The 288,358-nt window shown below is 43.5% G+C and overlaps 3 protein-coding genes across 8 annotated transcripts; 1 reads left to right on the top strand and 2 right to left on the bottom strand.

Moving 5' to 3' along the window:
- Nucleotides 1-7,682: 7,682 nt before the first annotated feature.
- Nucleotides 7,683-18,643, bottom strand: OTUD1 (OTU deubiquitinase 1). 4 transcript variants are annotated; one of them, XR_007154184.1, is made up of 4 exons: nucleotides 16,956-18,643; nucleotides 11,171-11,445; nucleotides 10,586-10,713; nucleotides 7,683-9,297 (listed from the first exon to the last, which is right to left on the bottom strand). XR_007154184.1 is itself a non-coding variant. In XM_047868209.1 (1 exon), the coding sequence occupies exon 1, from the start codon at nucleotides 18,494-18,496 to the stop codon at nucleotides 17,030-17,032; it is 1,467 nt and encodes a 488-aa protein (XP_047724165.1). In that variant the 5' UTR covers nucleotides 18,497-18,643; the 3' UTR covers nucleotides 15,796-17,029. The 4 variants fall into 4 exon arrangements, 1 of the variants encoding a protein (XP_047724165.1); XR_007154183.1 differs by having other exon boundaries at nucleotides 9,621-11,445; XR_007154182.1 differs by having other exon boundaries at nucleotides 10,586-11,445.
- Nucleotides 18,644-91,065: 72,422 nt separating this feature from the next.
- CB4H10orf67 (chromosome B4 C10orf67 homolog) lies at nucleotides 91,066-260,535 on the top strand. 3 transcript variants are annotated; one of them, XR_007154236.1, is made up of 18 exons: nucleotides 91,066-91,272; nucleotides 107,556-107,676; nucleotides 115,462-115,605; nucleotides 117,284-117,358; nucleotides 151,715-151,867; nucleotides 158,476-158,608; nucleotides 159,654-159,712; nucleotides 168,163-168,228; nucleotides 187,531-187,590; nucleotides 188,561-188,737; nucleotides 203,406-203,468; nucleotides 204,431-204,510; nucleotides 204,595-204,660; nucleotides 217,140-217,227; nucleotides 235,175-235,255; nucleotides 235,342-235,402; nucleotides 254,000-254,312; nucleotides 260,446-260,502. XR_007154236.1 is itself a non-coding variant. In XM_047868559.1 (17 exons), the coding sequence occupies exons 1-17, from the start codon at nucleotides 91,094-91,096 to the stop codon at nucleotides 260,504-260,506; spliced, it is 1,671 nt and encodes a 556-aa protein (XP_047724515.1). In that variant the 5' UTR covers nucleotides 91,066-91,093; the 3' UTR covers nucleotides 260,507-260,535. The 3 variants fall into 3 exon arrangements, 2 of the variants coding, with proteins under 2 accessions (XP_047724515.1, XP_047724514.1); XM_047868559.1 differs by lacking the exon at nucleotides 254,000-254,312 and having other exon boundaries at nucleotides 260,442-260,535; XM_047868558.1 differs by lacking the exon at nucleotides 260,446-260,502 and having other exon boundaries at nucleotides 254,000-254,463.
- Nucleotides 260,536-264,427: 3,892 nt separating this feature from the next.
- PTF1A (pancreas associated transcription factor 1a) lies at nucleotides 264,428-265,820 on the bottom strand. The gene is made up of 2 exons (XM_047864905.1): nucleotides 265,025-265,820; nucleotides 264,428-264,630 (listed from the first exon to the last, which is right to left on the bottom strand). Exons 1-2 carry the CDS (start codon nucleotides 265,818-265,820, stop codon nucleotides 264,428-264,430), a joined length of 999 nt encoding a protein of 332 aa, XP_047720861.1.
- Between the last annotated feature and the right edge of the window lie 22,538 nt (nucleotides 265,821-288,358).

Here is a 288,358-nt window from a genome sequence, read left to right as displayed (position 1 = left end):
TATTATAGACCAAATGCTACTTAGGAACATTTGTGGGTTTTGTTGTTGTTGTTGTTGTTGTTGTTGTTGTTGTTGTTGTTTTATCCATCAGGTTACATATGTTTTCTTCAAACTTATTAATTCTGGTTTTACTGCAGGGTGACTTGAGAATGTGGCCAATATCATTTCTAAGGCATACTCTAGACACGCTGCGGTTTCCAGGCCACTGCAATAAAGCGAATATCACAACAAAGTCAGTCAAATGAATTTTTTTGCTTTCCCAGCGCAGATAAAAGTATGTTTACATTATACTGCAGCCTATTATGTATACAATAGCATTGTGTCTAAGAAAACAATGTGCATACCTTAATTTAAAAATATTGTTGTTTGGGGCGCCTGGGTGGCGCAGTCGGTTAAGCGTCCGACTTCAGCCAGGTCACGATCTCGCGGTCCGTGAGTTCGAGCCCCACGTCAGGCTCTGGGCTGATGGCTCGGAGCCTGGAGCCTGTTTCCGATTCTGTGTCTCCCTCTCTCTCTGCCCCTCCGCCGTTCATGCTCTGTCTCTCTCTGTCCCAAAAATAAACATTGAAAAAAAAATTTAAAAAAAAATATTGTTGGGACATCTGTGTGGCTCAGTCGGTTAAGTGTCCAACTCCTGGTTTTGGCTCAGGTCATGATCTCACGTTTCTTGAGCTCAGGCCCCACATCAGGCTCTGCACTGGTGGTGCAGAGCCTGCTTGAGATTCTCGCTCTCTCCCCATCTCCGCCCCTACTCTGCTGGTGCTGTCTCTGTCTCTCTCGAAAACTATTGTTAAAAAATGTTGACCATCATCTGAGCTTTAAGAGTCATAATCTTTTTGCTGGCGGCTGCTGACCGATCAGGGTGGCGGTCGCCGAAGGCTGGGGTGGCTGTGGTGATTTCTTAAAAGCAGACAACGATGAGGTTTGCCACGTCAATAGACTCTTCCTTTCACAAGCGACTTCTCCGTAGCATGCGGTGCTGTTTGATAACATTTGAACCACAGTAGAGAACTTCTTTCAAAATTGGACTCAGTCCTCTCAAACACTGTCCCTGCTTTATTAACTAAGTTTATGTGATATTCTAAATCTTTTGTTATCGCTTCGACAACCTTCACAGCATCCTCACCGGGGTTAGATCCCATCTCAGGAGATCGCTTTCTTGGCTCATCCATAAGAAGCAGCTACTCATCCGTTAAAGTTTCGTCATGAGATTGCAGCAATTCAGTCCCATCTTCAGGCTCCGCTTCTAATTCTAGCTGTCCTGCTGTTTCTGCCCCATCTGCCGTCACTTCCTCCACTCTAGTCTTGAGCCCCTCAACATCATCCCTGGGGGTTAGGACCAACTTCTTCCGAAGTCCTGTTTACCTCGATATTTTGACCTCTTCTCCTGAATCACGAACGTTCCTAATGGCATCCAGCATGCTCGGTCCTTTCTGGAAGGCTTTCAATTGATTTTGCCCAGATCTATCAGAGGAATCATTATGTATGGCAGGTAGGGATTTATGAAGTGTATTTCTTAAATAATAAGCCTTGAAAGTTGAAATGACTACCTGATCCACAGGCTGTGGAATAGATGTTGTGTCAGCAGGCATGAAAACAACACTCATCTCATTGTACGTGTCCATCAGAGCCCTGGGATGACCGGGGGCATTGTCACGGAGCAGCCATATTTTGAAAGGAATCTTTATTTTCCGAGCAGTAGATTCAAAAGTTGGCTTAAAAATATTCAGGAAACCATGTCATAAATAGATGTACAATCATCCAGGCTTTGTAGTTCCACTTATAGGGCACAGGCAGAGTAGATTTAGCATAGCTTTTAAGGACCCTAGGATTTTCAGAATGGTAAGTGAGCATCGGCTTCGGCATGAAGTCACCAGCTGCCTTAGCCCCTGACTAGAGAGTCAGCCTGTCCTTTGAAGCTTTGAAGTCAGGCTTTGACTTCTCCTCTCTAGCTATGAAAGTCCTGGATGGCATCTTCTCCCAGGCTAAGGCTATATTTTCTATATTGGAAATCTGTTATGGAGCGTAGCCACCTTCATTAATGATCTGTCTTTGCTACGTCTTCTGGATAATTCGCTGCAGCTTCCACATCAGCACTTGCCGCTTCACCTTGCACTTTTGTGTTACGGACACGGCCTCTTTCCTTACACCTCGGGAACCAACCGCTGCCAGCCTCTGATTTTTCTCCTGCAGCTTCCTCACCTCTCTCAGCCTTCGTAGAATGGAAGAGAGTCAGGGCCTCGCTCTGGATGAGGCTTTGGCTTCAGGGAATGTCGTGGCTGGTTTGATCTTCTCTCCAGACCACTCCGACTTTCTCCGCATCAGCAATAAAGCTGCTTCGCTTTCTTATCATTCCTGTGTTCATGGGAAGCACGTTTAATTTCCTTCAAGAACTTCTCTTCTGCGTGCACAACTTGGTTAACTGTTTGGCTCAAGAGGCTTAGCCTTTGGCCTACTTCAGCTTTTGACATGCCCTCCCCTACGCTTAATCATTTCTAGCTTTTGATCTAAAGTGAGACCCGTGCAACTCTTCCTTTTCACTTGAACACCTAGAGGCTATTGTAGGGTTATTAACTGGCCTAATTTCAATATTTTTGCATCTCGGGGAATGGGGAGGTCCAAGCCGAGGGAGAGAGACAGGGCCTGGCTCGTTGGTAGAACAGTTAGAACACACACAGCATTTATCCGTTAACTTTTCGGTCTTATACGGGAGTGGTTTATGGCACCCCAAAACAATTTCAATGGTAACGTCAAAGATCACCGATCACAGATCATCATGACAAATACAATAATAATGAAAAATTTGGAAATAGTGCAAGACTTACCAAAACGTGACACGCAGACATGAAATGAGCAAATGCTGTCAGAAAAATGGCCCCATTAGACTTGCTCGATGCAGAATTGCCACGGCCTTCAATTTATAAAAAAAAACACAGAAACTGCAAGGCACAAGAAAGGAAGTGCGGTAGACCGAGGTATGCCTGTACTGTTGAAGTGCGTTCAGATTTTATTATTATGAAACGCTTCTGTTAGTGACACTGCCAAAAGTTACAGCTTATGGAGTGTAATCCAGAGACATTATATCCTCTTTAAATCTTCTCGAGAATCTGATATAATAGTGTCTTAGCTCAAATACCTATGAAATAAACTGGAGGCAAAAGACTGTATGCAACGCTGCCCAGACTCCCAGGACACCTCCAGTGAGAGTGCGTGGAACCAGTGAGCCTCAGAATAGTCCAGCGGGGAGACAGAAGACAAAGCGATTGTGGATCTTTCTGTTCTGTCTTCCAATCATCAAAGTTCACCCCACTAGACATCAAAATTCTGTGGGAGAATTTGCAAAAATGGCCACAATAATTCCTACCGTTCCTGGATACATCCCGGTACGTTTCCCTCTGCCATGTGACTTTGCAGCAACTCCTATCACGAGGACGGGTCTATTTCCACCCCCTGAATCTAGTTTTGGTCGTCTAACTTTCTTTGGCCGAGGGGACGTTAGCAAACAAATAGGATGCTGAGCAGAGACTTGGAAACTGCAGGTGGCTCTAGGGATCTCTGTGAAGCAAGGACCAAAGTCAGAATTTGGAGGGAAGGCCAAGCGATACGGGGAGGTGCTTAAGGCGCTCAGAGAGCTATTTGTATCTAGCGTGCGTTAAGACTCTTAATTTTAAGGAAATGAAAACGAACTTGAATTAGCTTAAGGGGAAAAAAGGTTAATTCATTGCAAGGATGCAGGAAGGCAGCAAAGCCTTAGAAAGGGGTCAATGCCGGAAATGATAATCTGGGAATTCTCTCTTCCTCTAGTACCCAGATCTCTTAGCACATTTACATCATTCTTTCCTCTTTCTTTTTTTAAACTTTATTTATTTGTTTTGAGATAGAGAGGATGCGAGCAGGGAAGGGGCAGAGAAGGGGAGAGGCAGAACCCCAAGCAGGCTCCATGCTGTCAGCGCAGAATCCAAAGTGGGGCTCGAACTCACAAACTGTGAGATCATGACCTGAGCTGAGGTCAACAGTCCGATGCTCAACCGGCCGAGCCACCCAGGCGCCCCTATTCTTTTCTCTTTCTGCAATCCAGCTAGCTACCTCTTCTGCTTCCCCGGAACTCTATGGAAGAAATCCCACACACAGCCTTAAATTCAAATATTACCATCCCAGGCCCACAAATGTGTCCAATTTCCAGAAGAAAGAACCTGATTAGTGTAGCTTCAGTCAGATGTGTATCCCAGAGTGGTGGGGGTGTAAGGCTTCCCAAGGATTGATCCCTGCAAATGGGGGCAGAGGGAAATTTCCAGAGAAAAGGGTAAGAACTGAGAAAATTGCATTTTACAACATTTGCCCCACTTAAAAGATGAAGAAACCAACCAAACTTCAGGGAGAATAAGGAACTCTCCCTAAGGTCACAGAGTACCAGGGGGCAAGGAAAAGATCTTAACCCAGATGTAATCTCAAATCTCAACCATTTCCACTTCTAACAGAAGTGGAAAAATATCTAAGATGCATGTATTTTCTATAATTAGCATGCTTAATTCTATAAGAAAAAGTTGAAATTACATTTTAAGCCCAAGATACATCAAAGAAAAATACTCCCTTGTTTTACAGTTGACCATCTTTCATCAAATTTAACTTCTTCCTCCTGCCTTCCAATATCTTCTATAATGTAGCCCCACAACACCCAGCCTGGTTTCCACACTGCTCCACAGGAACTCTTCGTGGTGACGTAGGACTGTTTTTCTACTGATCTGAATGCACCTCAGTCACTGTCACATCGGTGCGTTCAAGGGGATGGTCCCAGAGTGGCCGTCCCCCTCCCCCTTACCATTCCGATCCTTTCTCCCTTCGGAGTTTCCTGTGAATCCAGCCTCTTCTGTGAACCTCTTTGGACAACTCAAATCTCGCTGAATTTCCGCTTTTCTGAACCCCCAAGAGTCAACTCATTCAACAGCAAAAAAATGTAATACGTTTGTATTCTTAAAACTTCTTTTCTTATCCGCCCCCCACTAGGCTATTAATTTCTTAAGAGGGGGGATGACACCTTGGTTTGATTCTCCAGGGGGTCACTGAAACCTTCTGGTCATCTGAGTACAAAATGTGTGTGAGGGGGTATGAGTTTTCCAACCCCCATCAGATGCCTCAATGATTAACCAGTGACTACCATCGTGGGAGCTTAATCATTCCAGGGTGGAGCTTAATCATTCCAGGGTGGAGTCAACAGCCTGCTTGACCAACGGATTCTTTTCTCTGCCATTTCTCCTAGAAATTGCAGTTACTCTTATGCCCTGAGCATGTGTTTTGATCTGTGTAGATGAGAACTGAATCTAGCTTCATTTAAATATAGACTGAACATAAATGTATTCATTGCTTTCCGGCCCGTTACACAGAGGTCTCTCATGTACGTCAGTTTCAGAATTATACACTCGTACAAGAACTCAGGTCTACATCATATCTATATCACACCATAGTATTAAGAACAGTGCTGCACGGGGGCACCTGGGTGGGTCAGTCAGTTAAGCATCCGACTTCAGCTCAGGTCACCATGTCCCGGTCGGTGGGCTCGAGCCCCGCGTCGGGCTCTGTGCTGACAGCTTGGAGCCTGGATCCTGCTTCGGATTCTGTGTCTCCCTCTCTCTCTGCCCCTCCCCTGCTCACGCTCTGTTTTTCTCTCTCTCAAAAGTAAGTTAAAAAAAATTTTTTTTTTAATTTTAAAAAGAACAGAGCTGCACAACTAAAACCTGGAACGCAGAGCTTGCGAGAATCTGTAATATATTGAATTTTCTCCGTCATCATTATTTTTATTAAGTTCTATATATTCTTACTTTTGAAAGTCAAATGGTTCAACACAGCTTAAAATGAAAAACAGGGGGTGCCTGTCTGGCTCTGTGAGTACAGCGTGTGACTCTTCATCTCAGGGTCATGAGTTCAAGCCCCGCGTTGGGTGTGGAGCCTACTTAAAATTTTTAAAAATTTAACAAAATTTAAATGAAAAACAATAGTCTCCTGCCACAACCTTCCCACCCCCCAGAGGCAGCTGGTTCCACTCCTTTAATCTTTATTCTGGCATATGCCTCCATAATTAAAAATAATGTGTTGACATTGTAATATGAATTACTAATACAAATGTAATTTACGCTCATATAAATATATAATATAGTTATATTTACTAAAAATATTTTTAAACTTCTTGGTTTTTACTTTTAAGATAGTATATATTTTCTATTATGGAAGATAAGATTTTAACTCTGCGACATTATATATATATATATGTGTGTGTGTGTGTGTGTATGTGTGTGTGTCTGTATATATACATATGTGTGTGTGTGTGTGTATATATATATATATATACGTGCATCTATATACATATATATATATATATATATAGGCACTTCCCCTCCCTTATCTTTTCAGTTATTTACTTCATTTTTTGCGAACCCGACATCCAAGCTGTACATTTTATGTTATGCAGTGATCTTTCATAACTGAGTACAAACATTTGGTCTTTTGGTTAGATTTCCTTTTCGTATACAACTTTTTTGTTCTCCCTAAAAGTAACCATTGTCGGGGCGCCTGGGTGGCGCAGTCGGTTAAGCGTCCGACTTCAGCCACGTCACGATCTCGCGGTCCGTGAGTTTGAGCCCCGCGTCGGGCTCTGGGCTGATGGCTCAGAGCCTGGAGCCTGTTTCCGATTCTGTGTCTCCCTCTCTCTCTGCCCCTCCCCCCGTTCATGCTCTGTCTCTCTCTGTCCCAAAAATAAATAAACGTTGAAAAAAAAAAAAGTAAAAAAAAAAAAAAGTAACCATTGTCCCTTTTTCTTCTATTTGCTTGGTTTTCTCTGTTTTTGCCACTGATCTGTCCGCAAACCGTTGTCAGCTCCCCTGACAACACTCATCCAGCCCTCAGTGGCCAGAAGCCCCGAGCTGTCCTGTGCCAGCCTCTCTGTAGACCCGCAGCCCAGATGCCAACTTGGACATTCCTTCCACCACCAACCAGTATGTGGCTTCCCTTTATTTCAGGTGAGATGGAGACCTGTTTCCTAGATCCTGTGTCTTAATTTCCCTTGGTTGGCACCCTCGTGTAGGCAGGACTCTTGCCAGTAGACTTCTGAGAAAGGCTAAGGTGGTGGTACCTTTTTTGAGTCTTCAGTGTCTGAAAATATGTTTATGCCACTCTCATTCTTAATAGTTTGGCTGGTCTAGTAAATACTGTTTCGTTTCCGCGCTACCCGAGATCTCTTGGTCACCTTTCCCTCGGTAAATCTCCCACGTCTCGGGTCTCACTTTTCCAAGATAACATCTAGAATGTGCCCTTTGGCTGCTGGGGTTGGCGAGGGAAATATGTAGCCTAAATTCTTCCAATGACACGTACATGGGTAAGACTTCAGTTCCGAAGTCAGCAGTGTGAGAGGCGCCTGGGTGGCTCGGCAGTTACTCAGTCGACCTCTGAGTTACTCAGTCGACCTCTGAGTTACTCAGTCGACCTCTGAGGTCGGCTCGGTTCATGAACTCATGGTTCATGAGATTGAGCCCAGCGTAGGGCTCTGCACTGACAGCCCGGGGCCTGCTTGGGATTCTCTCTCTGCCCTTCCCCACACACTCTCTGTCTCAAAATAAATCAATAAACTTAAAAAAAAAGTAAGCAACATGAGAAAGTGGCTGTTTCCTTTTTTATTTTTTATTTTGTGGTAGATTATGGAGACGGCGATCTACTCTGTGGGGGAGGGATGGCTCGATACAGAGCTGACTCATCATTGCTGCAAGCTGTGGTATCCGGAGAAGTGTGGTAGTGTGGATGTTTTCTCAGGTACAGTCCCCACGATGGTCTTTGGGTGTGGGTCCTGGCAACATGGTGTGCAAGCCTGCATTCTCTTACCAGAAAAGCCCATAAACAACCCAAACAATGTAACGTCAATAAACTTCTTATCTGCTTACATCAACCGTATAGATTCTGCTGTTTACAATTAAGAATGCTGATTTGGCTGGGTATAGAATTGTAGCTTCGAAATCATTTTCCTTCTGAATTTGCAAAGCATCGTTCGATGGTCTCCTGGTTATGTTTCTGTTGAGAAGTCTTAGTTGAGAATCTGTTGAGTTCTTCTGTTGAGAAATGACTTCGTTTTCTCCTCGAAAGCAATGAGGCTATTTTTTTAATACCAAATACTTTGAAATAGCTATTCAAAATAACATGGCATGGGTTGCATTCATTGGGCTGCCACACACAGTTGTACATGTTGTGCACTGCACCACTCTGGGGAATACTATTCCCATAACATTCACAGACACAACCTATATGGCCGTCCGTGATGACACTGTGGACATCCTGTGGGACCTTACAACCTAGAGGTTGCTATCCTTGAGCTCTGGGAAATCATTAGTATAACCTTTCTTTCTCACCCATTGTCTTCGTTCTATCTCTGGAATACCTATTAGTCAAATGTTGGGCTTCATAGATTAGTTTCCTCATTTTCTTATCGGGTCTCTATTTTTCATTCCATGTCTCCTTGTACCACTTTCTGAGAGATTTCCTCCACTTTATCTTCCAAACTTCTACTGAATATTTAACATCAGCTATGCTATTTTTAATTTACAAGACTTCTTTTTAAAAATAGCAGCACTCTGTTCTCCAGGATCCAAGATCTTATTTCTCGGAAGAGATCAATTAGAGATTCACTCACTTTTTTTTCTCCTCTTCGATTTTCTTCTGTTCACTGCATCCTTTCCTTTCTCTTTCCTTCTCATCCGCTGTTCCTCCGTCAATTATTGGGGTCTCGCGTTCATGTTAGAGACGATATTAAATGCCCGGCGAGCGATGGCATTGGTATTTCTGAGACGGAAGCTGTTTGGTATATGTGTACAGTGTGGCTTCCCTCTGCGTGCCTGCTTTCCTGAGGATCCCAACTGAGAGTCCCGGAGGCCTTTTCTCCTGATCTGGTCTATTTTCCCCCGAAAGAAATCCGCCTCGGGTCGGGTGTGGCAGGCAGGGAGAGGCGAAGCCTGAGCAGCCAGTATTCTCAGATCGGAGTGCAGGCAGTGGCTCCACACTACTGCGTGCGATTATCCCGAGGGGTCCATGAGGAAAGCAGGTAAAGCACCGAATTTAACTTACGATTGTGAAATCAATGGGACCAAACGCTCCAAGAAGTGTTTTCCTTTATTTCTCTCATCTAGTCAGCATATTACTGTGGCTTGCCCAGGACACCTTCTCGCCTAGATGGACAGAGACACATTGACCAATATTCTTCCTTGGTTCTTTGTTCTCTAGACATCACACAGAGCACTATCCTTCTCTTGGGACAATACGTTCCTGCAGGCAAGATAGACAGGCAGCTAGATAATTTGGACACAGATACTTGCATCAGTTATGGCTTTCTTTACATCAGTTACTTATTTATTTATTTATTTATTTATCTATTTAATTATTTTGGACAGAGAGAGCGCATGCACAAGTACGAAGCAGAGGAGGGGCAGAGAGAGACACACAGAACGTGACGCAGTCTCCAGGTTCCGAGCTGTCGGCATAGCTAGCGCCTCGTGCGGGGCCTGAACCCACGAACTGGGAGATCGTGACCGGAGCCAAAGTCAGACTCTTAACCAGCGGAGCCACCCAGGCGCCCACACGTCAATTACTTTTGATGAACCCCTCACAAGGCTTTGCTTATAGTACAGCTCTCCTGACTCAGCCGGACGACCGCCCATCTCAACAAGAACGTTCGTGATCATCTCTTGGGATGGGTTATGCTTCCTGCTGGCGGCTCTGACCCATTTATGATGATTCTTATTAACCTTAAGAAAGTGATTAAGAATTACAAGAGGGTAAGCCTCATCCTTACATTTTAAATATGACACTTATATGGAGCCTCTAGTCCACTAAGTACCCACTAATGGTGTGAGTTCTTCCCCCTTCTTTAGGTGTGGTTTAGACGTTTTCTTTTAAAGACTGAGCAAATTAGTAAAACTAGTAAATTAGTAAAAATGAGTAAAGATCACCTTATTTTAAGCACAGAAAACTTTCTAAAGGACAACCAGGCAGGAATTATAAATAAAAAAGAACTAGAAAGTAGAGAAAGGGAGAGAAGTAAAACCAGCAATATCCCAGAGAAGCAAGATCTATGAAAACATAAGAGGGAAAAGTTTTATATATTGTTCTCTCTGAAGAGACCCAGGACGTGTGTTGAAGGCCAGATTTTCAAGATATTTCCGACATCCTACAAAACAATTAAGAATGGAAGGGAAATAGAAAAATAGCAGCCTTCTTAAAACAAGGAAGGCTTTGCACACGTATATATTTAACCGGTGGCAAACACATTGTGGGAGAGCTGATAAGGAGCCCTCCGTGGCAGCCACTATTAATTCAGTGAAGCAAGTTCATGCATATTTTATTCCCAGACACTGCCTTATTATAATTTTCTTCCTAAAGATATTGTAACCCTAAACCATTCCTGTCAAAAAAAGATTTGGAAAAGATTGCTATTTTTCTGCCAAAACCCATTTACCCTTCCTCTTGGGAACAGTCTGGATGGTATTTGCCAGTTAGATAAGGCCATATGATGAAATTCGGGCCAACAGACAAGAGCAGAAGCGAAGGGTGCTACCTCAGGGTGTGTGCTGTTTCTCTGAGCTACGATCCAGACACCGTGGTGGCCCAGCTTGGATCTTGCACATCGTGACCGTGTCCTGGGGAATGTGTCCTCTGCGGAGCACAGCCGGCCTGGACTGCTCCCTTTGGAACAGTTAAGCGAAAGAGAAGTTTCTCTCTGTTACAGGCTTCGCTTAACTATCTTAACTATTAAAATCACACTGTCTATTTCTGTAGGTTCCTGTCGCTTTCTAAACTAGTCTAGCCATCTCTCTGCAAATTGCCTCAATTCTGAGCAGTACTGACTTCTGCCAACAGCCACCATCAACAATATGGGAAGGTAATGAAAAATCTGTCCGAGAAAACTACTTTATATTGAAAAGTGTTGGGGCGCCTGGGTGGCTCAGTCAGTTAAGGGTCTGACTCTTGACTTCCGCTCGGGTGGTGGTGGTCTCGTGGTTCCTGAGTTCGAGCCCTAGGCTGACAGCGCAGAGCCTGCTCGGGATTCCCTCTCTTTCTCCCCCTCTCTCCTCCTCCCCTGCTCATGCTCTCTCTCTCAAAATAAATAAATAAACTTAAAAAAAAAAAAAGTGTAACATACGTCTTAAATCGCTCTTCTAATTCCGTCCTAAAGCCCTGTAGGATTAAGTCGTGTTTGAGGTTTCTGTTTCAGACATCTACTGTTTATTGAGATAGGAGTATTGTTTAGAGTTAAAGTTAAAAAAAAAAAATGTAATTGTTAACGCCCCTCCCCACCCCCAGGTCTGGCACTTTCCGGCAGGATGACCAAGGCGGTGAAGCGACGGCTGAGAATTTCCTCACGGTGTTCTTCTGCTTCTTCAGTCCTATTCTATCATCAGTAGGGTTCAAATTTCACTGTAAGAGACAAAAGGTGTGAATGTTTCCTGTTTGTCATTAGAACCGAAAGCTTTATTTGAGTTTATTTTACAAATTGGCTGCACGGGTTTTACATGACCCATTGGTTTAAATCTCCTTCACAATTACCTACTTTGCACACCGCCCTTTTGCACTTTGATAGGCTACGAAATACAACCACACAGTCCGCGGTTAAAATTATTGAGAGAACTTCTCATCTAAGTGGAACATTTGTTCTCAATCATCACTTCGAGCGTACGTCACTGAGGCTACCTCTCTACATACTCTCAATCTACTTGACGTCGATATTTGCTAAAAATTCCAGTTCGAGATATAAAATTCTAGGGATGGGGGGAGGTTTTCTCTAACTGCTGTCGAATATAAAATGCACAAATCCCATCGGGAGTTTTTCCAATTGTCGTTGCCTGAGTTCTATTCAGGTTAATTGCAGAGTGCCTGTGCAACCATTCTAATCAATATAAGGGGAAAATCCTTTAAAGAAAAGGGAAGGCCAGGATGAGGAAGACTCACTTATTTATCCAGTGTAGACATAATGCACGCTCGTTAAAGGAGTGTTAGGGAGAGGCCGTTCGAAAGACAATAGTCATATTTGTACTAGACCTATCTATGTGTACTGTACTTTGGAGTCTTCAATACAGAACTGAAATTTGAATTACTTCATAATCAGCACATCGTGGTGAACCGGAACACTAAATACAAAAAGCAAAAGGAAGATGATGACAGGTACACAAAAAGGATTACATGTGGCACAGAGGAAGCAAAGTATCAACCAGGCAATGACAAATCAATTGCAGCTTTGAGGACTAAGATAGCCTCAAGTTGTCTTGTTTTGTTTTGTTTGAATATGGCACTACATACATTCCGGGGTCCCTTAATCAGAAAATTCAGCATTTCCAGGATACTACCCACACCGTGCACAAAGGAAGACGGGCGTGCCTGGGTGGCTCAGTCTGTTGAACATCCGACTCTTGATTTTGGCTCAGGTCATGATCCCAGGGTTGTGAGATCGAGCCCCGCATTGGGCTCCACGTTAAACATGGAGCCTGCTTAAGATTCTCTCTCCCTCAGGGCGCCTGGGTAGCTCAGTAGATTAAGCGTCCAACTCTTGGTTTCAGCTCAGGTCATGATCTCACGGTTCACGGGCTCAAGCCCCGCATTGGACTCTGCACGGACAGTGCAGAGCCCACTTAGGATTCTTTCTCTCCCTTTCTCTCTCTGCCCCTCCCCTCTCTCTGTCTCTAAGATTCCCTCTCCCCCTCCCCCCACTCTCTCTCTCTCTCTCTCTAAAAAAAACAAATAAAAAGAAGACAAAAATATAAGCAAAAAAACCTCTCTCGCTGCCCCAAAACTAAAGCTGAGCACATTACTCATAACAGAACATCCTATTCTCAGATTAGAAACCCATTTCCTATTATCCTAGAGTCAATTCTGATAAGCCTGCTTATTGGTGTCTTTAATTCAACATAGGAAATCAGGATGGGGAACCGGGTTTGAGGGAGGAGACAGGAAAGTATAAACCATGAAGACAAAAGCGCGAGCACTCTGAGATCCTTTAAAGTACAAAGGGACTTGTCCGACCAACAGCAGCCTACCGTGGCTTCACGTCCACATACCCATGCCACCATGAAAGCACTCAGCCATTCATGGAAGATCAAACTACGTTATTATTTCACAAAGGCAAATTAGTGCACCACAGATCGCTTCTTAAAAGAATTTTATCGAAAGCAGTTTTGTTTTAAATTCTAGACCTTAATAGACCGCTCCATTAGAAAATTCACTTGTGAAAACCAGGCTAGATAGGATTTTACTACTAGTAATCTGATGACAGTGAACTCTCTCTCTCTGACCTCTACTCATAGAATAGTCACTGACCTAATTTACAGTGGGAGGAAATACACCGATTCTTTTCCCCGAATAGATCTGCTTGCCCAGGCCCCGGTGACCAATGGTGTAAGGCTGAGGCCGGTGCTATTGAACACAACAATCCTAAAACATGCCTGAAATCTGTCCAACGCTTCCTTCCGAACCAGGCTATAGAAAGAAAACAGAACAGAACGAGGAAATGGCGGAGACTGGACTCGAGATGTGTGCAACCCCGAAAGCAAGTCAGAGCAAGGCCCCTGGGCTGAGGCAACACTTTCAGAATCACTTCAGATGAATGGAAGTTCTATTTTTAAATAATCTTCCTTAGTTTAGCTCTCAAGATGTTTGCAAGATGACACAGAGATCACATCAAATTCTGATCTTTGGGTTTCAAAATCTACTTTTTCCATTAGAGAATTAAAGACTTCACTGCCTTTTTGTAAGTGACAAGCTCAGAATTACTCTTTCAGTGGTAATGCCCCGTAATTGTAGAATCCAATCATTTTTACTTAATTTCCCATCCACCAAATATTGTCCCAAGCTCACGCTTTCCTTCAATCCACTCTTTCAGCAAATACTTACTGAGCATTTACTCTGCTAGTTACTAGGTTTGAGCGCAGAGACTCAACAGGGAACATAATATACAGTCCGTGCCTAGTGCACTTAGTACATTTAGGGAATGAAATGGAATTCAATGCCATCTAGTTTCTTGGTGACTCTTTGAGATGGTTATAGACACTCCAAAGAGTAATAAGGCCTGGGCTTGTGATTTCATGTAACAATCGTTGAGCGTGACCATGACAGATCTGATACAGACACTTGAATGTCTCCGGTTATGGTTACCTGCATGTTAAATTATCAGAGGTCCAAAGGTTTAAAACCTATTTTTACTCGCTAATACTTTTCCGCCATATTCAGCCATAGCTGAATACCAGGCTAACTTTTAGAGTTCAACTTTCTCACCTTTTAGGGAAGGAGGGAAAACACATAAAATAAATTTTAAAAAGTAGTGAGATTAGCTCAAGATCCTCTTCTTTAATACAAAAATTACGGAGAAAACATGGCAACATAAAGACTGTTTACCCAAGCTGAGGCTAACCAACTTTGATGTTCAAGGAACCCTAAGGCATTTCCTTTTCTTAGAGAATATCTGAAGGAATATGAACCAATCTGGCTGCTGAGAGTAAGTAAATTACATTCACCACATTTCCACCGCTTCAACTGCTCGACCCAGCACCGCTACTAAATATATAAACCTGGGATGACAGCAGAGAATAAATACTGAGTGTAAGGGAGTTACAACACGACACTTCTTCAAAAAAACAAAAACAAAAACAAAAACAAACCCGAGCCAAAGAAAGACAATGGGAAAGACACAGATCTTTTAGGCGAGACCGCTAAAAAAACGTGTTGCCGTGCAATACAATCTTAGGATTCGTTAACTTTTTTTTTTTAAACACACACCTTTGAGAATCTCGGTCGAGGAGTCGGGACTCTAATTCAAAAATGAAACCGAACCCAGAAGAAATCGGTTTCTTCCGAACAGTCATGGGCTTCTAGAATGCTTTTTAGGAAATTATACCTAATTAGCCTATTCGTATGTGTAAGTTTTAAGCATATCCAAATTTTATACATGTCTACATAAAGGGGAGAAGAGGAAAGAGCCCTATTTAGCTAGGTAATTCAAATAATTTTTTTCCCCAAGTTAATCAGCGACGCCATGAGGCAAACCTTATCTTGCCTGAAAAAGCAAGAGATGCGTGATTAGTTAACATTTAAAAGAGTTCATTAGTTAACATTTAAAGGAAATTGTCCTGCTAACCCATGGCATTCTTCCAAAAATGTGGTTAAGCAATGAACGCAAGCTCAAATGTGCCTAGACACGTGACACATAAACAGATGCCATTATCAACTGTAAAGTAAAACATCCAAAGCAGCTGTTTTTATTCTACGATAAACAATATACCCCGATTATATATACACACAGGTGTGCTTGTAAACTAAATCCGATTAACATGTGTTAAACTTAATAGATTCCCGTGGTCTCCAGATGCCAGACTGGATAAAAATTAGGGCACTGCTTTGGTTACTCTTTGAAACATTTGAATCTGTGCTGAGAATAAGTGAAACGCAAAACCCTGATACTCAAGACACTGTGCTGGCTGACACAATACCTGCACTTCCCTGTTTGGTAGCCATCCTCTATGGTTCGACAGGAATTATAATTAGAAATAATGAGAGCAATGTCCTCAGTTACTCCACCTTTAAATTATATTTCTCAAAGACTTATCCTGTGAAATGACTAATGATTATCCTACCCTGTTCACGTGAGAACTTAAGAAACCTCCCTCAGAATTCTGTGACAGCTTTACCTACGGAAAAGAGCCATATACGTTTAAGAAAAGCTCCCACGAGTGTCACTTTTGAAATTCAAAAACGGCCTTAGCCAAAAAGACATTGCAAAAGTAAAATTACACATTTTATTCATTCATTCCATCAGCTGAGAATCGCTCTATTGTACAAATACAGCATTGTACAAAAAAATCACAAAATGTTACAAAATAAAAAAGTACAAACTGCAGTACTTAATAAATAGGACTGAAAGTAGTTAAAGTGGAAATAAGATAGATTTCAGGTTGGGAACATTGTTTGACCCAGCAAACCATACAAGATCTGTTTACAGACATTTTTATTTGTACATAATACAGGGCAATCCTATTTTGCCTTTTGAGAGAATTTAAAAGGAATAAAATATTAAGACGGTATTCTCCTGCTCTGAAACAACCGCCACGGTTGATTCAAGGCATTTATGCTGTTAGTTTTTCAAATCTCTTAGTTGAATCCGAGAAGCTCTACAAAGCAGGAGGCTTATCTTGTCACAAAGTTAAAATGCTTCTATAACAAAACGACAAATATAAATAAAAACGGTTCAGAGCACCAATCTACTCTAAATGCCAACCAAAGTACAAGAAGAGTTGTCACTGTACCATCAGCAAACATCAGACTTTCATTCAAGTAAGCTGGTACTATCCCTTAAAGAAAACTCCCACAACCTTCCCTTAAGTGTTTCTCTTTAAAAGGTTTACCATTTCTAGAAAAATAATGATTTCCAAAACAACAAATGTGGTTTTCATCAAAATGGAATGGGCCAATCAGTCTGGTAACACGAATGCATCGATATCCACTCGAAATAATTATCTAAGAATCGTAAAATTCAAAGTGAACAACATAAAATCACTACTAAATCACAAAACTCTGTTCAAAGTAAGAAACTTCATGTAAAGCGCTTCTCCGGATTTATGCTGGAAAGCTGTCAAAATGGAACACACGTCATAGGTGAAGGTACACCAATTTTTAAAAATGTTGTGCAAAAATACATTTGTGTAGAAAACAGATGACCAGGAATGAACAAACTTACACGTGAGAAACTAGCTTGCAAATTAAGTAGTGCCAACTTTATACAGCAAATTATAAATAGCAGTAGGACAGTAGGATCACGGAAAGCCATCATGAAACATCATTTAGGTGCCCAGCAACCTTCAGCTCTGAGGAGGAAACATTCAAAAAAAATGATTAAGGCATTACACCTACAGTAAATCTACTAGGAAGTTTAAAAGTGCTATTACCCTGATTAGAGTTCATAATTCTCCCGACACAAATCACGTATGCAATTCTCCCAGGGTGTGGGTTTTCAGCCACTTCAAGAGCATGCATTTTGTTCAATATACATTTTGGACAGGGATATGGCCATGGATTTGGCAAGTTCCTCATCGCGTTTTCTCTGCACTTGAGTCTGTTTGCACCAACTGTCATACTCTGGGTTAGGATAGGAGTGATCGAACACCGCATCATAATGTCCATTACTGAGCCAACTGAGCCAAATACTAGGCCTTAGGGAATCCTCTGGGCCCAAATAGTGAATCATGGTAGACACCGTGGGGCTCTCCAACCTCCCTCCAGTAGTTAAATGTATATTCACATTCAGCATCTGCCCCATGGCCAGCAGCTCCGGGTACCCGGCCCACGCCCCGTCTTGAGCAGCAGCGATGATGAACTCCCCCACGTCGCCCTCAATCAGGGGGCTAAAGTGGTCAAGGTGATCGGCGATGTAATGCACCGTCTGTTCCCTCAGCTCTCGGTGCAGGCTCTGGTCCCCGTACACCGTCTTGCTGACCGCCCGGTAGAGGCAGTTGCCGTCGGGAATGATGTGAAAACGGTACTTATTCCTCTGTCGCAGGTACTTGTCCTGCCTCTCCACCTCCGCCAGGTACAGGGCCAGTTTCTCGTCTCTGGGATCCGACCTGGAGACGATCACCGCCTCGGCCCCGCCGCTCTGGGCGGCCTCGCCGCCCCGCGCCGGGGGCGCCTCGGCCTCCGGGTCGGGCCGCCGTGCCTCGTCCGCGGCGGGAGGGTCGCTGCGGTCGCCCGCCCTCTCCCAGCCCCGGAGGCTCCTGTCCGCCGGGTGCTCCTCGCCCCACGGGCCGGGGCTGGGCTCCGGGCTCCCCGGGGGCGGCGCGGGGCCTCGGTGCTTGGCGGCGGCCAGGGCCTGGCGGTGCTCGCTCAGTCGGAAGTTTCTGTCGGGGCCCTCGCGGGCCGCGTCCAGGCCCGCAGGCTCGGGGCAGTCGGGCCTCAGCAGCTCCTCCAGCAGCCAGGCCGAGGAGCCCCGGCGCGGCGGGACCGGGGCGGCGGGCGCCGGGGCCAGCAGGAGGCAGCGGCCGCGCTGGGCGGCGGGCGCCGCGGCGCCGGGCTCGGGCCCGTGCAGCAGGAGCCGGTCGGCGCCCAGGGCCCGCACCGTGATCTGCGCCGTGGACGTGTAGTGCGGCGGCAGCGGCGGCTTGCAGGACCCGCCGGGCGGGCCGGCGGCGGCCGCGGCGGGGGCGGCGGCCCCGGACACCATCTCGAAGCAGGAGGAGAAGGCGGGCATCTTGGCGGCGGGGGCGGCGGCGGCGGCGGCGGCTTCTCGGGGCTCGGCGGCCGCGGCAGGCTGGCACTCACCGGTCTCGGGCTCTGGCTCGCCGCTGGCGGGGCCCGGGGGCTGCAGCGAGACCTTGAAGGGGGCGGCGGCGGCGGCGGCGGCGGCGGCGGCGGCGGGAGGAGCGGGCGCTGCGGCCGTGGGACCCGGTCCCCCGGCTGGGTAGTGGGTGCAGACGCTGCTGTAGAGCTGCATGTCCCTGCCCGCCGCTCGGGCCCCTTATAGGCGCGGCGAGCCCCTGTGAGGGGGACACACCCTCCGGGCCCGGGGGAGGGGGCCGGCCCGGCGCGATGACCCAGTGCCCCTAGAATAGAAATGACCGAAGGGCCACCGGCCGCCGGCGCGTCAAGAGCCGCAAATAGCGCCCGGGTCCCCGCCAAATTCCTGCTGCGCCACAACGCGCGGTGGGGGCGGGGAGGGGACGCGCGCTCGACCCCGGCCGGCGCGCTCGGCCCGCAGACCCGGGGCGCCGCGCCCGCCTGCCGCTGCTCCGGCCCGCGGCGGCCGCTGGGGACTGTCGGAGGAAGCCGCCCGCCCCGCTGGAGCGCGTCCCGACAGCGAGGAGCAGTGCAGGGCCCGCGGAGGGGCCGGGAGGCGGGGCCGCGGTTGTTTACCTCAGGCCGCGCGGCCGCGTCACGTGGGCCCGTTGGAATGCGCGGCTCGTCGCGGCGCCCCATTCAACAGCGCGGGCTCGCCCCGCCCCCCGGCCCGCGCCCCGCCCCGTTCGGCGGACGCCATGGGCGTGGCCGCGGCGCTGGTTGGGGCGGGGGACGGGGGCGGGCGCGCGCGCGCGCGGGCGCGGGCGCGGGCGCGCGGGCAGGGTGCGGGCTGGAGAGCGCTGAGCCGGGGTGGCCTGCGCGGGCTAGGCGTTCCTGGCCGCGGCGGGCGAGGAGGCGGTGACAGCTCTCGCCTGCTCTGCCACAGGTTTCGGTGCTGCGCCGTCCTGCACTGCGGCTGCGGATTGTGGCGGGATGGGCGCCGCTCAGGGAAGCTATGATGCTTTCACAGCGTGCGTTTCGGAGGAAGTTTCAGGCTCGGAATGGAGGACGGAGCGCCTCCTTAAAACCTGCGTGGCCTCTGCAGGGCCCTGGCACCACTGCCGTCGTTTTGACTCAGTTCTTTGGATTAAAATGTTATCGTAGCGTGACGCCTCGCGTCCTCCCCAGGACCTTGCTGCCCTGCTTAACCGAAAGCAACTTTTCTGCACCCCCTACCCCCTGTCGACTGGCAAATACATGCATAACTTGGGCGAAAGGAAGCCCTTCAAACAGCCTTTCCAAATACCAAATGCCTAACTACCTCGGGCCCTTGGCAAATAGAGGCGGCTACTAACCGTGGGTCAGAGTCGTGATGCATACCGGGGTCGTGTAGAATAGTGAAGACTTATGCTCAACTGTTAGTTGTACCCTCTCTGTAAAACAGAGCTAGAATACTCCTGTGATCAACCGCGGACTGACTTTACAGGAGCGGCAGCTTTTGCTGCATGCTGAGCTTTGATCACGTGCAAGTAACAGGCCCTAAACGTTCAAATTGAACCTGGAAGCTCTTCCGTAGTTTTAAGAAAGGGGGAAGTAGGGGCGCCTGGGTGGGCTCAGTTGGTTAAGCATCCAACTCCTCGTTTGGGCTCAGGTCGTGATCTCATGGTTCATGGGTTCAAGCCCCACATGGGGCTCTGTGCTGAAGTCTGGAAGCCTGCTTGGAATTCTGTCTCCCTCTCTCTCTCTGCCCCTCCCCTGCTCGCTCGCTCTCTCTCAAAAATAAATAAACTTTAAAAAAGGTTTTTTAAAAAAGAAATGGGGAAATAGCCGTGGGCTACGGTGTACGCGTCCGCCCTCCCTCAACCTTCCGTTGAAATGTAAATTCCATGAATGAAAATACTTTGTCGCGTTCGCTGTTACGGTGACCTAGCAATGTACCTGGCACACAGTTGGGGCTAATATTTACAGAATGAATTAATTAACGGAGAATGTGGGTCCCCAAGGTTTTAAAGTTTGGAGGAACCAGAACTGGGTTCCCGGTCTCCTGGCACTGGCCAGGGCTTTTAATTGCCACTGTAGGCGGGGCCGGCCGAGGTGCGGCTTTGGGGACCATCGGGATCCCAGCAGTTGGCCCTTTGCTTGCGTCATGCCAACCGGTTAGGTAAATCCAGGCAGAAGGAAATAAAAACTGCTGGAACTGCTGGTGGGCTAGTTTGAAAGCTTGTAGCCCCCATGGCTAACTAGAAAAGGGAGAGGTTACTTAGATTTCATCACTGCTTTTGTGGGCGTGTCCGTGGCTCTGTGTATTAAGCACTTACACTGAACTCTACCTTTAGCCCGAGTAGTTGGTGTTCTGAAACAGGAGACAAGACAGTTAAAAAAAAAAAAAAAATCCCTCAACATTTACTAAGTACCCTTTATGTGCCTAGCAGAGCTAAGCATAGCAGGAGCCTGGAGGGAGATAAGGAAACTTCCATTTAAATCCTAAAGCAAGAATGTGTTTTAACAGGTTTGGGGGCAACACAGGAACAATGTACCAAATTAGGAACAGACAGGTAAAAACAAAGATGTGAAAATACAAAATTTTTAACATACGTGAAGGCTTTTTTTTTTTCCTTTTTATCTTGTGGGATTGGTGGGAGGATGTGGTGGGCTATGCCAGACCGCGTATTCACTATGGAATCAGTGTCCACTCTGTATCTCAATCTGGGAAGTCTTCCTGAAGGAAATGACACTTCAGGAAACTCAAAGCAGAAATGATTGCCAGGCTTGGGAATGGGAATTTTCCGCCTTAGGGAGGCTACTCCTTGTAAGTGATAGCAAAGCAATTAGGGTAGGAAATAGAGGGGCAAACCCAATTCCTGGATACTCCATCGGAAAAGAATTCCTAATATTTCCATCCTGGAAACTCATCCGTCTAGCGTATTTTGGTGCTATGAAGAACATTGGCAGGAGTTGAGGAAAATAGGGTTCTAAACTAAAATTACCATTTTTGAAAGGGCTGGAAAAACAGGACATTTTACCAACTATCAACCAACGGGTAGCGACAAGACAAGCAATAGGTTAAAACAAAACAAAACAAAACAAAACAAAAAGGACAAGGCATTTAATCAATAAATATTTATCGAGTACCAGCTATGCCCTCAGCATGCTGCCAATTACAGAAAATTGAGAAACAGATCCTGTCGAGCAGCCCAGGTAGCAGAAACCTAGCTATCAAAGGCATCTTTATAAAATAGGGCCAATCCTGGCATGTTTTCGGAAAGTATGTATATCTAAATATCACTATCTCTTAGCTACGGTTCCTTTAAAGATAATAAAACCTCCTCACCCTCAAGATAAAACTTTTAAAAATGCAAACATTCATCCATTTACTCATTCACTAAATAATCATTTTTGTAGACACCTAATATAAAAAACAATCTTGAAAAAGAACAAAGTTGGAGCACTCATGCTTCCCTATTTCAAAACTTACTGCCAAGCTGTCAAGACCGTGTGGTGCTGTCATAAAGATAAACATAGAAATCAGTGGAACAGAATAGAGTCCAGAAACAAATCCACGTTTTTGGTCAATTGACTTTGCCAGGGTGCCAAGACAATCCAGTGGGAGAAAGAATAGTCTTTTCAACAAACGGTTCCGGGACAACTGGATATCTGCAATACAAAACAATAAAGTTGAACCCTTACCTCACAACATATACAAAAGTTAATTCAAAATGGTTGAAATACAAGAGGTAAAACTATTAACTCCTTAAATGAAATTAGGAAATCTCAGCCCCATGGATCAGGCAATGATTTGTTAGATGTGATTCCAAAAGCACAAATGACAAAAGAAAAAATAGGCAAATTGGACCTCATTAGAACTAAAACTTTGTGCTTCAGACGACACCCCCGAGAAAGTGGAAATAGAAACTGAAGAATGAGAGACTATTTACGGTTCATGTATCTGATGAGACTTTAAAATATATAAAGAGTATATGAAGACGTCTTAGCATTCAATGATGAAAGACAACCCAGTTCTTTAAATAGCCAAGTAATTTGAATAGATATTTCTCCAAAGATATTCAAACAGCAAATAAGCACATAAAAAGAAAAAAATCATTAGCCATCAGGGAAATGCAAATCCAAACCCACAGTGAGATCTACTTCTCACCCATTAGGGTAACTATACCAAAAAAATCAGACAATGGCAAGTGTTGGAGAAAAGGTGAAGAAAACAGAGCCCTTGTACATTGCTTATGGGATTTTGAAATGGTGCAGACACTTTGTAAAACAATCTGGCAGCTCCTTCAAAAGGTGACACCTAGACCCCTAAGTACAGAACCAAGAAACGAAAGTCCAAAACTTGTAAAGTACAAGTACAAAAACTTGTAAATCAGCTTTGTCATAGCAGCATTATTCGTAATACCCAACAAGTGCAAAGGACCCAGTATCCATCAACTGATGAATAGATAAACAAAATGTGGTATATCCACAATGAAATATTATTTAGCCATAAGAAGAATGATACATGCTACAACCTGAAAACATTCTAAGTGAAAGAAACCGGAGGTAAAAGGTCACATGTGTCACATAATTCCATTTATATGACATATCCAGAATAAGCAACCCCCTAAAGATAGAAGATAGATTCATTGTTGCCAAGGACTAGGGAGGGACTACCAATGGGAATGGATTTCTTCTTGGAATGTTAGAAACACTTCAAATTAGATTATGGTGATGGCTGCACAACTCTGGGGATATACTAAAAAAACACTGAATTGAGGGGCACCTGGGTGGCTAAGGCGGTTGAGAGTCTGACTTCTGCTCAGATCATGATCTCACAGCTCGTGTGTTCAAGCCCCACATTGGGCTCTGTGCTGATAGCTCGGAGACTGGAGCCTGCTTCAGATTCTATGTTTCCCTCTCTCTGCCCCTCCCCTCCTGGTGCCCTGTCTCACTCTCTCCTTCAAAAATAAATAAACATTAAAAAACAAAGAAACACTGAATTGAGCATTTTAAAAGGGTGAATTTTATGGCATGTGAATTACTTCTAAATAAAGCTGTTTTTAAAAAGCCTACTATGAGTCACACATTCTATATATCTTAATGACTTTTCTGGCAAATTAATTGCAATTGTCAGCAGCTTTAGTGTAATTGTTAAAATGATATAAAAGAGTTGAAACTTCCTGATATCAAATTGTTTAGGGCCAGGTAAAAGGATATTTGAAAAGCTGAGCCATTTGAATTCATAATTCATAAGTTTACACAAGCTTTTTGTGTAATCATCATGTTACAAAAAATAATTGTCCATTCTGTTCCAACAGTTACTGAGAACTACTATGCGTAAAGCATATGGGAATATGTCTCAACTTAACCATGTACAGAACCAACCAAACTTAAAATATATAGTGTATTGTGGGAAAAGATTCTGAAAAGTGCCTGAGACTTAGTGGGCTCTCAATAAATATTTTCTAAATATTGTCAAGTAAAAAATGGAACCTAAGCAGTAAAGGCAAGCATCTTGGGAAGTATTGTGTGGGTTGATATATATTCGTTCTATTATATGGACAATTTAAAGTGAACAAATAAATAAATAACACCATAGCATGCAAACACCTCAGTGTTCTCTCTGCAGCACATTTACCACTGCTGACATGCCATGGGCTAGAAGTGAAATTTCCAGACAGAAACGAAAGCTCCTTTTAATTATTTAAACCTTATAAGCTCTTCTGAAATTGTATTTATTAATATCATTGAAAATCCCATTGTCTAAAGATCTCATAACGCCAGGAAATCTAAATTAATTTAGGATAACTGGATCAAGTAATCAGTAGATTTTTGCCTTTTATAGGAAAAAAAAATAGGACAAGGAGCGGAGAAAAGACTGGGAAGTATGTGTAATCACTTCCTAAGTTTAGGCTTGGAAAATGTGCAGACCCTTTTGATAAATAGTCCAACAGTTCCCCCAGTGACTAGCAATACGGCTCAAGTCCTTACTCATGCAGTGGCAATGGCATTTTTTTGTGTGGATTCAATGGACTATTGAGAGAATAGAAGCAAAGCCAGGGCTGGTATTCACAGGGAGGTTCAGATGACACAATCTGAACAGAATAATCAGTTCCCACACAGCTTTGAGTCATTCCAGCACGAAGGGGAGGAGCCCAAACACCTCAGGTGTTCCCTGAATTCTGTTCATCAGATCTGGTATTAGCAAAGGAGTGGTTAGACCAGAAACACTTTGTTCTGTGCCCTGTTACCTGCTTCCGACTGCCTTAACCAATATGATGATCAGGTCTACTGATAATAACTAGGCCTGCTAGTTGGAGAGGAAGAAGTGGAAATATAAGATATGGCTCCTAATATGATTTGGATTTTATGTCCCCTCCCCCCAATTCCTCTGTTGAAATCCTAAAATCCTAACTTGCAAAGATGATGGTATTAGGAGGTGGGGGCTTGGGGAAGAGTTCAAGTCACAAGAGTGGAGCCCTCAGGAATGGGATTAGTGCCTTAGAAAAGAGGGTCCAGAGGTCCCCAGCCCCTCCCACCGTGTGAGGACACAATGAGATGTCTGTGACCTGGAAGGGGGCTCTCACCAAATCCGACCGAGCTGGCACCCTGATCTCAGACGTCTAGCCTCCAGAGCTGTGCGAAATAAATTTCTTTTTTTTTTTGTTTACCCATCCTCCTTTTTAACTCTTCCCCCGCTTTTTTTTAATACCTCACCCATGAGCAATAAATTTCTGTTGTTTACAAGTTACCCCAGTCTCTGGTATGTTGTTATCAAAGCCTGGATGGATTAAGACAGCCCCTGTATACAAAGGGCTTAACATAAAGTAGCAAAAACAAGACATTACACACACACGCACACGCACACACACACACACACACACACACACACACACTAACAATGCAGTAAGTGCTGTAATGTGTTGCCAGTGGTGGTTCTAACATTACTGAGCCATCTGGTTGTACGCCAACATGTTAAATATCCGCAATCGTGAATGTTCACACAGTTAAATATCTGTAAACAGGAGAACATGATAGTAATACAGCTCACCCCTCCCAGAGACCAATGGGGAGCACGAAGCCACCTTCACACCCCTCCCCCCCCCATACAGGTGGAAGGCCAGGTTGGGAGACACGCCCTTAAAGGCTAAGAGGTCGACTGTGAACATGCCCCGCCCTTACAGAACTATTTTGCCAAGATTAAAAAAAGGAGAAGATGGAGGGGGGAAAAAGTGTGTTATAAAAGATTAAAGTGATGCAAACATATAAAATTAAAAGTGCCATTTCCTTCCATCCCATGTCCCCTACCTCACGCTGCAGAGGTGAGCACTGTCAACATTTTGTTACATATATTTCTAGAATGTTTATAAGCATGTAGGTTGTATATTTCACATACCTATGTGCCTGCAGTAGGATTATACTGTGTGTGTTTCTTTGCGATATGCTTCTGGCCTTCACTGCTACATACTGAACATTTTTCATGTCCTGTATATAGATCTACCTTGTTCTTTTAATGTCTAGCAAAATTTTCCAAAGTATGGATGTGGGGTAATCTATTTTTAATGACATATCAATTGTTCTAATTTTGTCACTAGTCAATGTCATGGAGAGCATCTTTGTACATATATTTGCGCCTTTAAATGCGGGTTCTTAGGACAATTTCTTCCAAACATTTTAGAAGGTAGTCCATGAGAAAGTTTACCGACCCCGGGAGGTTTTGAATGCCAGTGAATCTGATTTGTTTTGCAAACTGTTGCATTTATGAAACATATTTAATGACATTTAATTCTCCCCCATAACTCCAATTTTCCGTTGAGACACAGGGAAAATAGCACTTAATGATTATATTTCTATTTTTTTTTTATGTTTGTTTATTTTTGTGTGAGCAGGAGAAGGGCAGAGAGAGAGGGAGACAGAATCCGAAGCTGACTCCAGGCTCTGAGCTGTCAGCACAGAGCCCGACACAGGGCTCGAACTCACAAGCCATGAGATCATGACCTGAGCTGAAGTTCGACACTTAACCGACTGAGCCACCCAGGCACCCCAATGATTATATTTCTAAAGGCTCTCTCTTTATCATATGTAAACTTACACAGTGCTAATAAGGAGACATTTTTAAATGAATGAATGGAAACAAAATAAAAGAAATCGTAGTCTCTTGGCTTCTGCAGCTTTATAACTGAGACTTCTCAATTTTCTGGAAACATCTTCCAGCTTAAGAATCTCAATCATCAAAATTATAAAAACTGCTGTGAAGCCAATGCTTTTTTTTTTCAATGTAAAAACAGTTTTATGGGGTTTCTTATTATGAAAATACAAAAGACAGAAATGTTTTCCTAAAAAGTCCATCCACTGAAAAGACAATTCCTGGGTCAATTGTATCTATGTCAGTGGTTCTCAGCCCAGGTGATCTGGCAATGTCTGGAGGCGTTTTTGGTTGTCACAATCGGATGGATGGAGGCAGCTACCGCCATCAGAGGTCAAGGATCCTGCTAAATATCCTATGGTGTATAGGACAGCCCCTTGTAGCAAATAATTATCTGGTCCCATATGTCAATAGTACCAAGGTTGGCAAAACCTGAAACACATTACACGTGGGTACAGACGCAATGTTTTACAAAATGAGATCATATGCAGATACTGTGTTGTCACCTCTTTTTCTTACTTGATATGTCAAAATCTCTTCCATACTAAAAATACACTTCTCCGGACTTTTTCTCCGACAGCATTTTAATGAATCGGTTATCCTTAAGTCTCTTAGAAACCTTGTAACATCCTTACACAAGGGGTGTGTAAGTGTCAAGTGTGCGTTGTGCGATCTGCTTCATAATAATACCTGGAAATATGAAGACAACTAAAAAATATACCCTTTAGGGGCGCCTGGGTGGCTCAGTCGGTTAAGCGTCCGACTTCAGCTCAGGTCACGATCTCGCGGTCCGTGAGTTCGAGCCCCGTGTCGGGCTCTTTGCTGACAGCTCAGAGCCTGGAGCCTGCTTCCCATTCTGTGTGTGTCTCTCTCTCTGCCCCTCCCCCGTTCATGCTCTGTCTCTCTCTGTCTCAAAAATAAACGTTAAAAAAATATATATATACCCTTTAAAGTGATTATTGCTTCCCCTGACTCTATCACTGTAGTGAGAGCTTTAATATTTATTCCTTACCGTGTCTCAAAGACTGTGAATTTTAGCTACCTTATCGAGACAGCCAATTCATCTAGCAGCTTCCTGCAAAGTGGTATAAACGGTCATGGCTTTGCATCTTCTTTTTTAGAGTTGTTAAAGCTCTGGATTTCTTTATGCCACGGCCTTCCCACCCTTTTTTTGTTTTTGTTTTTTGTTTTTGTTTTTCACTGCAGCCTACAACAAGAAGTAGGTGTTATATTGAGACCAAGTGCACTGCTGTGTATATATGTATGTATGCATGACGGAAACAAGTTTCTTAAAATAATGCTTACTTTTACTATATACATGCATTCTAATTTAATTTTTCTTTGATTTCCTCTTTTAAATTTTCATTAGAACTCCGGGGCACCTGGGTTAAGCATCTGACTTCAGCTCAGGTCATGATCTAGCAGTTTGTGGGTTTGAGCCCCACACCGGGCTCTGTGCTGACAGCTCAGAGCCTGGAGCTGCTTTGGAGTCTGTGTCTCCCTCTCCCTCTCTACCCCTCCCTCACTCTCTCTTGCTCCCTCTCAAAAAAAAAAAAAAATTAAAAAAAAATTTTTTAAATAAATAAATGTTGACTATAACCCCAAATTCATTTCATGGCCCACCAATGGTTGTGACTTGGAATTTGAAAACCGTTATGGCCTTGGTTTTACTCTGATTAATCATTGTATTTATAGCATAGGCTGACCCTTTTACTCCAATACATTTGCTGAGAAGATGGAATCATTGAAGAACAATGTAATTTTTCATTAAGTGAGCTAACCTGCAATTTATGTTCCCGCACACTTTTGAGGGTGAAAGGGGTTCCTCTTAATAATTATTCCAGTCATCAAGGATAAACCCAAAGTGTCCCAGACAAAATAGCAGGTGTGGTCACTCCATCAATAACTGACAGAAGAGAAAAGTTATTTTCGTATTTTTCCCTATTTTCTCCTACAACACATTCCTCTGTCATGTCCATGAAAATCTAGGATCTCTGATATTTGGTGCATGAGTCTTATAGTTTGGTAGAATATGCTAGAATCAGGAGCTGTGGATTCTCCTCTCAACTTCAAAACCAAATGATCGGCTTTGAACAAATCTTTACATCTCCCCGGCCTTAATTATTTCATATATAAAATAAGAGTTTAACGATCTGTACGATTCCTTTCAACTCTAAAATTAAATGACTTTGGGGCACCTAGCTGGCTCAGTCAGAAGAGCATGTGAGTCTTGATCTCAAGGTCATGAGTTCAAGCCCCATGTTGATGAAGAGGTTACTAGAAAATAAATAAATAAACTTTAAAATAAAAAACTAAAAAAAATTTAAGTGACTTTATACCATAGGAAACGATACGAAAAAAGCTTGCAATATACATGAGGTAACTAAGTCACATAATATCCCGGCTTTCCCCCAAAACATTATCTCTTAGAACATTTGAACACAAGAACATTTCAATACAAGTACGTTTCAATACAATACACTTGTATTGAATAAGAATAAGAATATACTTGGTGCTGGGCTCAAAGAATTAACAGCCAAATATGTAAGCGGATTGGAAGCCGAAAGTGTCCCCTTCTTTTGTCCACCCAGGCACGATCCCCCTGAAAAAGACAAGATGATTAGGTTAGAGTAAGTTTCTCAGATGAAACCGAAAAACAGGTAAGAAGAAAGAGTCTGGGGTTGAAGAAAACTATGACAAGAGGCTAAACGAGAGGCTGACAATGTTGACATCACAATTTTGTTAAGAGTAGATCCTATTTTTCTTAACTTTATTTATTTTTAAGAGAGAGAGAGAGAGAGTACAAGTGGGGAAGGGGCAGAGAGGGAGACACAGAATCCGAAGCAGGCTCCAGGCTCTGAGCCATCAGCACAGAGCCCGACGCGGGGCTCGAACTCACGAACCATGAGATCATGGCCTGAGCCAAAGTCGGACGCTTAACTGACTGAGCCACCCAGGCGCCCCAGAGTAGACCCTATTTAAATTCATGGTTGCAACCCTGTGTGTCGACTATAATTTCAAAAATAAATTAAAAAAAAAATACACAGTAAAATAAAATCATGGTTGCTGAGTCAGTTAATCCTCATCGTTTAATTCAAATTGAATGAAACACAGCACATATGGTTTTAAGAGGTGCTGACCACAGAGGGCGTTTGTCAAGTTCGTCACTGCCCAGCATCTCTTGAAACATCCTTTTCGTACGGGAAGAGCCCTACCTCCCCAGCAGGAAGACCGGATTCATTCTCCCAGCGCCCAGAAAATGAGGTCCAGGATTTGACCGCGACTCCGGCCATCTGACACACCGCAGTCCTGGCACTTCAGCTCGGAAGGGAGTGACAGGCACAAGAAGGTGTTCAGGGGACGCGTCCCCTCTCGGGGTTGCCAGCATCATCTCTGCCCGTGTGGCACCCATGTGAGCACCAGCAAGGTGATGGAGGCCTCCCCCTGGAGCAGGCCCTGTTAAAATGTGGGCTTGTGGGGTGCCTGGGTGGTTAAGCCTGGGACTCCTGACTTTGGCTCAGGTCATGATCTCGCAGTTTCGTGAGGTTGAGCCCCACGGCCGGCTCCATGCTGACCCTGTGGAGCCTGCTTGGGATTCTCTCCCTCCCTCTCTCTCTCTCTCTCTCTCTCTCTGCCCCACCCCTGCTTGCTCTGTATCTCTCTGTCTCAAAATAAATTAAAAAATAACAAACTTTAAAAAAAATGTGGGCTTGTCCAGCCCCCCTCTGACTCTCCTGGGGAAGTTGCTGAACATCGTGAGGTTACGCAATGCATTCAAAGCTATTTTGAGGAAACACTGTTTACTAAGGACACTGAAAGATACCATAGCTCTGTTTCATCTAGCAAAGTTTGACTAACGGGCGAAGAGGTTAGTTTTGTCCCAAAGGGCGGAAGTCTGTGATGGGACAGCAAAGACTCTGGACAAGGAAGATGGCTGAGGCGGGAGAGTTTAAGGCTGTCTGTGGAGCAGTAGACACAGAGCAGTGGTCCGTGGAGAGCGGATAGGCGACTCTGACACCTGAGCCTGCATTTATGTGTTCATGATTTGGGCGGCACAGGGTAGTCATCATAGAGGTTTCCTTCCGTGCGAAGTGATTAGAACTGATTTTAGCAGCAAAGACATGCACGTTTTCACAAGTAAGTTTAAACACTTAACTTCAGGGGCACCTGGCTGGCTCAGCCGGTTGAGTGTCCGACCTCAGCTCAGGTCATGGTCTCTCAGCTCGCGGGTTCGAGCCCCTCGTCGGGCTCTGGGCTGACAAACAGCTCAGAGCCTGGAGACTGCTTCGGATTCTGTGTCTCCCTCTCTCTCTGCCCCTCCCCTGCTCATGCTCTGCGTTCCTCTGTCTCTCAAAAATAAATACATGTTAAAAAAAAATTAAACCCTTAACATCAGTGGTCTCAATATTACCATTCCGTGAGAAGTCCAGAAAGGTGCATCTAGAAGAAAACTCAAAAGAAGGAATAACAATCTCCTGGGAAAAATGAGAAAGTTGGGAGGAAAAGGGATGGGGGAGGAAAAGGATTTTTATTTTTATTTTTAAATATAATTTATTGTCAAATCAGCTAGCATACAGCGTGTAAAGTGTGCTTTGGGTTTTTGGTGTAGACTCCCGTGGTTCATTGTTTCCATACAACACCCGCTGCTCATCCCAACAAGTGCCCTCCTCAATGCCCATCACCCATTTTCCCCTCTCCCCCCCCCCCATCCACCCTCAGTTTGTTCTCTATATTTAAGGGTCTCTTATGGTTTGCCTCCCTCCCTCTCTATTTGTAACTATTTTTCCCCCTTCCTTCCCCCATGGTCTTCTGTTAAGTTTCCCAAGATCCACATATGAGTGAAAACATATGGCATCTATCTTTCTTTGACTGACTTTATGTCACTCAGCATAATATGAAAAAGGATTCTTAGATCTTAGAGACAGGCAACTGTGATGTAGAATCAGAATCTGTGCATGAAACTGTCATAACCAAGCTGATTACTTGGCTTCATTGGTGATTGATATGTAACATCACGTGATTGTTTCAACTATATAACTGATGCTTGTAACATTGCCGCGATGTCTGGGTTAGGCATACCACGGTCTGTTTAGTGATCTTATATATACACTGTCCATGCTGATGACTGTCACTGTGGATGGGAAAGATGAAGGGGATACAGGAGAAAGTATATTTTGTGTGTGAGATTGAAGCCATTTGCTCTGAGCATGGATTCTCAATCTTTCACTCCCTATCTACCATTTATCTACCTGTCTATCTATCACGGTATATGAAACTTTCAGAAGTGTTATGCTCCCATGTATATACTGAGATTTTGCAAAGGGAACATGAGGAAGTAAAATATGGAAGTAAACTTTTCATTCCTACAGCTATTTTATTTTTCAAGTAATTTCTACACCCAACATGGGGCTCGAACTCACAACCCTGAGATCAAAGGCTGTATGCTCTACCAACTGAGTCAGCCAGGGGATAACTTTGAATGCACTCCAATTTCTATTTTAAAAAGAAATAATTGGGGCGCCTGGGTGGCTCAGTCAGTTAAGCGTCCGACTTCAACTCAGGTCACGATCTCCTCCATGAGTTCAAGCCCCGCATCGGGCTCTGGGCTGACGGCTCAGAGCCTGGAGCCTGCTTCCGATTCTGTGTCTCCCTCTCTCTCTGCCCCTCCCCCGTTCATGCTCTGTCTCTCTCCGTCTCAAAAATAAATAAACGTTAAAAAAAATTTCTGGGGTGCCTGCGTGACTCAGTCGGTTGAGCGACCGACTTCGGCTCAGGTCATGATCTCACAGTTTGTGAGTTCAAGCCCCGTATCGGGCTCTGTGCTGACAGCTCGGAGCCTGGAGCCTGCTTGTGATTCTGTGTCTCCCTCTCTCTCTGCCCCTCCCCCACTCATGCTCTGTCTCTCTCTGTCTCAGAAATAAATAAACATTAAAAATTTTTTAAAAAAGGAAGAATTCCTAAAGAAATTGAATATTATTAACAGCTGATTGCAATTGCATCAGTATCGTGAGAACTGCTTTGCGCTCTACACACCCTGACTAAAGAATCATGATGATTTACCCTGGAAAATGCACAAGTACAGTGGAAGGATTTGAGAAACGAAGTGCGTGACTATCCCCCAAAAATATAGAGTACAGATTAGTAGTATATTAGTTTTCTATTTCTGTGTAATAAATGACCCCAAAGCATAATAGTTTAAAACATCCATGCACATTTAGTATCGCGTACAGTATAGACATATCATAAATCCAATAATAGCTTGGCTTAGTAGCTCATAGAGTCAGAGTCAAATCGTGGTGGAGGCAAGTTCAGGAAGACTCGCCTGGGGCCGGAGGACCTCTTTGCAAGCTGGCTCGCTCACATGCGTGGCAGACAGCTGGCTGTTGGCACATGGGTGCTGCCCAAAGGCACTTCCGTGTCTTTATGGCACGGTGGTTCACGCCCCCCCCAGGGCAAGGAATCAAAAAAAGGAGCAGAGCAAGAGCTTCCGTGGCCTTTATGACCTAGCCGTGATGTCACGCACCATTATCTCCATTGGAGTCTGTGAATCACATGCGTCAGCCCTGACTCAGTGTGAAGATAGACGATGTAAGAAAGTGACTACCATGAGGATTATTGGGGGCCATCTTGGAGAGGACATATTATAGAAATAAGGGAAATACGACTGGGAAAGGAGCATTCCTTCCCCTTTAGGTAATAAGAGATGAAAGCTATCTTAAGACTGGCACATTGAGGGGGGTCTGGGTGATTCAGTCGGTTAAGCGTTAGACTTCCGCTCAGGTCATGATCTCACAGTGCATGAATTTGAGCCCCCGCATCTGGCTCTGTCATCAGCGCAGAACCCGCTTCAGATCCTCTGTCCTCCCCCTCTTTCTGCCTCTCTCTCTCTCTCTCAAAAATAAACATTAAGAAAAAAAAAAAAGACTGGCATATTGAAACTGTTGGGCGAGTAGAGAAAGAACTGTAAAGAAAGGGTCTCAGGAACCTAGGACCTAGATAGAAGAGAAAGGATAATGGCTCTCTGTGGATCCTAGCTCCTTAGGAAATATTTAGCAAGGTAGAATGGGCGGGAGAAAGAGCTGAATGCCTGGCAGTAGGATTTGTACCAGATTCTTCCTCAGAGCTTAGATCCCAAAGGGCTCCTTCTCATTTCCTCGAGATGCTTCCTTTAGGTCACTACACTCATTTCACCAGAATACAGAGGGATCCTGGGGCTCAAGGAAGAAACTATTTCATAGTAAAACTTGTGAACTAATGGGGAGCCTGGGGGCCTCCGTCAATTAGGCATCCAACTCTTGATCTCAGCTCAGCTCACGATGTCACGGTTCGTGAGTTCGAGCCCCGCATCGGGATTGGGATTCTGTCTCTCCCTCTGCCTGCTTCCTTCTCTCCAAATAAATAAATAAGCTTAAAAAAAAAAAGCTTGTGAGCCAAAATAAAAGGCATAAACCAGTAAACCTCATGCCGGTAAAGCTCCTGAACCCATCTTCACGGATGTGGCAGAGAATGAAGAATGACAGGGCTGGCACCATCTGACTGCTCTGATACAGGGTCTGTGCTGTTACCTAGCTGGGCTGTCTGTAAGCACGAATCCCACCCACACCACCAGGGCTACCAATGCATGAAGCGAGGCAGGGGAGAAACTAATTACTGTTGAATATTTGACATGTGCTGGGCACCAGGCTAGGTGTTTTCTACACAGTGTTTAATATAATTCTCCGCATTTCACAAAGGTGAAACTGAGGCTCAGAGTAGTCAAAGGGGTCAGGGTCTGCTAATTGTTTCCCCAAGGACCAGTTTTTATCCTTCCTTTTCATACTAGAACCTTCGTGGTTTCAGCTAGGCACATAGCTGGCCAGCTAGAGACTATGATTCTCGACCTCTCCTCCACCCTGGTAATAGCCAAGTCAGTCAATAATAGTCCATGGAAAGTGATTAGAATAGAAGTATGTAACTTACAGGTCAGGCCTTTTTAAGGAGTGCCTTCCGCTGACATATTTCCCCTATTCCCAACAGGCAGGAACATAGATGTAGTGATGGGGCACCCAGGTGGCTCATTCGGTTAAGCGGCCAATTGGGGCTCAGGTCATGATCTCACTGTTCATGAGTTCAAGCCCCGCGTCGGGCTCTGTGCTGACAGCTCAGAGCCTGGAGCCTGCTTCAGATTCTGTGTCTCCCCTTGTCTCTGCTCCTTCCTCACTCATGCTCTGTCTCTGTCTCTCTCTCAACAATAAACATTAAAAAAATTAAAAAAAAAACATAGATGTAGTGCTGAGTCAACTTCCACACTGCAGATAAGACCACAACCTCATGGCATTGCAAACCCCAAGTTCTCAGATGGCCACATGAAGCTATTAGCTTGGACTGCCAGCCATCTTGAAGTTTTAAGTGAGAAAGAACTAAAGTAATATATTTTATTTACGCCACCGTTCTCTTGATCTCTATTAAAGCAATTAAACCAGTATTCTAACCAACACGTGAACATGTCGGAGATCAACCAGCAGTAAGTGGGAGATCAGAGACATTTCCGCTTTCAAACTTCTACTCCATCACTTGCCATGCACTTTCACAGGGAAGATGTCCTTGTTAAGGAGAATGTTACTTTTTTTCGTAAGTAATCTCCACGCCCACCATGGGGCTTGAACTCATGACCCTGCGATCAAGAGTCCCAGGCTTTACTGACTGAACCAGCCGGGCACCCCAGAAGAGAATGTCACTTTTTCTCTCAACGCTCTTGTGTATTCTAAGAGCTCAATACAAATTTGAAAATGAGTGAGTCCATTCGGACAACTTTATGCCCTTATTTAGTGAAGAACCAAAATTATGTCTCCTTCAATGTTGAGCACAATCTACCTCCATTATGATGAATGTTACACTTTTTAGAATTTGGGCTCTGTTTATGTTCTGTTTTGGGGTTCTGACTCATTTTTCTTTGGAACAGAAGTCTATTTGAAGGATGTTAAATTTACTGATTGTTTTTTCAAGTGCAGTGTTCTCTGGGCACATTTTTCCTGTAGCTTATACAGATGCCTACCATCCTGCCATTTTTATATAGCTCTTCCTATTCGTACTAAAAATAAGAACATGTACAGCTAGTATTAAGCCAATACCTACTGGTGTGGTCATACCTGTTGGTAATAAAATATTGAAATAGTTCCATATTCCTTGGTGAACAGCCAACACCCTATGACCTCTGAGGTTTCCCAGCTGCTCTCACATCTATGCTCCCTCTTGCAGCGTCTCCCTGGTGGTCCCAGCACTCAGAAAGCAATAGGCAGCCTCCAGCTCTGTGATGAGTCCTTCTGGATTAATTGCTGCCTATATCCTAAGGTCATTAAGTATTTTTAACGTCACTTCCGGACACATGTCCAGTCTATGGCTTGCAAAGTAACTTTTTAATTTTTTTAATGCTTATTATTTTTGACAGAGAGAGAGAGAGAGAGTGAGAGACAGAGGGCCAGTGGGGGAGGGGCAGAGAGAGAGGGAGACACAGAATCTGAAGCAGGCTCCAGGCTCTGGGCTGTCAGCACAGTCCCCAAAGTGAGGCGCAAACTCACGGAACATGAGATCATGACCTGAGCCAATGTCAGATGCTTAACCAACTGAGCCACGCAGGCACCCCGACAAAGTAATTTTATGATAGTTTCTAAAGCTCTTCATTTCAACAATGCCTTTGAGAAACCAACAGCATGAAGATACTATTCTGCTGATAGTTTTATGTCTTCTCAAAGACTTTATGTATATTTCCATAATTCAAAGCATACATTTGCAACATTCTTCCAAGGCCTTCCCCCCAAATCCCCACTTACCCTACTATACACACACACACACACACACACACACACACAATCATTAAGCTAACACAAAACGGCACTATAGGGAAATAAATTAAACATAATTCAATTTTATTCAAAACTACTCTGTACTTTGACCAATTTTCCCAAGTAATTCTATGTTCCCAAAATGAAAAGTATCCTGTTCGCTTACACTGTCAACTTACGTCCTCTAAAGCTGGGGTCCACACATCACATAACGCCTCACTTGTGCTGGTAATCATGGAACAAAGCCCCATTTAAGTAAAATAAAATGAATCTCCTTTCCATTTTCTGACAATCACAGCATAATGTATATAGCTTTTATTGTAAGCTACAGTAATGGCACTTGAAAAATATATTAGGGAGTGTTTGATATAAGACATTTAGTATCGTGTCTGATATGTTATCAACACAATGAATATTAGCAATGCTTATTCTTGTTATTTATTATGATTATTATTATTATATATCTCAACTGCAAATCTTATCCTATTATCCTCCCTTGCTTAAGAACCTGTGTGACTTGGCACAAAAACAGACACACAGACCAATGGAATAGAATAGAAACCCCAGAACTAGACCCACAAACGTATGGCCAACTCATCTTTGACAAAGCAGGAAAGAACATCCAATGGAAAAAAGACAGTCTCTTTAACAAATGGTGCTGGGAGAACTGGACAGCAACATGCAGAAGGTTGAAACTAGACCACTTTCTCACACCATTCACAAAAATAAACTCAAAATGGATAAAGCACCTAAATGTGAGACAGGAAACCATCAAAACCTTAGAGGAGAAAGCAGGAAAAGACCTCTCTGACCTCAGCCGTAGCAATCTCTTACTCGACACATCCCCAAAGGCAAGGGAATTAAAAGCAAAAGTGAATTACTGGGACCTTATGAAGATAAAAAGCTTCTGCACAGCCAAGGAAACAACCAACAAAACTAAAAGGCAACCAACGGAATGGGAAAAGATATTTGCAAATGACATATCGGACAAAGGGCTAGTATCCAAAATCTATAAAGAGCTCACCAAACTCCACACCCGAAAAACAAATAACCCAGTGAAGAAATGGGCAGAAAACATGAATAGACACCTCGCTAAAGAAGACATCCAGATGGCCAACAGGCACATGAAAAGATGTTCAGTGTCGCTCCTTATCAGGGAAATACAAATCAAAACCACACTCAGGTATCACCTCACGCCAGTCAGAGTGGCCAAAATGAACAAATCAGGAGACTATAGATGCTGGCGAGGATGTGGAGAAACGGGAACCCTCTTGCACTGTTGGTGGGAATGCAAACTGGTGCAGCCGCTCTGGAAAGCAGTGTGGAGGTTCCTCAGAAAATTAAAAATAGACCTACCCTATGACCCAGCAATAGCACTGCTAGGAATTTATCCAAGGGATACAGGAGTACTGATGCATAGGGGCACTTGTACCCCAATGTTCATAGCAGCACTCTCAACAATAGCCAAATTATGGAAAGAGCCTAAATGTTCATCAACTAATGAATGGATAAAGAAATTGTGGTTTATATACACAATGGAGTACTACATGGCAATGAGAAAAAATGAAATATGGCCTTTTGTAGCAACGTGGATGGAACTGGAGAGTGTGATGCTAAGTGAAATAAGCCATACAGAGAAAGACAGATACCATATGGTTTCACTCTTATGTGGATCCTGAGAAACTTAACAGGAACCCATGGGGGAGGGGAAGGAAAAAAAAAAAAAGAGGTTAGAGTGGGAGACAGCCAAAGCATAAGAGACTGTTAAAAACTGAGAACAAACTGAGGGTTGATGGGGGGTGGGAGGGAGGAGAGGGTGGGTGATGAGTAATGAGGAGGGCACCTTTTGGGATGAGCACTGGGTGTTGTATGGAAACCAATTTGACAATAAATTTCATATAAAAAAAAAAAAGAACCTGTGTGACTGACTCCCCATTGCTTTTCTTTTCTTTTTTGTTTAAGTTTATTTATTTATTTCAAGAGAGAGAGAAGGTGGGGGGAGGAGCCGAGAGAGAGAGACAGAGAGAGAGAGAGAGAGAGAACCACGAGAGAGAGAACCCGATATGGGGCCTGATCCCACAAACGGTGAGATCATGACCTGAGCTGAAATCAAGAGTCGATGCTTAAACTGACTGAGCCACCCAGGCGCCCCTCCCCATTGCTTTTCTTAACACAGTGTAGTAGGTTTAGTGGTCAGGCTTTCGGCTTCTTTTTCAGCCCTCGTCTCTCAAAACTCATACTCTGTCTCCCTTTTACCTTCAAATCGTAGAAAACTTCATTAAGTCCCCTAACCGGACCCTGTCTCTCTGATCACTGGGCTTTTGCACATACTGCTCCCCTTGCCTGAACACTTTACCTGGGTAATTCTTGTCCATTCATAAGGTCTCAGTGTAGATGATGCTTCTTCCTTGCAGGTCTGGGTTAGATGCCTCATGTCTACACTTTCACAGCAGCCTGGGCCTCATGACACTGCTTTGCCATGTGGTGATTTGCCCATCTCCCAGATCACAAGCTTTGTGAACATGAGGAAATGATCAGTCCCTTCTCCCTCCTGTATCCCCATAGACTGCGTTAATACAGCAATTGCTGAATAAATCAATGTTTGAAGAGGAATGCGGGCTTCTCTCATAATAAGAATAAACCCTTTCACTCTGAGGCAATTCATCACGTATATCTAAAGAGACTGAAAACAAAACAGAAATCTATATTTATATTTAATTACCATGTGTAAATAAGTTAATACGCCTCTTACATTTTAGATGGCAGCTTATGTTTTTATTTCATAGCCAATAAAATGGGGTAAGAATATTTACTCAATTTTTTTTTTTTGAGAGAGAGGGTGCAAGTGAGCGAGGGGCAGAGAGAGAGAGAGAGAGAGAGAGAGAGAGAGGGAGAGAAGCAGGGCTCACCCAGTGCAGGACTCACACTCATGAACCATGAGATCATGACCTGAGTCAAAGTCAGATGCTTAACTGAGCGACTGAGCCAAGTAGGCACCCAATATTTACTCAGTTGTATTGAACTTGAAGGAGCAAGGGAGATTAAAAGTATTTTTAATTATCAACAATTAATTTTTAGTAGTAGGCTAATAGGCATTTTGTTATATAAATCTTATGTCCTTTCTCCATTAAACATCTTCAGTAAATGTTTTTGAGACTAAAAAGTACCCAGAGTATGACTGAATTATATTTTTAAAAAATATAATCTGTATTTAATTTGCTTCTTTCCTAGATCTCATGATTATAATGTCCTTAATTAATTTTGCTGTATGGTATTTTTTTTTAATCCAAGGAACATATAATCAAATCTATCTTGTCATAGGTTACAGGCAAATATTCATATGTACTTTTAGAAGTAATAGGGACAGATGAATGTTAAAACTTAAAGTAAATACAAATAACTAGTAAAATTATATCATACTTAATTAGGAATTAAATGCGATTAAGAATCTTTTTTGAATTAGCTTATATAGGCCATACATATGTAGTCATATTTCTACTCTTTTTTTTTAAATTTTTTAAGTTTATTTGTTTATTTTGAGAGAGAAAGAGTGACAGCAAGCAGGGAGGGACAGAGAGAGAAGGAGAGAGAGAGGAAATGGATCCCAAGCAGGCTCCACACTGTCAGCACAGAGCCAGATATGGGGCTTGAACCCACGAACTGTGAGATCATGACCTGAACCGAAATCAAGAGTCAGATGTTTAACTGACTGAGCCACCCAGGCGCCCCTGTATTTCTACTTTTGAGTGGTAAACATCATTCTGTATTCTTGATGAAAACAATGTTATAAGCACTCAAATAATGACTTACTTCAAAATTAAAGCTGAAAGGGAGAGCAGGACCTCAGCCTTCTGGAACAAAATTAGACCCAAATGTCTAGAACCCTTTTCCAGGCAGAAAACTAAATACATTCCTTGTTACAAATAAAAGAGTGTTGTTGCCTTTAGACGACTGGCTTTCACGCTGCAATCTGAGATCACATATTTTGATGGAAGCCAGAGCTTTAGGACAGGCAAATTTACCAGAATGACTTGTTTTTAGGGAAAAAGAGACATAGAGAAGTGGAAATGGATTTTTAGACTGTCTGCATGAAAAAAAAAAAAATGGGAAAAGATTTCCAGTAAAGTTGCTCAAGTTGGAGGAAGGAGGGAAGAGTCAGATCTGTAGATGCAGTCGCAAACTGGATCGAAGATGTGGAGTTTCCAGGAATAAGGAGCGACCTAAAGAAGTAAATTACTAATGGGGCACCTGGGTGGCTCAGTCGGTTAAGCGTCCAACTTCATCTCGTCATGATCTCAGGGTCCATGAGTTGGAGCCCTGCGTCAGGTTCTGTGCTGACAGCTCAGAGCCTGGAGCTTGCTTCTAATTCTGTGTCTCCCTCTCTCTCTCTGCCCCTCCCTTGCTCGTGCTCTGTCTCTCTCTATCTCAAAAATAAACATTGAAAAAAAATTTTTTTAATAAAAATAAAAAATAAACATTTCTCCAAAAGAAATACAGCAGGGGTCAATAGGCACATGAAAAGATTTTCAATACCATTAGTCTATACAGAACGGTAAATCAAAAGCCACAATTAGATAAAACTTCTTACTGGATTTTTTTTTTAAGTTTATTTACTTATTTTGAGAGAGAGAACATGAGCAGAGGAGAGGCAGAGAGGAACAGAGAGAATCCTACGCCGGCACCCCACCATCAGCACAGAGCCCAATGCAGGGCTCACACTCACAGACCGTGAGACGGTGACCTGAGCGGAAGCCAGGAGTCAGTCACTCAACCGACTGAGCCTCCCGAGTGCCGCTTTACTGGACTACCTTTGAAGAAAATGAACACAAATCTATAGAGACAGGAAGTAGATGAAAGACTGCAGGGGTGAGGAGTGGGGCCATTGGAGAGTCACAGGTACTGGGTGAGGGTTTCTTTGGGGGTGATAAAATGTTCTAAAATTGGTTGTGCTTACCGTTGACAGCTGTGAATAGGCTAAAAACTATTGAATTGTACACTTTAAAAAGGTGAATGTTACTGTAATGTGAATTACCCCTCAATAAAACAGGAAAAAAAAAACCCCACAATAACAAGCATTAGCCAGTATGGGGAGAAATTCAAACCCTCAGACATTGTAGGTGAGACTATATAGTGGTGAAGCCACTTTGGAAAAGAATTTGGCCGTCCCTCAAAAGGTTAAATATAGTTACCATACGACCCAGCAATTCCATCGTCGGAATCTGTGCAAGAGAATTGGAAGTATATGTCCACACAGAAAGTTGGAGATGAATGCTCATCGTAGTGTTAGTCACAATAGCCTGAAAGTGGCAACGAACGGAATCAATGGATGAATGGATAAATAAAACACCGTATAGCAGCACAACAGAATATCAGCAATATACAAGAATTATGTACGGATACACGTTACAACATGGATGGACTTCGAAAGCACTAAGCTAACGGCAAGACATCAGTCATCACAGATGACCACAACTGTAGATTCCCATTTGTACAAAATGTTCAGCGTAGGCAAATCTATAGAGACAGAAAGTCGATCAGTGGTCATCTAGGCCTGGGAGGTGGGGGAAGGAATAATAAGGAAAGGGGGCAGGGACCAGTAACGGGTACAAGATATCTTTGGAGGAAGGTGAAAATGTTCTAAAATTAGTGCATGGTAATGATTGCCCATCCCTGTAAACATATTTAAAAACATGGAACAGATGCTTTAAAACCCGTGTATTTCATGATATGTGAATTATACCTCAATGAAGCTGCTAAAAAAGAGTTGATTGTGGGGCGCCTGGGTGGCTCAGCTGGTTAAGCGTCTGACTCGGGCTGGGGTCACATTCTCGAGGTTCCTGAGTTCAAGCCCCACATCTGGCTCTATGCTGATAGTGTGGAGCCTACTTGGGATTCTCTCTCCCTCTCTCTCTGCCCCTGTCCTGCTCTCTCTCTCTCTCTCTCTCTTTCTCAAAATAAACAAACTAAAAAAAAGAAAAAAAGAAGAGAGTGCTAGGCATATTATCAATACTGAGTTTTCAGCCTCTCACCTACTTCCTTTTACCTACCTCCAACTGTGGCTTATTCCTTCCATGGACTACCTTTCTTGAATAGAATGTGTGTCCCTTGTACCTGGGGAAGAAAGACGAACATTTTCTATTTTTCTCATAAAAACCAAAAAACCCAGTTAGCATGTTGCTTCTTCCTCTTTCGGGTGTCAGAGATTACCATTCTGAAATTTAGAACTCTAGGGGCACCTGGGTGGCTCAGTGGGTTAAGCGTCTAACCGCAGCTCAGGTTATGGTCTCAGAGTCCGTGAGTTCGAGCCCTGTGTCACGCTCTGTGCTGACAGCTCAGAGCCTTCAGCCTGCTTCTGATTCTGTCTCCCTCTCTCTCTGCCCCTCCCCCCCTAATAAATAAATATTAAAAAAAATTAAATTCAGAGTCTAAAGGAAGCAATCTCTAGAGAGATGGTTGAATGATCCTGCAAGAATAGTCCAGTCACTCTTACTTTTCTGTGAGACTTTCTGACCTACATGGAGCTGAATTTGCTTGCCCTGCAAAACTTCTGCTGTCAGTGTATAAATCTCCCTAATGTAAGGATTTTTCATTCATTAAAATGGCTTCCGGTTAAACATTTTGGAATTGCTAAAAAAAAAATTTTTTTTTTTTTTTAAATCTGAATGGATCTCTCCTTTCCATTTCAGGACCTCACACTCCTCCAGAGCTAAGCATAGCAAACAAAAGAACAATCTCAAAATGATTAGTGGAAAAGAGTAAGCTTTCTTTTTCCAAAGGGCTTGTTTTTTTGACTGTGCTTTTTCTTTCCTTCTTCTTCTTTTTTTTTTTTTTTTTTTTTTTTTTAAGAGGGAAATTTCCTCTCTCTGGCTCTTCAAGTGAGGTCAGAGCTTCAAAAATACCATACTGTATCATTTACTTGGACATTTTCTTAGAACAGGATTAACTTTGGGAAAGAGTTTAGGTGGTTACAAATGACTCAGAATGATAAAAGATGAGTCAGGGAGCATTGCTAAAACTGTAGCCCCTTCACTACAACCTTAGGAAGATTGGATTTTTTTCTGCAACTTGGCAACCGTAAGCGTATATTGATTAGCTTAATGGATTCCTTCTGCGTATGGTAATGAAAACACAGGCAGAATGTTCTTAGCACACCAATAAATTCTACCAGTCATTTTTTGATACTTGGAAAAATTACTAGGCTCAGGAAGCAAAGTTCAACCACATAGCAATCTTTGCATTATTGGAAAACGCTCTAAGAAGAAAGGCACTCTCAGCTGGATCTCTGTTTACTCAATAATATACAGAGACCAAGTGATCTTTAGTAAAAAGCAATTTTTTTTTTTTTTTAATTTAGGACGTAGCTTATTTCCTCTGAAACTTGAGAAATTATCTGATCATCTTCACTCCGGGAAATATCTCAAAAAAAAATTTTTTTAATGTTTATTTTTGACAGAGCATGAGTGGGGGTGGGGGGAGCAGAGAGAGAGGGAGACACAGAATCTGAAATAGGCTCCAGGCTCTGAGCCATCAGGACAGAGCCTGACGCAGGGCTCGAGCTCACAGACAGTGAGATTATGACCTGAGCCGAAGTCGGACGCTCAACCGACTGAGCCACCCAGGCGCCCTGGAAATATCTTTTTAACAGGTTACTTTTGGATAAAACCACATAATAATGACCAAAGTCCTTAGTGTGTTCTGGGCACTGTCTAAAACTTTTACCTGTATTAGCTCAGTTCAACCTCACAGTCCCTGTACAAGATAGTCACCATTATTATCACCAGTTTATAGATAATAAAATTAAGGTACAGCATATTCAGTAAGTGGCAGAGCAGGGAGTTGAATTGAAGGCAGTCCCATTCCAGTGCAAACACTATTTCTGTGCCATATTGCTTTTTCAGGTTATGGTCTTTCATTGGAAGAAAGGGAATCCTATTTTATTTTTATTTTTTATTTTTTTTTAATTTTTTTTTCAACGTTTATTTATTTTTGGGACAGAGAGAGACAGAGCATCAACGGGGGAGGAGCAGAGAGAGAGGGAGACACAGAATCGGAAAGAGGCTCCCGGCTCTGAGCCATCAGCCCAGAGCCTGACGCGGGGCTCCAACTCAGGGACCGCGAGATCGTGACCTGGCTGAAGTCGGACGCTTAACCGACTGCGCCACCCAGGCGCCCCCTTTTTTTTTTTTAAGTTTATTTACTTATTTATTTTGAGAGAAAAAGAGCTAGTGAGAGAGAGAGCATGTGCACGTGGAGGAGGGGAAGAGAGAGAGGGAGAGAGAGACAAAATCGTAAGCAGGTCAGCATAGAAACTAATGTGGGGCTTGAACCCACGAATCACGAGTTCATGACCTGAGCCGAAGTCGGAAGTTTAACGAACTGAGCCACCCAGGTGCCCAGAAATTCCATTTTGGTCTCACGAATGGATCCTTGTGATGAAGTTGAGTCTAGTTAGTGTTCATTCTGAAGATCTTTTGGGGCCCCCTTTTTATTTATTTTTTTTTTTTGAGTGAAATTTCTAGGATCCATCTGAGGTCTTGTGCATCTGAAAAGAGAATGTGTTGCTTCATAAATGCAATGTTTATCCAGTTGAGTTGGAGCGACCGTTCATTGCTTGGATACCCAAGTAGATGGAATAATGACATCTGTCAGGAATAGAGAATAGCCTCTTAATCCGTAGTTCTTAGATAGTATCTTCATTTAAAGGGTGGCTTTAAGTTAATTCCAGTGATGACTGGAGTTTCGCATCCAAGACCATCCTAAAAGAAACTGAAAGAGCTTCAACATCTGGAGCTCAAGTCTGATACTTAGAGGGGACTGCCTCACTGATATGTTTCCCAACGTCAAACTAGTTTGTTATGTTTCTCATTTTGTAACTGATTACTAAAAGTTTTACATGTTTAAGACATTTTAAAAACCACAAGCAAGTCATAATAAAACTGAGAATGGAGATTCTGATCTCTTGAGGTATTGGTGATAGTTGCTGAAGTTTGTGATGTAAACAGTGCTTCCCACCAGATGTTCAAGAATATAATAATGAGGATTTGGAACTACTTTTAGTATTCTTTTTTTTTAATATTTTATATATATATATATATATTTTTTTTTTTTTTGAGAGGGAGAGAGACAGAGAGAGAGAGAGAGACATCAGGGAAGGGGCAGAGAGAGAGAAGGAGACACAGAATCCGAGGCAGGCTCCAGGCTCTGAGCTGTCAACACAGAGCCTGCCGCGGGGCTTGAACTCGCGAACTGCGAGATCATGACCTGAGCCGAAGTCAGACACTTAACTGACTGAGCCACCCAGGCGCCTCTAGAACTACTTTTAGTATTCTTAAAAGATGAGTAAAAGCATAATTCCGTAAAGTTATGTAAGCTAGTTAAATGTCAATTTCTCTATTTTTTTATTGGAATATATCAACAGTAATTAACTATGAGCTCTCCAGGAAGAGCCTATTTCATTCATCGTTCTGGGAGCAGTGCTCAGAACATGCCTGGCATGTGGCAGGAAGTAAACAGTTATCTAGAGAAGTGACCACATGCCCACAGAAGCTGTGATTGGCTGCTGATGACATCATAGAGATTCCTGGGATTTATTAAATGGAGCAGATGGTTACCAGAGTGTTTCAACATGCTAGAGTTTTTTTTAACAACCCAAATTTTATCAATCTAACACATAGTTAATGTCATGCATAAATACAGAGTGACTGCTGCTAAATTTTAGTGACCAATAATAGCCACAAAGAGCACTGAAGTGTCTGTATGTTACTTACATAATTGCTTGGGGGTTTTTTGTTTATTTAGTTTTTTTGTTTATTAGTATCAGAACATTTTTGTTTATTAGTATCAGAACCACAGCAGTGATCCGTGCAATCTTCCCATTTTGTCAATTTCAGATGATTTTTATCTGATAAATATATGGCTCGGTTTTGCAAGAGAAAAAAGGAGATAAGCTGCTGCAACCAATGCTCCCCCGATATATGCATATGGCCAGATGAACGCATTCAAAGGATTGCAGTCTACTGGAGAAGATAATGAAAGTAATAGCCAAGGGTAGAAAAGGTGTCTTTGGTGGTGATGGTAAACCTTCTGGGGTAGAACTATGTATATATTTGTGAACGTGCGGATCCCGGGTATGAGGTCCTAACCCATAAAGCCACCCACAAATTAAAAGCTCAAGACTTGGCCTGGAGTCACAGAGATAGAAAGCACCCTCCGCTTCCCCTCCACCCCTCCACCTCCATTCCTGTCCCCTCCAGCCCTCCACCCTTCTTTGTCCCACTGCTCTATCCTTAATAGCAAACTCAAACCCCCCCTTCACCCAGGCAAAAAAGGTGATTGGCTCATTGGCAGAGGGATTCTGGCATTCCTGAGTCCTCAGACTGAATACTTTCAAAGTCCCTTTCTTAACCACTTAGTACAACATAATTTTCATTGCCCTTTCAATCTCTGAATATTTTGGGGCACCTGGCTGGCTCAGTGGGTTGAGCGTCTAGCTTCAGCTCGGGTCATGACCTCACAGTTCATAAGTTCGAGCCCCGCATCGGGCTCTGTGCCAACAGCTCACAGCCTGGAGCCTGCTTCAGATTCTGTGTCTCCCTCTCTCTCTGCCCTTCCCCCACTCATTCTTTTTCTCCCTCTCTCTCTCTTTCTCAAAAATAAATGAACATTAAAATTTTTTTTAAATATCTAAACACTGAGTCTTATTAATCTGCAAGCCATGAGGTCACATAAACTTGAATTTGGGGGAAGATGCCTGCTTTATGAACAGGACATGGGGGGTGCCTGGGTGGCTCAGTCGGTTAAGCGTCCGACTTCGGCTCATGTCATGATCTCTTGGTCCGTGGGTCCGAGCCCCACATTGGGCTCTGTGCTGATGGCTCAGAACCTAGAGCCTGCTTCAGATTCTGTCTCCCTATCTCTCTGCTCCTCCCTTGCTCACTCTGTCTCTCTCAAAAATTAATGAAAATTTTTAAAAAATTTAAAAAAAACAGGACGTGAGTTTATTTTCTTCTCTACATTTGTCTATAGTTTTCAATGTTCCCAAATACCAAAATAAACCACTGCTTTTGTAATCAGAGAGAAAACCAGTAAACCATCAGAAAGAAATAGACTGAGGAAGGAGGAATAAGCAAACAACTTCACAGCAGTTGTTGGGAAGAGTTGAAATTCACACTCTACAGGAAGATTTGTATTACCTCTAAGGCTTACGTTACGATAAGAGTGAGAACAGTTTACAGAGTGATTTTATGTACCTTTTCCAGTGTATGTTGGTAGTTCTTAGCCACAGGCTGATTACTACCTAAGTGCTAGCTTCCTTAATGCACAGGAGACATGTGAACGAGTCAAGGAATATGAAGCTAGGCCCAATTTCCCCCATGTTTATCCATTCATTCAGGAGGTATTGAACTATATTCCAAATCAAAAAGCAGGTATTTTGAGTATAATAGGAGACAGGATAGACACGGTCTCTGCCTTCTGGAAATCTCACGTCTAGTTGAGGAGATAGGAGAAAAAGTAAACATAAAACAATGGAAAACATTTAGTCCGTGCTATGGGAGTCAATTCCATCCCGCCGAAGGCCATTAAGAACACACTTAGAGTTGAACAAGTTGGCGTCTGACTCATTACAGTGAGGGGAACATACCATGTGGAACCACGGGCTGTCTCAGTGACACGGTGTTGTTAGAACTGAGTTTGAAGAACCTGGTTGGGTGATTTGTGATATGCCCCACAACGGATGCTGTCAGAAAGTGGGGGGGCGATTCTATGATTGGATACAGAAGCATCAGACACTCATTTAGTAAGAGAGGGGAAAGTTTGGGATCTGTGGGTTTTACGTACAGTGGCCTGGTTTTGTCCGTGCTTTGCCCAAGTGACGAAGTGGCCTCGCTTTGTCTCATTTTATCCTGGTCTCTCGGAGGAAGCGTGTCTGAACTCGATAGTCCGTGAGATTGTTTACATCTGAGAGCACCATGGCATGGCCTAGCTGTGAATGCCAAGACACCTTCTGAATGTCAGCTGCTCCTCTTTTCTCCCCACAGTAAATGAATGAAGGACTGCAACCCCAAACAGCAGGGGAGAAATCTGTGTTCACCGGGGAGTGATCAGGGATTGCTATTATCTTCCCCAGAATGGTACCATGAGGAATCCTCAGAAGGGCTTCTCAAAAGGCACATTGGTTGGTGGTATAATACAGTATCTCTATCTCACTAGAAAGAGGTGGTGTGGTTGTGTGTGTGTGTGTGTGTGTGTGTGTGTGTGAAAAAGAGACAGAAGCAGATCAGGAGAGAGAATGTGTTTGCATTGAAGGTTCTGGGCTAGGTGACTTTAAAGTCCCTATAGCGCAGGGGCCTCTGGGTGGCTCAGTCTGACTTTGGCCCAGCTCCGTGAGTTGGAGCCTCGCTCAAGGTCAGGCTCTGGCTGACGGCTCAGAGCCCGGAGCCTGCTTCGGATTCTGAGTTTCCCTCTCTCTCTCTCTCTCTCTGCCCCTCCCCCGCTTGTGCCCTGTCTGTCTCTTTCTCTCAAAGATAAATAAAACATTAAAAAAAGATTTTTTTTTTAGGTCCTTGTAGCTCAGCCAGTCTGTCGGTGCCCCTGACGAGACGACTCACGCACGCGTGGTGATCGAGTAGTTGCCCTAACGGATCAGCAAGGAGTCTTGAAGATCATCTGTCTGTGGCTAACAGAAACACAGGCCTACACGACAGAAGCAAATACCTATGCAATGACTACACATGACGACAGCTCTCCTGTTGACCGCAGTTAAAATAACGGGATGGAAAACAGTAAGAAACGCAACACAGTACATTTTATTTTTCCAATCCCCACACCCTACTTCAAGTCCCTGCTCTCTCAGCTTTCTATTTTTATTAGAAAAACTATACCAGGAATATGTTGGTGCACCATGAATTCTGTCTTGAGTACCATGGCAACTGCTTGCTCTTTGCCGAGCATTTTATGTCCAGATTATACATTTAGACAATTTTTAAAGGATGCTTAACATGATGGGTGCATCTCAGTAACAACTTCACAGGTAGAGTTCTTGCGCAGAGCCCCACAGCGGGTCACCACGAAGTGACAGCAGGGTGGGAGATAAGGAATTGATTATGCTTACGCAAAGAAGCTTAGCGTCTTTCACCAACGTCGGAAGGGCTACGCGCATGCTCCAAGTGACAGATACCCTTCCCCCCGTCACCACACACACGTCTGCAAGTGTGCAGACGAATGGTCAATGGCTGGCCTTGAGTCTGGAAACCCAGGTTCCACCCTCTGGCTCTGCTCCTGAGCGTGTAACCAAGAGTTGTGTGACCACCTGCCCTATCTGGACGGTGAAGAGATTGGTCTAGAGGCCTCTACGGCCCATCAGCTTTATGCTTCTGTGATTGGGGTTTTCCTTCTTGAGGACATTCTCTCAAGACCTTTCCCCCCTATTTCTTTATAGATAATGCAACATGGTTAAGAGTTTAAGTTTGGAATGTAAACAAACCCAGCTTAACGGCTGGCTCAGTCCCCCTGGATGCGTCCTTGAGAAGTTCTTTTATTTGTGAAATGGATCTTATAATAGTAACCACCTCATAGGGGTGTTGAGAAGATTGACATGAGTTTAATATTAGCATCTAGCTCATATGTTGTGCAGATTGTCTGAGATAATACGCATAAATCATACTTAGTCCTGTGTTTGACCCATCAAAAGCAAACAACAAATACTAGCAAATGTCAATAACAATCCTAAAAGGCGTCTTTCCCTTTGGGGTGCCCTGAATGGCACAGGCAGCCAGCCATAAACCTTTTCAGATAAAGTAAGAAAATCTTGAGATACAAAGTATTTGCAAAACATTTACATTTCTTGAACTATCTTGACGCAATTTAACAGCCGTTGCCTAAATTCACTGTTCTTGTCAATAAACCTCACCCTCGGGATTATTCAGGCCGAGGTTCCAGGTAAAAATCACTCTCTGCAGAGCCAGCTAAACAAATCGCTCTGTGTGATTGTGTCCAAAGTCAAGGCCTTGTCAAGCTAATTTGCCTCTGGTCAGTGAAGTTTTACCTGCCAAGCGCTCCGGCTTTTACTTTAATCTCTTAATCTGAATGTTTAGTTTCTCTAAAAGCAGCCTGGTATCTTTACATCATTTATCTCTTCCATATCATTTATCTCTTTTTCCTGCACCGTGACCTGCACACATAGGCAGAGTCGTATCTGCATGGTTTAACCTCACGTGTATACTGCCTGTCAAGCAGGTGCAAACGGCCAGTCAGTTGTAGTAATACATGATAGCACTATATTTAAAACTCATATGGGGAGCCTAGGTGGCTCAATCAGTTAAGTGTCCGACTCTTGCTTTTGACTCAGATCTTGATCTCAGGGTCGTGGGATCGAGCCCCACATCAAGCTCTGCACTGGGCATGGAATCTGCTTAAGATTCTGTCTCTCTCTCTCTCTCTCTCAAATAAAAAAAAATAATACAAAGCTTCATATTAATATTGTGATTCCTGGGGCACCTGGGTGGCTCGGTCCATTAAGCATCCAACTTCGGCTCAGTTTATGATCTCACAGTTTGTGAGTTTGAGCCCTGCGTCGAGCTCTGTGCTGACAGCTGGGAGCCTGGAGCCTGCTTCGGATTCTGTGTCTCCCTCTCTCTCTGCCCCTCCCCCACCTCTCTCTCTCTCAAAAATAAGCCTAGTATGTACATATATATTGTGATTCCTTTCAATCCCTCTGAATTTAGTTTAAGAAGACCATTTAAAAACCTGCCTATGTATATATTACTTATTCAATCACAAAATTACAGGTAATCATAAAAGATCCAAACATTGTAGTGTTAAAGAAAAAATGATTTGTGACGCTTGTTGAAGATGGTAAGGCACTTTTTGCAAGGGGGGAACTGCTCCAGGGGAGCTTTGTAGTAGGGGCGCCTCTACTCCAACCAGGATAGTCGGGGGTTCATACGCAAGGAGCAGGCTGGAGGTCAGTGGATGGAAAAGAGGGACTCTCAGAGGTAAGGGGGCTTCTTACCAGACCCAACAGAATTTCTGCTGAAGGCAAGCCAGAAGGAGGAGGTGGGGGAGGGGAGGATGAGGCATTTGATCAGGTACCGAGGGTGAAGGCTTTTCTTTAAACTGGGTTAGCGGGATTCTTGCTGAAACCGGATCTTGCAAAGGGCAGACCCAGAAGCTCAAGATCAGGCTGAGGCAGGTGGAGGGTTTAGAGGCACCAGGTCAGGGTTAGGTCAAGGAGAGAATCTTCGTCGTAGAAATAATATCCTGCAATGCTAGTCTCCCATAACCCCACCCAGGGACAAAGTCTCTATCAGGGTTTTACACAGTCCTCTGAGCGTGCTCTGTGCCTGTACTAACTTAATTAGGCTAAAGAGCAAGCTGCTATAATTACAAGGGGACTAAGTGACTTTAAAAGCCCCGAGCTTTGTTTTTCTTTCACCTAAAAATGCCAGCCTGAGAAAAAGCTATAAACTGCACGATTCCAAATATATGACATTTTGGAAAAGGCAAAACTAGGGAGACAGGAAAAGATCGGGGGGGGGGGGGCTGCCAGCAGTTGGGGCGGGGGGCAGGGAGAGGGATGAGTAGGAGGATCCCGGGTCATTTTTAGGAAAACGAAACTATTGCACAGGATACCGTGGTGGGAGATACAGGTCATTATATCTATGAGTCAAAACTCATAGAATCTACAATGTCAAGAGCAAACCCTAATGTATCCTATGGACCTCAGTTAATAATAATCATCCACTGTCACTAATGCACCACACTAATGCACGATGTTAATAATAGAGGAGGGGCGCCTGGGGGCTCAGTCGGTGGAGCATCCGACTCCTGGTTTCAGCTCAGGTCATGATCTCATGGTTCATGAGATCGAGCCCCGCATCAGGCTCTGCACTGACAGTAGGGAGCCTGCTTGGGATTCTCTCTCCCTCCTTCTCTCTCTCTGCTCCTCTCCTACTCTCTCCCTCTCTCAAAATAAATGCGTAAAACTTAAAAATAAATTAGAAAATAATAAAGGAAACTGAGAGGGGCAGTGGAAGGCTTATAGGAAATCTCTGTAATTTCTGTTCAAATTTTCTGTAAACTTAAAACTGCTGAAGAAAATATTCTTTTTAAAAATTTTTTTAAATTTATTTTTGAAGGAGAGAGAGAGAGAGAGAGAGAGAGAGAGAGACAGAGCATGAGTGGGGGAGGAGCAGAGAGAGAGGGAGACACAGAATTCGAAGCAGGCTCCAGGCTCTGAGCTGTCAGCACAGAGCCCGACGCGGGGCTCGAACTCACGGACCGTGAGATCATGACCTGAGCCAAAGTCGGATGCTCCACTGACTGAGCCACCCAGGTGCCCCATCTTTTTCTTTTTTTTTTTTTTATGTTAAAGTAAGAATTCCAGGCTGTTAGGGAAATTCTGCTCCTCGTGGTCATTCAAGGACCCAGGTTCCTTGCCACCCCCATGACCTGTCATTGTCTGAATAGTGAGAAACAGATGGGTCCCCAAGACACTGTCATTGTCTGAATAGTGAAAGACAGATAGGTCCCTCCAGGGTCCAGGTTCCAGTTGGTGGGAAAGACGAAGAGAAAGTGGAGGATGTATGCCCACTCTCCAAGAACGTAGACCTGCACACGACCCTAAGCCATCTTCCATTTTGAGAATTTAGTCACTTGCCCACACCTACACACAAGGAGAGCTGGGAGATGTCTACACCAACGCCCAGGAAGACGGTAAGAAGAGATCATGGTGCACAGGCATCCCTAGCCACACACACGCACACATATTCATATTTCACATTTTATTATGTATTTTATATATATACGACAGGAAATTATAATTATTGTCATTTTAAAACTAGGATAATACCACAGCACATACTACGGTCCAACTGTTTTCAAATTTATAATTTATCTTGGACATAAGCACATGTTTTTCAGCTGCCTAATTCTTTTTTTATTAAGAAAAAAAAATTTTTTTTAATGTCTGTTTCTTTTTGAAAGAGAGAGAGAGAGACAGGGCATGCGCGAGGGAGGGGCCGAGAGAGAGGGAGACACAGAATCCGAAGCAGGCTCCAGGCTCTGAGTTGTCAGCACAGAGCCCCACGCGGGGCTCAAAACCACAAACCACAAGATCATGACCTGAGCCGAAGTCAACCACTTAACCAACTGAGCCGCCCAGGCGCCCCTCAGCTGCCTAATTCTTAATGACAGTTATGTGTGATTCTATTTATAGATTTGCTGTAATGTGTTAACCTATCCCTGAACTTTTTACCTATTGTGCACTTTGTGCTGTGCCCTATTTTTTTCTATTTCACTTCTCCGGTCTGGTCCACGTCCTTTAATTACATGTGCTCAGAGTGGCGCATACTTCTTTTTTGTTTGGCCTTAAATAATATTTATTTAAGTAATTTCAATAATTTATCATCGTGTCTTGTCTTGTCTTTTCTTTTACTGTTCTTTTCTTTCCTTTCCTTTCCTCTTTTCTTTTCTTTAATTAAATGTGTAACCAGGGGCGCCTGGGTGGCGCAGTCGGTTAAGCGTCCGACTTCAGCCAGGTCACGATCTCGCGGCCCGTGAGTTCGAGCCCCGCGTCGGGCTCTGGGCTGACGGCTCGGAGCCTGGAGCCTGTTTCCGATTCTGTGTCTCCCTCTCTCTCTGCCCCTCTCCCATTCATGCTCTGTCTCTCTCTGTCCCAAAAATAAATAAACGTTGAAAAAAATAAAAAAAAGTAAAAAATAAATTAAAATAAATAAATAAATAAATAAATGTGTAACCAAATCGTGAATTGGGTGACTCCTATCTGTGCTCTCTTCTGGTACAGAAACTTTGTAAGAGTCCCCCATTAAAGCTGTACTACAGCCGTCTTATTCAGTAACATATCCCCAGACCCCGCCCTACACCTACCACAGAGTAGATACTCAATAAATACATGTCAGTTGAAAGTTGAGTGTATGAATGACTACCAAAAATGTCTCGGATTTTTTGATCCAAACATCATGAACCTTTTGTATTTTTATAGATATTGCCAAATAGCCCCCCGGAAAGTTGTATACCAATTTACATTTTAAGATTTTCACAACAAAAATACATAAGATCAAAGAGAGGAGCATTTTAAAATTCAATTTATGGGGCACCTGGGTGGCTCAGTCGGTTGAGCGTCCGACTTCAGCTCAGGTCACGATCTCACGGTCCGTGAGTTCGAGCCCCGCGTCGGGCTCTGGGCTGATGGCCTCCTTCCGATCGGGCCTCCTTCCGATTCTGTGTCTCCCTCTCTCTCTGCTCCTCCTCCGTTCATGCTCTGTCTCTCTCTGTCTCAAAAATAAATAAACGTTAAAATTCAATTTATTATACCTCTATCATTGTGAGATGAGAAATGTTATTTTTGGTTTGGGGGAGAAATTTTATTTTATTTTATTTTATTTTATTTTATTTTATTTTAATTATTTTGAGAGCTATAGAGAGAGCAAACAAGGGAAGGGCAGGGAGAGGGGGAGACAAAATCCCAAGCAGGTTCCACGCTGTTAGTGCAGAGCCCGATTCGGGGCTCTAATCCACAAACCCTGAGATCATGACCTGAGCCAAAGTCAAGAGTCTGACACTTAACTGACTGAGCCACCCAGGCGGCCCCTGGGGAAGCAATTTTAAAAAGATAAAATAGAGCCCTACTTAAATATGACAGATTTAGGTCTATCAAACTTTGTAAAATTTTCGAACATTATCTTCAAAATATCTCAAATATGTATTGTCATGTGTATACGGTTCGTTACTGTAACTGCTCAATTTTTCCTCGAAAAACTGAGATTAAACAGCAAAGGTTTAATGTTCTGAAGGCGTCTGGGTGGCTCAGTGGGTTGATTTCAGCTGAGGTCATGATCTCATGGTTCTTGAGATCCAGCCCTACATTAGGCTCTGTTTTGACGGTATGGAGCCAGCTTGGGATTCTCTCTCTCTCTCTCTCTCTCTCTCAAAAATAAATAAACATTAAAAAAATAAACAGTGTATGTTTCAAACTGTTTATTGAAATATAATACAGGAAAATGCACATAAGTGTTGGGTTTCCTGGATTTTCACAAACTGAATCCTCTCTGTAAGCAGCTCCCAGATCAAGAAACTGAACACTGTCAGGACCCCTGCAGCCCATCAAATAACTATTAATCGATACATGTATTTGTCTCAATTATATCAGCAAATCGATCACACGTGTAGTAATAATAATAAGATGCATTTATATTACTATATTTAAAATACATTCGTGGGGTGCCTGAGTGGCTCAGTGGGTTAAGCATGTGCCTCTTGGTTTCAGCTCAGGTCATGATCTCACAGTTTGTGGGTTCAAGCCCAGAGTCAAGCTCCATCCTGACAGCATGGGGCCTGTTTGGTTTTGTCAATCTCTCTCTCTCTCTCTCTCCCTCTTTCTGCCCCTCCCCTGCTCACTCTCTCTTTTCTCAAAATAAATAAACTTAAAAAATAAAATAAACATAAAATAAAATAATAGAATAAGATAGAATACATTTGTAAATACATTTCCATATATTATTGCACAGGGGTTCACACCAAAGTTTTCTCCTGACTTCCCTTCATCGTTACACTATGTATTTTAAAGACAGGTCAATGGAGACACATAGAAGGTGCCTCACGTCATGCATGGTTAAAATTGAAATCACCGATTACCCTGCACATTCTTAGCGGTTTCCAGAGAGTGTTGAAAGCCAACCACACAAGTCGTGGAAACAGCTGAGGACTCCGGATGACACCTCAGTGACGCAGGATGATTCAGGCCCATGGGCTATTATTAGAGTAAGCAAGTGCTGCATGTGTACACAGGCTATTAAATAATCCCCTTGGAAGAGGAAGGAGAAAAGGGAAAGTGAGTCCCTGGCTCTTTGTCCCTCCAAACTGTACTAGTCACAATCCAAATGTCCTCTTAGCCAGTGTCCGAAGAGCTCAGATTCTTGGCCTCTGAGCGTCTGCTGCAGGACTCCCATGGGCACAGCCAGCCCCCGTGTGTCTGTCCCTCCGCAAGAACTCAGGGTCACTGTTATTCATTCCAGACACTTCAGGAAGCACATACATTTCTTTTTCTCAGACCTTCTGTCACAGTTTATTTTGACTTCCAGTATGCTTGCTATTTTCTTAGGCTTTTTTTAATGTTTATTTATTTTTTCCCCTGGGGGGGGGGGGGGAGGCGTAGAGCGTGAGTGGGGGAGGGGCAGAGAGGGAGACACAATCCGAGCAGGCTCCAGGCTCTGAGCTCTCAGCGCTGAGCCTGATGCCAGGTTCCAATTCACGAGTTGTGAGATCATGACCTGAGCTGAAGTCGGTCGCCCAACCAACTGAGCCACCCAGGCGCCCCTTTCTTAGGCTTTTAAAAAGAGCTTTTAAATGGCATGGTCTTTTATGATTTTGTTTGGGTGATAATTATCTTACATTCGAAGGCCCAAGTAAGAAAGAAAAGCATCTGTCAGCAGGATAAATGGAATCAAAGCAGAAGCTCATATGACTCTCCAATAAAAAAACAAAATCAATCACGCAACAACAATAAAAAAATTTTTTTTAGAAAAAGTAACTGTCCCGGAGGTACCAAATAGTTACACACATATTTGATTTTCATTCAGCAGACCCTGTGGATGTTCAAAATAACCCAGAAAATTAGAAAAATTATCTATTGGGGAGGGGAAGGGGGGAAAAAAAAGAGGTTGGAGTGGGAGAGAGCCCACGCATAAGAGACTCTTAAAAACTGAGAACAAAGTGAGGGTTGATGGGGGGTGGGAGGGAGGGGAGGGTGGGTGATGGGTATTGATGAGGGCACCTTTTGGGATGAGCACTGGGTGTTGTATGGAAACCAATTTGACAATAAATTTCATATATTGAAAAATAAATAAATAAATAAATAAATAAAATTAAAAAGAACAAGAAAAAAAGAAAAATTATCTATTGAATGAAATTCAATAGAATAATATTACACTAAATAAAATTCAGCAGAAGTTTGAAATACGACAGATAATCCACTTCCTGTATGGCAAACATTTTTGCATATTTTTTTTGTTCACTTAATCCTTCTAATGGTGGAATGAATTAGTTACTATTATTATTGCTGTCTTATAACAGGGGACACTGAGTGTCAGTGAGGTTCCGCCATGCACACTCATTTACGTAAAAAAAAAAAGACACCAGAACTCAGGACTGTTTTGATTTGGAATGAAACCTTTGGAAGGTTCTTCTAAACGTTATGCTCTACAAAAACGACTGCCTATTCTTTCAGCTCAGGTTTACCTAAAGTCTTGGCCCAAAATGTGAATGGTAATGTGAAAATAGGTCAAAGACAAAAGTTGTTGACTTACAAGCCACGTGTCCGCAACACTGTCTTTGAGTACCTGTAATTTACCAGATACGACGGCAAATGTTCACCCATCAGTTTCCAGAGGGGGCTCAGAGATGTGTCAGAGTCTTGCCCAAAGTCAAGCAGGTAAAGGGTCCGGTGGTGGGGTCTACGTGCATCACTATCAGTCTGATTCCAGATTTTCCTGCGGATGAAGCACATTAGAAATGTAGCGCTTTAACTTTTGTGCCTTTGTTCTAAGGTGTATTCCTGACGGGCCTGGGAGAGGCGTGGCTCCCTGCGGTCAAGCTTGAGGCTGCCCCTGTTACTTGTGCACCCGGGCCAGGAGTACAAATGGAGGCTCACATACCGTGTGACTAAACATGTACGAATGAACCAAGATAACATTTGTTAAATACATTATGTTCCATCTTTCTACCTACGGGTATATACCTGTATGACGATCTGGGAGGCCAGATTGCAATTGCGGATTCTGACTCCCTGGAGTTACAAGCCGGGCTGACTGCACAGGGCGTAAGCTTGCCCTCCTCTTCCGTTGCAGTGAAAGGTCCTGTGCTGGGCCCCTAGTCCTTGGCCCTTCTATGCCCTGCATCACCTGCCTGGCCGTGGGTGCACACTTAGCTGCACAGTCTGCTCTTGGGACCCCCAAACAAGACCGGAACAAGCCCTGTAAATCAACCTGAGGCCATCTGGACAAGAAATTCTGGGGTCCTGGGTCCTTTGGGGCACCTTTGTGGGTGTTGGGTGGGCATATCTCTCTGGCCCCATATCTTCACCACAGGCTACAGCTGCAGATCAGAGCAACCCCCCCCCCCCCCCCCGGCCTCCTTATGGGCAGAAAGTACTCCTTGTGGTCCCCAGAGACTTGGAAAAAAAGCATCCTTCAAACAGCCAACATTACAACTACTTTTTAAAATGAATTCTAGCCTTTTAACCGCGCCTAAGTTTTAAAACCTTAAAAGCTATCCACTGCACAAATCCCAGCAATAATTCTTTAAACCTCTCTTCTCAGGGGCATCCGGGTGGGCTGAGTCAGGTTTCGGCTCAGGTCGCGATCTCGCAGTTCGTGGGTTCGAGACCCACGTGGGGGCTCTGTGTTGACAGCTCAGAGCCTGGAGCCTGCTTCGGATTCTGTGTCTCCCTCTTTCTCTGCTCCTCCCCCGCTCGCACACACTCTCTGTCTCTCTCTCTCAAGTAAATAAACATTTAAAAAAAACTAAACCTCTTTTCTCATGTATACAATTTTGTACCACCCCCTAAGGCTCCCATCCCCCACCAACTACAAATCCACCCAGGAAAGAAAGGAAGACAAACGCTCGCTCTCCCTGCACGCAACTGTTTAGAACTTGGCCTCCACCCTTTTATCAGTGGGAAAACACTTGTTCCCTGCTCCCATCTGGCTAACCGCCTACTCTAACAATATATTTTGCCCTTTCTTTTGGGGGAAAACCCCTCACATGTACACTGAAAATCTGACTCACAGCATTAAACTTCAGGAAAATCATTAAATATGTATGATGACATTCCAGTAATGTTATTTTTTTACTGACTAATTTGATTTCTTGCCTACTGTGGGTTTTTGTATCTTTGTTTTCTTTTTTTAAATAACAATAGAAAAATCGTTTTTAGACGTCGGAGGTAACGTTAATTCTTCTGAATGCACGGCTTGGGCAACCCAATATATGTATTGTTAGCTATATGACCCTGGGGAGGAAGTGTTCACAGAACTTCATTTTGTTAAGTTCAAAGGAGTTATCAATGGTGGTTTTCCTTTCAAGTCTTGAATATTTTTCTACATGTAAAAATAACTATGAGACTATTTGCATTGGTACTTTGCTTAAACGAATGTGAATATTTTAACTAACAACTATCCTTTTCCTTAAAGCATATGCTTTCAAAAGTTGGTGCCTTTATAGGTGAGCCTGCTTTCTTCCTGAGATGTGTTTCTTCCTGGCAAACATCTCTTGAATTTTATTTTGAAGGACATTAAGAAAACAAGGGTTGATAAGTAGGGGTATGTTTTATAGATAATGCTTTTAAGAATATATTAATTGTATACAATAAGGTAGACCTGTCTTCCTTTAAAGGTTTCATCTGTACTCTGAGGAGAAATTTATGTTCCTATTGTACGATTTGTATAAAGCATTGCTGGGGTGCCTGGGTGGTTCAGTAGGTTAAGCGTCCGACTTCAGCTCAGGTCATGATCTCACAGCTTGTGAGTTCAAGCCCTGCATTGGGTTCTGTGCTGACAGCTCAGAGCCTGGAGCCTGCTTCAGATTCTGTGTCTCCCTCTCTTTCTGCCCCTTTCTTGCTCACCCTCTGTCTGTCTCTGTCTCTGTCAAGAACAAATAAACATTAAAAAAAATTTTTTTTTAATAAATAAAGCATTGCCTTAAAAAGGGACATCTGGGGGCACCTGGGTGGCTCAGTGGGTTTAGCATTTGACACTTGACTTTGACTCAGGTCATGATCTCACACTTTGTGAGTTCCAGCCCTGCATGGGGCTCCATGAGGAGCCTGCTTGGGATTCCCCCTCTCCCTCTCTCTCTCTGCCCCTCCCCCACTCTCTTGCTCTCTCTCAAAATAACCAAACTTTGAAAAAATAAAAAATAAGGGGCGCCTGGATGGCTCAATCTCTCTCTCTCTCTTTCAAAAATAAATAAACATTAAAAAATATATAAAATAGAGGCTCCTGCCTGGCTCAGTTGGTTAAGCGTCTGACTTTGGCTCAGGTCATGATCTCACGGTTCGTGGGTTCGAGCCCCACATCGGGCTCTGTGCTGCTGGCTTGGAGCCTGGAGCCTGCTTTGGATTCTGTCTTCCTCTTTCTGCTCTTCTCCCACTCACACTCTCTCTCTCTATCTCAAAAATTAATAAACGTTAAAAATTAAAAAATATATACGTAATAAAATAAAAAGGGGACATCTGGCTCCTGTAAAGTGAAGCTGAAGGCAACATTTTTTAACACGACTCTTTCTTTTTACAAATGAAACACACTTATTTTTTTTTTTTTACTTTTTAGAATTAAACATTATACACTTACACTCTGTAGAAACTAAAAACCCTTCCGTAGTTCCTCAGAGAGCCAGTCACTGTGAATATTTGGGTGCCGACTCCTCCAGACTGATTACTCTGACAGACCCAATCGGATCCTATTCAAACACTGTTTTACAACTTACCGTATTCATGTCAGATGGGTACTGACATCTTACCATGCATATATGCATATGAGTTGGGGTGTGCGAAATCGCCTCACAAGATAGAACCCAAATACAGAGGCTTAAAGAATTTATTTTATTCTTGCTCACTTAAGAGTTCCAGTTTTCAGGGAAGGAAAGGCAGGACATGGCTTCAGTCTTCATGAAGTCATTTGAAAACTCAGGCTGATGGCAGTTCCAGCAATTGAAGTCCAAGGTCACTCTGTGTGTGGTCCCAGTCAGCCAAGAGAAGAGCTCAGAGGTCTGCACAAGGGCAGTTGCGGGACAAATATCACTTCAGCCCCCAGGCCACCAGAAAGAACTTCCTCATACGGCCAGAGTTAACTATGGGAAAGACGGCCAAACGCAAGCCTAGAAAAAAGGGGAGGAAGCCTGTGGTCAGTTTGTGTCTCTACTGTGCCATGTTGTTACAGAGCATTCTATATCATTCTAACTGCTGTGGGGCAGTGGTTTCTAAAAGACTCTTCTGGGGCCAGGAACTCATCTAAAAATGCTGGCCCTTTCTTCTGAATTTACACATGAATGTTGTACATCTTCAGGGAATTTCATTTTAAAAGAAGAATCGGGGGGGGGGGGGCGCCTGGGTGACTCAGTTGGTTAAGCGAACGACCTCTGACTTCGACTCTGGTCGCAATCTCATGGTTTGTGTGTTCGGGCCCCATCTCAGGCTCTGTGCTGACAGCATGGAGCCTGCTTGGGATTCTCTGTCTCCCTCTCTCTCTGCACCCACCACCCCTCCCCCCAGCTTCTCTCTCTCTCTCTGTCTCTCAAAAATAAAGAAACATTAAAAAGATAAAAGAAGAATGAGTTCTACCCTTTATTTTTTTATGAGTGTAAACTATCAGACTGCTGATATTTAAAATTCACAAGGCATTATAACATAGTAGTTCTACTGGGTCAGAAATACTTGGACAGGAATCCCTACTATGACATTTACTAAAACCATCTGCCTTTGGGCTTGAATGGAGTCATCTATACATAGGCTATAATAATAATATGCCCCTCACAAAGTTGTTATGATTCAAAGGAGAAAATGTGTACAGAGGGCTCAATACTGCCTGGCACATAGTAAGCACTCAATAAACGGTAACTTGGCTAACATTGCTAGAAAGAACAATTCACATATCGTTGGACTTTACCAAGGAAAGGCATCGGTTGTCCACCAGGAATGTTGCCTAACATCAAGTGTGTGAGGCAATGATGCAAAAGGTCCCACTGCCAACATACAGATGCTTGGGATTTCCACAAGTTTCCAGGAAATTACTTTTGTGTCAGGCCGCCATCAGCCGACTTTTGACGTCATTCCGATTTCTAATTTCTGACCATCTTCCTCTTGCGTATGACTTCAGTGTGGCTTCTTCAGAATGAGCGCTATGCTGCTGGGGTCGTTTGGTTAACTCTAGACTGAGCTGTAATGTGAACTGGCATCAGCTTTTTCGGCTTGTCGTTTTATAATAACCAGACTTTGTGACATAAATGCATTATGATTTCAATATGAGTTATCCCGGGTGCCTGGGTGGCTCACTTATTAAGCATTTGACTTCGGCTCAGGTCATGATCTGACAGTTCACGAGTTCGAGTCCCACATTGGGTGCGCACGAGCCCTGCTTCAGGTAAACACGAGCTCCACTTCCGGTGAACCCCACTTCTCTCTCTCTCTCCCTCTCTCTCTCTCTTTGCCTCTCGCTCACTTGCACCCTCTCTCTCTCTCAAAAAAAAAAAAATATATATATATATGAGTTATCCTTAAGCTGCTTTCTAAGATCTGTTTCTGCACATTCATTTTAATTTTTAAATTTATTTTTATGTTTTGAGAGAGAGAGCACACAAGTGAGGGAGGGGGAGACAGAGGGAGAGAGAGAATCCCAAGCAGGCTCCACTCTGTCAGTGCAGAGCCTGATGCAGGGCTCGATCCCAAGAACCATGAGATCATCACCTGAGTCAAAATCAAGAGTTGGGCGCTTAACCAACTGAGCTGCTGAGGCACCCCTGTTTCTGCAGTTTTGAGGGGCTCTTCCCAGTAAGACTGGGCAGGCTTTGAGGCCTTTTGTCCCTTTAACTAAAGTGGACCATGGTACAAACGAGTTCTAAAACATCACAACATAATATTCAAGACGACTTCTTGGAATCTTTGCTGCTGTTGGTGGAAAGTCTAATCATTTTTGAAAACGACTCACAAATCTTCAAGTGCAGGATGTAAGGACCAGATAGTGATTACCCTCTAAATTTGGTACTAATCATATCCTTTCAAATACTATATTTAATTCTAGGCGTTGCATCTAAAAGGAGACAGAAAATTTGGAGAGAGTTTAAAAGGAAGCCATAAAAATGATTAAAGGTTTGGGAAACAAGACCCATGAGGAAAAGCTACAGATGATACCTCTTCTGCCTACGGCACAGAGCAGGAGCCCAAACCTAAGAAAAGCTTTCGAGGGGAGGACAGCGATCGTGTCCTAGCTACCACATAGAAAACAATTTACATTACATGTAAGATATTTTGACACTGGGGAGTGCGTTGCATAAAAGGCCTATTAAATAAGTCCTGTGCAAAGGATTACTACAAATAGGGTAGGTTTTCAGCTGCCAGGAAGGAGATTTGGGGACTACCCGATGGAAAGAAATATACACAATGTCCTTTTGAAATTTCTTCTCAATCTCATGATCCTAAGATTCTTTCTGCTTCTGTAAGTGAAAGGCTAATGTTAAGTTACAAATGGTGTGGGGCGCCTGGGTGGCTCAGTCGGTTGAGCGACCGACTTTGGCTCAGGTCATGATCTCATGGTCCATGAGTTCGAGCCCCGTGTTGGGCTCTGTGCTGGCAACTCAGAGCCTGGAGCCTGCTTCGGATTCTGTGTCTCCCTCTGTCTCTGCCCCTCCCCTGCTCACACTCTCTCTCTGTCTCAGAAATACATAAACATTAAAAAAAAAAAAAAAAAAAAGTAAAAAAATAAAACTCCTTTAAGTTACAAATGGTGAGACCCCACCCTCAGTTTTGTTTAGGATCCCAATCTGATCCTGAGGATCCAGATGAAGAATCAACTTTGTGGTAAGGCAGTCAATGTGATTCCAAAATGATGATGATGCTAATGAAGGTCAGAATCCAGTTCTATTGATATTTAGACTAATTCATTCATTACTGGAAGGCTTAAGCTCCCCAGCTGCAACCCTGCTCCACTGATCACTCTAGAAAATTCCGGGGAGATCATAGGGAATTGTGGTCATTCTATCGCTTTGTTGGCAAAGACCAATAACTCAAATACATGTCCATGGCCATTTTAATAATCAAGAAAAAATGCTGTGTGTTCAGAATGTCAGAGCTAACCTGGACCTTTATCTATAGTTCTTTACTTGATATATATTTGACCATGTCCCTCTCAACAACTTTGTAGATTCACCGGGGTACAGAGAAGCTGTAAAAACGTGGCCAGAAGGGATCACTGTATGAGCAAGAGGGGGACACTAGGTATAGTGAGCATTTGCTTGGTATTAAGAAGGTTTAAAATAAAAGTCTGAAAGGCACATGCTCTGTCCTCCCCAAAACAAACACACTAAAGAAGCATGTGATGTTTGCTAATAGGACCAAGCTATGTATTATATAAGATAATTTTTTAGAACCAAACTGGCTTAAAGTCTTGGCACACCAGAGTTTGGGACAAGCCATGACATCAGGCAAAGAAAATTCAAACTTTCACTTTAAATATCGCTTTGACTGCAACATAAGCATAATCGCCAAACTTGATTCGCACAAATCTAATAACGAAGAAACAAGTAGAGTAATCCAGAATGTGGGACGTTGTTCTTCAAGACTCTTGGGGAAAAAAATCATTAGTGTTGAATATTTTTTTTAAGGCAGGGAAATTGTCCTGCAGTAAGAACTGAAGAATCACCGAATGGGAGGGACAAACCTGGGTTAGAACCCAGAGTAGGAAAACCATCATCAACAGCAAAATCCAGCTTTAAGACCTTTTTTGGAAGAGCAGAGGAAATTCAAATATAGACTGTATATTAAATGGTATTATACGATCATTGTTAATGTCTTTTTTTAATGTTTATTTTATTTTTGACAGAGAGAGACAGAGCATGAGTGGGGGAGGGGCAGAGAGAGAGGGAGACACAGAATCTGAAGCAGGCTCCAGGCTCTGAGCCATCAGCACAGAGCCCCATGCAGGGCTCAAACTCACGGACCTCAAGATCATGACCTGAGCCAAAGTCAGACGCTCAACTGACTGAGCCACCCAGGCACTTCCAGAGCATCCCAAAATAAAAATGTGGAGGGTGTGTAAATGTTTCAAAACGGTGCAGTTACAAGCCCCACTATACAATTAAGAACCCATATAGGGCACCTGGGTGGCTCAATCAGTTAAGCATCTGACTTTGGCTCAGGTCACGATCTCATGATTTGTGAGCTCGAGCCCCGCTTCGGGTAAACATGAACCCCCGGTGAGCCCTGCTTCTCTCCCTCTCTCTTTGCCCCTCCCTTACTTGCACCCTCCCTCTCTCTCTCTCTTTCTCCCAAAAAAAAAAAAAAGAAAGAAAGAAAGAAAAGAAAAAAAAGAAAGAAAGTAAACCCATATAGTGTTAGAAGTAACAAAAGAAGTGAAATTCTTTTTGTGGTCATTGTTTTCTTATAGCCTCTCTTACTCTCAAATTTATACTTGCCGTTCAAAAAATATTTGCTTTAAGTACAAAAACTTCCAAAGCTAAGAAACTAAGTGCTATAGAAATTCAAAATAAACGAACAAAACCTAAGTCATTCTCAATGTACATATGTCAAGTCATGTGGTATGCCTTAAACTTATACAGAGCTGAATGCCAGTAAAACTGGGGGGAAATAAGTCCTATCAAAATTAAAATCTATACGGGGCGCCTGGGTGGCGTAGTCGGTTAAGCGTCCGACTTCAGCCAGGTCACGATCTCGCGGTCCGTGAGTTCGAGCCCCGCGTCGGGCTCTGGGCTGGTGGCTCAGAGCCTGGAGCCTGTTTCCGATTCTGTGTCTCCCTCTCTCTCTGCCCCTCCCCCGTTCATGCTCTGTCTCTCTCTGTCCCAAAAATAAATAAACGTTGAAAAAAAAAATTTTTTTTTAAAAATTAAAATCTATAGACATTGTCTCGTGATTTACAACCCTCTTTCTCCCTGAGTTCTCAGAAACCCCATCTGTGTTTGTCTGTGTGATCATATCGAATAGTGGAAAAGTGAATAAAAGTTAGGGGCATAATTATAAAAATGCTTTGAGTTCCTATTCTTTAATATGTCAGAATATAGCCCCTAGGCTGTAATTTTCTTAATAACCTTAATAGTGCATAAAGTTTACATAAACGGATTATCCATTGAGCTGATCCCATTAATCCAAACTCACAATTTTAACATGTTTGTAGGTCCTGATGTCATCAAGTGTAAATAATTGATGAAACTGTAACGAATCCAATTCAATTTGCCAGCGTGAGGCTTTTCGTTGCCTTGGTCTATCGCAATCCTCCCTGTGTTCCTGTGCGATCTGCCAGATGAGTTGCAACTTGCATATTTTATATTTAGATTAGGGAATCCTTCTGGAATGCTACGGACTTGTTTTGCTTTGTTCACTGAATTCTTTGTTGTGTGTGTCTTGCAAAAAGGATTCAGCTGGATGGTTGAGGGCGACACCCAATAAATGCTTCAGAAACACAAGTTGGACAGAGCATTCATTCTGCTTTCTGTTCTGAGTCACCGGAAGACTTGTTGGGTCTTGAGAGTTTGCTTAAGTGGAACAGGCTTGAGGCATGATTCAGAGCCACTGAGCTGGCAGTGTGCTCCTTTCCATCAGGTTCAATAAAGGGGCCGTGGATATTTTTCTTGTAACATTCATGTTACAAGATTTCCTTTGAAGCATTTATTAGTGAAGCGATATTCAAATTCTTCAGTGTTATCATATAGGTATTAAACCATTTGGGAGAGTTGGAGTCCATTCAAGTATATCGGGAAACAAGCGACCCATTTTGGCAAAAGAGGAAAAACATCCTACAGTGGCATGGAAGTCTCCCTCTATGCTTTGCGGAAGGCAGCTCCAAGGTCCTCTGATTAACCATCAAAGAGAAACCTAGCAATGACAATGTACTTTCTTCTTGGGTGAAATCAATAAGGTTTGTGTCACAGACATACTTGTAACTAATCCTTTGTTATGTAATATGACGTAGGCAAAATGTGGGGCAGAACAATTTTGCACAGAAGGGTGTTCAGAAAGGTCTGCTCTTGCTACCAACTCAGGGCGCCTGGTCCCCAGGGTTTTTCCAAGGGTCAACGACGGCCCTCTGCCCGTTTCCTCGTGGAGTTCAGATGCCGCCTGAAGAAGGTGTAAGCAACGAGGAACTTCTTTCTCCCCTTCCACCCTAGTCCGCCGTCCCTCGTGTGCTTTTGCAAGAGACCTTCTTCTGTGTCCCCAGAGTCCCCTAGCACTGTCGTTATTGAGTCCCGACAATCTATTAAAGCCTTCTCGAATACCTGGACATATTTTAAATTTTTATTACTATTATTTTTTAATACCACCGCCACTTAGACTAACTTCATGGAGGCACATGCCAACATTTCATGCGTAAAAGTGATTCACCAATTTCCAAGGACACCCGCAGATAATTATTAGAACAGTGTTTGTTCTTATTACTTATTATTAGGACTATTCCATCCCTATAAAAAGAATTCTTTTTTTTTAAGTTTATGTATTTATTTTGAGAGAGAGAGAGAGAGAGAGAAGGGCAGAGGGGCAGAGAGAGAGGGATAGAGGGAGAGAGAGAATCCCAAGCAGCCTCTACACTCTCAGCACAGAGCCCGATGCAGGTCTCAAACTCACGAAGCTTGAGATCAAAAAGAATTCTGTTTAAAATTATTTATCATTGGGGGACCTGGGTGGCTCAGTCAACTGAACATCGGACTCTTGATTTCAGCTCAGGTCATGATCTCATGTTTCTTGAGTTCAAGCCCCAAGTGATGGTGCAGAACCTACTTGGGATTCTCTCTCTCTGCCCCTCCTCTGTTGGTGTGCGTGCTCTCTCTCTTTCTCTCTGTTCCTCTTTCCCTCTCTCCTTCTCTCAAAAATAAACTTAAAAACTTAAAAAAAAAAAAAAAAAGAGAACATACTTTATCATTTCCAAGCAGTGATGCTAAGGTACCCTGCTTAGAGCCTGCCCACCATTTCGGGACTGAAGGATTCATTCCTCCAGCTGCTGTAAGTATTGGTGCTGACCACTCCCATCTGAGTTCCTTTCTGGATGTTGCCCTTTTTTATACCAGGTGACCTCACCCCTGGCCAGGTAATTCCTTGGCCATCGTGTGTTTCTTAAAGGGCCATTGTCTTCTACCTGTGTTGGAAGCAAGTGCTGGTCCTAGGAAACCGGAGTTTCCTTTGAGTCTCCCTAAACTCCCATGCATCATGGTTTTACCACATCTGTACTTACGGGGCATCACATACACTATATGTAAACTGGGGGAGACACAAAACTCCATAAGCGGATGTGTATATTGTGTGTATCTCCTCTGTTCCACACACATGTTCCATTGTCCATCAGATTTCACTTGCAAGACACAGGTTAAAAGATATGATTAAGGGGCACCTGGGTGGCTTAGTCAGTTAAGCATCTGACTTCGGCTCAGGTCCTGATCTCACGGTTCGTGAGTTCGAGCCCCGCGTCAGGCTCCGTGCTGACAGCTCAGAGCCTGGAGCCTGCTTCAGATTCTGTGTCTCCCTCTCTCTCTCTCCACCCCACCCCTGCCTGCACTCTGTCTCTCAAAACTGAATAAACATTTAAAAAAACAAAGAGGTATGATTAAGAGAGTAGAGCATTAAACCAAGCACAGGTCCTCCTAAGCATGGAGACGTGTGCTTCTGACAGATCTTATGTCCATAAAGCCTCCCAGTGTGGGAAACGGAAAGAGAGGTGATGTTTTCCAGATTCTAGTTCCAAATCCTCACCCTGGGTGGGGCACACACATCCCTCTCTCTCAGTTCCTGGAGACACCCGTTCTGGGCACAGACGCAATGTAGACTTGAGCCGGTTCCGTAGGTTGCGCTCAAAACTCTTAATGAATAGAAACGATCACGCATAGCGGCTTTTGTTTTTCCAAATGAAGCATCTGAATTGGGTCAGCCTGTATTTAAATGAGAAGCCCTTAATGATATCTCAAATGTTTTTCAGTGGTCTCTTGAGGTGACTTCTCCAGCTTCACTTTATTTTCCTCCAGATGCCGTGACTGTAGGAGCACACTGCGTGTTAGACAGGTGCCTCTGGTTAGAGTGCAGGGACAAGATAGATGCGAGCTGTGCTATTCCGTTCACTGATCTCGGGGATGGAGGTCACACACGTGCTCAACTTCCTTTCAATAGTATAAAAACTAAGAGCTCAGGCTCTGGTGCCAGGCTGTCTGGATTTGAATCCCATTCCCACCATTTGCTAACATGAATGAATGCCTCAGTTTCCTCATCTGTAAAATGGGAATACTAATAGTCCTTACCGCATAGGATCATTGTGAGGATTAAGTGCTTTATACAGAAAGCACTTGGAATTCTTTTTTTTTTGAGATTCTACATATAAATGAGATCATACCATATTTGTCTTTCTCTCACTTATTTCACGTAATCATAATGCCCCCAAGATCTATCCATGTTGTCACAAATGGCAGAATTCTCATGACCGAATACTATATATATATATATATGACCGAATTCTATATATAGAATTCTATATATAGAATACTATATATAGTATTCGGTATACTAGTATATATATATATATAGTGTATATATATATATGGCAGAATTCTCATGACCGAATACTACATATATATATAGTGTGTATATATATATATATAGTATATATATAGTGTATATATATATATATATATATATATACTAGCATACCGAATACTATATATATATATATATATATATATATATATAGTATTCGGTATGCTAGTATATATATATATATATATATAGTATATATATATATATATATAGTATTCGGTATGCTAGTATATATATATACTATATATATATATATATATATAGTATTCGGTATGCTAGTATATATATATACTATATATATATATATAGTATTCGGTATGCTAGTATATATATATATACTATATATATATATATATATATATAGTATTCGGTATGCTAGTATATATATATAGTGTATATATATATATACTAGCATACCGAATACTATATACTAGTATACTATATACTATATACATAGTATATATACATACTATACTAGTATACTAGTATATATATAGTATATATAGTATGTATATATACTATATATAGTATATAGTATATAGTATATATATATAGTATATAGTATATAGTATACTAGTATATATATAGTATATATATATATACTATATATAGTATATATATAGTATATAGTATATAGTATATATATATGTATATATATATATATAGTATTCGGTCATGAGAAACATTTTCTTTATCCATTCATCCGTCAGTGGACACTTAGGTTGTTTCCATGTCTTGGTTATTATAAATAATTCTGCAATGAACACGGAGGTACAGATACCTCTCTCAATCAGTGATTTTGTTTCCTTTTGATAAACAACCAGACACAGAATTGCTGCATGATACGGTGGCTCTTTTTAAAAAAATTTTTTGAGGCATTTCCCTGCTGTTTTCCATAGCGACCGCACCCATTTACGTCCCCACCAACAGTGCATGAGGGTTCCCTTTTCTCCACATCCTCGCCAATACCTATTTGTTAGCTTTTTGATAACGGCCATATGACAGGTATGGGGCGATATCTCATTGTGATTTGCATGACGATGAGTGATGTTGAGCCTCTTTCCATGTGCCTGTTGGCCATCTCTGTCTTCCTTAGAAAAATGCCTCTTCAGATCCTCTGCTCATTTTTAAACTGGGTTATTTGGTCTTTTGTTATTGAGTTACATTGACTTGTATGTTGTGTTTTGGATAGTAACCCCCTATTGGATACATGATTTGCAAATATTTTTATCATTCAGTAGGTTGCCTTTTCATTTTGTTGAAGGTTTCCTTCACTGTGCAGAAGCTTTTTAGTTTGATGCAATCCCCCTTGTTTATTTTTTCTTCTGTTGCCCTTGCTCTTAGAGTCAGATTTTTTTTTTAAGTCACTAAGACTGGTGTTGAGCAGCTTTACCACCTCCGTTTTCTTCTGGGAGCTTTATGGCTTCCAGATAACCCACTTTGAGTTAATTTTTGTATATGGTGTAAGACAGTGGTCCAGTTTCATTCTTTTGCATGTAGCCGTCCAGTTTTCCCAGTACCTTTTACTGAAGAGATTGGTCTTTCCCATTGTCTATTCTTGCCTCCTTCATCAAAAATTAATTGCCCATATATGCCTGAGTTTATTTCCGGGGCAAAATAGGATTTTGTTCCATTGATTTATGTCTCTGTTTTTATGCCAATATCATACTGCTTTGAGGACTATAGCTTTGTAGCATAGCTGGAAATCAGGAAGCCTGATACCCCCAGCTTTGTTCATGGTTCTCAAGATTATTGGCATCTTTTGTGGTTCCTCTCTGGCCTCTCTTTAAATCCTTACTTAAACAAGCTATTCTGTGATGAAACCTATAAGGCATCAGAGCTGACGGGATCCTTATAGATCATCGAAAGCTCTTTGCCAGAGGCCCCTGGGATTCAAACAAAACACAAATGATCTCGATCATTTTCCCTTTGTCCATATTTATCTACCATCTCAAGTAACTGTTTTAAATTACTAAGATTTTATTTCCCCCTATGTTAAAATGCTTCTTGGGGCTCCTGGGTGGCTCAGTCAGTTGTGTGTCCAACTCTTGATCTCAGCTCAGGTCTTGATCTCAGGTTTGTGAGTTCAAGCCCCGTGTTGGGCTCTGTGCTGGGCATGAAACCTACTTAAAAAAAAAAAAAAAAAGCTTCTTTCCCATTTCAGAAACTGGAGAGAATTATTTCTGAGACATGATTGTATGTGTGCGTGTGTGTGTGTGTGTGTGTGTGATACAGCAGGTTGGATAAAGCATTGGTATTTCTTCCATAACTGGGAGTTCATATTTTCAACACCAAAAAAACCCCCAATATATCCCGATTTTGTCGCGTGAGCTGGAGCCAAACTAAGAAGTCAGGTGGACGAGCTTCCCTTCAAGTTTTTCTATTTCTGGGAAGCTCAGGCTAGTTCTGTTCCCTGGGTCAGAGAGGAGGTAATAAAACAAACTCACACAAAGCTGTGAGTGATTCAGTGCTAAGGAGGATGTATCAGAAAGCATGACTTCATACAGACGATGAATCACTGACACTGAGAAATCTGGCCATCGGCCAGAATAGGAGATATTTCCAAGTTTCACATCAGTTGTTTACTCAATAAGTAGTATTGATTACTTTTCATGGCTAGACTGTAGTAGCTGTTGGGGATACTCAAAGCTTTTGCTTCCAAAGAGCTGGTGATTTGGTAGAGGAACCAGCATAAAGGCAATTATAAAAACATGATAGAGGAATAAAAGCAGGTGCAAAGACGTGCCTCAGATATGCGATGTCAGGAGGGAAGCACAGGAACAGAAATTGTGTTTGCCCAACCTCCTCTCCACCTCTTTCTCTCTGGGTAGCCGTCATAAGGTCAGCGGGCTGGTTCCAGCTCCAGGGATGGGCCCCGAGGAACCTAAGTCACTCAGAAGCCACGAGCCCTGCTCTGGATGCAAGACATCCCCCGGGGCCCTGGTCTACCCATTCACGTGTCACAGTTCAGACCATCAACAGCTGAGGAGAGAGAGGTCTTCTGAGAACGTTGGGGAAAGAAGTGTTCATGCTCTTCTGTTATTATTAATTGAGATACAATTTGCACGCGGTGGTAGTCAAACCCACCCAGGTCAGTGGTGTTCACAGATAGCATATAGCATGGAACCACAAAAGATGCCAATAGCCAAAATAATCTTGAGAACCGCACTCTCTAATTCCAGAATATTTTCATCACCCGTAAAGAACCCTCATACTCACTTTCCTCTCCCTCCAGCTCCTGGCAACCTTTAAATTCCTGTCTGTCGTTAGCCTGTTCTGAACGGTTCACGTACACGGAATCACATATGTGGCTTTTGGGTCTGGCTCCTTACATTTACTTAGCGTAATGTATTTAAGGACGATCCATGTTGCAGCATGTTATCAACACTTCCTTCTTTTTCTGATGGAATATTCCATTAGGTGGATATACCAGCCACATGTGGTTGGCCCATTCACCCGTTGATGGTTCTTTTCACTTCTTTGGTTATAACAAACAATGCTGCTATGAACATTTTTGCATAAGTATTTTTGTGTACCTATGTTTTCAATTCTTTGGGGAAGCAGGCTTCGCACTCTCAGTGTGGAGCCCAGTGTGGGGCTCGAACTCACGTAACCGCGAGATCATGACCAAAGCAGAAACCAAGAGTCGGACCCTTAACCCACTGAGCCACCCAGGTGCCCCTGGCTTATTTGTCTTTTAATTGTTGAGCTTTCAGAGTTCCTTATATACTCTGCACACCAGGCCTTGATCAGCGACGTGATTTGCAAATATTCTGCCCCCTTTCGTGGGTTGTCTGTCCATTCGCTTTTGAGAGAAGTCTTGCACGTGACCCTTCTCCACCTGCATCTCAATGTTACTGAGGTTTGATGTGGCTGCAGCCAGCTTGCTACTGACTGAGAATGAACTGAGGGAATTGCAGCGACGTGAACTTGGAGCCACTCGCTTGAGTCACTCCTTGAGAAAACTTTTTCTCTTATCTCTCGACTCCCAAGTTCATGAGCCAGTGTATTTATTTTTAGTTGTGATGTTCAGTTACCTCCTGCTGAAAGCCTCCTAAATGATACAGGTACCAAACCCTGCCTAAGGGAGAAAGTCTTGACCATTTCCTTCTTCTCAAATCAAACCACGGAGTTCAAGAACTAACCTTCAAAAATCTCAACAGCAACATTTGGGAGTCTATCCAAGCTTTGTAAGAGCCGTGAATAGTGTCACCACCAAGACAGGGGTGCCTTCTCAGAGGCAGTGGTTGTAGACGTTACTGTTGCGTTGCTAATTAAACGTTAGCTTAATTACCTTTTATCTCTGCATCTGGTTTTCTGATATAATCTATATTTTAATGGACTTTGGGCAGATCAATGGGGGAAAGCCCAAATGGGTGATTTTACCGCCCCAGTCAGGAAAGCATTCTGAGTAAATGAGTTTCTTAATAGAGCACAACACCCTAGCCAATCTCTACTTCCTTTGGTTTTCCACAAAGGAAATGTTCAGCTGTTTTGTTTTCAAAAACCTCAGGGTGTATCAGTTAATCAATTGTCCTGAATGTGGCTTTGCTGGTTTGTATACTGCTACAGAATGAATTACGGAAGGAAGGAAGGAAGGAAGGAAGGAAGGAAAAGAAAGAAAGAGAGAGAGAGAGAGGAAGAAAGAAAGAAAGAAAATAAGAAAGAAAGAGAGAAAGAAAATAAAGAAAGAAGAAAGAAAAAGAAAGAAAGAAAGAGGGGAAGAAAGAGAGAGGAAGAAAGAAAAAGAAAAGAAAGGAAGAAAGAAAAAGGGGAAGAAAGAAAGAAAGAAAGAAAGAAGAAAAAGAAAGAAAGGAAGGAAGGAAGAGGAAGAAAGAGAGAGGAAGAAAGAAAACAAAAAGAAGAAAGAAAGAGAGAAAGGGGAAGAATGAAAGAGGAAGAGAGAAAAAGAGAAAGAAGAAAGAAAGAAAGAAAGAAAGAGAGAAAGAAAGGAAGAAAGAAGAAAGAGGCAAGGTGGGCGAGAACTGATCATAGTAAAGACGTGCAAAGCACCGACGGGTGAATTTCACTCTCATTCAGAAACTCTAGTGATAGAGGCCACTCAATACCTGCCCGATTTTTTTTCTCTTAGAAGAGAACTCCTTTGCTTTGGGAATCAAAATACCTAATCATTTTCACCAAACCTTTGTTCTGTGGATCTCCCTCAATCCATTTTCTCACAAGGATTTCGTAACACAAGCTCTGGTTAGATTTTCTCTTAGATGACATTTGGTCACATGGTTTGAAGGCTTAACCTACACCCGACTGTCACTGTAACATCTGAGGGAAATGCATGGACCCTTCATTCTTCATAGGTGTACTTCCATCCCACCTGGCACGTTACGTGTTCAAGTGTTGATTATCTCATGAGCGGGTGTGCACACGCACACACACACACACACGCACCCACTATGTGACAGAAGGGAATTACTTCTATTCCAAATGCCTAGAAAAATAGATGGACAATAAATTTAATTTTTTTTTATTTTAGAGAAAGAGAGAATGTGACCAGGGGAGAGGGGGAGAGTGAGAGAGAGAGGAGAGAGAGAGAGATTGAGAATCTGAAGCAGGCTCCACGCCTCGCTTGGAGTCCAACAAGAGGCTTGAACTCATGACCCTGAAATCATGACCTGAGCCGAAATCAAGAGTCAACCAACTCAACCAACTGAGCCACCCGGGCGCCCCTGGACAATACATTTTTATGCGATACATAATTCAACGAATCTGCCTCTTTATTCACTGATTCTTCTGTTTAAAACAGCATGCGACACAAGTTAGGAGCACGGGGTCAGGACACAGACAAGTTGAGTCCCAGTCCTTCAACTTATAAGCTGTGCGATCTTGGGCAATCACATAACTTCTCTGGGCCAGAGTTTTGTCATTAGGGCAACAGGAATAAGAACTCTCACAGAGCTGTCACAAGTATGAAATGAGATGTTACACAGAAAACGCTGCAAACAATGTCGTATATAGCATAGAAGCACAATGCCTATGAAATCTCTTGTGCTCGGGGCACCTGGGTGGCTCCGCGGATTGAGTCTGACTTCAGCTCAGGTTAAGATCTCGTGGTTTGTGAGTTCAAGCCCTGCCTCGGGCCCTCTGCTGTCAGCCTGGAGCTGGGCTGCTGTGGATCCTGCTCCGGATCCTCTACATCCCCCTCTCTCTCTGCCCCTCCCCCCGCTGGCTCTCTCTCTCTTTCTCTCTCTCTCTCTCAAAATAAATAAACTTTAATTTTTTAATGTCTATTTACTTTTGAAAGACAGAGAGGTTGAAAGAGAGCACAAGCAGGGGAGGGGCAGAGAGAGAGAGACACACACACAGAACCCGAAGCAGGCTTCAGGCTCCGAGCTGTCAGCACAGAGCCCGACGCGGGGCTCGAACTCACGAACCGTGAGATCATGACCTGAGCCGAAGTCAGACACTGAACTGACTGAGTCACCCAGGTACCCCTAAACAAACATAAAAAATAAATAAATAGGGGCACCTGGGAGGCTCAGTCGCTTCAATGTCTCACTTCGGGTCAGGTCATGATCTCACGGTTTGTGGGTTTGAGTCCCCACATCAGGCTCTGTGCTGACAGCTGGAGCCTGGAGGCTGTTTCAGATTCTGTGTCTCCTTCTCTCTCTCTCTCTCTGCCCTTCCCCTGTTCACACCCTGTCTCTCTCTGACTCTCAAAAATAAATAAACATTAAAAATATTGGTTTTCGTAAATAAACAAATAAAAATCTCTTGTGCTTCCAACACGTGAACAGTCATTACTCATTTCTTCAGCAAATATTTATTTAACGTTTACTCTGGGCCAGGTGCTGTGTTAGGTGCTGGGAATACAATGGTGGATAAAACCAAAAATGGACCCTGCCTTTATGGAGCTCATAATACAGTGAGGGAGAAAGTTATGAATTACAGTAACCACACAAGTAAGTGTAGCATTAACAGCCTTTTGTTAATTTTTAAGTAGGCTTCACTTCACCCCCAGCTCAGAGCCCAACGAAGGGCTTGAACTCACGACCCTGAGACCAAGAGGCAGATGCTTAACTGACTGAGCCACCCAGGCGCCCCTGTAGCATTAACAATCTTAAAATTTAGGAAGAGATGGGGCAAGATTATATTTATAGGGGACATTTGATCTGGCCAGAAACGGAAAACCCACATTTCTGGGAGAAGCCCGCTAGGTATGTGTGATGCGGTAAGGAGGTACACAATATCCGATTTCCAGTTGCTTTCTTTTATGTGCTGTTCTTTTTTTAAAAAAAACATTTATTCCTTTCTGAGAGGCGGAAAGAGACAGAGCACATCGGGGGAGGGGCAGAGAGAGAGGGAGACACAGAATCGGAAGCAGGCTCCAGGCTCTGAGCTGTCGGCAACAGAGCCCGACGGGGGGCTCGAACTCACGGACTGTGAGATCATGACCTGACCTGAAGCTGGACGCTCAACCGACTGAGCCACCCAGGTGCCCCTCTTTTATGTACTAGTCTGTAATCCCCTCTTTTTCCTCAAAGAGTCTGTAGGATAAGAGTGAGCTCATAGCCTCGAGTTGTGATTTTTGCGCTGAGGAAGAGGCCGGTCTCTGATGAGGGAGAAGCTCTCCTCAGAATGGACGGCAGCCATGGGCACAGGGCCAAGGACAAGAGAATAAAGGCCCCCCCCCCCCCGCCCCCATCTCTGGGAATTAAAAAAGAAAATACAGGAAAACAGTGGGTTGTATAATTAAATCATTTTATTTGGACATAAAAGGAAAGTCGGAGCCCAGTGTCTAGAGTTTTGAACATCTGGTTTGTTTATAATAACAATGTTCAGAGAAAATTTAGAGGCAGGAATAAGTTCATTCGTAATCCCACCTCCGTACATAATCGTTTTTCCTTTTTGGTTTTCTTTTGTTTTCCCTTTTATTCTCGAGCTATTACAGCCGCAGGCATTTTTAAATGGTTGTACTCACAGGACACAAATAATTTCACGTCTCCCTTTTATGTGGTAGATAGTCTTCATAATTATTCATATTAATCATCATCCTCTTTTTATGGGGGGGGGGGGGGAGAAACTGAGCCTTAGAACCTTGCCGATTGCCGTCCTCGGCAAATTAAAGGCTCATGGTCCTTCGTCAGAAAGGCAAGTCCTCTCGACGACAGCATCTGTCTTACTGCTGCAGTGAAAAGACGAAGAAGGTACGTTTTAGAGATGGAGAGACCTCTAAAGAAAAACGTGTCCTGTGTCCTCCTGACACTTCACTGCACACTTCCCTTTTGACTTCAGACGTTCGGGGCGTCCACCCTCCAAGCAATTCTGCTCCACCGGCTGGGTGTTCTAGAGTTTGACTCGATTCTGACACTACCCTCCCTGCGGATAGTGTCCGATCCCACAGGTTACGGGCTCAGTCCCCCAAGACTGCTCCCCTCCTTCAGACGCCACTCACAAGGCCAGCTTGCCATTTCGGTTTCTCACGGACTGGCTGTCCATTGGAGAGTCCCAGACTCCGTGCTCGGGTTTAATGAATTTGCTAGAGGGGCTCACAGAACTCAGGAAAACAGTGTAGTCACCAGATTACTGGCTTATGGATATAACAGCCAGATGGAAGAGAAGTGTGGAGCAAGGTATGGGGAAGAGGGTATGCAGCCCCCATGCCCTCTCTGGGTGCACCACCCTCCAAGAACCTCCGTGGGCTCACCATCTAGAAGTTCTCCAAATCTTTGTTTTTCGGGGGTATTTACAGAGGCTTCATTACAATAGGCATGAGAGATTAAACCATGGGTCTTTGGTGATTCATTCAGCCTCCAGCTTGTCCTCCCTGTCTGGAAGATGGGACTTGAGGCAGAAACTTCCAACCCTCTCATCCTGATTGGCTCCTCTGGCAACCGCCCCCATCCTAGGGCTAGCCAAAAGTTCCCTCCTTAACATCAACTGGCGGGTTGAGAGAGGGGCTTGTTACGAATGACAAGACACCTTTATCTCTTCTCTCTTGGGAAATTTCAAGGGTTTTTGGAACTCTGTGCCAGAAACTGGACAAAACAAAGATATGTATTTCTTATAAATCGCAATATCACAGGGGGGCCAGAGAGCGGTCTGTGGCCAGGGAAGGGAGAAGGTGGCCAGGGAAGGGAGAAGGGACAAGCCAAGGTCTTGGACCCATTGGTCTCATTAGCTTATTCATTGAGCTTAACAGCCTGAAAAAAAAAAAAAAGAAAAAGAAAAAGAAAACAAGAAACAAAAACTACCAACTGTTTCAAGCTTCAAAGTGCGAAGAAATTTTAATTTTAAAAGCGGGGGGGGGGGGACAATAAATAAGATCCTGTGGACATCAAGATAGGGAGGGTTTGGATTAAAATTCATTAAGATGCAATAAGAAACTCTAGGCTCCTTGCAGGTAAAAGAAACTTTGCTAATGAATTATTCATGAAGAAATGAGCTGAATGAGGGAATCCTGTCTTGGCTTGGCAAAGGTTCAGACTTGGTTCAAACTTTCTCCCCAGGTAATAGTATAACAAAAAGTAACAAAGAAGCGTGTTTGTTTGTTACTTGAGTACCTTGCTTGTGGTACAAACCAACCTGGCATTAGCCTTCCCGTTATAGTCTGAATGTTTCGCAGTAACCGAGGAAAAAAACGCTAGGAATAAAATCTTCCATTTAAAAGTCAGCAACGAGGGGCCCTGGGTGGCTCAGTCGGTTAAGCGTCCGACTTCTCGCGGTCCGTGAGTTCGAGCCCCGCGTCGGGCTCTGGGCTGACGGCTCAGAGCCTGGAGCCTGCTTCCGATTCTGTGTCTCCCTCTCTCTCTGCCCCTCCCCCGTTCATGCTCTGTCTCTCTCTGTTCCAAAAATAAATAAACGTTAAAAAAAAAAAAAAAACTTTAAAAATCAGCAACGAACAGGCTCAAGAAAAGTTTGGAGCCTGTGTGAGTCCCTTTTTCCATGATTCTAAGCACAAATTTTAAACCATACAAAGTAAACAGTTTTGAGCACGTTTTATGTGCCACATGCAATGCTTACGGAGCTTATACAGGGATAAATAAGTCCTGTTCCTCAAAATGACAACCATCCAGTGGGGTAGAGATACATCTAAGCAACTAATAATAACCCAAAGTGATGTGCCACCCCATGCCACTTTCCCAGGAACACAATACAACTCTACCATTTGTTCATGCTGTTTCTAGAACTGACTCCCTTTTCCTGTTCACCTATCCAAACTATATTCAGGCTTTAAGTCCCGGGTCTACACCAGCTTTTGCACGAAAGGTTCACTGAGTATTCCTCTTTCGTAGAACTTAGTTTTCTCAGGGCACCTGGGAGGCTCAGTCGGTTAAGCCTTCGACTTGGGCTCAGGTCATGCCCTTGAGGTTCGCGAGTTTGAGGCCCGCATCGGGATCTGGGCTGTCAGTGTGGAACCTTCTCAGAATCCTCGTCTCCCTCTTTCTACCCCTCCCCCACTTGCTCTCTCTCTCTCTCTCAAAAGTAAATAAACATTTTAAAAATGGACATTAAAAAAAAGAACTTAGTTTTCTTCATATTTCCTATTTGGAGTTTTTACTGTACAAAATAGCATTTTGTTATAGACCATTTGATGAGAACACGTATCATTTTACATGTATTCGTTTTGTCTTTTTCCAATGATGCATACGTTTCCAGAAGACCACCATTTTCCTCTATATTCTGTCCTGTGACTTCTTTTTTTCCCCTCCCCGTCCTGTGACTAACTTAATACCAAATGCTTATTCTGTGATCGGCTCTGCCATTCTCATTTGGCTCTACTTCTAAAATCCTAATTGTTGGGGCACCTGGGTGGCTCAGTCGGTTGAGTGTCCGGCTTCGGCTCAGGTCATGATCTCACGGTTTGTGGGTTCGAGCCCCGCGTCGGGCTCTGTGCTGACAGCTCAGAGCCTGGAGCCCGTTTTGGATTCTGTGTCTCCCTCTCTTTCTGCTCCTCCCCCACTTGTGCTCTGTCTCTCTCTCTCTCAAAGATAAATAAATATTAAAAAAAATAATAATAATGTATATGAGAGAAGCATTCTCTGGACCTTAAGGACCTATGAGATATCAGATATCATCATCATTGTCACCGTCATTGTTATTGTCTCCTTCGCTACTTTGAAATTTGCATGGTTGTTTAAGAAGGGTGATATAATAATGGGGGCGCCTGGATGGCTCAGTCGGTTGAGTGTCACCGACTCTTGGTTTCGGCTCAGGTCGTGATCTCGCAGTTTGTGGGTTCGAGCCTTGCATTGGGCTCTGTGCTGAAAGCACAGAACCTGCTTGGGACTCTCTCTCACCCTCTATCTCTCTGCCCCACCCCTGCACTCTCTCTCTCTCTCAAAATCAAAAAATAAACTTAAAAAAAAAAAGGAGGAGGGTGATATAATGGAAAGAATACTGGTTGATATTACTAGTGTTCACTAATATCAGTTCCCTTCTATTTCCTGAGAGCTTGACCAATAGATTTTCTAGTCCCCTTTGCAGTTGGTAGAGCCATGTGACTCTCATCAGTGGAATGCGCAGAAGGGGCCAATGTATTTTACTGCCAGTGCTTGATTCTTTCTCCTTCCTTCTCTTCGTAAAGTGACTCAAGAGGCCTTGTGTTCCACATCTGTTCCCATAAGAAAAAGATGTTTCTTGGCACGAAAACAGACCCTCAGATCAATGGGACAGAATAGAGAACCCAGAAATGGACCCACAAACATACGGCCAACTATCTTTGACAAAGCAGGAAAGAATATCCAGTGGAATGAAGACAGTCTCTTCAGCAAGTGGTGCTGGGAAAACTGGACAGTGACATGCAGAAGAATGAACCTGGACCACTTTCTTACATCAGACACAAAAATAAACTCAAAATGGATGAAAGACCTCAATGTAAGACAAGAAGCCATCAAAATCCTCGAGGAGAAAGCAGGCAACAACCTCTTTGATCTTGGCCGGAGCAACTTCTTACTCAACACGTCTCCGGAGGCAAGGGAAACAAAAGCAAAATGAACTATTGGGACCTCATCAAAATAAAAAGCTTCTGCACAGCAAAGGAAACAGTCAGCAACACTAAAAGGCAACCGATGGAATGGGAGAAGATATTTGCAAACGACATATCAGATAAAGGGTTAGTATCCAAAATCTACAAAGAACTTATCAAACTCAACACCCAAAAACCAAATAATCCAGCGAAGAAATGGGCAAAAAAAATGAATAGACACTTCTCAAAGAAGACTTCCAGATGGCCACCCCAACACATGAAAGAATGTACATCACTCATCATCAGAGACATACAAATCAAAACCACAATGAGATACCACCTCACACCCGTCAGAATGGCTCACATTAACAACTCAGGCAACAACAAATGTCGGCAAGGATGCGGAGAGAGAGGATCTCTTTTGCACTGCTGGTGGGAGTGCCAACTGGTACGGCCACTCTGGAAAACAGTATGGAAGTTCCTGAAAAAATTAAAAATAGAACTACCCTACAGCCCAGTAATTGCACTTCTAAGCATTTATCCAAGGGATACAGGTGTGCTGTTTCAAAGGGGCACTTGCACCCCCATGTTTATAGCAGCACTATCGACAATAGCCAAAGTATGGAAAGAGTCCAACTGTCCCTCGATGGATGAATGGATAAAGAAGATGTGGTATATGTATACAATGGAGTATTACTCGGCAACCAAAAGAATGAAATCTTGCCATTTGCAACTATGTGGACGGAACTAGAGGGTATTATGCTAAGTGAAATTAGTCAGAGAAAGACAAATATCATACGACCTCACTCATATGAGGACTTTACGACACAGAACAGATGAACATAAGGGAAGGGAAGCAAAAATAATATAAAAACAGGGAGGGGGACAAAACAGAAGAGACTCATAAATATGGAGACAAACTGAGGGTTACTGGAGGGGTTGTGGGAGGGGGGATGGGCTAAATGTGTAAGAGGCATAAGGAATCTACTCCTGAAGTCACTGTTGAACTATATGCTAACTTGGATGTAAATTTTAAAAATGAAATAAAATAAAGAAAAAGATGTTTCTATCAGCTGCATCCCTAGGTAGTTGCATGGAGCAGAATTTCTTGCCAACTTGGTGGGAATTGTAGTGTGAGTGAGAAATTCACTTTTGTTGAATCAAGTCACTGAGATTTGGGATTGTTTGTTAGTACAACATAACATAGCCTCATGGGACTAACATACTGTGATGGACCAAAGGATAAAGGAATCCTAGATAGGGGCACTTGGAGGGCTCAGTCAGTAGAGCATGCGACTCTTGATCTCAGGGTTGTGAGTTTGAGTCCCACATGTGGCAAGGAGTTTACTTAAAATTAAAAAAAAAGAGTCTTAGATGTATCTACGGCCTAACCTATATGCCCTTGAGTGAGCAGACTAAATTATACTATCTCTAAGGTCCCTTCAGCTCTGAAAACTCTGATATTGCAATAACACAAAGCAATCTCATGGGAGTAACAAAGAAATGTCACCTTTTGTTTAAAAAATAAGATAAAATTTCAGTTATATCAAACCATCTCAGAGAATGAATTCAGCCAGAATAATTTTTAGGACACTTTTCTTGGCCATAGAGGCAGAAAGTGGATTTCCAACTCTGTTGGGACTGTACATAATGGTAAAGATATATAGGGTCTAAGTAATGGGTTAAGAAGCTTTCCTAGGAGCAAAGCAATTAGGATTTAGGCATGAACTTTGTAGCCTCTTTAGGCTCACAGGTCTTTTGCTTAATTTCTAGTGCTCATGAATATTGCACAAAGGTGAATTTCTCTGATAACCAGGCTCCAGCTATACAGGGTGTTAGTGTATTTCTCTACAGCAAACCCAACAACACAGATCCATAATTACATGGCTAATATGTACTTGACAGTTTGAGAGATACTTTGCAGGCCATTTGCAAAAACGAACATTATGGAAAGAACTGAAATAATTTGTTCCTCGTGATGCTTCGGTGAGGCAATATAGCATCATGATGAAGCATGTTAGGTTCTAGAACAAAACTGTGTTCGGATTCCAATTTCACCCCTGAAAACTGTGAACGTGGGCAAGTAAATGAACCTCTTGGTGTCTCCATTTTCTCATTTTTAAATTGCAGGTGATCAAAGTGATGTGTTAAATGCCTAAAAAAGTTGCTGACACATAGTAAGCACTCAGTAAAGATTAGACTTGTAGCGATTATTTTTTTCAGTCCTTTTAATATATTTACTGTATTCGTCAGGGTTCTCCAGAGACACAGAATCAATAAGAAAGATTTGTTATAAAGGGTCGGTTCATGTGACTGTGGAGGCTGAGAAGTCTCACAGCCTATGGTCTGCATGCTAGAGGCCCAGGAAAGCCGGTGGTGTAGTTCCAGCCTGCACTGGGAGGCATGGGAACCAGGAACCCGTGGTCTAAATCCTTGTCCAAGTTCAAAGGCTGGGGAACCACGAGCGTGAATGTCTGAGGGCAGGAGAGGGTGTCTGTCACAGCTCAAGCAGAAAGCTAAGTAGTCCTTCCTCCCCCTTGCTGTTCCATACAGTCTCTCAACAGATTGGATGATGCCCACCTACATTAGTGGTGGGGGGGGAGGAGTTCTTTACTCAGTCTCCTGATTCAAATCCCAATCTCTTCCAGGAACATCCTCACAGACGTATCCCTAAATAATGTTTTACCAGCTATCTGGGAATCCCTTGGCCCAGTCAAGTTGACACATAAAACTAACCATCACAGGGGCACCTGGGTGGCTCAGTCAGTTAAGCATCTGACTCTTGATTTTGGCTCAGGTCATGATCTTACAGCTTGTGACTGCTAGACCTGCATCGGGCTTTGGGCTGACAGCACAGAGCCTGCTTGGGATTCTCTCTCTCTCCCTCTCTCTCTGCCCCTCCCCGCCAAAGTAAATAAATAAATTTAAAAAACAAAAGATGCTCTCTTTCTCTCTCTCTCTGCCCTTTCTCTGCTGTCACATGCACACTCTCTCTTTAAAAAAAAAAAGAAAGAAAGAAAAGAAAGGGAAAAAAAACAACTAACCATCACATTTACTATTATTGATATCATGTAAGAGCTGCAAAGAACATAAGAGTATCCTTTGATTAATGTATTAATTTTTCATTGGTCACTGTGTTAGCCAGCATTTTCCAGAGAAACAGAACGAATACGATGTATAGAGAGATTTATTTTAGGGAATCAGTTCACGTGATTATGGAGGCCGGCAAGTCTAAAATCTGCAGGGCCTGGCAGGCAGGCTAGAGATCCAGGGAGGAGCTAATGGGACAGTTGTAACCTTCAGGTCACCAGGCGGAAGACCTAGGAAAGAGCTAATGTTACAGTTCGAGTCTAGAGGCCACCGGCTGCAGAATGCCCTTTTGCTCAAGAGTGGGCAGTCTTTTGTGCTATTCAGGCCTTCGACTGATTGGATGAGGCCCACCCACATTATGGGGGATAATAGGTTTTATTCCAAATCTACCAACTTAAATGCTAATCTCATCCAAAAACCACCACGGAAGCATCTAGAATAATATTTGGCCATATATCTGGGCAATGTGGCCCAGCCAATTTGACATACAGAATTAACTATTATAGTTAAACATACAATTTTTCCTCACCGGGCCAATCATTTCAATTGGTGGCTTGAACCTAGACCTAGAATTTCCTGGTGGGAACTCAGCACTTGCCATCCTTCCCTCCTTTCCACTTGTACATTGATGATGGGAGTTTCCTTCTTCATAAAGAATGAGGCAACAGAGAAATAGGGTCTTTCTGGCCCAAACAGCTCCTTCTCCCCCCTGCCATAGGGTATGGGATTTCAGGCAGCCCTCTGGCTTTGGCAGTCTGGATTAATGTCTCCCCCCGCCTAGAAATAGCAGCCAACAGTATTTGCCTGCCTAGTTCCTAGTGTGAACCACGGAGGTACATTATGCTTAAGAAATAGCTCTTTTAAAGGAACTTACTCAGAATTTCCCCATCACTGATTCATTGAACAAATACTTACTGAATTCTTACTATGTGGATGGCCCAGGCTTGGGCTGGGAATATTCAAGGACGAATTAAACAGATACAGATTTTACACGTCAAAATCAGTTACAATGAAGATTTGATTACGTCTTCTGGCTTCCTAGAACACTGACTTCATTTGGTCACGCACAATTCTTACGTTTCTTTGCATCGATGCTATATCCTTCAAAGAAATTTGATGAAGGTAAAGATCGGCTATTCCCCACCTCCTCGCTCTCCGCTTGCTCATATTGAAAGCAAGTCTCAGGATGCCTGGGTGGCTCAGTCAGTTGAGCATCTGAACTTTGGCTCAGGTCGTGATCTCATGGTTCGTGAGTTTAAGCCCCACGTTGGGCTCTGTGCTGACAGCTCAGAGCCTGGAGCCTGTTTCAGATTCTGTCTCTCTCTCTCTCTCTCTGCCCCTCCCCTGCTCAAGCTCTGTCTCTCAAAAAAAAAAAAAAAAAAGAAGTTGAAAAAAAAATTAAAAAAAAAAAGAAAGCAACTCTCCCACATTTTTTTTATTAAAAAAATTTTTTTAATGTTTATTTATTTTTGAGAGAGGGAGAGAGAGCATGTGGGGGGGGGGGGGGCAAGGGGCAGAGAGGGAGGGAGACGAGGATCCTAAGCAGGCTCTGCACTGACAGCAGAGAGCCTATGTGGGGCTCGAACTCACTAACTGTGAGATCATGACCTGAGCCAAAGCTGGACTCTTAACCTACTGAGCCACCCGGGTGCCCCTCTCACATTTATTTTTAAAAACACTCATGGCAAGCAGACCCCAAGAGGTTTATGCAGGCTATTTGTGGAGGTCTCCAGAGCCCCACCTTTCTGTCCTGGTAGGTGCACTAACAGCAGGCGTGAATGATTCCTTCGAAGCCGATGTGATAACATTCCAGAAGCAAGATCCTAGTCCCTGTCAGTAGGCATCGGGCAATTACAAATCAAAGGCTGGACGGAGGACTGTCAGGGGATCAAGCTCCAAGCCCCATCCCTCAAGGTTTAAGTTCCAGCCTCCCTGAGACTCTTGCATACTTTTCCTGCAAGGTAGACAGGGTTTCTGAACGATTTTGGCTGACCTACATAGCTTGAAGATCTTTAAATTCACCTATTGAAGCCCACTTCTAACATCGACTGTGCTAGTCACTAGGCCACTACGTTCACCAACAAAAACCCACTGCTGACATTCGGTATATTAACTAGCATGGCGTGGCTTGTTGGTCTAGAACGGTTAACAGCAGAGCTTGGAGTAGCCCCTTCAGTAAGTTTGAACTTCCTGATTTGAGCAAGAGTGGATGTGCCATCCTAGACCGTGAGCTCCTGATCAGAACCTTGGTAGAGCAGAACCCAGGTAGCCTAAGTCCCTCTCAGGGTACCTTGAAGCATTTCTGGGTAAATAAACAGGCATAACAATAACAAATTGGAGTTTCACGCTACCGAATTCTTCTGTGTCCAATATTCCCCGTGAGTTCTCAAAATTGCTAAATTAGAATGTTTCACTCCACGTTCGAAGCAGATGGAGTTCGAAGCAGAAGGACAGTGAAGGTGTTCATATTACACTTGCTGGAATACCAGTTCAAGAGCCGAGCTGACTTTCTAGGCAAAGCCTGACCTGGTGGTTCGTTATGGGGAACGTCTTGTCTCTAAGTCTGGTCCTCCAGTAGAAGGTCTAAGCACTGTATCTTATTTATCAATTCACTTAGGTCAAAGCACAGGGGAATACTCACTCTAACCAAAACCAGATGTCTGCTATCCAGATTATGTCTCTTGTGTGAATCTATATATCCAAGGATCTGAATTACCCTGTGGCACTAGAAACAGAACAGAGAACTAGACGGTCCTACGTAGCTGATTTATGGCAGTCTGATGAGTGTTCCGCTCCTCGTGACAGTAAATCCCAGCCTTCTGTGGTCTGATGAAACGGAGCCCCCAGAAAAGGGCTTCGTCTCATCAATTCTTATTATTTCTTTCACTGATTCTGGGATTCATACCTTTACCGTCTTTCGTTGAAATCTCAGCTGCACGAACCATGGTAATTGCGCTTTTATATTACTCTCCATTCAGACTACCCTTCCAGAGTCACTTCACTGCATATTGCAATTTGCAGTATATACATATTGCTCTGTATATGTTGCAAAAGGTTGTGTTGGCAGGCATGCAGACCCACTATGGTCAGTTGGCCAGACCCAGGAGACTTCCCGAATTTCCCTCAGCAGCAAGGTCACAAACCTTCTTGCAGGTGGCCTGACTTCGGCAGACGGCTAAGCCCTACCGTCCTTTTTCTCACATTTTTACCGATCTCCCTTTTAAACGTCTAGACCAGCTCCAAATAGAGGCTATCCTCTATCCCAGCGCTCAAGGACATTTGGCAGTAAGATCCGAATTCCACATCAAGACTGCTCCTGCCCAGCTCCCATCATACTTCCCATCTTGGTTTTCAGCTCTAGCCACGTGACAAACACTTACCGATGGATTTTTTACAAGAGTGGATATGCTATGTCATTGCAGCAAAATTTAAGACATAAAAATGATGCAGTCTCAGGAGGTTTTCCATAAAGGATTTAGTAGTATAATATTGTCCTGGCTAAAGACCTGGCCATTTCCTTTCCCAACCCTTTATTTAAGACCTTGGGTTATGGATGAAGCACAACATAAAACAAGTTTACCTAACAGAGCCTGCACCACATAATCACAGATTACAGCTGGTGATAAAAGAAAAATAAGCACTTTACATATGATGACTCCAGAAAGAATTTAAATTACAAACCTAGCCTGAAAACTCTTGGCTTTTATTAGACTACAGGACCGATAATATCCAAGTGGAATATATAAATGACTATGTTTAGAGTCAGCACTTGACTCGTAATCAAATCCTCATGCTGTTTCATCTGAGATGTTATCACTTTTAATAATTGGTGGGTGATATTTTCATATAAACACACATTACATTTATACCCGTTTCAAAGAAGCTTTTGAAAAGTTAAAATTGTGCCGCAAGTAACACAAAGTTAAAAACTTTAACTTACAAAGTAAACTGAACTATTAACTTAAAAAGTAAGAAGTATTTTAGCTTATAAGACATTTCACCTTTTTTTTTTTAATTTTTTTTCAACGTTTTTATTTATTTTTGGGACAGAGAGAGAGACAGAGCATGAACGGGGTAGGAGCAGAGAGAGAGGGAGACACAGAATCGGAAACAGGCTCCAGGCTCCGAGCCATCAGCCCAGATGCCTGACGCGGGGCTCGAACTCACGGACCGCGAGATCGTGACCTGGCTGAAGTCGGACGCTTAACCGACTGCGCCACCCAGGCGCCCCAGACATTTCACCTTTTTAAAAATGGAAAACTTTAAACAGTGTATTCCTTAGCTATGGTTTAGAAAGGAGGGACCCGCGTTGTTACAGGCCTGGTTAGGATCTGTTTTACCATGGGCTGCCTGAGCCGTGTGCTTTTCTTCCTTTATAGATTGCTCCCAACCATCCTGAGAAAGGTTGATTAGCCAGTTTTTACTGGTGAGAAAAAAGAGGCTTGGAGACGTTAAATCAATTTTCCAATGTTCTAAAGCAGCTAAATTTCACAGGATTTATTTATTTTTAATGTTTACTCCAGAGCTCGTGAGCTTTCCACTCAAAACCATCAATTAATTCATCGTGAGATACAACAGCGTGGATTTAGTATGACAAATGCTTTGACAGGGCCAACCCCAGTTGTTTATAGGTGAGAACATGATCTGAAATGACCAGTTTTATAAGGCAGAAGGCCTGAGAGGTAAACGTAGGTAACTGACAACAAGAGAAGTGCGTTAGGTAGTTAATAGTTTCAAAAACAATCCTGCTCATAACTTGGTCTCCCAGACACTGAAATCTGAAACTCTTTGATATGCTCTAGCAAGGCTTGAAACAAAGAAGTTTTGTTCAGTCCGTGTTTTCGTGGGATGGTGTAACTATGTCCGTATCAGCCAACAAATGCTGCACAGAGCTGACCAATGACTCATGAAGTCTACCGTGAGATGTCCCTCTTCAGTTTCAAAATACTCACTTTGAATTGCATTAACGGAAGCAACCAACAGCTTGTCACGGTCTTTTCACCACCTTAGCCCAGTCCTAACCAGATTACATTTTTTTTTAAACAACAGACTTCTAAGTTTTTTTTTTCCTTTGAGATAATACGTTTTATTTATTTTTTAATATAATTTATTGACAAATTGGTTTCCATACAACACCCAATGCTCGAGACAAAGCATGAGAGGGGGAGCGGCAGAGAGAGAGAGAGAGAGAGAGAGAGAGAGAGAGAGAGAGAGAGAAAGGGAAACATAGAATCCAAAGCAGGCTCCAAGCTCAGAGCAGTCAGCACAGAGCCCGAATTGGGACTGGAACCCATGAACCGTGAGATCGTGACCTTAGCGAAAGTCAGACGCTTAACCCACTGAGACACCCAAGGTGCCCCTAACCAATTTACATTTTTAATTTTACCTTTTAGAATTTTTACCTTTTAGAATTTTTATGTGCACTGTGATAAAAAAAATCACTTAAGATAATTATAGATTTATACATTTCTCTCTTTTAATATACTTTTTGATTATGATGAAATTTCCCTCAAGAGACTTAGAAGTTAGATTTTGAAAATAAAAATCTACATAAAATAAAAGTAACGCTTTCTGTCTTCACCTTCTCAAAGGAAAATAAAACTTTACAGAAGATCATGTTGGCATTGGTTGCGATTAATTTTTTAGTCGTCTTCGGATTGGGGCCTTCGGTCTTTGTCTTTAAATACAAGAGCAGTGTTAATGCTACCTAATTTCCTTTTTGTAGTTTGAGCTGCCAATATGAAACTTACTTTGTTTTCACACGATTATGAGAGAAAATATTGTTTTCCTGTAGCCCATGTGTTGAAATGGAAATCTAGTCTACTTAGCTCTAAAACTAGCAAATGACATACTATGACATTAGAAACGATGTATCACCATTGTCAACACGTAATTTAGAATAACGGATGAACAACAGCTTGACCATTAAGCAGTTTCTCTTACGATTTTAGACACTTTGCAACAATGAATTCCACACTACACTCCATCGCTTAAAACCTAACGCCGGAATTCTGACCTTCATACTAAGTAGGAATGTAGGCTGTTGAATGTGTGCAAAGAATTTTTTGTCCACGAACGCCTCGGTCTGTGGTCAAGTGGCAGGTGTAGGCAATTCATCAGGCAGCCCTCTTCCTTCTTATTAAGGCACTGCTCCGGGCGCCCGAGGGTCCTTAGGTCCCGAGCATGGCTATTTGTCGTCCGCCGGGAGGGCGCCTTTTGGCGCAGGGTGCACGGCCAGGGAGGCGAGGGTCGCCGATTTTCGTTCGAACGTCGCGTGGGGAGGGGTGTTCGTGTGAAAAGAAAGGCGCTCGGGAGAAGGGGCGGCAAGGAGAGGCGGGGGCGTGGTGGGATGCTGCAGGGGCGGCTAGACGGGTCCAGCTTTCCCGGGGACACTTCTGCTGCGGCCTGGCCGTGGGCGCCCGGGGCACGGGGCGCCGGGTCGGGAAGCCCAGAGTCAGACGCGCGGTGCCAGCCGCCGGGGCCCCTCCGCGCAGGCGCCGCCCATTCCCGCGCTCCGCCCGCCCCCAGGGGTCGCCATGGCAACGGACGCGGGGTTCTGGACTCCGACTCCCCCGAGCCCGCAGCTTCGCGGGAGGCGGCCGGCTGAGCCGCGGGCTCCGATGGCGGGCAAGGGCGACACGCCCGAGACCGAGGAGTGCTGGAAGATCCTCGAGAGCCTCGAGTCGACTATTGAGCAATGCCGGTTCAGCCCCAGGTGACCCGCGCGAGCCGCAGCGCCACCCCTCGTCCGCGCGCCCCTTTCCCGCGCCTCCGCGCCCGCGCCCCGGGCCACGGCCCTGCTGGTCTGATTTCTTAAGTGTATTCACGTAAACTGAGAGCACGGGTTCTGGAGCCAGAGGGCCGGAGTTCAAATCCTGCGACCCGCTGCAGGGCCCCTGAGTTGGGCGAGTCACTTAAAAACTCTGTCTCAGTCACCTGCTGGGAAAGCAGCCGGGGTGGTGCCGAGCAGCGCCTACTTCATAGCCCACAGTGAACTTGAAATGGGTGCGTGTGGGTAACGTGTTTAGAAGTGTGCCGTACATATATATACATAGTACCCTGTAGGTGTTTGCCAATATTCTAGTTATTTCTTGCTGCTTTCTTTACGTCTCCTCCCTCCTGTGACCCTTTGCCCTCCCCCCTCCCCCCCCCCCCCCCCCCCCGCCACATTTTGTTTGGATAACGTAGAGCTGATGTATCTGGAAAAATGTATTTTTCTTTCTGAAATCAGTAAGTGGCCGGCACTAGGTTAGCTACCGTGTGCAAGCACTTAAAATTCTCCAAGTCAGGGGTCTCACGGTGCCAGGTGGGCTGGCTTAGAGGCAAGTCCCACACACTGAGGCTCCGGAGTGAGAAGGGACGAGCGAGCGCCGTACTCGCCCGATGGTGGGGACTGACCCAGTGAGCCAGTGCTGCTTAAGTGGGTGCGTGTTAAATCAGGTTTTTTTGGTGGTTGTGAAAGTCACATATTGCCGGTGGCACGTAATAAGCACCATGGGCACAGTGTCTAACCTGTTCGGCTTGTTTACTGCTAGGAATGACTTCCTGCCTGGGCATTGCGTGGCGTGTGGCTCTCCCACAAAACGCACCGGCCCCGCTCAGCGGACAAGGTGACGTACCAGGTGCCCAGGGCATGCTTGGGGCCCAAACAAAGGAGCCGCTGATGCCCACGTGAATTCCTCTTCACCCCGAGTGCCAGGGGGACCGGGTTGGTGCTCTGGTAGAAGAGGCTGGAGTGCTGTCTGCCATCCTGGGTTTAGGGCACAGGTTGGCACCGGGCAAGCAGCAGCCTCCACCTCCTCTGAAGCCCCGCCCTTCTAGTCAAGAAACCGATGATGAGCCAGCAAACTAGACGATAAATAAGTTAGCCTGTAAGCGCTGAGGACGGAATAGCAGGGAGGGAGCAGAGGAGCTAGTGTGTGGAGTGGGGAAGCGGATGGTAATTTTAGACACTGATGAAGTTTTAGGGTGATGGAGGCTTGGTTCGTAGGGTCCGGAGCCAACAACCAAGAAAGAATTTTGGAAGATGTCTTTGGTGCAAAAAAGTGATTTTATCGAAGCACAGGGACAGGACCCGTGGGCAGGACGGGGAGATAAAGTCTAGAGGGTGTTTTCGAAGAGAATTTCACATGCTAAAGACTTACTGGAGGCCTAGCTGTTGTCAAGCTAAGGTGGGTTTTCCCTCTAGCAAAGCATTAACATTAAGACCCTCAGGAGTTCCTGGACTTTAGGCTGTTGGTGGTATCGCCTTGATTGCCCTCTTCTAGTAAACAGTTTAGCCATTTGTGGGGTGTTTTTTTTGTCCTTTCCTGTTTTGGGGTAGCTTGGAGTATCCAAGGAATTACATGTCCCACCTCCGGGGGCGGGGGTGCTGTGAGCCTGTACTTTGCCCCCAGCTTGCCCCCCACTCCCTCATCAACACTGTGGTCAAGGAAAGCTTCTCAGAGATGACACTGGAGTGAAGAAATGCAGGCTGGGGTGGGGGGAACCATTCTGATCTCTCAGGGGACAAAGTGTTCTGGGCAAAGCACAGGAAGCCGGAAGGGGTGGGGCTGGGTGTCTGGGGCCCAGCCAGGACCCCTGTGTGCCTGCAGCAGAGAGAGGGGAGCACAGTGGAGAGGAGGTCAGACCTAAGGGGGACAGTGCCAGACGGTGGTGTGGGACCTGGATCATCAGAAGGACCTCAGCTTTGACTTTCAGTAAGGTACCAGATGTGCTTTTTCAGCACCGCCAAGCAATTCTCCAAATGTCAACACTGACTGAGTGTCCTACAGTTTAACTCAGTGCTGACACTGCTACCTAGAGACGGCCTCAGACACCACAGGTTAAGGGCTCAGTCCCACCAGCCTGCTCTCCCCCACCCCACTTCAGGTGCCAGTTGCAAATCCAGGTTGTTACCTGTGCTTCTGACCGTTCAGCCTTAAGTGAGCGGTTCCCCTAACTCCCTCTGTGGGTTCAATTAATTTGCTAGAGCCACTCCTAGAACTCAGGGTAGTAAAGGAGACAAATACATACATGACCAGATAAAGAGACACATAGGGTGAGGTCTTGAAGGGGCCAGAGCACAGAAATTTCTCTCCCCATGGAGTTTGGAGTGTGCCACCCTCCTGGCACCTGGCTGTGTTCTTGTTCATCAACCCAGAAGCTCGATGAGCCTTGTAGTTCAGAGATTTTTATGGAGGCCAATTACAGAGGCCCAAGTGATTGAAATCATTGGCTTTTGGTGATTGGGCCTACCTCCAGCCCCTTCAGAGGGAGGTCTGGTCACGGGACTGACAGGTTCCACCCTCTAATTGTGGTTGGTTTCCCTTGCAACCAGCCTCCATCCTTAGGGGCTTTTCACAAGTCCCCTTAGGAACATCAACTAAGGTGTGGTTCAAAGGAGTTTGTTATGAATTACAAAAGACACACAGTTGACCTTTTTCCACATCGAGGCAATTTCAGGAACTGAGGACAAAAGACCTAATATAACAAAAGATGATCCTATTGCCCTTGTCCTTCAAGAAATTCCAAGGGTCTTGGGAGCTTTGAGGCCGGAACCTTGGATGAAGACCAAAATATATATTTCCTATTATAAATCACACTGTCAAAGATGGGAAGCCATTGCGGGGTGGGGGTGGGGTGGGGATTGGAACAGAGGAACAATTTCATATGATTAATCTTTCAACTGGATTACTCTGGCTGCTGTTTTGATAATAAATTATAATGAAGATAAGGGCAGAAACAGGTAGACCAGTTAGGTGGTATGGGGGGAAAATCATTTTGCCTTCACCTTTCTGTGTTCTCAGATGAGACCAACCCCATAATAAAAGATAGATTAACAGGAAAAAACAAACAAACAGAAGTTTAATAGGGTGTATGCCTCTTGTATACACACATGAGAGATACCCAGGAACACTGAGTAACTCCTCGAAATGGCCCAGCCAGCACCTTAAATACCATCACCTAAACACAAAAGATGGAGGTTGGGTAGAGGGGAAGAGTGAGTTATGGGAGATTGTCCATGGCTGTTATGCAGATTTAAATTGGTGCCTTCTTATTAGTAAGCTTCTCTTGTGATTTACTCATCCTTTTCTTCCTGGTCTGGAGAGGAAGACGCTTCCAAATGGCAATATTTGTAAATGTAAATTTATAAAATATATGATGTAATATATGTAATATAAATATACATAATATGATATATTCTTTATAAATGTAAATTTACAGAAGGATAACTTCTGCTTTGTTTTCAGAGCTTCTCTTGTGTCTGTAGTTCTCAGAATAATTGACTCACAATAATCCTCATGCCAAAGAGGCATACTTTGAGGTACCATATCCTGCTTCTCTTCAAGTCTGATGTCCAGAAGAGAGGTCCAAGCTGGCTACATCAATTTGGGAGTAATTAGCACAGAGACAAGAGGCTGGAGGACTTGGCGAGATCACCTAGGAAGCGGGCACAACAAAGAGAAGTCTCTTTGAGCCTGGGGTACATCATAGTTGTGTATTCTTGGAGGAAAGAAAGAGGGAAGCAATCTTTTTCTTATTTCAAATTGAACAGGACGCCACGGTGAAAGTTTAGCATGCCGAATGCCATTTTCTTCGACTAATTCATTAATGAGCATTCGTTAGGGTAGTCTATTCTGGGATTCAGTGAGAAGTATCATTGCATTCTATTAATAAATATTCATGGGTCTGTTTTCTATAATAAATTTACATGTTAATTTTGTATCTAGTTTATTAAAAAAAAACACAATCGTCATCTTTCCAAGATTGTATTTTATGCACAACAACCAAGCCATTATTCAGAAGTTGAATTGCTGAGACTATAAATAAGGACTGTGTAGGAACCACTTAGCTAATTTGTTGTGATGTGGGTTTCCATTCTAGGCACGGGGGCTGCCATTTAAAATTAGAGACATTTGGAATGTGACGGGAAACTGAAGAATGAACCGTCATGTTTCACTTAGATCTTGAATGAGCCAGATCTTTCTGAGTCGATTATACAAAAATTTAAGACTCGAGAGACCTTGGAGCCGTGAGCCTGTTCCCACTAGGGATGGAGAACTGGAATCTGTCACTTCAGGCTTATGATTCTAGAGGAGTTATTTCCTCTCTTCAAATCCTGGTTTCTACATCTTCAAAACAAGAAAGTCAGTATCTCTCTTATGAAATTATTGGGAGGATAACCTGAAGGGAAAATGTGCGTGTTGATGCATATATCTTAACAACCACACGGGACCAGTTAAGCACTCAATACATAGTGCTTAATATAATTTTTAGATGCTCTGTAGGAGGTATCTATAGAATTTTTGGACTTGATTTTAAAGCATCGTATTGTAGTATTATAACATTATGGCACCAGAAGGAATAACTGAAAACGTTATGCCAAGTATGTAGATCATATCCTGAAAATATATGTATTGGAGGTGTTTTAAAAATACTTTTAACTTATTTTTACCAGCGTTATTGGCATGTAATTGACATGTAACATTATATATGCATAATAACTACCCACATTCCATAAACCTACTGTCCACAAAAGATTTTTTGCTTAAAATGGAAAAGCAAGAACATACATGTTCAAGCTTAATGAAAAATGAAGTTGAATAATAAAAAAGAGCTACTTGGCACCAGGGAGGGTAAAAGATTGCATTTCTAGACTGGAGGATGAAGCATTGAGGTCTGTGAAATGTGCAGCATTGTAGAATATAAACAAGTTAAGTCGTTGTTCGTATTTATTATATCACTGTAGGACTCGGGATCTAGACAAGAGGGAGAAACCTTGCCAGTATTTGAGTGGGGGAATATTTCCCGTTCCTTATTAAATTTTAAGTATTTTAACTAGTAAAAGTACGAGAAGTAAGTGAGAGGATTCATTTTCCGAAATACCAAATAAAAGCCGTGCTGTCTAGTTAACAATAGATTTACAACCTATTGGAAAGATATACGAACCCCCCGCCCCCAAATGGAGTCCCAAACCCCTAGACACTTCACCTCCCGGTTCTTCTTCCCTCTCCATCTCGCAGGCTTATTTTCGTGGGCTTTGCAATGAGCATGCACCAACGAACTGAAGTCTCTGTGGCTCCTCAAGGAATGTACTTTGGGGCTTACATGGGCGTGGGACGGGGGGTGCTGGGTAAGGCTGTAACGTCTGTAGTACTCAGCCAATGGGGAGTCAGGGGAGGAACTTGCATGCTAGGAGATAAATTGCCTGCTTTAACTGCCTGTCTGTCAGACACCCGCTCTTGCAAGAATGTTGACTAAAGCCTCGCCTCACTGTGCCTGAGTCTCCATGTCCCTCCTTCGATGGGGCTTATTTCCCACAAAAAAGGCAGTAACGTTGGTAAAAGAAGACTTTAAGCAGTATCCTCACAGCAATCGAAGACTGGAGCTGTGATCCCAAGGGCAGAGGGAGAGTAAAAAAGAAAGGAACTAAGAATTTAGAAGACCCTCACTTCCACCCCCGTCCCGGTCCAAAGCGGATGTTCAGACCTCTTGGGAGAGAGCATGGCTGGTGGCAGAGAAACTTGTCAGAGTGGTGGTGAGTGGCCAGGAGACTTGGGGGAAGATGTAGGCAGGCTGAGGTTCTTTACCCAGCTGGGAGATCCACATCTTCATTCCTGAAGGTCCTGAGTTCTGAAAAAATAACTTGCCCAGGGTGCCTGGCTGGCTCAATCAGTGGAGTCTGTGACTCTTGATCTCAGGTTTGTGAGTTTGAGCCCCATGTTGGATGTAGAGATTATTTAAAATCTTAAAAAAATAAATAACTTTACCTCTACCCCTCTAGGCAGGTTCTTGGCTGAGACCCCTGTAGGAAAAGACAGATTACTCGTAGAAACACAAAGAGAAGTTTAATAACATGTATACCTCCTGTATGCATGGACCCCAGCAAATTTAGTAACCCCCCAAATGGCCCAAGCTACCACTTTAAATACTATCTCCACCTAACGACAAAAGAAGATGTTGGAGGGTGAAGAGGGAGCCAGTTGTGGGAGGTTACCAAGCAAAGCACAGTAAAGGAGGGTATGGTTGTTATGCAGATTTAAGTCCTTGCCTTGTTAAATTTCTAGAGATTTAGTCTTCCTTCTCTTGCTGGTACAGCTTGGGAGACACCTTTACAAATGGAGATAACCCTCATAAATGTACATGTCCCTTACAAAAGGGCAATTTATGCTCTGTTTTCAGAGCTTCTGTCCCTGCTGGGCCTCAAAAATAACTCGCTCAAGATAATCCTTATACCAAAGAGGCGTGCTTTGGGGTGGCAAATTCTGCTCCCCTTCAGCATGGAAATGCTAAAAAGCACCCCAGAGAATCCCCTGGGTTCCAAACGTAGCCTTCCCTGACTCCATTGTGTACCAACAACCCCCTCAACCCCTTTGTAATCAGAATCAACCATTTCAGCCAGACCCCATTCTCTCCAATTTGGTTCAAGGGCAAAAGGATAGGGAAGTGGCCAGGTAACCGTTCAATTAAATCTCATCTAACCCGCTGGAATTATTGTTGTGTTTCTGGGTGGAAGTAATCACCCCCTGAAAATGAAGACCTCCAAGCCAGCAGATCATCAAGTTGCTGGGACAGGAAGCAGTACTTTAAGGAGTGGGTTACGAGGTATCCTAGTGAGAGGAGCCACTTTACTTCTGTCTCTCGGTTCCTGGACCCGTGGCTGTGGGAATGAGAGCACCACAAGCTGATTCAAAGCATATACTGTATCCTGTGAGACAGAAACACATCCTCGCATGGGTTTGTCTCTCAGATGCCGTAATGGAATCTTACAGTAAGCTATTTTACCCTTCCGTTAGGCCAGCCACTACTGGGTGATGGGATATGTGATCAGACGAGTCATTTCCACAGGCATGAGCCCATGGCTCCACTTCTGCTGTTAAACTAGTACCTTGTGCTTGTGTGCACCATGTCACGATGGCGGATAAGGGCTTCTGTGACGGATGGTGGTTCTGGCAGATGCATTATGACCAGGGAATGCAAATCCGTGTGCAGAATACGTTCGTGTCTATCCCAGGGAGGATGATGGAAGAGGTTCAGTGTTATCAAGCTGGTACCCGCCCCCCTGGTTAACACTGCCATGTTAGGAACTCAGGATTGGTGTGTGTTGTTGGCTGAGTAGGCACTCAGTGCTTGCAGCAGCCAGGCCATCCTCCGTAAGGGGAAGTCCATGTCATTGAACTCCATCCCTGCCACCATAGCCATTTCGTTCAAGGGCCATTGAGCGAGCACTGGGTTGGTTGCAGAAACTAACCAGCTGCTGTCCCCAAAGGATGTCATTTTGCCTCCTTGATCACCGAATACTTTCTCTGTGGTAGATTCCCTTTTGCGAGCATTCACAAGGGCACAAGTATCATTATAGCCTGGGCCTGTTCTCAAAAGTTCATCCACACTCTTCCCCAGACTTTCTTGTCACCAATCTCTCAGTCTTCTTCCTACCAAGTTCCTGGCCATTATCCACTTAAAACTTGAACAACAGAACATAAATTAATACAGATACGCAATCCTGGCTGTCTCTCATCCAGAAAAAGTAAACAACCAAATGTACTGCATGAAAGTCCGTTCAGTGGAAGGATTTTCCTTCATGGCTGTCCTTCACGGTCACCTCTGAGCAGGGCTGTGGGACTAAAGGTATCCCCCTCCTGACGGCAGCACCCTCTGTTAACCAGGCTTGAGTTCTTCTTCCTCAATCAACTGATCATACGGAGCCGCCCATGAGGCTGTAGCCGTGGACTGAGGGGGAAGAGGCGATGCAGCGCGAGCCACATGCTCCCTGTAAATGTCGTCCCTTCTCCTTGAGCCTGGTCTCTTACATGTCCCTTCCATCTTATGAGACTGAAGCTGCCTATGCCCAATTTTACGGTTTGGTGGGTCAGATAAAACCCAGTTTGTCATGGGAAACTCAGGCCTGCTGACTCACGGCGACGTATTCCGTCTTTTCCAGGCTCAGTAGCAAGCCAGGGCTGTTTCTCAAAAGGATAATAGTCATCTGTACAAGAAGGCCTAAGATTTGCTCTGAAATCCTAGAGGTCTCTGCTGCGATTTTCTTAGTGGTGCTTGCCACAGGATCACAGATCATCCCCGTTTGTCATAGGCACTCATGAGAGCCATTTTATCTGCTGGATCATAACATCCAAGTGGAAAAGCAGCTTGCACTACCGTCGAGATTCTTTTATTCTGGGCTCCCATAAAAACTGGCAGCCTTACCTGTGACTTGGGAAATGGGTTGAAGTAGCATATACAAATGTGGTATATGTCGCTTCCGAAGTCACACTTCATGGTTCATTATGGCCTAAAATAGTGACAGTTCTTCCCGGTTGAAGTTGGTGAAATTTGAGCTTGCTTGAAGAATGCATATGACTTTTCAAAAATCATTTACTTTGGGGCGCCTGGATGGCTCCGTCTGTTAAACATCTGACTCTTGATCTCAGCTCCGGTCTTGATGTCTCTCTCTCTCTCTCTCTCTCTCTCTCTCTCTCTTTTAATAAATTTATTTATTTATTTTGAGAGAGACAGAGATAGCACAAGTTAGAGGGGAGCAGAGAGAAAGGGACAGAGAGAATCCCAAGCAGGCTCCATGCTGCCAGCACAGAGCCTGATGCAGGGCTAGAAAACACGAAACTATGAGATGATGACCTAAACTGAAACCAAGAGTTGGACGCTCAACTGACTGAGCCACCCAAGTGCCCCAGCTCAGGTCTTGATCTCTCAGTCATGAGTTCAAACCCCCACCCCCTCGCCCCCGTTGGGCTCCATACTGGACATGAAACCTACTTAAAAAAAAAAGATTAGGGGCGCCTGGGTGGCGCCGTCGGTTAAGCGACCGACATCAGCCAGGTCACAATCTCGCGGTCCGTGAGTTCGAGCCCCGCGTCAGGCTCTGGGCTGATGGCTCGGAGCCTGGAGCCTGTTTCCGATTCTGTGTCTCCCTCTCTCTCTGCCCCTCCCCCGTTCATGCTCTGTCTCTCTCTGTCCCAAAAAAAATTAAAAAAAAAAAAAAAAAAAAGTTGAAAAAAAAAAAAAAAAGATTAGTCTGAAATTACTTTGAATCTACAGAAAAGTTGCCAGAACAGAACTAAGATCTTTCATATCCCCTTCACTGAGATTCTTCAATTCTTAACATTTTACCATATTTGTTTTTCCTCTCTCTCCCTGCTTCCTCCTCCTCCTTGTCCCCTCCCTTTGTACACATTCACACATATAAAAACTCATACACTCATAATTGTTAGTCTTCTTCAAACATTTTGAGAGTAACTCTAGAATTGGTGCCCACCACTGCTAGGTATTACGGTACGATTTTCCTAAAATGGATATTCCCCTATATAACTAGCACACGGCTCTCAAAATCAGGAAGCCGACATTAGCCCAGCACTACAACGGGCCCCTTCAAGTTGTGCCAGGTGTACTAACAATAACTTTTTCCTTTTTTGTTCAGGATCCTATCTATGTATGTGTTGTGTTTAGCTATCCTGGCCCTTCAGGCACATTCAGTGTGGAAGAGTTCCTTAGCCTCTCCCTGGCGTTTATGTCCTTGACACTTTTAAAAAGTATTGACTTCAGATTTTGTAGGATGACCACCTCTATCTGATGTTTTCTTGTAACCAGACTCAGGTTATGCATTCTTGGCAGGAATGCCCCAGAAATGGAGATAGGCTCTTTCCAGGGCATCAACTTCAGTGGGCAAATGTCATTCAGTCTGTTTCCCCATTGGGGCTTTAACTTTGACCTTGTTGGGTTGGTGTTTGCCAGGGTTCTGTATCATAAATTTACCATTCTTCCCTTTGTAATAAATTATTATTTGGGGGGCACCTGGGTGGCTCAACCAGTTAAGCGTCCTGCTCTTGATTTCGGCTCAGGTTATGATCTCAAAATTTGTGAGACTGAGCCCCGTGTTGGACTCTACTGGGACAGCACACAGCCTGCTTGGGATTCTCTCTCTCCCTCGCGCTCTGCCCCTCCCCCATGTGTACGTGCTCTCTCTAAATAAATAAATAAGCATTAGAAAAATTTTATTTTGTGAGTAGGTATTACAAAATCTCCTTCCCCACCCCCCTTGCTTCACTGAGATATAGTTGACACTTGACATTGTGTACGTTTAAGATATATAATGTGATGATTTGGTATACGTATATATTATAAAGTGGTTACTGCAGTAAAGCTAGTTAAGGGGCGCCTGGGTGGCTCAGTCGGTTAAGCGTCCGACTTCAGCTCAGGTCACGATCTCGCGGTCTGTGAGTTCGAGCCCCGCGTCGGGCTCTGTGCTGACAGCTCAGAGCCTGGAGCCTGTTTCAGATTCTGTCTCTCCCTCTCTCTGACCCTCCCCCATTCATGCTCTGTCTCTCTCTGTCTCAAAAATAAATAAACGTTAAAAAAAAAAAATTTAAAAAAATAAAAAAAGCTAGTTAAAACATCCATCACCTCACATAATTACTTGTGTGTGTGTGTGTGAGGACATTTAATATTCACTCTCTTAGCAACTTTCAAATATACAATACAGTACTGTTGACTGTAATCACTATGCTGTACGTTAGATCCCAGAACTTCTTTCTCTTAAAATTGGGAGTTTGACTAACATCTCTCCATTTCCCCACCCTTCAGCCTCTGCAACCACCATTCCTTTCTCTGTTTCTGTGAGTTTGGCTCTTTTAGATTCCACATATAAGTGAGATCATACAGTATTTGTCTTCCTCTATCTTATTTTACGTAGTATAATGGCCTCAGTGTTCATCTATGCTGTCACACAAATGGCAGAGTTACCCTTTTTTAAGGTGGAATAATATTCCATCGTATATAAACATTATATTTTCTTTATCCACTTACCCATTAATCGGCACTTAGGTTGTTTCCATCTCTTGGCTATTTTGAATAATGTGTCAGTGAACGTGGGGTGTAGATACTGAGATAATGACTTAATTTCCTTTGGATATATACCCAGAAGTGGGATTGCTAGTACATAAGGTAGTTCTATTTTTAAGTTTTTGAGACAATTTCTTAAATTTTGATTAAGAAAAATTCTCTTAATCAAAATTCCGCTGACCAGCCTTACCTGTCACTGATGACTCCCACCTTAATGAGTCGCCTCTGTTGGGGGTTGCCAAATGCTGGTTCCCTAGTTTCATCATTCTTTTTTACATTCATTACATTAATGTACCCAAGTCTCCCGATCATTCTGGCTCTGCGATGCTGTTCCTGTTTCTCACACTACCCTACATTCTTGGCTACTGGGCCTACTGGCCTTTTCCCCTGCATGGCTTCCAACCTTTCTCATGGGGAAATAGACTCTTGTCATTGACCATGATGTTGATTCCTCCACTCTTGCGAGGGAAGGGAATGGAAGGAAAAGGAAGTTGGAAAAGATAGTGACTACATATGGTTTCAATAGGTGAAACTGTGGGGAGACTGTATCTTAGGCTATGGGTACTACCAAGGTACAGATGTATTTTGAGAACATTTAATAGGTGACCGTGGTACATAGTGTACATGCAATGAGAGATGAGTTCATCGCTGCCTCAGAATATATAACATATTTTTGTTCACTTGTTTACTGGTTGTCTTTCCCTTTACAGTGTAAGTTCCATGAGAACAAAGACTTTACCTTGTCCACTCCTGTTAGCTTTGGTGCCCAAAACAGGGTCTAGCAAAAAATAGGTACTCAGTTATGCTTTGTTAAATGTGTGAAGCTCAAACAAGTAGTTTGCACCCATATTTTGAAGGTCAGAATAAGAAGACTGTATTTAATTCTCTTTGACAAGGGAAGACGGTCAAAGTCTTTTATAGCAGGATAGTGAAACAACCAAGGTTTTTGTAAAATATCTCTTGGGATAATGGGAATGATAGATTAAAAAGAGAGAAATTTGGAGCCTTGTAGTAATTTTAGGAAACATTTATTATCTATATTTTATGGGATGCTTACTTGAAAGTAAAATGATTTTGTTTTTATATCATGTTTTAAAAGATTTCAGGGGCATCTGGATGGCTCAGTAAGTTACGCATCTGACTTTGGCTCTGATCATGATCTCACGGTTCGTGATTTCGAGCCCCCCCCGCCTCCCTCCTTCGGGCTCTGTGCTGACAGCTCGGAGCCTGGAGCCTGCTTGGGATTCTGTGTCTCCCTCTCTCTCTGCCCCTCCCCCGCTCATGCTCTTGTGTGTCTCTCTCAAAAATAAACATTAAAAAAATTAAAAAAATTCTTATCATAGATAATAAGATTCATCCATTTCTATAGTGTAGTATACTGAATTTTAACATAATATACTGAATTTATACATAAATACATAAATATACAGTATATACATAAATATACTGAATTTTAACATAATAATTACAACTTGGTGGTTTTCGCAAATTATTTTCAAAAATGGTTGTAAATGTCAGGTAGAGAAAGCTTTAAATATTGGTGATCTTTTTAGTTAATTGCTATATCTTAGTCATAAAAAAATTCAATACAGAGGTGTGTGGCGGTTTCAGTCAGAAGAACATGCACCTCTTGATCTCAGGGTCATGAGTTTGAGCCCCATGTTGGGTGTAGAGATTACTTAAATAAAAAACTTTTTAAAAATAAAATAAATATAAAAAATTCAATACAAGAAGCATTTATTGAGAGGATTTATGGGTCAGGTACCTGTCAAGGACTCTGCAGTGTTTGAGATCTTACCCTACTTATAAGCTAACAAGTTTGCTCGTTTCATGGCTGTCAGCAGAAGACACAAGACTCCTGGGTCAAAGACAAAGGACTTTATCATCATTGCAAAAGCACTATCCAGACTTTCATGCTTATTTCTGATGATTTGCCATGCCCCCCAGTGCCATGAGGGTAACACTAAAGACCCATCATAGATACCTATATACACAGCGTGTTGCATTGAAGGAGGGGATCCCTGAGCTCGCCACTCTTCATAGTAAACAGTATCAGCCTGCTTCTTGGCAGAGGAAAGGCATTACCCCATCCTTCAAGATTGCTCCCTGCAAACTCAACTCCGAGGAATGGCCTGCGGAAACAGTGGTCAGGATTTTGCATTCTTGGCATACGCAGAAAGAATGTACAGGGACACTCAGGGACCAAGGAGATGGCCTCTTCCAATAGTACTGTGTTAGTGCGAAAAAGATACAGACTCCTAAAATGAAATTCGGCCAAATCTAAAATACAATTTTCTGTGGAAAAACACTGGAAATATTAGTTGGAACTGAGGTATACAGCATTACCGGTGCTCCCTCCCCATCTGGATAACACTACTGATGAGATTTGTCATCAGTCTGATATTGATAAGTGTGCGGAAGATGAGTTGAAAATTTAGTGGGAGTAGTTAAAAATCATTATTTTAAGTGCTTAAAAAATTTATGAATTTAAATTTAGCCTTTCTTGGTTGAATATTACTAGACTACAATGGTTTTTTCCAAACGTGATGAAAAAATGATACTTCAGACCATAATAATGATAGTAACAATTGCCACCACAACACCAATAGCAGTGAACATTTCTTTTTTTTAATGTTTATTTATTAATTTTTGAGAGAGAGACAGAGTGTGAGCAGGGGAGGGTCAGAGAGAGAGGGAGACACAGCATCTGAAGCAAGCTCCGAGCTAGCAACACAGAGCCCCGTGCGAGGCTCAAACCCATGAACCGTGAGATCATGACCTCAGCCAAAGTCGGATACTTAACCCACTGAGTCACCCAGGAGCCCCAGCAGTTAACATTTCTTAAGGGCTTACTATGTGACATGCATCATTCAAAGTGCTTCTGGGTATTAACACACTAATCCTGACAATAACTGTATGAAATAGGCACTATTTTTTTTTTCATAAGAAGAAATTAAGGCCCAGAAAGGTTAGGTAATTTACATCGTATCACATAGCTAGAATACCAGGAAGCGTTCAGCCGCGATTAACAGAAACTCTCAACAATTGGTGCGTTTATTATATGATGCAGGAAGACCAGAGGTATGGCGGGCTTTAGAGCTAGTTGATTCGATGGCTAAACAAAGTCATCAGTGAAAATTACTTGTTTTTTTTTAACAGCTCATCATTCATGTACGAGCTTTGCCCTCTGACTGGCCCCACTTGTGGTCACCAGATGGCCGTGGCACTTCTTGGCATCGCTTCCACGCAAGGCAGTGTTCAGTCACAGAGGAAAACTCTCCCCTGGTGCCCTGTCGGTGTCGGAGTGTAAAAAGCTTTCCCACAAGCCCCCAACATATCTTTCCTCGGGTCATTCTTGCCAGAAGCAAGTTCCACACCCTCCCCTAAAACATCTGCCCAGAAGAATGGGATCTCTGTGATGGAGACAAGACAAGAGTTACCCTCGACACTGGGAATATGACCACCCTGCCCTGATTTCTGTGGGAGATACATGTGAGACTCTGCCAGCAAATAAGGAGGGAAAGGGTTGCAGGGGGGCGCTCCCAGCAGGGTCAGCTGGTCAGCAGACAACGGAAGATAGAAGCACTCTGTCTTCTTCGGGGCCTGCCCTGAAAAGTCTGGTGATTCTCCTTGGGCTTTCATGGCTTTCTTTGTTGAGCTGACATTTTAGAAGCTGGTAGTTGTGGTAAGTTTGATCACATTGACGGAGTGAATCCAGAAAATTGGCTTTCTTTTTACTGTTTACGATAGCCATCATTCAAGGTCGGTAGGAAGAATCTACAAATACTTAAACTCCTTGCCTACTCAGATTTCTCAAGAAACGGAGTCTGAAAATCAAATACAGTATGGTGGTGTCATGATCCCAAAGAAGAATCCTCAAATTGTTTGGTTCCGGGAACTGTGATCGTTCCTGGGGACCTCAAAGAGCTTTAGTTGATGCCTATTCATGGTAACCGTATTAGAATTTTACAAGGAGCAGTAAAGAATATACGTAAATTAATTCATTGAAAATAATGGCAAACCAATTCTATGCTAATGTAAATAACACAGTTTAAAGAAAAATGAACTTTATTTTTGAAAACAAGAACTTTAATGAGTTATAGTGTCATTGCTTTACATTTTTGCAAACCTTTTCAGTGCCCGGCTTCGTGGGGTGGCTGAATTCTCATATCTGCTTCTACATTCATGTCTTGTGCTCACATAACCTGTAGCTTCTGGAAGACTCCACTGAACGCTTGGGAGAGCGTGATGGTGGAAAAGGAAAATAAAATTTTAATGCTATCGGGGTGCCAGGGTGGCTCATTTGGTCAAGCGTCTGGCTTGATTTCAGCTCAGGTCATGATCCCATCCATGGTCATGGAATCCGGACCCGTGTGGAATCCAGTCCTGCCAGAGCATGGAGCCTGCTCAAGATTCTCTCTCCCTCTCCCTCTCCCCTGCTTGTGCACTCTTTCTCTCTTAAAAAAAAAAAAAAAAAAGAAATCTTAATACTATTATGAAAGTAATTTTGACCTTGTGGACTCCCTGGAAGGGTGCCCTGGAACTCCAGGGGTCCTCAGGCCACATTTCAAGAACCCCTATCTCAAAGTATTTTTGCTTGTATGCCTGTGTATAATTTATAATGGGTTTAAGCAGTAGCACAGGTAAAACGGTAGATAGGCTATTAAAAGGAGGCTCAAACTGATCATAACTCAGAGAATGGAATTAAGATGAGTACCAGTAGAGCAGTATGCCCAGTGCAAGGAATCTGATAATCCAGCAGAGTCCTGGTGAAAACCCCAAAGCATGAGCAGCTAATTCAGAACTTTCCTCACCCCACAGGTCCCTTTGAATCTTTAAAATATAATATGATTTGGGGCACCTGGGTGGCTCAGTCGGTTAAGCATCCAAATCTTGATTTTGGCTCAGGTCATGATCTCATGGTTCGTGGGTTCGAGCCCCCATCAGGCTCTATGCTGACAGTGCAGAACCTCCTTGAGATTCTTTCTCTCCCTGTCTCTTTGCCCTGCCCCACACATGCTCGCTCTCTCTCTCTCTCTCAAACTAAGTAGACTTTAAAAATATATATAACACGATTTACACAAAAATATGTGTAATAACACACATGTTAAAAGGAAATATCTATTCTATAAAGCACTTTTAATCTCCATTTATTTTTTCCAGACTTAAAATTTCCGATGATTTGAAGATTGGCTTTTTCAGCACAGACCATGCTACTCAAACAGATTCCAATGAAATTTTGCCATTGAAAGAGTTGAGTTCATCTACAGAGAAGCTAGTACAGGTAAATCTGGATTTATTTAGAAACTTCTGAGATTATTTTAGGTGTTGTTTACCTTTATGTCTCTTTCCTTCACAGAATGGAAATGATTAAAAAATTTTAAATATTAGCATCTTTTACAAGCTGAATTGGATGAGAGCTGTATTTTTTAAAATAATTTGTATACACTGCTGCTTGTATTTACATCATGCGCATATATGTTTTGCGAAGTGTGTTGTTACTCTCCTTGAAATTCTTTTGACATCTGTGAACATTTTCTATTTATGATACCTTCCAAGATCAGACGAGATCGTGCGCATTCAGGCTGGTATGGCCGTAGACTATTTATGATACCTTTTAAAAACTGTAAAATACTTTTGGTGTGTAGAAAAATGTGGCGAATACTACAATGAATAACTTGGGTTACCCATCATACAGCTTTGTCGAATCTTGGCATTCCATCATATTTCCTCTGGATCTTTCTTGATTGTTAAGAAACAGCACATTTCATACACATCGGATATCAAGAGTTATTAAGGTCCCTAATCAATAAAACTGTCACATGGGATAGCATACAACTATAAATACTCTTGTGTCCTTCGTTTCTGTTTTTTCACTCAACAATATAACTTGAAAATCATTCCATATTGATACGTAGTTTCCTTGCCTATTTCAAAAGTACATCACATCATAAAATGCGCATCATTTATTTAACTATCCCTCTATTAATGGACGTTTTGGTCATCTTAAATCTTCTACTGCGATGAATAATTCTGTACATACTCATAGGCCAGCAAATTTGTGGCATAAATTTAAAAGTGGAATTTCTGAGTCAGAGGATGCATCCATTAATCACTTTGAAGGATATCGCCAAATTGCCCTACACGGAGATTGTACCAATTTACACCCCAACTCATAACTTTTGAAAGTTATTTTCTTACATACTTGCTAATTTATCGTCTCTCCTGATGCCTTCAGAACGGTTTTATAACTTCATTTCCTTTGCAGTTTGGCGCGTCCGAATGACGCGCAGTAGACGTCATTAGAATGACGTCAGTAGAATTAGGTGGAAATATTATGTGGCAACTTTGGGGAACCTTCCTTAGTGAACAGTTCATGTGCACTCATTTTCTGCTGCTTCACTCCTTCCTCCACCTCTTCTCCCTACCTCCCTTCCTTCCTCCTTCCCACTTTCCTTCCCTTCCTGTCCTTTTTTCCTTATTTCTGTGCCTAGAACATGGGTGCTAACGTTTGTACCGTGATTTTGAGGCAGTGCATGCAGCGGAGTGATAGAATGGGAGGGACTTGTGTCATTTTCACCACAGACTGCCCACATCAATTTCCAGTGAAAGAGAAATAATTTCTCATTGACGCTTCTGTTATTTGGAGTTCTAAGATATAGCTGAACCAAATTCTTTTTTTTTTAATTTTTTTTTTCAACGTTTATTTATTTTTGGGACAGAGAGAGACAGAGCATGAACGGGGGAGGGGCAGAGAGAGAGGGAGACGCAGAATCAGAAACAGGCTCCAGGCTCTGAGCCATCAGCCCAGAGCCCGACGCGGGGCTCGAACTCACGGACCGCGAGATCGTGACCTGGCTGAAGTTGGACGCTTAACCGACTGCGCCACCCAGGCGCCCCTAGCTGAACCAAATTCTGACACAATATGCTTAAATCAGATTAAGAGTGTTTCCTCTATTTTTAATTAATAAGAGGCATTTAAAAAAATATCATGAATGACTGGATTTGAATGCTTTTCATGGATCTACTGAATCATTATGGCTTTTCTCCTTTACATGATGATGTGGTGAAAACTGATTTCTTTTTTTATTCCAGTAATCTTTTTTTTTTAATTTGTTTATTGTTTAATTTACACCCAAGTTAGTTAGCATATGGTGCAACAATGATTTCAGGAGTAGATTCCTTAATGCTCCTTACCCATTTAGCCCATTCCCCCTCCCGCAACCCCTCTAGCAACCCTCTGTTTCTTCTCTGTATTTAAGAGTCTCTTATGTTTTGTCCCACTCCCTGTTTTTATATTATTTTTGCTTCCTTCCCCTATGTTCATCGGCTTTGTATCTTCAATTCCTCATATGAGTGAAGTCATATGATATTTGTCTTTCTCTAATTTCGCTTAGCATGATACCCTCCAGTTCCCTCCATGTAATTGCAAATCGCAAGATTTCATTCTTTTTGATTGCCGAGTAATATTCCAGTGTGTGTGTGTGTGTGTGTGTGTGTGTGTGTGTGTGTGTGTGTACATCTTTTTTTTTTTTTTTTTTTTTTTTTGGGACAGAGAGAGACAGAGCATGAATGGGGGAGGGGCAGAGAGAGAGGGAGACACAGAATCGGAAACAGGCTCCAGGCTCTGAGCCATCAGCCCAGAGCCTGACACAGGGCCCAAACTCACGGACTGCGAGATCGTGACCTGGCTGAAGTCGGACGCTTAACCGACTGCGCCACCCAGGCGCCCCTTTATCCATTTACCTGTCAATGGACATTTGAGCTCTTTCCATACTTTGGCTATTGTCAATAGTGCTGCTATAAATATTGGGGTGCAGGTGCCCCTTCAAAACAGCACACCTGCATCCCTTGGATAAATACCTAGTAGTGCAATTGCTGGACCATAGGACAGTTCTATTTTTAGTTTTTTGAGGAACCTCCATACTGTTTTCCAGAGCGGCTGCGCCAGCTTGCATTGCCACCAACAATGCAAAAGAGAGCCTCTTTCTCCGCATCCTCGCCAACATCTGTTGTGGCCTGAGTTGTTCATGTTGGCCATTCTGACAGGTGTCAGGTGGTATCTCACCGTGGTTTTGATTTGTATTTCACCGATGATGAGTGATGTTGAGGAAAACTGATTTTTGAATAGTAAACCCGGAATGAACCCAGCTGGACCATAATAATTCTTTCTGCTTTCTGCATCATTTGCTCTCATTTTACTAATGATTGTTTTCATTTATGTTCCTAAGAGATTGTCCTGTAATTTTCTTTTCTTCTTACACTATTGTTCAATCTTGGCACCAGGGTCTTAGTACCTTTATAAAATGAGCTGTGAGATGTTCCTGACTCTTTTCTTTGGAATAATTGACGTGAGGTTGGAATTACCTGTTTCTGTATTTGTTAGAAGTCACTTGTGGGGCGCCTGGGTGGCTCAGTTGGTTAAGCGTCCGACTTCGGCTCAGGTCACGATCTCGCGGTCCGTGAGTTCGAGCCCCGCGTCGGGCTCTGTGCTGACAGCTCAGAGCCTGGAGCCTGTTTCAGATTCTGTGTCTCCCTCTCTCTGACCCTCCCCTGTTCATGCTCTGTCTCTCCCTGTCTCAAAAATAAATAAAACGTTAAAAAAAATTAAAAAAAAAAAAAGAAGTCACTTGTAAAACTGAATGTGCCTACTTTCATTGCTATTTTGATTTTGTTATGGATATAGTAAGGTTTTCTTAAATCTTCTTGGGTGAGTTTTGACATTATGTTTTTCTACAAAAGTATTCAGAACGGCAAATTTTTAAATTACTGTCTTCTCTTATTATTCTTAAATCTTTATTGTATCTGTAGTTATATATTTTAAAAAACTATAATTTTGTCCGCACACTTGTTTTTCCCTAGATGAATCTTGGCAGTTTTATCTATATCATTAATTTTTTCAGAGACTCAACTTTTAGATTTATTAATCCTCTCCATCATATCTTCATTTCTAGTACATAAATTTCTTATCTTTATTTTTTAATTTTTGCTGCTGTTTTGGGTTCGCTCTGTTTTCCTTTGTCTAACTGCTCGAGTTGGATCTCAGTGTCAGTTAGGATGGCATATCACTCTATTTTTAGAAAATGCAACTATCGTGGCTCCCTGCTTACACTCTGTCCCTCTGTCTCCCCAAAATAAATAAAACATTAAAAAAAAACTTTAAGAGGCACCTGGGTGGCTCAGTCGGTTAGGCATCTGACTTCAGCTTGGGTCATGATCTCATGGTCCTTCTGTGGGTTCGAGCCCTGCGTCAGGCTCTGTGCTCACAGCTCGGAGCCTGGAGCCTGCTTCAGATTCTGTGTCTCCCTCTCTCTCTGCCCCTCCCCTGCTTGCACTCTGTCTCTCTGTCTCCCCAAAATAAGTAAGACATTAAAAAAAATTTTTTTAAGAAAAAATAAAAAAAAAGAAAATGCAACTATCGTGCCTTAATCCCATAAGTCAGTTAGAGTTAGATAATCCATAGTTGGGGCAGTAGCTCTCTGTTGTTATCTATATACCAGACTTGTTTTATTTTTTCAAATCTCCATTATTAGTGCATGGTTTCGCTTTCATATTTCTGACCTCATCTTAGCAAGATGGCTGTTTCACTTCCGGTCTCCATTTGCTGTTCATGGAGGAAGGAGAAGACGAGAGAAGTAGAGGGGGCGGCAGCCATGTGAGGAAAGCAGAAAACCCCATAGAAAACCCCAGCTTGTTGATCGTTGGCCTTCACTGTATCCCTTGACCCCTTTGACTGGACGGGGTTCTAGAGAAGCGAACCTTTTTTTTTTAATGTTTGTTTATTTTTGAGATGCGGGGGAGGGGCAGAGAGAGAGGGAGACAGAATCCGAAGCAGGTTCCAGGTTCTGAGCTGTCAGCACAGAGCCTGACGTGGGGCTCGAACCCACGGACTACGAGATCATGACCTGAGCTGAAGTCGGACGCTTAACCAACTGAGCCACCCAAGCGCCCCTAGAGAAGAGAGCATTTTAACTAGACATATTTCTGTTCCAAAAAGTCCTGGTCCTCTCAGTAAGGAAGAACCAGTGTAATGGATATTGGGTTGTCAGCTACCAAAGCCTATAGATCATTGTTTTTGAGGCCCCCTCTTTCCTTTGATAAGCATTTACAGTCTTATATTTCCCATAAAGTACTTTTTTACTTTCATTCCACAAATTTCGAAATATAGTATTTTTATTGGTATTCATAATACTAATTATTTTCATTAGTTATTGCTATTAATATTTATCGGTATTAGATTGAAATACTCTAACATTTTCCAAGTATGCTTTTGAGTGATTCTTATGTTGTTGATTTTTAACTTCCATCCTTTGTTGTCAGTAAAAACTCTTTGTGAGACAAATTATTTGGTGTTTGTTTGCAACTTGTGTTTGTGTGAGGTCGGTCTTTGTCATTGTGCCCTGGATATGGGAAATTAAAGATACGCTGCACTTGTTAATAGTTGAGAGCGTATATATATGTATGTGTATATGTGTATGTGTATATATATGTATATGAACATATATGTATGTGAATATATATGTATGTGTATACATGTATGTATATATGTATATGAATCTATATGTATGTGAATCTATATCTGTATCTATATCATCTATATCTATATCTATATTTTTACCATTCTCTTCAATACTAATATACCTATATCAACATTCTTTGATATAGTGTTTGCCTGATAAATCTTTCTCATTCTTACACTGACCTCATTTCTGTGTTGTGTCTTAGTACGTCTTTTACAAATTATATATAGCAGGTTTTAAAAATCCAACCTGAGGGCTCCTGGGTGGCTCAGTCAGTCAGTTAAGCGTCTGACTTTGGCTCAGGTCGTGATCCCACAGCTCGTGAGCTTGAGCCCCGCATCGGGCTCTGTGCTGACAGCTCAGAGCCTGGAGCCCGCTTCAAGTTCTGTGTCTCCCTCTCTCTCTGCCCCTCCCCACTCATACTCTGTCTCTCTCTCAAAAATGAATGAACATTAAAAAAAATCTTTTTAAACATTCCTGTATATATTAAACTAATAAGAAGTAAAACTAGTCTTTTATATTTGCTTGGATATTTACTATTTCCAATGCTCTTCACTCGTTCCTGAAAATCTAAGTTTCCAGCTTGTAATATTTCTTTTTAGCCTGAAGGAATTTCTTTAGCAATTCTTGACTTGGGCAATGAATTCTCATAGTTTTCTTTATTTAAAATGTTACATTGATTATAGCATTTTTGACTGATATGTACTTTTTTACTTTTCGCTGTAACATTGTGCCTCTGACTTCCATACTTTCTAATAAGAAAACATCAATCATTTCAAAAGTTATTCCCCTGTATGTACTTGTTTTCTTTTCTGACTGCTTTCAAGATTTTCTTTTTGAGGCGCCTGGCTGGCTCTGTTGGTAAAGTATGCCACTCTTGATCTCAAGGTCATGATAGGGCATAGAGTTTACTTAAGAAAAAAAAGTGTTTTTTGTTTTTTTTTTACTTTTAGAGAGAGAGAGAGAGAGAGGGAGAGAGTATACACATGAGGGGAGGGGAGAGGGGCAGAAGAAGAGAGGGAATGAGAGAGAGAGAGAGAGAGAGAGAGAGAGAGAGAGAGAGATCTTAAGCAGGCTTCATACTGATGTGGGACTCAATCCCATGACCCTGGGATATGACCTGAGCCAAAATCAAGATTTGGGCACTCAACCGATGACTAAGCCATCCAGGTGCCCCTAAAAAAAGATTTTCTTTTTACCTGTGGTTTTCAGCAGTTGAATTGTTATGTACCTAGGTGTGGTTCATATGTATTTATCCTGCATGAAGTTTGTTCAGCATCTCGAGTCTATCTTTCACCAAATTCGGGAGCTTTTTGGCCATTATATCTTCACAAAAACACATTGTATGTTTTGATGACGATCAGAAATGATTCTTAGTCACCATGCTAGTTATATATTTAAATGTTTGGCTAGTAAATTCACAACAAATATGAATTTTTTCCTATCTTTTCTGATGTAAAATCCACATCTTGGATGATACTTTTTGAGGTGTGATAAAGGGTTGTTGTTAATAACCCAGGTATTTTATACCATTTAGGAAGAAACCACCAGGAACCTTCTCTCCCTTACTCCATTAGCATATGTTAATTTAGCAAGTTAACTGGAGTTCTCCAATGTGCACGGTATTTCAAAGGCATTCTTAAAAGGCAGGACAAGCCCCTGACCACATTCCAGACCATATGCTCGTGTTGGGGAGGAGAAATTTTTATTGACCCTTCAATATTCATCTGGCTGGTCTAAGAATCAGATTGATGTTCGACAGATTAACAGGAGAAAATCAAGCAATTTTGTGACACGTACACCCCCTGCATATATGGGAGAGACCCAGAAAAACTGAGCAACGCTGAAATGGCGGAAGCCGTCACCTTAAATACCACCTTCAACTAAACACAAAAGAAGATATTGGGGAGGTAGGGCACAGTTATGGGAGGTTACCAGGAAAAGCTCAATAAACAAGGGTATGGTAGTTATGCAGAGTTAAGTCAACATAAGACTTTCTAGGGGAGTCTGGGTGGCTCAGTCGGTTAAGCATCCCCCATGATCTTGGCTCAGGTCATGATATCATGGTTCATGAGATCAAGTCCCACATTTTGGGCTATGTGCTGACAGCACAGAGCCTGTTTGGGATTCTCTCTCTCCCTCTCTCTCTACCCCTCCCCTGCTCACGTGCGCTCTCTCCCTCTCTCTCTCTCTCTCTCTCTCTCTCTCTCTCAAAAATAAATAAATAAACTTTAAAAAAAAGGGTCTCTAAAGATTTTGCGTCATGCCCCTCTTGCTGGTACAGCTAAAGAGACACCCTTACAAGTGGTGATTTCCCTTATAAATGTAAATGTCTCTTATAAAAGGGAAGCTTATACTCAGTTTTCAGAGCTTCTCCTGTGTTTGCAGTTTCTTAAAAATAATCAGCCTAAAATAATCAGTTTGCCAAAGAGGCTTACCTTGCGGTGGCAAAATTTGCTTCTCTGTGCCCGGAACCAGGCAATGTGCTAGAACCTTTACACAGAGCGCCCTTACTCTCTACAATAATGTATGTTTTTTTCCATTTTTAGGTCATTAGATCTCTTCAGGTGGATTTTGGGTTCCTCAGAGAACTGGTTCAGCTGAAGTTTGAGGACCGTCTTAAAGAGGAGTCTTTCAACCTGTTCACTGCTCTACATGACAGGATCCTAACAATCGAAAAACACTATCAAGAGGTACAAACTCTCTCATTTCCTTTGTTTTATATGGCTTGATCGCCTGCTTAGGTAGATACCTAGTGCAGTTTTGAATTTAGCAACTCATGAGGGCGATTTTATTTGCCTACGTCGTGTCTCATAGAGTAGATAATACAAACAATAGCTTTACTTTGTGTCAGAAACTTTGTGAGTGCTCTGTACACAAATTAATTTAATTCTCACACTCACCTCATAAAGTAGGTGCAATTATTATTATCCTTCTTTCACAGATGAGGAAACTGAGGCCCAGAAAGTTTAATTCACTTGCTCAAGGCCACCGGTTAAAACAAAACATCAGAGTTCATGTTCCCAGCCAGCCAGTTTGATGCTTGAGATCTGACTCTTAAGCACAATTTTATATCATCTTATTTGTGCCTATTATCTCTGTAGGAGCCAAAGGCTTGAAAATTCTGCTGTTTCAAGGAGTTTCCTAAAATCTTTGGTCAGGTTAGCGTACGTATCTGTCATTAAGAACAGGTATGGGGGGGCGCCTGAGTGGCTGGCTGAGTCAGTTGAGCATCCGACTCTTGATTTCGGCTTGGGTCGTGATCTCAGGCTTTTGGGATCGAGCCCCATGTTGGGCTCCACACATGGAGCCTGTTTGAGAGATTCTGTCTCTCCTCCTTTCCCCCTGGCCTCCACCCCTGCTCTCTATCTCAAAAAAAAAAAGAACACGTACTGTTACTTCTCAGCTATAAAACAAAAATCTCATCTCACCATTCTAAGAGTCACACTAAGCCTTTTAATTTTTTTTTTTAATGTTTACTCATTTTTGAGAGACAGAGACAGAACATGAGTGGGGGGCGGGCAGAGAGAGGGAAACAGAATCCAAAGCAGGTTCCAGGCCCTGAGCTGTCAGCACAGAGCCGGACGCGGGGCTGGAACCCATGAAGCACGAGATCATGACCCGAGCTGAAGTCGGACGCTCAACCGACTGAGCCACCCAAGTGCCCCACACTAAGCCTTTTAAATGTGTTTCCTCCTTAAGTCAATGCTTAAATGAAACCTGATCACCCCTAATCTACAGATAAGGAAACCGAGATGCCAAGGTCAGGTAACCTGCTTCAGGTCAGACAGATTGAAAGTGGCACAATGATATTGAAATCCAATTCTGTCTGACTCTAAAACCTAATCGTTGTTTGCACTCCATGCTGGAATCAGAATTGACATCAGAATCAAGATTTGTGACTTTTTTTTAACGTACTGTCTTTCATTGTTATCCAAAACAGTGGTCAAGTGATTCGATTAATTAGAAAATCACTCTGGTTGATGGATTAGTGGCTCTAGGTTTCTTTCTATGAGCATATCCTATTCAAAAGGTATAAGGACCAGGACAAGATATGAATCATAAGTAGATTTTATTACTTTTAAAAGCAGTTCCAGGAAGACGCTAAAAAGATATGTAAAGTGAAAGAACATGCTCAGATGATCTGTATTTATTTTATCCATGTGAGCTCTCTATTGCCTTTGGTTAAGTGTAAGTAAAAATTGACTGCAGCATAATAACTTTAGTGTAGGAGAAATGGTTGCAAATTGAAGCGTTCACAAGATTTGTGATGATCTGAACGATGGTTTTATATGGAGTCCCTTAGTAGGTGTGAGAGCTATATTTGAAGCTACATTATGGTGCTCATTGTATTCATTTTTTGGTTTGCAGAATGAGGACATCATAAGAAAATGCTACAATCAGCAGTTGGCTGATGCCATAGCTGTTATCAAAGGAACGTACAAGGTGGGTTTTTAGCGCCGTCATGGACCAGGCCAGCGTCACATCCTGGGATCGCACAGAGTGGGGCTCACTGTGGGGTCCCCGTCCGTGTTTTTGGCTTTGAAGAGCTGTTTGCTCAGTTTTCGGGTCACGGTTCACACGCACATTAAATTGACCAAAATGACACTTTATGGTGACAGATGTAACTTTGCAGACACTGGAAAATTCCATCCTGGTATGCGGGTAAGTGAAGGAATAATCCAAGGTTTGTTTGGTGAGCGTGCAGTTGGAGGGAAGGCTGGCTAGTCTCAGAGGGTTCACTGGGTCTGTGGTAAATCCCGATGAATCGTCTCTGACTCTCGGTCGAGTCACTTTTCTTTTGATGAGGACTCATCTATTCGCCAGGTACGGTGCTGCATTCTCCTCCATACTGGGAAAACTCATCGTTTTCCGTGCTTACCCTGCAGGCTTAGGAAGGACCTTGTGCTTCTTTTAGATTTTATAACTGGAACCTTGTCTTTCCTGTCAATAAACCTCCGGAGGAAATATTTTTATTGTGGCAAACTGTGCGTTGATTACGTGCATTTTTTCCTTGGCACTTGCCACATTTGTACTTAATTATAACTGCTTGTTCCGTGTTCTGGTCCACACCAGACTGCAAGCCTTAGGAGGGCAGGGATGCTGTGTCTTACTCACTGCTCTGTGTGCCTCTTAGCAGGCCCGATGTGTGGTTAGCGATCAGCTAATATCTGCTAAACAGGTGGACAGCTGCCCACATTCGTGGCAGACACTGGTGACTCAGGAGTGATTCTCGCTCTTCCTTTTTTTATTAGCGGAAACGCTTCTCACTTCTCTTCACAGTATTAAGGGGCCCAAATGCTGGGCCCTTTCTTTCCCTGCGCCCTTTCCAGATACGGCGGGAACACGGGCAAGGTCAGGTCCCTGACCAACGTGAGCTGAAGCTAAGTGGGCTCCGAGGTTATTCTTGGGCGCGTAAAGCCACCCGTGGGAAGAAATACCCTTCGTTTTCTTTGCTTGACACGTTGCCTCCTTCTGATGCTCGGGATTGCCGCGGCCAGCCGAAGATGAAGGACTGAGACACTTTGGATGTGCGACGTACAGGTGGCAGAGTGAAAAGATGAAAAGCACTGGGCTCCTGGATGACATCACTGAACCACTAAATAGCCCCGGACTCGCTCTGCCCCTGGCCTTTTCGTTTCCAGACACAATTACCCCTCTTGCTGTTCAAGCCACTGTTGGCTGCCTGTTCCGTAACCTACAGCTGGACCTACTGCTCTGTCAGCAGCCTCTCTGACTCTGCACCAGTCGTTTGCTAAAGTGGCTGGGACGGTGTCCCACTCACGTGCAGTGTTACCTCGCCCCTCTTCAACAGAGAGGAGGAGCCTGACTCCCCCTCCTTGAACCTGGGCTGGCCTCAGTGCCTTGCTTGTCTGTAGCCAAGGTGAGGGCAGTGACGCCAGCTCGGAGACCAGGTCCAGAGAAGCCTTGGGGCTCCATCCTTTTACCCTTGGAATGTTTTCTCCGGCTTCACCCTCTCCGAATCCAGCTGCTGAGCCGCGAGAGGCCCAGGTTTTCGGAGGACTCACGTGTGGACACTAGGTCCACCTGGGCTCAACTCCCCAGTCACGTGGCCCCCGGCCACTTCGTCCTTCCATCTGAGGTCCCGGGCAGTATGGAGCAGAGACAAGCCATCCCCCTGTGCCTGTCTTAACCCCCTGACTCACAGAGCCCGTGAGCACGAGGAACAGTTGTGGTTTCGTGCCGCTACGTTTGGGAAGATGTATTCTGCAGCAGTAAATAGAGGGGACGGTTTCCTTGCACTCCCATCAGTGAGCAGTTTCTGAATTACATTTGTTGGACGGGTGACAGCGTTCTGCCAGCACAATGTAGCATCATGGGTAAGAGTCAGCGTAATGTGTGTTTCAGAACAAGGACCCTGCAGTCAGGCTACTTGGGTTAGAATCCTGGCTCTGTCTCTTAATCGTTCAGCGACCCGAGGCAAAATACCGAACCCCTCTGCCTCCGTTTCCTCATGTGTCCATTGGGGATCATAGCAGTACCTGCCTCCTAGGCTTGTGAGGGCCCTTACAACTGTACCCGAGTCGGTTAAGTGTCCGACTGTCGGTTTTGAGCCAGGCCACAATCTCACGGTTCGTGGGTTCAAGCCCGACAACAGGCTTTGCGCTGGCCGCACGGAGCCTGCTTAGGATTCTCTCTCTCCCTCTCTCTCTGCCCCTTCCCTGCTCACACCGTCTCTCTCTCTCTCAAAATAAATAAATAAACCTTTAAAAACACATAAATAAATAAACGTTTTCACATATTCATGACAGTCCTTGCTACTGGTAAATTTTTTCTGCTCTTTTATCATCTTAGCATTGAGGCTTGTATCTTTCTGTCCACTGACTGTGGACTTCAGATACGATAAAGTGCCCTTAGGATATCTATAATAATTATCAATGTTTATTATGTTGGACAATATGAAATTGCCACTTTTGGAGCCCGAAATGTCAAATATCGGCAATTTCATATAGTTCACCATAATAAAATACTTATTTTAACAAATAAAGGCAGCAACAAACTTCCTAAAATATTAGGCTATATAATAACTTAATATTTTATTTTTTTAATGTTCATTTATTTTAGAGAGAGAGCACGCGAGCGATAGCCGGGGAGGGGCAGAGAGAGAGGGAGACACAGAATCCAAACAGGCTCCAGGCTCCAGGCTCCAAGCTGACGGCAGAGAGCCCGATGTGGGGCTGAAACCCACGAACCGCACAATCATGACCTGAGCCGAAGTCAGATGCGTAACTGACTGAGACACTCAGGTGCCCCTAGGTTATGATAACTTAAAGTCAAATAAATTCATCTTCGATTTACATGTTGAGTGAATGCTGTGTGCTGAGATATGCTGGACACTGACATTTCAGAGATGGAAGAGGGGTAAATGGAGGAAGATTATAAACTAAACCATAATATACTTTGTTCAGTGCAGAGAAAAACACGTAACAGGAGTTATGTAAATTCCACAAAGGGAACAATTATTTCTGCCTTTGTGCTTTGGGAAGGCTTCACAGAGGAGGTGATATTTGTGGTAGGTTTTAATTTTTTTTTTTTTAAGGTTTATTTATTTTTGAGACAGAGAGAGACAGAGCATGAACGGGGGAGGGTCAGAGAGAGAGGGAGACACACAATGTGAAACAGGCTCCAGGCTCCGAGCTGTCAGCACAGAGCCCGACGCGGGGCTCAAACTCACGGACCGTGAGATCGTGACCTGAGCCGAAGTCGGACGCTTAACCCACTGAGCCACCCAGGCGCCCCTGTGGTAGGTTTTAAAGTAAGCTTTCAGTTTGTAGACAAGAAATGCAAAGGGATTCCAAATAGACAGCATAGTGTATATTAGTCAGAATGTTTACAGTGGCAAGTTATACACATAGCTAATTACACTGGCATTAGTTAAAAGAATTTATTGGTTCATGTAACTGAACAGTGTAATGATAGTAATGACTTCAGGAAAAGCTGGATCTAGGTGCTCAAATAATGTTATCGAGCAACCGTCCATCCCCTGCTTCTGCCTTCTTCTCTGAAGGTTTAATTTCCAGGCAGATCTTCTTCCCCCCAGAGCAACCTTAGAGCATCTCTTTCTAAACAGTTCCTACAAGAGTCTCAAGGCTGACCCTGACCAATCTGGCCTAGTGATTCTCCCCCGCCCCCACCGCAAGCCAAGCCAGGGTGACCTACGCATCTCAGGAGATGATATTGAGGACAGGGTTTACCCAAATGGAAAAGAGAAGTTTTGCTGCCTCAAGGACGATTACTGGGGAGGCAAAACTGGTTTGGCAAACTGGCTTCCCACGTCCCATAGCATGTGAAAAGGCGAGTAGGACCTGGTCGGTCACTGACCGTTTCATTGCCCTACATGGTAGCTAGGAGCCATAAGTGGCTATTAAAAATGAAGTTGAAATCAAATTAAAAATTCAGTTCCTGGGTTGCACCAGCCAGAGGTTACCCAGCAACATTCTGTGAAACTAAGTAACAGGAGAACTCATGAAAGTTCGCACAGGTGTATTTCAGTTATTTATTTTATTTTTCTATGTGTGTTAACAATAGTAAAAGAACAGTGCCTTACTGAGTGCTTTCTTTGTGCCAGGCACCATGCAAAGGTGTTTAGATACATTGTTTTATTCGGTCTTCACATGAGCAAGTAGCAAGAACTGGGGCCCCAAATCGAATCCTCACTTCCTAACGTGGTAATAATAGGAACCATGTCACAGGCTCATATTCGAACCTAGTGCTCTTGCGAATTAGAAGGTAAATTAGGCTGCTACCAAAGTGCCTATGCTCTCGGGCTCATCCAAAACATGGTGCCCAGAGATGAAGTCCAAGTATCTTTTGCTGGTTCAACTGCATGATACAAGCATTTGAAGTGGGCAGTAGGATCCTCCTTGGCTAACCGGGGAAACGGAGGCATGGCTACATTAAGCAACTTACCCAAAGCCACAGAGCTGGTCAGCAGTGGAGCTGGGACCCCAATTCCCATCTATGTCTCTAACGTGGTTCCACAGAAAATGGGAAATGCTTGGATTTTCTGAGCAGGAGAAAGAGAGGTGCCTTTGTACCCTTCGGGTTGGTTACTCCTGTAACGGTGTTAATAGCACGTTGGAGAAATGGAGACTCAGGTAGATATACCATCTAGGAAGACAGAAACCACAAGGAGTTTCCTCAGTGCCCAGCACTGTGCTTGGATTTTAATAAATGTTTCTTGGAGAGAGATAAAAGGAAGAATGAGAAAGAGGGAAGGATGGAAGAGGGGCACTATCTGTGGTTTAAGGCAGAATGTTGGATAGTGGAGGGAGGGACAAAAGGAACCAAGTTCTGCTCTAGATTAAAAGCATTAAAGAGACGTGTCACTAAATGCAATCTGTGGGGCTCGTTAGAATCCTGATTTGAACAAACCAACTGTCAGAAAAGTTGGAGAAATTTTAATATGGACTGGCTGTTAAATGACATTAAGAAACCCTTCGTCAATTTTGTTAGTGTGATGGTGGCATTATGATTCTGTAGGAAAAAAAAAAAAGAAGAAGAAGGAGGAGGCGCCTGGGTGGCTCAGTTGGTTAAGCGTCTGACTTCAGCTCAGGTCATGATCTCACAGCTTGTGAGTTCAAGCTCTGCATCGGGCTCTCTGCTGACAGCTCAGAGCCTGGAGCCGGCTTCGGATGCTGTGTCTCCTTCTCTCTCTGCCGCGTCCCTGCCCACACTCTGTCTCTCTCAAAAATAATAAATAAACAGATAAATAAAACATTAAAAAATTTTCTTAAAAAGAAAAAGGAAAGAAACCTTTAATTATTAGAGATGAACTGGAAGTGTTCAGGGATCAATGGCAAGATGTGTAGGATTCCCATAAAAATATGGAAGCACAAAACGGGTAGATAAGTGTGTAACAGACTATTATAATTTTCTCTACTTTGGCATATGTTTCATCATAAAAAAAGTAGATATATTTGAAAAACGCAGGCTACTGCTTTGGTCCTCTTTCATAAAACCCTCCGATGGCCTTTTTAAAATTATTATTATTTTTTTTAATGTTTATTTATTTTGAGAGAGAGCGAGCTTGTGCAGATGGGGGAGGGGCAGAGAGAGAGGGAGAGAGACAATCTTAAGCAGGCTCCACACTGTCAGCACAGAGCCCAAGTGGGGCTCGAACTCACAAACAGTGAGATCACGACTCTCGGATTTCAAGAGTCCCGTGCTTAACTGACTGAGCTGCCCGGCCCCCACCCTGCCCATAGTGCCTTTTAGAGTTCAAGGTGGAGTCCAAGCTCCTGTGCTTGGTCTATGCCTTCCAGGCCTTGGGTGACCCTGCCCCGTTGGCTCTCCAGGTTCATTCTGCTGTAGCTTTCATACCCTCAACCCTGCCAAGTACGTTCCTGCCTCGGGGCTAATGCCTGGAACCATCTGTCTCTCATGTTCATATTGTAGCTCAAATGGTGCCTCCTCAGGCTTCCTGTGACCACCACCACCCAGGCGAGATCTTCTATGCCAGTCTCCCCCTACTCCATCATCCCATTCTGTGGCCTTCAGAGCAGTTCCCCTGGCGACAACTGTCTTCTTCACGTTTGTTTACTTATGAGAGTTCTGCTTCACCCCGCCAGACTTTATGCTTTGGGAGGGCAGCTGTCTCGGCTTCATACCTAGAGGCATGTAGCAGGTGCTGGACAAACATATGTTGAAAGAATAAATACATGAACAGATAAATGGGGAAGGGCTTTCTGAGCATGAATCTTTCCACAGAGACCATAAAGGAAAATAAAAGTAGGCATAAAATGAAAAACTCTGCATAACAAAAGCAAGAAAAAGCAGTTGGAAGACAAATGAAGACCTGGGAGAGTAGGTGCAAATAACCTATGCAAATAACATATTAACATTCCTAATGTATTGAGGCCTCCTACCAATCATACAGATAATGCCGAATAGCCCAGTACAAAACGAAGCAAAATATATTCAAAAACTGTTAAAATAAAAATATCCAAATGGCCAACAGGCTTATAAAAAATGCTCAGCCTTATTAAAAATCAAACAAATGCAAATGAAGCAAAAAATACTGCTTTCGTCTATCAGATTGGCAGAAATGTGAAAGATTGAAGGCCACCTGGGTGGCTGAGTCGGTTGAGCATCTAGCTCCTGATTGTGGCTCAGGTCATTATCACATAGTTGTGAGATCGAGCCCCATGTCAGGCTCTATGCTGACCGTGGAGCCTGCTTGAGATTCTCTCTCCCCCCCAAAACAAAACAAAACAAAAACTTTAAAAAAATAAAAGATTGATATGATCTGTTGTTGGCAACATGTGGGTCAATGGACAGGCACATATATTGTAGAAGCATATATTGGTACCTCCCGTTTGGAAGAAATTTAGCAAATTCTAATAAAAATTCAAATGTACATTTATTTTGATCAAGCTATCCCACTTCTAGGGGAATCTATTCCACCAGTTGAAATAGAGACAAATACATATACAATGACTAGCTGCATTATAATTTACTTTTTAATAGAAAATATTGGAATGGGGTGCCTGGGTGGCTGTCGGTTGGGCGTCCGACTTCGGCTCAGGTCATGATCTCGCGGTCCGTGAGTTCGAGCCCCGCGTCGGGCTCTGTGCTGACAGCTCAGAGCCTGGAGCCTGTTTCAGATTCTGTGTCTCCCTCTGTCTCTGACCTTCCCCCATTCATGCTCTGTCTCTCTCTGTCTCAAAAATGAATAAACGTTAAAAAAAAAATTAAAAAAAAAAATATTGGAATAATACTACTTAATGATACAAATGATAGAAAAATACCCAGCCATTTAAATTAAGGTAAATTCATGTGTACCTACTATGAAGCCATGTCCAAGATATATTTTAATTGAAACAAAAAAAGAGGCAGAACAACACAATATTGTAGCATGTGCAGAATGTCTGGAGAATGAGGGAGAAAAAGAAAACACTTTTTAAATTGAAGTCTCTGTATTTTTATAACAGTCATGCTTCCATTTTTTATAACATGTACTACTTTGTAGTAAGAAGAAGTATCATTTCAGTTGCAATACATTTCTTTTCCCCCCTCCCTTTCTCTTCTTTCTTTCCCTTGACATTGACTTTTGCAACAAATAACAACAAATAAGGCCGTTGTCTTTCCAAATGTCCCACGTTCCATATTTGTTAGTTTGCTTCTTAAAGGGATGTGTCACTTGTTCCTCTGTTTTCCATATTTCCTATAGAATTTAGCTCTAAAATCTTGATTAGATTCATGTTCAAGTTTTATGCCTTTTGGCAAGAAGAACTTATAAGCAGGGCTTTTAAAAAGTAAACTTTTAATTGAAGTGTAACTCACCCACATAAAAGTACACAGATTGTGGGGTGCCTGGGTGGCTCAGTTGGTTAAGTGTCCAACACCTTGAAGCCTGCTTTGGGTTCTGTGTCTCCCTCTCTCTCTCTCTCTCTCTGCCCCTCCCCCACTCGTCGTCTCTCCCTCTCTCTCTCTGTCTTTCAAAAAGAAACATTATTTAAAAATTAAAAAAAAAAAGAACACAGATTACAAGTGTAGCATTCAAATTTTTGTTAAACAAAATGAACATACCCAGATCATCACTGCCTAGATCAAGAATTAGTACGTAGGATGTTAAGGTATGCCGACACCACACCGCCTCTCCAAATGTTACCGTGATCTGACTTCTGTTGCATGGATTTGCTTTGCCTGTGTTTGGATTTTACTGTAAATACAACCATAGGACACTTGCTTCTTTGTGTCTGGCCTCTATCACTGGACCTTCCATTTGTAAGGTTTATCCATATTGTTGCCATAGCAACAGTTTGTTCTTTCTTATTGCTGTACATTGTTCCACTGTATGACTAGAGTTGTATGAATTGTATGAATGTACAGTGGACCCATTCTATTGTGGATGGACATTTGAGTTGTTCCCAGTATTTGCCTGTTAAAGGTATGGTGCTGCTATGAACATTCTTGTATGTGCCTCTTAGTTTTTAGATTTTATTTTTTTCACGTAATCTCCACATGTGGGCTCGAACCCACAACCCCGAAATCAAGAGTCAGATCCTCTATCAACTGAGCCAGCCAAGAGCCCCTCTTGTATGTATCTTTAAATGCACATATGAATGCATTTCTGTTGGGCATATACTGGAGTAGAATTGCTAGATCACAGAGAAATATACAGAGAAAAAGGTAGAAATACAGATATATCAGCTATAGAGTCTATATAAAAATGTTATCTATGGGGCGCCTGGGTGGCTCAGTCGGTTGAGGCGTCCGACTTCGGCTCAGGTCATGATCTCGCGGTTCGTGAGTTCGAGCCCCGCGTCGGGCTCTGTGGTGACAGCTTGGAGCCTGGAGCCTGCTTCCGATTCTGTGTCTCCTTCTCTCTTTGCCCCTCCCCCACTTGTGCTCTGTCTCTCTGCATTTTATTATTTTTTTTAAGATTCCTAAGGTTGCTGGGAAGAAAAAGGAATATAGGAAGGCAAGGATGGAAACAAGAAGAGCAGAAGGTTGTTTTAGTAATCTCTGTAAGTGATGACGATGGCTTGGAATAGGACAGTAGCAATGGAGATAGACGAAGTGGATGAATTTGGGATATATTTTAGAGGGAGAGCCAACAAGATTCACCAGTGAATTCCGTGTGCGAGGGGAGCAACACGGAGAAATCATGGGTAGTTCTTAGCTTTTTGGCTCGAACAGCTGGTTGGATGACGGGTCACGTTACTTTTTTTTTTTTATGTTTCTTTATTAATGAAGGCAGAGACATGACCACAAGCTGAATCAAGGTGGAGGAAGTGAGAGAGAGAGAGAGAGAGAGAGAAGAGAAAATTGGAAAATATTGTGCATTAAACAAAATTTTTTTTTGATCTGTTGTTTTAAATCTGTTTTATGTTTTAAATCTGTTGGGTCTTATTTACCTTGCAGTCGATTAACTTCTGACATATAAATATCTAGTTGGCGTAACTTTGATATAAACTACCTGACTGTATAAGTATCATTTTTAAGTTACCTTTATTAAGTTTTGAATAGAAACAAAAGAATTTTTATAAAATGTAATCACATAGGAGATCATGGCACAACAAATACCCATGTAACAACTGCTCTACTTAAGGAAAAAGATGTAACAGTATCTTGGATGCCCTGTGTATGTCCTTCCCCAGGCCCGTCCCTACTGCTTTCCACGCCCAGATGTAACCATAATCATAAATTTTGTGCTTAATAATCCCCCCATTTTTATTGTTTGCACTTCAGTGTGTATTTCCAAATGAATTATTAAGACCTACATTTTGAACTCTCTATATGTAATTGTATATTATATATACTATTGTATGTATATATTTTTATACTTTTGTTCTGAAATTGTGTCCCTGAGATTTACACTTCTTGCTATGTATAGCTATCATCCATTGACTGTCACTGCTACATAATATTCTATAACATAATGCCACAATATTCTTACCTATCCTGGTAATACTTTTTTTTTTTGCTGTAATTACAGTTTTGTTTTTAAAAACATCTTATACCGTATCTGGTGCAAATGTGCCAGAAGAGTGCCCTTAAAGTATATTCCTCAGAGTGGAACTCTTAGGTAGAATGTATGTGTATTTTGCTACTTACTAGAAAATGCCAAACAGTCTTCTAAATTGATTGCAATTGGGACACCTGGGCGGCTCAGTTGGTTAAGCATCCAGCCCTTGGTTTCAGCTCAGGTCATGATCTCAGGGTTCGTGGGTTCGAGCCCGGCGTCGGGCTCTGTGCTGATGGCTCAGAGCCTGGAGCCTGCTTCCGATTCTGTGTCTCCCTCTCTCTCTGCCCCTCCCCTGCTCACGCTCTGTTTCTCTCTGTCTCTCAATAATAAATAAATGTTAAGAAAATTTAAAAAAAAAATCAAACTACCAGTTATTTTATGGGCAAAAGATTGGTTTGTTTGGGAGGGTGGGCAGGGGAGAGGGAGGAGGCAAGGGAAGCCAGGGAGGGAGGGCTGGAGAGGAAGCAAATCTGCCTCCTTCCAGGACAGTCAAATCGTACCTGTTTACAAAGTCCCGCCTTTTCCCGTTTGATTTGCAATTGATGGGCACCACCAGTGAGACTGAGGCATGAAAGCCACACCCCCTTCCCCCACCCCCAACCTCCCGTCTCCATTCTAGTGAGATTTCCCTTTATTAATTTTCACAGTTTTTAAAAACATATTATGAACTCATTTTTATTTGTTGTATGTTACAAATATCTTCCCACTTCTTTGTCTTTCCAGTCTTTTAATGGTGTTTTTTGATGCCCCCCCCCGCCCGCAAACTTTTTGAATGTAGTCAAACTTTCTCCTTTCCTCATTGTTTCCACATTCTATGTTTTGTTTTTAAAACGCTGCAACATCTTAAAGTCTTTTAAAATTTTTATATTTTTGCCTTTTACATTCAGGTGTTTAATCTGCTAGAACTGATTTTTAGTATTGGTTTGAAAAGCAGGGATTCATTTTTCCCCATAAGTGATGAGCTTTGGGGGTGATGGCGGTTCGGAGCTGATGGCCAAGAAAGAATTCTTGGAGACATCTTTGGTGCAAAAAGTGATTTTATTAAAGCATGGGGACAGGACCGGTGGAACGAAAAGCACTGCCCTGGGGTTAAGGGGGGGGGGGGGGCGGGAAGACTGATTATATACTCAGGAGCTGGGGGAGGTAAAGTCAAGAGGAAGTTTCCAAAGGAATTTTCATATGCTAAAGAAGACTCACGGTACTGGAAGCCTAGCAATTGTCAAGCTAAGATTGTTTTTCCATCTAGCAAAGCATTACCATTAAGACAGTTCCTGGAGAAATGTTCTACTCTGCCAGCCTCAAGTATTTGTCAATGGGCTGCAGGTAATAAGGAAACTTAATTTTATCTAGCCATTTCCTTCTTCCTTTTGTTCCCATATCACTGTGATGTTGGGGTTCGAGGACACTGAGTCCTTAGGTTTCCGGAGATTTAAGCTATTGATAAAATTGCCTTTTTCTTGTAATTTACTAAAATATTTTAAACTGATGGAGACTCCTGTTCTGCATGGCTGTGATCTTTATCAGTTCATCATTTGTTTTCTTTCCTTTTCTTTGTTCTTGGGCAGCCAGGCATGCCTGAGGAATATCACACATATTTCACCTAGGTGGGGGGGGGGGGCGGGGGGCAGGGGCAGGGGGGTTGGTAGTTGCGGGCGTTAGCTTGCCTTTGGCTTCTTCATCAGTACCACTACAATTTACATGTAATTTTAGGTATTTGGTAAGATAAGTTATCTCATTTTCTTTTCTTCTACAGAAATGGACTGAATGTTCTTGGCTCTGTGTCCCTCCATATACATTAAATAATGTGTTTCGTGACATATTGTACAAATAAACTCATTGAAAATTGTATTGGGTTTGCATGAAAACTATAGACCCTTTGGGGGGGGGGATGCATATTTTCCTATAGTTAGATTTTTTTTTTTTCCCTCCTGACACCAAATTTGCAGACTTTTCCAAACCCTGACACCAACAGGATGGTCATGGAGGAGGAAAAACTTTTTCTTTTTTTTTTATCGAGTGAGATGGCAAAAATCAAACTGATAAAAGACAGATTAGGGGCACCTGGGTGGTTCAGTCACTTAAGCATCTGACTTAATTTCGGCTCAGGTCATGATCTCAATGGTTTGTGAGTTCGAGGCAGATCTGGCTCTGAGCTGACTGTATGGAGCCTGCTTGGGATTGTCTCTCTCTGCCCCTCCCCAGCTCTCGCACGCCATCTCTCTCTCTCAAAAATAAATAAATGAACTCAAAAAAAAAAAAAAAAAAAAGAAAGAAAGAAAAAAGACAGTGGTGCCTGGGTGGCTCAATTGGTTAAAAGTCCAACTTGGCTCAGGTCATGATCTCACAGTCTGTGGGTTTGAGCCCCACGTTGGGCTGACAGCTCAGAGCTCAGAGCCTGCTTCGGATTCTGTGTCTCTTCCTCTCTCTGCCCGCTCCTTAGCTCATGCTCTGTCTCTCTCTCTCAAAAACAAATAAGCGTAAAAAAAAAAAAAAAAGATTAACAGGAGAGAAAAACAGATTTAATTAAATGCTATGTAATATGGAGATGTTGGGGTTCGACGCGAACGGTCAAGAGAGAATTCTTGAGATATCTTCAGTGGTTTTATTAAAGCACAGAGACAGGACCCATGGACAGAAAGAGCCACACTGGAGTTGTGACGGGTGGATGATTATATACTTTCAAGTTGGGAAAGGGTTAGGGATAGTGTAACTCTCTAAGGAATTCTGGAAGCAAGGTCTCCAAGATGTTGAGGGGCTAGCTGTTGTTAGGAAAAGGTCATTTATTACTGTCTAATAAAACCTTAGTCATGAGACCCTTCAGGTATATATCAGTGGCACATATACCTAGAGGATGATTGCTGACATATATCTTGGGAGGGTAGAGATAAAGGAAGTTTCCAAAGGAATTTCTACCTGTTAAAGGAGACTTCCAGGATTCTGGAAGTCGGGATAATGTTAAGCTAAGATTGCCTTTTGCCCTGAGCAAAGTATTAACATTGAGGTAGTTGAGTTCCTAGAGGAAGGTCACTCTGCCGGGTCTCAAGGACTTGTCGAAGGGCTGTAAGTTGTAAGGAAATTTAATTTTTTTTTCCTTTGCCTTTGTTCCCCACATCACTATGAATGCAAATTCACAAAGAAATGTGGCTTAAGGAGGCAGCCAGAATTTGGGGGCTTATAAACCCTCCCAGGAGGCAATAAAGTCTGGAGAGGCTAAACAAAAGAAAAGGGATTTGGGGCTTTTGAGGGAGGAGAGTGGTAAGTTATGGGCAGGTGACTACGGAGAGTTTGATAAGCAAGGATCATTTACTAAGATTGTTATACAGATTTAAGTCAAAGTCTTCTCCATTCCTCAGAGCTGCTCGTTAAGGGTCCGCTTCCTGGTCCGGAAGTGGGAGACACCTTTACAAATGGAAATTTCCTTTGTAAATGTCAATTTCCTTGACAAAAGGAGTTTTATGCTGTTTTTAGCACTTTTCCTGCACCTGCTGTTCCTCAGTTGCCTTCAACTCAGAATAATCATGTCAAATTGGCATATTCTGGGGACCTTCATCGTCCAAGAATTTGATTCAGTTCTGACACCAACTATCCATAGCTAGTGCAGACCCCACAGGTAAAGGGTTCCATCCCACAATACTGTTCCTTTTCAGATGCCAGTCGCAAGCCCCAGTACTTCTGACCCGCTGGCTATAAAGTGGGTATTCCCTCTCCTGCCCTATCCTGCTAAGGTTTGGTAATTTCATAGGACTCCCAGAGCTCAGGAAAGCACCTTACTTCTAGTCACCAGTTTATTATAAAGGACACAACCCAAAACGCCAAATGGAAAAGATGTGTAAGGGAGCAAAAATAACTTTCCTTCTTCCCTTCTAGGTTCTTAACTGACCCTCGACCCCCCCCCATAAGTGACAGATTAACAAAAGAAAAACAAACAGAACTTAGTAACATGGCGGGGGGGGGGGGGGCAGGAAAACTGAGTAACTCCACAAACGCCCAAGCCACCACCTTAAACACTATTTTGGGGGGGGGGGGAGCCAGTTCTGAGAAGTTATCAGGCAAAGGACAGTAGACAAGTCTCTGACTGTTACGCAGATTTCCATCCTCATCTCATCCATCGATAAGCATTTCTGGGGTTTTAATCATCCTCTTTCTGGCCCAGAGGGAAGACACCTTTACAAATGAAGGTTTTCCTTATACATGTCTCTTTCATATCTTCTATGTCTAGTCCCTTGTCCATGTCCTGACAAAAGAGTAACCTCTCAGTTTGCAAAACTTCTATCTGCTGTTTTTGAAAGGAAATCAGCCTAAAATAATCCTTATACCAAAGAGGCATATTTTGGGGGGGCAAATTCGGCTCGCCCTCAGATGCACAGCACGAAGCTTCCATGACCTCTCCACAGGCATCACCTTCCCAGCTTCTAGTTGTGTTCACCAACCAACAAGCTCTTTGAGTGCGCTCATTTGGGTTTCTAATAGAGATCTCATCGGGTAGGCACGATTGAATAAATCATTAGCTATTTACTCAGTCTCCAGCCACTGTCCCCTCCCAGAGGTGGGAAGATAGAGCCCAAAGTCAGAAGCTTCTAATCAAGGCTTGATCTTTCTGGCAACCAGCCTTCATCCTGAAGCTATTTAGGGGCCTCCCAAGAGTGGCCTTATTAGAACAACACGCTTCTGGGGCGCCCGGGTGGCTGCGTCGGTTAAGCATCCGACTCTTGGTTTCGGCTCAGATCACGATCTCACGGTTCATGAGTTTGAGCCCCGCGTCTGGCTCTGTGCTGACAGTGTGGATGGAGCCTGTTTGGGATTGTCTGTCTCTATCCCTCTCTCTCTGCCCCTCGCTGGCTCTCACATGCTTGCTCTCTCTCTCTCAAAATAAATAAATTTAAAAACAACAACAACAACAGATGTTCATGTCTCTCTTACCAGAAGTTTTAAGCCTGTTTGGGATTGTCTGTCTCTATCCCTCTCTCTCTGCCCCTCGCTGGCTCTCACATACATGCTTGCTCTCTCTCTCTCAAAATAAATAAATTTAAAAACAACAACAACAACAGATGTTCATGTCTCTCTTACCAGAAGTTTTAAGAGCTTTAGGTGCGGGGAACCAGGGACAAGGACCAAATATGTTCCTGTGATACCATGCCTATACTGAGTCAATCAGGACTGTGCATAATACAGTACAGTATTATTGACTTAGCTTTTATAGTACAGTATTGACTTAGCTTTTTTTCATATTTTAAAATACAATTTTACAATTATATTCAAAAGGACGTCCGGCAGTTTTGATGAGAGATGGAAGCAGAACGTTTTTCACCTTTAGCCGAGAAGGCTGACCTATGGCCCGCATATTTTCGATAAGGATCAAATATGTGCTGGTCGCTGCATTCTCAGATGGTCTTATGACTGCCTCTAAATCTCACTGATAGTTAATAGCGACTGAAGGAGAAGCACCAGAGAAATCTTGCAAAAAGTGGTTTTACAAGTAGAAATTCGAAGAAGACATTCGTGATCTCGTATTCCTTGCACACCCCCTTCCCCTTGAGCACCAAGCATATGACCACCAGCTTCATACAGCAGAAGTGCAGCCCTTTCTGCCCACGGGTCCTGTCCCGGTGCTACTTAAACTTTGCCGCACCACACAATGTCCCAAGAATTCTTTCTCGACCCTCAGTGCTCCATGACCCTACAACACTTTTACTGCATTTATTCCAAAATACTTTTCTTGAAGATACAGCAAAGTACCTTTTCAAAACTACATTTTCTGACTGTTTATTACTGGGGTAGAGAAATGCAATTGATTAGTATGCATTGATTTTGTAATGACCATCATTAAATTCCTAGACTTTTGGAGGTGTCTGGGTGACTCAGTCCGTTAAGCGTCCAACTTCGGCTCGGGTCATGATCTCAGTTCATGCATTTGAGCCCTGCATCGGCTCTCTGCTGTCAGCACAGAGCCTGCTTCAGATCCTCTGTCTCCCTCTCTCTCTCTACCTCTCTCTCTTTCTGTCTCAAAAATAAACATTAAGAAGATTCTCGAACTTATTTTAATAATTCGTCCGTAGCGTTTTCAGGACTTTGTATATAAACAGTTATATTAATTGAGAGGAATTACATATTTGTTACTATAGTTTTCATCCTTATACCATTTCTTCATTCATTCATTTCTCTTTCTTTACTTCACTGGTGGTGCAGCCACTATAATGTTAATAAAAGTTATTAAAAGCAAGCATCCTTATTATATCTAATCTTATAGAGAATGAATCTAATGTTTCAACATCACACATAATACTTCTTACATTACCAGGCTATTTTAAAGAGACTATTAAAAAATCATGGATACATTTCAGTTTTATAAAGTGTGGGTTTTATGAGTCTACTGCGAGGCCATATGATTTTTCCCTCAAACTATTAATGTGGTGAAATCAATTAATTACTTTTTTTTAAGTGTTACGTCAACCTTACTTTATTTGTCTGAGTCCAACTTGGCCATGATACGGCTTTTGGAAAAAATGGTTGTTGATCTTAGTGTATTAATATTTTGCTTAGGGTATTTTAAATCTACATTCATCAGGGCCTGGACAGATTGATTGATTAATTGACATCTTTTGGATTCCTCAATTTCCTTAGTGATTATAAGACTATCTGGTTTCCTATTCCTTTTGATTCAGATATAATGAGATATTTGTCTAGGGTCTTGTCTATTTGATTGAAACTTAAAAATATGTTGGAATAAAGGCTTAATAATATATATTGTTCTCATATAAAAATTATAATACCATATTTTTAAGCCCACTTTTTTCCTATTACTGTTTTAGCCATTTCATTGAGTTTTTAAATATTATTTATAATGTTTTTTATGAGTACGAATTCTATTTGACACTCTGTGCTTGATTATTGGTTATTTTTTTATGACCCTTGCTCTTTGCTGATAATTTGAGCCCAGTTATCTTTCTAAACGTATTGGAATATACTTGATTTATATTCTGTGTTTCACCGTTTCCATCATGGAGGGTCTGATAAGTGCTAGCTGTCACACGTGATGTGTCATTTACTTTTGGGTTTTATGATTTTTAAAAAAAAATTTTAATGTTTATTTATTTTTGATAGAACACAAGGGGGAGAGGAGAAGCGAGAGAGGGAGACACAGAATCCGAAGCAGGCTCCTGGCTCTGAGCTGTCAGTACAGAGCCCGACGCAGGGTTCGAACCCACAAACCATGAGATCACGACCTGAGCTGAAGTCGGTCACCCAGGAGACTGAGCCACCCAGGCACCCCTGGATTTTATGATTTTTTGACTCTGAACTTACATTTCTGTGGGAATTCCTTGAAGCCTAGGACAGAAGTAGTTTCTGTAGAGAAGATTCGTGTTTGCTTTTGTGAGATTCCTGGGTCTGTGACCACTTTAATCTGACTTTAACTTGAGACATTTTAGACCACCCAGGTGTATGAATTTATATAGGTCATCTTTCATCTTGTGCTTACAAAACTCAGAAGAGATTTTTTTTTCACCCATTCTCTGCACTTCGTGCCAAGTTTCCAGACAGGAGGCAATTTCACTTGTAGTTGACTGGGAGCGGGTACAGAGTTCAAGGTGGTTCTGGTTTGTTCTCACACTGAAGGAGAGTGGCCTTTGGTGTCTCTACCTTGAAGAGATGGTCTCCTATTATTTAGAATGACCACTTTGAGGAGGACCTACACGATGTCTCTTTTCTGTGTCCTGCAAAGAGGTGTAAGCCAAAGTTCATGTTCACCTGGATTAGCAATTCCCTAGAGTGAAAGCCAGCTTCAGTGTGTGGCATACTTCTGTGGAATTTTGCATTCACTTCATTTTGGCCTAAAGTATTCCTTACTTTGTCAGCTTCTAGATGCATTTCGCGTATCTTCTCCAGAATTTTTGTTGTTTACAGTAGGAGAGTAAGTCAGAACCCTATGGTTTTTTTTGAACGTGCTTTCCTAATTTTTTGTGCCTTCAGCAATTTCTGGGACACTGATATACTTCTAGCGTATCAAATGCTCAAAAAATATGGCCGAATGGGGTGCTTGGCTGGCTCCGTTGGAAGAGCATGTGACTCTTGATCTTGGGGTTGTGAGTTTGAGCCCCACATTGGGTGTAGAGATTAATAAAAAGAAAGAAAGAAAGAAAGTTAAAAAAATATGACAGAATAAGTGACTATCACTATATATACGTCTTGTACTTCTAAAAGTAGAAAGCCTTGAAATTATCAAATGTTGTATATTCATGAACACATGCTGATTAACTATACTTAGGCAACAATATTAATTGTAGTTAGTTGACTTATCGAATTAGAGAATTATTGTAATGACATCAAAGTGATTATTTGAGTCTTCCCTTTGGCTTGTTGTCATTGCTTTGATCCATGACCTCAGACAGTCTTCCTAATCCTGGCCACCCAGTTTGTTAAGGCTCAGTCATAAGAAAAAAAACAGAAGAGTATTGGGGGAAAAAAAAAATCGAAGTAAACACTTTGGTTGAGGTAACTTTAGTTAAGTATAAATGACTCTACTGCCCTCTGGAGACCAGTTAAGGATACACAGGTACATTCCCTTTTCAGCTATGGAGAAAGTTTTTAAATCTACTTAACTTTTTTTTTTAATGTTTATTTATTTTTTGAGAGGGAGAGAGAGAGCACGAGCATGAGTGGGGGAAGGGCAGAGAGAAAGAGGGAGACACAGAATTCGAAGCAGGCTCCAGGCTCTGAGCTGTCAGCACAGAGCCCGACGCGGGGCTCGAACTCACAAACCATGAGATCATGACCTGAGCCGAAGTCGGACGCTTAACGTACTGAGCCACCCAGGTGCCCCTCTACTTAACTTTTGAAACAATCTCTTGTGTGATATAATAGTACCTCATTTGCAGATGAAAGAGAATATTTTTCTAAAACTTAGACCTTATTTACTTATTTTTGGTTTTGGAAATGTATGAGCTCAGATTCAGATTAAAAAAACAAACTAGGTATTTCAAACACATAGGGATTTAATGCAGGGATTTTTTTTAAATTTTTTTTAACGTTTATTTATTTTTTGAGAGGGAGAGAGAGAGCACGAGCATGAGTGGGGGAAGGGCAGAGAGAGAGAGGGAGACACAGAATCTGAAACAGGCTCCAGGCTCTGAGCTGTCAGCACAGAGCCCGACGCGGGACTCGAACTCATGAACTGTGAGATCATGACCTGAGCCTAAGTCGGACGCTTAACCAACTGAGCCACCCAGGCGCCCCAATGCAGGGATTTTTAATGAAGGGATGTAGGAGCTTATAAAACCCTTGCAAAAGTGAAGGAGACTGTCACTAGCTTTTGAATTAACAAGGAATTTTCCCATTTCTTTTTTATTCCTCCAGGTAAACTTTAAAATAATTTTGTTTACTGCCACTCCAAAATGGCCTCTGTTGGCATTTTTATTAAAATCGAACTGGTTGGAAATTATTCATGAATTTTGAAAGAAATTTTATCATAATATCCAGTCTTCCTATTCAAGCATATCTCTTGATTCACTTATGTCTTACTTTATGTATCTTAATAAAGTTTTATAGTTTTATTTATGCAGGTTGTATCTCTTTCTCTTACAACTAAGTTATTCCTAAGTATTATATTTTATATCTTTAGAATATGGGATCTTCTTTGTTGTGTTTTAAGAGTATTTTGGTATACATGGAATTTGTTGATTTTGTTTTTTAAGTTTTTTAGTTTTTTAAGTACTCTCTATACCCAATGTGGGGCTCGAACTCATGACCCCGAAATCAAGAGTCGCCACTCTTTTGACTGAGCCAGCCAGTCACCCCAATCAGCTTTACTACGGTGTAATTTACATAGCATGAAATTGACTCATTGAAAGCATACAGTTTGATGATCTATAGTATATATACAGAGTTATGCAACCATCACCATAATCTAATTTTAAAACAGTTTGATCATGTCCCCCCAAAAATTGTACCTATTAGCAGTCACTCCCTATTACTCCCCCTTTCTTCCTCCCCACTCCAAACCTCTGGCAACTGCAAACCTATTTTCTGTCCCTACGGACTGACCTATCCTGAACATTCCATATAAACGGGAGTACAATACGTGCTGATTTGTGATTGCTTTCTTTCAGTTCGCCGATATGTTTTGAGGTGAAACAATTGAATTTATAAATACTGTATCCAACCACTTTCTTGATAGATTTCCAAATGTGGAATTATCAGATCTCTCTCTCTCTCTCTCTCTCTCTTTTTTTTTATTGACGTATACTCAGCATATAACGTTATATCGATTTCAGGTGTGCAACGTGATTCAATATTTGTGTGTATGGTGAAGTGATCACCCCAATAAGTCAAGTTCAACATCCATCGCCACTCATAGTTACAAATTTTTTTCTTGTGACAAGAACTCTTAAGATTTATTCTCTTAGCCACTTTCAAATATACAATAGAGCATTGTTAACTATAGTCACCATGCCATGCAGTACACCCTCATGACTTACTTATTTTATAACTGGAAGTTTCTTTGTACCTTTTGACCCCCCTTCACTCATTACACCCGCTTCCTACACCTTGCCTCTGGCAACCACCAATCTGTTCTCTGTATCTATGAGTTCAGTTTTCTTTTCCTGTCTTTCTTTTTTTAAGATTCCACATGTAAGTGAGCCCACATGGTATTTGTCTTTCTCTGGCTTATTTCACTTACCATAATGCCCTCAAAGTCCATCCATGTTGTCGTAAATGGAAAGATTTTATTCTTTTTCATGTCTGAATAGTATTTTAGTAAATAAATAAAAAAATAAAAACATATATGTTATATATAATCACATTTTCTTTTTTAATTTTTTTTTAATGTTTATTTCTGAGAGAGCAGGCCCGAGCATGAGCGGGGGAGGGGCAGGGAGGGGGACAGAGGATCCGAAGCAGGCTCTGTGCTGAGAGCAGCAAGCCCAATACGGGGCTTGAACCCACAAGCCGTGAGATCATGACCTGAGCCAAAATAAGAGTCGGATGCCTAACCAACTGAGCCACCCAGGCGCACCTCACACTTTCTTTATCCATTCATACATCAGTGGACACTTACGTTGTTTTCACGTCTTGGCTATTGGGGCTAATGCTGCGGGGGGACACAGAGGCGCAGGTATCTTTTTGAATTTGTGATTTTGTTTCTTTCAGATAAATACCCAGAAGTGGAATTGCTGGATTGTAGGGTAGTTCTAGTTTTAGTTTTTTTGAGGAACCTCCATACTGTTTTCTAGAGCGGCTGCACCAGTCTGCGTTCCCCCCAGCAGTGCGCGGGGGTTCTCTTTCCTCCACTTCCTCACCAACACTTGTTATCTCTTGTCTTTTTGATATCAGCCATTCTAACGGATGTGAGGTGATATTTCATTTTGATTTTGATTTACGTTTCCCTGATGATTAGTGATGTTTCACATACCTGTTGGCCATTTGTATCTCTTCTTTGGAAATATGTCTTCTGTCCATTTTTTAATTGGATGTTTTTTGTTTTTTGTTTTTTGTTTTTTTTTGCTATTGAGTTACATGGATACTTTGTGTATTTTGGCTGTTAACCCCTTATCAGATATGTGACTTGAAAATATTTTCTCCCATTCAGTCGGCTGCCTTTCCATTTTGTTGATGGCTTCCTTTGCTATTCAAAAGCTTTTTAGTTTCATATAGTCCCGCTTGTTTAATTTTGCCTTTGCTTTTGGTGTTAAATCCAAAAAATCATCCCCAAGACCAATGTCGAGGAGCTTACTGCCTATGTGTTCCTCTAACAGTTTTATGATTTCAGGTCTTAGTCTCAAGTTTTATCAGATATTTTAACAGTTCTTGGTTGATTCATTTGTATTTTCTACATACAAACACCTAACTGAAAATGATAATATTCATGTCTCAATTTCTCAATGGTATATCTATCTCTCTTTTACACTAGACGGACATTGTGGAATATTAAGTAATAATCAAGATAGTGATCATCCTTTGTTATTACCGAATTTGATAGGAATCCATCAGTAACTCATTGTTAAGTATAACAATGGATTTTTGTTTGGCATAATTTACTGACTCCGTCCCTAGATGGAGCAGCTGGATGGAAAAAGAATGAGAGATGTGTTGGTGGTAGAAATGTAATTAGCCTACGGTCTTAGTGCATAGGGCAAGCAAAGAAACATAGAATATATGTTTGTGGGAGAAAGCTAAAATTGCACTGGAAAAGGAGGTCAATAAAGGGCTAATGAAGCCAGAGAGACTGACTATTGGATGTCAGGTGTATACAAGTCAGATGGGGATCAGGACATCAGAGAAGGTTAACATAAGCAAAATCAGGCTAGAAAGGGTGACACAGGTGAACTAACTCCTGAGGCTGGGTTCCTATATGGCCCTAGAACATATTGCCTGAATTAATCAGGTCCCTTTACAGAGGCCCATGTGGGATAGATCCTTCCTCATCCCCGAGGAGGGAGGGATTGGTTGTTTCTCTGCCTTGTCAAGTGGAAGAGTTGAGTGCGTACCCTAAAGGGAGAAATGGGTTGGGGACACAGCCTTTTGGCACAAATGCATCAAGAAAGCCAGTCATCAGCCTCACGCTCCATGGGATGCATGTAGCTCCTGGCAAAGAGGAGAGTCCTGTGACTTTTGTGAGGCCGAAGAGTCTGAATCAACCTAGGAAATGCTTCTTTGCAGAGAAGCATCAAGGTGAAGTTCAAATGAAGGCTGACAGCCTGGTGAAGGTGATTCTCAGGTCAGACTCTTTGGCCCGGAAGATCATTTCGTTTTGCTTTCCAGTTTGGAATATGCTCACTTCCTGTGCCTTACTGCTTGATTTTGGATGCTTTTTGAGACGATGGTCTCTCAGGTCTTTTAAAGAGAATTTTAGAAACTCTAGTCTTTTCTCCATCTACACTGGATGTTGAGGATTTTCTTATACAAAGAGTAATTTGTGACTAGACCAGAACTGTGCATAGCAGGCCCTGTGAAGATGCACAGAAGGAGTGCTGGTGTTTTCTCGCAGGACTCTTCGTGTAGGAGAGACTCTGGGTGACATGGAATTGTATTAGGCACAGTCACACCCCCAACGTGCTTAAAATATAACCATGAGAATTTCATTTCCTCGGGTGCCTGGGTGGCTCAGTCGGTTAAGCCACCAACTCTCGGTTGCAGCTCAGGTCACGATCTCGCGGTTCATGAGTTCAAGCCCTGCATCGGGCTCTGTGCTGGCAGTGTGGAGCCTGCTTGGGATTCACTGTCCTCCCTCTCTCTCTCTCTCTCTCTCCCTCTGTCTCCACCCCTCCCCAGGGCGTGCTCTTTCTCCCTCTAAATAAATAAATAAACCTTAAAAACAAAGAGAATTTCATTTCCTCAAATCAAAGCACCACCCTCTCCTTTACCAACAGAGGGCTGAGGAATGAAGTCATGACCCTCCTAGTGGGTGTTCTTTTCTCTGTAAGAAAAATCTGGAGTAGACAACGGACGCTTGAGGGGAGTTTGGGGGAGAGAAAGGGGTATGGAGAGATGCTTTAGTTGAGAAAAGGATATGGGGGTGTAGGGAGAGCCCTGGATAAGCTTTGTCTCCACCCACCGTCTTGCTTACACCTGCTCTACTGGGCCTAACATGGCCTGGGGCTGCAATTACTTTTTTTGTCTTTGGTGGCCTTAGTCACTAAAGGGGAACAGAAGTCATAATGCTTGGGGAGACTTCCTCATTTTCTCCAGGCTGATATCTCCAGTAATCACATATCAAATTATTTACTATGGCCCAGGCACTGTGCAAAGTGCTTCACAGGCAGCATTGTTATTTATTATATTTCTTTTTTTTTTCAATGTTTATTTATTTTTGAGAGAGAGAGAGAGACAGAAACAGAGCACGAGAGGGGAAGGGACAGAGAGAGAGGGAGACACAGAATCCCAAGCAGGCTCCAGGCTCTGAGCCTGTCAGCCCAGAGCCCGCGGGGCTCGAACCCACGAACCATGAGATCATGACCTGAGCTGAAGTCTGACGCTTAACTGACTGAGCCACCCGGGCGCCCCATTATTTGTTGTATTTCTACAGAAAGACGAAAGAGACTAGAGTTAAATTCAGATGGATTAGAGAAAATGAAAATGTTTAAAAATGTTTATTTGGGGCACCTGGGTGGCGCAGTCGGTTAAGCGTCCGACTTCAGCCAGGTCACGATCTCGCGGTCCGGGAGTTCGAGCCCCGTGTCGGGCTCTGGGCTGATGGCTCGGAGCCTGGAGCCTGTTTCCGATTCTGTGTCTTCCTCTCTCTCTGCCCCTCCCCCGTTCATGCTCTGTCTCTCTCTGTCCCAAAAATAAATAAACGTTGAAAAAAAAAATTTTAAAAAAAATGTTTATTTATTTCTTTTGAGAGAGAGAGAGAGAGAACTACGCGTGCATGTGTGCGTGCACGTGTGGGGGAGGGGCAGAGAGAGGGAGAGAGAGAATCCCAAGTAGACCCCACGCTCAGCGAGGAGCCCGATGCGGCGACACTCGAGCTCACAAACCGTAAGACATGACCAGAGCCGAAATCAAGAATGGGAGCCACCCAGGCACCCCGAAAAATGTAAATCTGTATGTCTAGGTTTGTGACTTCCTTTTTTGGTTCAACTATAATCGGCATTCAGAAGGAAAGGTGAATGCAATTAACTCCTTTTCCAGGTGTTCTCACATAATTGGAGAAAACAGTATTCACGTCTCCTCGCCTCTGGTTGAGTCACCAGCTCCTAAACTGATCTTCATAGGAAGAGAATTTCACACTCCTCTGCATCCTGATCTTAATTTTAAAAAAAGAAAAAAAGAAAAGTGACAATTGTTTTATCATTAAGCCAGAGAAAAGTTCTTTTCTTTTTAACTTTTATTTATTTTTGAGAGGGAAAGACGGAGTACGAGTTGGGGAGTTGCAGAGAGAGAGGGAGACACAGAATTTGAAGCAGGTTCCAGGCTCTGAGCTGTCAGCCCCAAGCCGGAGACGCAGGGCTTGAACTCACAAACTGAGATCACAGCCTGAGCCGAAGTGGAGCGCTTAACCGACTGAGCCAGCCAGGCTCCCTGCCAGAGAAAATTTCTGTGCGGTTTTCTCCCTTCCCAGAAATCTCTTTCTGATTGTCGTTCATTGGGAAACTGGAAAACTGCTGTAAATGAACTTCGAGTGTTTCCCTAAGACGTCCTCACCATCACATAATCATCCTCGCTGACTTCAAAGGGATCTTGCCAACAGCTCAGAGTCCATTTTGCAGGACTGAAGTCCTTTTATGGATAGCAGGTAGCAGTGTTTGTTCCAAGGAAAGCATTTCAGGGTTGTCTTCTTTACTTTGTCATATAGAGATGAAGATTTGATGCAAGATTCCCCAAATCCATTTCAAGGCGATAAAAAAAAATGTTTGTTACAATGATGAAATGTTAACATTGTTTTTAAAAGTCTTTGAACTGGGAAAGCACGTCCTTATTCTTACAATGGAAGCCTTGCTTTCTGGACTATGGGTGAGAAGGAGATGGGGTGCCTGGGTGGCTCAGTCGGTTAAGCACCCGACTTCAGCTCAGGTCATGATCTCACGGTTTGTGGGTTCCTGCCCCGCATCAGGCTCTGTGTTAACGGCTCAGAGCCTGGAGCCTGCTTCGGATTCTGTGTCTCCCTCTCTCTCTCTGCCCCTCCCCGCTCACGCTTTGTCTCTCAAAAATGAATAAACGTTAAAAAAAAACATTTTTTTTTTAAATTTGGAAGAAGTAGAGAAGAAGCATATCTAATGAGGGCACTCATTTTAGATCCCAAATTTTAATGCAGCAAATACTATCCGGGTGTTAAATGATTTTTATTTCAGATTTTTTTTTTTTTAAGTCTTATTAACAGTATTGTGCAATAAAATACCAACATGTTGGTATTTGGAAGGGATTGAATTTTCTGGACTCTGACTTAGGAAACCAAGGCGGGCCTCTGCCAAGGCAGGGTGCATCTCCTTGGATTGTGAGGAACGCCTTCCCTGCAGCACTGCTAATGGCCTGAACGGGGCTTTACTCTGGGGAGACCCCGCGAAAGAAAACGCCTGGAGGACATGGCAAAACAACTAAAATGAAAGAAAAGACTTACAAAATGAAGTCACTGCAGACTCACCACCACACAAGTTATACAATGTATCAGTCAATACAAGCTATATAATGTATCTTCTCCAGCTGCTGCTGGGAAGCTAGCAGGGGCTGCTTGTGCTGAACATCCACAATCCAGCCTCCATGCGTTCACACCTTCTGTGATCACCCTCCTTATCTCCTTGAGAGAGGGCAGGATTCGGGCCTTGCTTCTAACTGATAGAATACAGCAAAGGCAAAGGCGCTGGCATGATTATGTTCCACAAGGGTGTGGCTCCTGCCTTACAGAGTCTCTCCTTTGCTGCCTTGGAAGAAGCAAACAGCCATGATGGGAAGCCCCAACATTTGGAAGGCAATAACCGCAGGCAGTCTTGAATGGAGGGACACCTCTAGCTGACAGTCAGCAAGAAACTGAAGCCTTAAGGCCTCCAGGTACAGGGACATGAATCCTTCCAACGACCTGAGCGAACGTGAAAGCAGATCCTTTCCCAGTTGAGCCTCCAACAAGGCACTAGGACTGTAGCCTCATAGCCCCTCCACAGAGGACCCACTTAAGCCATGCCTGAACTCCTGACCTGCAGAGACTGTGAGACAATGCATGTTTGTTTTAAGCCACTAAGTTTGTGGTAAAACTGTATGCTTGTGACACAGCATAGATAAAAAACACACCCTAATTTCCAGGGAGCCACCAATTCCTGCCTGTTTTTTACTTCCTACATCCATCCCCGAGATTTTGCCATGGAACTGGCTCAGGCAGCCAGCATTGCTTGCCTGGCCTGTGGCTGTTATCCCCTTATCCCATCTGGTCTCCATTGGTCTTTATCTGCCCAGTCAAGTGAGTGGTCTTTCAAAACATAAATCCCTTCACATCTTGCCCTTGTTTGAAACCCTTCAGTATCTTCTCCATACCTGTAGGATGACGTCTAGCCCTTAGCAGGGCCCAGAAGGCCCTTACATTTCTCCACTCTTACCTCCTTCCACTTCGTTGGGAAAGCTTTACCCTCCAGCAATACTGAGCTATAGTCACCTGCCTCCCTCTGCACACCTCAAGGTATCAGTCACCTCCCTGGAATTTTCACATAATGTCCCTTCTTGCTGGAATGCTCTTTCTCTCCTCAATAACTGACACACTGAATTGTGTCACAATTACCCACTGGTGGATTGTTCTGTACTCTAGATCCTTTGCTCCTGTGGACATGGGACTAAGCTGTGTTTATCTTTGTACTTTCCTCCTAGCAGAGAGTCTGACCCATCGTAGCTACTCAACAAATGTTTAGTGAATAAAGGCCTGAATATAACCAAGAAAGGTACCAATGAACTTGACCTATGCCATGCTACTGGAAATAGATCATGAGTTCTTAGTAAAAACGTCTTAGACCATGGCAGTGCATGATGCTGAGGGCTTAAATTGTTCTTTCACTCAATGATTGATTCATCCACGCATCATCTGATTTTGTAGCAGAGACAAAAGCAATCCTTGCACTCAAGTAGTTCATAATCTAGTGGACATGAGAGATGAAAGAAAGAAAGAAAGAAAGAAAGAAAGAAAGAAAGAAAGAGGGAGAGGAAGGAAGGAAGGAAGGAAGGAAGGAAGGAAGGAAGGAAGAAAAGAATACTCAGCAATTAGAATCCATAATTGAGGTTTGCACCTGATGGATGCCCAACTCTTCTGGGTGATTTGGAGCAAGGAAAAGGAAAATTTTTAGGGCAAGGGGATTTCTGAGCTACACCTTGAAGGATGGTGAATTTTTGGCGAGCCTGGGGGAGATGGGAGAAATCAGGGACGTGGCCAATTTCACAGAACAGAGGCATTAAGGTGCAAGGAAGTCAGGGAGGTGGCTTGGTGAGGCCGGAAGACTGCAGGACTGGAAAGCGTGGTGGGAGGCAATGCAGGAAAGTGAAGCCAAGGAATCAGTACTTTACTTCCAGGACGTCAAAGAACCATCGTAGAATTCTAAGCAGTTTTCATGACATGCTTAGATTTCCCACCTTGAAAGATAACGACTATCGCAGTGTTTATGCTTGATAAATAACACTGCTCTTCCCCTCCCAGGTTCTGGACAAGTTGAAAAGGAAAGCCAGGGAGCCAACAGATGGAGATCATCTGCTTTGCTGGTGAGGCGGGCTGCCTCGTGCTAAGTCTCAGAATTTGGCAGACTCGACTCCCATCACAGTCTGCCCTGGGCTGGGCGGGGCTCTTCCTGCCGGAGCAGAGCAGATGCTCCTGCAGCATTTGCCCCAAAGAGAACGGGAGAAGGAGAGAGATGGCCAAAGCGTGACCACCTTTCTTCTTCCAAGGTCATAACTGAGAGGAGGCTATCACTGCCCATAAAAGGAAACCACGTTCCCTGGGCTTCTCTTTTTCTTTTCACACACTGATCCTCACCGTTTAGCCTGTGATCAATTAGGCGTGTATCTGAGCCTTGGTGGGGAGGACACCCTCCTGCCACCTACGTGATGCTGTCTTCCCCCCCCCGGTACCACGTACTACTCGGGGGGGTCCTGAGACCGCGGGTGCCCTGGAAGGTATGGCGTCCAGCTAGAAGAGTGCATTATCGACATTTAGCTGCAAAGTGACTATGTATCCACTACTGGGACTTCATTTGCTAGTCTGTTTCTCACCCCTGGTTATATCCAGCTGTGTCGTTCGATACTGCTGGTCAAGAGGCTTTGCCCATGAGACCAAATGACATCATCAAGTTATTCTAACAATACAAAGCCAACAGTTAATGCCAAGGATTTGAATATTAGGTCCTTCTCACTTTCAAAGGCTGAAGGAAAAATTAAAATACAAATATTAACTCTTCTTGCAAGACCAAAGGAATGGAAGCCCACAATAAAATTTTCTTGCCATCGTGAGTTAAATGTCCAAAGACGTGCTTCTGCCGTCCCCGTCCCATCACCTGCTTCGGAGCCAAGATCTTGGTGGCACGGTGTGGAGTGGTCAGGAAATGGGTTACCTGAAGGGAGGGTTGAGCAAGCACATCAATGCATCAGGCATCATGGGACCCAGCTTTCTCACTGCCAGAGGGTTATGCGATGGAAAAGAGACAGGTTGTAATGACACCACGGTGTTGGGTTGGAATTGACGGTGTTGGTGTGAATTTAGGGTCTTTAGCTGTAGATCTTAGATTAGTTAGGATTCTCCAGAAACAACAGAACCAGTGTGTATAGAGAGGCAGCGAAGAAGCGAGAGGTTGATTTTAAGGAACTGGTGCACATGACTGTGGGGGCTGGAAAGCCTGAAATCTGCAAGGTGGGCTAGCAGGCCAGAGATTTGGGGAAGGGTTGGTGTTACAGTTCAGGTCCCAAAACAGTCCTCTTCCTCTGGGACCTCAGTCTTTCTCCAAAGACCCGAAGACCTTCAACTGATTGGACGAGGCCCACCCACATTATGGAGGGTAATCTGCTTTTCTCAGTCTGTCGATGTTAATGTTAATCTCACCTAAAAAACACTTTCACAGCAACATCTAGACTGGTGTTTGACCAGATCTCTGGGTACTAGGAAGAAAGCAAAACCCAAAACAAAAAATAAAATGCCCCAATTCCCGCCTAATCTTACCCATCAAGGTTCCTGTCCTCCCCACCTGTGGTCTCCCTTGGATGTGGCATTCTGTGCTGGGGGAGATGGCTTGACACTGGCTTTCTTTTCTATCTTTCCTCTGTCCAGTGTTGTTGTTGTTATTTAAGAGTTAAAAAAAAAAAAAAAGCAGTGGAACTTTCCCGAGAGTTTTTCTCAGAGGGGAGAAACACGAGACGGGAGACCAGATTGGAGGGGTGGTGAAGAAAAATAAAAGCGCCTTCCGCTTGTCTCCTCGTGAGCCCAGCTCATTCCATAAATGTTGGTCGAACATCAGAAACATTCCTGGAGATGAAGAGAAATGAATCCAATGTGGTTGGGCCTTACAATTATTTTATGAAATGTCAAAAGTGAAACTCTTTGTTCTTGCAAGGAACTGCGTGACCCTCCCTGCCCTGAAGTCCAGAGGGACCGAGCCCTTCCTAGAGGCAGGCTCCCTGCTGAGTTTGCACAGCATCTCCGCCCAGTTCCTGGGGGCAGATTTTAAATGAGCGTCCAGGGGTGGTTTGTGTCATGTTAGAGAGGAGACTACCTGGCCAGCTTTTCAGAAGCATCTTTATTTTGGTGTTTTTTATAAGTAAAATAGGGGCGCCTGGGTGGCTCAGTCTCTTAAACATCGGAGCTGGGCTCAGGTCATGATCTCACGGTTGCTGGGTTCAAGCCCCAAGTCGGCCTCTGTGCTGATAGCTTAGAGTCTAGAGCCTGCTTCAGATTCTGTGTCTCCCTCTCTCACTGCCCCTCCCTTGCTTGCTCTCTCTCAAAAATAAATAAAAACATTAGAAAAAAAGTAAAAAAAAAAAAAAAAAAGTAAGAGAAACCCAGGGGCATCTGGGTGGCTTAGTTGGCCGGGCGTCTGACTTCTGCTCAGGTCATAATCTCACGGTCTGTGAGTTCGAGCCCCACGTTGGGCTCTGTGCTGACAGCTCAGAGTCTGGAGCCTGCTTCAGATTCTGTCTCCCTCTCTCTCTGTCCCTCCCCCGCTCACACTCTGTCTCTCTCTCCCTCAAAAATAAACATTAAAAAAAATTTTTTTTTAGATACAAGTAAAATAAATCCAGCATATACTGAACATAAAAAGCAGTGAGCACATACACAAATAATAAATGAAGTGACCCAAGCAGCACGTTGGTTGACAAGATACAGGAAGAACGCAGCAGTGGAGAGCAGGCGGGCAGGTGGGGTGCTAAGGCTTCCCAGAGGAGTGGCATCTGGGTTTGAATGACAAAACAGATAGAACGATACGAAATGCTAAGATGTAATACTTACAGGGAGCTGGTCGTGTTGTGGACACTGTTCAAAATGGTTTACGCGCATTATCTTATTTAATTCTCGTGGCAGTTTAGGTATCGTTATTAACTCCATTTTACAGATAATAAAACTGAGGCACAAGGCACAGGCACAAAGCTACTAAGTGACAGAGCTGGTCTGCCAACACAGGCTATCCTGTCCTCCACAATCAGCCTTGTTCTTTAAAGTCACTCAATTTAAAAAGCTGGTATTATTAGGGCACCTGGTGGCTTAGCTGATTGGGCGTCTGGCTTTGGTTCAGGTCATGATCTCACAGTTTGTGAGTTCGAGGCCCGTATTGGGCTCTCTGCTGTTAGCTCGGAGCCTGCTTTGGGTTCTCTTTCTCCCTCTCTCTCTCTCTCTCTCTCTGCCCCTCCCCGCTCTCAAAAATAAATAAAAAATAAAACATTTGTTTACAAAGCTGGTATTGTCATATTGATTGTTGTCTCTTCCCTCTTTTCCATTGTGCTGTATTACGCATATGCTGATTTTTACGTTAGCACTGTGTAGGTCATGTTAGCGTTCTGTTCCTAGCTTGACTCTTAATTCTATCATGATATATTATTCTCCTCAGGTGACTGGCGTTCATTATATATTATAGGACAATTTTAGTTTGTAAGTCTAACTCTGAAATATAATATTAAGTATAGTAGCAGATACGATTAGGTTTTCCTGTATTTCCTGTTTGTGCATGTGCTCAAATATATTAGCAGTGAACAAATGACAAAAATAAAATAATTCTGTAATTCTCAAAAGGGTACCCATATGAACAATAGGATTTTACACATCAGGGTTGAAAATGAGATTTTTTTTTAATGTTTATTCATCTGAGAGAGAGAGAGAAAGAGAGATGGAGCTCAAGCAGGGGTGGGCAGAGAGAGAGACAAAATCTGAAGCAGGCTCCAGGCTCTGAGCTGTCAGCACAGAGCCCAACACGGGGCTTGAACCCACAAACTGTGATATCCTGACTTGAGCCGAAATAGAGGCTCAACTGACTGAGCCACCCAGGCGCCCAGAAAATGAGATTTTTATATGCTAGAAATAAGAAACAGCATTCCTGGGGCTCCTGGGTGGCTCAGTCGGTTAAGCGTTGACTTTGGCTCAGGTCATGATCTCACTGTTCGTGAGTTCGAGCCCTGCGTCGGGCTCTGTGCTGACAGCTCGGAGCCTGGAGCCTGCTTCGGATTCTAGGTCTCCCTCTCTCTGCCCCTCCCCTGCTCATGCTCTGTCTCTCTCTCTCTCTCTCTCTCTCTCTCTCTCTGTCAAAAATAAATAAACATTAAAAAAAAAATTAGAAAAAAAGAAAAGCATTCCTTTTTTAAACATTTCCTCCCAGTTTGGTTTTGCGATACAGTTCTTACTGACTGTAAACAGAGAAGCCAGTCCCAACAGACTGTGGAGAAATGGCGCTTCTATTCAAATGGAAACAGTAAAGCTGATCAATAACACTGATGAATAAATTGATCAGTGGAGGTCCTAAAACTATTTTGAGTTCTCAGTAAAAGGGTGTATAATTAGAATCGAGGACTTGCAAAACACAAAGCATAAACAGCTAATATCATGTGAAGAAAATTCACTTTGAATGGTTATCAAAACATGCTGATTAAGGGGCACCCGGCTGGTTCAGTCGGTAGAGCATGTGACACTCGATCTCGGGGTTGTGAGTTCAAGCCCCACGTTGGTTGTAGAGACTACTTTTTCAGAAAAAGGAGTAAAACAGGCTGATCAATACAAAAATAAACCACTATGTTCCTATATTGTCATAGTAAGACTTAGAAAATAACAATATATAATCTTTCCGAGCGTATAGGAAGACAAACATCCTCATTCTCAAGGTGGAGGGTAAACTGAGCAATCTTTTTGAAAAGAAATTTATAAAATGAGTCAAGACCATCAATACCTTCATATGCTTTGGGCAGGAATTCTACTTCTAAGGGTCTCTGTCAAGAAAAAAATAATTAGAAATGCAGTGATGTATATATAAAGATTTGGTATCACGGAAAACTTAAAATATATATAGTATGATGAGTGTGTAAATTATGGCGTTTCTGTGGAGTAGAATGTTATGGAACCATCAGGAATTATACTCATGTAAAATGTTAATGGTGTGGGAGATGCTCAGGATATGAAGTCAAATGAATTAAAATAGGGGCGACACCATTTATGACGCATTGTATCAACTCATATACAAATTCATTTCAAACCAATTCAGGAGTATATTTTTCATTTACTTTCTTTTTTTTTTTTTTTTTTTTTAAATTTTTTTTTTTTTTCAAAGTTTTTTATTTATTTTTGGGACAGAGACAGAGCATGAACGGGGGAGGGGCAGAGAGAGAGGGAGATACAGCATCGGAAACAGGCTCCAGGCTCCGAGCCATCAGCCCAGAGCCTGACGCGGGGCTCAAACTCACGGACCGCGAGATCATGACCTGGCTGAAGTCGGACGCTCAACCGACTGCGCCACCCAGGCGCCCCTCATTTACTTTCTTTTTGATTAGGGTTATCAAAAAACAGCTTATGGGGCACCTGAGTGGCTCAGGCGCTCGGTTGAGCGTCTGACTTCAGCTGGGGTCATAGTCTACAGTTCGAGCCCCACCTCAGGCTCTGTGCTGACCGCTTGGAGCCTGGAGCCTGCTTGGGATCCTCTGTCTCCCTCTCTCTCTCTCTCTTTCAAAATAAATAACCTTAAAAAAAAACACACAAAAAACCCCAGCTTATTCAATTTTTTTAAGAAAAGCAAAAACATGGCTGTTTTTTCATGCAGAGAGAAGTAAATGATATGCTAGCATTACATAATTTTATAATGCACGTGGACCCTGAAGATGACTTTCTCATACCTAACGGTTCATCTTCCACAGCTTCCCACGGGGAAAAAAAAAAAATTCAATCGTAACGCATCTTCCTCTGCTCTGGTCTCAGTTTCCTGGTTTTTCAAATGGAGCCTCGTCTGTCTAGATGCATGGTCTGCAAACCTCTTCTGTGGGCGAAAGAAAAGGAATGGTATTTCTCTCCACACCGCCACACCAAAGCACTGGGGGAATTAGCGACACCAGTGAAGTTTACGGCTCCTTTTTACATATTCAAATGTGCGCTACTTTCTTTCCAGGGGAAGATTGAAGTAAGACGTTCACACCACGATGTGAATTGACAATTGAAGTTTAGTGTTATTACTTGCGTGGCCAGCGCAGTTAGAGTCCCGCATTATGCTTTGTGTTTCATAGGATGACGATGTGCTGTATTCTGTGGCACTTTAGCGTATCATTCGATATAAATATAGTTACTTACTGAAAATTGTGTGCAAGTGATAAAAAGAACTTACAAGATAGTAGCTTAAATAAAACATGAAATGGCTTTCGCTTGGTGTCTGATTTTTTAATGCCACTTTTCTCCCTAGCAATTCTTTGAGGTGGAGGAAGAGACTTTTGTGCAAGAATCAGCTACTATCAAAATGAGTAATTTGTTAAAAAGACTGAAGGAGAGAGAAGAAATGATTAAGGAGTTAAGAGAAGAGCTATGTCAATATGAAGAGTCTAGATTACAAAAAGTTGTAAGTGTCAAAACAATGAATAATTAATTTTAATACAGGTAAATAAGCCTATAACTTTCCAACAGTTTGGGTTAAGAATAAAGGAAATACAGGTGGTATAGCTTGGGCATCTCTCCACAACATCAGCCAGTCCAAACTTTTCTGCTCAATGGCATATTCCAGAAAACCCGTAATAGTTATAAATAGGAGCAATATAATTGTATTCAATTTTTATTCATAATGGAAATAAAATAACCTATCTCCCACTGCAAAAATTTTCCTCCCCTCGAAGAGCACGTAAATAGATTTTTGTTTTAATTTCGAAGACCCCTGCCCCGTTTTGCTGTTCTGATAGTTTGAAAGACACAAAGCAATCTCCCTGAGTCAGAGGCTTCCAGCAAGGCCCTTGGAACAAGAGAACTTCTGAGGAAAAATCTTGGGGAGGGTTTTCCCCCAGTTCTTCCCGTCACAAAGGGAGTCAGAGGCTGGTTTACTACTTAAACAGAGGACTGGTGGGAACAGATATGGAAAGAGAACAGAGACGCTAAACTCCTGTCAAGGAGGAGAACTTTAAGGGCTCTGGAAAGTGTGGACACTGAGGGTGAGTTCATTGTCACCTCACTGTGAGCCAGTGGCTGTGGCCCAACGGCAGTTCAGAGCCATAGAGGGGTTTTCATTAATGGATTCTAAGAACAAGAAGCTGATTGTTTGAGTCGGAGAGGCTGGCAGAGGGGCCGGAGGAATAACAATCTTTTTGAATATCAACTGGCAGGCACCGCATGCCTCATCAGCGGTATCTGATCTTGTAGCTAAGTTTACAGCGGAGGAAGCAGAGATAGGGTGGCTAAGTTACTTCCCCCAGGCATATGGCTAGTAAACGGTGAAGATAGCATGTGAACCAAGGTCCAACTGAATCCAAAGCCCACAAAAGGAAGTGGGGCTCTGGGCTCTACAGTAATATGTCAAGGTTGTAATTTTCAAAATTAATTAGTATGTATATATAAAATAGACTATTACCATAATGTTATTATAATGTACTGGTATATTAATACTTATGGAAACATCCACCTGTAAATATCGACACACGCATATACATGCACAGAAAAAGTCTGAGAAGTTATGTACCAAAATGTGAACACTGGGAAGAAACACTTGCTCGCTGCTGGGCCCTTTAAGTGCAGTCTATAATTTACCTAAATCCCGCATTGGTATTCTTATTTAAAACGCCAAGTTTAGGGGCGCCTGGGTGGCGCAGTCGGTTAAGCGTCCGACTTCAGCCAGGTCACGATCTCGCGGTCTGTGAGTTCGAGCCCCGCGTCAGGCTCTGGGCTGATGGCTAGGAGCCTGGAGCGTGTTTCCGATGCTGTGTCTCCCTCTCTCTCTGCCCCTCCCCCGTTCATGCTCTGTTTCTCTCTGTCCCAAAAAAAAAAAAATAATAATAATAATAATAATAATAATAAAACGCCAAGTTTAGAAGAGATAAGGAATTGAACTTATATGATTCTAAAGGATTTCGTTTATTAATTGGTGAAGGCATGTTTGCTTTGTATAATCTATTAGGATTCTTTATGTTCTAAAAAAAAACTGAGTATCTTCTAAGCAATGTATTGTGGAGTGTGATTAGCATAGATCTAATAAAAATGAATACTAATTCTTTTTACATCTTCTGATGGCTTTGGAGGAGGCATATCCGGTTCCTGTACTTACATTAACCTTTTCCTGGGTCTAAATCTAGTCTTTTTAATTAATTTGTAATTAATTAATTAACTTTTAATGTTTATTTATTTTTGAGAGAGCGAGAGAGACAGAGACAGAGCGCGAACAGGGGAAGAGCAGAGAGAGAGAAAGAGAGAGAGAGAGAATCCAAGCAGTCTCCAGGCTCTGAGCTGTCAGCACAGAGCCCGATGCGGGGCTCAAACTCACAAACTGTGAGATCATGACCTGAGCCAAAGTCGGACGCTGAACCAACTGAGCCACCCAGGTGCCCCTAGTCTTACTTTTCGGAGATAATAATTTAAGAGAAAAGACTAAACAAACTGTAATAGTATCGGCTTTTAATCTTGCCTTGGTCAAAGTTATCCAGCATAGATTGGCAAGGTGATTTTGACCCATTCATTTCCCATTTGTGAAGTGCAAAGCGATACCCGCTTAGCTAAAAGAGAGTTACGAGAAGGATACCTGTTGCACTGACTGTGAATTGCTTTGAGCTCTTTGAAAAAAGGTGAGTATATACATTCCAGTTATCATTATGAGGAAATGCACTAGCCCTTATGACTGTCTGGTTTACATTTGGAGAAATGCACTGAACAGAACTCAGGACTTGTTGAAACCTTCCCAATTTGGTAATTGAGCTCCTTACACTAAGACATGAGGCGTATCTTGTAATGTTTACACTCGTAAGTGTTCTCTACCTGTTAATTGGTCTCTCTGATGCCCCGGGGAAAGAAGGAAGATAAGAATAAGTGGTAGTGGCTTTGTGGGGACCAGGGAAATGGAAGGGTCCACCCTGCTCTTGTACAAGCAGGTGTTCCCTGGCTCAAGATGGCACCCGGAAGCCACGGGTTATTCCGCTGTAATTTGTCCCCAGGGAGACCACCTCACAATTTCTGTAAACACCCTAAGATCTGAGGAAGGTGAGATAGTCCTGATTAACTAGGTGTGTACGTTTCTCTCAGCTCCTTCCGACTCCAACAGAACGTGTGACCCCAGTCTCCCACCTTGACCGAGGGCCACGTAGGGCAGTCAGTAATATGGTGTACATTTCAGAAACATGGATGTGAGTGCCACAAAACAGATCGTGATTGATATAAAATAAACCTATGGAGAATACCCCCACCTTTTTTTTTTTTTTAATCCTCTAAGAATAAGATTTCCTAAAACTCCCTGCCGCTTCTAGAAGAGGTCTTTTTTCATTTGTAATTTCATCTTGTGCAACTGCTCCCTCTGGTGGCACCAAGAAGCTTACGACACGGAGCCTCTGAAATCTGATTTGGAAAAATGAGTTTGGAGAACCAATTGGGAAATTTCAAAGTAGCAATGGAGATCACTTGGAAAAAAAAAAAAACTTAAAATAAGCAAGCCGAAAAAGCAGTATCTTTCCCTACTGCTGGTTTATTCCCACTGGCAGCCAAATCACATAAATAGCTTTGTAGTTAATACGTATTCCGATTATCTCTCCAGAACTGTTTTTGAGGAAAACCTGATAAAGAATGTGATCGCAGAGGGGAAAGTTTAATAAACAGCCGCCCTAAATCATACATGTAACCAAATGGAAACCAGGCAAGAAAACTCTTCGAGTTTCAGAAGCCTCCTCTCTCCGATCGGAACTTCCTGGGTGTCGAATATTCCTCAGAGCAACTTCATGCAAGGGCTGAGCCTCGTTTCCAGGTTTGTGCCCCGTGACTCAGCTGCGTCCTGCTGCAGTTGTCACGTGGTCACGCTGTAGGCTGACAAATCCCCGTGAGGACGGCCGAAGGAGGCCAGCCCGAGTGCGTGTACCTGGACGCGTGTGTGTGCCTGCAAACACGCGTGCGTGTTGCGGTCGCTTTAATTAGTTGTCGTTTTGAGAAGGCTTCATTTTTTTCTCACCTTAGCACGGATGAGCTGTGCCACCATCGCCCTCGCACCGCCCACAAGCGCACATGACTGCTTGTTGCTGACGGCGCTGAAACAGAGCTGTCATTCAAGAGCCCCAGCTCTGCAGGGCTGCACTGCCCCAGTGCGCCACTTTCCTGGTTGTCACTCACTGGGAGAGCACCTGCTCTTCTCCATGACTGTCATGCAGCACGGGCACGCATCAGCACAGCACAACACGCCCCAGCAGCAAATTGAGATGTCCAAGTATTATACGCGGAGCCTGCAGAATTGAGACACGAATACGGCAGAAGGAAGACTGCTGAGAGGCACATGCAGGGCTCTGAACAGAACTCCTCAGACTTTATTGTGCGTAGGGATCACCCGCAGCTCCTGTTAAGATCCAGATTCTGACAGTAGGTCTGGGCTGGGTCCTGAGAGTCTGTTTCCCATACGCTGCTGGGCGATGCTGAGGTTCCCGGTCTGTGGACCAGACGTGGAGTAGCAAGGCTCTGTGGTGTGCCAGCGCTCAGACATGATTCTTGCAAGATCTGTTTAGGATTCTGAAACCTGGGAACAGTGATCCCATGCCGCACATCTTGTGCGTGTTCACCAGAGAAAAATAGTGCACGAGCCATGGCCTGAAGTCCTAATTTTCACATGATAGAAAAACTTTACGTCGGTGAGTCCCGTTATCAGTTTAAAATTCCAGAGTGATCATGGATCGCACACAATCTCTCCTCAGCTATAACGCCGCTTTAAATAGCGACACCTAGTTAACCACCTTTTAATGATCTCCATCCTTTTCAACCTTGGTTTATTAAATGCAGTTTATTTTAAAGAAGTCTTGTGGTTTAAATAAGCCAGAGCTAGTGGTGTGGGCAGATGGTGGAAGGAACCTCACCACAAAATCTGCCACTCAGAGTGTAACAGATGACCGTAGCAGCCCAGAACTATCCCTTTGTTCATTTTGCTAATGAGTGTCCTCATTGCTGTGGGAGTCTGAATAGTTAATTACGTGCAGTTCCTGCAGCTGACAGATGGTGGGGACAGAGCTACAGATTAACCTCACAAGAAGGAGGGGCTGTAGATGGACATGAAGGGGAAAACCAGTTGAATGTGTGTTCCTTGCTTCCTGCTTTTATGTGACAATTTTAGAAAACACATCTAAGTATTAGCCGCCACCCCTTATAAATACTGTGTGTGATTAGTTCAAATAGTTCTTGTATAGTTTATGCTAATGGGTGCTCATGTAATCCACTGTGGGTATTCTTATCCTGCCAGTTAGGAAACCTTTGCTTAACCCTTTGAAGACAAATATTGTTTGTTTGTTTGTTTGTTTGTTTGTTTGTTTGTCTAAAAAGCCCTTTTAGTCTATAAGTACATTCTGTGATGGCTTCAAGTTGAACGTGTGGGACTAGAAATTAATTTATTAAGGAAACAGTGTTGTTTGTTAACTATTAGATTTGTTAGCTTTCCTTAGTTAAAGAATGAGTTGGGCTCAAATGATTTAAATAAAATGGTGATTCGAAATCATAAAGATATGTATTGGGTTTAGTGCAAAATTTAACATTGTGTTAAAAATGAACTCTCACGGAACTAACTTCCTTAGTAGGTGGCTTGTTATCTTTTAAGGGTTTATTAAGTGCACTGTAAAAATCACAGCCACTTATTTTTCTTTTGAGCCATTATGGCCACAGAGAAAAACATTTTAATAATTGACTTTCAGGTATCTGTGAAGTTAAAGAAAAATACAATTCCAAAAGGAAAGCCGTATACTGGGAGTATGCTGTTTTTGAGGAAAGGTTTTATTTTGGTGTGTTAGCAATCACGGCATGCCTGCAGAAAGAACAGGTTATCATTCATCTGAAGATGAAAGTTCAAAAGTACTTCTGTCCTCTAGATGAATTTTGAAGGGAGGCAGATAGAACCTTCTATCTCTTGTAGCATAATAATATAACGACTTTTAAGCATCCTCCTTAAGATCTTGAGATTGCATAGTCATTTAATATTTTCCCACCATGAAATATAAAGTTCTCCACCAGCTTCCCCAATCCATTACATCTTAATTTAAAAAAAAATGCGTGGCAGTAAAATCTAGACAGCCATAAGCGAGCATATTCAGATGTGTTTCAATAGCTTTGAAGCGGACAAGAAGAAGAAGAAGAAAGGAAGAGTAGCTTCCCAATAAGCCTCTATTGCGTAAGAAAAAGCCTCTCCCATAACGGACAAGGCGAGATTTAAACAAAAGACGCACATAATAAAAATGTAAATGAGTTTGCTTTACTAAAACTATAACTTTAAAGTCTTTTGTTGTAAGTTATCCTGAAACCTTCTTACAAGGTAATCACTGTTTGCATAGAGATTTAAACCGAAGTCTTCAATAGCATTCAACGCCTGCACAGCCCCAGTGTGACAGGCATGCAAAGCCATGTTAATGTTCAGAATGTGAATTGCCTCTGGGTGGTTCCTCCACGAGGCAGAAAACCAACTGTGTGGATATCCGTGTGCCTGATGGACTCCATGCGGCTCCCGGCCTGAAAACGTCACCACTTTGACATGTGATGTGCTCCTCATGACACTGGCGACGCTGACACCGGGAAATGCCACAAAGGCAACAAGCCCCCCTCCTTCGCCGTGCACTTTGCTACCCCCTGGCGCTGCCCGTCCCGGTCTCCCCAGTCTGCCTAGTTACAGGCGGACAGCACTTCAGACACACACAGAGGGAAGGGTGTGGGTGGGGGGGCCCCAGCTGCCTCCCCGGACACAGCCTCCGTAATGAATTGACCTGAATGATGAGGGCACACAAACAGTATGATATGCATTATTCCTGTCAATAAAATGTCCCCATGGGCTGTGGTCTTTGTACGGAATGTACCACAGCCTTTCTTCCAGCGCGCTCTATTTAATCTCCTTCCTTTTTACTATTCATATTATAAGTGTGTAATAGAATTCAGAAAATTATATGATAGCTCTTCTGTATCTGTATTGTCTCGTGTTGCATATTTAAATCCTTGGCTCTGTGCTTAGAAGTATGGGATTCCCCATCTTTTCAGGACGCTTTTGCCAGAGAGACAGCTCTAGAAAGAGAGGATTTGGAGTACAAACTGGAAAACGAGAGGCTGCTTCAAATCGTTTCAGAGCTCGAAGAAGCAGTCCGACTCAATCTAAGGGAAAATGCAGTATTAGGTAACATTTTACAGTCATCTTGGAGAAAAACCTATGCATCGGGCACTTCCTAAAATCCATAGCTCTATTTGTCCTTACCAAATGCACATTTGCTTGGTTATTTACGTTTACAAGATCTGTTTGATTTTCACTGAAGATGGCATTCCTTGCTTGGGAAAGAGGATTTTTTTTTTTTTTTTTTGCTTAGAAATATTATGAACAGAAACTTTTGCTGATTTCTGTTCCATATGATTGATTGATGATCTGAAAGTTATGACATTTAAATACTTAAAACATGCAGATTGGGGTATGCTTTGCGGAGACACAGGGTTAGCCCTTTCGGGAAAAATATGCTACTACTTACTATGGAATTATCCACAATTTTGGATTCAGATTTAAAGCGCAAATTTCCCTGTGTATGCTTTCTACACCCCCCCCCCTTTTTCTCCAAACCATAAACGTTGGCAAAAGTCGCATTTAAATCACCAAAGTTGAAGCGTTTTGAAGTATTTTTTCACTTACTGTTATCTTCGTATTTATGTTAATTATATAGTGTTCCCCTAACCTGCAGTTATGAAAAGCAATGAATAAGCAATAAAAAAAAAAACCTTACAGCAAAACGTTGATAAAACCAGAGATACTACAATATCCCTTGAATATAAATTATGCCTTGCCACTGCAGTTTGATTTTCCTTCTAATGTGGTGTAATAACGCTTTTTCAGGTTCTGGTGATTCTTACTGTGTCCCAAAGTACCACCTGCTAAAGCACTTTGTATTGGCTGTGACTAACAGCAAAAATGTCCCTTGCTAGTATTGATGAAAAGCTTTCAGCCCTCGGCCACACTTGGATCTTGAACTTAGTTCTTAATCCCTATCTGACCAGCCGTCTGAACAGCAGGAAGAAGGCCGTGAATGTCAAGGGCAGTTGTGAAGGTCACAGTCCTGCTAGGACTCGAGTCCACCACGCCTGCCAGCCGCGTACAGCCTGTCCCGGAGCAGGGAGTTTGAATACAGGGCCATAAGTTTGTAATTTCATGCTTGGCCTCTCTCTCCTTTTGTTTACAGAAGATGAAATTATAACTCTGAAAGAGATGGCAGCAAAGGATCATAGAACTATTCAAAAGGTACTGTAACTTTTTACATCGACGAACACTCCTTTACGCTGAAGTATCAGCACTATCGGTGGCTTAACGCTGCATCCCGCTTGTCCCGAGGTATAGAAAAAGATCGATTTCGATTTCTGTGTTTCATCTCTCCCGTTATTTAGGTAGGGTCTCTGGTAATCAATAAGGATTCCATCTTGAAAATGAATTAATGAGGGGCCCCTGGGTGGCGCAGTCGGTTAAGCGTCCGACTTCAGCCGGGTCACGATCTCGCGGTCCGTGAGTTCGAGCCCCGCGTCGGGCTCTGGGCTGATTGCTCGGAGCCTGTAGCCTGTTTCCGATTCTGTGTCTCCCTCTCTCTCTGCCCCTCCCCCGTTCATGCTCTGTCTCTCTCTGTCCCAAAAATAAATTTAAAAAAACGTTAAAAAAATATTAAAAAAAAAAAAAGAAAATGAATTAATGTGCAGAGACTTTTTTCTTTGGGATAGCTGAGTGTTTACCTTGTTGACTGTAAGGAAAGAAAAGTTACAGGACGAGGAGGTCCCAAGATGTGCCTGGGGAAAAATTCTATTATTAACAACGAACAATCTTATTTGCAGCCCAGATGTGGCCGCGTGTTCATTTTGCGGTGTGGGTGTACTGGGCTTATGTTGTGCAGGAAATCTGTATTTAGAACAGGGAATTCTTTTGGTATCGCCAAGGTCAAGATCTCCTAGAGCATCCAATGCAGCAGGACCTCAGCGGTTCTGCGCCCTCGCACAGGTCAGGCGCCCCTGCTTTGGGGTTTCTTCGCTCTCTGTACCATAGCCATCGACACATTTTCAGTGATGGTGGGTCCTCCCTGCCATGCTGTAAGCCCCATGAGGGCAGAAGCAGTATTTTTTCCATCTCTGGTACATTGCCAATGCTGAGCACAGAGCCTGGCAGCCTTACAGATGCTCTTTCAGTGATCCGTAGGATGAGAATGTGTTTAGAGGTGAAATTCACAGGTGAAAATGTGTATTTACGTCCCTGAATTGTTCCGAATAAACATAAATGTTTTCTGCTAGCTGAATCGAGGGTCAGTTAAAAATGAAAATTAATTTAAAAAATGAAAATTAATTAAAACTGGATAACATTAAACATTCAGTTCCTCAGTTGCACTAGCTTTATTTCTAGAGCCCAGGAAACGGCCACCTGTGCTTAAGTTTAGGTCCAAATTTCAACTTGATTTTACAGTTCAGGGTATTCTTGGGTTTTAGGTAAATGACTTTTAAGAATTATTTTTTTATCTTAATTTAATTTTTTTAAGTTTATCTATTAAACTTGAGAATGAGAAAGCATGAGTGGGGGAGGGGCAGAGAGAGAGAGAGAGAGAGAGAGAGAGAGAGAGAGAGAGAGGAGAGAGTCCCAAGCAGGTTCCACACAGTCAGCACAGAGCCCGATGCAGGGCTCGAACTCACAAACTGTGAGATCATGGCCTGAGCTGAAGTTGGGCACTCAATGGACTGAACTACCCAGGCGCCCCTAAGAACTACTTTTGATTTGATTTGATTTGATGTGATTTGATTTAAGTGTTTATTTTTGAGAGAGAGAGAGAGAGGCAGAGAGAGGCAGAGAGAGAGGGAGACAGAGGATCCGAAGCAGGCTCCGTGCCAACAGCAGACAGCCCTATGAGGGGCTCAAACTCACAAACCATGAGATCATGACCTGAGCTGAAGTTGGACACTTAATCAGCGGAGCCACCCAGGCGCCCCCTGAGCACCATGTTTTAAAGAATTGGTTGACCTGAAGGCTCAGAGTTGGGAGATGTTTTCTCTGATAACTGAACCCATCACGAGTTTCCAGGGCGAATTCTTTTTCTAGCACTGCAGCTTACTTGCAGCGGTGACCGTTCAAGTCCCATCCACACAGAGAAAACAACAGAGTTTGTGGACAGACAAGTTTCACTTTCTTGGCATCAATGTCTATGGTTGAAAATGGCTTCCAGTGTCACTTCACCTACAAGGAACCGTCACAGTTTATTTAAATGTTTCCGAAACTGCTCAATCCGTACTGTCACCGGGAGAAATGAATTGTGTAGGCTTACTATTCTCTGAGAGGAGCACGAGAAATTAAGGCCAAAAAAATCTGACCGTCAGGCCACTGATTAGAAAAAACATGCCCTTCAGATGACAGGTTATACCCTCTGTGAGCTTAAATGTTTCCCTTAAATCCTTCCTCAACTTCCTTAAATCTTCACTGTCCCAAGGTAGCCCTCTGTGGCTATTTGAACACGTGAATCATGTCTAGTGCAACCGAGGGACTCAATTCTTACTTGTATCTCATTTTAATTTAAAAAATTTTAAAACCGATACTTGTTTCGGGATATTGGAAAACCCTTATGTATATTTTAAGTAACTTGGTATGTGAATCTACTTTTTCTTCTGTGGATTTTATGCAGTCTAAATACAGATCAGACATTCCCAATGAGATTTTAGCCCCCAAATTGAGATTTGCCACATGGAAAAGGACACAGTGGGTTTCAAAGACTTCGTGTAAGTGAAATATCTCAGCACTGATTTTTAATATTATTACACATTGAGATGATAATTTTTCAGATAGATATTTGGATAAATAAAATTTATTATTAAAAGTAATTTCACCTGTTTCTGTCACCTTTTCTCACAAGGCTACCATAAAATTTAAAATTATATATTTACACCATATTTTTAATGCACAGCTCTCTTCTACACAAATATAGCAGATCCCTAGTCTGTTTGATCATTTTTTTAACTTTTTAAAACAGTTTTATTTATTTATTTTTGAGAGAGAGAGAGAGAGAGAGCACAAGCAGGGGAGAGCCAGAGAGAGAGAATCCCAAGTAGGCTCTGCAGTGTCAGCACAGAGCTTGAGGTGAGGCTCGATCCCACGAACTGTGAGATCACGACCTGAGCCAAAATCAAGAGTGGGATGCTTAACCGACTGAGCCACCCAGGCACCCCTGTTTGATCATTTTTTAAATCCTGTATCTTTCTTTAATATGTACTCAATCGCCATGAAAACATTGAATATAGGCACAATGTGGTATTGAGCAGAAAGAATCTCGAACCGTAGGTTCCTTTTCCATTTCTGCCACTATGGTCCCTTATCTTCCCTCCTGTCTCTCATAGCTGACTGTGTGGGCAGAATGAGATAGCGTACATCAACGTGCTTTGTCAACTGGAAAGTGTACCAGTTGAACAACAAGAGTTGTTGAACAAGTGAGAACTGATATTTACTGGTTTGGTTTCCAATATCCTCCACGTAATCAATTAATGTATTAATGTTTATTAGATGCCTTTTAGTGCCAGGCACTGTGCTACTGCTGAGATACAAAAATCACATACACACACACACACACACACACACACACACATACACACACACCTCCCTGCTATCGGGCAGATTAAGTCTAGAGCAGGAGACAAAAACCCCTAGGCTGTGTGATAATGTAACGTAATGTAATGTAATGTAATGTAATGTAATGTAATGTAATATAATATAATATAATATAATATAATATAATATAATATAAACAATGAAATAATGAATATAATATAATATAATATAATATAATATAATATAAGTATGTACACAGAGATGTCTAGCTTTACCCAGAAGGGTCTGGAAAGGCTTCTCAAAGAGTTCCACACCTGTCTCACACTCTTTCACTCGAGCTGATCTTTCCAAGTAGGTAGGAGGGTGTGGGAGCTGGATACAGAGTGTGAATGCATCAAGTGTGAGATATCCCCGTGGACTTGTTTGTGATTTGGTATGGCTAACGAATGAGGTAGGAATCTGGTGAGCCATGTGGTGAGAATTTGTGTTGGGGCAGGAAGAGGGGGAAATCTGGGGAATGACAGGCAGAAGGAGAAGCAGTTCAGAAGCCTCTGGATAAGACACGTTTTCTTTTTTAGCCCTGGATGCAATTAGAAACAAGTTGAAAAAGGCCTGTCTCTGGGTAGGCTGACCTCTTGCCATCTCTCAGGGCTTAAAGCACTGTCTATGATGGTATTCGGTAACTTTTATGTTTCAATTCCAATAATCTAATAACAGCTGCATCAAATCTATCCTCCAGCTGTGGCCATAACATGAATGTCCTTCTGGGAAGGAGTCGGACCAGAAGTCAGACATCACAGCCCAGGGTGTGATCAGCCTCGGGACGCGGGGCAGCACAGACGGCTGTGGGGCACGTGGGGGAGCCCAGCATGGATTGTAAGGGATCCGGGAAGGTTGGAGGAAGGACACTGAGTTGACTCCCCGAAGAGAGGCTCTAGTAAGCCAGGAAAGGGATATGGGAAGTGGGAAGGGTCAAAAACATGCAGAAGGGGAGTAAATTCAGGCGATCTGCGATAGCGGAAGGGTATGTGAGAGCAAGCGGCAGCAAGGAGCAGGGCACGTGGCAGGGGATTATTATTCACGCCAAGGGGTTTGAATTCCCTTCTGAGTGCACTGGGGAGCCTTGGACATTGGGGAAGGATTGGATTCATTGGATTTCTTTGTTTCAGAAAAGAAATGGGTGGGAAGGGGGGAAATAGAGAGCTCGAGAGACCAGTTAAGAGGTTCCTTGGATAAACCAGGGAAACCATGATCTGAAACGGGAAGAGGACAGTGACCCTGGTAATATTAATGAGAGTCATTTGACTGGTGCAACTGGAGCAGTTGAGAAGCCGGGTGAATGCCGAAATGGAGACGGTGGGCAAGGGGAACTCTCTAGAAGTTTGGCTGTGGATGGCCAAGAAGCGGTAGGGGAGTAGTTGGACGGGGACATGGGGCTGAGGAAGGAATTTTTTTTAAAGAAGAAACTAGAGTATTTTTAAATGATGTCAATGGAAAGAAGAAGGAGAGAGTGGACAAATGGCAGAAGTCCTCATTGAGAAAGAGTGCTCTCAAGAGGACAGGAAGGGTTGGGGTTAACGGCCTTGACGTTTGTGGTAATTGGCCCCCGTTGGAAACTTGGCAACCCTCCTTTTCAGGCCAAGGTATGATGATTTAATACAACATCTTTTCCTTTCCTTCCACCTCATTCCTTTACTTTCCCTAAACCTGCCGTCCAGCCCTCCACCTCATCAACTACACCGCTGAGTCACCTCTGGAGCCTCCTGTCTAGCCAGTCCCCATGTTCTCCAGCCCTGCTCCGGTGGCAGTGGGCCAATCCTTGCCTGTGGTGGCATTGCTAGACTCTGGGGTTTTAACCCGGGATAGCCACGCCCTCCATCTGCCTATCATTTCACTTGAATCTAATTAGCATCCTTTCTTACTACCCCCTACAGGTCTTCCAATCTCCACTACTTTTCTCAGTTCCTTATTCCATCCCCCCATGCTACTTCCTAATTCACGGACAACATGGCAGACTCTTGGATTTTTTTTTTCCCTTCTGCACTCTCTTACCCTGTCACCTTTACTCTTTTTCAACAGAAGAAGGACATTCTTTGCCCTGACTCATCCTTCCATCTATTCCCCGACTCATCTCTACGTCCCTCCTCTTCTGGAACTTTCTGCATCAGCCCCTTTCTCTCTAATGCCTTTAAAGTTTTCCCTCTAGCCTACCGAGTGAAACCATCATCTTGGTGGTATCCATTGACCCTAATCCTCTCAAGTCATTGCCATTTACTGTACTTCAAATATTATTTAAAAGAAACCTGTATTTACCACCCTTTTCTCATTCCCCCAATGCTACTTTTTCCTGTGGGTAAGGTCACAGTGAGATGCACATTGCTTTCAGTCCTTTTGAGGTTTTTTCCTTCCTGAATTTTCTTCTGTATATGACAGGATTACCGCCCCCCCCCCCCCACGTCATAGATGTCTTCTGCAGCAATGCTTGCTTCTAATTCTTCACACACTTCTTCATTCCTTCCTAAGCAAGATCTGTCAGTGGCTTCTCCTCCTCCATTTTCCACTTGAACGCTATTCTTGGGATTTGTATTTATCCTTGGTCCTCTTCGTTTTCTCTCTAGCTGACCTCAGACTTTCCCATACCTGTTTACCAGTGACTTTCAAACTGCCTTTCCTACTTCATGATTTCCCTGAATAGCACGTCCATAGTTTTCACTCTATTCTCATCCTTAATTTCAACATTACATGCATTTTGATAGCTTCTGTCCACTCCCTACGGTAATTAGAAGCTCCCTCTGGGGCCCCAAATACTTGGGACTATTTGCCCCCTTAAGGTCTGGAAGCATCTCGTTTATCTTTATATTCTTAGTCACCAGCACTAAAAATTATTGGCTGAAAAAATGCTCTACACATTTGTCAAACCCAGTGTCAGAACTTGAACTCATTATCCCTTGAATCTAGACTCTCTGTGTCCCCCGGTTTAAATGAATGACATTGCCATGGATCCAAAAGAACAGATGACAAATCTAGGGCCATTCTCTACGCTCTCCTTTATACTTTATATCCAATCCGTGGCTCAGTCTGTACATTTTTCTCCCAAAATTTATCTCAAGTCCCCTTTCTCCATCACAACATCGCTCCAGACGTGGTTGAGTCTCTCATCATTTCCAGAGATTCGAACTTCACTTTCCTGTCTCCGCCCTCACTCATCCCTTTTCAAATCCAGCGTTCACACTCCTCCATAGTTTTCTCATACTCTAATTGTATATGCTAAAACCTTCAATGGCTTCCCATTGCCTACGGTATAAAATCAGGCCACGCAAAAATACACGGAGGGATTTTTTTATGCCGGGAACAGCCTAAAACACCTTCACATTTGCTGTCTCAAATTCTCTCTGGAAGAACTCTTTGAGGTGGGGTTTATGCTCTTAATTTCCAGACAAGAAAACTAAGACTCGAAGCATAGATTTAGTTTGCCCGCGAGAGCTTCGATTTGAGCAGTCTCCTGTTCCTCTCACCGTACCGTCCTGCCTTCCACCCCTAATTATGGCATCAAATGCCTCTCGTGCCGTCACCCGACTCTCCTCCTTTCTTTTCCTGCCACTTCTTTCTCTCTGCACCCTGGGCCCCATGACTTTAAGCTTTTCCCAACTCCTCCATGACTCCACGCTCCTCTCCAGTTGCTGTGTCGTCTGCCTTTTTCTCTGCCTTTTTCCTTCTCCAGCTTGTTGCGTTTTCTTGTATCCTTCACAACTGTTGCCAAATGGTGCTTCTCCTGTTACATCTTATCATAATTATGGTTGCTGGGATGTGTGGATTTTTATGCTTTTTGACCATCTGAAATTTTGATTTGTTAACATATTTTCTTATGTATTCTAGTCAATTTTTTCCACATTGCTCTCCTGCCATAGCGTAGATGCTCCAGAGGAAGGGATCTGTTCTACTTCCTCTCTGTACCTCTATAGATGAACAAAATGCCTGGCATCTAAAAGGTGTTCCTTTTAGATAATACATATATATACATATACATATACATATACATATACATATACATACGTATACGTATATGTATACGTATATATATGTATATATATATTAGATAAAATAATACATGTGTATTAAATTAATTAACATATGAATTGATTGAATTGAATGGATGTCAAAACCAAGGTTTGAATTTTATCAGTGTATCTGACACACACAAATGCAAACAATCATTTAAGATACTGAAGCAAGTCACAGGAGTACGGTGGCCCTGCATTGTGTACTTTTTGATGGCTCTTTTCTTTTTTTTTTTTTTAAGTGTTTATTTATTTTAAGAGAGAGACAGTGAGCAAGCGTGAGCAGGGGAGGGGCAGAGAGAGAGGGAGAGAGAGAATCCCAAGCAGGTCCAGGCTCTGAGCTGTCAGCACAGAGCCCGATGCGGGGCTCGAACCCACAGACTGTGAGATCATGATGTGAACCAGCATCAAGAGTCTGACACCTGCCTGACGGAGCTCCCCTTGATGGCTGTTTTCATTAGGAATGAATGTACTTTGATGTGCATATAAATATAACACAAAAATCTATAAAGAGAAAAGCAAAATTGCTCTTTTTGAGAGCCTATACTTGCTTTATTATCTATTGATGTCATATTTAAAAAAACTTTTTTTTTAATGTTTGTTTATTTTTTGAGAAAGAGGATGAGACAGAGTGTGAGTGGGGGAGGGCCAGAGAGAGGGAGACACAGAATCAGAAGCAGGCTCCAGGCTCCGAGCTGTCAGCATAGAGCCCGACGCAGGGCTCAAACTCATGGACCACGAGATCATGACCTGAGCTAAAGTCGGATGCCCAACCGACTGAGCCACCCAGGCGCCCCATATTGATGTCATATTTTGTCAGGATAAGGTAAGGAAGATTGTAAATAAATTGGCATTTTCTGTGCATATTTTGCTTGCTTTTATAGTCAAAATATAGTAATTACATAATAATATATTATTATTACAGGTAATCTACAGACATTTAAATTTTCAAAATCCTATTAGGATCCCCTTTTCTCATATTTAAAAGCAAAATACATTTTGCTCAGTTCTACTGAGGAGGAATTTTAGATGTTCTGTTCTTCTCTTTAATGAAAATGTAATATTCTTTTTCAGCTGATCGATGGTAGAGACAGATTACTATGTGAGCTTGATTATGAAAAATCAGTAGTTCAAGAAATGGTAAGGTGATTTACATTATTTCCTAATAAAGTTGAAATCAGAAATTTCATTTAATCATGAAAGTTTTCTTTGTAACCATTTACTGTAAACGATTATTTCACCTTCGTGAATAATCTGAATGCATGCATAAGTATAAACTTTTTTACTGAAGTCTTATAGTAGTGTTTTTATATATAACTTATAGTATATAACACTTATAGTAGTGTTTTTTTATAAAACTGAAGTTTTATAGTAGTGAAGTTTTTACACAGTGTTATAGTGTATCAGCTACCGTGACCTGACAAATCTATACGTTAAGCTACGCGCACTACAATAAATGGAGTCACCCCACAACGTCATTACGATATTATTGACTATATTCCCCCTGCTGTATTTTTCAACCCCGTGACTTCTTTATTTCATAACGGGAAGTTTGTACCTCTTAATCCCCTTCCCCTGTCTCTAGCAACATTTTCGAACGATCGTCTTAAGAAAACAGTTTGAGGGGCGCCTGGGTGGCGCAGTCGGTTAAGCGTCAGACTTCAGCCAGGTCACGATCTCGCGGCCCGTGAGTTCGAGCCCCGCGTCGGGCTCTGGGCTGATGGCTCAGAGCCTGGAGCCTGTTTCTGATTCTGTGTCTCCCTCTCTCTCTGCCCCTCCCTCGTTCATGCTCTGTCTCTCTCTGTCCCAAAAATAAATAAACGTTGAAAAAAAAAATTTTAAAAAGAAAACAGTTTGATTAGTACGCGAATAAATGCGATACGCTGTCATGTTGAAATAGTGTCACCCTTTAAAGCACTGTACAACATTTTTGAGGATTTTTTATGGAGATTTGAACAAAAAAACCGCAAATATGAGAGCCCAATATTTTGAAGGATTTGCTACTTTTCGTTACAAATTGCCATAACTGACCACAATAAAGAGCCCAGCTAGACATTTTGCCATTCTGTGTTAGTCTCGTAAGAAAACACTGCCTTTTTATGTTCTTTTAAGAGAACTTTCCAGACGGCTGCTCTTTTATTTTATCTGTTGACTACCCACCCCCTAGGCCCCCGCCACCTCACCCCTCCCCACCCCCGCCAGCTTATGGTGTTGTAATTCGGCTTTCAACTGGTCACCACTAGTATGTCTTTGTTACAGTAAACTGACTGTGTTTATTATAATCAAAAATAAAACACAGCTTGACTTGCCTTCTAAATGTGCCTGAAAAGAATATGATACTGTTTAGAGGAGAAAAGGTTGTTCATAGGAAGTCAACACCACTTCAGATATTGAAACATTCCCTTTTTTACAGCTCGTCACACTTAGTGCCAAGTCATGACTGTTTCCCTAACTCTGTTTTGTTGCTCTCAGCACCATGTGTTTTGGGTTCCTTGTCATAGAAATTAATGCCAAACAATGCTCCGGGGCTACAATAAAGCCTTCTATGAAACCAACTTGGGAATGCAGGCGAGGACAAAATGATGGTTAGCTCTTCACAGAAACCGTGGGCTAACAAATACGTTGTTTTGAACCCTCTGCTTTTCGATACCTGGCCTATAAAAATCGTCTCCGTTATTTGAGGTTACTTGGTTGATTCCCTCTCTCCCCTCCCCCTCTCCTGTCATTCCTCCAAAAGTCTAGGAGTTGCTTCTGAAAACAAACTCAATGTGCCCATTGTCACGAAAAGCGACAGTGTTTCTATAGAATGGGGGCCAAATGTTACATCGTCAGTCTGTTTGTGGCGTCAGAAATCAGACTTGATCGTAAAAAAGCGAGTTTGGGCCAATACTATGAACAGAACCCATAGGTTTCCTTTGTCTCTTTATTTAAGCCTTAAGCAGTTAACTGGTGCTCTTACGGTGCCCGCAGAGGAGCCAATCACGTCTTATTTTGTTGTTGAGAAGTTTTTTGAGCACCAGGCTTCTTGCCAAGCAGCAAGATCTTGCATCACAAACCCGGCCGGGCACAAGAGCCTCCGGAAGGCTCAGAACTAGCTTGGGGGTTCGTGTTTTCAGTAGAGGGAGTCTGCTCAAGGTTCTTCTTATGTCCAAGGTTTCCATGGTGTGCTTTTGGGCCCAGCAAGGTCACTGGCGCCCCCTCCCTCCCACCAGAGCATTCCGTTACTAACTCAGAGGGAGGTTGGCTTTGTGGCTAGTGGGCTTCCTTTGTTTCTTGCCACGGGACTTTTTTCCAGAAAGGAAGATTTCTGGATTGATGATCGCACCTAGATGGGGAAGTGGGAGAAGGTGGAGTTGACGCTGAGTCGTTTTGTAGAAATTAAAAAACTTTCTCACTGAAGGGTTTTTGTTCCATGCTTGTCTATTACTGTCCTCCAACGCAGTTTATTTTCTGGCCTCTTAAGAGCCTAGTTTAAAAAGTCAAAGAGTTGGGGCGCCTGGGTGGCTCAGTCGGTTGAGCCTCTGACTTCGGCTCAGGTCATGATCTTGCGGTCCGTGAGTTCGAGCCCCGCATCGGGCTCTGTGCGGACAGCTCAGAGCCTGGAGCCTGCTTCGGATTCTGTGTCTCCCTCTCTCTCTGACCCTCCCCCGTTCATGCTCTGTCTCTCTCTGGCTCAAAAATAAATAAACATTAAAAAAAAAAAAAAAGAGTCAAAGAGCTACAAGTAAAAAGGCACCTTCAGTAAGGGTATGTAAGCGATGCGATATGGGGCAACGGTGTCCTTAGATTGGCTTGAGGGGAAGCATATGAAATAATTTGGTATCTTCCTGTGATTCCTACACTTAGTGGCTTTCACTTACCTTTTTTTTTTTTAATTGAGCTATAACTGCCACCTAACGTTGTATTCATTTTTCGTGTACAACAAAATGATTTGATATATATGTGTATATTGTAAAATGATCACCACTGTAAGTCTAGTGAATACCCATCACCAAACCTAATTACAAAATTTTTTGCTCGTGATAAAAACTTTTAAGATCGGCTCTCTTAGCAGTTTCCGGATATACAATACAGTATTGCTAAGTATAGTCACCATGTTGTATATTATATTCCCAGGACATTTGTCAAAACTAGGAGTTTGTATATTTTGATCACCTTCACCCATTTCGCCCACCGCCCTTCACCCCCCAACCCCCACCTCTGGCAACCACCAATCTGTTTCTCTAAGTTCAGTTTTTAGATTCCACATATAAGGTGTTTCTCTTCCTGTGACTTATTTCACGTACTGTAATGCCCTCAAGGTCCATCCATGATGTTGCAAATGGCGGGATCTCCTTTTTTATGGCGGAATAGTATTCCGTTATACATATATGCCACGTTCTCTTTACCCATTCATCTGTAATGGACTCTTAGGTTGTTTCCACTTGTTGGCTATTGTGAATATGAACATGGGTTGCAGATATCTTTTTGAGATAAGTGATGTTGCTTCCTTCAGATAAATACTCAGAAGTAGATTTGCTGGGTCATATGGTAATTCTATTTTTAATTTTTTTGAGGACACTCCCTACTGTTTTCCAGAGCCACTGCACCAATATACATCCCCATCCGCAGGGCACACGTGTTCCCTTTTCCCCACTTTTTTGCCAACACTTGTTATCTTTTTTTTTTTTTTTTAACGTTTTTATTTATTTTGGGGACAGAGAGAGACAGAGCATGAATGGGGTAGGGGCACAGAGAGAGGGAGACACAGAACTGGAAACAGACTCCAGGCTCCGAGCCATCAGCCCAGAGCCCGACGCGGGGCTCGAACTCACGGACCGCGAGATCGTGACCTGGCCGAAGTCGGACGCTCAACCGACTGCGCCACCCAGGCGCCCCACCAACACTTGTTATCTTTAGTGATAGCCATTCTATCAGGTATAAGGTGATATCTCATTGTGGGTTTTTTTTTGTTTGTTTGTTTTAAATTTTATTTTAACGTTTATTTATTTTTGAGACAGAGAGAGACAGAGCATGAACGGGGGAGGGTTAGAGAGAGGGAGACACAGAACCTGAAACAGGCTCCAGGCTCTCAGCTGTCAGCACAGAGCCCGACGCGGGGCTCGAACTCACGGACCGTGAGATCATGACCTGAGCCGAAGTCGGCCGCTTAACCGACTGAGCCACCCAGGCGCCCCTCTCATTATGTTTTGATATGCATTTTCCTGATGATTGAGGATATTGACCACCTTTAGAGGTACCTCTTGGCTATTTGAATATCTTCTTTGGAAAATGTATACTTAGATCGTCTGCCCATTTTTAATTGGGTTATTTAGGTTTGTTGGGTTCTTTTGTTTGTTTTGTTTTGTTGCTATGGAGTTGTATGAGATCTTTATATATTTTGAATATTAATTCCTTATCAGATATATGATCTCCAAATATTTTCTACCATTCCATAAGTTGCCTTTTTATTTTGTTGATTGTTTTGCTGTGCTGAAGTTTTTAATGTGGTGTAATCTCACTTGTTTGTTTTTTATTCTGATACTTGTGCATTAAGCGTCATATCCTAAAAAATCATTGCCAAGACCTATGTCAAGAAGCTTTTCCCCTGTGTTTTCTTTGAGGAATGTTATGGCTTCAGGCCTTACATTTAAGTCTGTAATTTATTTTGAGTTGATTTTTGTGAGTAGTGTAAGATAGGGGTCTAGTTTCATTCTTTGACATGTGAATGTCTGATTTTCCCAGAACCATTTATTGAAAAGACTGTCTTTTCTTTTTCTCTTTTCTTTTCTTTTTTCTTCTCTCTTTAGAGAGAGAGAGTGAGCGAGAGAGAGAAGCATGTGCAAGTAGGGGAGAGGGGCAGAGGGCTGGGGGGGGAAGAATCTTAAGCAGACTCCACCCTCAGCCCAGAATCTGATGTGGGGCTCAATCTCAGGAAATTGGGACCATTACCTGAGCCAAAATCAACAGTTGGATGCTCAACTGACTGAGCCACCCAGGCACCTCTATATTTTCTTTATTGAGCATTCTTGGCTCCTTTGTCAAATATTAGTTGATTATTTATTCGTGGGTTTGTTTTGGACTCTCGATTCCATTTCATTTGGTCCATCTGTCTGTTTTTATGCTGGTGCCATACTGTTTTGATTACTATAGCTTTGTGATATAGTTTGAAATCACCAAGTGTGATGCCTCCAGATTTATTTTTCTTTCTCAGGATTGCTTTGGCTTTGGGGGGTCTTTTGTGGTTCCATATAAGTTTCAGGATGGTTTTTTTCTACCTCTGGAAAAAGCACAGTCTGTGAAAAGTGGAATCTTAATAGGGGATTGCATTGGCTTTGAGTAGCATAGACCTTATAACAATATTAATTCTTCCAGTCCATGAACATGAGATATCTTTTCATTTACTTGTATCTTCTTCAATGTCTTTCATCAGTGTCTTTAGTCTTCAGTGTACAGATCTTTCACTTCCTTGGTTTAATTTATTCTTAAATGTTTTCATTCTTTTAATTCTATAGTAAATGGGATCATTTTCTTTAAGATAATTTGCTGTTAGCATATAGAAAACGCTACTGATTTTTGTATGTAGGTTTTGTATCCTGCACTTTCATATATCTTGAAGCTAACAACAACAAAAAAGGAGTGTTCTCATCAGGACAGTACTAGCACTGAACTCTTAATTTCAGTTAATTTTCCATCTGCTTCATCCCAGTGTACCTGGCTCCTAGGGACAATCCAGACTTAAGATGGAAAGGAGTTATAAAGGTTGCTCTGGCTCCTCATTCTGGGGGCACAGCCCTGAGTTATTGCTGCAGTTGGACTTGATCCTGTGACTGGGTTCCCTGTTGTCTGAGTTCCCTCTGAGTCATGCCTTGGGTGCGTCTGGTCCTATTCCAGGGAATGTGGCAGTGTTTGGCCATTCAATGAGGAAACCAGTATTTTGGTGACTCAGACATTTACTGTAATGAGACATAAGATTGAATTTCTGTGCCTCGGCCTGTATATTTGATAAAGTTTAGGACTTCTCATTGGTACCATTGCTGTTCTGAAGCTGGTGTCCCACAGGTAGAATCCACGGTTTGCCAACAATTGCTGCCCTAGGGCTGAGCACCATTCTGGAATCTGGGCCATGCTTTCAGTGATCTGTGCGAAACTGTATTTACATCGTAGCTCTGGAGAATAGTGGCTCTTCTAACAATTTTTTTTTTAAGTTTATTTCTTTCTTTTTTTTTTTTAATTTTTTTTTCAACGTTTATTTATTTTTGGGACAGAGAGAGACAGAGCATGAACGGGGGAGGGGCAGAGAGAGAGGGAGACACAGAATCGGAAACAGGCTCCAGGCTCCGAGCCATCAGCCCAGAGCCCGACGCGGGGCTCGAACTCACGGACCGCGAGATCGTGACCTGGCTGAAGTCGGACGCTTAACCGACTGCGCCACCCAGGCGCCCCTAAAGTTTATTTATTTCTGAGAGAGAAACAGAGCATGAGCTGGGGAGGGGCAGAGAGAGAGAGGGAGACACAGAATCTGAGGCCGGCTCCAGGCTCCGAGCTGTCAGCACACAGCTATTAGCACAGAGCCCCATGCGAGGCTCGAACTCACGAACTGTAAGATCAAGACCTGAACCGAAGGTGGACACCTGACCGACTGAGCCACCCAGGTGCCCCAAGAATAGTGACTCTTAATGCAGATGAGCACGACAGACTAGTGGCTCAGGGTGACTGCCTCCCTCTATACGTGGCAGGGAGAGGAACAAGTTCCCCGATCCTGCCTACCATTAAGAAAATGTGTTCCACACAGTCCCGGACATCTGGTAGCCCTTTATAATCTCCTTATAAGTCACAGAGGCGGAGGGCAGACCTTGTGGAAGGAATGTTCCTTTGAGCAGGTGTTGTTCAAAGTCCGTTACCACGAAGCCCACACGCCCTGGCAGTAATTCACCCCCTCTGAAATGAGCAGACACATTTGTCTGCCTATGGTCGGGAGGTGTATTGCAAACTATCTCAGAGGGCTGTTTCTTCTCCCTGGTTTCCTCTTCCCGAAGCGCCCTCTCTGGGTTAACTCCTAGTCATGCCTCAGGTCAGAGGTCAGATAACATCTCTGGGAACCCCGCCCCATTACTGCCCCAGACTGGATGAGGTGTTTATGTAGGTTTTTATAGCACACGGTCCCCCTCTCGTGGCTCCCCTCGCACTGTGTACAGATGGCCCGTTGACTTCTCTGCTGTCTCCATCCGGTGAGCTACCGGAAAGCAGGAGCTGCGTCTTGTCCGAAGCCTATCATGGTGGCTGCCACAGAATAGAGACTCAAACGTTTGTTATGAGTACGTGAAGGAGTGAATTTCAAAAGTGGCTAGCTGTGGGGCACCTGGGTGGCTCAGTCAGTTGAGCGTCCAACTCTTGATTTCGGCTTACGTCGTGATTTCTCAGTCCGTGAGTTGGAGCCCCGAATCGGGCCTTGTGTTGGCAGCGTGGAGCCTGCTTGGGATTCCCTCTCTCCCTCTCTCTCTCTGCCCCTCCCCCCCCCGCCCTCTCTCTCTCTCCCAAATAAACTTAAAAAAAATGATTAGTTGAAAATGACTTAACCCATACTATGACCTGAACTACCCAGAGTTTAATAAGCAGGTAGTACTGGGGCGCCCGGGTGGCTCAGTTCTTTGAGCATCAGACTTCAGCTCGGGTCCTGATCTCATGGGTTCGGTTCATGAGTTCGAGCCCCGCATTGCGCTTTGTGCCTTCCGTGCAGAGCCTCCTTTTGATCCTCTGTCTCTCCGTCTCTGTCTCTGTCTCTCTCTCCGCATCTCCCCCACTCAAGCTCTCGCTCTCAAAAATAAACATTCAAAAAGGTTTTTTAAAAAGCAGGTAATACTGTTAATACATGTATGTGACATAGCCACACACTATATCAACGAACTACAGTGTACTTTCCAGTCTTAATTTATAGGTTTTGTTCCACTGTTTCTCAAAATGTTTGGTCTCAAGATCCCTTTTGCTCTGAAAAATTACTGAGTCCCCTAAGGAGATTTGGTTCAAATTGGTTTTATCGGCTAATATTTGCTGCATGTGAAGTGAAAACAGAGTCAAATTATTTCTTGATTCATTTAAAAATAACAATAATAGCCTCTTACATGCTGAAATAAGTAGCATCATTTATGAAAATATTTTCCGAAACGAGAAAGGTTGGTAAGGGTGGTGTTGCCTTACATGTTTGCAAATTTCTTTAACATCTGGCTTACCGGAAGACAGCTGAATCCTTATATCTGTCTCCACATTCATTCTGTCATGATAAACATCACAGAGCCTCTGGAAAACTCCCCCCGGCACTGGTGAGACCATGAGAGTGAAAAAAAAAGGTGACCATTGTCTTAGTATTATTATGAAAATAAGAATGACGTTGTGAAAGCCCTAAAGATCTTGGGAACCCCATGGATTCTTGGACCGTACATTGAAAATTGCAGCCTTGGTTACTAAGGGAAAACTCTTAGCCAGGTGTGATTAAGGGAAGTGTCTTTGTTCTGGTCTAGTCCTGAGCCTCTCTCTCCTTTGTTTTTATTGAATTCACTTATTTCCTGACTCTCTCCCTTGACACCTCCCTGTCAGAGTGTCACGCTGATACGTTTCAATGAACAGAAGCCATTCATGCTGAGGGCAGGCAGAAAGCTCCAGACTTCCATTTGAGGAAATTGTCATGTATCTCTCATATGGTCGTAGCTGGAGTAAGCGCTCACGGTGGGTAACGCCCGCTGCTGGGTTGTGCTGTTGTGATCCTAGATGCTGGGCGAGGGGCAGAGCCATAAGTACCGCTAGTTTGTGTGGTATAAATATATAACGTTTATTAATAACAATTTACAAGAGTAAAATGAACGAGAGGACACTCTCCCTTGATCTTGTCTTATTGCACCACAAGGTGGTCTTGGGCTAGGTCGGCAGGATGAATCATGGAAAGTGCTGCGGGAGAGGAATCCCAGCTCCGTAGCACTTTGTACGTTTATTGGGGAAGTCGGAAAGGGCACTGGGACCATCCAGTGCACTTTGTTGTAGCGGGAGCTTCCGGCCAGGGAAATGCCCCGGTACGATCACCGAGACGTGAGCTCAGGGAAGTGGCACCAATGCCATCAGTGTCACCCAGAGAACTCACTTGGGTCCAGCTGAGCCATCTACTGGTCAGGTGGAGGACAGATAAGTAGCTGCTGGGCTATGGGTTTCATTTTTCCCACTGGAGACTGTGGTGGTTCCTTTCCTCCTCCGAGAAAAGAGAGGTGGATTATTCACACCTACACTTACTGAAGAAGGGGTCATCGTTGAGAGGGTGACCCACTTATCCTGGTTTGACCAGAGTTTCCCCAGGCTTAGTGCAGAGAGTCCTGTATCCAGAAACCCCTCAGCCTTAGGCAAACCAGGATGGGGGGTTCCCCTGATGGCTAGAGACCTGAGAGCTCCTCCTGAGAACAGACGTGATTCTGCGTATCAACTCCAACATATTAAGAGTATTTGGAAGGAAAATTCAAACTTGTTGGGAAAGAGAGCCCAAACTTACACACACTGTGTTGATTGGTGGGGGGAACTATCAAATAAGCTAGGCATTCGCACCAACTCCCAGAGAAAAGAAAACAAAAATTTTAGATAAAGTATTATAAACATCTTTATAAATAAAGCACCAAAGGCTTGACAAGAGAGGGAATGCCAGGTCAAATCAAATGTCAAGGGAGAACTTAGCACTCCAGACTAAGTGTCCCTTTAGGGCACTCACCAGCCTGTACAAACCCGAAACAGAAGCCACAGGGCTGGGCGTGCTAGTGTGTGTGTGTGTGTGTGTGTGTGTGTGTGTGTGTGTGAAGAGGTGGTAGTAATCTCCCACGTGAGGCTAAGAACCAATGACCTTTTCTGCAGGGCGAATGTGAACCAAAACTAAGTCGGCAGGAAATAAGGAACGTGTGTGAGAAACAAAAGTGCTATATCAGTCATTGTTATATGCCTTCCATTCTTTCCTTTTTGGGTAGGAGAGGGGGTCTCGTGGTTAGCCTGTCTCCCACTATGGTAGGTTGGCTATGGGGACTGGATAACTTGTCTTTTTGGTTCCTGGATCTTTGGATCAAGATAGACTATCTGCACCTGGACCAGATTTAGACAATGACATCCGGGCTTCCAGATGACACCATTACAGGATGGGATTTGGGGGAGGCCTTGGGTGGGGATGAATGTGTTTTGCATATGGGAAAAAATGTAAAATGTGAGAGCCAGAGGACAGATAAAGGTAGAAAACGAATTTGAGAAAGTCCAATGTACATCTGTGATAGAAACTCTCAATAAAATGGGAATAGAGCTGCTGATGGGTATCTACAAAACACTTAGACAACCGTTGTTACGTTTCATGGGAAAAGACTGAAACTGAGATCAGAAATGAGACAAGAGGGGCGCCTGGGTGGCTCAGTCGGTTGGGGGTCCGACTTCAGCTCAGGTCGTGATCTCACAGTTCATGAGCTCGAGTCCCGCGTCGGGCTCTGTGCTAACAGCTCAGAGCCTGGAGCCTGCTTTGGATTCTGGGTCTCCTTCTCTCTCTGCCCCTTCCCCACTCACACTCTGTCTCTCTCTGTCTCAAAAATAAACAAACATTAAGGGGCGCCTGGGTGGCGCAGTCGGTTAGGCGTCCGACTTCAGCCAGGTCACGATCTCGTGGGCCGTGAGTTCGAGCCCCGCATCGGGCTCTGGGCTGATGGCTCGGAGCCTGGAGCCTGTTTCCGATTCTGTGTCTCCCTCTCTCTCTGCCCCTCCCCCGTTCATGCTCTGTCTCTCTCTGTCCCAAAAATAAATAAAAAAAAAAACATTGAAAAAAAAATTTTTTTTTAAATAAATAAAAATAAACAAACATTAAAAAAAATTTTTAAAAATGAGATAAGAATGTCTGCTTTTATCACTTCTATTCAACATCGTATTTTAGGATTTAACCAGTATAATAATGTAAGAAAAAGAAATAAATAGTATCCAGATTGGAAAGGAAGAAGTTTTATTCCTAGATGGCATGATCGTCTCTATAAGAAATCCTAAAGAATTTACCAAAAAGCTACTAGAATTAATAAGTGAATTTAGCAAGGTTACGAAGATCAAGATATAAAAATAGTGTAGTGCTGTCTACAAGCAATAAATAATCAAAAATTGAAATGAAAACAACCCACCAAACTTATAATAGCATAAAAATAGGAAACGCTTATGGATAAATTTGACAAAACATGTACAAAGCCATACAAAGCACTACGGAGAGAAATTAAGACTTAAACAGATGGAAAAACATACCATATTCATGATTGGCACAATGCATATTGTAAGCTTTCGGTTATCGCCAGATTGTTTTATAGATTCAACACAATCCCAATCAAAATGCCAGCAGGCTTTTTTAAAATTATTATTAATCAACCGTCTCCTCTAAAATGTATGTGGAAATGCAATGGACACTGAATAGCTGAAACGATTTGGGGAAAGAACGAAGCTAAAAGACTCATACAACCTGCTTTCAAGACTTATTCTAAAGACACGGTAGTCAAGGTACAATGATATTGGCATAAGGATAAGCATATAGGTGGATGGAATAGAATAAAGAGCCCAGAAATAGAGTCAGCGGGTCACGTGTGGTGAATCGATTTCTGACATCTGTGCCCAGACAATCCAAGTGGGAAAGGATATTTCTTTCAACAAAGGGTATTGGAACACCTGGATAGCTATAAACAAAAAATGAACCTCAACTCTTACCTCACACCTCACATAAAAATTAACTCAAATCTATCACAACCCTAAATGTAATAGCTAAAACCACAGAATTTCTAGAATAAGGTATAGGAGAGGATTTTGTATATAGGAAAAATATAAAATATCGGAGCCAAAGGGCAGAGAGATGTAGGAAAAAACGTGTGAGAAAGTCCAACATACACTATGATGAAAACTTTCAGCCAACTGGGAATAGAGGAAGACTACAATTAAAAAACGTTTTTTATTTTTAGTTCATTTATTTTGAGAGAGAGTCAGTGAGCTCACTCTGTCAGTGCAGAGCCTGCTGCAGGGCTCAAACTCACGAACTGTGAGATTATGATCTGAGCTGAAATCAAGAGTTGCATGCTTAACTGGCTGAGCCATCCACGCGCCCCGAAATACAATTTTAAGTACAAAAAACAGAATGAAAAATAAAACGTATCAAATATATGAGACACAGCTAAAGCAGTGCTGAGAAGGAAATATAGTTCTAAATGCTTACAGTAGAGAAGAGGAGGGTCTCAAATCAAGAACTGAAGCGTCTACTGCAAGAAATTAGAAACAGAGGAGCAAAATAAACCCAAATCAACCAGAAAGGAAGTAAATAATAATGATAATAGTGCGCTCTCTCTCTCTCCCTCTCTCTCTCTCTCTCTCTCTCTCTCTCGATCTCTCTCTCTCTCTTGATCTCTCGATCTCTCTCGAACTCTCGATCTCTCTCGAACTCTCTTGATCTCTCTGTCTCTGACTCCTTCCCCACCCACCCAACACTTCACTTCACGTGCACACACTGATGGAAGGCCAAGTGAGCCTACTGGGAGAAAACCGCAGTCTGTAGTCCAGGAAGCAGGCTCTCACTAACCACCAAATCTGCTGGCATCTTGACCTTGAACTTCCCAGCCTCCAGAACCGAGACAAATAAATGTTTGCTCTTTAGGCCACCCAATCTGTGGTATTTTGTCATACCAGCCTGAGTATATTCAGGTAGGACAGAGTCCAATTTATCAATCTTTCCTTTCATGAATTGTGCTTTTGGTATCATGTCCAAGAACTCTTTGCTTAGCCCTAGATCCCAAAGATTTTCTCTTACTTTTTTTTTTCCCTAAAAGTTTATGGTTTTATATTTTACATTTCGGTCTATGATCCATTTTGCGTTACTCTTTGTGTAAGATGTAAGGTTTACATGAGGTTCATTTTTGGTGGCTACCGATGTCCGATTGCTCCTGCCCTAAATGTTGAAAAGGCTATTCTTCTTCCAAGGAACTGGTGTTGCACTTCTGTCAAAAATCAGTGAAAATATTTGCGTGGCTCTATCTCTGGATTTACTGTTCAGTTCCATTGATTTATGGGTCTAGTCCTCTACGAGTACCACAGATCTTTGATTACTGCAGCTATATAATAAGTCTTAATATCAGGCAAAGTGAGTCCTTCTAATTTATTCTTCTTTTTCAAGATCATTTTAGCTGTTCTAGGGCCTTACCTCTAGGATAAAATTGTCTATGTCAGCAAAAAACCTACCTGGGATTTTGATAGAAATGCATTAAGCTAGAGATCAATTTGGGGGAGAATTGACATTAGGTAGTACATTGAGTTGTCTAATCCGTGAACACAGTATGTCTTTTTATTTACTTGAGTCTTTGAGTTTTTTCATCAGCATTTTATAATTATCAGCATACAGAATGTATGCATGGTTAGATTTATATCTACTTATGTTTCCTTTGGCGCAGTTGCAAATTGCGTTGCATTTTTAATTTTTGTTTCCATATGTCCATTTATTTAGGCCCTCTCTAATTTTGTCAGCAGTATGTTGTCAATTTCAGTGTAGGGGGTTTTGCACACCTTTTGTTAAGTTTATTCCGTAGTATCTTACCGTTTTTAATACACTTGGAAATGGAATTGGTTTTAGGTTTTATTTCCACTTGTTTAGTACTGGTCTATAAAAATACAACTTATTTTATATGAACTTTGTATTCTGCACCTTGTTAGATTCACTTGATTGTTACAATAATAATTTCATAGATTTCTTCAAATGTAAACAATCTGCAGATTCTTGATATAAGCAATCAGGTCTTCTGTAAACGGAGACAGTTTTATTTATTTGTTTCTGATCTTTCTACCTTTTATGACAATGGCTAGGACTTGCAATAGAGTGTTGTGTAACAGTGGTGAGAAGAAGCATTCTTGTCTCATTCCCAGGCTTAGGGCATACTTTATTGTGTCATCATTAAGTATGATTTAGCCATAAGGTTTTTATGGCAGCCATTTGTCAGGTTGAGGAAGTTCCCTTTTATTCCTCGGTTTCTGAGAGTTTCTTTCATGAATGGCTGTTGAATTTTGTCCAATGCTTTTTTCCGCAGCTATTGAAATGATGATATATTTTTTCCCTTGTACTGTAATGTGGCGAAATACCTGGGTTTTTGAACGTTGAAGCGATTTTGCATTCCTGAGATAAACCCCTCTTTGTCATGACGTTTTAGACCTTTTATATGCTACTGCATTCAATTTGCTGAGGACTCTGAATCTATGCTCATAAGGGACATTGGTCTCTAAATTTTCTTTCTTTCTCTGGGTGTGTGTTTTGAGTTACAGTTATGCAGCCTTCATAAAAGGAATTTAGAAATATGTCTTCTCTGTCTTCTGAAAACAATTTTGGCGGTGTTAGTAAAGATTTGTCATTTCTTTCTTAAATGTTTGATAGAATTCACCAGTGAAACTGTCTGAGCCTAGAGTTTTCTTTATGTAAAAGTTGTTGATAACGGTTTCATGTTCTTGAATAGCTTACAGCTATTCACGTTTTTTATTTCCTTTTCTGTTTTGTTATGTTGTGTGATTCAATTTGTTCACTTCATTTAATTACGTATTTGTTGGTAGGAGGTTTTCCATAACATTCTCTCATTATCCTTCTAATATCTATAGGATCTGAAATAATGAATCCTGTTTCATTCCTGATATTAGTAAATTATGTTTTTGATCAGCCCAATGGGGGTTTATCAATTTTGCTGATCATTTCAAGAAATTAATTTTGGCTCTAACTTCTCTATTTTTTTCTTTTTATTTCATTGATATCCGCTCTGACCTCTGTCCTTTTTCCAACTCTATTTCCTTTTTGTTTACTTTGCTCTTCTTGTTTCAAATTAAAAAAAAACTATTTATTATTGAGAGAGAGAGACAGAGCACAAGTGAGGGAGGAGCAGAGAGAGAGGGAGACAGAATCCAAAGCAGGCTCCAGGCTCCGAGCTGCCAGCACAGAGCCTGATGAGGGACTCAAGCTTGTGAACCTCGAGATCATGACGTGAGCTGAAGTTAAACACCCAGCACACTGAGCCAACCAGGCACCTCGCTCTTGCTTTTTCTTTTAAGTTTATTTATTTATTTTTGAAAGAGAGAGAGAGAGCGAGCATGCAAGTGGGAGAGGGGCAGAGAGAGAGGAAGAGAGAGAATCCCAAGCAGGCTCCACACTATCAGCCAGGGTCCAGGGAGGAGCTTGATCTCATGAACAGTGAGATCATGACCTGAGCCTAGATGAAGAGTTGGATGCTTAGCTGACTGAGCCACCCTGGCGCCCCCGCTCTTCTCTTTTGACCTTCCCAGGGTGGAACTTTAGGTAATTGATCTCGGGCTTTTTATTATTTTTAATATGAGCATTTAAAGCGATTAATTTACCTCTGAGCAGCTTTCCACACGTTTTGATATCCTGCATTATTACTCAGTGTGGAAAATTTTCTAATTTCTGATTTCCTTTGTGATTTAGAACTGTGTTGTTTATATTTTTTGTTATTGATTTCTAGTTTAATTCCATTGTGATCAGAGAACCTTCTCTGTATGATTTGAATTTTTATCAGTCTGTTGGCAGTTCTTTCAATGCCAAAAAGCACAGAGTCTATCATGGGACTGTACCATATATACCTGAAAATGATTTATCTTCTGCCAAGTTGATGGGTGGTATTCCAACCTCTTTGTGTATTTATATTTAAAGTGCTTATGTAATAGACAGAAAAAATTGGTTCTTGATTTTTTTCCATATTCCAGCCATTTCAGCATTTTAACCAGATTGCTTAGTCTATCAACATTCAATGTGATTATTGATAGGGGTGGATTTAGGTCTACCATTTTATCACTTGTTTTCTACATGTGCCCTCTGCGTTTTGCATTGTCATTTTTCCTCTGTTCCTTTATTGATTGATTGATTTTTACTTTATTTTAATATGTTTTAGAATCCCATTTTAATTTATCTGTTATCATTTTGGCTTTTTGCCTATCTTTCAGTGGTTACTGTAGCAATTATAATTTACATCCTTAACTTGTTGCCGTTTGGCTTAGAGTTAATTTAGGGCCGTTTCGTGTAACATATAGTACACCTGAAATACGTAGGTTTGTTTATATAGATTTATTTCTCCATTCTTCAAGTGAAAGTTGTTCTATGTATTCTATTTACATCACAATTACAATTTTTGCCTTACTTTTTTAAAGTTTTATTTGTGTGTTTATGTGATCTGTATACCCAACAAGGGGCTTGAATTCACAGTCAGCAGTCGGAACATTCTACCTACTGAGCCAGCCAGGTGCCCCTATAATTTTTGCTTTCTTATTTTATTTTCTTACAAGTTTTGCTTTAAACAGTTGTATGTATTTGAAAGAAATGAAAACAGAATACTCTTACCTAGTCACCATTTCTGATGCTCTGCATTCCTTCCTAAAGATTGGAGGCTGTCCCTGGGATCGATTTTCTTCGGTCCGAGGAGATTCCTTTAGCGTTTCTCATAGATCAGGACCGCGGTGGTGCCGCTGTCCCTCTGTTTTTTTGTTTTTGTTAATGTTTATTGTTGAGAGAGAGAGAGAGAGAGACAGAGGGTGAGCGACAGAGGGGGAGGGGCAAAGAGACACACACACGGAATCGGAAGCAGGCTCCAGGCTCTGAGCTGTCAACACAGAGCCCAACGTGGGGCTCGAGCCCACGAACCAGGAGATCATGACCTGTGCTGAAGCCCAACACACAAGTGACTGAGCCGCCCAGGTGCCCCTCTTTCACCTTCGACCTTGAAAGATACTTTCTCTCAGCACAGAATCCCGAGTCGACAGTGTGGGGTTCTCTTTCATTCTTTTAGCACTTCAGAGACGTCATCCCACTATTATTCAGCTACCGTCCAAGTGTCAGTCTGTTAACAGGCTTTTCCTTGAAAATAGATCAACCACACACCCTTGTTGTGTGGCGCATTTGGGGATTGTAAGGACATTACGAATGTTCTATGTCATTTTTTTTTCTTTTTTTTTTTTTTAATTTTTTTTTTCAACGTTTTTATTTATTTTTGGGACAGAGAGAGACAGAACATGAACGGGGGAGGGGCGGACAGAGAGGGAGACACAGAATCGGAAACAGGCTCCAAGCCATCAGCCCAGAGCCCGACGCGGGACTCGAACTCACGGACCGCGAGATCGTGACCTGGCCGAACTCAGACGCTTAACCGACTGCGCCACCCAGGCGCCCCTCTATGTCATTTTTAAGAATCAAGCAATGAGTGGCTCACTCGGTTGAGCGTCCAGCTTCGGCTCAGGTCATGATCTCACAGTTTGTGAGTTGGGGCCCCGCATCGGGCTCGCTGCTGTCAGCGCAGAGCCCTCTTGGGATCCTCTGTCCCCCTCTCTGCCCCTCCTCTGCTTACGCTCTGTCTCAGAAAAATAAATAAATAAATAAATTTTGAAAAGCAGGCAATGAACTTGGTTGCAATCAAACTGCAAGCCGCGTGTTGCAGGCGGTGGGTGGCGACATGGCCACCAATCCTAATTCCATCTTCAAAGCTTCCCTTCGCTGCAGGCATCGCCCAGGCATCAGCTGGAGATTAGGCGAAATTTACGCACACGGTTTGGGGCCGTGCAGTCTGACTTTCCTCGGGGTCTCCTTGCCTTGGGACTTTCGTTGGCTATGGCTGTCCTGAACTGTGTCCTCAGCAATCCCGAAAGGCTGAGGGTTTCCCCTCGGTTTTAGTTACTCCCCCCGCCAGCCAGACCGGGCACTGCTCTCAAGTTTAAAGCCATTGTCTTCAAGTAATTGCTTTTGTATACTTTTCTCCAGAGTTTATAGTTGTCATCTGCAGGAGGGTTGGTTTTACGGCAGTTACTCAGCCGTGACCAGAAGTGTAGCCCCCACCTAATTACGCCTTCATAATGTGAATATTATCATGTCACACACATACACCCCCACACACTTAAAGTCATTCGGTGGTGCCCTCCTGCGTTTGAAATAAAATCCAAGCTTTGTGTGTTCTCCTTGATCTCAGCACACCTGCCCAGTTCTCCCCAAATGCAGCGCTCCATGGACACCAGTTACCATCCTCCCAGACCTCAAGAGTTCATGACACAGACCTGTCTTCGGTTGAATTCTGCTCTATCTGTAGGTGACAACTACTTTTGAAAATCCATTGTAGTCGGTGAGACGCTAGTGAGATGAATGGCTAGAGGTATTTCTCATTTTTCATAAGATTAGCCAGAATTAGAATCACTGGCATTGGGGCACCTGGGTGGCTCAGTCGGTTAAGTGTCTGACTTCAGCTCGGGTCACGATCTCGCGGTCCGTGGGTTCGAGCCTCACGTCGGGCTCTGTGCCGACAGCTCAGAGCCTGGAACCTGCTTCGGATTCTGTGTCTCCCTCTCTCTCTGCTCCTCCCCTGCTCATGCTCTGTCTCTCAACAATAAATAAATGTTAAAAAAAATTTTTTTTAAATCACTGGCATTACTCGTAAATTAATATGAAAAAAGCTTAATATGATTGACGCATGCATTAATGATATATTATTTGCCCCTTGCAACAACACAGATGGATCTGAAGGAAATTATACAAAGGGATGTGAATCAGAGAAAGACAGAGGAAGACTGTATCCCCTTACTTATAGGTGGAATCTAAAAACAAACCTGAGAAAATGAACTTAGAAATGCCAGAGGGTAGGGTGGGACGTGAGTGAAATGGGTGAAGGTGGTCAAAAAGGACAAATTTCCAGTTATGAGATAAAAAGAGATCATAGGAGCATCACATGCAACATGGTGACTATAGTTAATAAGACTGTATAGTATATTTGAAAGTTGCTAAGAGAGTAAATCCTAAATGTTCTCGCCAGAAGAAAAAAAATGTAACTGTGTGGTGACGGATGTTTTAACTACACTTATTGTGGTGACCATGTTGTAATAGAAGCAAATTTTGAATTATTACGTTGCAGACCCGAAACTAATAAAGCATTATATATGTCAGTTATATCTCAATGATACATATGATAAAAAGCCTTTTATGCCTGGAACCTAGAATTGATTCTTTAAATCAAAATTTCATCATTATATGATTGAAGTCTGGCTATTGAATTATCTGAAATTTCTTTGCAAATTTTATAAGACCTGGGATTTATAGCTATCGTAATAATATATGAAACAAATTATTACCACAAAAGCAAACAATATATATTTCTCTATAGTCTCTATTATGCTTAAAGCAATGAACAAATGCTAATGACTTTAAACATTTACAATTTTATTTCTTTCTGTTCACCTCTTTTAAGTGTTTTTTTTCTGGGTACAAATTTATCTTCTAATTCATATTCAGCATTATAACCTTACATCCTCATCATAGTTTTAGCAGTCAAGGGGTTTACAATTCTATTCTTTCATTGCTTGAGGAAGTTTTCTAGAAAATTCTTTTGAATCTTTGCAAATGATAACAGATGATACGGGCCTTCCATTTCACAGATTAATAAACAGAAGGAGGACATGGAAACAAGGAAGAGGATCGAGAGCCTAAGTGTCAAGGTTTGCGTTTAACTTTGAGTTCTTTTTTTGTCTTTTATTCTGTGCGTGTCTCATTTTGTCATCTGGGTGGAAGAATGCCTGCATACCGCACCGAGACTTTTCACTTTCCAAGATCTGAGTCTGAAGGAGAAAATGCTTAAAAGTGTGTATGGTGGGAGTGTCTGGGTGGCTCAGTCGGTTAAGTGTCTGACTTTGGCTCAGGGCATGATCTCATGGTTCGTGGGTTCGAGCCCCGCGTCGGGCTCCACGCTGACCGTGTGGAGCCTGCTTGGGAATCTGTGTCTCCCTCTCTCTCTCTCCCCTCCTTCACTTGTGCTTTCTCTCTCTCAAAATAAATAAATAAACTTAAAAAAAAAAAAAAAAGCGTGGGTGGGAAACCAGCAGCCGGAAGGCTGAGATCAGTGAGAGGAGTGTAAGCTGACAAGAAGGCAAGCCTGGGGGCGCCTGGGCGGCTCAGTCGGTCGGGCTTCCAACTTTGGCTCGGGTCATGATCTCGCGGTCCGTGAGTTCGGGCCCCGCTCTGTGCTGACAGCTCGGAGCCTGGAGCCTGCTTCTGGCTCTGTGCCTCCCTCTCTCTCTGCCCCTCCCCTGCTCGTGCCCTGTCTCTTCAGACTCCTGTCCCTTCCCTCCTGCCTTCTCTTCCCCGAGCTCCCTACAAATCCAATACAAGCTGTCACTGCACCCCACTCCTCACCCCACCCCCGCCTTTCCAGCTGCTGCCAGGAAACATTGAATTTGTTGGTATGTTTTTCTCAGTACAGCAGCATCAGCGGGAGGAGTGGAAAAACAGACCCAGCCTGCAAATTAAATCAGGCCAACGGGGAGTGTGGGACCGGGGAAAAGGAACAGATCCATGCCCTTTGGGACTGAACACTTTAGCCTGAAATGCCCGCTCAAGGGAGGAAAAGAAAGAGACGTGAATCGGAGGCGTGAAGTGAGAATAACAAAGTTGGTTGTTTTTGTGTGCCAGAGCTGGAGAGCCCTCAAGGAGAAAGAAACCTCTTTGTCTCTGTGGTCCTCACAACCCAGGATTCCATCCAGGCCTGGAACCATTTCAAGGGCACGCTCGCCCTCCTCCAGTTTAGCGCCTGTTAAGACCAAGAAAGTTAAGACTCCGAAGAAATCTGCCAAGGAAGAACAGCCTGTGGTAAGAACTTCTCATATGACCACACGCCATGACGCCTTGGTCCACAAAGGGCCGCCGTTCTGCGGGCACTATTGCGACCTCACGGCCAGCATCAGCAAGGCAGCCGGTCTCACCCGCCAGGTCCCCTACTCTCTGTGCGTGCAGCTGGGCAGGGCTCTGTCTACTCTTCTGTGCACCAAGGTGTCCTTGTTGGGCCCCTTGACTGCCCAAGAGGATGACACCCTTGTCCCCTGGTTGGTGGTTTATTAGCTTCGTCACTAAGGCTTAGTGGGTCTCTATTAAATTAGCAGGATAGAAAAGTCATGTCCAAAGCACGTTCTATGGGGTATAATTTCTAACTCATTACTGCCCGATATCTGTCAAAAGCTTACTGAAAATTCCCTGAATTTTCAGGGCATGCAGGCTACACAGTCCATTTGTTCATAGTATTCTAATTAATGTTTGTTTATTTTTGAGAGGCAGAGCGCAAGCGGGGGAGGGGCAGAGAGGGGGGGGGGAGACACAGAATCCCAAGCAGGCTCCAGGCTCTGAGCTGTGGGTGCAGAGCCGGACTCGGGGCTCGAAGCCCCGGACTGCTAGATCACGACCTGAGCCGAAGTCGGACGCTCAACCGACTGAGCCCCCCGGGCGCCCCTATTCGCTCATAGTATTCTAAATTGACAGCTGGATTAACTCACACCGTCAGGGACAGGCACGCATGAAATATACACTCTTCCTGTCCTAATCCGCTAGACCGGCACCAATCAGAGTTGCTTTTACCGGGCCTGCCGCGGTACTGCTGGTCCGTACAAGAGACCATGTTAGGAAGTAGCTTTGTGATGTGCAACCCACCCTGTCGGCTTCTTGTGCGGGCACTGAGGAGACACTCCTCCCTGCATCTCAGGAGCCCCACCTTCCTATGATCCTGAAGGGACCTTTCTGCTGTGAGTCATGGGGATCGTAATTCTCCCAGCAGTGACCCAGCCCGGGGGCACTGTGAATGGTATGCCTAGTCAAAACTCTTTTTCCGTTGGAGTTTTTAGAAAGCTTAGAAGCCGGTTGGCGATACGCACAGGCAACGCGCAGCATTTCCCAAACTCTCCTTTCTGCGCGTTCCCCTGCTCTTCCTCCTTCCCCCACGGGGGGCAGAATCTGCTTCCCGAACGCTTGGGACCCGGAGGAGCAAAGCTGATTCTTGCCCTCGGGGCTCATCCATATTCTAAATGCAGAGGTGCAGGCCTCTCGTGCCCGACTCACCAGCCAGATGGCTCCCTGTTCCTCCCGAGCAGAGGAGTAAGCATGCAGGTGGAGGGAAAGAGTCACTCCCCCCCGGAGCTGAGACAGATACTCTCCTCTGAAAGCACCGCCACTGTGCACAAAGTTAGGAAGTGTGCACAACTGGAAAGCAGTGTAATTTCCGAAGGAGGAGAATCACATTTGGGGGGACATTTGGTGCAGGGCTGACCAGCGCCTGGGTTCTAGAAGTGAGATGTTTAGCATCCAGTTCTTGGGAAGTTTTTGGTTTTTTGTTTGCTTTATTTGTTTGTATGTGTTTTGATTTTGTTTTGTTTTGATTTTGGGGGTTGTGTGTGTGTGTGTGTGTGTGTGCAAAAAACAAAATGAAAAACCCACCCCCTGGTGTGAGTGTGCAGTGGGGCTGGCCGACCCGAATGGATAGAGCAGCCAGACTGGATGGAGGGATTGTAGCCCAAACCTGGGATTTAGGGAGCCTATGGCCGAGGCAGTGTCCTGTTTCAGAAGGCGCCATCAACGCCATGATGGTGTCAGTCCCCTTGGCGATGGTGGCTGAGGAGAGTCCGGGTCTGAGGCTCTGAGCAGATGGCAGGACTGCAGAGCAAGGTCGGTGACTGGGACAGAGCAACCGAGTCTCTAATCTCACGATCACAGCCCCTGGGAGAGCTGCCCCATCCCTGCAGCAAGCCCAAGGCCCTAACTAAGTCCTGCAAGTGCAGATTAGAAACTCCAGTGTGCTCAGTTTACAGATAGAAATTGGGAGGTCATAGAAATATGACCTCAAGGTCATAGCCATGAGGGGCAGAAACAACCACTTGGTCTCACCCATAGAAAATACACTGTAAAGGAGAGACAAAGGCAGACAGGATCTCACAGAGGTATCATTCAATGAGATGTTCTGTTAGGGTCACAGTCTTTCCTTCTGACTAGAATGATTGTTGTTTTGATGTGGCCAAAGCCTAACTGTGTGCCTTGTCAGCTGGAGAGACTCAGAAGTTAATGTTTAAACAGCAAGTAAAAAGGAGACCGGAGCGGGGGATGGGAGGAGATGATGTAAGCTAGTGTTTATATATTTGTATGAATTGGCTGGATTGTAAAGTGAAATATATTTTTCTAGTTCACCAGTACTTCTATTACATGCACTTCTGTTGTTAATATTTTTATTGCAAGTGCTCCTTTATATCACCTTTCCACGTGGTATATTCTCCACTTGAGATTAACTTTACGTATCATGCACACCGGTTATAATTTCCCTCTTTTTCTCTTTTAAATATTTTATTAGACCGGACTCCTTAAAATTTTCAAAAGGGAACGAAAATTGTTTGAAATTAAAAAATGAAAAAGAAGCCCATCCAGCTGGATTTCTTAAAACTCGCCTCTAAAGGGTTTTGTAACATTTACCGCATGGAAAAGCCCAAAGAGAGAGCTTGCTGAAGGAACTTTTTACATCAGTCACTTATCTTATCTAATTAATCATACTTATTTTTTTGAAATCTGTGTCATTCGGTGGGAACAGTGCACATGCTTCACACAGAGGAGGACACAGTGATAAACTGAGTGTTTAGCCAGTCTGAAAAGCATGATACGAACATTGCTGTTTGATTTCTATTTATGAAAGATTTCCCAATATCAAATTTGTATTTGGACAGGGTTTTGTGTAAAGTTTAGTTTTTGATATCTGTAAAACATTGCAAATACTCAGGTTTCACATAACAAGGTTAGATTGGCTTCCCAGGGTTTTTGCCTGCCCCCCCCCTTCCCTGCCGCCCCCCTCCCTCCCCCCGGGTAATTAGTTAATTAAGGTTGCACCCAGTCAATGATTCCCTGGAAGACTTCTAAGCTTCCACGGGCTAACCTGGTCTGTGCTCATGGAACATATGGTGTGTGCTCCGATCCGCAGAAAGCATCAGGACCTTGTGTGTGGGAAATGGGACACGGACAAAGTCAATCCTGTTCCCATTCTTAAAGTTCACTCAATACACAGCAATTTGTACCGCACAAAGGACTTCAACAAAAAGTCTAGAACGTTTTTCTTTTCCCATTTAGACATTGTGGGGTAAAATAGTTTTTGCAACGGTTTTGCAAATTATGACCATATGCACCCTGCACGCTGGTTAATTTGCTAAAAAAATATTATTATAGGGTAGAGAATGATTGTTATATAGTATTATAGGCCAGGTAGGTGAGGGAAAAATCTTTCTGAAATTGACCATTGCTCTCTCATGCCACTCTTTTATTTGATTAAATTGCGCATGAAGTTTAATTAATTTTTTTAATGTTTATTTATATTTGAGAGAGAGAGAGACAGAGAAAGAGGGGGACAGTGTGTGAGCGGGGGAGGTGCAGAGAGAGAGAGAGAGAGAGGGAGACAGAATCTGAAGCAGGCTCCGGGCTCTGAGCTCTCTCAGCACAGAACCCGACTGCGGGGCTCGAACTCAGGTGCCGCGAGGTCATGACCTAAGCCGAAGTAACCGACTGAGCCACCTAGGCGCCCCACGCATGAAGTTTAAAATAAACATCCTCAGGGAAGACAAAAATAATCTCATCTGTTTATTGTTTCATTATTTCATTCTTTTCCCCTTTGGCTTCCTTTGCTAGAGCGGTTCCGCCCAGCAAGGCAGGAAGGCCTGCATTTTGCTCACTGTGGATCTGGCCGCCTGGGCGGCGGTGTTAAGGCAGAGCTGGGGTGATTCTGCGCATGTGCGTGCTCTTCAGAGGCTTGTCAAGCAATAGTCCCCGTATTTGGGTAGATTAGGTTGACCCAAGAGAATTTGCCTCATTGTACCAGATCTTTCTCTCATAATATAACTTTAAAAGGAGAAGATTACAGAAGTCATACACTACACCTTTTTTATTTCAAAATCAAATTTCTCACGGGCCGCTAAAATGAATTCATCTTTGGATTCTGCTCTCCGAGACCGAAGTTGGCAAGCTGAGCGAGATCATATTCAGAGTTCCACCGAAAGGTGGCTTTTACTTTCTACATCGTCTTATTCTGAGTAGTTCGATGGTAAATTAAATACATACTTTCAGGACATTTGGAACAGAAAATAATAGTCATTATTCGTGGCAGGAATGAAAAAGGCTTTTTGTTAAGAATCGCATAATGGATTTGCCTTGCCTTTTCGTTTATTTTGGGGGGGACCAATGATAGTATTTTCTTTGTAGGGCTTATGATATTTTAGAATAGCTTAATTAAGGACCCAAGATGTTGCTGTGGGAATCAGGAAAAGATAGATTTGAGATTTGTGTCGATATCTCTACTCCCCTAGGCACGTGCGGCCAGGGGCAGTTGCTAGGTCCCATAATGTCACCTTGGTGGTAACAGAAGAAGTGTCATCTTGACATTCAGGAGCCCATAAGGCAGCCATCTTGCCCCTCGCTGCATGGTGCTGCTTTATTCCATTTGCTTGGATGTCAGCTGTGGGTTTCTCTCCAGTTCCCGCTGGCGGTTGAGGCCAGTCTTGAACACCAGGTCATTTAGCCAGAGTCCTGGTGCTGCCCAGACTTGGGGCTTACCCCCAGAAGACCGAACATTTGATACGCTGTCAGTCATCCTACCTGCCATTATTGTACGTACCCATGCTGCTGATTGGTGCCACGAATGCTGTCATAGAACTCAGTGCTATCGGACTGCTTCAGTGTGGCTGCCGGCCAGAGTCAAGCCTGAGGTAGCTGCACCCCCACGGACACTGACATTGGACTATTGGCCACCCTCTTTGGATCTAACTCTGCTAACTTGTCAGTTTCTCCAGCCCTGAGCTCTTCAGGCCAGATCTCCCCCAGATCCCAGCTTTGTCCTCACACCCTGGGGATAATTTTCCAACGCATCAATTTTTTTTTTTTCTTAAGCCATATGATTTCATGGAAGATGGTATTTAAACTTTTCTTTATTATTTAATATCCCTTTGTTTTCTTTTCCTGTAGTCTCTGCTTGTTCGTTAAAAAAGCCCCAAACTGGGGCACCTGGGTGGCTCAGTTGGTTGAGCATCCAACTTCGGCTAGGTCACGATCTCACAGTTTGTGAGTTCAAGCCCTGCATGAGGCTCTGTGCTGACAGCCCGGAGCCTGTTTTGGATTCTGTCTCCCTCTCTCTGCTCCTCCCCCACTTGTGCTCTGTCTCTCTCTCTCTGTCTCAAAAATAAACATTAGAAAACATTTTTAAAATAAAATTAAAAAATTAAAAACCCTTGAACTTATTAAAGTTCTTTGTCTCCCCTTACTTATTCATTTAGCACATTACTCTTAGCTTGCATATCTGATCAACCTAGACAACCGGTGATATTTCACTGAATTGATCTAATGCCAACCAAATCCAAAGGGTTCTTAAGGATTGTTAGCTCATGCAACTTTATTAGGGAATCAAGGCACACTTTTATTTAGGCTTTTAAAAATCTTGAAAATAGCTTGAAGATCTTCTTCACCAATCTCAACGTGGGATCCATCCCTCTGCTGAATATATGAATATACATGAATATACATGAATATACATGAATATATATGAATATATATGAAAATATATGAAAATATAATATAATGTAATGTAATGTGATATAATATAATATAATATAAGAAGCAGTTACATACAACATATGCCATGAAGCGTTATGGAGTTCAGTGAATCCATTGGCTACACGTATATATACGGTGAACCCATATTCAGTTTCAGGCCGGAATTGATTGACATGGGCCTAGACAATCTAGAGTATAATTCTGGTTAGGATATGTAACATTTCTATTGGTTTACATTAAATAAAGCATAAACGTATTTTTAAGTTAATTGCCTATGTTAAGATTAGAAAGATTTTAATCTACAGTTTTAGATGTTTATACAACCATTGGAAGTGTTAGGAGAATAAGTATTAGGAAAGTGACAAAAAAAGATTTTGGACTGAAGCACCCAAGTAACTGATGAATAGGAGACCAATACAAAGTCACTGCAGTTTTTAGGAGCCTTTGGCCACCTCCTACCAAATCGCTTTGTCTTAGCTGTGAAGATAGTGTTTCTCAAGAGCTCTCCAAAAAGTCATTATGAAATTCATGGCTGCCCATTTACCTTGCTTCAAATGCCCCTGGAGAACCTTTCCCAATGTTTCCATCAAAAGCACAGTCCTTGGAACTCCTAACATGTTGCATCCCTCAAATATTTTGAAGTTTAATATATTTTCATGTAAAAAGAAAAAAAAACCTGATATAATTTGTCACAGCAAGATTTGCATGTGACATCTTCACTTATACCATTTCCCCAGAGCTTTCGTTTCTTAACGTAGGTCTGATAAGTTTCTGTCTGGTATCATATTCCCTCTTCCTGAAGGACTTCAGTTTGCAGTTCTTACAGTGCAGGTCTGCTGGCAATGAATTCTCTGTCTCTTGACTGAGCTTCTCAAATGTGTGGTTTGATGTCTCTCATTAATCTCTGACCATTATCTCTCGTTATCTCTTTTGCCCCATCCTCTCTCCGTTCTCCTCCTGAGACTCCGGTTACACATATGTTAGACTGATACTCTCCCACATCTCTCGAATGTTCTGGTCATCAGTTTTGAACTATTTTTTCCTCTCTGTGTTTCAATTAGGGGAGTTTCCTTTGTCTTACCTTCAAATTCACTAATTGTCTTCCTCAGCTATATTGAATCTACTGATGAGTCATCAGAGAAATTCTTCATTTGGGGTGTTGTCTTCTTCATTTCTACTATTTCCATTGACTCTTGTTTAATATCTATTTCTCATCTTTCTGCTGAAATTCCTTATTTATAATCATCCATGTTGTTCACTTCTCTAGATGCTTTAACATTGTAATTATAGTTATTTTAATGTCCTCATCTGATAGTTCCAAGATCTGGGTCATCTTTAAAAAAATTTTTTTTTTTTACTGTATATTTATTTTTGAGAGAGACAGAGAGACAAAGTGTGAGGCGAGGAGGGGGAGAGAGAGAGGGAGACAGAGAATCCAAAGCAGGGTCCGGACCCTGAGCTGTCAGCACGAACCGTGAGATCATGACCTGAGCCGAAGTCATATGCTTAACCAACTGAGCCACCCAGGCGCCCCTGGGCCTTCTTTGAACCTGATTTTGTTGATTGCTTTGTCTCCTGACACTAGGTTTTCTCTTCTCCTTGCCTTTTTGTCTCATCATTTTTTTTTTTTAATTAAAGCTTCTTTTTTTTTTTTTAATTTTTTTTTTTCAACGTTTATTTATTTTTGGGACAGAGAGAGACAGAGCATGAACGGGGGAGGGGCAGAGAGAGAGGGAGACACAGAATCGGAAACAGGCTCCAGGCTCTGAGCCATCAGCCCAGAGCCCGACGCGGGGCTCGAACTCACGGACCGCGAGATCGTGACCTGGCTGAAGCCGGACGCTTAACCGACTGCGCCACCCAGGCGCCCCATGTCTCATCATTTTTGACTGACCAGCAGACATCACGTGTAGACTAGGAGAAACTGATGAAACAGTATTCACAGCTGGAAATGGCGTGCCTCTTCTATCAGATTGCTATTGTAAGGGACGCAGCCAGTCTGGCTAGAAGTTGAGTTGAGTTTGCTTGTTGCTGTGGTTCTTCTTCATGGACCGCAGCCTTGACGTACCTCTTGGGGTGGATGTGCACTTGGAATGGGGGCCAGAGGAACAGAAGGCTTTTTTCTGAGTGATGCTCCACCCTCAACTTCAGCAGAACCTTTCTGCGTGTGCCCCCAGGGTAGGTCTTTCTCTGTGCTCCTATCCTTCCCTCAGTAGTTGGCAGCTATCGCTTCCGTAAGTAACACAGAGGGGGTTCCCTCTTGTTCTAATCCAGACCAGTCTTTGGGGAATGCTGTGTGCCCGGGCCTCAGAGGTGAGCTCTTTCGGGATTCCTGCCCCTCCTCTCTGTGGTGGTCTACCTGTGCCTGTACTTGAAGCTGACCTTGGGCGGGAGTTTCCCATCCCTCCTGCAATAGGAGGAACCTCCCCTTTGTATTATGACAGACTCTAAAGGCCTAAGACAATTGCTTTCCAGGGAAGGAAATGTTTCTTTTTATTTTTTTTTAATTTTTTAATGTTTATTTATTTTTGAGAGAGAGAGAGAGAGACGGAGTGCAAGCAGGGAAGGGGCAGAGGGAGGGAGACACAGAATCTGAAGCAGGCTCCAGGCTCCGAGCTGCCAGCACAGAGCCAGATGCGGGGCTCAAACCCACAAGCTGCGAGATCATGACCTGAACCAAAGTCGGACGCTCGACCAGTTGAGCCACGCAGGCGCCCTAGGAAATGTTTCTTTAATTTTCCCTCTTGCCATACGATGTCTTCACCTATGCCCTGAGAACAGGAAGGTTTGCTACCCTCCCCAGCAGTTGAAAGTTTTTCTTTCCTAGGAAAGAAAGCCCTGGGAGAAGTGGGTGGGGCCTGGTGTTTCACACTCCTCCACCCATCACCTCCTTTGAGTCTGATTGGCCAGAGAATTTGCTTCCCCTCTCCCAGGGCCTTAAGACTTGTCCTTCTCTCCCAGGCAGGGTACTTTTGCCTTAGCATCAGCCGATCCCCTCCTAAAGTCCACACCATCAGCAAGTTTCCTGCCCTGCCCTCAATTGTCCCCATGAGCATCTGGTGGGAGATGGGGCAAAAAGCTGAGAGTGAGTGTGAACTCTCCCTGTAACCTGTGCCTCCAGCTACTCGGACTGCTCTTCAATGGTTCTTCACATTTTAGCTTATTTTTCTTCCCTGCTTGTGTTGCAGCTGGCATGGTACTGCTTTTGGTGTAGACGAGACTGTTCGTGCATCACATCTCCCATTGCAGGGAGGTCCTCTTTGGAATTCATGTTGCCTGGTTGTGACCTCAGTGCTCTGACAGGTCCAAGAAAGGTTGTGATTTTTAGCGTATCTGGGTTTTCTCGCTAATAGTACGGCAGTGGCTTTTTTTTTTTTTCTTCATCCTATGTGGGATACCGGAAGTCTGAAATTTTTTTATAAAACATTCATACATTTTGTCAGTAAGGAAATGTCAAGAGAAGAAAGGAAAAAAGAATCCTGCACCCAGGGATAATCACTAAAAACTTCTTGCGACCATCCATTCAGACAAATCTTGACACATATTGGCACACACAAGACACAGGGGACATCCGTCAGTGACACTCAATGTATATAACCAATTACGGACAGTATTTTACTCCACGGAAGTAGCATCATTTACTTAACCAATCTCTGTCAATTTACTAACACCTTCCAGAGATGTTGTTTCTATTCTTTTGCTACTAAAAACAATGACTTCATCATCTTCATTAGAGCCATTTCCATCGTGGAAGTTTTGGTTACAAATTTCTTAGAGCAGATAGTTTGATAGAAGGTGTGTATGTAAAGTCTAGGATGATCTGGAGCCAGGCGAGGAGGCCAAACCCACAGACACTTTTGTGGCCTCCTGGGCCTTTGAGAAGACGTGCTTGAGATTTGCATATTGCCCGGATCAGCATGGATTCTGTAGGGCTTGGTAGCCCCATCGTCTACCAAGATGTTTCAGAGCCTCCCTGGTAGAGGGCACATCAAATGAAGACTTGTCCCATTTTTGAGAGAATTCCCTAGCGTAACAAGTTTATTAGAAGAAAATTCACTGGCGATATATGTAGACAAATGTTTTGTTTTTACTTTTGGCCTATACAATGGTGAGTGCTTGCTTGCATACAGCCTCATATCTTATTTCAATGTTCTTAATCCCCCCGTCTGTTTTCTCCCAACTGGCAGCACGGAGGCTGGTCCTCCTCTCTTTAAATTTTTTTTTTTTTTCAACGTTTATTTATTTTTGGGACAGAGAGAGACAGAGCATGAACGGGGGAGGGGCAGAGAGAGAGGGAGACACAGAATCAGAAACAGGCTCCGAGCCATCAGCCCAGAGCCCGACGCGGGGCTCAAACTCACGGGCCGTGAGATCGTGACCTGGCTGAAGTCGGACGCTTAACCGACTGCGCCACCCAGGCGCCCCTGGTCCTCCTCTCTTCATATGCTTGTCATTCCCCCTCTTCCCTGCCAACCAGCACCCACGGGCCCATACTGGTGTTTAAAAATAGCTGTGCTGCTTAGAAGGTAAAAAGAAGAAAAATGTTAACATAAAAGTCAAGATTAATGACATTTAAGGGGCAAAAGATTACCTTTGTTCATGATGAGTTAGAAAGATTGTTTTGACGGTAATCTATTTAGTGGTTTAAAGGAGATGCAAGGAGGCATTAAGCCCAGAAAGAATGGCCAAAGTTTCAGAAAAGGGATATTTGTGGAAAGTAGGAGAAATAAGAGAATGTAATGACTCATTGACAAGAAAAGAAGAAAGTGGATATGATAAGGAATATGGTTAATCCTATGGTGATTAACAAACATAATTGCACTTTAGTTATTACAAACGTTGACTCTTGATTCCTCATTTAGAAGATTATATTAACTGTTGATTTTTAATATGTTTTAAGTGCAAAAAATGGAAAACAAACTTAAGAATTACAACCTGTCATAAATGAACCTTGTTTCTTAATTTTATGATTTTTTAAAATTTATAAATATATATATACACTCAAAAGAAAATAGGAACTATTTATCATAAATTATTTCTAATCACAATTTTCGTTTATTTTTACCATTATTTACCTTACCTTTTCCTACTTAGGAAGTTATCTACTTTTGTATTAATATTACCATTCATTTTCACCTCTATCTATTGCTCTGCAGTCCAGTGTTTGCACCTGACAATGAAGTAGCCACAGAAAGACCAGCATGCATATTCCAGAGAAAGTGGAATGTCAGCAGCTGACAAAACAAAATAACAGTTTAATGTGGACAGAGCCAGGATTCAATGTAACGTGCTGTAGCAAAGTTGAAAGTTCAACTCAAACTGGAGAGCAAACACTCTAGTCTACGCGTAGTGCTTCGTTGTTTTGGGTCTTTTGTGGTTTTTGTTTTGTTTTGTTTTGTTTCAGTGAAAAGAGAAGCTATCTTGGTCATTGTTGAAGTATTGTCTTTTGGGGAAATGGAATGATTATTTGCTTTATAGAAGATACGCTTTAGCAAGAGTCTTATCTTTAGTTATTACAGAGTCGATCATTATATGAGAGGCAGGAAAAGAGAGCCTTGAAAATTGGAACTAGTATTTACTACATGTGAATTTAAACACAAAGACTTTCATAAACTTTCAATTACAGGTATCACTTTGGATACAGTGACGTGAGTAAATATAAATGTCTTTCTACATGGGAACTTATTTTGTTTTACCAAACTGTTTTCCTAACTTTTTGTGGATTAATTGTTAAAATTTGGGTTAATTTTTTCTCCGTTAGCATACTGGCAAGTGCCCTCCAAAGCTTGAAATTCTTACCCCAATGATTTCCTTGGTCCATTGTTAACCAAGTGGCAGTGAACTTGCTCTCTACTCCCTGTGCCTAGGAAGAGAGGCAGTTCAAGTGGATGGTTCCCTTTGAAAAAAAAATAGGTGGAAGGATTCTAAAAAGTGCACGCCACGGTCACTTTGGTGATCCTCACTTTTTTGAATCCAAGAAAGGCTAATGATAACAAATACGTCTCATTGTTTTTGTTAAATTGGTGCTGTTGTACCTTAAGATTTCGGTTTTGTCTAGCTTTCTGTCACATGGGCCTTGGGAAGACTGAGTCACAATGTTGGTAGCAGTAGTTGGTGGTTTCATCTAGGGGGTTTGAGATACTGTGTAGACAATAAAGGGAACATTTATTTGGGTAGTTCTCAGACCACTTCAAAGGCTCCAAAGAAAGGAAACTAATTTTCTCATCAGCATCATTGATTGCTACAAGAAAATAAAGCAGGGTTTTCAAAAGGAAAAACAGTTCTGAATCCTAATTCTTATGTCCAACTAAAGTCTCAACTGAGTATGTAAGAAATACAAAGATCTTTTTGAACGTGTAGACACTCAAGAAGTTTACCCTATGTGGAACCCGTGTAAAAAATTACTCAAGAAATACTCCAACCAAACATAGAAAGAATCCAATATGCAGGATGATATGGACACAGGAGAAGGAGAAAGTAAGTGTGACTCAGAGGGAAGGGGAGCTAGAAAAATGAAAACTTGTAGCATTAAACTAGCACTTGGAAGTGCCTCATTCAGGGGTGCCTGGGTGGCTCAGTCGGTTAAGTGTCTGACTCTTGATTTTAGCTCAGGTCATGCTCTTACGGTTCGTGGATTTGAGCCCCATCTTGGGCAGTGCTTAGTCTGCTTGGGATTCCCTCTCTCTCTCTCTCTTTCTCTCTCCCCTCCCTTTGCCCCTTCCCTGTTCGTGCTCTCTCCCTCTTGCTCTCTCTCAAAAATAAATAAGTAAACTTTCAAAAAGGAAGGTCCTCCTTTCAGTGGCAAAGCTTAGTAACAGGTTTACATTTCCTTCCCTAAGGAGCCAATGACACTACTTGGCCCTGGAGTAAATAATATTTGCAAAACCACATTATACTTTTTAGAATCAGTGTGTAGATAAAGTGTAGGCCACTCCATCATAGGTCGAGAACAATCCCATAGACATTGACAATGTAAAAATAACATCCCTTCCAAAAATTGGGAAGTTCAGAGAGTGAAGGGTATTGGGGGAAAAAAAAAAGACTAAACAAATTTCCCATCTTTCATACCAGGGAGTTGGTAAATCACCATATAGAAGTTTCCATATATCGAAACGATAATAAAGGCCACTATGATAAAAGCTAAACCCTTGCAAAAATTTAAAACCTTGTGAAGGAGAGAAGGTGGAAAGTAATGTGAATGCTTTAAATTCTTAACCTTTATTTGTGGAGAGGCCCAAATCAATAAAGGCTCTTCTTTATTTTATAATAATGTTGAGAAAAACTAAAAACAGAATGAATGAACAAAACCCTTAGCTTCTGAGAAGTGAGAGTTTCAGGTTCATGTATACTATTCGCAGTTCATTTAAAGAATATGTGCATGCATTATCTATCGATAAAAAATCTAGAGTAACAGGAATGAAAAGATCAATAGCTTAGTATATAGAAATAAATAGTAACATATGTGAAGTGCCTGGCACGTAGTACGCACTCAGTAAGTGATAGCTTTTATGGCTGTTATTACAAATTTTGCTATTCTTCTCTGTGGCAGCTGATGTCAGCTGGGTTCTCTCTGCTCCTTCAGATAGAGGCAAAATTGGTTCAAACCATATTCTCTCTGGGCTTTGTGGCAGCCTAGAGCGTGTCCTGCGTTTCCTGCAGATGCCCGGGCATATTCTGTGGTTGTCGCTCTGCCCGGCTCCCTCTTCCTTTGAACTAAGTCAGTCTCCGAGTTTCATGGTGCTCCGTTTGCCATCCCAGCTTCCATTTTGTTTAATCCGACGCGAAATTCAATCCAATTCTGCGACTCCTACTAAAATGGCCCACTCACGTGACACCTTTGTCTATGTAAATTTCAGGAGGCTGAGGAGGCATCCCCAAGGTGCCGTTTCCAATTGAATAGTGGACATCTCCCCTGGACACTGGTCACCTGTGGCTTCACCACACCCCAGAAGACCTCTAGGCTCGTGGTCTTGCCTGGCCATTTTCTTTCTGTCTCTTCCCAGCCCTTACTTCTGATTACCCACGGGGAGCTCTAGGTTCCTTTTACTTTATTCTGCAGAACTCTCTAGCTGCTCTTCCCAGACCCGGCTCCAGACCCTCCTGGGTAGAGCCTGCCTCACCAAGATGGGCAACAGATTTGGGGCCTTTGGGGTCACAGAACCCACCAGAAAGGTAGTGGTAGTAATAAGGAACACCTTTTTCTGTCTTTCGTGTAGGAACATAGAGATAACTAACCAAGCAGATTTTTACCTCCAGTCTGTTTTCTCACTGTCGTCGACTCTTATCATCATCGGAGAGATGCGGCAGTGAAAAGTCATCAGAGTTATCATTTATTTTTTTTTATTTAAAAAAATTTTTTTTAATGTTTATTTATTTTTGCGACAGAGAGAGACAGAGCATGAATGGGGGAGGGGCAGAGAGAGAGGGAGACACAGAATCAGAAGCAGGCTCCAGGCTCTGAGCCATCAGCCCAGAGCCCGACACGGGGCTCGAACTCACGAACCGTGAGATCGTGACCTGAGCTGAAGTCGGACGCTCAACTGACTGAGCCACCCAGGCGCCCCCAGAGTTATCATTTAAAATAAAGTTTTCTTAAGCTTGTGACTTCACTGGGTAATAGCTGCCCACTTCGTTTAAAAAAAAAAAAAAAGTATAATGGTAAAATATGACCCACACATAAATGCAGAGTAATGCACTTAAGTTGGTTTTAATGGGCTGTGACTGTCCAATTGCAAACTCACTGTATAAAAACACTGGGCTTTGTACATTAGAGAAGGCAGAAAAGACCCCTGTGGGACTATGGCTGGCACATTTTAAGGCTCAGTCGCCTTTCTCTAAGCTGCAGAGAAACCACATCTCTATGCACGGATTTGAAATGTTACATTTCATGCAAATATATTTCATACATTTATTTTCATGCCAGGTAAGATCTCCGAAACCAGTCGGAGTGCACGAAGAAAAGAAGGGGACATTACCAGTGGCTAAGGTAGAATAATAACTAATATGACCATTATTATTAACATACTTATTCTTTATGTTGATGCTGGCCCTTCTTAAAAAGTAGCGATGACCTTGAAGGCTACACGGAGAGTCCATCACCATGAAGAGACAGAGGACATGACACTATAGTCTGATTCTGGGGTACATCCGGGCTGGACCCAAAGAAATCGCTCTCATTCATATGCCTACCATTCCACTGTTAGAGATTCATTCCTTTTACCAAACTTTGTCCCCTTGTAAAATATAAACAATACTGAGAAATGGATGACACAAAGCTCTACATGATTGATTTGGTCAGAGCTTTCCTGAGAACAGTTTTGGTTAAAAAAAAAAAAAAAAAAAAAAAAGGAACTAGAGAAGCTCCTGCTTATAATGAACTAGAGAGGTCATAGGAAGGATTTAGGAAAAGGGATACCCAGGATCGGCAGGGGAAGGGTGATGAAAATAAGTTTTGATTCCTTTGTAATATTATCTAGAGCTGGCTGCCTTTAAACGAATCACTTACAGGACATGGAAGCATGGGATCTTAAATTCTTGAAATTGATGGGGATTTGCAAGTAAAAGTAACTCAGATTATTTTTGATAGGGGTGCCTGGGTGGCTCAGGTGGTTAAGCGTCCATCTTCAGCTCAGGTCATGGTCTCACGGTTCATGAGTTCAAGCCCCGCGTCGGGCTCTGTGCTGACAGCTCAGAGCCTGGAGCCCACTTCGGATCCTGTGTCTCCCTCTCCCTCTCCTGCATGTGCTTTGTCTCTCTCGCTCTCTCTCTCTCTCTCTCTCTCTCTCTCGCTCTCTCTCAGGACTAAATAAAACACTAAAAAATTTTTAAAAATTAGTTTTGATAGTAGGTAGAATATGCACGCGATTTAACGGATACCGCTTTTCAGACTTATGAAGACACAGTATATTGTGCACATAATTCACTTTGTGATGTGTTTTCTGTTGAAAGATGGAAGACAAACATGATTTGGAAGAGCAAATACGAGTGCTAAGGGCAAATTTAGAAAATGAGAAGAGGAAGATAGAAAGGTACTAGTAATAACATTCCTTTGTTGCTAATAGTTGTTCATTTGTAGTTAATAAAACATTTAACCATCTATAAATTTATTACAGATTTAAGAAAGAATCTGAATGGATAAACAAAAACTGGGAAAAGAAATTCTATATTCTCAGAAACAGGTATGTGGTGATATATACATATTCTATTTATAAAAATGTGACTAATCATCTTTTAAGGGAATTGGGAGCCTTGCATTTCTCTGTACATATTAATTAATATAAAACGCCAGCATACACTTTTAACAAGAAATACAAACTAATTGGCTTATAATAGAAGAGTTGTTTAAGTCACTTCAAAGAAAAACTAATTCAAGACTGTTTTCAGTCCCTATCTCCATATTTCAACTTTTTTAAAGATTTATTCTTTTTTAAAAAAAAATTTTTAATGTTTATTTATTTTTGAGAGAGAGAGAAAGACAGGGTATGAGCCAAGAAGGGGCTGAGAGAGAGAGGGAGACATGGAATCTGAAGCAGGCTCCAGCTTCTGAGCTGTCAGCACAGAGCTGGATGCGGAGCTGGAACCCACGAACCGTGAGGTCATGACTTGAGCGGAAGTCTGGCACTTAACCGACTGAGCCACCCAGGTGCCCCAACTCACACAGTCATTTTAATTTATCTTCCTGATGTCATCTCTGACTTTTTGAAAGTGTAAAATTCTGGAGACCACTCTACAATTCTGGAAAGGCTAAAAGCAGCACCAAGTAAATGCCTATTTATTTTCTCCCTAGTCCTAGCATGTTAATTTCACACATCTATATTCGATCCTCTTGTTTTCTGCCATAACGTCCCCCAGAGTCTCTTCTTTATTGCATGTTGAAAGTTCCTTTGCAAGATTTTCTCACAGTCAAGCAGCATTCAAGACAGGATCGGCTGAGTGTTGGTCTTGTGTCATAGGTCAAGCGTGAGACTCACCTGACGTCATAGGATGATAATGCCCTACAATTGTACAGCGTTTCATAAGCATACACTATTACTGTGTGTGTGAGAGAGAGAGAGAGGAAAAAACCATAAAATTCTATACGTAGCTGTGTTCATTACACTGAACTAGTCCCAGGCGGTACACTGATAATCCACGTGATAGCAGAAATATCATCAGATGTGACAGAAAGATCTCCTCCTTGTAGTAAAACGTTCTGCTTTGTGCTCCTGCTTGTGCTTCGAGTTTGCACTGATGACACTTTGTGCCCTGAAAAATGTGCACATTAATACTTGCCCCAACCACTTCATACAGTCATTAAAAGGATAGAATATAGACCCTGGTGAAACACAAGACTGAGAACAAAGGCAACTTGAATATGCACTTCATTTCATTTCCCCAAACATGGATTTTGGAGTCTCTCTGAAACTGAGTAGACGCTCTTCCCCTTATTTATTTCTGTGGGGTTCACGTTCATCCTTAATATTTACCTTATATCTGTCCCAATGGGATTCATCCTATGTTTCAAAGACCATTTACAAGAATGTCTCAGGTTTACTTCAAGTTGATTTGCTGTTAGGATGTTGACAATCATATTCATCATTTTGGTCTGTGCAGACCCTATGTTGATATCTAAATATCGTGAAGAGCAAGAAGTCTGGTTGCATAGTTTCTATGTTTTCTCATTTAGTCGACTAACTGGGACGTGATGTTGGGATCTAATGCATTGTGTCTCTGGTGTGGTTGCATCACCAAGTGTTCGTTCAAGGTGATATATAACATAGAGAGTGTATATATCCCGGGCACTGCATCATGGTGTGGGATGGAGATTAACGGTATAGTCGCAGATTTGCATCGCTAGAATGGTCATTTCACTTCATCTAACAGAGCTCAGATTGGGAGCCATCATTTTGTTCAGTAGAGGAAACACTTCACCTTGGCCAGCCAAAGTAACGGTCAAATCCAACAATTTCTCAGCCGATTCATGATTTATATTCAGCTCCGGTCCAATTCAGAGCTTTCTCTCCAAGCTCCTTTTCTGTCTCTGCCGAGTTGGCTCTATTTCCAGGAAGATGGAAACTAAGCGGTGATGACAAGGACAGGGGCTCGTCCTTCCTCTTAGCGTGGCATGCCTGGTACAGCGGCTGATGCCATCAGTGTCGCTTCTCTCGACACAGATGGCGTGCAGGTGTGGCACGTGGGCCCGAGAATAGATCCCCATCTTCCTGGTGCCACAGCGATGCCGCCTCTCCCGCCTCAACCCCAGACACCCATCCGAACCGTCCCCCTGATCTGCCTCCTGAGCTCCTGGGGGTGGCCAGACCCACCGATGCGCATCACACTTCCCAGGTCACAGACAACTTGCACATACGCTGTTCCCCCATCACTGTGGAGTGCGCACGTCCAAGAGGTAGATGTACTCACCCCTTCCCTCGCCCCTCCTCTCCGCATGCGCAGAAGCGCCAGTGTAGCATCCAGGGAGATTGCCCCCCCCCCCCCCCCCCCCCGCAGAACTGAAGGTAGGAAGTGTCCGGTCCAGCTCGCTGGGCTCTGTATTCCCTCCTTCTTCCCCTCCCTTTCAACCCGTTATAAACCCCTTCATTCTTGGATGTGGGGGGCAGGGGAGGTTAGGTAACCAGAAACTCTATACTGCTCCCTTCCTCTTCTCTCTCCACTTCTCTCCCTGCTCGGGAGTCGAGCTTGCCTCTGATGTCACGGGAGGCGGAGCACTTTCCCCGGTACACCTGCCGTCCCCGGTTTCGTTAGTTTCACCCCTGACAGGCCGAGACTCTTGTATCTTTGTTCTCAGTTCACGTCAGGGTGTGGTCCGGAGGTGGGGGGAGGTGGGAAACAAGATGCAGCCCCTGGTAGCTTGTTGTCTCTCACTGCCACGAGTACACCCGCAAAACATTCATTTTCAATTGTCTATGAAATTCAGATTTCACAACAACTGCCAAAGCCAAATCGGAATAAATCGGGAGTCTTGGGCATTCCGTGGTTTTTCTGAGTCTTGCCCCTTCTTCTTAATTCAGCGGCCTGAAGCCTTCTCAGAAGCTAGACCCTGGACAGGTGAGGGGATGGTGTGGGGTTGACTCATGAAGTTCCCAGTGTTCGGCTCATGGTGACACAAGACACAGTTTCCCAGGGTGGGAAGTGAGGGGAATTGGAATCCAGAGTCAAGCAGACATGGGTGCTGATGGCAGGTTTATTGATAACTGCCAAAACTTGGAAGCAACCAAGATGTCTTTTATGCAGACAATGGAATATTATTCAGCAGTGAAATGAAATGAGCTGTCAGACCATGATAAGATATGGAAGAACCTGAAATTTTCACATATTACTAGTTGAAGAAAAGCCCGTCCGAAAAGGCTATGATTCCATATGCCATTCTGGAAAAGGTAAAAGTATGCAGACAGCAAAAGGACCAGTAGTTGCTAGGGGTTTGGGGCCAAGGGGAGATGAATCAGTGGAGCATAGAGGATTCGGGGGCAGTGACATTACCTTGTACGACACTGCAAAGGTAGATACGTGCCATTATACATTTGTTAAAACCCATAGAGGGGCGCCTGTGTGGCTCAGTTGGTTAAGCATCCGACTCTTGATCTCAGCTCAGGTCTTGGTTTCAGGGTTGTGAGTTTAAGCCCCGAGTTAGCCTCAGTACTGGGCATGAAGCCTACTTTAAAAAAAAAAGTGTACGAGACCAAGACTGAACCTTAATGTAAACTATGCACTCTGAATAATAATGGTGTATGAGCGTAGGTTCATTGATGGTAACAAATGGACCACTCGGTTGGTTGATAACCATGGAGGAAGCTATCCACGTGTGGGGGCAGGAAGTATATGTGAAACCTCTGTACATCCTTCTCGACTTGCTGTGAATCTAAAACTCCTCTAAAAAATAAAATATATTAAAAAAAGAAAGAAAGAAAGAAAAGGAAGGGGGGGAAAAATCTAAGCGGACAACCAAACGTAGATGTCGGTCTGAAGGTACTGTTCAGAGACATGGGATTCAGAATGAATAGTAACTGGGAGCTCTCCGGGACAGAAGTGTGGAGGTACATGATAGAGCATGGAGGGCGTTCCAGAATCTCTGAAGGGGTGTAGCAATCTTTTTTTTTCCCCCTGATTCTTGCAGTTTCCTAGGCTGAGTGTGGGGAGCAGGCTATTAAGACCATCAAACAAAACTCAGAACTTAGATCGGTCTGAATTTTCCAGCTTCTCTTTTGTAGCCAATGAAAGTTGGCTTCAATCTTGGAGTGTATTTATGCATTCCTAAATATCTCAGCCCAAAGTCCTCTCCCCAGTTTAGCCAGCCTACTGTCCAGAACGGATACTTTTAGTTATTTGGAAATAGAGCCTTTCTCCAGCAGTCATCTTCATCTAGCAAAGTTACATTGTGTGAAAGATCCAAACTGTCCTCTTTGCAAATGTATGTGCAACAAAATGATTCATCTCAAAGACGCCTGCCATGAAATTGTTAAACTGAATGAAATCTCAAGCTGATAGAGTCACCTGCCTATCTTCCGTTTTTGTATCTAAAACAATGAAGTCATTCCTGTGGTTTTATAAAATTGAAGATTATACTACACTATTTTTTTACAATTCCATCCATAGTGCCCTGTATATATCAGTTAGCCCATTTTTTCTGACCACTGCATAATATTCCATAGATTGTCTTTTCGAAAATTTAATTTTTTAAATTTTTTTCTGACCACTGCATAATATTCCATTGTATGTCTTTTTTTAATATTTAATTTTAATTTTGTTTTTTTTAAGACAAAGAATGCAAGCAGGGGAGGAGGTAAAGGGAGAAGGGAATAAGAGAGAGAGAGAGGGAGAGAGAGAGAGTGTCTTAAGCAGGCTCCATGCCCAGTGCAGAGACTGATGCGGGGCTGTATCCCATGACCCTGACACCACGACCTGAGCCAAAATCAAGAGTTGGACGCTTCACCAACAGCCACCCAGACGCTCCCATAGAATGCCTTTACCTAGTGTTACTAATCTACTCCATTTTTGGTGGTCAGTCAGGTTTTCGCTAGCTCCTCTTAAGGCTTGCCAGGATTTCCTTTGGTACATATGGAGTAAGGTGGTTGAGTTCTGTTACGATGACCACGCTTCTTGATTTGCCTGGGCTGATTCTGGTTTAAACTGGTTGCCTAGTATAATGATCAATAGCATTTCCTTTCATTCTCAGATGTGTCCTGAATCGGTTGATAAATCACATGGTCACCCTAGTCGGGTTAAACAGGCTCCTGTTTTTCTCCAGGAAGGCTGTAACAATTTACACTCCCAACAGCAGGCCCATTAAAGTTAGTTTCACTTTTGTAGATTCTGGAGATAGCGCAGTAAACAAAATAACCAAGTCTCTGCCCTCACAGAACTTACCTTCTATTGGGAGGAAACGCAATAGACAAATAAATATATAAAATGTCCAGTTATGACATTTTATATAACACATCGTTCCCCTGCGGGACAGGGCAGGGGTTGCGAGTTTAGAAGAGGTGGGCAGGGAAGATGTTTCTAGTAAGGTGATATTTGAGTGAAGAGCTGAACTGAAATGAGGGAGCAAGCCATGAGGTTGTCTGGAAGAACATTCCAGGCAGATGGAACGGCAGGTGCAAAGGCCCTCTATTGGGAGCTTTCCTGTGTGTTCAAAGGAAGTTAGGAGGCCAGGTGGCTGGAGTGGAATGAAGAGGGGCAAGTCGATGAGGTAGAAGATTCGGAATTTCACTCTGCAATGGAAATAGCTAACATTTTTTTAAATAAAAAAAATGTTCTCTTTCACGTGTCTGCTGTGACATTATCACACCTAATAAAGTTAAGAATATAAATTCTTCGCTATTATTTAACCATATCCGAAGTTTCTTGATTATCTCAAGAGAATCTTTTAAAGTTGTTTATTTAAAGTGAGATCCAGATATTCGCGGTCCGTGAGTTCGAGCCCCGCGTCGGGCTCTGGGCTGACAGCTCAGAGCCTGGAGCCTGTTTCGGATTCTGTGTCTCCCTCTCTCTCTGACCCTCCCCTGCCCATGCTCTGTCTTTCTCTGTCTCAAAAATGAATAAATGTTGAAAAATTTAAAAAAATAAAAAAAAATAGAGATCCAGATAAGATGAACCACTACATTTGAGTGTTATGTCCCTTAAATCTCCCCCCCCCCCATAACAGTTCCACATTCCTGTCCATTGATTTGCTAAAAAAATATGCCCGTTTGTTGTCTAGAATGTCCCATGTTCTGGATTTGGCTAACTCTGTGTGTGGGGGGGTGGAGGGGGTGTCATAGTGCCCCCTATCTAAAGAATGCAGCCCTCCTCACTCCAGGGGTATAGGAAGGCAACAGGCCTTTCACGCAGGGCAGCCAAATCTCGCCCCTGTACCACTTTTTCCTGAAAATGGAGGAAAAGTTCTGGGCACCTGGTCCCTGAAGAATTCCTCCAGTTCCTTTATCCCAGGACTGGCATAACAGGACCCTATGTGCTTGGAACTGAGCTTATCTTATATTTTCTACCGAAAGAAATATACGTGATTACTGTAGAGATCTTCTCTGCCGTGTCAACAATAAGGCTGCTTATCTATGTAGTTAACAAATGTGGTGCCTCTACTGGAGAATTTGCTGACAAACACAATGAGCAAAAAATTGCCCAACTAGAAGAGGTGAAACAGACTTCCAACAAACAGATCCAGAACGCAAACGATATGCAGAAGTCACAGCAGGCCTTGGTTCAAAAGCACCATTGTCTTTTTGATGTCCAGAGGAATAACACTGGAGCCTACTTACCAGGAACGGCTGCATAGAGTATACAAGGAGGTAAAGAATCGTCTGGACTATCACATCCCTGTGCAGAACGTGATGGGTCAAAAGGAACAAGAACACATGATAAACTGGGTGGAGAGGCATGCGGTGCAAAGAGCGTCTCTACACAGCAGGAAAAGGAGGCAATGGCCAAGTGCATTGCAGATCTAAAGCTGCTCGCAAAGAAGGCTCAAGTACGGCCAGTTCTATAAATGCGTCTATCTCAGTGGAGACAGCTAGAAGCAATTGATCAAGGAGACTAGTCAATGTGGCAAAATCTTTCTGTGTTGCTGTCTACTAAAGTTACGCTTAACCTCTCCTAAAAATGAAAAGTTTGAATTTTACGTAGTGAGAAAGTGAAAACAATCTACCGGCCAGGGACATGTTTTGCATCCTCCTTGTGCTGTATTTTGAGTTGTCCCGTGATCACTTTTGAATGAGCAGTTTGCTTTTAATAAAACTTGTTGCCCGAATAAAGATTACCAGGACGTAGTTTAAATTTGTAATTGATTCTACCACCTTGCAATACAGTGACAGTTGAAACTAAAAGGAGGTGGAGGAGGAGGAGGAGGAGGGGAAGGGGAACAGGAAGAGGAAGGAAAAAGCCCATCAAAACCAGGAAGTGCAGCCCCTTCCTCTTATGCGGACCTAGCAACCAGAGTACAGCAGGAACATGGTCAGCGTGAAAGACTCCTCTGTATTTTCCACTTCTTGGCTCATAGGGGCCCATTTCTAGCAATCCAGGTGGGTCAAAGTGGAATTCTTTTGTTGGCGGCGCGACCATGTGGTATCCGCTGCCGCAGGGACTGTAGGGAAGACAGGAACTTCATGACAACACGTTCAAGACAAGATAAGCACGTAAGAATCCAGGCCAGCCTTCTATCTCATTTTCAGCATACAGTACAATTAATGTGTCCTTTTGTTTATTCATTCACTTAACAAATATGTATTGAGCGTGTACTAGTTGAACTTCTGGTGGGAGGAAAAGTAGGAATTGGCTGCCACTTGCTGTAACTCTGATTGACACTTCAAGCTGACAAGGGAGCGACTGTGCAGCATCTAAAGGAACAAGGAGTAAGCTGGGCAATTCGTCTCCTCGGCTAAAAAGGTCACCGATTTCTCTTCAAGAGAGATTCATATCCCCTCTCATAGCAATCTACTCACGGGGGGAGGGGGAGTCACAGTGGGCCTGCCATTCACCGCATTCAAAATGGCGGTCGCTAGTTGCGTGTTAGCGTGTTATGAGTGTGGTGAACGTATTCGATGAATGTTTTAGTTTGCTAGATGTGCCAGAGACAATGCTAATCATTTTACGTGCATCAGATCCTCCTTGAAACTGTGGGAGGTAGTTAAAAAAATGCTAACTCCACTTTTCTTGGGAGGAAACTGAAGTTGAAAGAAGTTGAAGGAATTTGGCAGAATTCATGTAGCTGAAGAGTGGCAGGTCTGAGGCACGGACACAGCTCTTTCTGACCCTAAAAACATGTTACTCTTATTTTATTTGTTTAAAAACATTTTTTTGTTCATCATTGAATACGTACAGAAGAATACTCAAGATATACTAGTATAGTATAAAGATAACAAGATAGTGAATACGTGTATTCTCACTACAAGATAGAGTATTAGTAGGAGCTTCGTAGCCGCCGTGTGCCCACCCGGTGCCTAGTGCCTTTTCTTCCTCCAATATAACGTCTATCCTGAAGTTAATGTTTATCATTCTCTGGGGGAAGGTTTTTGAGTTGTTTTTTTTTTTTTTTTTGAGTTCTTATTTTAATTCCAATTAGTTGACATACAGTGCTATGTTAGTTTCAGTTGTACAATGTAATGATTTATCGGTTCCATACAACACCCAGTGCTGATTATAAGTGCACTCCTTAATCCGCATCACCTATTTCCCCCCCGTCCCCGCTGGGAGCCGTCTGTGTGTTCTCTATAGTGAGGAGTCTCTTTCTTGGTTTGTTTCTCTTTCTTTATTCCCTTTGCTCATTTGTTTTGTTTCTTAAATTCCACATATGAGTGAAATCGTATGGTATTTGGCTATCTCTGACTTACTTCACTTAGCAGAATACTCTCCAGCTCCATTTGTGTTGTTGCAAATGGCAAGATTTAATTTTTTTGGCCGAATAATATTCCGTGGTGTATCTTCTTTATCCATTCATCAACTGATGGATGCTTGGGCTGCTTCCGTATCTTGGCTATTGTAAATAATACTTCTACAAGCCTAGGGGTGCATGTATCCCTTTGCATTAGTGTTCTTGTATTCTTTGGGTAAATACCCAGTAGTGAGATTACTGGATCATAGAGTAGTTCTATTTCTAACTTTTTGAGGAATCTCCACACTGTTTTCCACAGTGGCTGTACCAGTTTGCATTCTCACCAACAGTGCATGAGCTTTTCTTTTTCTCTGCTTCCTTGCCAACTCCTGTTGTTGCCTGTGTTGTTGATGTTAACCATTTTGGCAGGCGTGAGGTGATGTCTCATGGTGTGTTTTTTAAGTTTATTTATTTATTTTGAGAAAGAGAGAGTGTGTGGGAGGTAGGGTGAGTCAGAGAGAGAGAATCTGAAGCAGGCTCCACACCAGGAGCAGTGTGGAGCCTGATGCAGGACTTCAACTCACGAACAGCGAGATCATGACCTGAGCCGAAATCGACTGAGCCACCCAGGTGCCCCTCTCATTGTGGTTTTGATTTGCATTTCCCTGATGGTGAATGGCGATTGAACATATTTTTATGAGTTTGTTGGTGATCCCTGAAGGAAGGTTTTAAATATTATCCAATTCATTAAATAGATACTGAGTTATTTTGATTTTCTACTTTTAGTAGATTTCATAATTTATGGTGTCTTTTTAGGAGAATTTCACCTTTTCACTAAAGTGTCAGATTGACTTAAAGTTGTTCATAATATCCTCATATTATATATACACTTAAATTATCAGCAAGATCTAATGATGTCCCCTTTTCATTTCTGATAATGATAATTTGTGTTTTCTTCTTTTTTCTTGATCAATCTTGTTAAGAGTCAGCTTTATTATTTATTACAAAGAAATCATTTTTCCTTTGTTAAATTTCTCACATATATTTGGTTTCTTTTCATTAGTTTCTGTTCTTAACTTTATTATTCTGTTCCTTCTACTTTCTTTGTGTATGACTTGCTGTCCTTCCTAAGAAGAAAGCTGATACGATTTTTTTCTTCTACCATGTACATGTCAGGCTATATATTGTCCTCTAAGCACTGCTTGAGCTGCATCCCACAAATTGTGACATGCTATATACTATTGTTCAGTATAAAACATTTTCTAAATTCTATTTTATTTCATCTTTGATGCATAGGTTATTTAGAAGTGATAAATTTTATTTCCAGATAGTTGAAGATTTGCTAGTTGTGTTTCTAGATTAATTCGACTGTGCTCAGAGAACCTACTCTGAATTATTTCAGTCTGTTAATATTTTTGATGTTTGTTTTATGCTCAGTGTATGGTTGATTTTGAAAAAAGATCCATGGGCACTTATAAAGAATAGGAATTCTATCATTGGGTGCAGTGTTTTATATATTTCAATTAGGTCAAGTTTATTCATTGTGTCTTTTATATACTTATATTTTTGTCACAGTTCCAACTATTGAAACCGAAGTATTAAATTTTCCACTATGCTTATAGATTTATTTCTCTTTTAGTTCCTTCAATTTTTGCTTTAAATATTTCATGACTATGTTGCTGAATACTTACAAGTTTAGAATCATGATATCTTCTTCTGAAGTTATCATTTGTATGTGTCGTCATGAGCCATTCCTCTTTATCCGTAAAAATGTTCTTGGTTTAATGTCTACTTCATCTAATAGTAATAAAATTATATCACTCTTTTATGATTAAGATTGAACGGTGCATTTTCTTCAGCTTTTTTCTTTTGGCCTATCTTGTTTTTATATTGAATGTGTCTCTTCTAAGCAGTGTGGAGCTGGATTTTTAATCTGTTTTGCCAATCTTATTTATTTAATTGGCCCACTTCATTTACTTTTAGTGAGATTACTGGTATCGTTGAGTTTGTATCTATTACTTAACACATTTTTTTTCTGTTTAGCCAGCCCGTTTCTTTTTCTCTCATTTTCACCTTCTTTTGGATTAATCAACTTACTTTTATTCCATATTTTCTTTTATTGACTTGTTAGTTATTCTTTCTTTACTCTTTCTGAAATTTTAACGCACACCCTTTGTTTCTCACAGTCTTCTACAAATTTCTATTTTATACTTCCGCAAGAATTCTAGAACCTTAAAATCACTGTGATGCACATCTGAAATTAATAGGACTGTGTATGTCAATTAAACTTCAAGAAAAAAAGGAAAGAATTCTAGAAACTTAGAACATTTTACCTCCATTTAACCCCTTCTATGTTTTCATTTTGATTCCATATGAATGTTCATTACAATCAGGCATTACAATTATTGTTTGGTGCAGTCAGCATTCACTTACATTAACCCACATTTTTACTCTGTGAGCTCTTCGTTTCTTCCTGTGTGCAGTGTGTTTCCATCTGGGGTCGTTTTCCTGCTGCTGGATCAGCACTCTTTAGTTTTTCTCTTAATACAGTTTGCTGGTAAATAATTCTGTCAGCTTTCTTTATAGGGAGATGTTTTTATTTTACCTTCATTATTGAGGAATATTTTCTCTGAGTATAGAAATCTGTGCTGGGAGTTACTTTCCTCAGTGTGACGATGTGTTTCCTCAGTGTTAATGATGCCAGTGCATTGAGTACTGACCTCCATTATAGATATTGAGACCTATCAACTATCGGCCTCTCCTTTTCTAGGATTCCAATTATACGTAAGTTGTTCTTTTTAGCTATGACCTACATCTTTCTTATACTCTTGTCTGGTGTTTCCTATTTTTCTTTCCCTCTGGGCTTCACTTTGAATATACATATATATATATATATATATATATATATATATACATATACATATATATGTATATATGTGTATATATGTGTATATACATATGTACATGTGTGTATACACGTATATACACATATTAATGTGTATATACGTGTATACACATATGTACATACGTGTATACACATATGTACATACGTGTATACACATATGTATATACGTGTATACACATATGTATATATGTATATGTGTGTATATATGTATGTATATATATATGTGTGTAGATAGATAGATAGATAGATAGATCTTCCTTTCAGTTTAAGAATCGTGTGTTCTGCTGTATCCATTCTACTATTCAACCCATCTATTGAGCTCTTACTCGGAGCCTGGAGCCTGCTTCAGATTCTGTCTCTGTCTCTCTGCCCCTCCCCTACTCGCTCTCTGTCTCTCTCTCAAATATAAAACATAAGAAAAAATTTTTGAAAAAAGTAGGGGCGCCTGGCTGGCTCAGTCAGTAGAGCATGCAACCCTTGATCTGAAGGTTGTGAGTTCAAGCCCCATGTTGGGTGTGGAGATAACTTAAAAATAAAATCTTTTAAAAAATAAAATAAAAATACGGGCGCCTGGGTGGCTCAGTCGGTTAAGCGACCAACTTCGGCTCAGGTCATGATCTCGCGGTCCGTGAGTTCGAGCCCCGCGTCGGGCTCTGTGCTGACAGCTCAGAGCCTGGATCCTGTTTCAGATTCTGTGTCTCCCTCTCTCTCTGACCCTCCCCTGTTCATGCTCTGTCTCTCCCTGTCTCAAAAATAAATAAAACGTTAAAAAATAATAATAATAATAAAAAATAAAATAAAAACGAAAATAAAATACTGCTATTTTAAATGTTCTCCTTGTATCTCTTTCACAGTGAAAATTGTCGTCCCTAACCACATACATGAACATAATATTAATTTGCATTGTCCTATGATTTCTATACGTTTCAACCTCACTGTTTCTTTTATTTCAGCTTTCATGTCCTTAAAAATGAGATGTTTACTAGGCACACATTGTTTCGTCAGTTTGCAGTACTTGCTGATTCATCCTTCAATTATATTGTGAGTACATGTAATGTTTAGATGCTGTTGGTCTCTTTGGTGATATTTGTACATGTCTTTCTGTTCTTATTTAACATTTATTGAACCCCTATGCTTATAGACTCTGGAGATAGTACATGACGGTCACTCTGCTAGACACTAAGGACATAGGACAGGGGATCTGCCCCAAAGAGCTCAATCTGATGTGAGGTATAGACGTGAGAACAAATTGTTTCAACGCAACATAGTTGCGCTTTAACAGAGGCAACGGAGATTTCTGCGGAGGGGTGACACTCCCTGGGCAGTGTCTGTCAGTCTGACCGTGTGTGGGCATGAATGGAATGGAAGGAAATATCAGAGCTCAAGATCCAAGTATCCAGTGACTTGCAAAGGGCAAAGGGAGGTAAAAGAATCTTTTTCTAGTTTCAAGCCATTCATCTTCATACTAGAAGTCACCTGGAGATAAAGCCCAATTTTAAAAGAGACTATTTTTTTAACCTGTTTGCTTAACGGTTTATTTGGGAGCTTCATTTATAAAGGTAAATGAAGTCCAGTATAGAAATATACCCAGTACATTTCTGGGGCGCCTGGGTGGCCCAGTCGGTTAAGCATCCGACTTTGGCTCAGGTCACGATCTCAGGGTTCGTGGGTTCGAGCCCTGCATCAGGCTCTGTGCTGACGGCTCAGAGCCTGGAACCTGCTTCGGATTCTGTGTCTCCCTCTCCCTCTGCCCCTCCCCCACTCATGCTCTGTTTCTCTCTGTCTCAAAAATAAATAAACATTAAAGTTTTTTTTAAAAAGAAATAAATATATCCAGTAAATTTCAAATAATGAGAAATTTAGTATGCTGTGAGTGCTATTGTATACCCATCAGGATGCTAAGTATCCTGGGACAAGTCAGGTTTGTGGGAAAGAGCACAAGAAATACAAAATACAGTCTCTTGCTTTAGGAGGCTTCCAATTTAAAATTACTCTTTTAAAATGTTTTTCAACATTTTTTAGTCTAAAACTGTCTTCTAAATTTAAGTTGCTGCAGGAGATGAAAGAACTTAAGAATGTTGACAAAGTAACATTAAATTATGTCCAATTTTATTTAAATATAGCTAGTAATCTGAGGCTTGCTGAGGTTTTAATAACTGACTCCCCTGAAATGTCCCTAGGCTGGTGTACATAGATAAAAATACATAGTCTAGGGGTGCCTGGGTGGCTCAGTCGGTTAAGCGTTGACTTCGGCTCAGGTCATGATCTCACTGTTTGTGAGTTCGAGCCCTGTGTCGGGCTCTGTGCTGACAGCTCAGAGCCTGGAGCCTGCTTTGGATTCTGTGTCCCGCTCTCTCTCTGCCCCTCCCTCGCTCATGCTCTCTCTCTCTCTCTCTCTCTCTCTCAAAAATAAATAAAACATTACAAAAAATTGTTTTAAATACATAATCTCTATTTTCCCCTTTTGTTTTTTCCTCTTCTCAACTGAAGGTTACAGTTTCTTTCTTTTTTTTTTTAACTTTTTTAAATGTTAATTTAGTTTTGAGAGAGAGACAGAGTGTGAGCAGGGTAGGGGCAGAGACAGAGGGAGACACAGAATCCAAAGCAGGCTCCAGGCTCTGAGCTCTCAGCACAGACCCCAGTGCGGGGCTCCCGGCTGGAACTCACACACCACAAGATCATGACCTGAACCGAAGTCGGTCGCTTCACCATCTGAGCCACCCAAGCGGCCCTGAAGGTTACAGGTTCAATGGGAAGAATCCTCATTTCAGATATTGAATCACCTAGACAAATAAAATACTGGAGGACCTGTGAGATTGTTGTGCTCCTCAAACATCAGGCTTTTTTAGGATTTCCCTGGTAAAACTGTCTGCTCCAAATGCGAATTGGCCAGCTTTTATGAAACAGAATTCTAAAATCTCAAAGTTACACTGATCTAAGCGTATTAATAGATCCAGTCTTTTTTTTTTTTTTTTTTTTTTGAGAAGAATCTCTTTCCTGCCCCCAAGCGATCGGGTCTATCTTCCTGCGGAGGAGGGCTGGTGCCCCGTTGGGTCTAGAATCCATCCATATGCCATTACCTCTCTGGGATTCCAGGCTCCTGATTCTTGACCATACATCCACACAGTATACGGGCTCTCGAGACACTCGTCAGAGTGGAGAGCAAATATTGAAGTAAAACAGAGGGGGATGGAGAGGAAGAGAGGGAGTGATGAGTGAGTGAGTACTGGGTAACTAACATTTTTCCTCGGTTCCCTGCGCAGTAGCTGCCCATCCACTCCACAAATATTTATTGAGTGTAAACATGTACCAAGCACCATGCTCCGTGCTGGGAATGAGATAGCTCACATGACAGATAGGGCGCTTTTCTTTATAGACTGTACCTTTCATGAGATCACAGACTGATCTGTCCTGTAAACTGTTCGGCGCACAGAGGTTAGAGTAGTGCCTGACTCACAGAGCAGAGAAGACAGACATGAATAAGGAAATATCGAACTTTAAACTGCAGGTCTGAATCAATGCTATAAAAAAGGTTTAGTATTTTCTTGCTACGGAGGTATGCATCTGGGAAAGGGCACAAATACCAAGTGTATCATTCGAAGTGCTTTGATCTGCGTAGCCATCACCTAAGTGAAAGAAAGGATAGAGCATTCCCATCTTCCCTGGAAGGTTTCTGCGTCCCTTTCCAGACAACACCTTAGTCACGTCCCCCACGCCGGATAAAGATTGCTGTGATTTCTATCACTGCAGGTTAGTTTTGCTCGCTCTTAAAATGTATGCAGGTGGAATCATGCAGTGTATGTCCTTTTCTGTCTGGCTTATTTTACTCAGCATGGTGCTCTTGTGATTCATCCATGTTACCGTGTGCATCTACAGCAATTTCTTTGGATTGCTGAATAGCATCCTACGGTATGAATAAAAACTAATTTGTTGATCCGTTCTCCTCTGATGGACACCTGGGCTGTTTCCAGGTAGGGGCTGTTTGGGGGGGGGAAAGGTGCTACAAACATTCTTGTACTAGTTATTTCTGGGAATATGTTTTTGTAACCCTCAGGTAGGACTGGAATAGCTGGGGCATGGGCATATATTTTTATATATTTTTTAATATTTATGTTTTTGAGAGTTATATTTATATTCTGAACGTTTGAGAGTTCCTGTGGCCCACGTCTTCACCGACATGATCTTGTCAGTTTGTAAAGCTCAACCATCCTAAAATAATGTCTCACTGAAGTTTTAACTTGCATTCCCTAATAATTAATGATGTTAAGGGATGTCCGGGTGGCTCAGTCGGTTAAGCGTCCCACTTCGGTTCAGGTCATGATCTCACGGTTCACGGGTTTGAGCCCCGCGTCGGGCTCTGTGCTGACAGCTCAGAGCCTGGAGCCTGCTTCAGATTCTGTCTCCCTCTCTGTTCCTCCCCCGCTCGCACTCCGTCTCTCTCTCAAAAGTAAATAAACCGTTAAAAAAATGATGTTAATGTATTTTGCTGTGCTTATTGGTTAGTTTTAGATCTACTTTCGTAAAGGGACCGTTCAAGACTTTTTAAAAATATTGTGGCACAATACTCATAAGTTTACCATCTTAACCATTTCTAAGTGTGGAGTTTAATAAAGTATATTCACGTTGTTGTGAAACCAACCTCCAGAACCCATTCATCTTGCAAAAATGAAACTTTGTATTCTTTAATAATTCCCCATTCCCCCTTCCTCCCATTTGTCTGTTTTTAATTATTCTTGAGTTGTAGCCTTTTGTTATATATTCTAGATGTGTCTTTTGTCATATACACATTGCAAATATTTATTCCCATCTGCAGTTCCTCCTTCTATTTTCAAAACAGCATCTTTTGAAGGTCAGAAATTTTTAATTTTTGTAAGAAATTCTTAATCTTTTTTTTGGGGGGGGGGGGACAGAGAAAGAGAGAGCATGAACGGGGGAAGGTCAGAGAGAGAGGGAGACACAGAATCGGAAACAGGCTCCAGGCTCTGAGCCATCAGCCCAGAGCCTGACGCGGGGCTCGAACTCACAGACTGCGAGATCGTGACCTGGCTGAAGTTGGACGCTTAACCGACTGCGCCACCCAGGCGCCCCAGAAATTCTTAATCTTAATGAAGATCAACTTAGCTTTTCCTCTGTGCGGCAGATTGTGTTTTCTGTGGCCTTGGCTGTATCCCACATTCCGCATATACTTAGGATGGGATTTTGATCTTCCTTTCCCACTGAGTTTCGCTGGTTCCTTTGTTCTAATTCAGTTGACAATGTGTTCATGAATCTGTTTCTAAAATCTGTTTTTGTTCCATTGGTCTATTTGTCCTTTCGTCGATACTAGATCGTCTTAATTAATATAGCTTTGTAATAAGTCTTGAAATCAGATAGCGCAAGTCCTTCCATTGTATTCTTCTTCTCCAAGATTGTCTTGACAATTCTATACCCTTAGTACTTCCATATGTTTTAGAATCTGCAAGTCAATGTCTTTAAAAACTATATCCACCAGGATTTTGATTGGGATTTTGTTAAATTATATTTTTTGAGTCTCTTTAGCTGGTGGTTTATTTCAGAATGCAAAGACCCAAGTGGCTATCAGATATCTAGTCTAACTAAATATAAATGACAAAGATTTCTTTTTAAGTTTTGAGGCTATGCCCTGCAGCAAGCTAGTAGATATAGTTAGCAAGGAAAATGCCACGATGATAGCTTTTGCTTCACATTATATATCATGATGTTTCATGATATAAAACAGCTCAGGGAGACTCTTCACTGTCCTATCTTTGCTGTGGATTATACCTTTCATTCATGGCCAGTGAGGTTCATGTTAGCCTTGATGTCTAACTTGTCTAGTATTAATTTTGTTACGTGTATTATCTTCTTGTCTGTATTTTACTATCTTTGCTCAATCTTTGTGTTGCTGTGTCATTTTCTTTTAGTTGTGAACTTTTTTTAATTAAAACAATTTTAATATTTATTAAACATTTTTTAATGTTTATTCATTTTTGAGAGAGGGAGAGAGAGAGAGAGAGAGAGAGAGGGCGACACAGAATCCGAAGCAGGCTCCAGGCTCTGAGCTGTCAGCACAGAGCCCGATGCGGGGCTCGAACCCATGAACTGTGAGATCATGACCTGGGCGGAAGATGCTCAACCGACTGAGCCACCCAGGCGCCCCAGTTGTGAACTGTTAAGTAACAGCATGATTGGATTTTAGTTTTTTAAATCTAACCTGTCGCTCATTTACATTTAATATGCAAACTGAAAAAAAATAATATGCAAACTGAAACAGCATAGGTGATATTTTTGGGGAGTTTCGTCACCTTATTTTATGACTGCTGGTTCTTCTCTTTATCTTCTGGCTTATGTAATATGAACCACATTTTAGTTGTGGTTTTGATTATCTGTATTGTAATAGTAAACTTCAATGGAAAATCAAATTACATTTCTGCAGTTATGATAACAAGAACCAAACAAGTTCAAGTCTTAACTCACTCTGAGTAAAACAAGGGGTTATATGTGGTTTTGTCCCTCCAAGTGTCATTTCAGCCTTAATTTCATCAGTGTATCCCTCCTTTCCTTCCAGTCTGTGTTAATTTTATTCTGTTTAGAGAACTGCATTATTATTATGTGATTCTTTTTATCACATAAAAGTATTTTTGATTACTTAGCTTTTCTTTTAATTTTGTAACCGTTTGAATAGCAATGACTTGTACTTACTTAGCCATGTTTATCTTTAACCTCACAACCTTTTTATTTTTATTGTTTTAAATGTTTTTGTGTGTGTTTTATTTTATATTTGAGAGAGAGAGAGAGAGAGAGACAGAACATGAACGGGGAAGGGACAGAGAGAGAAGGAGACACAGAATCCAAAGCAGGCTCCAGGCTCTGAGCCATCAGCACAGAGCCTGGCGCAGGGCTCGAACTCATGAACCATAAGACCATGACCTGAGCTGAAGTCGGAAGCTCAACTGACTGAGCCACCCAGGCGCCCCTACCTTACAACCTTTTTTAAAATCGTGACTTCTGCCTTTCTTTAGTTCTTAATCTTGATTTATTTCTTGCAAACTAGACCATGTCTTTGAGTTTTTTCTTCTTTTCTGGAAATAACATTATCTTCACTTTGCTATGTCTTGCCCTGACTGGAGTCAGCTTAATATTTGTTTGTTGCTAATTAACCTGGCTTATTTTCTCCCAGTGAATATTTATAAGCTATTTTCTTTAAACTTGAAATTTAAACGTGTCACCAGGATATGAGTTAAGAAGCAACATTTATTAATTTCCCTTGAGTGAAATGAGCCTCTCTCATCTAGAGATTTAAATCTTTTTTTTTTCCAACTCAGACATATTTCTTATGTATACTTCTAATGATTGCATCTACAGGATCAGTTTTTGTTTCTTTTTCAGAAACACCATCATAGGTTGAAAATCTATTTTCTGTCCTCCATAGTCATCATGTTCTCTTTAATGTCATGTTATTCTCTTTGCTCTTTTCCTTGGTGTTTTTAGGAAACCTTTCCAGTTTGAAATTCTCATCAGAATTTCCTGAACTTGTTTTAAAAGTGCAGACATACTGGGGCGCCTGGGTGGCGCAGTCGGTTAGGCGTCCGACTTCAGCCAGGTCACGATCTCGCGGTCCGGGAGTTCGAGCCCCGCGTCGGGCTCCGGGCTGATGGCTCAGAGCCCGGAGCCTGTTTCCGATTCTGTGTCTCCCTGTCTCTCTGCCCCTCCCCCATTCATGCTGTGTTTCTCTCTGTCTCAAAAATAAATAAACGTTAAAAAAAAATTAAAAAAAAAAAGTGCAGACATAGTGATTGTCCTTGGCCCTCCGGGTGGCAAGGGTGGGGGCATGACTGGGGCAGCCTGAACCTCTCCTCCCACCGTCTAAGGCCATGAGTAACCTTGTCCACTCCCCCCCCCCCCGTGCTCCCTGCACGTAATGCCATATTTATGTGTCCTGTGACAGGCTAAAGGTTCTGTTATTGTGTTGTTAGCAATCTGTGCAAATTATATGCACAGTGATAGTGTGAGTTTAGTTCTGTTATTGTGTTGTTAGCAATCTGTGCAAATTACATGCACATCTGTTTGTGTAAGTTTCCTTACCTCTCAGCTCTTACTTTGGTGTTGAGTCTCGGTAGGAAAGAACCCATTTTGTTTCTACTCGGAATTCTGCTTGTTTCTATCTTTTTTTTTTTTTTTTTTTTTACCGTGAAATAATCATGTGCACAAAAAGGATGAGTGAAAATACATGTGTGCAATTTAAAGAATGACGATCACATGCATACTTGTGTTCCTAGGACCCAGGTATCTGTAGACTAAAACTGGAGACGCCCACTGAGCACATTCCTCTCCATTCCCTCCCAGAAGCCATTGGCCCGATGTCCTTCTTGACAGTTTTTGTCACTGGTGCCTGTATCCCTAAGCAGCTTGTTGTTGACTTTTGCCCGTTTTTAAACCTTCTATCAATGAAAGAATATAAAATGGTGTTTTTTTAGCATTTATGTATTTTTCGAGAGGCAGAGAGCGACAGTATGAGTGAGGAAAGGACAGAGAGAGAGAGAGACAGACAGAATCCGAAGCAGGCTCTAGGCTCCGAGCTGTCAGCACAGAGCCCAATGTGGGGCTCGAACTCACAAACAGTGGACAGTGAGATCTTGAACTGAGCCGAAGTCAGACACTTAACCAACTGAGCCACCCAGGTGCCCCTATAAATGAAAGAATATAGTTGAAAAAATGTGAGTATTCTTCAGTGATGTGCTCCATTTTCTCAACATTATGCTTTTCAGACTCACCCGTGCTGACGCTTGGGGTTGTGGTTCACCCATTGAGAGTATTCTGTTGCTTGAATATACCACAACTTATGTATCCATTCTGCTATTGATCAACATTGGAGTTCGTCCTCGCTTTTTTGCTATTACGAGCATTGTCACCCAAAGCATTCTTTTCATTTCACCTGATACCCACATGTAGCAGTTTTTCCAAGTTTTGTAGTAATAATAGAATTGTCGGTCATAACGTATTGGTGCGTTCAAGTCTATGGATGAGCTGGTATGATTGCTATGACAAAAATATATTGGCTTAAATAAGATCAAAGATTACTTTTCTTTCATGTCATAGTGACACAAAGAGCCGTTCCTGGCAGAGGAGTGGCCCGTGAGGAATAGTACTCCAGTCATGATGATACACAGGTTTCTTCAGTCATTTTCAATCAACGATGCTGGCCAACTGAAAGGCCACATGCGAAAGAATAAAACTACACCACTCTCTTACACCACACACAAAAACTAAGTTAAAATGCGTTGAAGACTTGAAAATAAGACTGGGAACCATAAAACTCCTAGAAGAAAATATAGGTGGTAAGCTCTCTGACATAGTTGTTGGCCATGATTTTTTGGATCTGACACCAAAAGCAAAAGCAACAGTAGCAAAAATAAGTAAGTGGGACTACCCCGAACTAAAAAGCTTCTGCACATCAAAGGAAGCCATCAACAAAATGAAAAGGCAACATACTGAATGGGAGAAAGTAATTGCAAATCATGTATCTGATAAGGGGCTAATAGCCAAAATGTACAAAGAACTCATCCAACTCAACAGCAAAACACAAACAACAAACAATACAATTTTTTTAAAACTTTTTTTTAAAGTTTATGTATTTGTTTTGAGAGGGAGAGAGAGACTGAATGTGCAGGGGAGGGGCAGAGAGAGGGGGAGAGAGAAGAGAGAGTATGGCAAGCAGGCCCTGCGCTGTCAGCACAGGGGGCCACACGGGGCTCAAACTCGTGAACCGTGAGGTCCTGACCTGAGCCGAAATCAAGAGTCGGATGCTTAACTGACTGAGCCACCCAGGCGCCCCCTAAACAATATAATTTTAAAAAATGGCAGAAGATCTAAATAGATATTTTTCCAAAGATGCTATTCACATGGCGAACAGATACACTTAAAAATGCTCAACATCATTAATCATCAGGGGAATGCACATCAAAACCACAATGAGATATCAACTCACACCTGTTATAATGACTGTTACCAAAAAGACAAGGGACAACAAATGTTGGTGACGATGTGGAGAATAGGGAATCCTTGTGCACTGCTGCTGGGAATGTAAATTGGTGCAACCAGGATGGAGAACAATACGGAGGTTTGTTAAGAAATTAAAAATATGAGGCCCCTGGGTGGCTCAGTCAGTTAAGCATCCGACTCTTGACCTCAGCACAGGTCTTGATCTCAGGGGCGTGGGTTCAGGACCCACAATGGATCCCACCCTGGGTGTGGAGCCTTCTTAGAAATCAATTAAAAATAGAAGCACCATGTGACCCAGCAATTGCTCCTCTCAGTGTTTACCTGAAGAAAACAAAAACAATAATTTGAAAATTTTGTACACCTCCCTGTTCATTGCAGCATTATCTATAATAGTCTATATATGGAAACAACCTAAGTTCCCATCAACAGATGAATGCCTAAAGAAATTTTGGTGTATATACACAAAGGAATATTGTTCGGCCACAAAAGGTAATGGAATCTTGTCACTTGCATTAACATGGATGGGCCTTGAGAGCATTATGCTAAGTGACATAAGTCAGCCAGAGAAAGACAAATACCACATGATCTCTCTAATACGTAGAATTTAACCAAACAAACAAGAACCAAGCTTATAGATACAGAGAACAGACTAGGTTGTAAGAGGCAGGGGTGGAGGGTGGGAGAAATGAGTGACCTGTTTTTTGTTTTTTTTAAGTTGAAAAACATTCAATTAAAAAGGTTCTAAATATTGTCCTGTGTGTTAAGTAATTAGAATTTAAAGTAAGAACTTTAAAAAAGAGTTTATTAGGAATACAAAAATTTCCTAAGGACCATTTTATACAATTTGGAAACGAACCCCTTGTCAGTTATACGTGTTGCAAATGTCTTCTTTCGGTTTTGGATAGTATTTTGGTATCTTTTCACAAATGAATGTTCTTAATCTTGATGTTAATTTAATTAGTAATATTTTCCTTTTTGCCTTCACATTTTTTCTGCTTTAAGACGACCTTACCTAACCTTTAGTCACAAATATATTCTTTTTGATAGTCACATTTTTCCCTCTTTGCCTTCCATGTTTAGAGGCTTAATACACCTGGAATTGATAATGTGTGGAGAGGCAGATGTCTGATTTCATTTTCTTTTAATACAGATAATCAACTGACCCAGCACCATTTATTAAAAAACCTATCTTCTCCCTGGATGCATAATTCCACCTGCTATATATATGTATATATATAGGCTCATATATGTGAGAGTTTGTTTCTGTCTCTCTATTCTGTTCTACTGTTCTATTTGTCTATTCTTGCACTAATATGATACTAATTTAATATTTCTACTTTTATTATTAAGTCTTTTTCTAGTAAGGGAAATACCCTTACCTTGGTGTTGATCTTTGCATCTCCATATAAAGTTTAGAATCAGATTGTTAATATTCACAGAAAAAAAAAACAGAAGAAACAAAACAAAAATTCAATTGGGATTTTGATTAGAAGTGCATTAAATCTAGATCAATTTGGATACAATTGACATCTTTAAGGTACTGAATCTTCTAATTTATAAACGTTATTTCTTTTGTCTAAGCTTCAGTTTGGTAGTTTTGTGATTTTCTCCACAGAAGTTTTTTTTTCTTTGACAGAGAGCATGACTCGATAGAAAGACACAGTGGGGGGTGGGGGGAGAGAGAGAGAGAGAGAGAGAGAGAGAGAGAAAGAATCTTAAGCAGACTCCACGCTTAATGCAGAGCCCAATGCAAGGCTTGATTCCATGACTCTGGGATCATGACCTGAATCAAAAAGGGAGTCGGACACTCAACTGACTGAGCCACCCAGGCACCCCTACAAAATTGTTTTTTAATTTAATGTTACGTATCTTGTGTTTTTATGCTACTCTCTTCTAATCGATGAGTTGCATATTTATTCATGTAATTTGTATCAAGTTTTGCTTTATATAATTTGAAACTGTGTCATTAGATGCTTACTACTTTAGAAATATTATATCCTCCTGGTAAATTGAGCATTTTACCATTATTTTGTGACCTCTTTATCTCTACAAATGGTTTTTGCCTTGATGTCTGTTTTGGCTTTATATTACTACAGCTGCCTAACTTTCTGTAGGTCATCATTTTCACGGTGTCTTTTTCTATCCTATGACTTTCAGCCTTTTGTATGCTTATGCTTTGGTTGTAACTCTTTTAAGCAGCATATAACTAAGTTAGAATTTGTTCTTAATCTGGGTTGATAATCTTTGTCTTTTAACTGGAGCATTTAGTCCATTTAAATTTATTGTAATCATTGATACATTTGGATTTATTTCTATCTTCTTTTGTGTTTTTCATCTGACCTTCTTGTCTATGTTTTTCTCCTTGCATTTTTTTCTTTTTTTTAAGGAATACTCATTTTACTTTTTATTAATTAATATTAAGACATGTAAAAATATAATTTATTGTCAAATTGGTTAACATACATTGTGTTCAGTGTACTCTTGGTTTTGGGGGGTAGATTCCCATGATTCATCGCTTATATTCAACACCCAGTGCTCATCCCAACAAGTGCCCTCTTCAATGCCCATCACCCATTTTTCCCCTCTCCTCCACCCCCTATCAACTTTTAGTTTGGTCTCTGTGTTTAAGAGTCTCTTATGGTTTGCCTCCCTCCCTCTCTGTAACTATGTTTTCCCCTTTCTTTCCCCCATGATCTTCTATTAAGTTTCTCAAGTTCCACATACAAGTGAAAACATATGATATCTGTCTTTCTCTGACTGATTTATTTCACTTAGCATAATACCCTCCAGTTCCATCCACGTTGTTGCAAATGGCATGATTTCATGCTTTCTCATCGTCACATAGTTTTCCATTGTATATATAAACCACATCTTCTTTATCCACTCATCAGTTGATGAACATTTGGGCTCTTTCCCTGATTTGGCTATTGTTGAAAGCACTGCTATAAACATTGGGGTACATGTGCCCCTATGAACCAGAATTCCTGTATCCTTTGGATAAATTCCTAGTAGTGCTATTGCTGGGTGGTAGAGTAGTTCTATTTTTAAGCATTTTTTTTTCTTTTTAAAGTTTATTTATTTGTTTTGAGAGAGACAGAGACAGCATGAATGGGGCAGAGAGAAAAGTAGAGAGAGAGAATCACAAGCAGGCTCCATGCTGCCAGCCTTATGTGGGGCTCGAGCCCACAAAACCATGAATTCATGACCTGGCCTGAAATCAAGAGTCAGATGCTTAACCAAATGAGCCACCCAGGAGCCCTTCCTTCTCACATTCTTATGAATTGGTTAATTTTTTTCTCATGTGTCATGTGGGAAGTTCTAAACTCTATCAGAAAAATCCAAATCTCTGTATCTTTACCATCATCCTGAATAGGAAGACTTCTTTTTTTTTCATTTTTTTTAATGTTTATTTATTTTTAGAAGAGACACAGACAGAATGCAAGCAGGGGAGGGGCAGAGAGAGAGGGAGACACAGAATCGGAAGGAGGCTCCAGGCTCCAAGCTGTCAGCACAGAGCCTGATGTGGGGCTCGAACCCATGAACCTGAGTTCATGACCTGAGCTGAAGTTGGACGCTTAACCGACTGAGCCACTCAGGTGCCCCAGGACTTCTTTAAGCAATTAAATTTAAATCACCACCACTGTCAGTTTATTATGCTATTATGTCATACATTTTAGTTCTATCTGGTTTCCTGTATACCCATAACATATTATTATTATTATAGGCTTAATTGGTCAGTATTTATTTGAGTTTACTTATGTATTTACCACTTTCTTTATTCACAATTCCTTCTTGCATCTCAGACCTTTCATCTGGGACCTCTTTCCTTATGTATGAAGTACACTCATTAGGATTTTCTTTAAAAAAATTTTTTTAAGTTTGTTTATTTTTGAAAGAGAGAGAAAGACAGCATGTGAGTGGGGGAAGGGCAGAGGGTGTGGGAGACACAGAATCCAAAGCAGACTCTAGGTTCTGAGCTGTCAGCGCAGAGCCCGATGTGGGGCTTGAACTCATGAACCACGAGATCATGACCTGACCGAAAGTCAGATGCTTAACCGACTGAGCCACCCACCCAGGCGTCCCTCATTTAGAATTTTCTTTAGTGGGTATCTGTTCCTGGCTAACACTCTCAGTTTTCACTTCATGGAAAATGTCTATTTTTGCCCCTGTTATTGGAAGATATTTTTGCTAGGTATAAGATTTTAGGTTGATGATACTTTCTCTTTGCACATGGAGTATATCATTCTACTCTCTCCTAGATTTCATTGTTACTAGGGAATTTTGCTCTTTTTTTTTTTTTTTTAAGAGAGAGAGAGAACGAGCAGGGGAGGGGCAGAGAGAGAAGGGGACAGAGGATATGAAGCAGGATTCATGCTGACAGTAGAGAGCCCAATGTGGGGCTTGAACTCACGAACCACGAGATCGTGACCTGAGCTGAAGTTAGATGCTTAACCCAATGAGCTACCCAGGTGCCCCGGGAATTTTGCTCTTTTTAACTGTGGTTTCCTTAATGTCAATCTGTTTTTCATCTTTTTCTGCTTTGAAGCTCTCTTTTTCTTTAATGTTCTGCAGTTTTACCATGAGGAGTCTGGTTGTAGATTTCTTTTGTTGATTCGGTTTGAGATTCATTGTGCTTCTTGAAAGTGGAGATTTGTTTCTTTCATTAGTTCTGAAAAGTTTTCAGTTACTATTTATATTTTGCCTTAACTCTACTCGCTTTTTTGAAACTCTGATTAAATATATGCTATACCCTGTCCTTCTAACCTCTATATTCCATATTTTTTCTGTAATATTTGACCCAGCTTTGTCTTTGAGCTGCATTCTAAATAGTATATTCCATTCTGTCTTTCAATGTATTAAGTATTTTTTAACATATGTATATATTTTTGTTAAAATTTTCTTCTGAATTTTAATTTCACTTATATTTATCATTTTCAAGAAATGCACAAATAAATTTTGTTTGGTTTGTCTTTCAAATATGTTTACTATTCATCATCAAGCTTCTGGCTTTTATTTCTTGAAATATACCATACGCATTGATTTTATGTTTTATGACCGAAAATTCCGAGGTCTGAAGATTTAGAGGGTCTAGTTCTACTCTTTCATTTCTTCTGGAAGCCACTTATGATATATGTAAAGATTTTTGATGATGAGCTGTTCAGTTTCTTTGGAGACTTATTTACAAAAAAAAAAAAAAAAAAAAGGAGCCTGGGCTGAAGAGGAATTCTTACATTAAAGATTTTAATGTGACGGGCGCCTGGGTGGCTCAATCGGTTGAGCGTCCGACTTCGGCTCGGGTCATGATCTCACAGTCTGTGAGTTCGAGCCCCGCGTCGGGCTCTGTGCTGACAGCTCAGAGCCTTGAGCCTGTTTCGGATTCTGTGTCTCCCTCTCTCTCTGCACCTCCCCTGTTCATGCTCTGTCTCTCTCTGTCTCAAAAATAAATAATAAACGTTAAAAAAAAGATTTTAATGTGATTCTCTCAATCACCATGAGCACCAGCATAATATTATTACATTACATCAAATGCTTTCAGCTTATGGTGTTTCAGACCACAGGCGTGAATTCAGCTTACAAACAACACGGGCTAGGTTAGGAGTTTTCAGGAGAGATTTTTTATTTCCTTCAAATTTTCCTTGCAAACTGCTTGGGAGAACCTTACTTGAAGTTGTATTTAACCCTAACTGTGGTTCTAGCCTTGTGGTCCCAGATTTATCGTGGAGTGGACACTTGTCACTACTCATCTTAGGTGGACCTTGGGCTCCAGAGTCGTAGGAACCTTTGACAACTCTTGCATTCATTCAGTAAGTCTGACGAATGCCTTCAAGGTGAATGGTAGCTCCAGGATGGAAACCTTGGGTGTCCAACTTCCCTTAGTCTGAGATACGAACATTCGTGTGTGTGTGTGTGTGTGTGTGTGTGTGTTTCACCAGCTAATGGCTACATTTAAGAATATAAGAAGTGGAAATCTTATTTGGATTTAAATGCTGCTCTTATATTTTAATCACCAGTAATCTTTCCATGTCACATCCATAATCCCTTCGCATTTTATCTCACCTGATTCTTTTCCAGAGAATCCTGCCTGTGTTTCCTAGAGACCATTTATTCTTTTTTTTTTTAATTTTTTTTCAACGTTTATTTATTTTTGGGACAGAGAGAGACAGAGCATGAACGGGGGAGGGGCAGAGAGAGAGGGAGACACAGAATTGGAAACAGGCTCCAGGCTCTGAGCCATCAGCCCAGAGCCTGACGCGGGGCTCGAACTCACGGACTGCGAGATCGTGACCTGGCTGAAGTCGGACGCCCAACCGACTGCGCCACCCAGGCGCCCCAAGAGACCATTTACTCTTATACTCTACTGGTGGGCCCAAAAAGCTTAATGAAGTTTTCATCTAGATCTGTTCATAGATCTTTTTAAAATTATACACTTCTTCTGATTTCAGTATACTGTTGAACTGATTCTACACTGTTTTCATAGTCCCTGTTTTATTTACCCTTTTCTCATCCTTGACAGGGTGAGATGTGGTGAAACCCAATATTATCAACCGTGTTCTTTTGTGTATTGTTTAAATCTGTCCTTCACACTTACGGCTGGAAGGCAGGTTGGTGTGCACAGCACCTATTTCTGACCCCAATTTTAGCAGGATTTTTACCATTTTCAGCCCTACCACAGAGGTCACATTTTCTCCTACACTTGCACTTAAAGATACGAGACTATGGCGTACCTTAAAACTTAAATTCCCAGCAGTCATACAGTTGATACTGGCTTCTTTTACCATTTTCATGAAAGACTTGAAGGTACTGAGGGAAGGAACTAGGAGAATTTTCTAGACATGGAAAGGACCATTTGGAAGGCTCTAATAATGGAAGTGTGCCCGGCATGCTCGAAAAACAGCAAAGTATCTGGTGTGACTGGAGCATAGTGAGCAAGAGAGAAAATATAATGAATGTCGTCAAAGGAATAATAGGTTTTTGACTTTTTTTTAACTCGGAGTAAAATTGGGAGCCTTTCAGAGTTTTGAGCAGAAGAATAAGACAATCTCACTTAACATTTTACGAAGGTCACTGTTGTCATTGACAAGAGTAATTTTTTTTAATGTTTATTTATTTGTTTTGAGAGAGAGAGCTAGAGAGAGAGAGAGAGAGAGAAGGGGGGAGGTGCAGAGAGAGAGAGAGAGGAAGACAGAGAATCCCAAGCAGGCTCTGCGCTGTCCTGCCTTGTAGAGCCTGACACAGGGCTCGATCTCACAAACTGCAAGATCATGACCGGAGTGGAAATCAAGAGTTGGATGCGTCACTGACTGAACCCTACCCAGGCGCCCTTCACTTCACATTTTAAAGGAGCAACTCGGGCAGTTCTGGAGAGCTCAGGGGGGGAAAGAAGCAGGTCAGGAAGCCATGAAGTGTGCTGGTGACAGACAATGGTGTGGCCTGAACTGCCGTAGTGAGTAGAGGGGCAAAATGAGGTAGATACATGCTTGCAATACTAGGTAGTACTAGGTACTGTGCAGTACTAGATTTTAGGCATATGTAGCAGACTAAAGCAGATCTTAAAAACATAGTACTTATTCAAATTACTTAGTACTTAGCAGGAGAAGGAACACACAAGGTATACTGTGCATCATTTTTTAAATTATTTTTTAATGTTTATTTATTTTGAGAGACAGAGCACAAGCAGGGGAGGAGCAGAGAGAGAGAGAGAGAGAGAGAGAGAGAGAGAGAGAGAGAGACAGAATCCAAAGCAGGCTCCAGGCTCTGAGCTGTCAGCTTAGAGACTGACACAGGACTTGAACTCACGAACCACAAAAGCATGACCTGAGCCAAAGTCAGACCCTCAACCGACTAAGCCACCTACCCAGGCACCCCTTCACTTTGAATCTAAGATGTGCTTAACATCGTTTCAAAACTTGCTAAGTCTCTAAAAGAGAAAAGTGCCGCCAATTATACTGTGACACTCCATTGCAAGACACATCCAACTTTAGGGATGTTAAAATACCAGAAAACTATGCCTTAGAATCAAGAAAATAGGATATCACGTAGCACCACTTGCAAATTAAAAGGCACGCAGGAAATTACATGTTTTTGCAAGAACGTATCCAAATAAAACACACACATAAAATATTTAAATTGTTTCCTTGGGGTAGTAGCAAAGAGTGGGAGTGGGCTCTGGGGGATAGAAAAATACATACACACACACCTGTGTGCGGACACGTATACATGCACACAAATCACCAAGACAGAAGCTTTGAATAGGGAAAATGTCACATAAATCCGCAGTATACATCCATGGATCTCAGACCTCTTTTTTTTTTGATAAACACGTGTAATGTTCCTCTGGTCCTTTTTTCACCTGTACGTGTTCAATGTCGTAATGTACTTTGCGACATATGACGCTAGTGACAATTCTGCTTGCTTGCTGCTGCTCCTGAACTCCTGGAAGAGCTACTTTTGGTTTTTCACCATTCAGTTCCCGGGGAATCAGGATTACCACTGCCATAGCTTGCCAGAAGTAGGAGGTCCCGAGGACAAGCCTGTGACACCTGGCCAGTTACAAATTCTAAACCCCAAATGGGGTGGAGATCATCAAAAGGAGGCGGAATCCGGAGACAGAGGCTAGCGATACCTGTGAGCGCAGCATAACATAACGTGTAGACTTGTTAAATCACGAAATTATACACCTGAAACTAATGTGACATCGTGTGTCAACTGTACTCAAAAAAGGAAAATGAAAGAAAACGAAGAAGAGTCAGAAAAGACATTGAAGAAACCATTTTTCTTGAATTTTCTCTCAAGGTAGTCCAAATAAGGGAGGGGATCTGTCTATTCCGTGGGTATCAAGGAAAGGATTTCCCCAGCCATATTTAAGCAAATAAATCAGGACCTTAGTTTTCAGATCTTAGTTAATTAAGGGTCGAAGAACGTTGTACATCACTTGACTTGATGATCCTTTCCTCTTGAAAACACAAAACATACTTTCTGTGCCTTTCAGAAATTAAAACCTTTATTTGTGGAGTCAAAAATGAACCTGATAACAGACCGTACTTCCTCTTCAAGCGATCATACACCTGTGGTAGGTAGATTATTTGTTCTCTGTTAAACATTTAATCAGTTGCTATTATCCGCCCTCAGTAATGAAACCTTTTGGTTTACCTGCAGCTAGACAACAAGGACACGGATGTAGTCAGTGATCAGACATATTGTCCCCCGTCACCAAAAGGTAAGTATCATTATTGTTGGAAAAAACAGTTCACACGCAGAACGGGCACTTAGTCTAGATTGAGATTGCCTTCTCGTTGTTATCGCGAGGCATTTGGAATTCTGGGTGGATGCTTTCTTCCGCCAGTTTATGAAACGAATACTCGGATATGCTGAATAAAAGAATGCTAATACGCATTTCTGAATATCAATCCCTGCTAACTGAAAATGAATTTAATCGCACTTCAAAACTAGAAATGGTCTCAGTTGAGATCCTTTTCTATCTTATTAAACTATCACAAGCCTGAAGCTCGTGTTGAATTCCCATTTGTCCATTTTAAGAACCAGAAGAAAAGTATGACTATTTCTAGCATACTTTATGTGCCATGGGTCCTGACGGGGCTTCAAACTGAATTCTTTTGGAACCAGAAGTATGTTTTGTCCATAGGCTTCTGGAGGTCTTTAGGAAATAACCATGCTGCCTATTCTCTAACAAACAAGTTAGGCGAACAAAATCTGACATTATTCGTTTGAATTCTATTAGTTTGCTGATGATAACCAAAGGGTGTCAGTAATTTCTGTTTTTCTGTCTGGGAATGGTTAAAAGTAGACTTCTATAATGAATATTTATGCAAGGGAGAAGTGTGGGATAAGAGGTTTTAAATCCTGGGCCCTAATTTTAAAATCTGCTTTTTGAAACCTACATTGTGCTTTAGCAGAGGGGAGCCTTTCTTCTGGGTTTCCATGCAACAGAGAGGCTTTTTCTTTAGTGCTTATATTGTAGGTAGTGTCTGTTCTAGATGTACCTGCCCTGGGTACAGAGAAATCTTCCAACAATCATAGGGCTGTCTGCTTCCTGGGCTGCCGTTTACATTATAAGAACACCAGACTCTAGAGCTTGCAGAATGGCAAACTTTTCTTTCTTTCTTTCTTTCTTTCTTTCTTTCTTTCTTTCTTTGAGAGAGAGCGTGCGTGCACACGCCTATGCACGCACACAGATGGAGGAGGGGCAGAGAGAGAGGGAGACACAGAATCCAAAGCAGGCTCCAGGCTCTGAGCTGTCAGCACAGGGCCCGACGCGGGGCTCCAACTCACAAACCGTGACATCGTGACCGGAGCCAAAGTTGGACGCTTAACCGACTGAGCCACCCAGGCGCCCCAGAGTGGCAACCTTTTTAAAGGCATCTGAAGTTAAATAAGTTTAGATTAAATAAGATCGGACCTGTTGAGTCGTTGGAAATTCTAACCCACACAGCAAGTTACTTCTGAAACATCATAATGTATTAGGGTAAGAGAGGCTCTCAGGATTTGTTCTAAAAATCTAGATTGTTGAATTTGGAACCTATGGGTTGCCTGACATTTTAATTAGAGAGTTTAATTAACAGCAACATTCCATTCCCCAGAAATCCAGTTGACGATTTTGCATCCAAAATTGATTTTCCATTTTTCAAAGGTCCATTCAAAGTAACACAAATTAACCTTGATGGCCACCTAGAATACACGGTAGCTCCGGCCAGAACAAATGCTGTCACTCCCTTTCCTCAGCCCTGAAAATGCAGGGTTATTTCCACCCTTCATTAACCTGTTCTTTTGTTTTACTAAATAAAATCGAATGTAAATGCTTTTTTATGATCCGCAATCTTGCGATACTCCACAAAGCTCTCCCATCATTCTGAACGTTTATCTGCATTGCACTGGAGATGTATGTGACCGTGTTCACACCAAACATCTCTGGACAAAACCCCCGAAATTGCTTTCTACTAAATCTCTGATACAACTTTGACATGCCGCGTTGTTCCCTTTGAAGATAGTGTGGGGAAATAATCCAGTTAATAAAAGTCTCTTGTTAAGTGGATTCCAGTTAATCCAAAATTTACTAGAAATACATATATTTTTTTCTAAATTTTTTGTTAATGTTTGTTTTTGAGAGAGATACAAAGACAGAGACAGAGTGCGAGCAACGGGAGGGGCGGAGAGGGAGACACAGAATCCGAAGCAGGCTCCGGGCTCTGAGCTGTCAGCACAGAGCCCTATGCAGGGCTGAAACTCGTGAACCTCAAGATCATGACTTGAGCCGAAATCGGACGCTTAACCGACTGAGCCACCCAGGTGCACATAGAAATACATTTTCTATTTTTTTTTATTTTTTTTTTCAACGTTTATTTATTTTTTGGGGGACAGAGAGAGACAGAGCATGAACGGGGGAGGGGCAGAGAGAGAGGGAGACACAGAATCGGAAACAGGCTCCAGGCTCTGAGCCATCAGCCCACAGCCTGACGCGGGGCTCGAACTCACATACCGCGAGATCGTGACCTGGCTGAAGTCGGACGCTTAACCGACTGCGCCACCCAGGCGCCCCACATTTTCTATTTTTAATGAATGGAAATGAATAAATGAATGCCAGGAGGAAAACTGAATTATAAATTTGCTAACTCGGAGAGTAAATGAATCTCACTAGCACACAGGTTACTCCCTTCAGGCCCCCAGGAAATAGTTTAGTACATTTCTAGTATTTTCGAGCACAAATTCACAAATATGTTATGAAAGAGCTGTTTAGTTACATTATGATTTTCTATAGCATGGGGGATTACTGTAACCTATCTGGTGACAGACCCCCAAATCAAACTCTTTAAAGTCAGTGTTGTATTGAGTTCCGTTTTTTAGAACATGCAAATCAAATATTAATATTCTAAATACTTACTGAACACTTAGCCTCCATGTTAACCGCATCCTCAATGTTACATCAGAGAACCCGAGAGGTTATTAGATCGTACTTTCGCACCACAAGGTACTTTTAATACTTGTGCATGGCTAACATTTAGTGGAAGTAGGCGCTGTTGTAAATGTCTTTCACGTTTTAGCTCTAGTCCTCACAAAGCCCTAGGAGGTTGGCATTCTTGCTTTCCCCCGGTCTACAGAGGAGACAGTGGGATACAGAGAGTTTTAGTAGGCTACCAGAGTTGTGCCACAACAGGTGCCACAGCTGGATTCAAACCCAGACAGTGTGGCCCCAGAGCCCTGGCTTGTCACCATCCAATTATATTGACTGACCCCAAGACGTATGCGTGACATGAGCCCCGTTCTCAACCACACGCAACGGGGAAATGTGGGACGTTAGAGAGAAGCCGTGGAGGCCAACAGACTTCAGTTCACATCCCAGCTCCAACCACTCGCTTACTGACATCATCTCAAGTCCCTCTGCTCTGTACCATGGGACGGTGACCCCACCTCATGGCTTTGCAATGAGGATTACACGAGACACATGCTATGTGCCTAGAGAACCCCTCTCCTTACCTTTCCTCCTGAGCTATTGACCAAATTATCCCCAAGTTCCCATCACACGAGTCATAATGTCCTCAGCACGAGGCTACTCTGGTGATTTATTTTTTTTTTTATTTTTTTTTCAACGTTTATTTATTTTTGGGGGGACAGAGAGAGACAGAGCATGAACGGGGGAGGGGCAGAGAGAGAGGGAGACACAGAATCAGAAACAGGCTCCAGGCTCTGAGCCATCAGCCCAGAGCCCGACGCGGGGCTCGAACTCACGGACCGCGAGATCGTGACCTGGCTGAAGTCGGACGCTTAACCGACTGCGCCACCCAGGCGCCCCATTACTCTGGTGATTTAAAAGAACTAGTCTCTCCTCTAATTCTTCAGTAATTACCTTTCTACCAGCCGGGAGCATAAGAATAAAATTGACCATTCGTATCAAACTACACAGTAGGCATTTTGAAAACGGTGACATTAAACATAAAGTATAGTTTAAAACGATGTTATATCAGGGGACACATCTCTTCTAAGCAGCTTGAAAATAACTTTTTGTGTCGTGGCAAGTTTTAATCCAAAAAATTCTAAAGAGAACAAAAGAGAATCATTCATGCGACATAGAAAAAGAGATCGCTAAAAAGAGAGAGAGAGAGAGAAATACATTTTTGTCAATATAAGAGAATAAAAAATGAGGTATGATACTATCTGCAAAATTTCAAAGCAGTTTTTACGCAGTAGTAATTATCCCAAGAGAGCCCAGGTAACATTATTAATTTGTTTGCTACTTAGCGGTGATAAAATTTGGGATCTGAACTGCCCATTGTATACTGTGGACTGCCGCAGATTTTATGTACTCAAGAAGACCTTTCTCACAGCCCAGTAATTAGGTGCTATTGACATTGTAATCTTTGGAAATGTTCTTAATGAGCCCCAAAGACACGAATCTCATAGATAAAACCTCAAAGTAACACTGACCCTTTAAGTGGCTTGTCAGCAAGAGAAAGCTCAAACATAAATATCTGAAACACAGGAGACACCCAAATTTAAACCTAGATTACATTGTTTTGTTCATTCTCTGAGACTTTCAAGGAAGACATATTGAAGAGGTGATTTTAAAGGCCTTTAAAGAATAGTGGAACAATTGTAATATATTTGAAATCATTCAAAAATCTTTCTTTTCACCCTTTGAAGCTCTGGGCTCGAAAAGTATTTTTTTTCTAAGTGTGTTTTCCACCAACTTGTAAAGATACATGTTCATTGAGAGTGGAGTTCAGTGACTCCTGTTTTTGTTGTAAACACAAAAATAACTTTACAAATCAAGTAAGAAGTTGGAACTTACGTAAAAAAAATGAAAAGCAAAAGAAATTTCAGACATAATGTTAGCATTATTTTATATATTGCTTCTAGAGTGTAACTATAATTAATATAATTTAGTAAGGTTTTCAAATTCATGTTCAAATGCATATTTTGTAATATTACTACATACACTACATATATGCATAAACAATATATAACATCATTTACCGTGTAATTGATAGCCATTGTGGCTATTAAAAAATGTTAGAAGAAGGAATTAATCCATCAATACGAGTTAACACCAGGACCAAGCTGATTTACTAAACATAATATGTTAAGGGGTCTGTAAATGTTAATGGAAACTTCTCTACTATCTCCCTATTGTCACCAATTACCTATTATTCAAATGGTCTGTTTCCAAGTTATATATGTGATCCTTACCTTTAAGATTTGGGCTGATTCTCAACGACCTTTCCTTAGGAATGTTGCTTGCTCTTCATACCTATATTCTAGAGATATGTTCTACTCAAGGTCTGGGATTTAGAAGATTAGATGATAATTAAAGCCTGGACGATCAGCAGTGTGTCTCTTAAAACACCTTCCCAAATACCATGAATTCTCAGTAGCATAGGAAAGAGTCAAGATGACCAGTTGGGTTAGAGAACTAATCACAAAAATCAGAGGTTCTCTGTGTTACTGAGGCTCTGTCCATGGGTTAGAGGGGGATTGAAAAATGTGAAAAAGGAAAATGAAAGGTAATCCATCCTTTGAAAATACAGTGTTAATCTTTGAAATGAGTAAGCCGGCAAGTTACTTTGAATTTGTAAGATCATGAAACTTTGAGTTGGAATGGAGTAGAAAAGAGGGTGAAGACTAATACATATTCTGAAAGTACTTTATTAATTTGGCATCAGGGCTGTCTTGTGTTAATTTAGTCTGGTGATGCTTTTAGGTATATGTGGGCAATGTTTCATTTAACAAATGCCACTACACACGTTCGTAATTGTGCCCCAAACTGATAGGTAGAGCTCTCCAAAGTATAAAGCGTGAGACAGGAACGCTTTCTGGTGCGCACTGTTAGTCACGCGTTGGACCACGAGTTGGAATTCAGCAGCCTCCCTGGATCTCGTGAACATTATTTTATCCCACACCTTCGCTGCCTGCCTGTTAGTTACGAGGCCTTATAAACCATATAAGCCTCTGTGGTGGTAACGAAGTATTGAGAAAGGGTTTAATTAGTGCAGAGACAGTGGGGATTAATTTTTAAATTTAGGAGTGGTTCTGTTGCAGAAATGACAAAATGTTACAAGATATTGTGTATAGATTCATGCAAATTTGTGGGCATATCAAGTACACCCTTAAGTGGGCTTGAAATGATATCTTGGGGTGCAATAGCTATCGTATGAGTATTACTTTCAACTGGAGGGACCCCAAGTTTGGAAACTGAGGAAACTGAACTCTGTTGATTCTAATAGCTTGTCTGAAAGTCTCTTAGCGTGTCGGTTTAGACAATCACATCTATAATTTTGAAAACTTGTGTCTTCCAATCTTCATATAGCGATTATTTTTTCTTTCCTTTTTTATTTTTATATTTTTAACTTTTTAAAATGTTTATTTATTTTGAGAGAGAGAGAGAGTGACCGCGAGTGGGGGAGGGAGAGGGGCAGAGAGCGCGAATCCCAAGCAGGCTCCAAGCTGTCAGCACAGAGCCCTACATGGAGCTCGAACTCATGAACCCTGAGATCATGACCTGAGCGGAAACCAAGACTCAGACGCTTCACCAACTGAGCCACCCAGGCGCCCCTGTTTTTTCTTTTTCGTATTGCACTGGCTAGGATTGTCACTATGATGCTGAACAGAGAAGTCAGGGACACCCTTCTCTTGTCTCTCTCTTAATAGGACAAATTTTGAAGTGTCACTATTGCAATGTATTGCAATATATTACAAGAATTAATTATATTCTCTATGCTGTACTTTCTATCTCTGTGACTTATTCTTTCCATAACCGGAAGCCTGGACCTCCCCACTCCCCTTCACCCATTCTGCCCATGTCCCCACCTCCTTTGCCTCTGGCAGCCATCAGTTTGTTCTCCGTATTTATAGATACCGTATATGTATATGTATATGTAAATATATGGTGTATATATGTGGATATATGGTATGGGTGCCCGGGTGGCTCAGTCAATTGAGCGTCTGACTTCAGCACAGGTCACGATCTCACGGTTTGTGAGCTCAAGCCCCACCTCGGGCTCGCTGTTGTCGGCCTGTCAGTGCAGAGCCCGCTTCAGATCCTCTGTCCCCCTCTCTCTGCCCCTCCCCCACTTGTTCTCTCGCTCTTAAAAAATAAATAAAAACATTAAAAATATATATGTGTATATTTATATAAATAACATCTTCCTTACCCACTTACCATACCTATCAATGGACACTTGGGTTGCTTCCATATCTTGGCTATTATAAATAATGTTGCAGCAAACATAGGGGTGCATATATCTTTTTGAATTAGTGTTTTTATTTTCTTTGGTAAATACCCAGGAGTGGGATTACTGGATCATATGGTATTTCTATTTTTAATATTTCGAGGAACCTCCGTACTGTTTTCCACAGCGGCTTCCCCAACAATTTCCACTAACCGTGCACAAGGTTTCTTTTTCTCCACATCCTCACCCACACTTGTTATTTCTAGTCATTTTGATTTTGGCCACCCACATGTGTCTCACTGCTGTTTTGACTTGCATTTCCCTGATGATTAGTGATGTTGAACATATTTTCATGTGCCAGTTGGCCATGTATATGCCTTCTATGGAAAAATGTGTATTCAGGTCCTCTGCCCATTTTTGATCAGATTATTTGGGGTTTTTTTTTGGCATTGAATTGTGTAAGTTCTTTATGTATTTTGGATATGAACCCCTTGTCAGATGTATCATTTGCAAATATCTTCTCCCATTCAGTAGGTTGCCTTTGTTTTCCTTGGTGTCCTTCACTGTTGCGTTTTATTTTGGAGTAGTCCCAATAGTTTATTTTTGCTTTTGTTTCCCTTGCCTCAGGAGACATATCTGGAAAAACGTTGCCATGGTTAATGTCAAAAAAATTACAAGCTCTATTTCTTTTCTTTTCATGTAAATATTTATGTACATTTATATGGTTTTGTGTATTTTGTTCTGGCCTATTTTGTATCATAATTTTTTTTAGTGGACACTATCAATTATTTCTGTGATACACGTATTTCAAAGTTTTTGTCGGACTATGTTATCAACTAAAATTTATCTGGAGTGAATTCAGATAATTCACAGCTTCAGAATTCACAGCTTATTTTGCTATTGTCTTTACAAGCATTCTATTTAGCTTTTGTTTATTTTGGAATTTTGGTTTTCAGGCTCCTTTCCTTCCTCCTTCCTCCCTCCCTCTTTCTCTCTTTTCTTTTGTTTTTCTCTTCTCTTCTCTTTTCTTTTCTTTTCTTTAATTTTCTTTTCCTTTATTCCTCTCCCCACCTGAATACAGCTCTGTGCCTGCTTCCACTATGCTAGTCTCACTCCTAGTCCAAAACCAGTTCTTCTAAGTTTGGGGGTTGCCTGTGCCACTGTGACATTAGGGTCTTGAAGCCTCCAAGCCATCAGGTGGCTTGGTTCAGTTCCTCTGTGTGAAGTAGTTTTTGCCTTTGAGCCTCCCTAGGCCCAGAGCTTTCTATAAAGCCATAGCCCCAGATTAGAAACTATTTTTCTGGGTTGTTTTTTTTTTTTTTCCTCCCACAGTATCCTTTCATTCAAGCTACTGCCTTTGAGGAGTGAATTTCTTCTTTTACCCAACATGGAGCACATTTAGCCTTTTTGACCATACAGGAGCTCTGGGGCGTCTGAGTGTCTCAGTTGGTTAAGCATCTAACTCTTGATTTCCACTCAGGCCATGATCTCACAGTTCGTGCTTTTGAGCCCCACGTTGGGCTCCATACTGACAGTGCGGAACCTGCTTGGAATTCTCTGTCTCTCTACCCTCCCCTGCTCATGTTTTCTCTCTCTCTCTCTCTCTCTCTCTCAAAATAAATGAATAAGCTTAAAAAAAAAAAAAAAAAAAGAGCTCTATTCCCTGCTGTCATGAAATCCTGCAGCCAGAACCCATAGGCCTGTGGTTTCAGCCCCTGTGTCAATTTCCTAGGGCTGCTGTAACAAAGTACAGCAAACTGGGTGATTTAAACTACACAAATGTTATTGTCTCACAGTTCTGGATGATAGAAGTTTGAAATCAAGGTGTTAGCAGGGGCGTGTCTTCTGACAGCTGTGAGGGAGGCGAGGGAGAACCTGTTCCATGCCTCTTTCTGAGCTTCCGGTAACCTCGAGTGTTCCTCCCTCGGCTTGTCAATGGCATTTCCCCTATGTCTTCACATTGCCTCCCCTCTGGGTGTGTCTGTATCTGTGTCCAAATTTCTCCTTTTCATAAAGACACAGACATATTGCATTAGGGCCCACCCTGAAGACCTCATCTTAACTTGATCGTCTACATGACCTTATTTCCAATTACGTTCACACTCACAGGTACTAGGACTTCACCATCTTTCAGGGAGACACAATTCGATCCATAACAACCTGGTTCATTGCTTTACATGTCTTTACCAGAAAAATGTTTATCTTATCTTGCCCGTTATGTCTTTCTGGTCTCTCTTTTGAAATTTTATTTATCATGGAGCATAGGGTATACTAGATCGTAGACTCACTGTATACCATTGTACTTCCTTCTCCCCTCACCAAAAAAAGTCCTAAATGTTCAAACATTTTTTCTTTGTGTTTTCTTTGTATTTCTGAACCAAAGACCTTTCAGCTTTAACTTATACTGTTCTAAGAACATTTTGTCTTGTAAATTTATGGCCACAATTATCATTGTCTCATACACCAAAAGTGTGCATTAAGATATTTATGAATATAAAAGGAATATATAAATATGTATTATATATTTATATTTGTAAATATATTTAAAAAGAATACCTTTTTAAATTTTTTTAATGTTTATTTATTCTTGAAAGGGGGGGGGCAGGGAGGGGCAGAGAGAGGGAGGGAGACACAGAAACTGAAGCAGGCTCCAGGCTCTGAGCTGTCAGCACAAAGCCCAACGCGGGGCTCGAACTCACCAACCATGAGCTCATGACCTGAGTGGAAATCAAGACTCAGATACTTAACCAACTGAACCACTCATGTGCCCCTGGTTTATTTCTTAAATTCCATATATGAGGGGCGCCTGACTGGTTCAGGAGGTATATAGCATGCGACTCTAACTCAGGGTCATGAGTTCAGGCCCCACATTGGGCGTGGAGCTTACATTTTAAAAAAAGACAAGAAAAAATTCCACATATGAGTGAAATCATATGATATTTGTTTTTCTCTGACTGACTTATTTCCCTTAGCTTTATACTCTCTAGCTCCATCCGTGTTATTGCAAATGGCAAGGTTTCAATTTCATTCTTTTTATGGCTGAGTAGTATTCCACTGTGTGTGTGTGTGTGTGTGTGTGTGTGTATACACACACACACACACACACGTATATATATACATACATATATGTATGTATATATGTATACAATACATGATTATATAATATATAACACATATAATACATATATGTATTACATGTACATGTATGTGAATATATGTATACATGTATGTATACACATATACATGTGTGTATATGTACATGCATGTATGTATACGCATATACGTGTGTATATATACATGCATGTATGTATATATATATAGAGAGAGAGATGAATAGATAAAGAAGATGTGATATCACATCTTCTTTATTCATCAGCCAGTAGACTGTTGGACTATTGCAAATAATGCTGCAATAAACATAAGGGCGCATGTATCCCTTTGAATTCGTGTTTTTGTATTTTGGAGGCAAATACCCAGTAGTGCAATTACTGTAGCTCTATTTTTAAATTTTTGAGGAACCTCCACACTGTTTTCCACAGTGGCTGCACCAGTTTGCATTCCCACCAACAGTGCAAGAGGGTTCCCGTTTCTTCACATCTTTGCCTGACCTGTTGTTTCCTGTGTTGTTGATTTCAGCCATTCTGACAGGTGTAAAGTGATATCTCATTGTAGTTTTGATTTGTATTTCCCTGATGATCAGTGATGTTGAGCATCTTTTCATGTGTCTGTTGGCCATCCGTAGGTCTTCTTTGGAGAAATGTCTGTTCATGTCTTCTGCCCATTTTTTAATTGGGTTATTTTTTAGATGTTGAGTTGTATCAGTTCTGTATATATTTTGGATACTAACCCTTTATCGGATATGTCATTTGCAAATATCTTGTCCCATTCCGTAGTTTGCCTTTAAGTTTTGTTGATTATTTCTTTTGCTGGGCAGAGACTTATTTTGATGTAGTCCTAATAGTTTATTTTTGCTTTTGTTTCCCTTGCCTCTGGAAACATATCTAGAAAAGTGTCACTATGGCCAATGTCAGAGAAATTGCTGCCTGTGCTCTCTTCTGGGATTTTTATGGCTTCAGGTCTCACATTTAGGTCTTTAATCCATTTTGAGTTTCTTTTTGTGAATGGTGAAAGAAAGCATGGTCCAGTTTCATTCTTTTCCATGTGGTTGTCCAGTTTTCCCGATACTATTTGCGGAAGAGACTGCTTTTTGCCCATTGAATATTCTTTCTTGCTTTGTCAAAGATTAATTGACTATATAGTTGTGGGTTTCCTGAGTTTTCTGTTCTATTCCATTGATCTGTGTCTATTTTTATGCCAGTACCATACTGTTTTGGTTACTCTCACTTTGTAATATAACTTGAAATCTGGAATCGTAATACTTCCAGTTTTTTTTCTCAAGATTGCTTTGAGGTCTTTTGTGGTCCCATATTAATGGAATGTGTTTCCATTTCTTTGTGTTGCCTTTTATCAGTGTTTTACAGTTTTCGGAGTACTGGTCTTTCACTTCTCTGGTTCAGTTTATTCTTAGGTATATTGCTATTTTTGGTGCAATTGTAAATGGGATAGTTTTCTTAAATTCACTTTCTGCTGCTTCATTATTAGTTATAGGAATGCAGCAGGTTTCCGTACATTGATTTTGTCTCCTGAAACTTTACTGAATTCATTTATCAGTTCTAGTAGCATCTTTGGTGGAGTCTTTAGAGTTTTCTATGTATAGTATCAAATCATCTGTAATTAGTGAGAATTTTAGTTCTTACTTACCAGTTTGGATGCCTTCTATTTCTTTATGTTTTCTAATGAAACCCTTAAAAAATCTCTGTTGCATCTTAGTAAAAGTCATTTTTGCTGGTATTCTGCCCATGAAATAGGCAATGAGTTACCTTTTCCAGACAAGAATGCATTATGGGTTGAACTATGTCCTCTGCTCCGAAAAGATGTTGAAACCCTCACCCACAATTCCTGCAAATGTGACCTTACTTGTAAAATAGGGTCTTTGCAGATGTAATCAAGTTAAGATGAGGTCATTAGGTCATTAATTCATTATGACTTGTGTCCTAAGAAGAGGGAAATTTTGACACAGACACACAGGGAGAATGCCTTGTGGTGACAGAAACAGAGAATGGAGTGATGTAGCTGGAATCCAGAGAACATCAGAGAGGATGGCTGCCACCAGAATTTAGGGAGCAGAAGGGAAGATTCTCCTCAGAGTCAGAGAGAGAGCATGGTCTCACCAACACCATGATTTTGGACTTTCAGCCTGCAGAACTCATGTGAGGGAATTAATATCTGGTGTTTTAAGCCATCCACTTTATGTTACTTGGTTCCAGCAGCCTTAGGAAGCTAATACTTAAGGCAATTGAATAACTTCCATGAAGTCCACATTAACTAGAGAGACAGCCACTGTCCCAAATGAGTTCAGTGACTTTATGTTCCCACTTTGCATTACATGTTCTGCCATTAATTTTCACCATAAAGGAGACATTTCCCCTTGATTGATTAGAAACTTACTTCTTCCAAGCTGCACAACACATTCTAGCATTAAGGAATCAAATGTGATAAGCCTTGCGTATAAACTGTGTATAGATTTGCCTGTCACTTTCCTGGCAGTCAGTAAGTGATCAACAAATGTGTAATAAAACTGAATCTGAAGTTCTTTCCACTGAGACTTCTACTGTTATCAACTTTTAATTTTGGGGTCACTGTTACACACTTTGTTTGCCCCTCCTTAATCGGTCAATAAAAATCGATGGCTTTCAGGATAAAATCAAGTTTTTCAGTTTAGCATGTAAGACCTCTCATAAGAGCTCCCTTTCCCCTACATGGGCTCTCTAATCTAGTCGTAACAAATGACTTACTGTTCCCTGCTAGTCCATGCTATTCCATGCTTCTGTGCCTTTATACGTGCCTTCACCTAGGTGGCAGGTCTTGCGCCTGGTCTTGCTGCACTCACTCGTCTTCTGTGGTTAGCTGGCCATCTGCTGGGGTGACAGGGTGACTGGATCTTGTATTTCTTATCACTGAGCAGGCACACTGAGTCTTGTGATCAGATGCGCTCAGGGTTCTTAAAAGCAGCAAAAGAAAACAAGCTCCAATGCACAGGGACCGTTCAAGTCTCTGGTGGCACCGCCTTTGCTCCTGGCCCATTGGGCAAAGCCAGTCTGACGACCAAGGCCAGATTCTATGTTGGAGGAGCTGCAAAGGCCATGGATGTCAAGGGAGCCACCCTACTTACCTTTACTGGGTTTCACCTTCTCTTTGTTACTCCATTCGTTCATCCATTGGACAGGTGTTATGATCACCTACTATAAGTTAGGCTCTGAGGATGCGGGGTCTTCTTAGTGCTTGGCATTTATATTCTTTTTCTTAAAGTTTACTTATTTATTTTGAGAGAGAGAGAGCACGCGCGTGTGTACAAGTGGGGAGGGGCAGAGAGAAGGAGAGACAGAATCCCAAGCAGGCTCCGCACCATCAGCACAGAGCCCTACGTGGGGCTCCAGCCCACGAACTGTGAGATCATGACCTGAGCCGGGATCAAGAGTCAGACGTTTAACCATCTGACTAGTCCACTCAATAACAGTAATACCAGGATTTAAGGTGGTGCAGTGAGGTGGGGTGGGCCTGAGAAGGCCTCTCCACTTCCCCATTTCTGCAGAAATTGCCACCTCGTTACTCAGAATGACCTACTTATGGCCTCCTCCCCCCAAATACGGAGGGGGAATTGGAGGAAAGTGGTCAAAAGACACAAACTCCAGTTTTGAGATAACCAAACTGGGGATGTATGTAGATCTTAAAAGTCCTCATCACAAGGAGAAAACCGTTTTGTTTCTCTTCTTTTTCAAAATATCTGTATGCGATGACAGCCGTTCGCTAAATTTACCGTGTGACTCCTTTCGCAATTTACGTTAAGTCAGGTCCTTGTGCTGTACATGTGAAACTTACACAGGGCTGTATGTCAATTATAGCCCAATAATGCTGGGGTGGGGGGAGGATAATCAAAAGCCAAAATAGAGAAACAAAATATAAAACGTTTATAGTGTGTCTGTTTCAAAAATGATCACTGAAAAATTACTGAATTTCCTTGGTAACCGATAAATTTAAGCATGAAATTGTGTGAAAACAGCATTTCCACTAAATGCCCAAACTTCAGAGGTGAGCGAGAGAAAAAGGCACAGTTTAATCCTGAGGCCCCAAGCTGTTCGCCTGTTGATGGGAATACATAGCTGTTTGTAACCTCAAATTCATACTTGTGCAAATTACATAGACCAGAAGTCCCAATGCAAATCGCTTTAAAAATAGCGATCTAGGGGCGCCTGGGTGGCACAGTCGGTTAAGCGTCCGCCTTCAGCCAGGTCACGATCTCGCGGTCCGTGAGTTCGAGCCCCGCGTCGGGCTCTGGGCTGAGGGCTCAGAGCCTGGAGCCTGTTTCCGATTCTGTGTCTCCCTCTCTCTCTGCCCCTCCCCCGTTCATGCTCTGTCTCTCTCTGTCCCAAAAATAAATAAACGTTGAAAAAAAAAAATTAAAAAAAAAAAATAGCGATCTAAAGCTTCCATATGAAGTATACTTATTTTTCTCTAGGATTAGGACAGATTGCGCTGGCAGCCTAGTCTTTCATAAAGAGGGGGGTGGGGAACAGAGTTGGGCCTTCATTTTCTCACAAAAGGCACAATGGGAAGCGCATCTGTGAACATTGCATAATTTGTTATGTTCTACAAAGAGGTGGGTTTTTGTTATACACATACCAAAGCTATTTGGTACTGTTTCACCAATGATCTCTATTCAGGTCCAGAAAAGAAACTGGCCTCCGCAGAGTGAAAGGAGAGTAAATTTTTCTTTAAAAATTAGATACAGATTATCACTTCCAAATGCAGGAGAGAATTTTACAAGTGACGGTGCACTGATTAGCTTTCCAATGGACATCCAGTCCTTTATGAAACACATACTAGCAGTGGTCAACTGTGACCAATGTGGTTTATTACTCTCCAGAAGAGCTGAACTGAGATTACCCATCTAATCTAATTGAGAAATGTTGGGTGAACTTGAACTCTTTCATGGACATGAATGACCAGAGAATTTATTTGATAAGACATTAAAAGCTGAATATGGTAACTATCTCTTTGATGGTTTGATACAGTCATTCCCTTAGTTCATTTGCATGCCTTTCATATTTTTTCGTTAGTACTCTGCTGGTGATTACATGAGCAGCCCAAACGAAAAAGGAAAGAAAAAAAAAAAAGTTTCCGTACAACATCCTTATGGAAACATTAGAAACCTTGCCTTTATCAGTAAACACTCCCGGCAGTCGTGAGTTGGTTAACACTTTAAAAAGTGACTCCAGCTTTCAAGAACAGTAATTACATTGGGGACAATTTAATACATCCACAGTTTTCTCGGGTGACAGTCCCTAAATTATTTTTCAATTTCGTCCTCTGATTTTACTAATTAACATTTTAAAAAGACATCAGGAAGCTGACGTATTATTTACCAGCCTCCTTTGCATTTTGTGGTAAACTGGGCAGTGCGAGCTATTATTGGTGGCACCTCGGTGCAACATTTATGGTAAGTTTGCCAACAGTGTGGTATACAGGTGGCATCAGATAATAAAGTAATAAAGTGCTTGCTCTTCATACGCCGGCTGAATTCAGGATAAATGCTGTTGTATTCCCAGTGGCTGTCACCATATAATTTGGATATATGCATCTCCTTCTTCTTCTATTTAAATGTTATACTTTAAAAACAACTCCTACAAACGCAAAGATAGAAGCTCGAGGTACAAATGACAAAATCGCGCGTCACGTTACCGGTGACTCTTTAAGTAAAATTTTTCATTGCCACTTTGTCCTTAAAATAAAAAGGCCCTTTGGTCGTGCCCATACAAGCATAATAAATTGTATATGTTTGTGATACTGAATGACTCTTGCCCATATGCTGCACCGCAAAGCTACATGAATGAGGCATTTACCAAATCAGGCCCACCACATTAAACAGAAAAACAATCTTTATTCATGGTAACTTATCAGTTTCAATTAATCAACCTTAACAATGGAAATTCTGATGTGTTCAAGCAACTTGAAAGCAATGGGTCATCTCCCGGGCAGCCATGTTGTGTCTTTGTGCCTAACGTTTCAAACAAAGCAACATCTCCAATAAATAGGCATACGTATACATACATACATGTGCACGTATATACATCCCGATGCGTGACCACAGCTATGCCGCGTTCTGCCAGTAAACGAGCATGTTTACTGCCTGTGATTTTTATCACGGTAAGTGTAATTGTTTTTCCTTCAAAGTATTACTTTTTTGAGCTCTGCAAGTTTAAACAAAAGGAAAGAAATTTCCATTGGATGACCATCCTTTCAGTTTCTGTGCTGCTATGTGAATAGCATTGTGCAAACCATTCCAATGGTTTTGAAAAGGGGTAACCATTGGTTTGATTTGGTTACACGGTTTAGCAAAGAGCTCCCTCCCACTGCCTTAGGGTCTGTGAAAGGTCTGTGACCTGTTTAGAACTGCCAAGTGAAATGTCATGTCGCCCCTCCCAAATGGGAGTATCTGCATTCATTTGATCAGTATAAAAAATGATTGGGGATGGCGAGATCAGTGCTTTTGAATTGCAATTTATAGCAGTTTACAAAAATGCACATTGTTGGAAAAGAAAACATGGAAGTGTTTCTTTCTAAATTGCATTACCTGTGAAATGTCATTAGTCTTTTAAGGATATTTACATCCTTTTTTTATTATTAGTTAGGAGACTTATTTCAGCTACAGAAAATCAGAATTTTATCACATTATGATTTTTAAACTTGTGTGTTGGTTTTGATAGCAGAATTTAGAGAAAACGTTTCTGAGTTCTTAGGATAAACATAATTTGTTGTCGTTTCCCTTTATTTATTTTTTTTTTTTCAACGTTTATTTATTTTGGGGACAGAGAGAGACAGAGCATGAATGGGGGAGGGGCAGAGAGAGGGAGACACAGAATCGGAAACAGGCTCCAGGCTCTGAGCCATCAGCCCAGAGCCTGACGCGGGGCTCGAACTCACGGACCGCGAGATCGTGACCTGGCTGAAGTCGGACGCTTAACCGACTACGCCACCCAGGCGCCCCATCGTTTCCCTTTATTAACTCTCCAAGATAGTCTGCTGATCAGTGGCATTAGCGGAAGACTCCCAATGATCTTTCTCAGCTTACAGAGGAGATCCATTTGTTGGCAAGTGCCTTGTCTGCTGATTTGTAATAGTGAGTCCGAAATCATGGGCATACTAACTCTGCCAGGTTTCCGTTACTCCTTCAACAGCATGCTATGTAAATTTCTTTGTGAGAGGAATACTTTCTAAATTACGGTAGCCCCAGATGCATCTACATGTATGCACCGCTTCATAAAAGGAAATGTTATTCATTTTCATTAAGTACGCGAATGTTAACCGAAACGTGAAGGTAGGCTGTTCAAGTTCACAAAGGCTTAATGCAGCCACCTGGGTCTCTGGGTTGCAGAAAGCAGCACCTTTTATACGATGTCTAGGAATCAGCACCTTTTCTACGATGCCCATCTCTTTGCCTAGGCAAGTGGGTGGAACTGGATGTTATTTTGAAGAATTCTTCCTTTAGGAAGAAAAGTTATCTTGGGAAAAGGGCCTCAGGACTTCCCTGGCTGATACTTGAGTAGAAAAAGAAAGGGCCTGCTTCAGAAAAGACTTGACCCAGATAGACGCCCTAGCAATCCACTTTGAACCTCCCCACCATTGAAAGGCGAGGTTGTCACGTTTTTATCTTTGTTCATGTTAAGCCTTGGAATGACAGCCTGTCTCTGTGTTCCCCTCTCCCACTGCCCCGGCTGTAAGTGTCCACATTGACACCTACCGGTGACCGCAGGCTGCAATTCTTTGTTGCCTTGTCCACGCTCCTGGCTTTCACTGGGATTAGCTCAGGGCCTTTGTTCCCCTTCAAAGCTGGAACATCACATCCCATGTTGTGGCTTTCCTGTCTCAGACCCCCAACGCTTTCCTCACAATTTACACACCAGGTAAATGTCCCTCCCTACAGAGCAGAGAGCCTAGCCTGAGTGGGGGGCGGGGGGGGGGGGGGAGGGGGGGAGGAACCTCCCCAGTCCCCAACTTCAGAACCCCTGCCAACTGGTTTTGTTTCCTTCTCATTCATAATTTGCTATTTCATATGGAGGAAAGACTGAAAATGCAAATGGAAGTTTAAATCTTCGTTGGATCCTTGGACCCAAACACAAGACAGCCTCTGCCTTTTTAAATTCTCTTACAACTGCTCCTAATTCTAGGAAGGTGACCCTCAGCAGAAGGTCATTTACTGGCCTTGGTCACAGGCTCCTAAGACCATTTCTATAGTATGGAGCAGCAGGCAAACTGTCTCAGAAAAAATAAATAAATAAAAAAAAAAAATTGGCTGACAAGCTCTTCTGAAGGCCAAGGAGGATCTGACTGCCCCACCTCCCCCACTGCCCACCCGTCCTACTTCCCTTCCCAGGTTATTTGAAGGGGCTCCCAACTGGGGGCCAGACAGGGAGGACCCACTAAAACTGAGGCAAAGAGCTCTGCGTGAGGACCGGGAAGTGGTTTATATATAGCAAGTAAAACAAAATGCACATATGTTCCTTTTCCCGTGTTTTTAGGGAGGGTGTCTGGAACCCTGGAAGAAGAGTCTTTGGAGAAGCCATTGATACTCCAGAACAACCCAGTGAACCATGTGGACGCTACTGAGTGAGGGGCAGGGCCCTGGGCTGCGCAGAGGGGGACCACAGAGAGGGCCCTCTCCATCCTGGCGTAAGGCCTGCCTCCCTGGCCAAGGGATACTCCCTCCAAGGCATTTCTAACAAAGCTGTTCCGTCTCCCCGATGATGTAGACTAACTCGAGGCCTGCCCTTGAAACGAAGAGAACGCGACGTCCGCCCGGCTGTGCGCACCTTTCCAAACCCTCAAAGGCAGGTGCCCGCTCATGCTGGGTGAGAGGGACGCACGGACTTCACTTCGAGGGGCTGCCAAAGCCACTGGGGGCGCTTCCTGGGCTCAGCAAGATGTCCCAAAACCTTAGGGTGGGGAGGAACGGACTTCAATTAAAAAAAGCTTGAGGCACTAAGCTTTCACTCCCTCGCTTATCCATCCGATCTCTCTGTAACCACGTCAAACTGATTTGCTGCCTCCTCGCTTGCCAATGAATCCCCATGAAGGCGAACCTTAACGCCTGGTCCAAGGGGATTTTAAATTTCCTCCAGGGAGATCCATTCTTCTCTTACATGGGCACTGGGCTGCCTGCCCTATCTTAAAAGCCATAAACAATTCTTTCGTAAGTGGGAAACTCATTGGAGTTTTGCCTCCTGGTAAGTATCAAGGCCAAGAGTCACGTGTCTCTTTGCAGCATGTCAGGTATCATTTACGGAAGGTCCAGTTTGCTTTCTTCGGTGCGTAACGTTCAGCTTGGTCCTTTCCATTCCCCTAACTGCAAGCGGGGCCCTGTCTGTAGCCCAGTTTCAGAAATGCAGACTCTGAATTACACGTTTCTAAAGCTACGTATTAAGTCTCAAGAAATATATTTGTAGTAGCTGTCACATAAAGCTGATCTACTCTGCTGTAAAGGAAGCTGGAGAGGCGATTTATTTGTGCGTAAAAGGCACAAGATTTAATTGGAGAGAGACGTGTTATTTTCAACGCAAGGACATGGGGTGGCATAGCGCCGGGGAGCATTATTCGAGCTTCATCTACTATGCACTATATGCCACCGTCTCCAAAGGAGTGTTGCCCTAGAAACTTGTTTTAAATCTGCTGCTATATATCAACACCTTGTTTTAGCAGTCCTTGGCTGAATTACAGTTACACAGTTTGGCGCTTCTTTCAAATTTCCTCCCATCAGTTTGGCTAAAGAAAGGAATTTTTCTCCTTTAGAAATGAATTGGCTTAATTAGTAAGTAGATTAATGGCAATTGCTGGTGAGTTGGTTTCCAGCAGAGTTTCACCAGAGAGGGTTAATCGGAGTCAGGTCTGGAATCTTTCCCAGAACTGGCTGCCAGCCATTTCCACCAACCAATCAACCCTACAAGAAACGGAGGAAATGAAATAGAATTTATATTCCCTGTACTACCATCCTGGGCAGAAATTCCTTGGAAGCAGCCTCCTAGGCTGGGTTGGGTTCAGTACAGGCGGTTTCATTTCAGAATTTTAACAGAAACCTTGAAAGGGTTTCACCTTCAAGATTTATCTGAGGACCAAAGCAGAATTTCAAATGGCACAGGGAGGCTCTCCACAGAACACTGAGGGCGCATTGGAAATGCAGGAGGCTCTTAGTCAATTTCAGGTTTACCCAAATTGCAAAAACCTCCCAAGTTCTGTCCTAATCTGTTATCTACCAGAAGCCTTTAAAAAGTTGTGTGTTTTGCAGTCTTTTCCCTTATTTTTTCCATAGTGATAAAAATGCATTCATAGTTTAACTCGCAGCTGCATTAGTCTTGCAAAAAAAAAAAAACCATCCCTGCTGAGAAATGCATATAATAGGAAAAACAGATCGGCTGGACAGCAGTGTAATTAATGCCAGAAAGGGCTGAGGCCGGTTTCATAGTTTGTCTTTTGAGGATATCAAGACGAGACCTGGTGAAAAATGACGCATGCTTTAGCATTTCAGAAAGCTGGCAACTGGCAACGCTGTTCCTTTTTTCTTTGACTTTCTGCCTCAGAACAAAGAGGTCGGCAGAACTAGCTAGGTTGTAATGAGTTCTATGTCCCTAGCACATTAAGTGCATCATGGAAACATATTGTATCGAAATAGTTTGGAGGAGAATACCGGGGATGAAAGAGAATGGGTGCTTTGATCAGCTCCCTGGGGTCCTGAGTGCCACAGACTGACTTGCAAGGAGTTATTCAGCCCCAGCTAGACACACTTACAACACCATTCAAAGAAATTTGCATATCTGTAATTTATCACATTGGTCCAGAACATTTTTGCAAGGTAAATAAAAGTTGGCTGAATAAAAAAAAAATCAATCATCGCAGATATAGAAGAAACTGTGAAGCCTGTGTTTCCATTAAAAACATAAATAAATATGTCCATAAAACACGACGATTTAGAGGCTGACTTTATTTTAAAGCGTCCTTAGAGCAACAGGTTGTGTGCTCACAAAGGCAAGAGTGGCCACAGTTTTGTTTTGTTTTTTGTTTTTTGTTTTTTTGCACGTCTACTTTAGGGGAGTGTATTCGCAGCTTCCCGCTAGAAGAACAGCAGAATGTGAATGAGATGTGTGTGGCTCTAACCAGCCCGCGACACGCAGAGAAAAATTAGTACACACTTTGAGGAGATGTGAGAGATGGCTTCATCTCTTTGGCGGCTGCATGTGCTAAGGTTAAATCTCATTTCTCCTCCTGTGGATGGCATTGCCAAGGCCTGGTTGCTGAATTCAGAAGCCCGAGAGGATGAAATGTCCTCGCACGGGTCAATAGGAAAACTCGCTCTCGGACGCCCCATGAGAACAAGTGGAAATTTTAACAGGCAGGCATTGTTCTGAGTTTTTAAACAACCCGGTTAAACAGCAAACAAGAATCTTCAACTTGACCTTGGAAAAGGCTGGTGTGCCTAGAGATCATCTATCAAACAACTCTGGATGACAATGATATATTTCTAAGTATTGTCAGATGAAAAGATTGATAAATTTGCTGCTGCAAAGAGAGAACTTTGGAAACAGGCAACAGGCAATTTAGTGCGCTGCCTCGACCGCCGCCTCTGTCCTTGCCACCCCATCCCCACCCCTCCACCCCCCCCCCCCCCGGCCTTGGGGCCAACTTGGTAGAAAAGGGCCAGTAAATCAGCACTGTAATATTTCTTAAGGGGCACGGAAAAGCTGTGAACAGTACCTCTCATATTAAACGCAATATTTCTTTGCTTTCGTGGGGAACAAAAGTCATAGCACGACGTCTTTATGGCTAATTCAGTCAAAGGCACATCTTGGTTCCCCCCGCAGAAAGGTCAGTGTCGTTGTGTTTGGTCCACCGAGGGGGTGTTTTCACACTGAAAACTGAGCCAGCTGTCCCTGTCATACCCTCGCCATTGGGGAGCGCGCACTAGCCATGGTTATTAGGCACATTCTACACCTGCAAAATATACCGATTTCCAAGACTTTTCAAGACACCCCCCCCTCCCCCGTTCTCATGCCCCCTCCTCCCTCGTCTACTAAACTTTGACAACACAATTCAAGCCCTGGATGAAAGCGCTGCCAGCAAGAGGAGAGCTGGGGAGGGGGCAGCTCAGCCAGCGGCTCCTGGTGTCTATTGAGCAGTCATCAAAGAAATGAGGCGTCAAGTATGTTTTCAAAAGTATGGAAAAACTTCCAAACGAGGGCTTAGAGCCATCACACATTTGCTATTGCCAACACGCTGATTTCCGAACCCTAATATGTAATTTTATGTACCAGTGTTAGGTGAGGGGTTATAGCCAGGCAGCCCTCATTTAGAACTGGCCCTTTTACAATTTTCATTTGTATTCAGCGTGTCAGGACATACATGGTTTTTTCTACGTTGCCCCCGTGTGAGCCCACATGCCTTTTTGAAACTCCAAATGCCAACTCACTGTTGTCATCCATTTCACAGCGCCTGCCCAACTGGGTCTCATAATAAAACTCCTTCCAGAAGCATCTCTTAGCTAGCCTTTATCGCCGGAACCCAACTTCAAAGGCTTGCCCTCTAAAGCTGGATCCCTAGCTGTCTGAGGGACGCTCAGTGGTCCAAACAAGAAAGGGGCTGAAGGGGATCCTGTGCAACCGCTGAAAAGAAATCGTAAAAATTAGAAAGAATTCAGAAAAATTCGCCTCTAGAGCGAGAACCCCCGTTCCTCTGAGGCAGTAGTGCAAAAGTAACTAGTTTTCTCCAGGAGCGCTTGAAGGCGGGGGTGGGGGACTCAAGATTCCTATCTGGCTGCAAGGTTTGAGGGGGTGGGGGTGAGGAGAAAGGAGAGGATTTAATGAGCCCGTGGTGAGTCTCTAATCCCGATCTTTGTCTAGTCCTTCCTTCCAAATTACCAAGAGCGACGTAAGAAGTCCCCAGGGTGGGCAAAGTGCAGGAGTGCCCAGGACCCCTTGGGGACTCCCGACACAGTCGGAGGTGAAACACACTGCGTGCCACAGGAGGCGGGGGAGCGTTTGCTTCTCACTAGCAGGGAACCCTAAACTCTTTTCCCGGCGCCCCGGGGCCTCGGGGGAGCCCGCCACCGCCAAGCGGAAAGCCGGCGCCTTTCCAAAGCGAAGTCCGCGCAACAGGTTGTTTGGAACAGGTGCCGAAGCCCCAGGGAGGGGGTTGGCGTGAAGCCGCGGAGATAAGCCAAGGGCCAGGACCCTCCCGAGAGGCAGGTTTAGGTCCCCGGGGGGGGGGGGGGGGGTGGCCAAAGTAGGGGCGGGCTAGAAACCTGCATCCCCGCCACGCAGCTACAAGCGCTGGCGCCTCCGCCCAGATGCAAAACCAGCTCGCCACGGCCTGCGCCCCGGGCCAAGGGGCCCTCTGCAGGCGGCCGCCCGAGGGCTTTCCGCCCAGCCAGGGGGCGTAGTTACCCCGGGCCTCCCCAAAAGAAGCCCTGTCTCCTATCTCCTGCCCTCCTTCAGGCCGTTCGCCCCCCTCTCTGCTCGCCGCTTCCCGGAGCCCCTCTTGGAGACTTCCATGCGCAAAGACAGCAGAACTGCGGAGAGCCCGGCGCCGGGCAGCCACTTCCAGCCTCGAAGGAAGACGCACGGCACCCGAGCCCCGACTGCCCCGGGAGCAGGGGCTAGGCGGGCCTCCGGGGATACTCGTCCGACTCCACCCCGGCTCTCCGGAACCCTGGGAACTCGGAGCAGCGGGCGGGGCGCATGCGCGCCTCGGGCCGGGGACCCTCCCCAGCCCGCGGCGTTTGGGGAAAGTTTGGCGAGGTTTGCCCTGGCAGCGGCGGACGTCCCAAAGGCCGGGCCGCCCTGGGGATGCGGCCGGGAGCCCCCCGGAGTTCCGGGAGCCGGCTCGGCGGGGGCCCGACGGCTGAAAGGCGGCAGAAGGTGGGGAGAAGGAGGCCTTTTGTGTGTGGCACCGGAGAGTCACTTGCGCACAAACGCAGCAGCGCGCTCCGCCGCCGCCTCCGCCTCCGCCGCTGCACCTCCGCCTCCGAGGCGCTTCATTACAGCCCAGCCCTTCCCCCGCCTCCCCCCGGCCCCTGCCTTTGTTCGGCTTGAAAGTAATGCTGTGAATTAAAAGAAATGACAATATTTTCTATCTGCTTGAAAGTCCAAGAGAAGAGCCCTTGAGCTTGGCAAAAATCAGGCAAATCATTCATCATGCCACCCCGCACCTGTGGTCTTGGCATTGAAAACCCTCCAGACCTATTCCTATTAAACTTAATTATTCCCCCAAAGCACACAATGGTTGAAATGGAGCAGGTTGGAGTCTGTTTATTGGTGGTAAATGTTTTTCTGAAGATCTTCTGAATCTCATTGTTAGCTCGTTGTTTGAGGCTGCCCTCTTTCTTTCAGACTAGAGTAGCCTTGGACTTTTCAATTTTCAATCGTAACATCTGCTTAATCGTACGGATCAAAATATGGAGACACAAAACATATGTAATGGTTGATTTGTTAAATCCTGGTAATGAGTTATTAACAAGGGAAAACAATAGGCCAGGATGGTGAGAGCCTTATGGTAACAGAGTCACTTTATGCAACGCCTGACGTTTCCCTTCTTGATAAATGGAACTAAGGTCTGAGCGCCAGGTGATAGCAAGAAAATCAATGTCTTTAGGGGCCAGCACGGAGACTTTTTTCTATGTGAAAAATTAGGAGACATAAAATTTAATTGGCTGATCAGGAGGGGGGGAACCAGTGGTCTTAAGTTTAATTGCCAGTAGGCTTAGCAAGGGAGACAAAACAAGATTTGGGCCTGTTTGTTTGCAGCACCCCAGCCTCAAGTCCAAGTGTATCATTGAAAATGTGTTTTATTATAACACATGTCATGCTTTACAGTTCCCATATTGTGTGAAGACAATAGTTAATGGTACATTAAAGACAGGCAAACCATGCCAACACGTCTTGGAGACATTGTAAGGGCCTCTCTCTTTGCTTCTTTTAGGCAGCTGCAGCCCAGGACCCAGAAGCACAAAAAAGAACAAGTTTGAAATACCAGGTGCATCCTAGAGAACCACGACAGGGATTGATATGTTATAGCCCAGGACATGAACCTAGCAATAAAGATATCATTTCGATTGTCTGCGGCTTCCACGGCCTGTAAAGCCCGGGAGGCCCTCAGCAGCCTGCTTTCTGGCAGCTCAGTCTCCCTCCCTGGGTTTCCCCATCTCCCTGGGCCAAATCCGAACACCTGTTGGCCAGACCCCACATCCCGTCGTGGGAATCGCTTCCTCCCAGTGGTTCCAGATCTCAAAAACGCAATTGGTTGTGGAATTATTTAGGACCATTCCCACAGGCTTGCAGAAGGCTTTGGAATGGCAGTGGGAGGGAGGGTGAGGGGAAGAGGGAGGGCGAGGGCTCTTCCCAGAGAGGTTCGCCAGGGAGTGCTCAACTGGTGTTTGTTCAACCTCGCAGCTGGTACTCGGTGCCACCGCAAAGGCCCATTAATGGAAATGGGATGAGTTTATGGATTTAAGAGGCTTCACGCCCTCTCCACCGGAGGGGCGTTAATCCCACTGCTGGCTGAGGAGCAGTCCTGGGAATCCGCCACAGCCGATTTCACAGGAGTTCCAACAAGGCTCTTTGTGCGCTCCGCTCCCACCCCGGGGTGGGAGTCTTGCTGCCTCTCCCCCTACCTTTTCTGTCCTACGGGACCTACAGGTTTCCGAATTCAACTTTTCATGAGGGCTTTCAATGAATCCATGGTGTCTCCGCCACCGGAAGGAAGACGCTCCACAAGGGGGCTCCATCCCGGAGGCCACCCAGCTGGGGATGGGGAAGTGGCTCCCCTCTCCTCCTCTTGCCTCCCCCCTCCTCCCCTCAGGAACCACCCCACCCCACCTCCTTTCAGAACCTGGGATTTTCTGGTGAAAAACAAAGGGAAGAAGCAGGATGCCTCAGGTTTCCAGCCTCGGGAACCAGAAAGGCCTCTTTTCATGAGGTGTAATATCTTTGAAGGCCCTGATGGGAGGTCTCCAACCCTCATGCCCACCGGAAATGTAGGGGAGAGAGAGGGATGAGAAGGGGCTTTTACTGAGTAGAGCCATTGGCGCTCTGACACAAAGGCCAACCTGGGACGGAGACCGGCTGAATAGGTGGGAGTTGAGGGTTTGTATTTGGCGGTAGGGGGCGAAGTGTTGGGGGAAAGGGAGGGTACCTCACCCCAACTCTCTTCTCAGAAGTCTTCTGGAAACCCTCGCCAGTCCTCTCTCCTCCCACAGTCCCTAGCAGGGCAGTCTCGACCACTGGAGAAAGATTTAGCCAGCCCGCCAGTAGAGATCAGGAAACGTACCGGGTTCTGGGTTTGCAGCCTCTTTATTATGCTAAATGGACTAAGGCCGCCAGCGAGGACTGGAAACTCTTTCCCCTGGGGGTCCCGGGCTGGGATTCAACCTGGGGCCTATGGGTGCTCAGAAGAGCAAGGCTGAGCAAAGAGTGTCCTTGGCCACCCAAGGGTTTGGCTTACTCCATTATTTTCATACGGAACTTTTTTTTTTTTTTTAAGTTGGAAGAAACGTGTGGACTTACAAGGACCGCTGAATACCCATCGCTCAGACTGCCCACTGGTCCTTCCAAGTGCCAGGCTGTATGTACTGGCCAGAGCTGCCCCAGGCCAGAGGCCTTCCAGCCTGCCTTACCAAGTGCAGCACGGGCCTCTCTGACGCCAAAGGAGCCTCTAAAATGATACCTTTGTTCTGCTTTTACTGCCGCCGTTGGTTTTTTTTTTTTTTTTTTTTTTAAAGAATTGCTACACTAGCATGAATGGATTATGAGTAAATAAAAAGAAGCTGTCAGTCTCTTTGAAGGTTGTGTTTAAAGGGACTTGCCAAGTCAGGACAGAAGAGTGACAAGATAGAGACCCTGGTGTTTTACATGCTCAGCCCGGCTTTTCCGCTTCATCTGCACCGCACTAAAGGATGTGTTGAAGCATTGAATCCCACAAAAAAAAGTGGCACGCAAAATAAAAGGTGCCACATCACAATGATTGTAGTGTTTTAACTGCGAGTGCCACACTACCCAACCCAGTTGAAACGCAGGTCTGTCTACACAGACGAAGAATGCGGTACAGTACTTAGATAACTTATAATTGAGTTGAAGTCTGCCTAACATTTGACTTTCTAATGAGTGTAATGAGATTACATGCCTGATAGAAGCATTTGTGCCAAAGCAACTTTCGTGTTTAATGGGGCTCGATTACAGGACAAAATCGAATTATTTTCTCTCGTTCCCAAATTCTGTCTCCAGTGTGAAATCTCCATCTTTTAGGGGGAGGGCCGGGAGAAGCTGCGTAGCCTGAAAGGGGTGAGAAGGGCCATGACCAAGGGCCTCCTGGGAGCTCCGCGATCCAGAATCTCCCCGTGTCTGGCCGGGCCGCGCTTCGGGGTCGGACTCGCGGCCTCGCTTTAATTGCACTTGGACGAGGTCCATGGCACCCGCGGCGCGCGAGGAACCCCTCGGTGGGTCTGAAACTAGGTTAAAGCAATTAGCATGCTGCCGACATATTGTCCTGCGGCAGGGCCGTGGGTACCGGGGGAGATTCGACGCTGTACCTTGGCTGACCAAGCCGCTGCCGGGAGGCGGAGGAGCACCTCGCCTTGGCCAAGCATGCGCGGCGCGGGGACGGCTCAGCGGGAAGGCGCGCGCCCGCCGCGAGCGCGGGGCCTCGGGCCCAGAGCGGAGGGCGCCCGGAGAGCCTAGAAGGTGTGGGGCTGCCTCTCAGGAGACCAGCCACAGCCCGGGTTTCCAGGGCTTTCCGGGGGAGCGACCCGGGCCGCGCGCCCTCGCGCCTCTCCCCTTCGCTAGGGGGCGTCCCTGCTCCCTCCTCGCGAAGCTCGCCTTCTCCCCAGGCTGCTTGCCAAGGAAGACGAGATCATTCTCTTGGAGACGAGACGAAGTCAATTTCAAAAGTAACTTTTGCAGAAGTGCCGGAGGAGCGGCCCATCTCCTCGCCTTACCTAAAAGACCCTGGATTGTGTTGGGAGGCATCCGAGGGGTCTCCCGACGTCAGCGTCCTGCTCTACCCCGTCTCCCTTGAAAGGAGTACTCGGGTCCACATACCTGATCCTGTAACTACAGGAGGGATGGGTCACCGGGGAGCTCACGAGCACCTCTTCCTCCCCAGCCCGCGGAAGCACCATGACCCCCTCCCTCAGCCAGCCCAGAAACTAGCTTTTTGTTCCCACTGGACCCAACTCGCTCGCTTCAAGCACTACGGTGAGACAGGGCAAGGTGACCTTGGGTGAGTCAAACATCGTCTCTGAGCCCTCGCTTTCCCCTCTGAGAAATGGGAATAATAAATACGCCATGACCATTTGCCTCATAGGGTGTTTGGAGGGTAGGATAAATATAGGCCAAAGTTACTATTTAGGGCAAGGGATGCAGATAAGGGGCCCTCTCAGAGAGGTGGGGCCTAACCCTCTTACCCACTGTCAGCTAAATCTAACTGAAAGGTGGTTTCTTGCTAGATAGCTACATTTTGCATGGCTGGTTCAGTTATCTTTTACAAAGTTCACTCTTCTTTTTAAAAAGCTACCCCCCTCATGTATTAGACAAGTAACTTTTAGAAAAAAGTGTAAATAGCATTTATTAACATCGCTTAGAAATAAACCATATCTGGCAATAAATTAGCATGAAGTTGTCCGGCCAGAGTTCTTCCAACAACGCAGAGTTCTGCCAAAGGTGCTGGGGCGGGGGGGGGGGGGGGGGGGAATCACAGGCTATTGCATATTTTCAGAAAATCAGGATAAATTATATAAATTATATACTTAAAAAGAGATCGTCTATTTCATTAACTCGACAGGATAATAAATAGATAAATAACAAACAGTTGATTGCCTTTAGAAAAATGTGATTCTTAAATTACATTATTGATATTTACATGTACAATATGCACAGAGACAGAATCAGATCCTCAGGCGGGTCTGGGGCTTCTCAGGACACAAACTCAAAAGGCGGTTCGTTTTCTATGTTGTTGAAGGGAGATTTGCTGGTGAGTTTTCTGGGGTCCTCTGGGGTCCACACTTTGGCTGTTCGGATAATATTTTGTTCTTTGAGTTGCTTCTCATCAGTCCATGAGAGGGAGTGTCCTGCCAGGGGAGGGAGGCCATAATCCGGGTCGCTGGGGGAGGGGGACCCTGAGGAGGCGAGAAGAGAAAACAGACCATGAACGTCCAACTGTATTCCCAGCGATGCCCTCTCTGGTCCTTTAGGATCCCGTCCTGGGCGCCTCGGCCGAACGGGCGCGTCTTAGGTTTTATTACAACGACCCCGCTTCCTCCACCCCTCGAGCCCCACAGCGCCCACTCCCCGGAATCCCTGGAGCTGCAAATCTGCCGGAGACGCACCCCCTCCCAGCCGCGGTCAAGTGGCAGAAGGACCCTGCAGAACGCCAACTCGTGCTCAAGGTCGCCGGTGCCGACGGACCCTCTAACTGTCCGTCGCTCGGCCGGTGGGTCCGTTCACCCAGCCCCTCCGGGACCTTCCCGTGCCCGTCCCCGTCTCCCCGAGCTGGGCTGCGGACGCACTTACGGGTGCCCCGATGGCAGATGATGACCTTCTGGGTCTGGCTGCCCGGGCTGTCCCCGCCCAGGCGCCCGCCGCCTCCCGGCCCCCCGCCGCCGCCCGCGCCGCCGCCGCGCAGCGGCAGGTCGGCCTGCACCAGCTCGCTGAGGAAGTTGATGTAGCCGATGGCCAGGCGCAGCGTGTCCACCTTGGAGAGGCGCTTCTCGTAGGGCAGCGTGGGGATGTGCGAGCGCAGCCCCTCGAAGGCGTCGTTGATGGACTGCATGCGCCGCCGCTCGCGCACGTTGGCCGCCTGCCGCAGCTGCTGCAGCTCGGCCTCGGAGCGCACCCGCCGCCGCCGCCGCGCCGCCGCCGCCGCCGCCGCCGCCGCCGCCGCCCCGCTCAGGCCGCGCAGCCGGGCCTCGGGGGACAGCACGGCCGCCCCCGCGCATGGGTAGGCCAGGCACGCGGGCGGCGAGCCGGGCGAGTAGGGGAAGCCGCCGGGGGGCGCCCCTGCGTCGCAGCAGTAGCCGCCGCCGCCGTCCTCCGGCTCGCCGGGGCCCCCCGAGGGCGGCGGGGCGAGCGCGTGCGGGGCCGCCGAGGGCGCGGGCTGCAGCAGCAGGCACGCCCCGTCGCGGTAGCAGTACTCGTGCAGCTGGTGGCTGAGGAACTCCACCTCCGCCTGCTCGTCCGCCAGCAGCTCATCGCCGTCCTCCAGCGGGTCCCGAGAGGACTGGTCGGTGAAGAAGTCCTCCTCGTCAAAGTAAGGAGACGGGAAGGCGTCCAGGCCCCCGGGGAAGTGCTCTAGCAGCACCGCGTCCATGCTCCGTGCCGCCGCGGGCCCGGGGCGGGGGGCGGCTGAGGTGGTTCCCGGGATGTTTGACGTTGCAGTTCTGGCTCGAGAGGCAGCCCCCTCCCTCCGGGCTGGTGCGCCAGAGGCGGTGAGCGCTGCCCGCCCGCCGCCCGCCGCCCGCCCCCCGGCCTCCCTGGAGTGTCCGCGGCCGCTCGGCTCTGGCGGGCGCCCGCGCTGCGCCGGGGAGGGCCGTGGCCGACTTGCTGAAGCCGAGGGCCGGCACGCGAGGATTCTTATAACTACATCCACAGGCGCGTGCCAGGGACCCGCGGCGCCAGCCAATCACCGAGTGCGGGGTGCCGGCGGGAGGGGGGGCAGGGAGGCCCCGTCGGCGGCGCCGGGGCCCGGGCGGCTTCGCTCCCAGTGGGAGCTCCCGGGGCGAAGAGGGGGCGGGGCTCGCGCGGCCCGGGGTCCCTCGCGTCCCTCCCCGCCCGCTCCTCCGACGAGCGCCTGCGGGGCACGGGCCTCCGGGGGTCCCTGCGGCCCTTGGCGCCCGCCGCTCGTCTCCCGCGCGCTGCGCGAAGCTGGGCCCTTCCGCGCGGGGGCTGGGACGTGGCGCGAGGCGTCTGCTCGCAGCCACCAAAGGTCCCATGGGTGCGCGTCGGCGGCTCAGGGTGCGGAGCGGATTGCGGGCGGAGCTCGGGGGCCCGGGGACAAACGCCGGGCTGTCCGGCGGGGTGCATTCGCCGGCCTCCCGCCTGAGTTTCGCTGGGTCTCCTCTCATCAGCGGACTTTTCAAGGACTCCTGTAAAGTTTGCACGGTGTGTGCGGGTGGGGTGGGGAGGCGACGCCGTGCAGCTCCCACGCGTTCCAGACTCAGGCCGGAGTCCAGGGGCGCGAGCCTTCGGCCGGTCTCCCCTCCCCTCCTTTACCCCGTCCGGGAGAAATAGATGGGGACACTGGAGAGGCTGCCTTGGAGAGCGGCTCAGTGGGGCACGTTTCTGCGGAGACCCTAGGGGTTCCGAGCAGTAAAACCTGATACAAAAGGAGTCCAATGAATCCGGAGGGAGGGCATGGAAGTTAAAGGGCGAGTGTGAACCCTTTCAAAGCCCGGGTCCCTCACCTTTCTGACTGGCCACCGGGACTGTCCCTGAATGATTTTTTTTTTTTCTTTCTCGACCTTTAAAAAAAAACAAAAAACAAACCCCAAACACAAAACCTGTGTGCTATGGCCCATGACACGCTTTATCACAGCCGCCGAGGCAACTCGAATTCTTCAATGTAAGAGTAACAAAGAAACACTTTCAAGGTCGGGGCAATTCCTGGAAAAAGCCAAGCTCCAACTCGCACCCCGGGAGAGCAAAGTGGCGCACGTTCTCTGAACAGAAGACTGAGAGGCGAGGGCTTCGTGGGTCAGCCGCTTCCTTTTTCAGACACTTGTCTCACCAGAGGCTTCTAGGGCGTTTTCAGACTCCTCTCAAAATCCAAGGCCGTTGCCTTTTAAGAACAGCGATTTCAACACGCTTCTTGGTTTTATTTTTTTTTTCTTTTATTTTTTTTTTAATTTTTTTTTTCAACGTTTATTTATTTTTGGGACAGAGAGAGACAGAGCATGAACGGGGGAGGGGCAGAGAGAGAGGGAGACACAGAATCGGGGCAGAGAGAGAGGGAGACACAGAATCGGAAACAGGCTCCAGGCTCTGAGCCATCAGCCCAGAGCCCGACGCGGGGCTCGAACTCCCGGACCGCGAGATCGTGACCTGGCTGAAGTCGGACGCTTAACCGACTGCGCCACCCAGGCGCCCCAACACGCTTCTTGGTTTTAGACCTTACACTGTTTCCAACTCAACTGCTGTGACCCAAAAGGCAAGGGCAAAATTACGGACGATTAGAAGACCAGAGATTAATGTCGAAACCCCCAAACAATTTTAACCCAAAGCCTTACTGTTTTACAGCAAGTTCTTTCCTGTGTCAGCCTGTGCCCCTTCCCGGTGAGGTGGCTGTCCATAACGCTGATGCAAACGTGGCCGCGAACCCTGTGTCAGACCTGCTTTGGAGTTTCGTGCATCTAGATTTATCTGTCTCACCTCAAAGAGAAGGCAGCTTTTGGGGAGTGGGGGGGTCAAGACCACAGATCTAGCCAGCTGGTGGTGTGCACCCAGTTCTCTTTACATTTAAAAGGCCCTCATCCCTCTCCCTCACTTGGTTGGACTGAAATTAAGTGGCAACATGCTCTTGGATCAGTCGGAGGACTTGGGAGAATAATAAATGATCAGACTTCAAAGCCTTATCCAAAATATTGCTAACCGTTCAGTGGAGGCTGGAATCCAGCCTACAAAGACGGTCTCTTGGAGAGGCTGAGGGGCCTTCTCTGATTCATCCCGGTGGCTTTGGAGAAAGTGGTTATGTTGGGGAGGGAGCTGGGGGTTCTGGGAGTCCGTAGGCGTGTATATGGGTGTCTTTTTACCCCGTGTGATTTTAACAGTTAGCTTCCACACAAAATCATCCCACATAGGCTCAGTGAGTTTGTGGTAGAGTACAGAAAATTACCTTGGGCACCTAGGTGAGCTAATGGGAAACGAGCTGGAAACCTTACTGCCCCATGAAGCTGAGCAGAGCTAGTGTGGACGGGCTTCGTGGGCAGTTCTCGGGCTTCGTGGACGAGCATGGGAGGAAAAGACAGGATAGTCACGTGTTCCAGACATAACCCTCTTCACCCTCTTGTTCCTCACCCCCACCGTGTCCCCCTTAAAGAATCACCAACTGTCTGGAGACCACTCCTGTTGGGACCAAGGGCTAGGCCTGCAGAGACTGGGATACTGGTGTGGGCATGCATGTGAGTAAGACATGATGGTTCTTTTCTCTGATAAAAAGAAGAAAGACTTCACCACTAATAAAGGACATTTTCTCTGGGTCACTGGAGGTCCCAACAGTGTGGACGGCTGCCCTCCACCTCAGGAAGCAACAGGTTGGTTGAGGAAATGGCTGGAGGCCCAGCTTTCACTCCAGCCCCTCCCTCCACTCTTCGTGGATCCTCTGGGCACACGGAGAGGGACAGGGTCAAAAGTCGGCAGGTGTACTTCATGAAGAGAGGAACAAAGCTGGTCCCAGAGCTGTGAGCCTCCTCACCCCTGCTAAGGCCCAGCATCCTTCCCCTCCCACAACATCTCTGTCCTCAGAAGAGATGTTCCCTGACATCCTGAGAAATCCCTGCCTCATTATAAACTAACACCCATCCGCTAAGGTCAGAAGCGGCAGGGGCAATTGCTTCTTTTTAGTTACGATACAGGTGAGGCCTTGTGATTTTTTTTTTTTTTTCAAGTCTTTCCAGAGTCGCTCAGTGCCACCTGCTGCCCCGGGGCCCAGTTGACTCCTCACACACTCTGTCGGGGCTGCCTAGGAGCCTCATACGTCTTCAAGGTTCTCGGTTCCAGAACTTCTGGCAAGGCCCACTGGGCACCGAGGAAGCCTTGCTGCCCCCACCCCACCGTGCCTCTCAGCTCTCTCCCTCCCAGGAGTCTCAAGGACCCGAAGACTTGTTCATCTGAATATTTGTTCATCCGTTTCCCATCAAACCCTTCTAGCATCTTGCCCTAGCTTTTGGGAGCAACGACTGGAGAGTTGGAGCCCAGGCCCCCCTGGCTCTTTCCTGGGATGAATTTCGGGCAGACATCACTAATGAAGAGTGGGGCCTCCGGGCTCTCCATCCTTCAACTTGCCCTTCGTCTGTGCCCATGGGGTCTGATGCCTGCTGGGTGTATGTCCTCCCTGCTGGAGCCCAGCCTCCCCAGAAACCGGGGTGGGGGGGCAGCTGTCCTGCCCCTCACACTATCCCACATTCCTCACTTAGTGCTTGCAAGCAGGTACTTGTGGATGTGACCCATGGTCCGTCTCCCAGCTGGAAAATGGGTCCATGTGAATTCCTCGTGACCCAGATTGTCCCCTTCCTCTCTAATAAACACAGAGGTGGTGTTAGGTGGTGGTTTGTAATCTCCTGTATCTGTTTCTTTCTTTGCTTCTCCTCCTCCCTGCCCTTTTCTGTGAAACCTTTTCTTCTCTCCACTTTAGTGCCGTCAGCAACCCATTCTTTTAATGCTTATTTTTGAGAGACAGCGCAAGACAGAGTGGGAGAGAGGGTGGAGGAGGGGCAGAAAGAGAGAGAGAGAGAGAGAGAGAGAGAGACTGAGGATCCAAAGCAGGTGCCGTGCTGTCAGTGCAGAGCCCGATGTGGGGCTCGAACCCATGAACAGTGAGATCCTGACCTGAGCCAAAGTCAGACGCTTAACCGACTGAGCCACCCACGTGCCCCAGCAACCCATTCTTTATCCCTCTTCTGCTAGGAAAGGATTTGAAAAATAGAATCACGGGGGATTAATGGTGAAAGGTTTCTGAGGCCCAGCAGGGTTCAGTGACTTCCCTAAGGTCACACAGCAGGTTACTTCAGCCCGGTGCTGGTTCCACGGGCTGCTGAGAGCGAGTTCCAGCCTTGCTTATACTCTTTCATAAAGGGTAGGTTTATATTGGTGTGCAAAGGAGTCAGTCCCAGCCCTTACTTCAGCTGGAGAATAAGCAAGGCTCAGCCTTCCGTCCACGGTTGCATGGCCGGTATGAGAAGGCATCAGAATGCAACCCCAGGTCTGTGTGGTTTTGTATCCAAAATATGTTACATAGCATCTTTCTGCCCCTCCTTTGTCTCTACGCCTAATGTAGCTCGTTTAATATGATTTTCACGTGGATTGGCTGATTTGCATCTAACGCAGCACCTTGATACGCTGCAGGTATTGTTATTATTTGCAAATACTAAGATTCAGATAGGCTAAGTAACTCTCCGGGCGTAACACAGCTGCCAGCATTGAGCCACAAGTAGAAATAAGTAGATTTGTAGCACGAGGTGAGATGTCAGAATTGGTTTCCAGATTTTGCCGTCAAACACTCTATCTACTCTGAGGCTTCTCGGCCTAAACAACAAACAAACGAACAAACAAAACCCAGCTGGGCCATGTCCCATTTGGGAATGAGGGCAGGAGATACAGGTCTGTCGTGAAGCACAGAGAAACTCCAAATGCTAAACACCCACCTCCTTCCTTCTTGACTTTACATTTCCCATTGTTAAACATTAATCTTTTGAGGGAGAAACACCAAAATGCTGATATAATTATCCAAATAAGTGTTTTCCGTCATGCCAAGGTTTATTTGATGAATAGCAAAGCTTCTGAGCTCTGTCCTTCAGTCCTGTTATTCTGAAAGGTGTTTCACCTTTTAATGTAAACACCAAAAATCATTATTACCAGACTTGGCCTCCACAGTGAGCAGCGAAAAGAAAAAAATAATAATAATTTAATAGAAACGGGAACTTTGGGCTTTTTTTTTTCCCTGTTCGTTTCTCGTCAAAGCTGGCTGTGTTTTCTGGCTTCGCGTCAGTCTGTCGGGCCTTAAGTGGACTGTGGTACATCCATATAGTGGTAGATTCAGCAGCCTTACCAAAGGAAAAGAATGCTTTAGGTATAGTGATATGAAATGATCTCCAAGATACATCATTAAGTAACAGGAGCAAGAGGGGTTAGTATGCTCCCACTTGCATTTAAAAAAGAGGACAGTGAGGGGGCACCTGGGTGGCTCGGTCGGTTGAACGTCAGACTTCGGCTCAGGTCATGATCTTGATGTCTGTGAGTTCAAGCCCCACGTCAGGCTCTGTGCTGACAGCTCAGAGCCTGGAGCCTGCTTCAGATTCTGTGTCTCCCTCTCTCTCTCTGCCCCTCCCCCACTCATGCTCTCTGTCTCTCTCTCTCTCTCTCTCTCTCTGTCTGTCAAAAATAAACATTAAAAAAAAATCTTTAAAAAGAGGACAGTGAGTATATACGAGTGTATCTGGGCAGGCATCAAATGTCTCTAGATGGATACATAGGAAACTGATGACGTCAGTCACATTGAGAAAGGCACGGAGTGGCTAATGGATAGAATTTTTCCTTGTAGGCTGTTTAGGATCTTTTGATTTTTGAAATATGTGAACAGATATGCAAAAACGTAGTTTTGAAATTGATGAACTTTTTTCAAAGAAAATGTTTGGATTGTGATCTCTTCAGATAAGCCCTGGAGGAGCTCTCCAGAGAGAGCGGATATCAGCTTGTGCCGGTCAGCAAGAACCTTCTCGCAAATAGGACAAATGAGGGCTGGCAGGGGCAGGCAGGCTCAGGGTGCCCTGCCCGTGGGCCAGGTCCTGCGTGAGCCCCTTCCGTAATCGTCTAAGTCCTCCATGCAGTGTGGTTGAAACGCGGTGGCATTGCATCGGATGTTATCTGCTGCATGAAATCAATATCAACAAGATTTATCGGGATTCGACAATATAAAGGCAACTTAAAATTACTAGGTACTCAATAAAACCACCACATTGCCTGCATCGTGCACAGTCCCACACCCCTGAGGTGACTACTGTTAACATTTTGGTCCATTTCCTTCCATGTTTTCCTAATTTTGTACCTTGCATTTTTCACTTGGCTGATGCCATCATCATTTCCGCATGTCTTTACTGACAGGCTTTAACAGCGGCATGACAGTCGAGCACCTGACTTTACCACTGTACGATTTCGCTTTCACCTGAGAACGACTCACTCCTGGGAAGTCAGAATTGAGATCATACTTCCTGCCTTTCTTAGAATACCTCTGTGTTACGTCTGTGGTCTGACTTTATTCCTTACTTGGCAGGCCACGATTTTGATGCCCGTAGGACTTGTTTCTACTTCCTATCAATAAGACCTTACCTTCTACTCGGTGGTCCTGCAGGTGTTGGGGAACTGAAGTGGTCTTCTTATTATCGTTGCCTTAAAATCGTGTGTAGAGCAAACATTTTTCCTTAGCTGAGTTAACCTTCCTCAAAGAAGCTTATGGCAGACTTAGTTCAGACTTAGAAGCTTAGTTCAAGCAGGAAAGTGCCTACTGATAACGCAGGAAACATCAGTTATTCGGGAGAGCCGCCCAAGGTCCAGGAGGCCAACTTTCATGCTTGTGTGTTCCGAGAAACCAGCCCCCTGCATATAGCTTGCGTGCCTCAGGTTTTGCCACTACAAGACCCTTCTCAGGGTCTTAAGCCTCCACTAGAGATTTAAGCCTATTTCTGTGACCTGGAAAGCAGCCCCTCACTTTCCACTGCAATCCCTGGGCATTAAGCCGGAGAGGCTGGGTAGCACAGAGTTCACGAGTCGACACTGGAGCCTGGATTCCAGTGGCTCTGCTACCGATCGTCTGTTTGGGCAACGCAGTGAATCGATCTGTGCCTCCATCTCTGCATATGCGAAAGGAAATAATAACGCTACTGTCTCATTGCATAGTGTGAGAGTCAAGTGCAATATAAATACAGGGCCAGGCACACAGTAGCGGCTGGTAAGTGGCTTCGCAGGGGTAGATGCTCAGTAAACACTGGTGGAACGGACAAGGATAGACTATCAGTGGGAAGCAGAAGTCTTAATACCCAGATGGGAGTCGTTCTTATTGGCTTTGCCGGCCAACCTCTACTCGGTCCCCAGAGGGAGAGTGGACACGTATCAACAAATGGATCAACAAATGCTAAGCTTCACTCCCCATTGACATGAGGAGGTGCAGCTGTTCTCAGAACTTTTGGGGGCAGTTAGGATTAGACTAATAGTTGTAGCCTTTTGCTATAGTTTATAGTCTTTTGCTAATGTTCATGGCTATACGGTGGGGACCAGAAGAATGACCCATTTATACACTGTGGCCCATGGAGAAAAGCCTGGAAAGGGGCAGAGCAAGAACCCAGCACTCGACTGAGGGTGTTCACGGAGGCCAAGCTGTCTGTCCTGTTTCTCTTCCGCAGGAGCCTCTCAGAGACACTGGTTAGACCCACACTGAGACCTGGCATACGAGAGTGGGGCGGGGGCTGGATTTCCCCCTCACGCCTCCATTCTTACCGGCCCTTTGGGGAAACCAGAGGTCTTTCCTCACCTGGAAGGAAATCTAATCAGTGGATTAGAGCCTTTCCCATTCTTCGTAACAAGGGATGTTTCCATACCCAGGAATCTGATTGTCCTGGTGAGAACCTCTCATTAGAGCTCTCATTTCCGTGGACTTTGGATTTCCTGGATCTGTATTTCTTAAATTAAAGCTCCATAAATTATGACTTTTTTTCATTTTTTTGTGGCCTTGTGTAGATGATCGTTTTATTTTTTTTTCAATATATGAAATTTATTGTCACATTGGTTTCCATACAACACCCAGTGCTCATCCCAACAGGTGCCCTCCTCAATACCCATCACCCACCCTCTCCTCCCTCCCACCCCCCATCAACCCTCAGTTTATTCTGTTTATTTTTTTATTTTTTTAACATTTATTTATTTTTGAGACAGAGAGAGACAGAGCATGAACAGGGGAGGGGCAGAGAGAGAGGGAGACACAGAATCCGAAACAGGCTCCAGGCTCTGAGCTGTCAGCACAGAGCCCGACACGGGGCTCGAACTCATGGACTGTGAGATCATGACCTGAGCTGAAGTTGGACGCTTAACCGACCAAGCCACCCAGGTGCCCCTGTTCTCAGTTTTTAAGTGTCTCTTATGGTTTGGCTCTCTCCCACTCTAACCTCTTTTTTTTTTTTTTCTTCCCCTCCCCCATGGGTTTCTGTTAAGTTTCTCAGGATCCACATAAGAGTGAAACCATATGGTATCTGTCTTTCTCTGTATGGCTTATTTCACTTAGCATCACACTCTCCAGTTCCATCCACGTTGCTACAAAGGGCCATATTTCATTCTTTCTCATTGCCACATAGTACTCCATTGTACATATAAACCACAATTTCTTCATTCATCAGTTGATGGACATTTAGGCTCTTTCCATAATTTGGCTACTGTTGAGAGTGCTGCTATAAACATAGATGATCGTTTTAAATGACAACAAAGTATGAGCATATTCTGTTCCATCTGGATGACCACCCTATAACCTGGCCTGCTTTTGAACTTGGAGCCTGAATTTGAATTAACATTCAAGTTTAAGACTGTGGTGGTACCAACAGAGAGGCTATTTTAACTGCTAAAGAAAACACACATTGTGCCTGCGCCCAGAAAAGACTAACTAACCACAACACAGGCTAGACAAACAAAGCCGTTATGGTAGTTTCCATGATAAATTAATTAATTAAAGTGGGGGAGAAATGAATACACCGTAGGGACCAACATCACGTCAACTTTGTGAATGGTGAGTGTCGTTACCACAAAGTCATATCGTCGGTCGCATTAAGGTTAGTTTGAATTTTATTGACTTCTAGATTAAAAAGAAATCAAAGAACAACACACATCTAGAGTGGATGCCAACTTTATATTAGCAAATATTTAAGCAATTTCATATTAATAATAATTTAAGCTGATGCTGAGGGCCCATAAAAACTTACCTTTTAAAATATTTTTTAAGTTTTATTTATTTATTTTGAGAGACACAGAGACAGTGTGAGTGGGGGAGGGGCAGAGAGAGAGGGAGAGAGAGACTCTCAAACAGGCTCAGCACTGCCAGCGCAGAGCCTGACGTGGGGGCTCAAACTCATGAGACCAGAAGATCGTGACCTGAGCCGAAACTGGGAGTTGGACGCTTAACCAACTGAGTCACCCAGGCGCCCCCCCCATAAAAGCTTTTACCGGTGGTTGTTTTGGTTTTTCTGTGAAAAGCGTTGAGATCATGCGTATGTAAGGACAGATATACATATGCGTGCTTATACATGTATATGTACATAACATATATCTAAAGCTGGGGAACCAGCTTTATTGAGATATAGTGATATATCACTCTATCACACTATATACGTTTAAAGTGTACCATGTAATGAGTGCATACGCTTATATTCTGTGAAATGTTTACTCACAGTAAGGCGAGTTAAAGGTATGAATGAGAAGTGATATCACAGGCATTAAAAAAAAAAAACAAAACCGAAGGGTTCTCTTCCACTGGTATGTCTTACCTGGAGCCCTGCTTGTCTATATAAAGGAATCGATTTAAGACTTTGATTGTCTCCAGTTTTTTCTTTGACTGCACACCTTGCATTATTCTGGATAAAGGTCTGACTTCTTTAACAAATATCTAAAGATAAGAGTGATTAAGATATTACATTTAGGGGTGCCTGGGTGGCTCAGTCAGTTGAGCGTCCAGCTCTTGGTTTCGGCCCGGGTCATGATCTCATGGTTCGTGGGATTGAGCCCTACTCCGGACTCTGTGCTATTGGTGTGGAACCTGCTTGGGATTCTCTCTCTCTCTCTCTCTCTCTCACTCTGTCTCTGCCCCTCCCTCTCTCTTTCTTCCTCTCTCTCTCTCTCTCTCTCTCAAAATAAATAAATAAGCCTAAAAAAATTACCTTTATATCTCTCTCATGTAATAATCCAAGCATAAGCAATCTGAAGTTTATACAGAGACTAAATGGGCTGGGGTCAAACTTCCTTGTGACTTGCTACTCTTTCTGAAACATGTCTCCGAATCCCAGGTCTAAGATGGCCGCTCCAGCTCCCACCCTTATATCTGCCTCCCAGCCACCAAGAAGAAGGAAAAACAAAAGGCACACTCCTTTCCTTTTAAGAACGTGACCTGGGGGTGCCTGGGTGGCTCAGTCAGTTAAGCCTCTGACTCCTGTTTCAGCTTGGGTCATGATCTCCTGGTTCTTGAGTTCAAGCCCCGAGTCAGGCTCTGTGCTGAGAGCACTGAGCCTGCTTGGGATTCTTTCTCTCTCTTTCTCCCAAAATAAATAAACTTAAAAAACAAAGCAAAACGAAACAAAACAAAACTTGAAGAACATGACCTGAAGTTTGCACACATCAAAGCTGCTGACATTCAGTTGGCCTGAGCCATCACATGGCCGCTGTTAGCTGCAAGGGAAGCTGACAATATGGTCTTAAGTGGGTAGCCAGTGGTCGTCCTGGTTAAAATTTGGAATGCTGTTAAATAAGGAGAGAAAAACACTGTGCGTGTGTAGGGAATAAGATAGGCTGTGCCTCACATCTTATCACTACCGTGTTTGAGCACGTACTCTAAATGTGAATTTATGTATATTTATGCATTTAAAATTGCATAGAAATAAGACCGTATTAATATATTGCATACATTTATAAACAGGTATAAAAAGAAATTTTAGGAAGATGAGAAAAAAATATAATCAAAGTTCTAAGATTTTTCCTGTAGTCCAATGGAACATCTTGTTCACTTTGGAGACTGCTTGTCTATATGATGCCAAACAATCAGTTACGTTTCTTTTTTAAAGCCGAAGTGTCTTATTATTTTTTTTTTGCATCATTATATAGAAAGATAAACAATGTGGAAATACTGAGACAATGTGAACACGCTTTCTTTCAAGTCTCAATTTATCCCTTTAAAAACACATTTTGAGGGGTGCCTGGGTAGCTCCGTCTGTTAAGCGTCCGACTTGGGCTCAGGTCATGACCTCGCAGTTTGTGGGTTCGAGCCCCGCGTGGGGCTCTGTGCTGATGGCTCAGAGCCTGGAGCCTACTTCGAATTCTGTGTCTCCCTCTCTCTCTCTCTCTCTGCCCCTCTCCTGCTCATGCTCTGTCTGTCTCTCTCTTTCAAAAATAAACATTAAAAATGCCATGTTTTGAGCATCAGCTGTGTTCAGTCACCATGTTAAATGTTGGGGATACAGAGATAAATAAAATGCAGTCTCTCTGACTTAAGACATCCTTGGGGTAGTTGGAGAGGGAGCGATCGTTTCAATCCAGCGTAGTAAGGGCTATTGTGGAGGGTTAGGGGATCAGCGCGAGAGGTTTGTAAGGAGAACGAACGATACTGTGTTAGGTGAGTCTTGGGTGAGTCTAATGACACAGGAAGGGGCAGAAACGTGTTGCTGGGAGTTTGAATACACTTACAAAAGCCCAAGGCAGGCAATCGCCCGTGGTTTTCCCTGCTTTAGGGGAGTGGGTGCCAGCAAATCCATGGGATGTGACAGGCCGGGTCTCCAGCAAGCCCACGGTCAGTGCATTTCACTTTGCCTTTTTGGGTCTCCATTCTTAGTCGTGCCTCTGCTCCGGCATGGAGTGGCCTCCTGATGACCATATCTATGCCCCACCAAGACCCGTGTCCTCAAAGAATGTCCGGTGCTCCAAATTATCCTTTCTGCCCTCTTTAAAAGCAGATTACTTCAGGGCCATTGATCTCAGCCAGACGCCATAAAGGAAAACATCTGCTCCACTAAGGTGTGAGCCTCCCATAGCAACCGAGGGGTCATCTCTCTGGCATGTTTTAGTGCCCTTGAAAGGTAATGCCATAAATCACGGGGACGAATTTTTAAAACGTGGCCTTCTTGCAACATTTTGGGAGGAGTCGGAGATTTCCTGAAGCCCCTGGAATCTCTCACCTTTATTTAGTCTTTGCCAGCCTTGGAAGCCTCTTTCTCTGTATTTTCCTCAGGGCAGAACCCCTTCCTTTCTCACACAGGGTCCCCCTGTGTGATGCACAGGGTCCCCCTGAAAACCCTCATGGAACAGGGAACCTGGACTGGAAACTTCTAGTTGGGTTCAGCCACTGAGATTTGGGGCGGCTGCTGCTGCATAACCTGGCTTAATCTGATACACCTGTCTTGCAGCCCTTTACCTTGGGTCACTGTAGACATAACTCAGTACGTTAGCATACTAGTTTAAAATCTGATTCCAGCTCCCAGAAAACAACTTGAACTACCTTAAACATTTAAAGACGGCTATGGCATGGGATACCGGGCGATTCCGGGAATCCAAGAGCAGGAATTTAGCGAGGCCTAGGGAAGGCAGCAGGACGGGGTGTCTTGGATACTGGAAACTCTGATGTCCGGTCTCTCCTTCTCCCTTTGGTCACAGAACCCCACAATGTTAGCTGGACACACGGGCACCCAGCATGAAAACTGCATTTTCCAGTTGCTCTTGTAGCTCACTGTGGCTTTGAAACTAACTTCTAACTGACAGGTCGTGAGCAGAAGTGATACTCCCTTCGGGTGCTCGATCTCTGGGGAAGAACACGCCCTGTGTTGCCACTTTCCCTCTTTCTACTGGTTGGAATACAGATGCAATGGCAGCCGCTGGAGCAGCCACTTTGAACCACGAGATGAAAGCTAGAGGTTGAGGATGTGTGTGCAGCCAGACAGAAGGAGTCTGAATCGCCCGCGTCATTTAGACCCCACACCAAGCCTGGAGTGCCTGTCCAGTTTTGTTTTGTTTTTGTGAGAAACAGAATTCCGTCCCATTTGAACCACTATATTTTACCCTGTTTTATTTATTTATTTATTTATTTTTTAAATAAATTTTATTTATTTTTGAGACAGAGAGAGACAGAGCATGAACAGGGGAGGGACAGAGAGAGAGGGAGACACAGAATCTGAAGCAGGCTCCAGGCTCTGAGCCGTCAGCCCAGAGCCCGACGCGGGGCTCGAGCTCACGGACCGTGAGATCGTGACCTGAGCCGAAGTCGGACGCCCAACCGACCAAGCCACCCAGGCGCCCCAATTTTACCCTGTTTTATAGAGCAGCCTAATTTGTATCCTAGTCAATGCCTCATGATCCGGAAAGATGTCTGGACACTCTCTCCATCTTTCCCGTGCCTCATTTTGCTCCCTCTGCAACCCCTGCTTGGTTCTTATGTCTCTGGGGCAGTTTTCTCTGCTTTCTAGTCTTTTTGTGGAAAAAATGGCTGCTTCTGAGAAGCACCGTGTTCATCTGTGTGGCAAATATTTATCGAGAACCCATTCTGTGCCAGGAATGGTGATAAGCACGGGTGACAGAATGATAAATACAGCAGATCTTTTTTTCATGGAGCTTACGACCTACTGGGGATAGCAAATAGAGGTTGAAATAAACGTGAAACAGACAAACAGGGAATGGTTGTCATGGCTTTGAAGAACTAAAAGAACCTTATTAAGGATGAAGTAAAGAGAGGTGATGAGAATGGAAATGTAGGCAGGGCCTAGATTAAGAAAGACCAGTCGGTTAAGCGTCCGACTTCAGCCAGGTCACGATCTCGCGGTCCGTGAGTTCGAGCCCCGCGTCAGGCTCTGGGCTGATGGCTTGGAGCCTGGAGCCTGTTTCCGATTCTGTGTCTCCCTCTCTCTCTGCCCCTCCCCCGTTCATGCTCTGTCTCTCTCTGTCCCAAAAATAAACAAACGTTGAAAAAAAAATTAAAAAAAAAAAAGACCTTGTAAACCGTATTAAGGGATTTGGCATAACACAGACCAATCATCTCCAGAGTGGATAAGAAGATCCACTGGAGTATGAGAAGAAAATATTGAATTATAATCTATATCTATATTTTTAGAGAGAAAGAGAGGGTGTGAGCTGGGGAGAAGCAGAGGGAGAGAGAGCGAGAATCTTTTTAAAACATTTTTTTAAATGTTTATTTTTGAGAGAGAGCATTCGAGCAGGGGAGGGGCAGAGAGAGAGAGAGAGAGAGAGAGAGAGAGAATCCAAAGCAGGCTCCAGGCTCTGAGCCATCTGCACAGAGCCGGACACGGGGCTCAAACTCAGGAACTGCAAAATCATGATCTGAGCCAAAGGCAGATGCTTAACCAACTGAGCCACCCAGGCACCCCGTGAGAGAGTGAGAATCTTAAGCAGGCTCCACACTCAGCACATAGCCCAATTCGGGGCTCTGTCCCACAACCCTGGGATCATGACCAAAGTGGAAATCAAGAGTCAGATGCTCAACTGACTGAGCCACCCAGGCCCCCCTATAATCTATATTTTTACCTCATTATGTTAAAATGTGTTTGTCTTATTCTTTACAATGTGTGTAATTGACTAGCACGGGAGCCCTGGAGTAGCACAAGTTTACAATTTCTACATAAGCAGTCAGGGAATGGGGAAGTCAGGGAAGGGTTTTAAGCAGGGGGTAACATGATCAACTTTACCGTTTAGAAAGGACCCTTAGGCTGCCAGGTTGAAGAACGAGAACGGACTGGAGCAAAGCAGGGTTACAGGCAGGCAGGGAGGCCAATCAGAAGACTGCAAGGAATGGCTGAGAGATTCTGAAAGCCTGAACTGGGGACGGCAGATCGGAGACACATTCTAGAAAGGGGATTTTAGGACATGGTAACTTACTGAATGGGGGGCTTGGAAAAGAGAGAGAAACAAAAATGATTCAGAGGATTCTGCTCTTGGTATCAGGATGAATGGCGGGCCTGCTTCCTGCAGTTTTAGGCGTGATAAGGTCTGGAAGTTATCCTTAAGTGTGGGGGCATGGAAGTTACTGGTGAAAAGGGCTAAGGAGAGTTTCAGTGTGAGAGTGCAGGCCAGAATACAGTGTGCTGAGGACTGAATAAAGGTGAGGAAACAGAGACACCTGATTTGGGCAACTTATTCAAGAAATTCAGTTGTGAGAGCGGAAGTGATTTGCTCCTTGCTTTTAGACGGGAAGGACTTTCTCTTACTTTGTAAGAAATCTGTTCTCCCCCTTTCTTCTCTTAAACTATTCTTTTCAGACACACACCCATCTTGTCCTTTCACCAATTCCCTTTTCCAATTTCTCTGTTCCTTTAAGAAAATCTCTTAGTCTTAGTCAAAGGCCGATTCTAATAATAGATGACGCCTATAAACGTAATTATGGTGACGCACCTGCAAAAAGGAAAACATTAGAATGTTAGCGAGAAGCTAATATCCGATAAGGAAATAAGGCAGACCACCTCTAAAACCTTTGGGAGTACCCACAGGATTCATTCAGACCCTCCTAAAATTGGCGTCTGCCTCATTCTCTTTTTCAGGTTGGCCCTGAAAATCATTAAACCCCACTTGTTACAGTGCCCCGTGCTATTTTTCTAAGTTTTTTGACTCCGTGAAGGCTTTTGAGGGCCGACCTAGGAAGTCAACTCCATTAACATTCCCCTCCCTAAGGAAAATAGCATTAGGAAGTTTTGCTTTACAGAGGCCAACCTGAGGGGTTTGAGTTCTTGGCTTCCGGGGTCTTTGGGAGAACAGAGGGGTCCACGCGGGTTACCCACCTAAGGAATAGCACCTTCCTCGGTTTCTTCTGGGCAGGGGGTGACTCTGGCACTGGGAGGGAGCCTGAGAAGAGAGGTCAGTGCTTTCACCTTTGTTAAAGGTGCACCCAAACTCAGGCCCATCTTTGCGCAGGAAGATAGACAAGGCGAAGATGGGCCTACTTGGGAAATTCAGGCTAAATCGAGCAGGCCCCTGGAGGTTCAAGCAGCCCAACACGGGCAAATGCCCCTTCCCTGGCACAGCCCTCGCCTCCACTCAGAAGTTCTCGTCTCCTGTGACCTGCCTCTGCCCCCAGCCTTGAAACTGGGTCGGGGAGTCCCATAAATAACCTGCCATAGTCCCCTGCCCCCGCTGCTTTCTCTTCCACCCGCTCAAGACCTGGGCCTGCAGGCTGTCGCGGAAGAAGAGAAAAAGACTAAACCGCGCGAACGGCGGGCGCCGGCGCAGCCAAGCGCCCCTCCCCTGCCCCCCTTCTCAGAGCCCCCCTTCCCGGGGCGTTTGTATGGTTGACACCTGCAGCACGGGCGGCCGCCGGGGCTTCCCGACACAAGGCGCTGGTACCTGAGCCCTTGACTGGTAATGCACCATAAACGGCTCCTTTCAGGCCCTTTCAGAGAGGGAGCGCGGAGGTCACCCTGTCTACAAACCCCTCTGTGTCCGCCACGTCTCCCGGGCCCCGGGTGCCCGGGCCTCCAGCCGCAGAGCACGCCGGTCCGTGGGAATCCCAACACTTGTGCTCCAGCCCGGCCGGCGGGGCGGGAGGGGGGAGTGAGACCACCCGGCCCTCCCCCAGCCCGGCCCCCTCCGCCCGCCCCAGGCTCGTTCACAGAGCGCAGCGAGTGGAACGAATGGGTGCCGGCGTCCTCAGACGCTCGCGGAAATCAAATGATAAGGCGGGAGGGGCCCCAGCCCCCGCCTGGCGGCCGACGCCCACTCCGCCCTGAAAGGTACAACGCAGGTGTCCGGCGACACAGGGCCTAGCCTCCGGCCCCTCTCTCCCGGGGGCGTGCGCGGCCCACAGTAAAAGGCCAGGCTCTCGGGGGCGCGATCCCGGCTCAGGGGCTGCGCCGGCTGGGCGCGCGCACCCCTCCAAGGGCGGGTGGGGTGGGAGGGTGATTGTACCTGTGGCGCAGGCGGGCCAGGGAATGCGGCGCCGTCAGCCGCTGCGTGTATTTTGGGCCATCGCAGGTGCCCGAGCAGCTGCTGCGAAAGGAGCGTCACTGGCCGCGGCGCCGAGGCAGCCATTCACCATCTCGCGCGCCTTGAGCATAGCGCACGCAGCGCTGAGCCGCGGGGGCTTAAGGATAAAGGGGGGCAGTGTTTTCCGGAAAGAATGCCCCCGTGGGGAGAGAGGGGGAAAGAGAGAATGACACGAAATGGGGAGAACACCCACGCGCAAGACGGCTACAGCCACCGTCTTTTGCCAGTTAAGCTCCCATCTACCCGGCTGTCCTGGCTCCGGGGGCAGAAAGGCGGGAAGGGGGAGCAGCGCCCCGGGCTGGCCGTGCCTGGGGCTGGCGGGAGCCGCTGGCCGAGGTCACCCAAACCCAGCGAGCGAGCCTCGGTCTGCGGGAGAGCCCGCGGGGGGCAGGGGAGCCGCCGCGGCGCGGGAGGGAGCGCGCAGCCTGAGGCCGGTGCTCTGGCGCCGCGCGCCCCCTCCCGGGGCCGCAGGGAACCGGGGTTACCTGGGGAGCCGGGCTTTGTCGGTCACGCTGGCTCTCTGCGGCCCCAGAACTAATTAAACGCCTCTTTTGGCCAAGGAAAGCCTCGCGCCCGACGGGGTGGGGGCGTGTGGGGGCGGCATGTGGGCACGGGAATAATCAGCCCCATTCTTGCGCCTGTACAAAACCCGCGGCGCAGCGAGAAGTGAACAGCGGCCGCCTGAATGGAGGTTTCAAAAGGCGACACCTGCAAGCACGGCCGGTTGTGAATTGAATGGAGTCAAGCGCGGCGCCCGCTCGTACCTGAGCCGCGAGCTATTAGTGTCAGGGGCTCCCGGTCGCCAGGGCGGGGAAGCGCGCGGCCCGGCCGCCCGCGCTGAATACGGCAAGCTGCCGCGCGGCCGCTCCATGGGAATGTCGCCACTTGTGCTGCTCGCGGTCGGGAGGGGGTGCGCTGCCCTTTCAGAGACAGACACAATTAGGCAAAATGCTCAATGAACATTATAAATGATGTGCGATCGCTCTGCAGATTGCCTGGCAAATCAAATTATATGGTCGCTCGCGGGCTATTTCCATGTGCTTTTAAAACTTAAACAGGTATTCGCCGATTTAAAAAAAAAAAAAAAAAGCCGACTCAGGGATTCCGGAAAATAACAACTGAAAGGCTCGGTGTTGAATATTCACACGTCCCCTTTGTTAGCGATTGACTTCACAATGGGCTTGGGGAGGGGGTGCGCTTGGACGAGACACATTTTTTACTGTCTTCCATACTGCAGAGGAAGGCACCAGAAGTTTGCATTTATTACAACTCACAATTACAGTGGGACCTTCTTTTTTCTTTTAAGACTAAAATTCTCATAATGAATGACTTGAAAGCTACTGTCATTCTAATCAGATGGAAGAAACATTCTAATCAGATGGAAGCTGGCCCGGGTGCGCTTGGGGAGGGGCGAGGAAAGACCCGTGCTGCTCCCTGGCACTGAGTGCTAACCCTGGAGGGAGCTGGCTGGGGAAACCGTTGCTCCACGCTCCACGCTGCCCAGGCTCGGGGCCTCGGGCTCAGCCCTGCGGGTCCCTGGCTGCCCATCGGCCTCCCTGCCAGCCGCTGCGCTTCAGGACAAGCAGCGTGTGGGGCGAGCGAGAGCAAGCGGCGCCCAGCGCGGTGCGCCCAGGGCGGCTCCGGCAACGGCACGGGCACGGGTTCCCGGGCACCCTCGCTCCGTCCCGCTTTGGCCCTACGCTCTTTGGCTGGCGACTTGTGGAGGAGAAGGGGCAGCTGGAGGCGCCCAGATTGCGCGAACCCCCGCCGAGGCCAGGAGTCGCGCCGCAGGCAAGGGACTGTCAACCAGGAAAAGCAGAGTCGATTTTAGTTTCTAAAAAAGGAAGCAAGGAAGCGGCAGCAATCCGCTGCCTCCCATCCCCGCCGACCTCCATCTCATTTTCGATTTTCTACTCTTTTGGTTTTCAGATAATTGGGCCGGAGGGAGGGGTACAGAATTGGGGCTCCTGAAGACAGTTGGCAACTATATATTGCTGATGAAAGACCAACAGGCAGGAAGACGAAATCTGGCTTTTTGGTTCGCCTTTGTCCCTGGGTCACTGTGTTTTCTTGGGCAAGTAGCTTAACGTCTCCGGCTCACTTTCCGCATTCTTGAAATGGGAATAATGTTGTCAGGGTCCGATTTGTCTTCCTCGCGTTTGTATTACTTTAGTCGGGAACGGCGATCTTTTTGGTAGATTGTTCTTGTTTGTTAGCCTTAAAGTCAAGGGTTATACACAAACCCGAGAGGTAAAACGCTCTTAGAAGGACAAATCTCAGAAGACCAGACGCCTGAGCACTTGCGTTCCCCTCCCACCTTCCGTCTCCGTCTGTGCATGTGTGTCACTTTCTGTTGGGACAGGAGGCAAAGAATGCTCTTCCTAACTGCTTCCCGATGCTAAGAGGGAGTGATGAGAGCAGAACCAGACCAAAACAGCCCATCTGGCAGCGTGCGCGCGCGCGTGTGCGTGTGCGCGCGCTTAGATTCAGAAGGAGGCAGGTCGCGAGTAAATTTTCATCTCTGGTCAGAAACTTTTCCTGCTGGTACCGGTGGCCGCTCCATGAAGAACAATTTATGATGTTCTTTTAAGAATAAGGAAGGCGAGTTTAGCTGACAAAGAACATTTCTTTATCACAGTTCTGGGAGTGCGAGTTCGCTAGTGAGGATACGGGGAACCCAGGAAAGAGCCAGGTGCGCTGGCCTTGGTGCTGAAGGTAAAGGCCACGCCTTCGGAGGCAACGTCTCCCAAATCAATGGCCAGTGAAGCTGCCCAAAGAAATTCGACTACACCCTCTTAATACTTCCCTCCCTCCCAGAGGGTGTGCTTGTTTCGTGTGTGTGTATGTGTGTGTGCACGTGTGTAAAGTGGGAATAACGTCAAAGCCACTAGCACTAGAACATAAAGAGAGGCCCACTAAATTTTAGTTAATTGAGTGGATGTTTGGGTACCTTTCTCTTAATCCCTTCCATAGCTAAATTCATTGTGGGAAATTTTTACTAAATAATGGTCTTAGAATGTCTTCAAAGTACATGAACTTTTTTGTCCTGGCTTCCTTTCCACAATTTGATTTTAAACATTGTTGTGAGGACGTTTGGACAGAGAGCGAAACTTATCAAAGCCCAGAGCTGTTCACCCAACATTCTACTCCCTGAAGGTTTTTAGGTTCTGTACTATCTCTGGGCTCAGAAAAAGAGGATTACATCTCAGAAAAAGAAATGAGGACTGGGACAGAGTGACCTTGGAAAAGTAAAGCTGGTTTTAACTAATATTCTGAGGTCTCTAAGGAAAGTCTTTTGGTACTGGGTTAAATGGGTGATGAAGGGTTCCTGCATGTCATTTGTGGGAAACATTTCTCAGGGGTTAAAACATGATTGAAACACCAGGGGCCAATATTTCTGTTCACTTTTCTGTGCACAGTGTCATATTTAATAATTAAAAATCCATTTCTATGACCTTCACATTAAAAATAGGAACCAAGTAGCATGTGTGAAGATGTACACTTTAACAAGTTAAGAAAAGAAACAAATATTTGAGTTAAAAGTAAGAAAATAAGATACAGTGGAACTAAGTTCTGCACACTTGCAACAGATGGCCTAAAATTTTGGCTCCAAACTTCCCAAAAGTTAGTACAAAGAGGAAACATGATAAATGTCATGATTCACAGTGGGTAAAATACAAGTCAACTGCTTTCTCATAGAAAAACAACTATTTATAGTATGGACACCTGAGAGAAATTTCTTCTCTGTGTCTCCATAAAATGATGTCTTGAGCACTGACCTCAACAATGTCCCTAAAGTAAATGGATTTGAGTTATGTGGGCTGGCTTCTATTTCTGTCACTCAGTATAGCCCTACAATATCCCCTTTATCTGAGGAAGAACAAAACGGCTGAGAAAAGGACCTGGCAAATGCCATGCTTACCCGCTCCCAGTGCACTGTTGGAATCTGAGTGTGGAGGGCAAGCCATCCTGGGAGTCCTTATACTACAGTTCTCGCACGTTCTAAAAGATTTGCAAAAATACTCAGGGTACCCAGGTTGGTATCTAAGGTAAGGTCAATGACAGGGCTGCCGCTGTCCCTTGTGCTGGAAACCATCAAAAACACCTCTGGGCCAGTTTCGTGTCCGTGAAAATCATCTGTTGCAACTTCGCATTCCTAGGCTCTAGATACTCTGACTCAGTATCAGTATCACTGAAAAAACATATTTACAAATATGTATACTGAACTTCATATCTTTGCACCCAGGTATGCAATGAGATCACCAAAATTGTTTTTCTTCCTGAAGAGAGCTAAACAAAGCTCGCAGCCTTTCCTGCAGCTATGTGGGACTGTGCGATTGAATCCTGACGAATAGAATGTAAGCAAGGTGATACAGATGACTTCTACCATTGGCCCCTAAAACTACCCTTGCATTCTCATGACATTGGCCTTTCGTCTCTTGTTAGCTGCCAGCTGGACACAAAGAATCTAGCAGAGGACTCTGAGGCCCTGGATGATAGCAGAGACATTACGTAGAAAGAATCTTTGCCCCTGCATGGGAAGACCACCCTTTACAACCTATTCATGAACTTGAAATAAGCAGTGACTGCAGTGTTCTGCTGGTAAAGCTACTGAGATTCAGGGACTGCTTCTTACGGCGTCTAGCCTTACTCACCTGAATACACCAGCTGATTCTAAAATGGCGTAATAACTACATTTGGAGAAACCACATCATACAAAACTATGATTTTCTGAAGCAAATGATTCACTCTGGTGACAGTTCCCCAGCTTATAAGAATGACTCAAACGGTAAGATTCCAAATATGGTAGCAGTCCAGGTGAATGCAAGGTTTGGGGTAAGGACCTCTCTAATGATCTCTTATGAATGTCGCCACCTCAACAAAATATACTTGGAAGTTATTGGTTTTGTGCTCTTTGTTTTCTGAAAATGTCCCTTCTCTTTCTCTTTCTTCCTTGATCCTGCCATCACTGGGGGGAAAAGATGAGTCTCAGAGAAAAAAGGAAGGAAGAGCACTCTTGTCTGTAGACAGTCTGCTATGGGCAGACACTATGCTTAATACCTTTCATGCATTATCTTATTTATGCTCACATAGATTCCTCCAAAACGGACATCAGTATTCTAACTTAACAATGAAGACTCTAAAAACTTTGTCAGAATTCTTGCCCTAAGGGGCCCCTGGGTGGCTCAGTCAGTTGAACGTCACGACTTCGGCTCAGGTCATGATCTCACGGTTTGTGAGTTTGAGCCCCGTGTTGGGCTCTGTGCTGACAGCTCAGAGCCTGGAGCCTGCTTCAGATTCTGTCTCTCTCTCTCTCTCTCTCTCTCTCCGCCCCTCTCCCACTTGCACTCTCTCTCTCTCTCTCTTTCTCAAAAATAATAAACACTAAAAAAAAAAAAGGAATTCTTGCTCTAAGCATTT

This window comes from Prionailurus viverrinus, chromosome B4 (genome assembly GCF_022837055.1).
Source record: "Prionailurus viverrinus isolate Anna chromosome B4, UM_Priviv_1.0, whole genome shotgun sequence".
NCBI lineage: Eukaryota > Metazoa > Chordata > Mammalia > Carnivora > Felidae > Prionailurus > Prionailurus viverrinus.
This window is presented reverse-complemented; position numbering and strand designations above follow the sequence as displayed.

Coding starts and splice junctions, on each gene's coding strand:
- OTUD1 (XM_047868209.1), bottom strand. CDS start 18,496: ATGCAGCTCTACAGCAGCGTCTGCACCCACTACCCAGCCGGGGGACCG.
- CB4H10orf67 (XM_047868558.1), top strand. CDS start 91,094: ATGGCAACGGACGCGGGGTTCTGGACTCCGACTCCCCCGAGCCCGCAG. Junction 107,677..115,461: donor CTACAGAGAAGCTAGTACAG/GTAAATCTGGAT, acceptor TTCCATTTTTAG/GTCATTAGATCTCTTCAGGT. Junction 217,228..235,174: donor ATTCATCCTTCAATTATATT/GTGAGTACATGT, acceptor TGTGCCTTTCAG/AAATTAAAACCTTTATTTGT.
- PTF1A (XM_047864905.1), bottom strand. CDS start 265,820: ATGGACGCGGTGCTGCTAGAGCACTTCCCCGGGGGCCTGGACGCCTTC. Junction 264,631..265,024: donor CATCTGCCATCGGGGCACCC/GTAAGTGCGTCC, acceptor TCGCCTCCTCAG/GGTCCCCCTCCCCCAGCGAC.